Source organism: Heterodontus francisci, chromosome 22 (genome assembly GCF_036365525.1).
Source record: "Heterodontus francisci isolate sHetFra1 chromosome 22, sHetFra1.hap1, whole genome shotgun sequence".
Lineage (NCBI taxonomy): Eukaryota > Metazoa > Chordata > Chondrichthyes > Heterodontiformes > Heterodontidae > Heterodontus > Heterodontus francisci.
In genome coordinates, this window is record NC_090392.1 from 67152974 (window position 1) to 67422133 (window position 269160).

Genomic DNA, 269160 nt, shown 5'->3' on the forward strand with positions numbered 1-269160 from the left:
AACCCTTGAGTGTTTTAATGCTCAATAAACAGACAAATGACAGGTTTTCTCATAGGTTTAAAGAAAGATAAATGTTTATTAAACAATACCTGAATAGATTCGATATCTCACCCATACACTCTCTCTCTCTCAAACAAACACACAGACACACAGACACAAACACGCAAAAAGAGAGAGATTAAATTATAGCTTGCATTTAGGTTTGATGGCTTCAAAAAATAGTTCGTTGTGAAACCTCATTTGTATCCTTGGAAGGAAGATTTTAAAAGGGTGCAGGCCTGTTTTTCCTGATGTCAAAGTTTGGAAAGTTTCAGATGGACGGACGCTTTGGTTACAGATTACTTTGGTCAAACCTCAATCACCGTTCAATAACGAAGATCTTGTTACCATTTCTCAGGTAGGGAGTTTCAAAGGTCACTTTTTGTCTTTGCCTTTAGATTGTTTAAAGATGGTATTCTGGCAAGGTCCTTCTTGCTGGGAATGGTCTCTCCCTTCCTTCTGGCTTTTTCTGAACAGGAAATGTCTCTTATTAAAATTCCTTATCAGAGACTTGGGCCAGAATTTTTAAGGAGGCTCATTTACATGGAGGGGCAGAACACCCACCCCCGATGACACAGAGGAGGCGGGTACTCTGTCCCCAGCAATGGCGTCCGGCGCCACCGCACAGGCATCATTTTTAAAGGACTTACGGCCCTTCTGCATCATTTCAATATTTAAAGCGAAAGGGGAGAGAAAATGAAACATTAAAATTTATTCACAGTTTCAATCCCTTCTCCCACCCTTCCCCCCCATGACGAGTCACTTTACTAATTGCCCTCTCCCCCAAAAAAAACTTTTCTTCCGATCCCAAAATTTCCCTCCCAAGCATTATTAGCTTTGACCCTCAACCCCTTCCCACCATTCCCTCAACCAATATCAAGAGTTTTCCCCGCTCCCCCCTGCCCTGAAAACTTCACTCTTCCCCACTCCCCACCGTATTCCACCTTGGATCTTCAAACAGAGATCCAAAGGCGCTGGAGTTCAGGCAACCAGCCGGAATATCAGAGCATGATGACCATCGTGACAAGATAAGTAATTTATTCATTTATTACCATTTATTTAAATATTGAAATTAAGTTTCCGTCGCCAAGCGGTGGGGTTGCCGCCATGAGGCCTCACCGCCATCAGTAATATGGAGCAGAGCTTTCCAGCATCGAGGCCTGTGGCGAGCCTCTCCCGGAGGTATTTTCCAGGCCCCCCACTCCCCCCCGCCATGACCCCCAATGTTGGGGAGGTGGTAAAATCAAGACCTTGGTTTCTGTCAGGTGACCAAAGTTTCTCTCCCATTATGTTTTTGTAAATGGTATTTGATGGTTTGGCCATTGTTAAACAATGAGTTTGGATGGTGTTCATTTCTATGCTATCTTGATAAAGTGGGGTTTTTTTCATACCCTTCATCCGGAGTTTGAGTCTGGAGTCTCTGGGCTGGATCTTGTTCTCATCCCGACAGCAGGTTTCATGGCAGGGGGGTGCTGGAGAATTGGGACAGAATCGCCCGCCCTGGAACCCAACACCGGGATTCTCAATTCCAATTCTCCCGGAGGCCAATTGAAACCCTTAAGTGACCCATTAACAGCCATTGAGGGGCCTCCTCCTGCTTCCACTGGGATCTTACCAGAGGTGGAACAGGGCCTCTGCTGGGTGGCCAGAAAGCCTTGTAAAACGAAGCGCCCTCCCTGCAGGCTTGGAGGAGTGTGGGGGGGTCCCTCCTTCATGGGCAACTGTACCCCCTGGAGCTCCCCTCGCTCTGGACCAAAATGCCCAACCCCCCCCCCACCCCCCACAACCCCTCGCCGGGACCTTCTGGACTGGCCCTGGCGACCTGTTTTCCGGGCTTCCAACCCTAAGCCTGGGTCCGAGGCCTCTGCAATAGCGGCAGCGGACACCTGGGGCGGCACAGTGGCGCAGTGGTTAGCACCGCAGCCTCACAGCTCCAGTGACCCGGGTTCAATTCTGGGTACTGCCTGTGCTGAGTTTGCAAGTTCTCCCTGTGTCTGCGTGGGTTTCCTCCGGGTGCTCGGGTTTCCTCCCACATGCCAAAGACTTGCAGGTTGATAGGTAAATTGGCCATTAGCAATTGCCCCTAGTATAGGTAGGTGGTAGGGAAATATGGGGACAGGTGGGGATGAGGTAGGAATATGGAATTAGTGTAGGATTAGTATAAATGGGTGGTTGATGGTTGGCACAGACTCAGTGGGCCGAAGGGCCTGTTTCAGTGCTGTATCTCTAAACTAAAACTAAACTCTCCCGGTGGCGCTGCAGATACTGCTGATTGGCCGGCGGGTATTGGAGGCAGGATCTCTGATCTGATAAAGTCTTTAAAAGGGATGGGGATCACGCCTCCTTAAACCTTGACCCCAAAAGACCAGAGAATCACTCCGAGGGTCTGAAAAAATACAGAGGTGGGGCTCCCCCTATGTTTTCAGCCTGGCACCGGGAGCTCCACCTCCTGCACAAAATCCAGCTCTCCATGTCCAAAAAGTCATTGTTAGCCCAACTGGTTGACAAGGGGTCGCCATCAACATTGAATGGGCCATTTACATTTCTAATTCTTTCTTCAACACTTGACCAGACATGACAATTGATTCAGAGTTCCAGCAGTTACCATGTCTATTCATCTGACCTCTTAGAACAAAGAACAAAGAAAATTACAGCACAGGAACAGGCCCTTCGGCCCTCCAAGCCTGCGCCGATCCAGATCCTCTATCTAAACCTGTCGCCTATTTTCTAAGGGTCTGTATCTCTTTGCTTCCTGCCCATTCATGTATCTGTCTAGATACATCTTAAAAGACGCTATCGTTCCCGCGTCTCCCACCTCCGCTGGCAACGCATTCCAGGCACCCACCACCCTCTGCATAAAGAACTTTCCACGCATATCCCCCCTAAACTTTTCCCCTCTCACTTTGAACTTGTGACCCCTAGTAATTGAATCCCCCACTCTGGGAAAAAGCTTCTTGCTATCCACCCTGTCTATACCTCTCATGATTTTGTACACCTCAATCAGGTCCCCCCTCAACCTCCATCTTTCTAATGAAAATAATCCTAATCTACTCAACCTCTCTTCATAGCTAGCGCCCTCCATACCAGGCAACATCCTGGTGAACCTCCTCTGCACCCTCTCCAAAGCATCTACATCCTTTTGGTAATGTGGCGACCAGAACTGCACGCAGTATTCCAAATGTGGCCGAACCAAAGTTTTATACAACTGTAACATGACTGTAACTGTATCATGACATGACATGACATGAGGCACAGTGTGGCTTTCGTGCAGAGAGATCGACTGTTGACATGCTGTTCTCCCTTCGTCAGATACAGGAGAAATGCCGTGAACAACAGATGCCCCTCTACATTGCTTTCATTGATCTCACCAAAGCCTTTGACCTCGTCAGCAGACGTGGTCTCTTCAGACTACTAGAAAAGATCGGATGTCCACCAAAGCTACTAAGTATCATCACCTCATTCCATGACAATATGAAAGGCACAATTCAACATGGTGGCTCCTCATCAGAGCCCTTTCCTATCCTGAGTGGTGTGAAACAGGGCTGTGTTCACGCACCCACACTTTTTGGGATTTTCTTCTCCCTGCTGCTTTCACATGCGTTCAAATCCTCTGAAGAAGGAATTTTCCTCCACACAAGATCAGGGGGCAGGTTGTTCAACCTTGCCCGTCTAAGAGCGAAGTCCAAAGTACGGAAAGTCCTCATCAGAGAACTCCTCTTTGCTGACGATGCTGCTTTAACATCTCACACTGAAGAATGCCTGCAGAGTCTCATCGACAGGTTTGCGTCTGCCTGCAATGAATTTGGCCTAACCATCAGCCTCAAGAAAACGAACATCATGGGGCAGGATGTCAGAAATGCTCCATCCATCAATATTGGCGACCACGCTCTGGAAGTGGTTCAAGAGTTCACCTACCTAGGCTCAACTATCACCAGTAACCTGTCTCTAGATGCAGAAATCAACAAGCGCATGGGTAAGGCTTCCACTGCTATGTCCAGACTGGCCAAGAGAGTGTGGGAAAATGGCGCACTGACACGGAACACAAAAGTCCGAGTGTATCAGGCCTGTGTCCTCAGTACCTTGCTCTACGGCAGCGAGGCCTGGACAACGTATGCCAGCCAAGAGCGACGTCTCAATTCATTCCATCTTCGCTGCCTTCGGAGAATACTTGGCATCAGGTGGCAGGACTATATCTCCAACACAGAAGTCCTTGAAGCGGCCAACACCCCCAGCTTATACACACTACTGAGTCAGCGGCGCTTGAGATGGCTTGGCCATGTGAGCCGCATGGAAGATGGCAGGATCCCCAAAGACACATTGTACAGCGAGCTCGCCACTGGTATCAGACCCACCGGCCGTCCATGTCTCCGTTATAAAGACGTCTGCAAACGCGACATGAAATCGTGTGACATTGATCACAAGTCGTGGGAGTCAGTTGCCAGCATTCGCCAGAGCTGGCGGGCAGCCATAAAGACAGGGCTAAATTGTGGCGAGTCGAAGAGACTTAGTAGTTGGCAGGAAAAAAGACAGAGGCGCAAGGGGAGAGCCAACTGGGCAACAGCCCCAACAAACAAATTTCTCTGCAGCACCAGTGGAAGAGCCTGTCACTCCAGAATTGGCCTTTATAGCCACTCCAGGCGCTGCTTCACAAACCACTGACCACCTCCAGGCGCGTATCCATTGTCTCTCGAGATAAGGAGGCCCAAAAGAAAAGAGAACATGACCTGCCAACTCTTGTACTCAATACCCCGTCCGATGAAGGAAAGCATGCCGTATGCCTTCTTGACCACTCTATTGACCTGCGTTGCCACCTTCAGGGAACAATGGACCTGAACACCCAAATCTCTCTGTACATCAATTTTCCCCAGGACTTTTCCATTTACTGTAGAAATCACTCTTGAATTGGATCTTCCAAAATGCATCACCTCGCATTTGCCCGGATTGAACTCCATCTGCCATTTCTCTGCCCAACTCTCCAATCTATCTATATTCTGCTGTATTCTCTGACAGTCCCCTTCACTATCTGCTACTCCACCAATCTTAGTGTCGTCTGCAAACTTGTTAATCAGACCACCTATACTTTCCTCTAAATCATTTATGTATATCACAAACAACAGTGGTCCTAGCACGGATCCCTGTGGAACACCACTGGTCACACGTCTCCATTTTGAGAAACTCCCTTCCACTGCTACTCTCTGTCTCCTGTTGCCCAGCCAGTTCTTCATCCATCTAGCTAGTACACCCTGGACCCCATGCGACTTCACTTTCTCCAACAACCTACCATGGGGAACCTTATCAAACGCCTTACTGAAGTCCATGTATATGACATCTACAGCCCTTCTCTCATCAATCTTACTCCATCTTGTTTTGCAGCATAATTTCTCCTCGCGTGAGCATGACATCGGTTCCAGATGTCAATCAAAAATGCCACTATGTCTGAGAACCAAAGTGCTAAAATGATGAATAGGATAAGTGATATTGTGTTCAAGCAAATTAACTCCATCCCATGCTCTCCAATTCAATCAAATGACCCAAAATATTTTCTAGTTTTACCAGTTAACATACAAGTGAAACCAAACTTTGACACACATTCTCTGGTTGTGCAAGGATAACGTCACTGGGGAGGCGATTTCTGTTTTGAGTGTGCGTTGGCCAAGCAGGAGGCTAGTCAGAGCGATTATACTAACTACACAATGTCACCAGCAAGAAGCCTGATCAATTTTGCTGACAATTGGCTCATTGATTGAGGGGGAAATCTGTTGGGTCCTCTGTGAAGCCAAGCCAACAGGGAGAAGGTGAAGGGAAGCAGATGGTTGGGGAGGTAACTGAATATGAAAGATCTGTGGGCAGCGGAGCTTTGATGCTTTTCATAGCAGTTCAAAAATTGTTAAAAGATAAAACTTCCCATCATTTCCCGAATTGTTCCTCCAGTTGTCCCTTCAAGAGTCACTGGTTTGCCTACTGTATGTTCATTGCCGCTCGAGGTGCTTGTTCAGCACACGATCCGCCCAAAATTGCATTCCCATCCTAAATACGTTTTAGCACCCTGAATTATAGCTTTGCACAAGGCTCTCATGCATTTCCTGTGAGAATATTAGTTGGTTAATTCAGTTGAAAATCAGAGCAGGTGGGTCTCAGGTGGAAAATCAGCAGTATGTTTTTTTCGTCCCATTATTGTCTCACGACCACCCCATTCGCACTGAGAAGCTAGGCAGTAATGAAACTTAATTCATCCCACACTGTCTCTCTGTCGTTCAACCAGAAATATCCAAGTCTCTATTCCTATCCTGGGTTAGAGAAGGGAAAAAAAAATCAGCCCACATTCCTGCCCCAATCACTGCTCCTTCCTGAAAGCCCATGTGCCTGGAGAATGTGAGAGTATAGGATCTGACTTGACGCTGATGTCCTGAAAGGTCCTAAAGCTTCTTGACAAATCACTGTTTAGAATTACATATGAATAGTGACCATTTGGGCAAGGTGCAGAAGGGTGACAACTGTCCTCAGTGTGCGTGTTTTAATGAAAGTTTGTATGTGAAATCAAAGCTTCCTAGACATAACAAAAAGCATATGGGAATACAAGATATATTGGGTAAAGTAGTCGAATTTTATTAGTAGGCTCTGGCTACAGTTCTCTGGGCCTATTGAAAAGAGATTCCTTTAAAAAGACTTGAACAGATATGGTAATCGCATTTCTCAGAACCATTTCAATATGTTCTTACACAATTATTTATTTTGAGTTACAGTGGCAGTCATTATACAGAGAAATGTCAAGTTGCCACCAACAGTAAAAAGCAAAAACTTGCATTTATATCGCACCTTTCACGACATCTCAAAGCATTTTACAGACAATTAAGTACTTTTGAAGTGTAGCCACTGTTGTAATGCAGGAAACCTGGCAGCCAATTTACACACAGCAAGCTCCCACAAACAGCAATGTGATAATGACCAGATAATCTGCTTTTATGACATTGATTGAGGGATAAATATTGGCCAGGACACCCGGGATAACTCTCCTGCTCTTCTTTGAAAAGGGCCATGGGATCTTTTACATCCAACTGAGAGGGTGGACAGGACCTTGGACAGCACAGTGGCGCAGTGGTTAGCACCACAGCCTCACAGCTCCAGCGACCTGGGTTCGATTCTGGGTACTGCCTGTGCGGAGTTTGCAAGTTCTCCCTGTGACTGCGTTCGTTTTCGCCGGGTGCTCCGGTTTCCTCCCACTGCCAAAGACTTGCAGGTTGATAGGTAAATTGGCCATTATAAATTGTCCCTCGTGTAGGTAGGTGGTAGGAGAATTGAGGGAAGTGGGGGGATGTGATAGGAATATGGGACTAATGTAGGATTAGTATAAATGGGTAGTTGATGGTCGGCACAGACTCGATGGGCTGAAGGGCCTGTTTCAGTGCTGTATCTCTTCTTCTTCTTTGGCCTCCTTATCTCGAGAGACAATGGGTAAGCGCCTGGAGGTGGTCAGTGGTTTGTGAAGCAGCGCCTGGAGTGGCTATAAAGGCCAATTCTAGAGTGACAGGCTCTTCCACAGGTGCTGCAGAGAAATTTGTTTGTCGGGGCTGTTACACAGTTGGCTCTCCCCTTGCGCCTCTGTCTTTTTTCCTGCCAACTGCTAAGTCTCTTCGACTCGCCACATTTTAGCCCCGTCTTTATGGTTGCCCGCCATAAATATCTCTAAATAAATAAATAAACATCTGATCCAAAAGACAGCACCTCTGACAATGCAGTACTCCCTCAGTACTGCACTGGCGTGTCAACCTTCATTTTTGTGGTCAAGCCCTGGAGTGGAACAGAGCGTTACCAACTAAGCCAAGGCTGACACTTAATAATGAGTTGAATGTCCAGTTAACCTGTTTTTGACAGTTTTAATTTAGAAAACTTTGGTCTTAGGGACAAGCCCCTGCTCATCTTTGAATCGGGTCACAGAATCTTTAACACCCCTCAGAGCAGATCGGCTCTTGAATTAAAATTTCAATACAATCTTTTGTACCAGAGGCGAGATTGTTACCACCTGAGGCATTGAGAGGCAGCAAGACTTTTACTTTTGAAATGAGAAACTAGTTCATGAAAACTTATGCGGAATCCTGCAGAATGCTCAAACATATTTTCAAACAAACCAACCCCTAGGGTGTAATGAATACAGAATAATCCCTACCTGAGTGATTAGAAAGCAAGGAGTTCAAATGTCATTCTGAAATGGACATGATTTATAGCATGTCACCCAAACCATAAGATTAAATTACAGTTCTGAAACCACTTAGTGGATTTTCTTAAAATTTATAAACTACATAAGACATGTTTAAAATCAGTTGGCCGTTGGTCAGGGTTCCCTGTGACAAGCAGTGGCCTCTACAGATGGCAGTGGTCAGTGCACTCCAAGTTCTTGACGTACGATGGCACTCACACTAGAGGACAAATGGTTTGTAACGCCACGCCAGCAGGTTTAGATACATAATCCACAGTGGATTACAAGGAAATTATACAATAAAATACAAACTGCAACTTTCAGATAAAATATTTGCCTTGGGCATTATTGGAGTGAGTGGGAAAGGAAGAATAGTCTGTAGTATGCAGTCGTGAAAAGGGTGGGCATTGGGTGGGGGGGGGGCGGGTCGGTGAGGAGAAGAGAAGAGAGCAGGACTTAGATGGGAAGAGACAGGAGGTAAATCAGCTCCAACAGTGGATGGCATTCAAAGTGGAACTTTTAATTTAAAATTATTTATTCATTACATTGTTCAATTTATTTATTGGAAGCAGTGAATCGCAGGCATTAAATCACTTTGTACCTGTTTAGTTTCAATAGCGCACATTCTAACCCAGAGAAATTGGTACAATATAATTGGTATCTATAGTCCCATTTCTAATTGCTTCATAGTTTCTACTGTTTGCAATTGCTTCTGTCAGAAAGCCTTTGCTTGAGACTTTGAGAAGACAGATGGACAGGACAGACAGAAATATCCTTCAGGTTAATAATGGATAGATTGCTATAGATACAGTCAGTAACTTCCACTAGTCATGTGACTAGAAACGATAGTCACTCTGCACTGGAACACCCTAATCAAAGGTTCTGTATATAGTTTGCTCTGTATTGCATATACTAGCTTAACTGTTAATAAACCTTCTAGAGATCTCCAAAGAACTGGAATCCACATACCTCATTGTGTTTCTTAAGATAACACAAAGAAACTCATGACAATTGTATTGCATCAAATGGCCTGTCTTGGACAAGAGGTTAAAATATTCCACAGCCAGGCTCTTGGGAAAACAGCGCTCACAATACTTTTTTCCATCTAATAATCTCCCTAAGCCAAGGTAAAACTTCAATTCTTCGCAATCAGCACATTATGGTCTGAAACTCTGCATCATCCAGCCACCTGGCTGAAATCTCCCTCCAGGGCTCCAGCTGTGGCAAAGATCAAACGAGCTTTATCAAACGGTGACATTTTCTCAATCTTTCCTGTTTTACCAAAAATTTGTTCCAAATCATAGCCTGCACGCTTTCTTCCTATTGCCAAATTTTCAATTACTTCTGCCCAACCGGGTTGCTCAATCTTTTCACATTACAGCTGGAGTACAGCCAAGCAACACAGATTAATCCATTACAGTAAATTGTACTTGATGTTTTTTTATACAAGATTTTCTCTTGTTCCTTAGTTTTCTTTTTCTCCTTTTATCTTTCCATTATGCCCACCCACTTTTATTTTCAACATTTCATGCTTCACATTAAATGGAGGCATGAATGGAATCAAGTTACATTGCTCACCAACATCAAACACTGACCATCCTCAGTCAGTTCTACTTTGCTTCTGGGATATGGCAACACATCAACTATATTTTTCCCACGACTAGAACCTGATTTCATAAAGAGTCTTGCTTTGAGATCTTGCTAGAGATCAGACTTAATGACAAAGTAAAGGACTCTGGAATTACTGCAGTTTTTGACTAACTCGTGTACCTCCTAAGGATTAGGCAGAGGGTATGAAAAGAAATTAAGCTTCAAGTTAGATAACCAAAACTGGTTTGCTTTTTACTAATTACAATACACAATAATGCATTGTCCAATTGTTCATATGTAATTTTGGCTCACCCTCAGTTGAGGTTCAACTCCTGAAGTGATTCTCTCAACCCAAATTTCCTGAAAAAAATTGGAAGCTCCATTGGCTCAACACTCCTTCTCTTCCCTTCCATGCAATGAAAAGCCCTCATGCACAACTCAGTCCTTCTTCTTGTGGTGTAAATTAAACTCACAGCCACTGATGCTTAAGTTTTTTTTGACCCAATATTTCTTAGCTCAGATAAAAGGAAAGAGGAAGAACGTGCATTTATCTAACACTTTTCATGACCTTAGGATGTTCCAAAGTGCCTTAAACGTGTAGTCACAGTAACGCAGGAAACGTGGCAGCAGTTTTGTGCAGTGAGGACCCACAAACAGCGATGTGATGATGACTTGGTAATCTATTTTTAGGTGTTGGTTGAGGGAAAAATGGCCAGGATACTGGTGAGAACTCTCTTGCTTTTCTTCACGATAGTGCTATGGGATCTTTTACATCTACCAGAGAGGGCAGACTGGGTCTATGTTTAACACCTCATTTGAACGAAGATTCAGAAACAGCAGCAGGATGATTGAGTAGGAATACAATTGGATGATTCTTTTTAGACTAAATGAATCATTCTCATTGCTAATTATTGAATTTTCTATATGCTTTGCCTCAAACAGCAAGTAAAAGATTTTGGACAATTCCACTTGAAAGTGGGAAATGCATTTTTTTTGGTATCTCTTCCTTACATTCCAGAATATAACACAATAATGGGGAAGCATCCATAGTTGCTCAATACACTTTGCATCACATGCACCAGGCATGTGTGATATAAATTGGTGTATAGACCTTCTATTTGTGGATTCAAACACCAAGAAGATTTGCAAGGTGTTGAAGTAAAGAGAGCCAGTATCTTTTACATACAATTTACACCTTTCAGTTTTTAATCTTACGGTCTGACGAAGAAAGTGATTTAATTTGCTCCTTTCATAAATAAAAGATACTCATCTATAGATGATGCTTATTTTTAAATGACAATGGTCTTGCATTAATAATGTAGGTAGGGCCACAACAAATATTCATGACGTAAGCTCCACTCAATGGTTGGACAGCAGCTGAGTTCTAAAATGTGGCTCGTTGCAAGTCAGTTGTGTGACTAGAATTTAGGAAGTGTTGTGGTTGTTGTGGATCACATCCCAGCCACTACTTCAACACAGTTGAAAATTATAACATGGGAAAGAGTGGAAAAGCAGTCAGGGAAGAATCCTATATTCTAAATGTGGCTCCTCATACCAACTTGCAACAATAGTTCAAGGTGATTAAAGGGCTGATATGTAAACTAGTATAGAATTCAATTTCAATTTTTTAAAAAGCAGTTATTTACATAAGAGTTAGGAGCAGGAGTAGGCCACGGCCCCTTGAGCCTGCTCCGCCATTCAATAAGACCATGGCTGATCTGATTGTAACCTCAACTCCACATACTTGCCTACCCCCAATATCCTTTCACCCCCTTGTTCATCAAGAATCTATCTAGCTCTGCCTTAAAAATATTCAAAGACTGCTTCCACTGCCTTTTGAGGAAGAGAGTTCCAAAGACTCATGACCCTCAGAGAAATAATTTCTTAAGTAGGCGACCCCGTATTTTTAAACAGTGACCCCTAGTTCTAGATTCTCCCACAAGAGGAAACATCCTTTCCACACCCTGTCAAGACCCCTGAGAATCTTATATGTTTCAATCAAATTGCCTCTCTTCTAAACTCCAGCAGATACAAGCCTAGCCTGTCCAACCTTTCCTCATAAGACAACCCACCCATTCCAGGTATAAGTCTAGTAAACCTTTTCTGAACTGTTTCCAACGCATTTGCATCCTTCCTTAAATAAGGAGACCAATACTGTACACAGCACTCCAGATGTGGTTTCACCAATGCCCTGTATAAGTGAAGCATAACCTCCCTACTTTTGTATTCAATACCCCTTGCAATAAATGATAATATTCCATTAGCTTTCCTAATTACTTGCAACATGAGGAAAAAATGTTAAGTGGCAAGTTGGCATGATCTTGTATGCGCTGCCTGAAAGGGTGGTGGAAGCAGATTCAATAGTAACTTTCAAAAGGGATAAATATTTGAAAAGGAAAAATTTTCAGGGCTATGGGGAAAGACCAGGGGAGTGGAACTAGTTGGATAGCTTTTTAAACAGCCAGCATAGACAGAATGAATGCAGGTGCTGTATCATTCTATGATCTTCCACATCTTTATTTAACTCCCTGTTTGGATGTTTTTTTCTAATAATTCATTAGACTTCCAGGTTATTTTTGCTGGTTTCCCTTATGTCTAAATATGTCAATTTCCCACAGAGACATCACACTGCTCCACCACCTTCACCATTCATTCTTTTACTGGAAAGGATGAAGATATGCTGTTGCTGGATCTCCACCGTGTGTTAACTACCGGCATTGTGCTATTGAGAGCCTCAGTAAGTGCTACTGCTCTCCTCTTTCCTCGCATGTGATATGCTGAATGGGGAACATTATAAATGAAACTAGGCAACTTGATATGTCATTGAGGCTGACTTGCGAGCTCCTCTTGCAACATTGCCGATTTAAAATCTAACAATTTGTGTCATATAAACTCAACATTCTAACTTCAGCTGGCAAACAGGGTATGAGTTTGCCAACTTATAATATGCTACACATAGCTTAGTTAAACAGCAACAATCTGGGAGCGATTATAAGTTAGTAAACTCATCTCAGGGTTCAGAGGCAATCAGAAACCATAAGACAAAAACTTGGATAGTTTGCAGCTACCATCTGTATCCCAGGATGAGACTGCTGGCTCTTTATTCCTTCCATATAAACTGCAGCACTTCCCAAAACAGTTTAATTCCGTTATTAGGGCTTTTTACGCCCTCTCTTTCAGCTTGTGGCATGCACCACATTGGTTTCCAGTCATGACATTCATATCATTCCTTCACTATTTTCCTACACAGAGGATTAATATCGGTGATGCAATCACTGTAGATTTACTAAGTGATAAGAATCAGTCGATTATGGGAAGTAACACCATTGATTTATATCGTAGTGAGTAATGAGATCAGTACAGTTACACAAGAAAGGAATTTGTTACACAGTACTTCTTTCCTGCCACGTTTTAAGTTGACCACATCGATCCAAGAACTGTAAGCTTACTACTTTTCAGATTCCATGCATTTCACACATTTACTCATGGAAACTTGTAAAATCGTTATTCATTTTGTCTCCAGAAAAATGTATGAAATGTTTACTTGGAGACAAAGTTCAGGATTCCTACATTTCATGAAATCTCAAACCATTAGCAACAAAGTGTGTTAAAGTTAGAAGGTTTACCGATTGAGAAGAATGAATTAAGTTGCAGCTTGGCACAACAAATGCTACTTAAGCAAAGCACACATAAGGAAATGGTTTACAAGTAATTTTTTTTAAAATAGAGAGATTGACTGTAATCATGCAACACTGAACAGTCCAGATACTGAGTGACCTGACTATTTATCCTACGATTACTGTGGTACTCAGCGCGTAGTACTAATTGCCAAGTATTTTCAAGTACGTGTCAAGAGATTTCAGTCAATTTTTGAACTTATCATCCATCTTCACAACCCCAACCATTGCTGTTCCTGTAGGTAGTCAACATGGGTTTACAGATGGTAAACATATCTTGGGAAACCTACTGGTGTTTTTTAAATTAATTGACAAAGAGAATTCAATAGATTGGCTAGATATACATTCTAATTGGCCACCATAACACTGACAGATAATCAGAAAATAAATAGTGTAAAAAGGAGGATTGTTCCGAAGAAGGGTCACTGACCCGAAACGTTAACTCTGCTTCTCTTTTCACTGATGCTGCCAGACCTGCTGAGTGGTTCCAGCATTTCTTGTTTTTATTTCAGATTTCCAGCATCCGCAGTATTTTGCTTTTGTTTTATCTTCTGTCTGTCTTCAGACATGTTAACAGTAAACCCGCCTCCTCTAGTTTTGGTGCTTAAAGTCCATGTCAAGTAGTCTGTTTACATCTTTAACAATGTTTTCAACATTTACAGAACGAGGTTAAGTCTCCTTTCCCCTAACTAGGCTTTCACCTACAATCCACCCTTTCAAGCTTTTATCCGCTTAATCTCTCTAGACACTGGAGTCATTTCATCCTCCACAATAACTAAGAAATTCAAACGATTTTTAATTCTGAGTCTGTGTTGAGTTATCCAGGGCTTACACACAGACACTAACAACAGAAAAGGGTGAAGGGGTGTTGGTTGAGGTGTGGGGGGGAGGGCGGGTGGTGTTCAGGTAGAGTTCATGCTCCTCCTCACTATTCAGCAATCTTTCCTAGTTAGTTAGCTCCTTCTAAACCCATGACCTCTATCATCTAATAAGAACAAGGCAGCAGACTCTTGGGAACACCACCACCTGCAAGTTCAACTCTAAGTCACATACCATCCTGACTTGGAACGATATCACCGTTCCTTTACTGTTGCTTGGTCAAAAACCTGGAACTCCCTTCCTAACAACACTGTGGGTGTACCTACCCCACATGGACTGCAGCAGTTCAAGAAGGCAGCTCACCACCACCTTCTCATGGGCAACTAGGGATGAACAATAAATGCTGGTCTTGACAGTGATGCCCACATTTGATGAATGAATATAAAAAAGGACATTGACGAGGATTGAGCTCAGCTCTGAACCTTACCCATGACTGAATAACCTATCAACTAGACTGGGAATTCATGGTTATTGTGCTCATCAGGATGGAATTTTCCATTCATTAAAGTGAAAGGAGGAAAACTTTGTGTTGGCAAATGCAGAAGTGGATAACTTTATCATCTCTGTGCAAGAACATCAACCACTTGCAGGAGCATACTCAAGTTTTTAGATTAACCGCGGGGTTGCAGTATTTATGTTCCTTCTATACATATTTTATATTTATATTTTGATCAACATTGTGTTCAAAGAAAGTGAAGGGTAGAACCTCACCTTCCATGTGGACTTTACAAGTATGTGGGTTTGCCCCACCCACTGGATGGCAAGTGGCACCCAAGGAACCAGCTGGCAGTGAGAATCGACAGCATTTAGGAAAGATGAGAATAATAATTGACCAAAAGAGACGAAAAAGAAATTTAAGTTAAAGTGAAAACCTAATCTAAACTTGGTTTTAATTGTTCAGATTTGATGCACTAGGCACCAGGCAACTACAGCCCAACTCCTTGCCAAGTGTTAAAATAAATGGAGCAATTTTCTTCTACAACTCCATTGCATAATGCTCTATAAACTTCAGCAACTCAATCAAACTGAGTTTTAGCTACCAGTCAACAATTCCATAAACTATTCCATAAAAAAATTCTTTGCTCTCAGATAGGAACTGCTTGTCCAAATACGAACAATTCATTCCAAAGTAAAGAATATATTTCTGATGGTCTCTTTGGGCCATTTCACCACATGAACATTGATTTTGGACTGTTGTTGGTGAAGAAAGAACTTGCTTTAAAAAACAATTGGAGACTTTGACTGGACAGAGACATTAGCATATCAACAGACAGTACTTCAAAGGACAACAGGGCCATTCCCTGCTCCAATTTAATCCACAATGGACTTTTGATTAGCAGACGTTGAAGGTGGAAAGGCTAGCATTCCAGGTTAACTGCTAAGATAGACGAATACACAAACAGACGTGGTCGGACTGGTTTGGGTCACATAACTAACTGACTGTTGGAGTTTTTTGAATTTGAACTTCCAACAAGGAATTTGAACTCAGAAAGTTGTTTTCACCTGGACTGAGAACACCTCTCTCCTGTCTGCTCTCATCTTGCTCGCACCAGCTTCGGAAACCATTGCAGACACATGAGCCCCAAGAGAGAAAAGTTTCCAACAGTAAACAAGGTTTAAGAAGAATACTGGGCCCCAACGAAAAGCAAGACTACTTACAAAAGGACTACAGTGAGTTCGAAGCACAGTAAACGAGATACCCTTCTGATATTGCCTCAAATCTCTCCATTTTAATTTTCTTCTCTTTTCCATCCCTATTTGCATGCGTGTATCATGGGTGCATGCTTGCTGGGCACGTCGTATATCCATAGGCGTTAAACACATTAGAGTTTAAGTTTTAATAAATTTCACTTTTCTTTAAACCTAAGAAAGCCTGTTTATGCTCATTTCTTTGCCTTATAATTGGAAAGCTGCGAACAAGGATTCACCAAAGAGGGAGCTCAAAACACTGTTTAAAATTAAACCCTGTTACAATAAGGCTAGGTGAAGACAGTAAAAAAAAACCCTAGACACCTTTCTCACCTGGTCGTAACAATAGGACTTCCACTTGGCAGTGAAGAGTTTCAGCAGCAACAGCTTGCCTTGCTAATCATGTTGGGGATCAAACCCTGGATATATGTTCTCATACCTTTTCCTCAGCTGACATCCTAAGTCTTAGAGCTTTCTTATTAGCAATATAATGGGCATTTGCCTTCCACATTGTGGAAGAACTACACAGGTCAACTTGTTTTGTTCCAGCCATCCAAGTTCTGGTTCATGTACCATCCTTACTGAGTTCTGAGAAGCCTAAAATTAAGGACTTAAAATTCCTACCATAAAGGAAGTGTAGTTACCTGCCTTATTTCTGCAGATAGTAAGTGCATAAAACTTGATGATAATGTAAGTACCAAAAATGTTAATGGAATAAAGCATTACAATCTGTTAGATATATAACTTAATTTGAATGAAGTCTACTTCTACCTCTTAAGTATTTCTTTTTCAATTTATTCCATTACTTTCATATATATGTATCTTACAGAGTGAATGGAACATACTGACAGTCGACTGGTTGGTAGCCTTCCATGAGGAAACACAGTCAGTTGCAGGGCGGGTAGCAAGGATGATAGCGTCCTCCAATCCTGAATTCGACATAAGGAAAAATCAGGAGAGATGTAAAATGGGCTGTCAATTCTCTATCACCCATCTTACACCATCATGCAAGATCAATATCTACCTCATTCGCTGGATCAGTGCTGGGTCCCCAGCTATTTTCAGTCCATATTAATGACTTGGATGAAGTGACAGAAAGTAACATATTTAAGTTTGCTGATGATACCAAGCTCGATGGAAAGGTAAGCTGCAGGGAGGACGTAGAGAGGCTGTAAAGAGATATAGACAGCTTAAGTGAATGGGCAACAAGATGGCAAATAGAGTATAATGTAGGAAAGTGTGAAGTTGTTCACTTTGGTCACATAAATAGAAAAGCAGATTTTTTTTTTAAAAAGGTGTGAAACGGGTAAGTGTTGATGTTCAGAGAGACTTGGGGGTACTCGTACAAGGAACACACAAAGTTAACATGCAGGTGCAGCAGGCTATTAGGAAGGCAAATGGTATGTTGGCCTTTATTGCAAGGGAATTGGAGTACAGGGATAAAGAAGTCTTACTAAAATTGTACAGGGCTTTGTTGAGACCACACCTGGAATACTGTGTGCAGTTTTGGTCTCCACATTTAAGAAAGGATGTCCTTGCACTGGAGGCAGTGCAGTGAAGATTTACTTAATTGGTCCCTGGGATGAGGGGGTTGACCTATGATGAGAGGCTGAGCAAATTGGGCATATATTTTCTGAAATTTAGAAGAAAGAGAGGCGATCTAATTGAGACATTGATTCTGAAAGGGCTTGATAGGGTAGAAGCTGAGAGATTGTTTCCGCTGGTCAGGGAGTCTTGAATGTGGGGGCATAGTCTCAGGATAAGAGGCCGATCATTCGGGACTGACATGAAGAGAAATTACCACACTCAAAGGTCAGTGAGGCGGTGGCGGCGAGCAACAGCCTGCCCACCCCAAGGCCCTTAAATAGCCAATTAATGGCCACTTAAGGGCCTCCACTCATCACCACGGGGATTTTATGTTTGGCTGGCAGGCGGCTGAGGCCTCAGAAAAGCCACCTGATAAAACTAGGGAGCGTTCTGGTAGGCTTGGTGGGGGGCCTTCCTGTTCGGGCACCCTGTGCCCCACGGAAGGCTATGCCCAAAGCCCCAACTACCTGCAATGCACAGCACACCCCCTCCCCACTAACCAACCCCCCTTGCCTTGCCGGGGTCCGACTGATTGCCCCTGGCAAGGCCTCAAAAACTTACCTCTTTTCCCAGGCCGTTCATCATCTTTGTCCTGCAGCTGGTTGTAGTCCCAGCAGTGGCTACCGCTCCCGGTGACGCTGCTGGGACTAAGAGCTGCTGGCCCACTAATTGACCAGCAGCTCCATTAGGTGGGACCTCCTGCCTCAAGGCCGTGAAAGTCCCGCCTATGACCAGTTAAAGAGCCTGGGGACTGTAAAATCTGGTCTAGATCCCCAGGCCTGGCAGAGGAAGAGGCAGACTCACCACTGACTTCTCAGCCGGTGGACGGGTCACCCCACGCACTGTAAAATCCAGCCCAAAGGGTTGTGAATCTTTGGAATTCTCTACCCCAGAGGTTTGTGGATGCTCTATCGTTGAATACATTTAAGGTTGGGGTAGATAGATTTTTGGTGACGCAGGGAATCAAGGGATATTGGGAGTGGGCAGGAAAGTGGAATTGAAGCCCAAGATCAGCTATGATCGTATTGAATGGCGGAACAGGCTCAATGGGCCATGCAGTCTACTACCGCTCCTATTTCTTGTGTTCTTGGATTACCAATAAGTAACAACATACGAGACCTTACTAAAGGAGGTGCAGGAACAGAGACCTGGGTGTATATGTGCACAAATCGTTGAATATGGCAGGGCAGGTTGAGAAAGTAGTTAAAAAGGCATATAGGATCCAGGGCTTTATGAAGAGAGGCATAGAGTACAAAAGCAAGGAAAGTATGATGAACCTTTTATAAAGCATTAGTTGGGTCTCAATTGGAGCCTTGTATCTAATTCTGGGCATTGCATTTTAGGAAGGATGTGAGGTTTTAGAGAGGGTGCAGAAAAGATTTACGAGAATAGTTCTAGAAATGAGGGACTCCAGTTAACAGGATAAATTGGAGAAGCTGGGGCTGTTCTCCTGAGGGAAGGGTAAGTTGAGAAGAGATTTGATAGAGGTGCTCAAAATAATGAAGACTCTAGACAGAGAGTGAGAAACTGTTCTCATTGGTGGAAGGGCCAAGAACCATAGGACACCAATTTAAGATGAATGGCAAAAGAACCAAAAGGCGACATAAGGAAACTTTTTTATTTAGTGAGTGGTTCAAATCTGGAATGTACTGCCCAAGATGGCAGTGGAGGCAGATTCAATTGTGGTTTTCTTAAGGGAATTGGATAAAAGTTTTTAAAAATTGCAAGGTTACAGGAGAAAGACAGGGGAGTGGGACTAGCTGAATTGCTCTGGCGGAGAACCCACGTAGACTCGACGGGCTGAATAGTTACAACACAGAAGGCGGCCATTCTATCAGCTGAACTTTCCTAGCCCTGTAGTGGCAGGCTTGGAGGAGGGAGACTGGGAAAAAAGGAGGAGCCACATCGGGACGGCTCCCTGACACATTCCTGCCATTGGGAAGCTTTCCGAGGTGCAAGCTGGGAATAGGATTGGTTGCCCGCTCCACAGAGGTGGGCAGGCAATTAAGATGTTTAAGGCCCCAATTAGGGGCAATCTTGAGGGCTCGCCAGCTTTTTGCCACCAGTGGAGCAGCACCCCTGCCAGCTGAATGGAGGCAGCCTCCCTCTGGCAGGCCGGGGTCCATCAAAGGCAGAGGCTCCATGCCCCAAAGAGGGAGCTGCGGGCAGGCAAGGCACACCCAGGGCCCAAACAAACAATTCACCAGGAGAGGACCGTTCCCTCTGCTCCAAGAAGCCCAACAGCTTCACCCTTCATAATTTTTAATTTGGGCCCATGCCTTTGAGGGCGCCTTCATGTTGAGGCTCCTCATAGTCCACTACCTCCTCAGCAACGTCCACTTCTCCTGGTGGAACTGCTGAGGCTCCAGAGCTGCCGGGCCTGTGATTGGGCTGGCAGTATTGAGAGCCCGCCTGTCGCCCTTTTCGCCTGCTTCGACAGAGAATCCAATCCCCATTTAATTTCTCCAAAATCCACCAACTGGGGGAGGGGGCATTTCTGGGCTATGCTTTTAAGAGGATAATTGAAAGGCAAAGTTCAAATCTACAGAAACTGAAATGGCCGAATTCAAATTGACTACACTAAATTCTCAGGAAAAGAAAAGGGAAATATTTACTGTATTGATTCATTTCTGTCAGTCTAGAAGCCAGGTGTCAGGATCAAGACAATCACCAACACCTGAAGATAGGCTGAAGAGTAGCTCAAATTTTCAGGGAGTTCTATGTGTATACACACACAAACACACATACCTTTTAAAGGACATAAAAGTATCAAAATTGTTTTAACCTTGATTTATCCATTGAACATAATGTCCAGCTTTTTCCTTTATACAACGTGCCTGAACAAAAGAGGGATCATTTGCTGGCCACAGCAAATTTGCTGATGTGGCATTTTTGTTTTGTTTGTTTTTAAGGAGACTTCTGGATCTAATCAGTACAATGCAAAGAAAATGTAACATTTTTCATTTCCAAGGCATGACTTTTGAAGTGCCGTGGTCTTAAAAGGAATTCAAATACAACTAATAATCGCAGGTCGTGGCCAAAATCAAAGTTTTCAGTGTTCTCTAGACAACAGCGAATCTGTGCCCTTTGTTAGAAAATGGTTTAAAGTTGCTTTATTGCAACCCAATAAACTTCATCCAATTAGTCTTCCTTCAAACACATTCCTGTGTGAACTTGGACTGAACGGGAACATGAGAGAGCATTAAAGAAGCTCAATCCCACCTGTTCAGGACAACATGTGCACATTTCATTGGCATTGCTTCAATGCCTTCAGTGGGAGAGGCAAGTGTTTACATAATCCTTGCACTGTCAATGTCTCTTACAAAAGAATATATTTGACATTAAATCACACCAGTAAACATCCGCAATATAAAATTAGACAGAATCCTATGTAAGAATATGGTGCATATGATCAGTGTTATGGAACCAGGAGGAAGTCTCAGAAGGAGTACAACCTATTCTTTATCAGTCCTTAGTTCATAACCACTACATAATACAGTAACTTTCCATAAATTTGCTGGTCGGCAGAGCATGAGTTAACTTGTATTTCACTCCAAGACCCCTGGTTTAAATTAGCTGGTGAGAGGGTAAATGAATGTCCGGGGTTGACTATTTGCTTTTGGCTAACAGTCGATCTAAAATAATTCCCCTGGACGGTAAAGAGTTAAAAAAGGAAGCAATTACTGATTGAATACCTGCCTTATAGTATTAGCTAGTGTTGTTAAAGAGATCAATATTATTCTATTCCTTCAGCATTCATTTTTCAAATCAATTTCAGTCTGGAAAGCTCATGAGAATGAATGATTTACATGATAAAAATTATTTTTCACTTAGAGACACTGCATCCAATTGAAAGCCATTAGAATTTGATGCCATTTAGACTTGAGGAATTTTTTAAGGCCCATAGAGTAAGCTGCACCATTGCACAAGTAAAACAAACAAGCTGGCTGTGGTAAAAGGCAGCACATTAAAATAAAGAGTAATAAGCATTAAGTTACACCAAATATTAATCACTTTAAAACCATCTACATCACTTCACATCAGGAAATAATTTTGTTCTGAGCAGTATTAGGCCTTGCCACTCAAAATAATCACCTTGGCACAAGAGTCAAATAACAATTCCTGTTCATTTTTCACTTCTTGACTGAGTGCACTAATCCTTAAAAGACTCTTTTCCCGACTGTTTTCCATTTGTGGCTCTTGAATACAATCAGTTTTGAGTTGCTGCTTGGTGAGATTTAGAAAATTAGAGGCCTGCACGTAGACTCATAATCCAAGCCTGAGCCTTGACGTTCTAGGGTTTTAACAGTTGATCAATGAATCACAAAAAGACTGTGTCAGCATTAAAGAAGGTATCAATTTAAACTTTAGAAATACATTATCTAGTTTCCACAGGTCCTATTTTCTTGTTCTGAGGTAATATACATCTCCAGTTTAAATACATAAATACACACCTCAATAATTGTTCTGAATCTCACAGTAGCCAAATGTTTGGCAAGTGGAATAGAATATGAATGCAGGCAATTAAGATTCTGTAAATGTTTTAAAATTTATTTTACATTTTTAGACTCACCATGTTCAGTAGGTAGTTAGTCCACCAGGGCTTGGTGGTAGGGGGCCTCTAACTGCTTTCAGGCCCCTTGGGTTGAAGGGGAGGGCTGCACAGGAGTTCGTCAAGGTTCCCTTTCCAGGTTGTTATCCAGTGATCTCTGATGGAAGCAAAAATTAAGCACAGGACAAAGCTATTAAACAGCAGGGCTGCAAGGCTCAAACTTTAATAAGGGCAGCTTGGGTGGGATTGGAGCAATCTCATAGAACTGTGTCATGGCAAGGAATCAGTGTTCTCGGGAGAGGTTGCGAGAAGAAAATTGCCAAGAAGAAAAATACTATTTGTGCGTTCTGGTCTTGTGAACACTAACGAGCTCTAGGAATGCTGTTCATGGTTGGTCAAAGATACACAGTTTTATAAAGACAAGAGCATCATAACATGTAGCACATGTACCACAGCTACCACACAAAGTTCATGGACGTGCAGCTAAACGCTATCAGGAGGTCAGTGTCAGCAACACCTAAGTTCACTCCAAGTAAGTGTCTCCTGCTGCTGCCCCACATTGCCACCCCTGCCATTCACCGCCATGCCATCATGTTCTATGATATGGAAAAAGTCATCAGCAACACTGACCTTCCCATTCACAAAAACTTGAAAAAAACCACCATGAAAGCACTTAATCTCGCTCGGCAATTCTGGGAGATGGCAGCTATCAACCCATTACCCAGATGGACAGAATTGTGGGAAGCAGGCAGCATATAAAAAAAAACCTCATCATTGATCCAACAGCAGAGGTCTCTGGCTCCAACCTCCCTCAAAGACAGTGGACCGTGCTCAAACGAATCCACATTGGGCATGGTCGATGCGGCCACCTGCTCCACAAGTGGAAGATGAGGGACAACCTGTGTCATGAGTCCCAGACCATTGAACGCATATCAGATCAACCTGCCCACTATGCTCTCTTGCAGGAGGCACCTCATTTCTCCATGCAGCATCTCAGGATTCCATCAAATGGATAGCCAAACTAGACATCCCATTATAATCTTTTCCCATCATACAAAACCATATGCAGTGTTGTGTAATTTAAGCTGTCCCGTTGAGCCTACAGATGGAATGATTACACATGCTATGAAATGCACAGTATGGATAATTTAAAAACTGGATGGCTCTTTTTTTTAAAAAAAAAGTGTTTAGTCACACTAAAAGAAATGAGGCAATTGATTTTCGGAATGCTGTGTCCCCATGCTTTAAAATATATTTTTTGGGTGTTAATACTAAGGTCTCAAAATGGCGGCCAAGAAGCATGCAGACATTTCCAGCTGGAAGTTCGCTGCTTGACACATTGCGTAAGAAAAATTAATCAACACCCACCCCCTGGCTCAGCATTCCCTGGTGCCAACTATATCCCCTGGCCCCGTGGCTCCCTCCCCAACCCACTTACCTCGGTTTCCCCTAACTGCCCACCCAGTGTTCCCTGGCTCCACGACCTCCAGCTTCGAGATCCACTTACCTCACATGTACACCAGCAGCGAACAGCTTTTCCGCTAGCCTGCACCAGCAGGCTCTGAGACGGCACCAGCTCCATTATAATAAGGACCAAGGGGAGCTTCAGGCCTCACCATTCAAATACAGGGAACATACCTGTGCACTCAGAAATCTTTCATATTATTCTGTGTAACTTTTTACAAGTTAGGAGCATTTTTACATTCTGTATTCTCAATGGGGCACTTGGTAAACAGTGGGCTAAAGAGTTGATTGTCTTGAAGCATCTTGTTTCCTCTATTAGGAATACCAGTACTTAGTTCATGCTGCCAATATGACAGCCACATGTTTGGCCTCAGCTTGCTATAATATGTTGCACATGTATTCGACAGTTTGGAAATGAGTACAAATGTGTAAAATGACTAAGGCCAAATTTTCAGAAACAGTTTTTATCATCAATAAATAGTTCCAGTAGTTTAGCTTAGAGATACAGCACTGTAACAGGCCCTTCGGCCCACCGAGTCTGTGCCGACCATCAACCTCCCATTTATACTAATCCTACTCTAATTCCATATTCCTACCACATCCCCACATTTCCCTACCACCTACCTATACTAGGGGCAATTGCTAATGGCCAATTTACCTATCAACCTGCAAGTCTTTGGCATGTGGGAGGAAACCGGAGCACCCGGAGGAAACCCACGCAGACACAGGGAGAACTTGCAAACTCCACACAGGCAGTACCCAGAATTGAACCCGGGTCGCTGGAGCTGTGAGGCTGCGGTGCTAACCACTGCGCCACTGTGCAGTAATTGTATATATTTTTTAAATGCCACACACCATGATGTATAATTGTCGCCAATGCTCTGGAAACAATGTGGACTTAATGCATGATTGTTACAGATAGCTGTCCAAATATATTTTTCATTGTTAATATGGACAATGGAGGAGGTTGTTTGTATAAAAAAATTATCAACATTTTACCATGCCAACCTGTGTTGTAGTTCTGTAGAGTTGCTCTGACCAAAGGAGGTGACTTGAATTCATATTCTAAAATACTATTCTTTTTTAATTCAATCACATTTACAAGCTTTGAGAAGCTTAATCACAATTTCTGACCTATTTGCAATGAAAACTCGTGGACCCATTTAATTTTCAACAGTGAATATTTCATGAAGTTGCGGTATCTCCTAGGGTGAATGTTTAATGTTTTACAAAACTACAGAACTCATAATTTGGGATATCACCAAAGATCCTGTCCCATTGGATGCGACGTAAACTTCCCAGAAGCACAGCTGTACTTCTCACCCACACCACTGATCAAACTATCAAATAGGCTATTTTCCTTACAAATATCAGATGTGTTTAGAGTTTTTTTTAAAAATTCATTCATGGGATGTGGGCATTGGTGGTAAGGGCAGCATACAATGTCCATCTCTCGTTGCTCAAGAAGGTTGTGTGAGCCACCTTCTTAAACTATTGTGTTCTGTGCTGTTAAGTAGGGAGTTCCAGGATTTGACCTAGTGACAATGACGGAAGGCAATATACTTCCAAGTCAGAATGGTGCGTAACTTGGGGAGGAACGTGCAGGTGGTGGTGTTCCTATACACCTGCTGCCCTTGTTCTTCTAAACGGTAGAGATTGTGGGTTTAGAATGTATATCAGAGTTACTGATTCATGGTTAGTATTAAAATAATGGCCTCAATGTATTAGAAAAGTTAGAAGTGTAAAACAGAAAATGTTGGCAACAGTCAGGACAGTATCTTTGGAGAGAACCCAAGAGTTAATATTTTGGGCTTGGATCCTTCATCAGCTTTGCAAGGAATAAAAAACATAAAGCTGGTTTGATTTTGGTAAAGTATCCAAAATTACTATTTAATGTATTTCAATTGGGTTAAGCCTTGCCCTGCTATAAATAAAGTTGAACGGCTAGTATTGACTCTTAGTCTGTGTTGTGTCTTAATACATTGCCCTAGTCTGACTCAGCTAAGCTTCATCTTAACCTCATCATGAGGTGTTCTCAGTTAACCATTCAGTAAGGCCATGTATCATCTCATCATTAATGTGTTCCAGGTCTTTACCACTCGCTGAGTAAAAAAGTTCTCCCTCACATCCCCCTTGCAATTATTGCCCAAAACTTAAATCTGTGTCCCCCTAGTCCTTGCACCATCAACTAATGCAACATCTTTTCTTTGTCTATCTTATCTAAGCCTGTCATAATCTTGTACACCTCCATCAAATCTTTTCTCAATCTTTGTTCCAAGGAGAACAACCCCAGCTTCTCCAACCTAATCTTGTAGCTAAAATCCCTCATCCCTGGAACCATTGTGGTATATCTCCTCTGCACTCTCTCAAGGACCCTACATCCTTCTTAAAGTGTGGTGACCAGAAATGGACACAATACTCTAATTGTGATCTAAGAAAAGCTTTATGAAGGTTCAGCATAACTTCCCTGCTTTTGTACTCAATACCGCTATTTATGAAGCCCAAGATCCCATATGCTTTGCTAACTACTCTCTCAATATGTCCTGCCACCTTCAAGGAACTGTGCACAGGAACCCCCTAAAGTCCCTCGGTCCCTGCACACCCTTTAGAACAGTGCCATTAGTCTATATTGCCTCTGTCTATCCCTTCTGCCAAAAATGCATCACCTCACACTTCTCTGTATTAAGTTTCATCCGCCACTTATCTGCCCATTCTGCGAGCCTATCTATGTCCTGTTGCAGTCAATTTGTATCATCACCGTTTGCCACACCTCCAAGTTTGGTATCATCAGCAAATTTTGAAATTTTACTCTGTATTCCAATATCCAAGTCAGGTGAGGAGGGGTCGAAAGACTCCCCTCTTGTCCCTCTCCTTGTTTGACCACAACAACGTTTATTTCTTCTTAACAGTGGATATGCTTATCAATTTAGTGTGTGTTTAACTCTTTATGTGCTATGATCATAAAAGAACCAATCAAACAGGTTTACTCGAGTTTAAGCAAGAAAGAGATTCTAATATAAAAGCAAAATACTGCAGATGCTGGAAATCTAAAATAAAAACAAGAAATGCTGGAATTACTCAGCAGGTCTGGCAGCATCTGTGGAGAGAGAAGCAGAGTTAACGTTTCAGGTCAGTGACCCTTCTTCAGAACTAAGAGATTAGTTTATTGTACTTAAAACCAAAACCCAATCTAAGTAAAATAATAAACTATGCTCCAACTTTCACGCACAAGCATACACGAGAATCATACACACAACTAGGTTACAGAGTGGAGAAGAATAGATTGCTTGGATTAGAGTCTGAAAGAATTTTTTAAAAATACAATCTGTGGAGTCTGGTAATTCAGTTGTCTTCCAGATGAACTCGTGGTCCTGAAGTTTCTGATGGTAGAGGTGGCCAACTGGTTCAGGGTTTTCTTGGAGACGGTGATGCAGATGGTTTTCTTCCCAGGGTCTCTGTCTGGAGCAATGGTAGACTTGGATGTTTAGCAGCCAGCAAGCAGGGTTTGAACTTGCCAGGTTGCCTGGAGAGAGACACAGAGATAGAGAGAGAGAGAGGGAGAGACAGAGTAGGGATAGAGATAGAGAGAAGAGACAGAGAGAGAGAGAGACAGAGAGAGGGACAGAGAGAGAGAGACAGACAGAGAGAGAGAGAGACACACACACACACAGAGACACAGAGACACAGAGACAGTGACAGAGAGACAGCAACAGAGAGACAGCGACAGAGACAGCGACAGAGAGACCCCCACTTGGGTCCTTCACTGGTCAACCTCAGGTGCTTGTCTGCTGTAGAGAGAAGGAACTGCAAGCGTTCACACAGATGGATAGACTGTCACATGATGGCCCAGTGTATTCCCTCTTTTGCAAATTAATTGGATCGTGTCTAAGAAGTCCAATCTCTCAGGGTCCCATTGTTCCATGGTTACCCAGTGTCTCACAGTGTTAATGTTCCAAGCTTTCCTTTAATCAAGGCAAGGCAGGTAGCTCATTCAAAATTCACAAGCCATTGTTCTGTTGGGAGATTTACCAGACCTATGTCTCCACCTCAATACATTGGTATGTAGGGTATTTAGATGCAAATTGCAGTGGCCATCTTAGCTGGTCACAGTGACCATTTATCAGTCCCCTGCCTCCTGCTTTCGTTTTAAAGTTTAATTCAGGTTTCCAACAGATGGTTTAAAAAAAAATCAATTGGCATGTGTTCATGGCAATATATATACATAAAAAAGGCATGTGGTCCTCGCACTGAACCTTGGGGAACACCACTGTCGACCATCCTCCAGTCTGACAAACAACCATTTACCACGACACACTGTTTTCTGTCCTTAAGCCAATTTTTTATCCAAGCTTACACTGACCCTACATGAGTCTTAATTCTATTAACTAGCCTTTTTATGTGATACTTTGTCAAATGCTTTCTTAAAATCCATATAAACAACATCCATTGCTTTCCCTTCAAAAACCTTCTCTGTTACTTCATCAAAAAATTCAATTAGTCAAGCATGATCTGCCTTTTACAAATCTGTGCGGTAAAATCAATGTAAGTGATGTCTTTGTTTCTAGATCAGCTCCCAAATGGATTAATCATAATAGTGCATGTAATAAGTTAAGTAATTAAAGGGGCCAGTGATGCCTTTATATAGCAAAGCTGTAATATGGAACATTTGATACCTTCACATGACTAGGTTTACCGAAAATGGAATTCAACTTGGAGAAGTGTGAGGTGATGCATTTGGGGAGGTCAAACAAGGCAAATGAATACACAATTAATGGGAAAATACTGAGTGTAGAGGAAGTAAGGGACCTTGGACTGAATGTCCACAGATTCCTGAAGGTAGCAGGACAGGTCGTTAGGGTGGTTAAGATGGCATATGAAATCCTTTCCTTTATTAGCCAAGGTATAGAATACAAGAGCAGGGAGGTTATGCTGAAACTGTTTAACACATTGGTTAGGCCACAACTTGAGTACTGTGTGCAGTTCTGGTCAGCTCATTACAGAAAGGATGTAATTGCACTAGTGAAAGTACAGAGGAGATTTACGAGGCTGTTGCCAGGACTGGCAAAATGCAGCTATGAGGAAAGATTGGATAGACTGGGATTGTTCTCCTTGGAACAGAGAAGGCTGAGGGGAGATGTGATTGAAACGTACAAAATTTTGAGGGGCCTGGATAGAGTGGAGGTGAAGGGTCTATTCACCTTAGCTGAGAGGTGAGTGATAAGGGGGCATAGATTTAAAGTGATTGGTAGAAAAATTAGAGGGGAGATGAGGAAAAACTTTTTCACCCAGAGGGTGGTGATGGTCTGGAACTCACTGCCTGAAAGGATAGTTGAGGCAGAGACCCTCAACTGATTCAAAAGAAGACTGGATACGCACCTCAAGTGCCATAAGCTGCAGGGCTACGAACCAAATGCTGGAAGATGGGATTAGATTAGGTGGTTCATTTTTCAGCCAGCACAGACACAATGGCCAAGTGGCTTCTTTCTGTGTCTTAAACTTTCTATGATTCTATGAAAATTTTATTAGATCTGACAGCATTAGCAGGAATTTACTTTCACCGAATTAGACCCAGGCAATTCAATTACTCTACACTCGGAAAACCAAACAGAGGTTGAGCAATCACTTTGCTGAGTACTTCCATTCATTCTGCAAATGCAACCCTGAGCTTTCAGTTGCTTGTCCTTTTAATTCTCCATCCTACTCCTGCTTTTCTCTCTCTGTCCTCGGCCATCTACACTGTATCAATGAAGTCCAATGCAAGCTTGAAGAACAGCACCTTACCTTTCAAATAGTCACTTTACAATCTTCTGGCCTCAACATTAACTTCAACAACTTCAGATCATAACCATCACTCCCATTTTCGGGGACAGCAGGTGCTGGTAATGGCTCTGCTGTTGACATTTACCCCTCCTTTGGACTCATCCCATCTTATTTTGTTGTTCCATTACCATTCCCTTTGGCTTTGCATGACTATCCCGTTTGTCATTTAATCACTTCTGTCCTCCACCCTATCATAGACCTTCCCTTTTCTTTCTATCCTCCCACCACCCATTTTTCCCTGGCTCTGCACTTGTCATTTTCTACATATACGCTAATGACATCCGACTCAACTTCACCACACCTCTTGACCCTGCCACTGTCTCTAAATTGTCAGACTGCTTGTCTGATGTCATGTCATGGATGAGCAGGGATTTCCTCCAAGTAAATAAGTCATTGTCTTCAGTTCCCGCCACAAACTCCGGCCCCTAGCTACCAACTACATCCCTCTCCCTGGCAACTGTCTCAGGCTAAACCAGACTGTTCACAACCTTGGCATCATATTTAACCTGGAGATGAGCTTCCGACCATGTATCCATGCCTTTATTAAAACCGCCTATTTCCACCTCCATAACTATCACCTGACTGCACCCCTGTCTCAGCTCATCTGCTGCTGAAATCCTCAATGTCTTTGTTACCTCTAGAATTGACTATTCCAATGCACTCCTGACTGGCCTCCCACATTCTCCCCTCCAAAAACTTGGTCATCCAAAACTGCCACCCATTGCCTAACTCACACCAGATCCCTTTCACTCATCACCTTTGTGCTCGCTGACTTACAATGGCTCATGGTTAAGCAATGCCGCGATTGAAAAATTATCATTGTTTTCAATCACTCCACATCCTCACCCCTCCCTATGTCTGTAATCTCCTCCATCCGCATAACTCTCCGCGATCTTCCAACTCTGGCCTCTTATGCATCCCAAATTTAAATAGCTCCACAATCAGTGGCTGTGCTGTTACCGAGGCCCTAAGCTCAGGAATTTTCCTTGACGAATCTCTCTATCTCTCTTTCCTACTTCAAAACACTCCCTAAAATCTACCTCTTTGACCAAGCTTTTGGTCAAGGTCCTAATATCTCCTTATATGGCTTGGTATCAAATTTTGCTTTGTAACGCTCCTGTGAAGCGCCTTGAGACATTTTATTATGTTAAAGCATGTATAAATGCACATTGGTGTCATTACTGCTTAAAAACTGTTAAACTACTTTTCGTTCTGATGAAAGGTCGATGAACTGAAATGTTAACTCTGTTTCTCTTTCCACATATGCTGCCTGACCCGCTGAGTATTTCCCACATTTTTTGTTTTTATATTTAACTCTTTTGCATAGTGATCATTTCACAGACAAAAGGGAGAAAGTGATTCTTTATGAAAAATGAGAACGACTCACATTGGCTCAGAATGTTTGATGACTCTAAATGGGGCTGAATACTGTGAAATAATTAGTTTGCCATCTAGTTATTGCTATGTACTTTGATCCTTCTTCACTGTGACTCTAATATATTAAATCCTATTAATGAGGAACTCCTGACCAGCCATATACATAAGGTCATGGGATATATATCGTTAGCCTTCAGAGCCTCCATAAACTGAAGGTTCACCCAGCATGTTCCCGGGATGGCGGGACTGTCCTATGAAGAGAGATTGGGGAAACTGGGCCTGTATTCTGTAGAGTTTCGAAGAATGAGAGGTGATCTCATTGAAACCTACAAAATAATTAAAGGGATAGATAGGGTAGATGCAGCTAAGATGTTTCCCCTGGTTGGGGAGTCTAGAACCAGGGGACACCATTTCAAAATAAAGGGGGAAGCCACTTAGGACAGAAATGAGGAGAAATTTCTTTACTCAGAGGGTTGCGAATGTTTGGAATTCTCTACCCTAGAGGGCTGTGGAAGCTCAGTCATTGAGTATGTTTAAAGCAGAGATTGACAGATTTCTAAATACAAATGACATAAAGGAATATGAGGATAGTGTGGGAAAAAGGCATTGAAATGGATGATCAACCATGATCGTACTGAATGGTGGAGCAGGCTCGATGGGCTGAATGGCCTACTCCTGCTCCTGTGTTCCTATGCCCCTAAACCCATCATTCTTAGCCAAGAGGAAAGGAGGGGTAAATCAGCATTCAAATTCTTTCCGTTAGACAAACATTTTGATAGAAACAAAATGTTGGAAATACTCAGAAGGTCTGGCAGAACTGATGAAGGGTCACTGACCTGAAACGTTAACTCTCCTTCTCTCTCCACAGATGCTGCCAGACCTGCTGAGTATTTCCAGCACTTTGTTTTTATTTCAGATTTCCAGCATCCGTAATATTTTGCTTTCATTTTCATAGAATATTGCTTGAGTTTCAAGTAACAGCATTTCTGCAACAACAAAAAAAGTAAAGATTCAGTTTGAATGACACATTTGAGGGTCAAAGCTTTTCAATTATTCTATTAATTCCACCCATGAAATATTTCAGCGGTAAAGTTGATCATTCAGTTTGTGAAATTGTGCACATCCTGCTATGGTAAACTATTTGTGCAATAAATATCATTCATTATAAACATATTCTATTCTGGCACTTTTTTAAATAAATAGCAGTACACCATAAAATAGATCAACAAATGTTGCAGAGGAATCCTTTATGCAATAAAATGATACTTGTTACCATGCCTGATAATGAACTCTTATCTGAACATGTTTTTCCAAAGGCTCACAAAAGGCCTCAATAACAAAAGCAATTTTTTGAGGAATAAAATCCTATCCAAGAGTTTATCCAGTATACAGTAAATCCAAATCTTATCCTCCACTCTCATCTCATAAAGTCATTCCATGATTATCAAAGAGATGAAAATGGGAGCGAAAAGGGTGTCTGATCCAATGTGACTCAGTGTTCCCAAATGGAATCTTCCTCATGGAGATCCTGAAAAGTAATGAATCACTGGATAATAGTTCTGTTTACTCTGAAGTTTGTGGATATAAAATTGCATTTCTCATCCAAAGGCAATCCAAGTTATGAAAACATGCCCAAATCTGAAGTTCGATCAGACTCCTGCAGATTTATTCACACCACCCAATAAAGAAAAGAAATAGTATTTAGCCTAAAAATGCACTGAACTAGTGTTGCAATCATTAAAGAAGATTTGCATTTTCTATCTCCTGTAACATGGAAAGACCTCTAGAAACTGTCATAAGCACTCACATCAAAAGAACACAAATCATACCACTGCAATGTTTTATTTTGGAATGGAATCAGGTTCTTTTGTCCAGTTCATTAGTTCTTACAGGGAGAATTCTGTTCAAAAGTACTCTGGAGTCAGCAGCACAGCACCTGCTGGAGCTGCGGCAAGAGGTAAGGGAACATCTGGCACAGCTGCCAGAGGCTATGTGCAGTCATGTAGACAACACATGAGGTGCACAGATGAACTTACATCAAGTGTACAGCACAGGCACCAATTCAAATCAAGCAAACAAATTCTATTTTCTTCTTCTTCTTCTTCTTTTGGGCCTCCTTATCTCGAGAGACAATGGATACGCGCCTGGAGGTGGTCAGTGGTTTGTGAAGCAGCGCCTGGAGTGGCTATAAAGGCCAATTCTAGAGTGACAGGCTTTTCCACAGGTGCTGCAGAGAAATTTGTTTGTCGGGGCTGTTGCACAGTTGGCTCTCCCCTTGCGCCTCTGTCTTTTTTCCTGCCAACTACTAAGTCTCTTCGACTCGCCACATTTTAGCCCCGTCTTTATGGCTGCCCGCCAGCTCTGGCGAACGCTGGCAACTGACTCCCACGACTTGTGATCAATGTCACAGGATTTCATGTCGCGTTTGCAGACGTCTTTATAGCGGAGACATGGACGGCCGGTGGGTCTGATACCAGTGGCGAGCTCGCTGTACAATGTGTCTTTGGGGTTCCTGCCATCTTCCATGCGGCTCACATGGCCAAGCCATCTCAAGCGCCGCTGACTCAGTAGTGTGTACAAGCAAACAAATTATTAGAATGAATTTCCCTGGTGGAAAAAGATAAATGATTTGTCTATGCGAATAATAATTTGAAAATGGAAACAAATTACCAGCAGTGTTTTTACTCGCAGTTCTGAAAAATATTTTCGCTTTCTTACTTAAATTGCAAATGATCTTAACAACCCAAGTACCTTTTTAATCTTCACCTTTTACCCAAATTCTATATAGCTGTATCAGTGATTTTAAAAATGTGTTACGAAGGTTGCTAATGAAACAGAAACTGTCAGGAAGGCATTAACCATGTCATAAACATAGACAATTACATCAAATTCAACATTAAAAGTGCAAGGGGCTGGAATGGCTTAAATTTCTCATTGTACATGTTTAACTGCCATATTGTAGGTCACATACAAAGAATGTGAAAGTAGTCTGCTTTGAGTACAGGAGATATTCAAGCACTTCTTGCACATGATATCTGAAAAAGGTGATGGGAAAACCTTAGCCCTTCTTAAAATAAGGGATAGAATCTTAAGCTGTATTTATGGATACATTTATAATGCGACTGCATTAACAGAACTATTCTAACCAGAAATTTCGCTTGGCTTTTTAAATCTGCTTGTACATTGTAATCCTTTACTTTGTGATCTACTCATGGGATTTTATAATTATTCAGTGAAATCCTCCATGCTTTCCATTTTTCTATAGTTCTATATCAAGGTGGTTTGAGCAAACTGGATGCCACATGAATGATTTTGAAACTTAGCCCTTCCAAACCACTTAACAAAATGATTCATTCAAATCACTAAAGTATGAATACCATGTGATAGATTTATATGTTTTCACTTCTCTGGAATCTGAATTGGGACAATTTACAAATCAACTGGTTTCAAATCCATGATCTTCCCATTCGCACCAGCATTCCTCTTCAGTACCAAATATTGAATATTTGCCTTAATGTTACAGGTTGACTGTCAGTAACTTCATTACTACAATGTTTATTTACTAAAGTGGTCTCTTGCCAGTTACTTGATGCAGTAATTTTGGTCAGTTCACATGCCAAAAGACAATAGTGTTCAGACTTGGAAAACAGTCAACCAGGAGTTGATGTCTGAACAAGTAACTGACTGGAGATGGCTTAGGACATTTGCTCAAGATATTTTTCCAATCATTTTACACAACTTTTTTTTTGTAAAAATCTATTCCAATCTGAAATATTTCCCTAATTATCAGCTAGAGTATTTTGTAAGCCTTGTTGTTATTCAATAGGTAAACAAACTACACTAGAAAATTACCCCATTAAAGAAAAGATTTCAGGGTAGGTTTAAAGCTGAATAATCATTAGAGAAGACAATGGGTGGAATTTTATGCTGTTCCCCATGGCGGGTTTGGAGCCAGGGAGAGCATCAAATTGGGTGGGAAGCTGGCAGGGTGGTGGGGGAGTGTTGGGGGTGGTGGGTAACCCAGCCACCGCCGAAATTAAGTCCCGGGCGGGAAGACCTTTGAACAGCCTTCCCGTGCTGCCACAAGTTGAGGCCCTTAAGTGGGCAACAATGCCCAATTAAAGGCCTCATCCCACTGCCACCACAATTTGCCCAGCGGCGGGTGGGCCTGTGGCCGACAGCTCTCAGAGGGCGGGATATCTGTCACCGGGGTCCTTCATCCCTTGGAAGGCCTGCCACTGTCCAGTTAAGTGCCTAATTGGCACTTGATTCAGTGGGCCTCCCACAAAGGGGCAACGCAGGGTTCTTGGCACCACTTTTGCCACAGGTCGAGACCCCTGTCGCCCAGATAATATCCCAGCCAATAAGCAACCTCATTGGCAAAGAATCACAGCTGAGCTGTGCCTTTTCCGCAGAATTCAGCTTGTTTGATATGGTGGAAAAAGTGTTCCTGATCTGTAGCGGCTGCTTTGCTGTTCTGTGATCACAAGTTTTGGGGCGGCACAGTGGCGCAGTGGTTAGCACCGCAGCCTCACAGCTCCAGTGACCCGGGTTCAATTCTGGGTACTGCCTGTGTGGAGTTTGCAAGTTCTCCCTGTGTCTATGTGGGTTTTCTCTGGGTGCTCCAGTTTCCTCCCACAAGCCAAAAGACTTGCAGGTTGGTAGGTAAATTGGCCATTATAAATTGCTCCTAGTATAGGTAGGTGGTAGGGAAATATAGGGACAGGTGGGGATGTGGTAGGAATATGGGATTAGTGTAGGATTAGTATAAATGGGTGGTTGATGGTCGGCACAGACTCGGTGGGCCGAAGGGCCTGTTTCAGTGCTGTATCTCTAAACTAAAAAACTAAACTAAGTTCCAATTGACATTTCTCCAGCGTGTGTGGTTAGTTTTATTAGCTCCTATGACTTCTTCAGTTTTTTACACTGGAAAATTCTGGAAGTAACAGCCCTGAAGCACAGCACAGATGTCACTGGGTGGTTACTAGCACCAATCGCTGGCCCTTGTTTTTTATTCTTTCAAGGGATGTGGGCGTCGCTGGCTAGGCCAGCATTTGTTGCCCATCCCAAATTGCCCTTGAGGAGTGTTGGTGAGCTTCCTTCTTGAATCGCTGCAGTCCATCTGGTCCAGGAACACCTTCAGTACGGTTACGGAGGGATTTTCAGGATTTTTACCCAGCACCAGTTATACAGTTCCAAGTCAGGATGGTGTGTGACTTGGATGGGAACTTGCAGTTGGCGGTGTTCCCACGTGCATGCTTCCCTTGTCCTTCTAGGTGGTAGATGTCGCAGGTTTGGAAGGAAGCTTGGTGAGTTGATGCACTGCATCTTGTAGATGGTGCACACTGCTGCCATTGTGTGCCAGTGATGGAGGGAGTGAATGTTTTTATGGTGGTGGATGAGGTGCCGATCAAGCGGGCTGCTTTGTCCTGGATGGTGTCAAGCTTCTTGAGTGTTGTTGAAGCTGCACTCATTCAGGCAAGTGGAGAGTATTCCATCACATTCCTGACTTGTGCCTTGTAGATGGTGGACAGGCTTTGGGGAGTCAGGAGGCAAGTTACTCGCCGCAGTATTCCCAGCCTCTGACCTGTTCTTTTAGCCATACTATTTATATGGATGGTCTAGTTACGTTTCTGGTCAATGGTAACCCCTCGGATGTTGATGGTGACAGTCAACAATAATGGCCCTTTGTGCAAATCTGAAAAAAAGCTAACACCACCATATTCTCGAAAAAAAAACTGTTTTCAGCTTGCCACAACATAATCGGCTATTTGTCTACTTGACCAGCATCCAACAAATTGATTTTTTTGTGCTTAATTCCAGACTACTTCCTTGACAGTATCGCATTTTCAACTTGGTCACTCAGAAGAATTTCCCATCTTTCATAACACATACTTCCATTTAATCCAACTTCCAACCCTCCCGCCATCCCCTTCATTTTTATTTAGGTCACAAACAGTATTAAAGCAGGTAACTAAGAAGATGCAGATGAATTTATGCTTTGCTCATTGTTTCCAATGGCTGAGAAAAAAGGGATTTTCTCCTTATATATATTTTTTTCTTTTTTTCACGGGATGTGGTCGTCGCTGGCAAGGCCAGCATTTGTTGCCCATCCCTAATTGCCCTTGAATTCAGTGGCTTGCTAGGCCATTTCAGAGGGCAGTTAGGAGTCAACCACATTGCTGTGGGTCTGGATTCAGGTAGGCCAGAACAGGTAAGGACAGCAGATATCCTTCCCTGAAGGACACTAGTGAAACAGAGGGGTTTTTGCAACAATCTATGATAGTTTCATGGCACAATTTCCGAGACACAGTGGCGCAGTGGTGAGCACCGCAGCCTCACAGCTCCAGCGACCCGTGTTCAATTCTGGGTACTGCCTGTGTGGAGTTTGCAAGTTCTCCCTGTGTCTGCGTGGGTTTCCTCCGGGTGCTCCGGTTTCCTCCCACATGCCAAAGACTTGCAGGTTGATAGATAAATTGGCCATTAGCAATTGCCCCTCGTGTAGGTAGGTGGTAGGGAAATATAGGGACAGGTGGGGATGTGGTAGGAATATGGAATTAGTGTAGGATTAGTATAAATGGGTGGTTGATGGTCGGCACAGACTCGGTGGGCCGAAGGGCCTGTTTCAGTGCTGTATCTCTAAAAACTAAAAAAAAACTATCTTTCAATTCTAGATTAATTAATTGAATTTAAATTCCACCAGCCTCTGCAGTGTGATTTGAACCCATGTCTGTAGGGAATTAGCCTGGGCCTCTACATTACTGGTCCGACTACTACATTACCATTACAGCATCATCTCCCCTTAACCATCGTCTCCCCCACCTTTTCCCCATAATCCTGCGAATTTTTTATCTTCAGATAATTATCAATTCCCTTTTGAAAGTCATAATTGAATCTGCCTCCACCACCCTCTCAGGCAGTGCATTCCAGATACTAACCACTCGCTGTGTAAAAAAGATTTTCCTCATATCGCTGTTGTTTCTTTTGTCATTCACCTTAAACCAGTATCCCCTGGTTCTCCACCCTTCTGCCAATGAGAACAGTTTCTCTCTATCTACTCTGTCTAGACCCCTCACGATTTTGAACACCTCTATTAAATCTTCTCTCAACCTTCTCTAAGGAGAACAGCCCCAGCTTTTCCAATCTATCTATGCAACTGAAGTCCCACATCCCTGGAACTATTCTCATAAATCTTTTTTGCACCCTCTCTAATGCCTTTACATTCTTCCTAAAGTATGGTGACCAGAACTGGACACAATACTCCAGTTGAGGACGAAATAGTGTTTTCTAAAGATTCACCATAACTTCCTTGCTTTTGTACTCCATGCCTCTATTTATAAAGCCCAGGATTCCATATGCTTTATTAACAGCTTTCTCGACCTGCCCTGCCACCTTCAACAATATTCCCCCAGGTTCCTCTGCTCCTTCACCCCCTTTATTTTCTATTGCCTCTCCTTGTTCTTCCTACCAAAATGTATGACTTCACATTTGGCTGCATTAAATTTCATCCACCACATTAATCCATTCTACCAGCCTGTCACTGTCCTCTTGAAGCCTATCACTATTTTCCTCACAGTTCACAAGGCACTCCACAATATGAGAAGTTTCTTTCCATAGCAAGTTGTTAGGATCTGGCATGCACTACCTGAAATGGTAGCGGAAGCATATTCAATAGTAACTATTAAAAAAGGGAATTGAATATATATGGGGAAAGAGCAGGGGAGCTGGACTAATAGGATTGCTCTTTCAAAGAGCCAGCACAGGCCTGATGGATTGAATGGCCTCCTATGGTGCTGTATGATTCTAAGAGCTGTAAGAGGCAAATTAATTCCTGAAGCTTAATGTGTCTGGAGATAAAATAATGTATTAATTTCCCCACATAAATCAGGTCTAATTTTTCCACTAAAATTAGATAACTATAGAGCTTCAAAAGCCCTCATTGTAGATTCAGCAACCTCCTGGTTCACGATCCCAGTATGGATAAACGTTTTGCCGAAAACTGCGGCATTGCTCTCTCATAAGCATCTCTCTTAGAAATGTTCGAAGCAATGACAAAAAGCCAAAATACAGTATATACAAGTCCAAAAACTTATTGAATTGTAGACTGAAATCCACAATCATCAGGCTCTTCTCTTGCAGCTAGTAAAAGGAAACTATATTCAAAAAGGTACTACCTCACAGAAAGAACACATGGTGTTCAGGTAAGGGCAATTGCTTCATGCCCAAGGGGATAAAGCCAAGAAATTGTGTGGCTGACAGCTTGGAGAATTGGAATTCTGAAGAGACTTCTGAGCCTCAAGATTGGTCACAGTGACAAACAATAACTCAGTCGGCCTCTTAGTTCCCGAAATATTATACATGGCCAAATTTATTGGCTTTGGCTTTAAGTATGGGCAAAGAATGAGAATTGAAATGCTTGTCGCCTCTAAGCTTAGTGAATATGCCACTTATATTATTTAATTTTTTCAGTTCATGGGGAAGGATTGGATGAGAAGAATAAAATATCAGTTAAGTAAATGCCAGTAAATTACAATTCTGATGTGAGGGTCAGAATATTTTCTCTTCAAAAATGTAAAAATAAATGTAGATATAAATAATGAATGCTCAAAACCTTGCTAAAACCATCTTGACTGTCAATCTCCAGCTCTGTCTTTTATTAAAAATAACTGACCCATTAAAAGGGTTTGTTATCACTTCATTGCCATAAACTATATATGCGAGATTCTCCTTTCACTCGCAAGAGGAAAAACATGGCTTTCCCTGTTCTAGATAATGGCTGCATAGGTGAATTCTTGCTGCCTGGCTACCCTCCCTGCTGGACAGTATACCAACTAACATCAAACAACTTGCCTTCTCCTATTAGATAGCAGCTACATAACGTCCAAAGAATCCATATGGTACCACTTTGTAAGGTCAACAATAGCGTCAGAAGTTTCAAGTCTGCATTTGACACTGCTGAGATATCTACTCTTCGAGCAGCAGCGCCAACCGTCTGATAACAGTATCTTAATCATCAAACTGTTGTGCAATGCTTTCATGTACACCAATATAATTGCGCAAAGATGCTGCTTCTGAAAGAGCCGGGCAGGAGAAATGAAATCTATGTGGCAGTTGGGGTTAAAAGGGGATTTGGTGTATTCATAATGCTGTTGTTAAAATAATCACATCAAACTACAGTGGCTGACAATTGCATTTACTACTATCCGGTTAGCACTGCAGCCACACAGCTCCAGCGACCCGGGTTCGGTTCCGGATAGCGCCTGTGCGGAATTTGCAAGTTCTCTCCGTGGGTTTCCTCCAGGTGCTCTGGTTTCCTCCCACGTGCCAAAGACTTGCAGGTTGATAGGTAAATTGCCCCTAGCGTAGGTAGATGGTAGAAGAATTGAGGGAAGGTGGGGATGTGAGAGGGCAATGGGATTAATGTAGGATTAGTATAAATGGGTGGTTGATGGTCGGCACAGACCCGGTGGGCCGAAGGGCCTGTTTCAGTGTTGTATCTCTCAATGACTCTAAAGCCAGAGCTCCCTGAATGATGATAGAGAGTAAGATAAAACAAAAAAAGGGTGAACATACATTTTCTTAAATGGCTTTAACCTGTGTTGCTAGTGATTAGACATGATGCAATTTTAGAAAGTAGCTATCATTCACTTATTTGCTGCCACTGTCTAAAACAAATACTTTTAAAAAAGGAACTTTAATGGCCTTGTATAATCTCTTGAAGTGTTTCATTATTTATTGTTCTCAAGCCTTCTGTAACCTCCTGCAAATATCTGCTTCCCAACCAATGCTTAGTTGTAATGATTAGCCTTGTCAATTTGTTGAGGTTTGCGATCAAACCAATCTGTCCAGTGCCTACTTGCAGCATTTCAATCCACTTTGTGATTCCTTTTAAATTCCTTCATTATTGAATTTTCTTTGGACTTTTTAAAGTCATCGCACACTATCATAAAACATATAATCCATGATTCCTCTCTCTGAACAGGGAACGAGCTAAACTACAATTACTCAGCTTATAAAAAGGCAAGATCATTCATTCATTTGCAGTTTTTTCTGCAAGGTCCATTATTCTGCACATCTTGCAGCACCCTGAAGCAGATTCCACAATGCTGTGACATAGGATGAGCAGGAGAACTACAGCTGAGCTGGTGTAGGTTCAGCACTCTGTGTTGGGTGAGCAACACAGGAGGAGGCAGCATTACAACCAACTCAACTTTGCACCAGTTTCTGTTTGTCTGAACAGAGCCAATATTTTTAAACCTTAAAATAATTTTTTTTTTTAAAGAGTCCAGATGGTTACCTGGACCAGATGTAAATTTCTAACATGAGACTGTCCCATCTGTTCTTCCTCTAACATTTCTCCATCAGATCTCTGTACATGTTCAAGTGCATGTGCATGAAGTTATTCTTTCTATGAGTTAAACACAATGTACGTGGGCAGGATGACACAGCATCAACTTCTCACACTGCAGTAAAAGAAACAGTACTAGATGGGTCTCTCTGTAGAAGAGAATGAGGGGTGACCCAATCGCGGTCTTTAAAATTATAAAGGGGTTTGACAGGGTAGGTATTTCCACTTGTTGGAGAGACCAAAACTAGAGGCCATAAATATAATAGTCACCGATATATCCAATAAGGAATTCAGAAGAAGTTTTTTTTACCCAGGGGATTGTTAGAATATGGAAATCACTATCACAAGGAGTAGTTGAGACAAATAACATGGATGCATTTAAAGGGAAGCTAGATAAACTCACCAAGAGAGAAAGGAATAGAAGAGTATGCTGATAGGGTTCGATGAAGCGGGGTGGGAAGAGGTTCATGTGCAGCATAAACGACAACATAGACCAGTTGGGCCGAATGACCAATTTCTGTGCTGTAAATTCTATGTAAGTATCAGTGTCTGCACTATGAGTAAAGTGAAACAATGGATCTTTTGGTTTGTATTTTTCAGAACTTACTGCTTGATCTAAAATATACAGGGTTTCTGTCCTGATACTCTGATGAGCATTTGTGAATCATTTATTTTACGTTACTAATGGACTATCTACAACTACCGTGGAATCTCCCTGCTCAGCATAGTGGGGAAAGCCTTCACGTGAGTCGTTTTAAACAGACTCCAGAAGCTGGCTGAGCGTGACTACCCTGAGGCACAGTGTGGCTTTCAAGCAGAGAGATCCACCATTGACATGCTGTTCTCCCTTCGCCAGCTACAGGAGAAATGCTGCGAACAGATGCCCCACTATGTTGCCTTCATAGATCGCACCAAAGCCTTTGACCTCATCAGCAGACGTGGTCTCTTCATACGACTAGCAAAGATCGGATGTCCACCAAAGCTACTAAGTATCATCAGCTCATTCCATGACAATATAAAAGGCACAATTCAGCATAGTGATGCCTCATCAGACCCCTTTCCAATCCTGAGTGGTGTGAAACAAGGCTGTGTTCTCACACCTACACTGTTTGGGATCTTCTTCTCACTGCTGCTTTCACACGTGTTTAACTCTTCAGAAGAAGGAATTTTCCTCCACACAAGATCAGCCTTACCTAGAGCGAAGACCAAAGTACAGAAAGTGCTCATCAGGGAACTCCTCTTTGCTGACGATGCTGCATTAACATCCCACACGGAAGAGTGGCTGCAAAACCTGATCGACAGGATTGCGGCTGCCTGTAACAAATTTGGCCTAACCATCAGCCTCAAGAAAACGAACATCATGGGACAGGATGTCAAAAATGCTCCATCCATCAATTTCGGTGACCACACTATGGAAGTGGTTCAAGAGTTCACCTACCTAGGCTCAACTATCACCAGTAACCTGTCTCTCGATGCAGAAATCAACAAGCGCCTGGGAAAGGCGTCTGCTGCCACGTCCAGACTGCCAAGTGGGTGTGGGAAAATGGCGCACTGACATGGAACACAAAAATCCGAGTGTTTCAGGCCTGTGTCCTCAGTACCTTGCTCTATGGCAGCAAGGCCTGGATAATGTATGTCAGCCAAGAACGACGTCTCAACGCATTCCATCCTTGCTGTCTCCAGAAAATCCTTGGCATCAGGTGGCCAACGCAGAAGTCCTCAAGGTGACCAACATCCCCAACATATACGCCCTACTGAGCTAACGGCACTTGAGATGGCTTGGCCATGTGAGCCGCATGGAAGATGGCAGGATCCCCAAGGACGCATTGGACAGCGAGCTCCTCATTGGTATCAGAGCCACCAGCTGTCCATGTCTCCGCTTTAAAGACGTTTGCAAACGCAACATGAAGTCCTGCGACATTGACCGCAAGTCGTGGGAGTCAGTTGCCAGCGACCGTCAGAGCTAGCAGACAACTATAAAGGCGGGGCTAAAGAGAGGCGAGTCAAAGAGACTTAGCAGTTGGCAGGAAAAGAGACAGAAGTGCAAGGAGAGAGTCAACTGTGTAAAAGCCCCGACAACCAATTTTACCTGCAGCACCTATGGAAGAGTCTGTCACTCGAGAATTGGCCTTTATAGCCACTCCAGGTGCTGCTCCACTGACCTCCTCGAGGTGCAAACCCATCGTCTCTTGAGACAAGGAGGCCAAAGAAGTAGTGATTCAGAGGTTACACTGCTGCAAGAGGAAACATGTAACCACTGAAAGGATGGAAATGAAGTTTGTGAGAAATATATGCAGAGGCAAATGAAGTAAGTGCTCTTTGCTTGGTCCTTTAACCATTGCAGCTGGGTAAATCAATAAATCTCTAGACTCATTAGAGGGGGAGAGCAGCTCTTTACCTAGTGTATATCATATGAGCAGAATTTATCATCTGTTTAGGTTTTAGAGTGAAGGCTGTGGAATATAAAATGTAAAAGCATTGGCAAATTTTTCTCCTTTACCAAACAATTCTGTAACACTACTTATTAGAACCAAAAGATTCTGCTTAAATAAGTATGAAGTATCAAAAATAAAAAGCAGATGTTTGTTCTCCCTACAAAAGCAATCACATGGCTGCTTTAATAAACATAAACTGGATAATTAAAAAAGTGGCCTCATTAATGTTTAATTTTTTTTTTGAAAAGCTTCCATGTCTATATACAAAAAAAGCTAATTTATTTTCTTTGCAAGCTTAAAGAGGTCTTTGATCTGTCATCAATTATCAATGACATGGAGTAAAGAATGAGAAGGCAAGGCAGTTAATACTGGTACACTTTATATGGATGGTCTTATCACTCCTATAAATTTCCACAATTTGTTTCACATAATCTATCTCATGGGATGTGGGCCTTGCTGGCATTTATTACCCTTGAGAAGGGCCACCTTCTTGAACTGCTGCAGTCTGTGCGGTGTAGGTACACCCATAGAGCTGTTAGGGAGGAAGTTCCTGGATTCTGACCCAGCAACAGTGAAGGAGCGGCAATATATTTCCAAGTCAGGATGGTGTGTGACTTGGATAGGAACTTGCAGGTGGTCGTGTTTCCATATGCCTTTGTTCTTCTAAGTTGTAGAGGTCTCAGGTTTGGAAGTTGCTGTCTAATGAGTCTTGATGAGTAGCTGCAGATTGATGCACCAAAGTTTATGATTTACTTAATCAGGATTTAATTCAAAAAACTGACTTCCCTTGCAGTCTTTCAGGTTTTTCACACTGCAGGAGATTGAGCTAATGGACAGTAGGTGCTGGTACAAGGCAGTGTCTGGGGAAGCAAAACTTAGTAAATTCATTATAGTTTAATTATGAAACTTTACCTGAAAAAAAATTTTCTTTTCAAATCACTGGTAACACAAAGAAACATAGAAACCTTGTCACAGCAGGAGGAAATGGATATTGAATTGTGCTGCAAAGTAAAAATTGTTCCTTTATCAACTTGCGGCTAATCTTAAAATAGAAAATTAAAGGGATGATGGGTTGAGTTTTCTTTTCAGCCCAACTACAGTGCAGCAGCCCAACATAATCCGCTAGTCAGGCCGCCCCCCCCCCACCCCCCCTGCTCCATTCATGAGGAGGGGCGGGCTCTATGATGCATTTTTATAGGGCAGCCAGCCCTGCTACTACATCTAAATTTTTAAAGGCCTACCCCCCACCTCCACTGCCACCCAATGCACTGCAAAATAAACTATCACCCCTTGCCCCCCATAACACTTACATGTAATAGTTGCCCTCTCCTCCCCTCCAAAACACTTACCCACCCTCCCCCACCCAAACTGATCAAAGTGCAGAGGTCACCCCTTCTCCACCCTCCCCTATACTAGTAATGCACATTTGGACTTATACCACCACCCTCACTACACTGAAAATCATAAGTAAGCCCCTTCCCCACTTCAGTGGTGCCGGCTTTCCCTGGACGGGAAAGTGAAGGCGTGCGAGTGCCAGCCGCTCGCAAGATCCCAGACAGCAGGTAAAATCAGCACAAGTTTTATTTAAATGTATTCAGGGACTTCATTTACATATGTAAAACTGGATCCCATCACCCAGCGGTTGGGGGGTGGGGGGGGGGGGGGGAAGCTCTACTCTCAGAGTCACACACCGTGGCAGGCCATGGCTGGTACAATCTGCTGGCCACCCCCCCACCACGGATCCCAACATCGGGACCTCAACAGAATCCAGCCTGATGTGTGTTTTTTCCACCAAAGTTACAGATTAATACACCGACTGGGGTAATACAAATGTCTCTCTGCAGCTCCATTATTTATCTATCTAAAGACATTCCCTCAACTATGAATTTGAGCCAGATTGCTAGGCAATGTGGTTCTGCAGCTTCCCCGTTCAATGAGATAAATTTCTTTGGCAGTAACTAAGAAAATGACAACAAATTTAATTACATAATTGTCTAGGGGAGATGATCTAAATGCAAGGTTGAGACCTGTCTGCAATTTTAGTACATTTTGTTTCAGATTCTGTGCGTGCTTCCAAAATGGAGCAAGCTTGTTGTGTAGCCAAAACATATGCAAGCCGTATGTACTGGGTCATAGTTGACTCTTCATCTCACAGCTGGTGCGTTTCTCTGTGTTGACTGTTCAACATGTATATTTCAACCTCACCAAGCTGTAATGAGAGGCCGCTTTTAAGAGCAGAACAAATGACAATGTATTTGCCTCGCATTGTAAATAGGTAAAACATGTGTATATTGGCATATGTAAACAATTGAGAATTTTGAAATTTCGGTCAATAAATTTCATTCAGTCATGCTTATGGCATTAGTAGTTCCACATCGTAGCTCTCATCTCTAATTCTACTTCACTGCCCTTTCACCATACCTTTACTTCAAGTGTCTAACTCCCTTTTAAACAAAGCGATCTGCTTCAATAGTCTATTGTGCTGATGCATTCTATATTTTAATATCTTTTCATGTGAAAATGTTTCTATCCTTTCCCTTTATGCTTCCAGTAATAATCCTCAATTTATGCCTCCATAATTATTAATTCACTGTATGGAGAAAATTACCATTTTCTCAACCTCTTTCTAACAAAAACAGCTCCCATTCAATAAACAAGCTGATGGGTCTGCCAGTGGTTTTTGTACAGTGCCTGCTCCGAATACTTTTAGTCAGTCACTATAAACAAAAACAGCAGTGAACAGTTATTATGTGGATGTTTAAATATTGGTGCAGCGATATTAGTTCTAATGCCCTCTGTTAATGTAATACAATATTAAGGTTTTTTTTTTAAGAACATGTAATGACATAAATCTGACATATCTGCAATTAAGATGTCGTACAATTGAACTTTAGTACAAATCACGAGGTCAAATTCTAGAACTTGGTAGGAGAAACCTCCCACGTTTTGGAAACTGCCATATCTGCGACCCCAAAATGGTACGCAAAACTCTTTTTAAAGGAATGATAATTGGAAGTAAGATTGAGTACCAGAGCAATAACACATCAGAATTTAGAGGGCATTGAGTTTGATCGCCCCATTGATCATGTCGTTTGAAACTCTTGATGTCATTGCCTTGTATCACAGACAAACCTACGTAATATAAAATATGTTCTGGCCTCACTGATTCAGTTCATTCATTATGCAGTAAACCCTTTCCAGATTCTTGCAATAATTCCTGACTTTATTTCATACATTAGACCAGAACATAAATCCATTCCATATTTTTTGTGCTGTGCTGTTCAACTGCAAGCTGAAACTACTAATGGAGAGCTTAAAGGGGAAGGTGGACCTACAGCAGTGTACCTTTTGTTCAAAGTGCCCCCTTTTTTTGACAAATAAATATTACACTTACTAGAAATGTTTTAGTGAGTGAGGTCTCCCTCCATGCTCAGTAACTGCAGTGAGATCACAGATAGGAAACATAGGTGTGTCCCCTTAGTACACTGTCCCCTGTTTAAGAATTTAATTATTGTCACGACAGTCTGGCGAATAAAAATATGTAGATATGACAGAAGCAGATATAAAATTAATTTTTTTGTTCAAATGCAAAGTGAGTTCTGTTGAAAAGCACAATATTTTTGATGTATTCAAAAGTGAATGCTGCCCTTGTTCGGGTGTCATTCCCATATGTTAAATAAAGACAGAGGCTTGACGGAAGCAGGTAAATTAATAGAAACAGAAAACAATGTTCACATCCATTGATATCATCTAACATTAATAAAAATTATATTTAGTCATCATTTCTTACATGAAAAGAGAATTCATTCAATTCTTTCCCCCCAAGTAGTGAAATTTTGATTGAGTAGAAAGCATTAGGATTTGCCTCATTAGTCAGATGCGTGATTTCTTGGGACATTAGTCAACTTTAATCTTCTCCATTAATCCTCCATTTTGCAACTTCATGTTGAATTAAAATATTTTGGCCTTAACTCATCATTGTACATTGCCATTAGTCCACCACAGTGGTTCTAAATTGAATGAAGAAAAACTCTTACCTTTTCCAGCTCCTGGATTATATTAAGACATTTTACAAACTCGACAGTGGTGCTTGGACAAAAAAAGTCTAAAATATTTGATGGTACTGCGCATATTTGACAGGTGTAAAATAGATGCCCAAGGGTCAAATTTGATGGATGGCGTGAGCACTCATTCAGTGCTAAAATGTCATATCGGTTCAGACTGTTCAGCAGGTGTCCAGGGCAAATGCCTGCAACTTAAGTCCATTACATATGCAAATTGCCACCTAATGCCTTTTTCAGGACCCTTTGCCAAATTGGACTGCATGTGACCATCGCACACATTGTTTTTTCATTCACTCAGCAGTCAAACCAGCAGTCCTTAAAGGTTTGCTGCTGGTTTGGCTACCACCCAAAAGGTAAATTAAGAGTTTTTTTTTAAACTTATCACATTGTAGAGCCAGAACGAACACCCCCTGCACATCAAAACCATAGGCCACTGCCAGTATTTGCTCACCATCCTCCCAATTGCCTATCCCTCCACCCTGGACTCACTCGAGGCCCACATCCAGTTGCCTTTGTGGTTGTGAATAGTGTCCACATCTCATCAGTACTCTCCTAATTAGGTTACAGAGTCTGTTTGCTGTGCTCTTGTCACTGGCTTCAGTTGGAACTACACCAATTCATACCCAACCCAATTTCCAGGTCAAATAATTGATGACAATGTTAATCAATTTGATTTTTTTTATACAGAACACTGCAATTTTTAATTGATTAATTTAATCTAGTATTTATAGCTGATTGAATTGAATCAATTTATATTTTGCTCATTGAACTCTACTTAACGAATGTTGAAATTCAGATGCTCTGTCATTCATCTAAAATCTACTGAATGGCCCTCATTTAACAAACCAATATGCTGAAAATGAATATGCAGAAGAAAACCTCTTATAGCACAGCAACATTTGCTAATGACACGAAGCCAAATAGCCATATAAGAGACTGAAGGAGCCATGCCTGTAAGGCAGAAGGGTTTGGGAATGACAGATGGATTTCAATATTGGATGAGGAAATATGCGCATGTGTAGACACTGAATATACTATTTTGTGTTTAAATCAGACATGGACACATCATGTTAACAAGGAAAACAACATTCAGGTCTGGGGGTGTGGTCTGTTCAAAATGATACTTTTTTTCTCAAAAAACTATGTGAATTGGACTTTAGTCTTGTGGAAAAGTACATTCAATCTGAAATATTGTCAATTCCACCACCGCTCCACACATGCACTGTGGGCAAAAAGTTTGTTTTACTATGTTGAGTGGGACTGCGATTCCTGATCTTCAATCTTAATTACAGAGTTCCAATTAAATTCTCAAAGCTTAACATCTGTTCTTTTTGGGGGCATTTAGCAAACTGGACTACTAAAATTATACTACAAGCAAGACTTCTATTTTTAGCAATGATCACTGGCCAGTAAATGAAACTTACAAACTGAAATGGTTGAAATGCCACTGAGAACTGTCTGAATTATGTGAGAAAAACAGTTCCAAAAGGATTAAGGCATTCCCCCATGAATGGTCAAAAAAATTATTTATAATATTTGGATGCTGTATAAAGAGAAATGCCAGTTTGGCTGATACTGCAACTTGGGAAGAACTAATCACTTGAAAGAACAAAATTATTAAAAATTGCTGGGTCTTATGGGACAGTTATAAAACTGGGAGAAGAATGTTGACTAAGCGTGTCAAGGAGCATTTCAGATTTTAGATCTTATTTTGTTTTAAGCCAGTTTCAGAAATGGTTGTTGTGTAAAGCTATAATTCATTCATGGTTTAAGCTGGCATGTCTTTCCTGACCCATTATGTTCATTTCTGAAGGGAAGCATCTGTAGACTATTGGGCTAAAAAAAAAAAGAGGGCACTTAATCTGGAAACTGATAAAGCTCAGCTATACCTCTCCTACATGTCAGTCAATCCTCAACCCCAAAACCAGTTCTTTCTGAAATCAAACTGTGGATGTGTCAAAATATTTTCCAATAAAGCACTGGGAAAACCAACTCAATTGTTTTCAGCCCCCAACATAAATTCCACTCTTGTCAATCCTCTTTCCAACTACCTGCTCAGATTGAATCAGACCATGTAAAGTCTTCAGGAGGTAAAATTGGGCTTGTTAAGTTGCTACGAGGTCCCTTAAGAGAGGAAATAGCAGAAGGTCTGACCATCAGTTTCAAGTCTTCACTGGATACAGTTGTGGTGCCAGAGGATTGGAGGACTGCTAACATTGTACATCTGTTTAAAAGGGAGCGAGGGATAGACCGAATAATTACAGGCCAGTCAGTCTCAGTCATGGGAAAATTATTGGAATCAATTCTGAGAGACAGGATAAACTGTCACTTAAAAATGCATGGATTAATCAAGGACAGTCAGCATGGATTTGATAAGGGAAGATCTTGTCTGACTAACTTGATCGAATTTTTTGAAGTAACAAGGAAGATAGATGAGTTGATGTGGTCTACATGGATTTTAGCAAGACTTTTGACAAGGTCCCACATGGCTGATCAGTTAAAAAAAAAATCCCATAGGATCCAGGGAAATGCAGCAAGGTGGACACAAAATTGGCTCAGTGGCAGGAAACAAAGGGTAATTGTTGGGTGTTTTTGCGGCTGGAGGGCTGTTTCCAGTGGCGTTCCTCAGGGTTCAGTACTGGGTCCCCTGCTTTTTGTGGTATATATTAACAATTTGGATGTAAATGTAGGGGGCATGATCAAGAAGTTCGCAGACGATACAAAGATTGGCCATATGGTAGATAGCGAGGACGACAGCTGTAGGCTGCAGGAAGATATTGACGGTCTGGTCAGATGGGCAGAAAAGAAATGGAATTCACCCCAGAGAAGTGTGAGGTGATGCATTTGGGGAGGTCAAACAAAGTAAAGGAATACAAGATTAATGAGAAAATACTGAGAAGTGTAGAGGTAGTGAGGGACCTTGGAGACAATGTCCACAGATCCCTGAAGGTAGCAGGACAGGTCGATAAGGTAGTTAAGAAGGTAGATGGAATCCTTTCCTTTATTAGCCAAGGTACAGAATATAAGAGCAGGGCAGTTATGCTGGAACTGTATAAATCATTGGTGAGGCCACTACTTGAGTATTGTGTGCAATTCTGGTCATCTCATTACAGAAAGGATGTAATTGCCCTGGAGAGGGTACAGAGGAGATTTACAAGGATGTTACTGGGACTGGAAAAATGCAGCTATGAAGAAAGATTGGATAGGCTGGTTTGTTCTTCTTGGAACAGAGAAGGCTGAGGGGAGATCTGATTGAAATGTACAAAATTTCGAGGGACCTGGATAAAGTGGAGGTGAAGGGCCTAATTCCATTAGTAGAGAGGTCAGTGACTAGGGGGCATAGATTTAAAGTGATGTGAAGAAAGATTAAAGGGGAGATGAGGAAAAGGTTTTTCACCCAGAGGGTGGTTGGGGTTTGGAATTCACTGCCTGAAAAGGTAGTTGAGGCAGAAACCTTCAACCCATTCAAAAAAAGTCTGGATATGCACCTCAAGTGCTGTAATCGGCAGGACTATGGACCAAATGCTGGAAGGTGGGATTAGACTGGGTGGATTGTTTTTCGGCTGGCACAGACATGATAGGCCAAGTGGCCTCTTTCTGTGCTATAAACTTTCTATGGTTCCTTTCGACCCCTCCTCACCTGATTGTAGCACATGCCTGGTGTTAAACCACAAGCAGATCCAGTCTCTATGCTATTCTCTAAATTACACATTGTCAGTAGCTGAGCTGGTAGCTGCAACTGTGAAATAAAATGACAGTGTGTCTTCATTATCACTGTTCTCTTGTTCCTCTGCCACTGCCTGGACAGGTTGCAGTTCTTGGGTATCTGAAAGCAAAAAGGGTCAAAGGCAGGGTTGTGGTTAGAAGACAGGAGACTGTAAGAAATATATGTTTACATCAGCAGCTTCTCAGTCAGAATAGAATGTGGGATGAGGTGGAAGTGGGATGAGAGAAGGAGGATTAGCCATGTGGATACCCTTATCTTCAATGGCTTCTGCCCCATTGGTGGCACAGCCTCAACAATGGCCCTTAGAATAATGGCCAGCACCATCTCCTCCATGGGGTTTAGAACATGCAGGTATGCCTGTTCTACTCCAGTTAGTTCCTGCTGCCTCTGGTTGTGTGCCATTTCCTCCTGACAGAGACAGAGCGAAGTATGTCACTGAATGTAGTGCAATCTGATTAGGCGAAGTGGCAGTTGGGGTTGAATAGCTGCCATTGTGTGCAAGCTGTGAGATTGTGAGATGTGGGTTTGTAGCTAGCAACAGTACTAAGAGTGTGAGGGTGGGGTGAAGCATTTAAACACTAGGTATAAGTCTTGATTGATAAAGATTGTTGGTAGATGAGTGATGTGAATGTGATGAATTGAGCAATGGCTGAGGCTGGTGGTGCAATAGGTAGGATACGACATTTGAAGATGCATTCAATGAGCTTAGCCACTTTTGTGAGGTCATTAAAGTTCTTACGGCATATTAATATGCAACATGAACTTGCATTTCTGCACAGTTAAAATAAACAAGGTTTTTGATTAACTACACTAACACAAGCCCCTGGGTTTGTTAGTTTCAAAGCACACAAACTTTATCAACTAGCAGAGAAAATTTAACTGCTATTGACAATGATTTACGGGGTGAATTTCCTCAGTCCTTCTCCTGCCATAACTATCCTGTAACTTTGGCGCAAACCCCATTTACATGCATAAACAGGCTTTCTGCTGAAGTTAATGCAGCAAAGCAGGACAAGCTCTGAGGAAGTTCACTCCATTGTGTGATTATTAAACCAAACTGTTTTCCTTCATAATTAGGAAAAGCAGAAAGAACAGTTAATTCTTTCCAGTTGTACATGAGTGAAATCAATGGGATGAAGAGTGGCTTGGTTCAACAACAGGTTGGTAGTCCATTCCACCGTATCACTGCCTGGACAGTGAAAGTGAAAATTTGCCTTATGTATTTTACAGGATGCATTCAGCCCATGGCACCTGTGCCAGCTCTCTGAAGAGCTAATCACTGATGTCATTCCCCTGACTTTTCTCCATATGCTTTGCCCCAAAAAGGTAGTGTGATTGTCCAGTTCACATTAGTGGTAAACTGCTTTTATTGTGCAATCTTTCTTTCGGAAAATTTTATCTGTTGTTTGATTAGCCATAATGGAAACAAAATGGCAATCTTATAAGAGTTACACTGTTTAAATGACAGCATAGTCAAACAACTCTATATCTTGCTGCTTTATAAATCAATATTAATGCTGACCTTTCGCTATTTAAATTTTTTTTTTAATGGTTCATAAACTTGTCCTTTAGGATGTCATGAAGTCTAAACATGAATTACAGCTCACACATTCTGTAGCATTTCACTTTCCAGCCCAGTCACAAGACACAATTCAAAAGATATTTACAAACCAGGCCAGGACATGACGAACAAAATAGCAAAGCGTAAGTTTTTTTAAAATCTCAAATGGAAAACTGGACCTTATTAAGTAAATCATTTCTGGATTGTTTGCTTGGCTTAAGAAGTCTGTTTATGTCAGTGGCATTGCTAGATATACAAAATTTCAGACTAAGGAGTCCCTTGGCAACTATGAAATCCAAGTGACACCTGTGGTCTGTATTCATTGAAGTAAAATGTCCGGTTTATAAGGAGAGGAAAAGAACTGATCTAAAGCATCTGCTAACATTCCTACATTCCATCTTAGTCACTGAGTAAAAAAAAAGTTCCCTTGCTATTAAATGTCAAAAATTCTGCAAGGCCTGGCCTATCCACTTAAGTGTTAGCATATGGTAATAAACATTCCAAATTCCTCGTTCGCGATATTTTACGCTTGCACTGTGTAAAACCAGATGTAATCATCTAATTGTGCAACAAATATCATGAGCATGGTTTTTCTCCACTAATTAATGCAGAATTTATATGCTGGGTTTTGTTTTCCATTCTTGGAATGTGGGCGTCACTCGTATTTATTGCTCTTTGCCCTGAGGTGGTGGTGGGTTACCATCTTGAATCACTGGTAGTTGTTTGATACTTCAGAAGGCAGTTAAGAGTCAACCACGTTGATGTGGGACCTGTTCTACTATTCAATTGGATCATGGCTGATCTGTATCTTAATTCCATCTACCCGCTTGGTCCTATATGCCTTAATACCCTCACCAAACAAATATCTATCAATCTCAGTTTTGAGATTGGCCTAAGCCTCTATAACTTTTGGGGGCTTCATGGTCACTTTTCTTTTATCTCCAGATTTTTAAACTGATTTCAAATTCTCAGATTACCATGATGGGATTCAAACTCACATTCACAGATTAGACCATGCATCTGGATTATTCATCCAGTAACACTGCCACTACACTACTGTAATCCTGTGTTCAGATGCAAACTGCATAAGAGTTGGCTTTCATAGTGTCTGTCGAGCCAGGATTCTCCTATTTTCTTGCTTCCTTTGGGGGACATTAAAAGGTATATTACATTACAGAAATGTGTTTTCCATTTTTTCTGTGTGTATAAAATGCTTCCCCCCTCATGCCTCGTTATACCTTTGATGTACATGAAATTAATTTGTACATGTAAAGTTGCATAGGAAAAAAGGCTGAATAAATGTCAAACCTCATCCAATTTGCACTAAAACTTTTACCTTTAAATTGGTATACAGAGGATAATATTGTGATGAATCCAGACAAGCAACTGCTGTAGTCGATCAAGACAGGAGATAGTGTTGTTCAGGGAAATGAGATGAATACAAATATATAACTAAACAATCATTACATGAATAAGAAGGCATTAAAGAATACGTAGAAAATAGCTTCATACTAATGCAAAACACATCAGGCTGTAATGGTAAGGACTTGCCCCAGTACCCAAAAACACCTCAAGAGTCGGATGTCTTGTTCAAATGAGCGATCTTTATTTACTTGCATACAAGCAGAAGTCCTACTCTCACAAATGATTGTAGGGATTCTACTAGTACAATGTTTGAGCAGTAATTTTATACAGTTACAGGAGATTTACCTGACAAGCTGTTTATTTAATTACATCATCTGCTATCTTACTATCTTCCCTAATCTCATCCTGCCTGAAGAACATAAGAAATAGCAGCAGTAGCGGCCATTCAGCCCCTCAGACCTGCCCTGCCATTCAATAAGATCATGGCTGATCTGCCCCACATCTCAAATCCTCTTTCATGCCAGCTCCTCATGGCTCTCAACTCCCCGATATTTCAAAAATCTATCTACCTCCTCTTTAAATACTTTCAATGATCTAGCCTCCACAACTCTCTGGGGTAGAGAATTCCAGACATTCACTACCCTGAGAGAAGAAATTCCTTCACATCTCAGTTTTAAATGAGTGTCCCCTTATTCTGTAACTATGTCCCCTAGTTCGAGACTCCCCCACTAATGGAAACATCTTCTCAACATCTACCCTGTCAAGCCCCCTCAGAATCTTGTACATTTCAATAAGGTTACCCCTCATTCTTCTAAACTCTAATGAATAAAGGCCTAACCTGTTTAGCCGTTCTTGATAAGTCAACTTCTTGATCATATTATTCACCTCATCAAACTCTTGATTAGGTTATTCATGTCATTTGTGTGCCTCCCCCCCTAATCTCGTCTACCTCTTGATTAGGTTATTCATGTGATTTCCAGTGTCTAACAGGGAAGCCTTTCTCAAGTTTCAGGGACCCAAGTTGTGCCAAGTATCCCATGATACCCTAAGCCAGTCTCCCCTATAAGGCTAAACGTTAGGAATTTAGCTGCCAATTGTGAACAACTTTAAGAGATTTTTGTATATTATTCATCACACCACCTATGTTGATGTGGTTTTCAATGTTGCCATTATGTAATGCTGAGAAAACATTCGACTGTGTCGACTATCAGTACATGTTCCAAGTCTGCTTGAGATATGACTTTGCAAATACAATCTATCAGTTGTCAACTGGAAAGAAAGACCCTGTTTTAAAGTTGAATTTATTTTATCATTTGTGGAAAAAAGAACAGATAAGAACATAAGTGAAAGAAAAGCACCTTTATGATGGAAGAAACAAGGATGGAAAGTAGCTATCCCATTATTCTATAAGGGGCTCATAACACAGCTAGCCTTAACAGCTGTTTATGGGGTAAAAAGACAAAAGATCCATCTCTCAACCATCCAAAGATAGGAAAGGCCTGAACACACCCAATTTTGGTTCATATTTTTGGACTTTCAAAATCAGACATTAAACATACTGCCTGAAACTAAGTCAGAATGCTTTGAACTAAGATAGAAATATGTTGCTTTGTAGCGTATTCTTCTCACATCATCTGAAGTACTAACCTAACGTTGAATATCATCTTATCAGATTGCCATGCAAGATTTGGAACAAAATTCAAAACCTCTGATGCTCCACATGATAATTTGCAACTATTTTCTTATCAGCTGACACCTGTCAAAACCTCTAGAATTTATGATTCATAATGAAGAAGCTAACTGGCCTTTAACAGAATCCATCTTTTGGAAGAAGCCTTGAAGCATGAAAAAGTGACAAAATTGGGCAATTGCATGGCCCTAAAACCCTGTTTGCGGTGGTGCTCACAAAGTGATATGATCAGATAAATGTTGAGGAAATAAGGATTACAGAATCTTGTATTCACATTCATCTTCAAAGTTTTCTTCTATAGAACTTTAATGCACAATATACATCATAAACTATAATTACTTTACAAAATCTACTGTATAATTCACCATACATACCTCCGCAGACGATCAGGTGTGTAAATCATGAAAGTACTGTTAAATACAGATATTGAGCGGAAACATTGGGATCGATTTTAACTGTTCCCACTGGCTGGGAAATGGGCAGCAGTGGGTTGATCACCTGTTTAACATTTTCCTTCACATAGACTTCAATGGACAGGGTGTAAAATGGGCAACCAGCCTGCTGCCACCTGTTTCCCACCAAGCAGAAGCATTTAAAACGGAGCACATTATTTTAACATTAAGAAGACAATGTTTTATGTTTGGCAAGTTCACAATTCTTAGAAGCAGCAGGGTTGAGTTTTATAACTGGAAACTCTCACTGAACACTTAAACAACAAATAACAGTTACATTTGAACATGCAGTGAGTATTTATGCAAACATACATCAGATCCATGGTTACCCGACGGATAACAGTGGCGCCTAACTGATGTGTCACTTTGGTGAAACAGAAATGCTTAAAATATCACTCTATGTCTGCCAGTATGGATTTCCATTATGTTCAACCGGAAAAGTGCCAATGGGACGAACTATAAAGTACATGAGCTTCTCATCAACTGCAACACACCACAGCATCATCAGAACATAAAACTGTATTTTTATCTAACATGACATTTGAACTAATTTGCTGCTCTTTAAGCATGAATCCATTTCTGTACAACTTATTCTTTTCTCAGAAAAACCATACAACATTTTGAACCCTTAAGCTGTGAGCTTCAATGTTTCAAACCTCAAATGCACCTTGGAATTTACCATTCATTCCAAACAATAAAGAAAGTGATGGGGGAATGGAACAACATGCAATTAAATATATTATTTGGTCCAAATCCTGCCCATGAACTAATTTCATCTGGTTTCTGCCTTTTCTCATATTAAGGATGCAAAGTCAATTCAATTACAGTTAGCTTCACTGATAGATGAAACTTACTGTTGTTGAAACCAGCTTTGTGCACTTAATATATGAGGAAAGGCAACCACATAAACCCCTCAGGCTTGGTGGCCTAGAAAAAGCTGCTCAGTGAAGTAATTTACAGAGCTGCGGCTGAAGCCTCCCAGTCTTCAAGCTCGGGGCAGGGGAAGGGCTGAAAAAGATCGGACTTAGGACAAGGAATAAGAGTGAGTGAGAATATTGGGAAGAGGGAATCAGCTGGAATTTCCTGTACATGAGGGCATGGATTTTTGTATATGGGAGTCAGTTTTTGTGTTTGGGTTTCAATGTGTATGGGGGAAGGAAGGGTCTGGATATTTTTTATATGGGTGGTGGAGGACAGGGTGGGGAATTCTTTGAATTTTCCAGAATTTGGAGATCGCTTTTCTGCATAATCATGAAACTCACTTTTTTTGATACAAGTACCTTGGGACCCTGATACAGAGCTTGCTGAAGATAGTAATTCTGTTCTATACCAGTTTGGTTAGTCTGACAGCGACTTAATATACAAAACAGAAAAGCATTTTTGAAGCCTGTTCTATTCCTAAAGCAAATGGTACGCTCAGCAACAAAGAAAATGACCTGATAAAAGGGAATGAATAACAAAGAATAGACAATGGCTTGACATTATTTTTGTGCTTTGATGATGTTCACCATTTTGATCTTTGTGTGTAAGAGAACACAGTTCTATTTGTTGGGCTACAAAGGCTACTTTTAAAATCAAATGCAGAATCTGTATAGCATTCCTCTTTATTTAGGGTGCTTTTCTGCCAACTTCAAAGTTATTCACTTATTTTTAAATAACTAATAAATGAAATAAGTAACAGACAATAGTTTTTACTGTAACAGTGGATAGACATATGAACAAATGAAAAAGAGGGACAAATAAAGATCAACTAGTCCATCCAGCCTGTTCCATCCAAACATGAAACATATCCCATTAGTTAGTGAATCCCAATTGTGGTGCAATGAGAAAAACCACAACATAACTTTATAAATTGTATACTATAGCTGATAAACCTTCGTCCAAACTATTATTGTGATGGACAATGAAAAATCCTTTAATACTTTTAGAAGCTACACCCTGAACAATATCAAACACACATCTCATCAAAATTGCAAAACAGTACATCTTGTATTGCAGCCTCTACATTTAAACTTCAAATGTGAAAAATGCTCAGGTTCAACAAATTAGAAAAGAAAATATGTAGCGATTAAATAGGTCTTTGGTAAATAAAGTTCTTGTTACAACCATCTCTTGGAGAAAAGAAATTGGAACTTAATTTTGATACCTTCTGTTACATCTAAGGCCAGATTATGGCAAATTCACAACCAAACTTCACAGCTCTCAGGCACCATGTTATTATAATAAAGGTGGAATGCAGCTTTATTTCTTCAGTTCCTTGGCCAGGGAATTCATCAGAGCTGTTCCCTTTCCATCGGTGTTACTCTGCTGAAAGTGTAGTGGATGCTCCGTTTAACAGCGTAAACAAAATTTCAACCGCACTTTTGTAGAATTCACATGCGAGAAGAGCTGGAACAGTCTTGAGGAATTTCCTGGCCTTGGTACTCAAAAAGTACTAAGCAGTAAGCTCACATTGTGCTAATCAGTGCTTGTATCTTTATTTTTGGAATGTTTGAATAAATATTGTTTAATTAGTGCAGTTGTGGAGATAGACCTGGTCAGCACAACCATAATAAAAGCAGCTAAGTTATTAATCTGGATGAATTGTTGGGTGGAATGGTTTAGAAGCTTGCTATAGAAACCGACATCAGAAGTATTGGCTTTTAAAGAATTGAGTGAATCCAGAGCCACTTAAAACTCACTTTTTAGAGAAGTGCTGGTTTTCATTTTACTGCAATATTAAACATTCTAATCATTTTGATTTTCTTTCCACATCTGCTCAAAAGCATCTCCTCTCCACTTAAGACAGCCAGTGCACCTTCTGATAACAGATTCAGATCATATCTGATGAACAAAGCTCAAGGCAGTGCAAGATGATGTCTGAACACGCATTACACACTTTTAATAAATAGTCCATTATCACGTTCTGTCAGTTTATGTTGTAACTGAAGTTGAAATGTACACAATTCAGGCTTGATGTTTTTCTGCACATTGTAGCACTAAAAGATGTTGTTCATACTTAAGTTTCATCTGATCTCTGGTAGTGATGTCCAAGTGATGATTTTGTGACTAATTTCCTTTGTATTCAGTCTGGCGACTGGTTCTTTGCTGTTCGAGAGAGAAAAGGCTACAGGTTAATTTATGAATTTTTTACAACTTATACAAATAAATAAAATTCTACAATTCCAGAGAAAAGACCATTTATTTTCAGTATTTAATAGGCTTTAAACTGAAGATGTGTTACCTGAGGAAAATTTGAAGGAAGGATGGATAGAATTTATTATACAATGGAAAAAACTTTGGATTACAAGTCAGGCCCGCCTTCTTTTAACCACCTACTGTGACATTGCAGATAAGCAGAATCATTGGATATCCTTTCTGAATCACAAGACTGCTACAATAGTTGGAAGTGGTGTGATTGGCTAAACTAGCAGTCATAATCATGGATGCTTTCTCATACGAGAGGACTGAAGACATTCCATCTTCGACTGTCATGAAGGTGTATATTCCCAGGTGGATGCAATGAATCAATGTCACATCTCCACAGAAGAAAATGCCAATGAGAAAATTCTACAGAGAAGGCATTTACCTCAGCCCAGTATTTTTTCAGAACTGCCAGAAGCACAGGCAAGCAAAGACTTTTGGAATTCCTCGGTGGAAGCTTCTGGGATCAGGAACTCCAACAGCAGGTCCCAGATGCAGTAAACCAGATGTCTGCAACAGAAGAAAGTTCCATCGTCATATAGTTATTGCAATAAAGCAACAGGATTGTAAAGGAAGACAGACATTCTGACAGACGTTATTAGAGTAAATTTTACGGATTAATGCTGTCAGTACAGAGCTTCCCATAATGGGATCTCAGGTGTGGTGGACAGCTGCCCAATTCATGGCCCATGTGGCAGTCTGTTCATTAAAATTGCTGGATAATGATATGGGCTCAAATCTTGCAAACTGGCCTCTATCACCAAATATCTCACAAGTGTGAAGTTTTGCACAAGGACCACATAGCCTGGATTTTGCAGTTGTGATGATCGTGAAACTGTCAGCATTCGTCGTCATTACAGCCGTGAAACTGATAGCAACCTCTGGCCTCTGCACATGCGCAATTGAATGTGGAAATCCAGAAGTTGCTATCAGTGATTCCCTGCTCCTCCACTGGGTGTGCTGTTGAAAGTCCTCACAAATAGAACTATACATTTTTATAGAATCACTCACCAATAACAAAAGTTATTCAGAATTGATAATAAAAGGAAATGTTGAAAAATGTAGTAGGTGGAAATTATGAAAAGTATTAGGCTATTCAGCCCTCGTGTCTGTTCCACCATTTCAGTTATCTCATGGCGGATCTAAACCTCAATTCCAATTACCCACCTTTGCTCCATACTGCTTGATACTGTTACCTGAGTTAAATCTTTTGATTTGTGTTGAACGTTTCAATTGACTCACCATCCACAGACTTTTGAGGAACAGACTTTCAGATTTGAACCAGCCTTTTTGTGAAGAAGTGCATTCTGATTTCACTCCTGAATGGCCTAACTCCAATTTTAACAATATGCCCCTTTGTTCTAGATTTCCCTTCCAAAATAAGTAGTTTCTCTGTATCTATGTTTCTGAATCCTTTTATCATTTTAAATACCTTGCTTAGATCACCCTTCAATCTTCTACACTCAAGAGAATACAACCGAAGTCTTCCTAACATAACACTTTAAGCCCTGATATAATTCTGGTGAATATGTGCTGCACCCCCTCCATGACCAATATATACTTCCTGAGGGGCAGTGCCCAGAACTGACCAAGGCTCTATAAAACTGAAGCCTAACTTCCTCCCTTCATACATCAGCCCCCTTAAAATAAAGATCAACATTCCATTAGCCTTTTTTGTTGCTATTATACCTGTTTACCAGCTTTTGTAATTTGTTCCACAGACTCTGCCACAGTCCTTAGTTTCTCACTGTTTAGAAAATACTCTGATTTGTCTTTCTTGGGTTCAAAGTGGATGACTTTGCATTTCCCATATTTGACTCCATGCAATAAAGCTTAACCTGCTCATTTAATCTGTCTATGGACTCTCAGAGTGCTATATTTTCCCAGAACTTATTTAGCTGGACGAATAAAATAGAAAAATCATTTGTCAAATGTAATCCACAATAAAAGTTTCTGTTATCTGTAAGAAAGATGTCCTAAGAATTGGCTAAATCCATCCTGAAAATGGAGTCAGTAGTCCTCCAATCTTGTCCAGACCAAACAGAACTATTCTTTGATTTACATGCAGAATTTCTGAACAGAAGGACAAGAGCAATAAGTTAAATGGAACTGAATATGATCAGATAGTATCTGGGTATAGATTGATAAAGGAGGTAGTGGACAACTTCAAATGTAGTCTGTAGAAACATACAAGCCTTCTAGTGTCTGTTCTTTCTGCTGAATTGTCACCCTCCAGCTAACTCTCATTAAAATCTCAATCTGGCCTGTAGAAACTGCATTCAGTCTGGGTCTGGACAATTGAAACTGGATGCAATTAACCTCATCCTTCCCTCCTCAAAAGGTTACACAGACCACTAACCAAAATTAATTCATGCTTATTAGAGCCTTAAGTTATCTACTCCCCCTCCCCACTCCTCTTGATGCATGTCTTGAGCCTTTATTCTTGGGGCAATTTGAAGATTCATGTCAGAAAGACACATTAACTCGATATGAATCTTCTGCTCCAAAGCCTTGTTAACTTTCAAATTACTGGCATTTTGAAGTGTAAATGCCTATTAAACTGCAACTGCCAATATACAACCCCAATATACTTCCAATTAATTTGTCTCTCTTGGAGTTGTTTATCTTAACACAGATTATCTCAGATGATGATAAACATATCAGAGTTTATAACAGCATTTTTTTTTAGAATTTTTGTTATTCCTTAGGAACAACTTGAGATCATCAAACAAGGGTTACTTAAATTCAGGTAGCAAAATTCAGGTACTTCATTCTGAAACTACAGAATTCTGCTAACTTCTTCTCTGGCCATACACAACGCAACTGTAAGAGTACGCAAGAGATCTGCTATTATGCCTTCACACTATTAAACTGACCATAAAGTTCATCGCCAGAGCTGGCGGACAACCATAAAGGTGGGGCTAAAGCGTGGCGAGTGGAAGAGACTTAGCAGTTGGCAGGAAAAAAGACAGAAGCGCAAGGAGAGAGCCAACTGTGTAACAGCCCCGACAACCAATTATATCTGCAGCACCTGTGGAAGAGTCTGTCACTCTAGAATTGGCCTTTATCGCCACTCCAGGCACTGCTTCACAAACCACTGACCACCTCCAGGCACTTACCCATTGTCTCTCGAGACAAGGAGGCCAAAGAAGAAAAAAAAAGTTCATCGAGCAGCCTGAGTATAATTTGTCCCTCTTCTTCACAACAAAGCAGATACATTTAAAGACCGTAGACCTATCCTCCAGGAAATCCAAACTGCAGACTTAACAGAAGTTATATGGATTAAAGCACTCTGCCATCATAGAATTCTTTGCTTCAGCAACAGCCTATTTTGCTCAGGCTCTGTAATGAAAGTATCGGTTTGGTGCCTGCAGGGCATTCGCTGATTTGTATTGTAAAAAGTTGAGGGAACAGGCAACAGTGCCTCCCAAAACTGAGGGACAGCATGCACATGTCTTACAAACTGAAGTGCAGATTCTGTGACAGAAAACTCAACTTACATTTTGTTTGTTTCAACATTAATCTAAAGATTTGCCACATGGATTTGTTTCAAGACTCATTTTCAATATTAGAGATATCAGCGTTCTACAAAGGTGTACTTTGCGTTTTTGGAGTCAGTGTCAGTATTAAGACTTCCAGGGTTCACTATAAAGTTCCTCTTCTTTTCCCCACAATTTTTTAGCTGCAAGCACAGTGAAACACTCTGCGTATTACTCCAATGTGACATTCAGAAAGATGTCCTTCAAGATTGGTAATTAATACCAAACAATGGCCAAAATTGTACTGTAGACTAGTGTGCAAGAGTTCGATGAAGACTGCCTCAACTCATTATACTTAAGACTCTCAGTGAAAGAGGAGAGTTTGATCCAATAGGTCTGGGTTGGAGTCAAACATGATACCCAGAGGTAAAATGACAGTATTCGAACCCACTGCAGGTGAAGTACATTTTAATTTATGTGAATTTAAAGAGTAAAGTTCCTCAGGCATTGAGCTGAATTTTATAGAATCCAGCGATATTAACAGAGACTCATGAAACAGGTCTGTCTTTCAAGACTTCAAAGAAAATTAAAAAAAAAATCGCTATTAATTCTGGATATGGTACACAAATGCTACCGCAGTCCTCAAAGGGTTTAGGAACAAAAAGCAGATTTGTACCATATGGTACGGTTCGGTTGAAAGAAGAGGTGTGTATGAAATCTTGACAGTTCTTTGAACGTAACTGAATTTCAGGTTTAGTCCAATTAAAAGCTTTAAGCATTTTTGACTAAAATGCAATACAGTAAAATAGTGAAGACTTGAATATCATGCCAAATACTTGCTGTAAATGACGTCCAACTCACAGATTTAATTGGTATTCGGATTTAATTCCAGGAGCAGCGGATGCTATTCAAAAAGTTTAAAATGACTTTACATATGAGCACAATCTACATATGCAGGCAGTCATTCAGGAAGCCATGTTAAAAATGTGAAAAAACAAGGTGAAAATAATTAAAAAGCAAATAAGGTAAGTACATATCAGTGTGCTAACACCAGTTCCAGCAAAGGCAAATTCTGTGTAGAGAGATTTCTCTAATTCTAGTAGATTTAAATATCAGATTGCCCTAGTATCAATATTTAGGCTCAAGATACCTTGCGCTATGGAAATATACAACTTGGTTTTGCTTTCAATCTCAGCCAGGCTATCGGTGGGTAGGCAGATGGGGAATCAGTGCAGCCACCCACATCTTTCCCACATTCTTGTGGCTGGCTTAAAAACTCCATTGGCAGAGATCTAGAAATAGATCAAAAAACATTCTTCTATAAAGAAAAGGTATGGGGAAGAATGTGAAGTAACAAAAAGAAACTGAGAAATATTTAAGCTGTTAAGTAGCAAACTTAATTCAAGTCGAAAGATTATTTCTCTAAGAACACAAGAATGAGTAAAACCCTGACACACGATAAATGTCCTTCGCATCCTTCAAAACACTAAAATGTATCGTAAAGGTTTCATACCGAATATTTACTGTTTACTTTAAATAATGAACAGTTGCATACAATTTGTTACATAAAAGTGAAGATGATCATAACTTAATCATAAACTCACTTGTGCTATTTTCAAGTGTTTTAAATTGTAGTCAAGAGGGCTGTGTTAAATATCCTGTTTAAATTAGGTTTAATTGTTTACAACTTTTGTTGCTGACATTGTGAGCAATCCCAATTTCTGCTTGGAATGTGTTTTAAGTTGGTCTAGAGTTGCAACATCTCTTTATATTCAACAGAATTTCATGTCTTTTTTTATTCATTCATGGGATGTGGACATCGCTGGCTAGGCCAGCATTTATTGCCCATCCCTAAGTGCCCTTGAGAAGGTGGTGGGGAGCTGCCTTCTTGAACCGCTGCAGTCCATGTGGGGTAGGTACACACACAGTGCTGTTAGGAAGGGAGTTCCAGGATTTTGACCCAGCGACAGGGAAGGAATGGCGATATAGTTCCAAGTCAGGATGGTGTGTGACTTGGAGGGGAACTTGCAGGTGGTGGTATTCCCATGCATTTTCTGCCCTTGTCCTTCTAGGTGGAAGAGCACAGGTTTGGAAGGTGCTGTCTAAAGAGCCTTGGTGCATTGCTGCAATGCATCCTGTAGATGGTACACACGGCTGCCACTATGCGTTGGTGGTGGAGGGACTGAATGTTTGTGGATGGGGTGTCAATCAAACGGGCTGCTTTGTCCTGGATGGTGTCGAGCTTCTTGAGTGTTGTTGGAGCTGCACCCATCCAGGCAAGTGGAGAGTATTCCATCACTCTCCTGACTTGTGCCTTGTAGATGGTGGAAAGGCTTTGGGGAGTCAGGAGGTGAGTTACTTGCCACAGAATTCCTAGCCTCTGACCTGTTCTTGTAGCCACGGTATTTATATGGCTACTCCAGTTCACTTTCTTTTCAATGGTAACCCCCAGTATGTTGATAGTGGAGGATTCAACTATCGTAATGCCACTGAATGTCAAGGGGGGATGGTTAGATTCTTGTTTGTTGGAGATGGTCATTGCCTGGCACTTGTGTGGCCCGAATGATACTTGCCACTTATCAGCCCAAGCCTGGATATTGTCCAGGTCTTGCTGCATTTCTACACGGACTGCTTCAGTATCTGAGGAGTCGCAAATGGTGCTGAACATTGTGCAATCATCAGCGAACATCCCCCACATCTGATCTTATGATTGAAGGAAGGTCATTGGTGAAGCAGCTGAACATGGTTGGGCCTAGGACACTACCCTGAGGAACTCCTGCAGTGATGTCCTGGAGCTCAGATGATTGACCTCCAACAACCACAACCATCTTCCTTTCTGCCAGGTATGACTACAACCAGTGGAGAGTTTTCATGCACTGCTTATTTTGCAATATAAATTGAATCGGTGATAAAAACATATAAAACTGGAAAATATTTAAAATGAAATTATTTTCATTCATCTAGCAGTAGCCATCATACTATGAAAGCGTTCACAAATTCCAAGTTTACTACTTCAAGTCCCAGTGAGAAACACTAAGAAATGGTATAAGCACCATGTAGACATGATTTTCAATATTTTAACCCTAGCAAGCACAGGAACTGTCATATTTTGATAGCTAAGTAAAAGGGATAGGAGCAGTGTCAAACATCAAATGACACGAGGTGAGACAAATATATTGTTACTTATTTATTATTTAGATAACTGTGTTCTGAACAGATCTACGAAGGGTGGGGTTTCCAACCTGTATTATTACTTGTGAGGCATTACTATCAATAAAAAAACTAAGCAAACAAAATCTGTTCAACAGGCAATAAATCTGAACAGGCTTTCATCACTCTCACTCAACCAAATAACTGTCCTCCTCTTAGTGGTAAAATTATGATAGACAATTTATATTGTTTTCCTTTCTTTGTGTGTGGGAGGGAGGAGGAGACATACATGAGGTTGAGGGGCATCAAGTAACTTGATACAATGCAGTCATTGCTCTGATGGCAGTTTTAACTTTGAAATCTAGTTTTCAACAAAAATTGCATTTAGCCATTTTAATATTTGAACATTTCTCACTGACAATCTGGAACTTATCTTCAAGCTTGTAAAGGTAGAGAATGGACACACTAGGCTGGATTTTAAAAGCCTGCCGCCAACTTCGGCGGCAAGCTCAAAAAGTGGCAGCCCGCACGCCAAACAGCAATCTCCTACGCAGCAGCTGATTTAAATAGCCAGAGAGGCCCGCTTCCCCCCTCACCACCTCCCCCCACCCCCCCCCGCCACCCCATTCACTTGGAAGGGGCGGGCTGTCCGATGCTGGCAATGGCCTCAGCTGCCTGTACGTAGGCGCAGGTGCCTTTTTTAAAGGGCAGCCAGCCCTGCCGCCATATTTAGGTTTTTTAAAGATACAGCCCCCAAAAGTTCTCAAATAAATTTCTAACGCCCGTTTCCCACCCCAATATCAATTACATTAACTATGTAACTATGCCGCCCAAAAACACTTATCTTTTAAATGTGACCCCCCTCCCCCCCACCAACAGATTGCACAAAGTTTAAAGTTCACCCCTTCCCACCATCCCTTATACCCATTACATTTATTTGACCCCATCCCCTCCCCCGCACCGGAAATCTTAACTCCTCCCCTCTCCCCACCAGTGTCACGCCGGCTTTCCCCAGACAGGGAATTGAAGGCGCGGGAGTGACGGCTGCTGCACTAAGGATCGCGGTGGGCCCAGAAGATGGAAGGTAAGTTTATTTAAATGTATTCATTTTATTGATTTTAAGAATGAAATTCAGGTCCTGTCGCTCAGCAGCAGGGGGGCCACCACGGAGCCTCGCTGTCGGCGGGAAGATCGGGCAAGGTCCTCCTGGCTTCAGCCTCCGTGGCAGGCCGCTGCCGGACCAATATTCCACCCCCCCCTGCCCACCCCCCCACCGCCACGGAACCTGACGTCGTGGGCTTGGTAAAATATAGCCCACTGTTTTATCATCATGTGGTGTGAGAGCAAAGCTGAAAGAATTACAAAAATCACTCGTACTGAACTTTGACTTTGAGTTCATATGTTTGACATCATCCTGCATTTCTAATCAGATCATGTAATTCAAAACAACTGTGTTATGATCCCGAGGAGACCAACAAACCAAAAGAACAAATCCACCGACTGACTCCAATTTAGGAAACCAAACCAAACGGACAAGATTTCACTTTTATAAATTTTACTTACTTAAACCAAAATCAACATAAATTAAACATGAAGCTACAGACAGATCACTGTCAATTATATATGTTACAAATTACACCTTAACTATCAGATACAACAGAGATGGGTCTCACGGTGTCACTGGGCAGTCTGCCCAGCATACATGGCACCAAATTTAAGTCACACAATTCTTCACAACTCTGAAGTTCCTCAGATAGATTTTCAGCTCCTTTCTTCAAGAATTTCGCTGCTGCTCTTCTTCCGACAGTAGTTCCCTCTCTATCTGAACTCTACGGGTGCGGTCTTCAGCACAAGGCACACTTCTCCAGAACCTCCACAGCTCTGTTCAAGACAGTGTTGATAGTGTCTTGCCTTTATCAGAGTCCTTCAGTGACAACCTGTGCACTGTATGGTCTGGTTAGTCGGCTACTTTAACTAACAGAAACAGCTCCTGGATTCAGTCTTCACTTTCTTCTGCTTGCCGGAACTCCATTCCTGCCTGATCTAAGGAGGACTCTGTCTCCTTTTATCTGGTTCTAACCAATGTCAGTTTCCCTGGAAACCTGAAGTTTTTGTTTCCGTTTCTGTTTCAATTCTAGTTTAGGGTCTCAAAAACAAGCTTTGCAACCATTGATTCCATCAAACCTGTCAATACTGAAGATTACAGCATCACCGACTGAAGATTTTCCTTGGCTAGCATGACTTGCTTTGAAGAAGACTGGGACTAAAAATATGTGGGCTGGAGGAAGAAGCAGCCTTAAGATTCCTAGGTGCTTAATGCTGTTTTTACCATGGATTTCGGAGATATTGTCCTGCTCTCTGTAAAATCTAAATTTAAGTCCTAACTGGAGATATTTAAGTAGGGTCCAGTTGGACCAGGGTCCAACAAAGAAGACAAAATTCTTCTATTTCTTGCATAAGCTAATGTAGTTTGGATACACATAAAGGGGAATGGTGGGAACTGAACCATAATCAAAATTTGAAATACTGCAGCCTGATCTTGCAGAATAGCATGGATTAGGTATGTTTCCCCATCGATTTTATTTGAAAGGACCCTAAAAAGCATGATTCCAGCTTCAAGAGCCTATGCTCTCAACAGCACTACATAAGGCAACATAATCTCATTTATAATTAACTTGGTGTTGTTTAATTGCAATCTAGCAGATGACTGGAGCTAGAAAATGTGTGTAGCATATTGAACATTTAATTTCTAACCACATTCTTTCTAAAAATATAAAATGTACACAGGTCATATGTATTCATTTTCCAATTAAAAATTACATTTGACTCCAGGAACTTTGGCATGCATGAGATTTTTCTTTTAAAAATGTCTGATTAAGCTCAGGGTTATTTAAAAATATATCCTGCAAAACAGCTTTTGAAGATTGAGCTACAAAGCAAGGCTCTCACTCTTATTTTCCAGTCCCATGAGACTCCACCCATACTGTTGATAGCACCAACTGGTAGCCAAGAATACTGTAAAAAAAATTAAATGCAGCTTTCAATGGTTTCATATGGATTGGCAAAGTAGACAATGTCACTACCAAACATTTGGTTCGATTTATATACAGAGTAGATTTCATACAATTTGAAGCTGACTGGATCCAAATTACAGCTTAGAATGGGTTCCTTCAGCACTTATTTTTTAATGTCTAAAGAGAGGCACTGGGCTTAATCTTCACCTTTAGTGGGCAGGTCCGGTACTCTTCGTCTTAAAACCCCAATTTGCCTGAATGAAGCTCCTGCCTATTCCTAGTAGGAGTGCTCGCTTCCTAAATTGTGGCAAGTTGAAACATCACAGTGGGTGGGTTTCAGATGGGAAGCTATTGCCATCCCATTTACACCGGAAAACAGGGCAGTAGAGAGATGAAAATTGGGTCCATTATTTTGTGCTGTATTAAAATGATTATAAATTCTACGCAGGTTTTCCTGAATTATTCCTGCAATATAAAACTAATCATGTACATGCCTAGTGTCTGTATGATTATAATTTGTCAAGTGAGGGAAGTTGACAAGTATTGTACAATTCTCTGACCCCTCTGATTTTGTTAACATGACCCAAAATTAATGTAAAGACCTTAGGTAAGATGCAACTTACACAAAATAAAGTTTTGCCCTTCCCAATTTTCATTGCTGCAAATGCTAGCTCATTTATTCATTGTACTGGAGGCCAGACAATGCAACGGCTTATTAAACACATTTTTAAGTAGTCCTACACTCTAAAATATAAAAGTGTACCTTTAGAAACAAGTTGCTTTATATTTGGTATACAAGATCAGGAAACCAATTGCTAATCTAATGAGACAGAACCCCTAATGATTATCCCCCAGCTAATGACCACCCTGTACTGGCTACCTGACATCTTCTTCTTCTTCTTTGGCCTCCTTGTCTCGAGAGACAATGAGTAAGCGCCTGGAGGTGGTCAGTAGCTTGTGAAGCAGCACCTGGAGTAGCTATAAAGGCCAATTCTAGAGTGACAGACTCTTCCACAGGCGCTGCAGATAAAATTGGTTGTCGGGGCTGTTACACAGTTGGCTCTCTCCTTGCGCTTCTGTCTCTTTTCCTGCCAACTGCTAATTCTCTTTGACTCACCACTCTTTAGCCCCGCCAGCTCTGGCGATCACTGGCAACTGACTCCCACGACTTGTGGCCAATGTCACAGGACTTCATGTCTCTTTTGCAGACGTCTTTAAAGCGGAGACATGGACGGCCGGTGGGTCTGATACCAGTGACGAGCTCGCTGTACAATGCGTCCTTGGGGATCTTGCCATCTTCCATGCGGCTCACATGGCCAAACCATCTCAAGTGCCGCTGGCTCAGTAGGGTGCATATGCTGGGGATATTGGCCGCCTCGAGGACTTCTGCGTTGGAGATACAGTCCTGCCACTTGATGCCAAGAATTGTCTGGAGGCAGCGAAGATGGAATGAATTGAGACATCGCTCTTGGCTGACATACGTTGTCCAGGCCTCGCTGCCGTAGAGCAAGGTACTGAGGACATAGGCTTGATACACCTGACATGGAGGAGCTCTATAAATGATAATACAAAAGAGAGGTGTTCCAAAGACACAGATCAATCCTTACTTACTTGTATAATAATCTACATCTTTAAAACTGGTTAATCTAACACCATCCCTATGAGGTATTCTAAATTTCATAAAGCTAGGGACAAATATGTTATGTGTAAAGCTAATTTTCTAATTTGCATTGCTCCTAACAGCAAAATTATGTTCCCAAACTTTGTCAAGATGACAGTGCTTGATTTTGGGTTAATCAAAGACTGAAAAGGGGTAGCAGACGAAAGAATGTGATTTGGAGGGGTTAAGCACTTATTAGTGTTGGGTAGGATACAGTAAAACAAAAATGACAGAAAGCGTAACTTTGTATTTTGACTTCTACTAAAATGTGGGTGGCTTGTGGCAAGTGATGAAGTACATCATCTAAGTGCTCTCTGTAGAGTAACCTTATCCAGTGGCAGTTCCTCTCTGCTGTCAGGTACTGTATCAAATATCCTCTAGGACCTCTCTGCTCGAAGAATTATTTCCACTGCTGGAAAAGCAAACTTGCTGCCTGGACATCATCCTCTTCCTTTCTTTCCCTGAAGGTGATAATGCTCTAACACTTCATGAAACACTAACCACAAGACTAGTAACTTAAAGATCTTTTACATTGTCGCTTATTTTTATCACTTTGTTTTTGACTTTTGTTGCAAGGAGTAAAAATAAATCCTACTGTTATTTTTTTAATCCCTTCAATAAACTGTGATTTTGCAAAACTGGTTAGTACTGCAGTTTGGCGACTGTGACTGTAGGTTGTTTGATTTTGTCTCAAACATTGATGCCCAAATATACAAACAAGGGCTATTTTTCACACTCTGTAGGTGCTGTCCTTTAAAGCATGCTTTTTTAAAAAAACAAAATGCATCTTTACAACAGATTTTCTGTTCATGAATAAAAAAAATCCTCTTTCGATGCACTAATCATTTAAACACTATTCCTTTTTGACCTCCTTGTCTCGAGAGACAATGGGTAAGCCCCTAGAGGTGGTCAGTGGTTTGTGCAGCAGCGCCTGGAGTGGCTAGAAAGGCCAATTCTAGAGTGACAGACTCTTCCACAGGCGCTGCAGGTGAAGTTGGTTGTCAGGGCTGTTACACAGTGGCTCTCTCCTTACACTTCTGTCTCTTTTCCTGCCAACTGCTGAGTCTCTTCGACTCGCCTCTCTTCAGCCCCACCTTTATAGCCGTCTGCCAGCTCTGGCAATCGCTGGCAACAACTCCCACGACTTATGGTCAATGTCGCAGGACTTCATGTCGCGTTTGCAAACGCCTTTAAAGCGGAGACATGGACGGCCGGTGGGTCTGATACCAGTGACGAGCTCGCTGTACAATATGTCCTTGGGGATCCTGCCATCTTCCATGCAGCTAACATGGCCAAGACATCACAAGCGCTGCTAGCTCAGTAGGCTGTATATGCTGGGTATGTTGGCTGCCTCGAGGACTTCTGCATTGGAGATACGGTCCTGCCACCTGACGCCAAGGATTCTCTGGAGACAGCGAAGATGGAATGCGTTGAGATGTCGTTCTTGGCTGACATGTTGTCCAGGCCTCGCTGCCGTAGAGCAAGGTACTGAGGACACAGGTTTGAAACACTCGGACTTTTGTGTTCCGTGTCAGTGCACAATTTTCCAACACCCTCTTGGCCAGTCTGGACATAGCAGTAGATGCCTTTCTATTACAAGCATACATATATATTTACATAAACAAATATATTACTAGTAGATCTGCCGTGGCATTTTTCATACAAATGACATACACACACATATATATATGTAATTATACAAAAATATATGAAATAAAATAACATTTATCTATCTGTAAAATATTACATTTCATGCACACTCCATATTTGAGAAATCTTAGAGGAACATGTGTTGTATTTTGGATGAGTAGACAAACTGAGGCATTGCTGAATCATTGACGTGGCTAAGACATTTTCTTCATGTCCTGTCAATAATCAATCCTTTACCAACAACACTGAAACAGATTTACACTACCGTTATCTCATTTGCTATTCATGAATTCTAACTGTGCTCAAATTGGCTGGTGTGTTTGCTTAGCCTTTGTGATTAAAAAAAATTGGCTGTGAAGTGCTTTGAGAAGTCCTGCTAACTGAAAGGTGCTTCATAAATGCAATCCCTCTGACAAAGACAAAAGAGTGAAAACTCGACCGGACTGCCTGGGTCATGCTGTGATGTTGCAGTCTGTAGCCAGGTTCTTAAGGTCCTGAGTTGCTTATGGTCGCCCAGCACGACCATCTGAAGTGTCCTCCGTGAAAGCTCAGCTGCCTTCCACCTCAAACTCTAGTCAAGGGGGATGCACTTCGTGGGAGCACTTCAACTGGTGAAAAATGCACACAAATCGGGCACTAAAGGGTTACACAAAGGTGATGAATTATTCCTGTTAAATATTAGACATAGATGGAATTGCATTGTAGAATACAAAAATGTAAAAGGAACATATTTAGAGCAATTTTTCTCCCAGGTTTATGGGGGGTTGGCTGCAACATTACAGATCATTTCAATTCCAACTGGACACTTAATCCTTTGTGTGCCTACCTACAGCTGCATGGAGAGCTGAGCACTCCAAAGCCAGAATTCTGTATTGGACCAACCTGTTTATCAAAGGATCTTGCAGAGACTCCAGCACTAGCTGCCAACTTATCTTATAACCCTCCTCACCAAGAATTTCAGGAACCAGAGCTGTTGAAACATAATAGAAAAGGGTTATAATCAAAAGACATGTAACTGGACCTTAATTAGGCTACTGTTACTCCAAAGAAAACATCTATTAAAATGTTGGTGATCTTTCAGCGAAAGCAAATGCATGATTGGCAAAGATTCTTCACGGTTCTGGGCCTCATGATCTGAGACTTTCATACACATAAACTTTCAGAACTTAACTCTTGTAAAACTTCTCTTCCTGTGCTAATAAATTTTAATACGAACAAAAAGATATTCAAAAGCTGATGGATCCATCAATTTTTTCCATAGAATTTCGAAAACACTGTGACTAATAATCTTGAGAACATTCAGTATTTACAGATAAACTTGTACTTGTACTAAATGGGAGCAGTCACCAGGATGGATGGTATGAAGTGGCTGAAAGAACTCAAGCTGTTTCAGAGATGACATCATTGCACCTTCACACGCCAATTCAGCTACCCAAAATATCAGATTTGTTTCTACCTACCAGATGGCCCTTCCAGTGAGATTCCAAGCATTTGTTTAAAAGAAATAAACACAAGCACACAAAGGAAATACTTTAGAGCTACTAATTTCTGCAGACAGTCGGATTTCTTTCAAGGGCACCAACAGCAAGACCATCGATAGAAGTTAAGAATTGTTGCACATATTGAAAGCCCATTTACATTTCCCGGTTACTGCCAACAGCACCTCTATATTGATTGCAAACTCAAAATATATAGGGGCACTTGTGCCACTGAACACGAATTGGACCAGCAAAACAGATGGCTTTCACCCACACCTTCTACAGCTGCACAAAGCAGGTGCAAAGCAGCTTCCTGCATGCAGCAGTAACCAGATGTTGGTTAGCTAAGCACTGGAATGAAAAAGAGGTGCTTTTTCTGCATTAGAAATACTGAAATATAAAATAGAGCATCAGTGGCCATAGTGTTGGATAACCACCTCAGAGAGAAAGTCGTGAAAGGATATCAATTCTGTGCTTGAAAATGTCAAATGTCATGTCAATGCTGTAATCTATGGCAAACTTGTATATCTACAGTAATCACGTCTAATTTCACAATACTCAGTGTACCCAATGCTTCTCATTTTTCTTAAAGTCAGTGATGATATACTTCTCAGCCGGATTTCATGCAAACATCTACATGCGATCCCAAAGCAGCTTCAAAATCACACAAAGAACAAGGGAAGTATCAATTAGAAGCATTCCTTTGTTTAGAATTCTATCTCCTCTTTATGTGCTGTAACTGTCATGGTTTGGAACACCTTAAATTATAGGGTGGAATATTTATTCAAATCTCAATAACTGTAATTTCCACTGTAATTTGTCAGATGAAACACTGCCATTTCTAGTCCGTGAAAATGTTAATCCCTCAGTTCAGTAAAGGTTATGAGCAAATTAGAAAGAATGTTCAAAAATACTGCCAGTCATAAAACAACAGTTCATCAGAAGGGGAAAAAAACAAAGTTGTTAGTCACACCCTTGTACTGCCAGAGCAGTATTTCTAGTTATTTACTACTGGAATCTTGCTGCAAAATCACAGGGTGATATTCAGAAAAAACAACAGTAGATACATAACAACACAACTGGACATTTTCTTAAAAATGTAATTATCGCAAACCTACGGCACCAAATGCACTATGTTCGTTATGTACCATTGCTACAGTTTCTTACTTACATGGGATTTTGTATATTGCTTCATCTATTTTAAGGCATTTAGCTTCTCATAGAATGAAGCATAGAATGGTTACAGCAAAGCAGGAGACCATTCAGTCTGTCAAGTTGATGCCAGCTCTCTGCAAGAGCAATTTAGCTAGTCCCACTCCCCGGCCTTTCCCCGTGGAGCCGCAATTTGACCCCCTTCATGTGCTTATCCAACTCCCTTTTGAAAGCCACAACTGAATCTGCCTCCACCAGCCTCTCAGGCAGTGCATAATCACTTGCCATGTAAAAATGTTTTTCCTCCTATCGCCTTTGGTTCTTTTGCCGATTATCTTAAATCTGTGTCCTCTGGTCCTAACCCTTCCGCCAATGGGAACAGTTTCTCCCTATCTACTCCGTCTAGACCCTTCATGATTTTGAACAACTCTATCAAATCCCTGTCAACCTTTTCTTCTCTAAGGAGAACAGTCCCAGCTTCTCCAATCTATCCATTAACAGAAGTCCCTCATCCCTGGAACCATTCTCGTAAATCTTTTCTGCAACCTCTCTAACGCCTTCACATCCTTCCTAAAATGTGGTGCCCAGAATTGGATACAAACTCCAGTTGAGGCTGAAGCAGTGTTTTATAAAGGTTCATCATAACCTCCTTGTTTTTGAACTCTACGCAACAATTTATAAAGCCCAGGATCCTGTGTGCCTTATTAACCGCTTTCTCAACCTGCCCTGCAACCTTCAACGATTTGATGCACATACACCCCACAAGTCTTCTGCGCCCCCTTTAGAATTGTGCCCTTTATATTGCCTCTTCTTGTTCTTCCTCCCAAAATGCATCACTTCACACTTCTCTGCATTAAATTTCATCTGCCATGTATCCTCCCATTCCACCAGCCCATCGATGGCCTCTTGAAGTCTATCACTATCCTCCTCACAATTCTTCCACGTTTTTGGTTATCTGCAAATTTTGAAATTGTGCGCTGTACAGCTAAGTCTAAGTCATTAACATAGATCAAGAAAAGCAATGGTCCGAATACTGACCCTGGAAAACCCCACTATATACCTTCCTCCAGTCTGAAAAACAACCGTTCACTACTCTACTTCCTGTCACAGCTAACTTCATATCCAAGCTGCCACTGTCCCTTTTATTCCATGGGTTTCAACTCTGCTGGCAAGCCTATTATGTGGCACTTTATTAAATGCCTTTTGAAAGTCCATATGGACGATGTCAACCATATTATTTATTTATTTTATTTAGAGATACAGCACTGAAACAGGCCCTTCGGCCCACCGAGTCTGTGCCGACCATCAACCACCCATTTATACTAATCCTACATTAATTCCATATTCCTACCACATCCCCACCTGTCCCTATATTTCCCTACCACCTACCTATACTAGGGGCAATTTATAATGGCCAATTTACCTATCAACCTGCAAGTCTTTGGCAGGTGGGAGGAAACCGGAGCACCCGGAAGAAACCCACGCAGACACAGGGAGAACTTGCAAACTCCACACAGGCAGTACCCAGAATTGAACCCGGGTCGCTGGAGTTGTGAGGCTGCGGTGCTAACCACTGCGCCACTGTACCTCATCAAAAAACTCAATCAAGTTAATTAAACATGATTTACCTTTAACAAATCATACTGGCTTTCCTTAACTAATCTAAACTTGTCCAAGTGACTGTTAATTTTGTCCTGGTTTATCATTTCTCAAATCAGTCAGTTAAACTGACTGGCCTGTAGTTGCTGGGCTTATCCTTACATCCTTTTTTGAACAAGGGTATAATACTAGCATCCCATCCGACCTGGTTGTTTATCAACTTTAAGTACAGCCAGTCTTTCTAATACCTCCTCTTTATCAATCTTTAGCCCATCCAGTATCTCAACTATCTCCTCTTTCACTATGACTTCAGCAGCATCTTATTCCTTCCTAAAGACAGATGCAAAGTACTCACTTAGTACCTCAGCCATGTCCTCTGCCTCCATATGTAGATCCCCTTTTTGGTCCCTAATTGACCCCACTGTTCCTCTTACTACCTTTTTACTATTTATATGCCTATAGAAGACGTTTTGCCTTTTATGTATCTTTTTCATTTCCCCTCCAAACTTTCTATATTCAGCCTTGTTCTCACTTGTATGATCAACCTGACATCTGTCATATATCCCCTTTTTCTCCTCCATCTTATTCTCTATCTCTTTTGTAATCCAGAGAGCGCTGGCTTTGATTGTCCTTCTTTTATTCCTCATGGAAATGCACCTCGACTGTACCCAAACCATCTCCTCTCTAAAGGCAGACCATTGCTCCGTTACAGTTTTGCCTACCAATCTTTGAATATAATTTATCCAGGACAGATCATTCTCAACTCACTGAAATTGGCCCTCCTCCAATTAAATATTTTTACTCTAAATTGCTTCTTGTCCTTTTCTATAGCTAATCTAAACCTTATGATACAATGATCATTGTTCCCTAAATGTTCTCATAAAGGTTAAGTATAAATGAATTGCATTCATACAGTGTCGATCAGGTGCCCAGGGTGTCCCGAAGGGCTTTATAGCAATTTTTTTGCAATGCCCCAGAAAGAGCAATGAAATAAATGATCGGTTAATCTGATTTTGGTGGTGTCGCTTCAGAGATAAATATTGGTCAGGACACCGGTGAAGTCCCCTGCTCTCCTTCCAGCAGTGCCACGAGATCCACCTGAACAAGCAAATGGGCCTTAGCTTAACTCCTTATCCAAAAGGCTACACCTCCAACGATGTAGCGTTCCCTCAAAACTGTACTGAAGTATCAGCCAAGATTACATTTTCAAGTCCTGAAAGTAGGGTTGAACCCATAACCCTGTGACTCAGAGTTGGTTTCTTGTTAAAATGAAAATACTGTGGTACAGGAAATGTTAGATTTCCTATTCAAATAGCAAAACAAATCTTAAGCGGACATGTAAATGAACTTAAAATGTTTTATTTAGCTTTAGGCTCTATGATGAACTCAAAAATATCACCAACAAAATGTTCTGCCCTAGAATTTATGGTCCAGTGAGCTGGGCAACATTCCACTATATTTTAAATATACGCAGTGCCATTGCAAAAAATGATGTTATGGTGTTGAATTAAGATTATGCCATAGTGAAGGGGATGGATCTTAATGTTAGAAATTTCATCATGTAAAAACCGCAAGCCTTGAGCGATTTAAAACTTACATTTTCAGTTACTCAGCAAAGGCACTGCACCAAATCAGGTTTTGTGGTAAGAGGGTAAAACTTCAGAGTTGGGAAAGGATTCCCAGTCCCAACTGGTTAAACCTTTGACTGTGAGGTCAGTCATCAACAAAACACCATGACAATAAATTAGGCAGCAAGTGAAAAAAGTACGAATGAAATTATGGCACAGTATTGTTCGCAAACCAGATGCTGTTTTCACACAGTAGTATACCAGACCACCAGCTAGAACTACGAACACGAATGAAAGGCCAGAAATGAGGTTTTGATGATCAAAAGGAATGCAGCGGATTACAAACCCAATGAAATAAACTGAACTCTGTCCCTTTTTAATGGAAAAATAGATCAAAATTGGACTCGTAATGTGTTAGACTTGACAGGCCTGTGTTAACAGTGCTGTTGACTCTAAGACAAACTTACAAAATATCACAGATTATGAGCTGTGAAGGTTCTGCAGAACTTTTTTTGCTATTTCAAAGACTTGCACTTTCCTTATGCATTTTCAAGCACGATTATTTGCAAACATACAGATGCTATTTTACAATACTTTGTTTCCCTTCTTCCACACCTCATACAGAACACTCAGCACCCAAGTATGTTCTTAACTATTTTTGCAGATTGGGAGATTTAAAAAAAAAATCTAAGAAAGGATATATAACAGTAATGTTTTTTAAAAACATAGCAAAAAACAAAAATTGTCATTAATCAAATGCAGACTGTCAATGCTCTGATGTACTGCCGACCGTGGCAAATTAATAGCCAAACGTTCAGAGAAATAAAAGCAGACATCACTTCAGAAAATATATTTTGTTATTACAGCAATGTGAACATTTTGGCAAACACGCCCAGTAATAGGAGCTTCATAAAAACATTTGGTTTGGCATCACTTAAAGGAAAATAAGTCACATCAATGGATTTTGTGGATACCTGAAGTGAAAGTTTACTACTTGTACTATTAAATCATCGCAAAGACTATGAGACAGTTACAAAAGCCAAATACTGTGGATGCTGGAAATCTGAAATAAAAACAGAAAATGCTGGAAATACTAAATGTTCAGGCAGCATCTGTGGAGAAAGAAAAACAGAGTTAACGTTTCAGGTTGATGACCTTTCCACAGATGCTGCCTGAGCTGCTGAGTATTTCCAGCATTTTCTGTTTTTATCACTATAGGACAGTTAGTATAGGTCTAAGTTAATCCTTAGCAGCAGTAACCTATACAGTTTTAAGCATCAGGCATATACATTGGTATGTTAATTGTAGGAGTTTTCACTAAGTGTTAACACTTGAAAACAAAACCATGAAATAGTGGAATTTCACAGCAGGTCAGTCAGTATCTGTGGAGAGAAAAGACAGATCCTGCTAACTGACCTGCTGTGTATTTTCAGAAATTATCTGCTTTTGTTTCAAATTTAGAGGGAGTTTTTTTTTTGCTTTTTGTTAGTATATCTCATTTTTAAAAGATCCATAACAATAATAACTCCAATAGCAGAAGATGCCTTCTCTCAACAGGGATAAGAAATTTATCTCAAACCATATCCACAAACACAGTCAACATCATTGTTTGATTGGCCCATTAGAGTAATTTATAACGCAGCAAGAGCGCTCTCCTCCTACAGCATTCCCTGAATTACTCTGTGAAAATGATAAATCATCCCACTGGGAAAGATTGAGTCTACATGACAATTTATTCTTCAACCAACATAACCAAAACAGATGAGCCAGCCATTGATGTAATTACTATTTGCGGGACCTGTGAGCAAATTAGTTGCTGCATTTATCTACATAAAATTAGTTGCTGCATTTATCTACATAACAACATCAACTACACTTCAAAAATAACTCATTTGCCGTGAAGCACTTTTGGGACATGAGAGGGAGTGAGAGAAAGAAAGAAAAACAAATAACTTGCTTTTATATAGCACCTTTTACGACCTCAAGATGTTCCAAAGCACTTTACAACCAATGAAGTATGTGTGAAGTGTAATCACTATTGTAATGCAGTAAATGCAGCAGGCAATTTGCATACAACAAGGTCACAGAAACAGCAATGTGATAATGACTTGATAATCTGCTTTCCTGACTGGTTGAGTGTAAAAGTTGGCCAGGACCCAGGAGAGAAATTCCCTGCTTTTCTTCGACATAAAAGATTTCATGGCACTGAGAGGGCAGGTGGGGCCTCAATGTAGTATCTCATTCAGAAGATGGCATCTCTGACAGTGAAGCACTCCATCAGTGCTGCACTGAACTGTCAGCCTCGACTATGTGCTCAGGTCTCTGGAGTGGGGCTTTGATTCATGATTCAAAGGTGAGAGTTCTACCATTAAGCCAAGGTTGGCACTTGAAAGGCACTATATAAATGTAAGCAGTTTCCTTCTTCTGTTTTTCCTAACAAAAATCCACCACTTATGAGCCAAAAACACTGACATCTGGATAAAATAACATTATTGGAAAACAAAAAGTGAGCGTAATTATTAGGTCAAGAGCATTGCGTAAGGACCAGTATTCATGAGAGCAATCCTTAAGTTTAAACACTTTAAACCTTGAAAAGTAAACCAATAAGTTGAAAAAATTGTTACAAAAGAGCTTATGCTTTTTGCCCTTAAATAAAATATTTAGTCCATCAGATTTTGAGAAGTAAACAGTCCAAAACAAATGATAAACAGTGTTTAGAACTCAACTAATGTTTTATTAAATTGCAAAAGTCTCTATACAGTTAAATGAGGCAAAGCATATTCCCAATGCCAAAGTGTAAATGGTTTACACAACTGGAGAGTTTTAGAAACCAGAAAAGAGATATGAACGTAACCATAAAAGTGCATCTTGGCTGTTGTTTTGATGGATGGGTTGCAGCATGTGATGTACCGAGTTAATAAAGCAAGCCTGAATTTAAATACTTCAACCAGTAACAAAATATATAACAATTAACATTTTAAAGATCAGAAAACAATCGCTATACATTACCCAAAGAGGATAGAGTTAACTTAGTTATCCTATTCGATTTATATTGTGGACAGCTAGCTAGTGTTCCCAGCAATTAACAACTGCTGCAGCCATCAGTTAGCTATTTCAGACTTCTGTACAAGTGAAAGAATGGTGAAAATTCTCCATTACCAGTGACATCCGAGTATTAAGCAGAATTTTTAATCACATTCTTAAATACAGAGTTCATTGTTGAGTTCTCTTTTTTGAAAGAAACCCTCAAAATGTTAAAAGTTATGTTTTCTCTTAACGTTTTGTAAATATTATGTGGTTTAATAAGTGCTGATAGAGGTTTGGCAGTATTAAAGGCTCAATGAATTATTAAGCACAGCATAATTTTAAAGTACTCCGCGTTAATATACTGCATTTTTACTAAGACTATATCTTCTACCTGCCACACTCCACTCCCCCCAACTGCATCAGTAGTTCCTCCATGCCAGTTATGTTCATGAGGTTATCAATAAACCACTTAATAAATATTCAAATCTACCAAACTCAAAAACACAAGACAAACAAAAATATGTTATAATCATACACTTAATTGTCATTTGATTTACACAAGCAGCTATAGTGATGTATTGCAGCAATTCACTTTCCAAACCTGTGACCTCTACTACCTAGAAGAACAAGGGCAGCAGACACATGGTAACACCATCACCTGCAAGTTTCCCTTGAAATTACACACCATCCTGACTTGGAAATATATCGCCCTTCCTTCAGTGTCGCTGGGTCAAAATCCTGGAACTCCCTCCCCAATATCACTGTGGAGGTATCTTTTTTTTAATTCATTCATTGGATGTGGGCGTCACTGGCTATGCCAGCATTTATTGCCCATCCCTAATTGCCCTTGAAAAGGTGGTGATGAGCTGCCTTCTTGAACCGCTGCAGTCCATGTGAGGTAGGTACACCCACAGTGCTGTTTGGAAGGGAGCTCCAGGATTTTGACCCAGCGACAGTGAAGGAAGGGCGATATAGTTCCAAGTCAGGATGGTGTGTGACTTGGATGGGAACGTGCACGTGGTGATGTTCCCATGCATCTGCTGCTCATGTCCTTTGAGGTGGTAGAGGTCGCGGGTTTGGAAGGTGCTGTCTAAGGAGCCTTGGTGCGTTGCTGCAGTGTATCTTGTAGATGGTACACACTGCTGCCACTGTGCGTTGGTGGTGGAGGGAGTGAATGTTTGTGGATGGTGTGCCAATCAAGTGGGCTGCTTTGTCCTGGATGGTGTCGAGCTTCTTGAGTTTTGTTGGAGCTGCACCCATCCAGGAAAGTAGAGAGTATTCCATCACACTCCTGACTTGTGCCTTGTGGACAGGCTTTGGGGAGACAGGAGGTGAGTTACTCGCCATCGGATTCCTAGCCTCTGACCTGCTCTTGTAGCCACGGTATTTATGTGGCTACTCCAGTTCAGTTTCTGGTCAATGGTATCCCCTAGGATGTTGATAGTGGGGGATTCAGCAATGTAATGCCACTGAATGTCAAGGGGAGATGGTTAGATTCTCTCTTGTTGGAGATGGTCATTGCCTGGCACTTGTGTGGCGCAAATGTTACCTGCCACTTATCAGCCCAAGCCTGGATTGTCCGGGTCTTGCTGCATTTCTATACGGACTGCTTCAGTATTTGAGGAGTCGCGAATGCTTCACGGACTGCTTCAGTATTTGAGGAGTTGCCAATACACCAAATGGACTGCAGTAGTTCAAGGCAGTGGCTCACAACTACCTTCTCAAGGTCAATTAGGGTTGGGCACTAAATGCTGGCTTTGCCAGTGCACTCTCATCCCAAGAATGAAGAAAAAAGGATACCTATTCTTCAAACGAAAGCATATTTCACATGCATGAATCACTCTTTGCTCTTCACAAATGTAAAATAACTCAGTGGGTAATTAAATTACATACTCATATTAACAATGCTTACTTTACTACTTAGACAATGATCATGATGTGGAACATATTTCATTTCATGAGCCTACAGAATGATAAGTAGCCACTACAAAATTTAAAACAAAATAACATTCAACATTTCCATTAACACATTACCAATCTTCAAAAAAACTGAGCGGTACTCTTGAATGTCAGTAGCGGTGCTAACCTGGATTTAACCATGAACTCATTGTCGACATTTATCTTCATTTATGTTGTTTATTTGGCTGTGTGTATCACTATATGGAGGGCATAAAATACATGAAAAGAGCAAAACAGACCACATTGACAGAGGATCATATCCTTGTGCTGCAACTATGGCTTTTGTAATGCTCTATTGGATTTTAATTATTTACTATCGATTAGGTATTCCACCGTTGAATTTTACCTTCAATATTCTTGTTAGTTAATCTACCATTGCTTAGCATAAATGCAATCATCCTATAAGGTCTGGAGAGAGTTTTTTCTGATATGAAGGACAAAATTATATTTCACCATTCAACTTACACAATTTAAAGCGGAAGAAAACTCTACCAGGAGCATCTTGGACAATGAGTATTCCCTAGTATTTCCTTTCCTATTACTGAACATATTCAATATTTCCTTCATAACATACTATTCCTTCTTACAAACACATGCCAAGCAGATCTACCTGATTTCAGACAAGTAAAAGGAATTAATTCAAAAGCAAAACACTGCTGGAAGTCTGAAATAAAAAAGATGCTGGAATGCAGTTTTAATTAAAGAAAATTCATTCCCTGTCGTGAGATAGTATGGCATTTAGCCCTTGCAATTACTTAAGATAAAAATATATTAACCTGGCAGCATCTTCATTAGACATTGGAAGGCCATTTCCTGGGTCTGTTCTTTCTGCTCTTGAGTTCTGACTGGCTTTGGCCATTTAGGTAAGGTTCCTCCAGGCCAGATAGCTTCCTGTAAAAGCTTGAGGTACACAACCCAGTGTTGAGTACATGTCAGATTAACAATCTGGACCTCAAGCCACCTGTAAACAGAAGATATATTATGAGCCAATGCTCTAGAAAACATATGCATGATATTAATCAACTAATAAGTGATCAATCGCCCCAGGCACAAATAAACCGAAACAAAAAGTTAAATAAACTTTTCAGTCATTCTCACACAAATACCTATCAGTTATACATGTTATGCAATTGAACTTGCACTTAAAATAGAAAAAAAGCAAGTCCGATTAGTACAAAGTACTTCCGCTTTCTACCAAGATTAGAAAGGTAATGAGTTGACTTTGATGTGTCGCATTCATCCGGCAGTGGGTCTACGGCAGAAAAGTATCATGGCCGCTGGCAAGATAGCAGGCACAATGCGCTGCTGGTGATCACATATCAGTTGTGCATTAATGGAAAGCAATCCCTTGCACTGCATGAAGGCAGGAACCTGTACAGCAATGAAGCCCCTGACATAGGGGAAAGCCTTCAATCAGCCGAATCCCAAAGTTCTATCCTGCTGTTTCCAGTTTTCAATGGGGAAAGTGATAAAAGTGTTTGATTTAGAAAACATGGCATCAGTTAACAATTAATACAAGAATGAACAGCTAACTAACAGAGCTGTTAATATCTCCTGTTGCAGCCTGGAAGGAATCAGAGGCTAAGAAGTTGACAGCCATCGTAATTTTGACTGCAACTAGCAATTCAGTGCTAATAGTGGCAGTGTATTGAAAGTCTTGTTGCAGGATGTGGCACAGCCTCCTTCTACACTGCTACTCCCACTACTTCCACAACGCTGGTCCAATATTCCCACTTGGGAGAATAAGGATTTCTGTGGGCTTTTCTCCTCCTCTGTGGTCTCCCTGCAGCTGCAGCTCTATGAGGTGCTGCCATTGTTGCTGCTGCTCCTCTTCCTCTAGCCAGAATGGAATAGTCAAAAGGATTCCCATTTTCAGAAAGAGTGTTACCAATTCCCACTTAAAGCTTCCTCAGGGTAGTCCAGCCACTATGACAAAAAACAGAGATTCTGCACCCATAAATGGCAAAGATATACAAGCAATATGTCTGTCAAATGTTTACAGTGATTTAAATGATAGCAGATGAATGCACCTTTAAATAATGGTGAAACTAGTTGTTTCCCACCCTGTACTGCCCATAATTTCTAGCAACTTTAAGAAGTAGCAGGGCAGTGCTGAGTCACACAAAAATGGAGTCTAGCTCCAATTGTGCCACTGGTCTCAAATTTAAATGTATTCAGTTCCTAAGTGTTTCCAGAAGCTCTGCGGCAGCTTAAGTTAAATTAAATGTCACATTATGCAGTGACATGCTGTCAATTTTTTATTCCAATTTGTTTCCTGTTACCTCCACATTCTGCTGAAAAATGGGGCGGTCAGGTGACAAACGTTATCCTTAGTGCATCTTCAGACTGTTGGCATATCAAACATTATCAGGATGGTAGAATGTGTGAGCACAGGCCCAAACTGGCAGGTCGCCAATCAGGGAACATAAACCAATTCAACAAAAAAAAGTCACTTGCCAAGTAGGAGACATGTAATTTTAAAAATATTATATATAGATGGAGGAACAGTTTGTACTCTTACCCGTGGCTTTTATCAGCTCCCTGCTGGATTCCATGATGAAAACAATATATTGTTCAAGATATTCAAACACAAGCAACAAGAATGTAATGTAAGCATCACATTACATAAAGAAACAGATTGAGACCTCCATATATATTAACTGTGCATGTATAAGGAGGTCTCAATCTGTTTCTTTATGTGATGTGATGTGATGCTCAGTGCACCATGATTTGATATATGTCTCGTAAAGCTCTCACTCTTCCTCATTGCCAGCAAGTACTAGCGTCCCTGCCCTTCAAATGTCGTCTATTTTGGAATTTTCAGCAAAACAATTGTCAACACAGTCAAGTCCAACAATGCTAGCGACAGTATTCTGTCAACACACCCCTCATACAAGAGAAAATAGCCTTTATACCACCAGTGAGATTTAAAACTCTTTGCTGCTGTTGGTACTGTATGGAAAGCAATCCCCATCATATGGAATGAAACATCCACCTGTTTGTAAGTCTTTAAATGCCATATGAGAAGAACGCGTTACAGCTGGAATAACATATTGATTTTGGTGTAATTTATTGTATCCTAGGATTGGCTAATAGAGCAGTGCACAAAGGCAACCTGATTACATTTTAAAATGCTACAGAGGTATCTGAAACAGACACATGTGAAAACCATTACTGCTACAAAAAGTATTTTCCAATGGCTGTTAATGCTTTCCTGACCACAATCTGCATTTAGCCAATCAATGACATTTTACAGACTGGTGTTCTGTGGGCAAGCTCTGCATAAAAAGTGAGCAAATGAAGTAAAAAGCTTTGTTTAAAATTATGACACCAATATATGTAGTAGAGCAATGCCTTTCCCTAAACATTAAAAACAGTTCTAAGCTCAATAATGAATTTAACGATTAGAAAGTGCTTAAGTGTAAAGTGATACGTAGATTCTATAACAAATTTGAACCAATTGTAGTTATATGTAATTGGCTCAGTGTTCAGGAAACCGAGTAACTCAACACTAATACTGCAATAAATCTCACATTATAAAAACACAGTGGGCTGGATTTTCCCAGCCCATGGAGTCGTGTTTGGAGGCAAGTGGGGCAGGTGCAGGAATATAGCGGACAGCCGTGTTGGGACAGCTGCATGACGCACTCCCACTGTCAGGCAAGCATCCCAGAGGCTGGGAGCCAATTAAGGTGATTGAGACCCCAAAAGGGGTGACTTTGCGATCTCCCCAGCACTTTGCATTCAAAGGAGGTGGCCATCAGAACTGGAGGCTCCTTGACCCATCAATGGGGCCTTGAGCACAAAAGGTTGCGATCACGGCCGATCCCGATGGACCTCCAGCCTCAATCTTGTTAATTGCTGAATTGCTGCACTGTTGTGTAAGCCGAAGCCACCAAAGCCAGTGGTCCCCAACTGCGTTAGTAGTGCTCACCTCTCCCGGAGGGGCTGCCAAGGCTCCGGAGCTGCTGGCCCTTTGATTGGGCCTTCAGTATAGACAGCCCGTCCGCCATCCTTAGTTGATCAGCAAAAGCGGAGGTGGCCAATTAGGAGACCGCCTCCAGGAAGATAGTGTGCAGGTGTCGCTGCCAGCAAGCGCAGGCTCGGTCCCCTTTTTGGTCCTGATGCCGGGATCTCAAAGCCAACAGGAAATTTCAGCCCAATATTGCTAAACTGGCAACAAAACATGATCAGATTATTAAGACCTATAAATGTGTTACTGAACTGAGCAAAGAGTCAGTGATGAATGGGAAAATTCAGCTCCCATCCACTCTTCAATGGGTTATAGTTCCATAGATGCTGGGTGCTCTCATCCAAATCATCCTTCTTTCTCCAGGATAAGTGGCAGTGAGTGTCAGCAAGTCAGACTACTACAACACAGCTAAATCTGATTCTGTCACCTACCTTCATCTAATGGTCATACTCGCTTACTTACAGCTGGAGTTACTGATTTGCAATTAAGAACAGAAACTCTGAACAATTTTTCAACTAACTCAGCAGAATGGAGATTTAATCTGTGACTTTCATGGCTTGTATGGCACAGTGATTTTAGATAAGCCCACTGAGCCACCAAAGGAGTCTAGGACATGGTTTAATGTTGGACTGACCTGTTGGAATGCAGAAACATGCCAAAACTTTTCCTTTTCGTAGATGGAATCCAGCAATTGATAGAGCTGTGGCTCATGTTGTTATCACTTCTTTCATTCTGATCTCAGAATAAAGTTGGTTAAACCTATGATGATTATCAAAAACCTCTGCCATCCAATGAAACCTTAGGCAATATTATTTCAGACATGGCATTGGGCTTAAAATATTTCTGCTGAAAGTACCTTGTTATTGTAGTGAATAGTCCATATTAAGCAAGTTACAAGAAAAAAACAGAACTGAAAAAGAGATGAAAAAAGTATCTCAATCTCCTTTAGAATTCCATCTCAAGTAATTTGTATTGTGAATGGTTCCCTAATAATCCAAGAATCCATTAAAAGCTATTGAGTTTCATTTTTATAGCAGGCTCTTTACATGGCTCCCAAAGACAATAGTATAAAGATCATCATGTGATTACTTTTCTAACTTTTTGCAGTTCTGGATTTCAAATTACTGCCGATGATTGAGTGCAGAAATGTTAGCGTTAATTTCATTAGGGTTAATTTCTGACAGCTAATAATTTTTTGCCCATCTTTTCTTGACTGAAGACTTCCTCTGTAAATTAATAAAAGCACGAAGTCGAACTGTATTGTTTGGCAACATGATTAAAAAGCTTCAACACTTGTTGCTTACTTTGGCTGAAGGATGTCGAATTGACATGGGCTATCCACATAACTACTGGTTCCTAATGTACATGCATCACCAGCTCCATTAACCGGTTTGTACTCGACATAAATGTAACCACAACAAAGGTCAGATATGGGCTAAATACATGTTTTTTGTAAACAAGGCTACTAACTCAAATACTATTGTTTGTTCATATTTTGGAACTGAAAGGCCTTCATCTTTACAGGCTAAGCCTTTGGGCTGGTTTTACAGTGCATTTTGGAAAGAGAAAAAAAATCAATGGTAAATTCAAGACTGCACAATGAAAACAAAACTGTTGAAAGGAAATAGTTTTCAAAAAAGTTTCTTTTGAAGTTACAGACAGTCTGCGAGGATGCAATTTATTGCTAAATAAAATTAGGCCTATCTTTTCAGATAATAATAAAGAAAATTGTCCCATAATTAACATTATGTACTCATGTTCTGCCATTAAAAAGATTGGCATGTTAACATTTTCCAACCATTTACATCCTCATAGCTGCTAATCTTAAGTATTAAAAGGCTCTGGGTAGAAGCCTGCATCCATTAACCTTTTCACTGTACGGATCGTCTTTTTGTCAGACAAGTGGGTATCCAAAATTATTTCACAAGCCAAAACCTATCCCACTGGCACAAATGTCAATGCAACATAACACTTTTTTCCTGCAACACACAACAGCCTCCTGGCAAAACAGTTGCAAAAACTTATTTTGAAGAATACAGATGTAGCCTCTTCATTAGTGTTAACAGCAAGCCACTCTACCTAATCTTTCATCTGGTGGTTGCGTATTTTTATTAGTATTTGTGGGTTTTCAATTCCACTGTCACATCCAGCACCACCTCTCAGAAATTCCAACCCTCAGAATGCCTCCCGAAGTCCTCTCTTGATCCAGGACTTCCCCCAGTGCTGGAATATAACAAGGGCCCTCTTTCACTACTATGAAACCTTGGTATTCTCACTCCAGTACTCCTAAATGTCAGTATAGTGCTTCCAATGCAACCTCCCCCCTACTGTCCCAATCAATTACACGCCTCCAGTGATCCCATACTACATGTCCGCCTATTTCCCAAGCCTAGATCCATCCTTAAAATACAAATCCATATCAGCTTTCTAGCAGTTCGCCACATAGCTTCCACCTCGCTACAGCCTTGAACCATTTTCCTCTGTACCCTTTATCAGAAAATTGAGATAAAATGAACTACCATGTTAAAGTAACCCTTAACATTAATTAAGGCCACTGATTTACAATTTCCATGCAACATGCAGACAATCATCGATTTCAAGCCCCAAAACACTACTAACAATTCTACAATACTCTGCAATAAAAACATAATGGGATTTGTTTTTATTCGTTCACTGGATGAGGGCATTGTTGGCAAGGCCAGCATTTATTGCTAATCCCGAATTGCTGTTGAGAAGGTGTAGGTGAGCCACCTTCTTGAACCACAGCAGTCCATGAGGTGTAGGTACACCCACAGAGCTGATAGGTTGGGAGTTCTAGGATTTTGACCCAGCGACGATGCAGGAACAGCAATATAATTCGATGTTAGGATGATCTGGAGGGGAAGGTTCAGGGGGCGGTGTTCCCATGAGCCTCCTGCCCTTGTCCTTCCAGGGGCGCTGAATCAATATACAGGTGACTTAATGAGTCAATTTGGATTAGTGCTTCTCATACTATATTGCGTATTAAATGTCAAAAAACAACCTAACTACTGATTCACTGTGTGCAATGCCACAATAAATCTGCTAGTAATTACTACGTTTCAAATCTAAATTGAAAACTCATATAATGGCTTAAAGCAAAACAGTAGATTTTAGGATTATGTACATTTAATTTTTTTTTATATATTGCATTGGCAGTTATTCATACGTAGCACACCCTACAACTATAATTTGAACAAGCTGAAGCAAGGCTGGCACTTGGAAATCCTATGTCCAGCTTTTGAAGCTTTTAATTAATGTTTAACTGACAGCGTTTCCCGATCTCTGTAGCTATACTGATCAGATACATACATCAAGTAAATTGACATGAACAGCACATTATTGACTACATTGAACTTATTCTTTAAGCTGTCATAGCCTTCTTCATTCAAGGTTATATAATTCAGCTCCAGTGAAAGAATAATAGGTCAAACCACTATTGGAGAACCATTCTTCCCATGAAACGTTAACTCTGCTTCACTCTCCACAGATGCTGCCAGACCTGCTGAGTATTTCCAGCAATTCTTGTTTTTATCTCCCATGATACTAGCTTGATTTAGCAGGGACCTTGACTATCAATGGATTAAATTCATAGTTAATCATTTCGATTGGTGTTGTTAGCTTCTGCTGCATTGTTTATAGTTCAGATTAATTTTATTCAAATGAACACTTAAACAAAACCACCTAAACACAATTTCTGAGTCCTCTCAGATGAAATGTTTCTGCTGGCTGCAATATATTAATGCCATAGTTTCTCCAGTCTGTAAATTAGAACTAAAATAAAGCCAAGTACTAAGGATTTTTGCAATAAGTACAGTTCTGCAGTGACTTTACTGCATTGTCACACATGCTCTGTTTTAATAACATGTTAAAGATGACAACAACATTGGTGGGCCGAAGGGCCTGTTTCTCTGCTGTACAACTCTATTGTAAAACGGAGTATGGAATTTATTGTATCAAAACTCAGTCCCTCAAGTTTTCTCAATTCCAAACCCATGCCTGATGTCTGTAACTAGATACTGATTAACAATAAAGTATGACTTGGAAACGATGGAAAAACTTGGTCAATTTACAACTTCTGTATTTTTTTCCTAAAAATAATAGGTCATTTAATTTTTTTTTTAAATGATACTTGTAACAAAAAGTGAAGTTTCAAATTCCCATGTGACAATAAATTACCTGTGGGCCTCTTTCGACAGCATCAGTATCCCCAAACTACATGCACCAGCTGAGTTTGCTGCAATATCATCCAGGTTCGTACTGTGGCTATCCCCCTCTCTAACAAGTATACCGTTTTGGATACTGTTGGGGGGGGTGGCCTATCAGGGGAAAACAGCAGCAGCCAGAGCAGTGGCACCACGGCTGGCACTGTTGTTCAGCAGGGAGGGACAAAGCGCAGAAGAGCAATAGTTATAGGGGACTCTTTAGTCAGGGGCACAGATAGGCGCTTCTGTGGACGTGAAAGAGACTCCAGGAAGGTATGTTGCCTCCCTGGTGCCAGGGTCAAGGATGTCTCTGAACGGACAGAGGGCATTCTGAAGGGGGAGGGTGAACAGCAAGAGGTTGTGGCACACATCGGTACCAATGACACAGGCAGGAAGAGTGATCAGGTCCTGCAGGGGGAGTTTAGGGAGTTAGGTAGTAAGTTAAAAAAACAGGACCTCTAGGGTTGTAATCTCTGGATTACTCCCTGTGCCACGTGCCAGTGAGGCTAGAAATAGGAAGATAGTGCAGCTAAACACGTGGCTGAGCAGCTGGTGTAGAAGGGAGGGTTTCAGATATCTGGATCATTGGGCTCTCTTCAGGGACAGATGGGACCTGTACAAGAAGGACGGCATCTAAACTGGAGGGGCACAAATATCCTGGCTGCAAGGTTTGCTAGCGTCACTTGGGAGGGTTTAAACTAGTGTGGCAGGGGGGTGGGAACCAGAGCAGTAGGACAGCTAGTGAAGTAAATGAGGAGGACATAGTAAATAAGACCAGTAGGACGAAGAGGAAGAGCAGGCAGGGAGATGTTGCTGAGCACAGCAGGACTGGTGGTCTGAAGTGCATTTGTTTCAATGCGAGAAGTATAACAGGTAAGGCAGATGAACTTAGAGCTTGGATTAGTACTTGGAAATATGATGTTGTTGCTATTACAGACTTGGTTGAGGGAAGGGCAGGATTGGCAGCTAAATGTTCCAGGCTTTAGAAGCTTCAGGCGGGATAGAGGGGAATGTAAAAGGGGTGGGGGAATTGCATTACTGGTTAAGGAGAATATCACAGCTGTACTGCGGGAGGACACCTCAGAGAGGTCATGCAGCGAGGCAATATGGGTGGAGCTCAGGAATAGGAAGGGTGCAGTCACGATGTTGGGGGTTTACTACAGGCCTCCCAACAGCCAGCGGGAGGTAGAGGAGCAGATATATACACAGATTTTGGAAATATGTAAAGGTAACAGGGTTGTAGTGGTGGGTGATTTTAACTTCCCCAATATTGACTGGGACTCACTTAGTGCTAGGGGCTTGGATGGGGCAGAATTTGTGTGAAGCATCCAGGAGGGCTTCTTGAAACAGTATGTAGATAGTCCAACTAGGGATGGGGCCATTCTGGACCTGGTATTGGGGAATGAGCCCGGCCAGGTGGTCGAAGTTTCAGTGGGGGAGCATTTCGGGAGCAGTGACCATAATTCCATAAGTTTTAAGGTACTTGTGGATAAGGATAAGAGTAGTCCTCGGGTGAAGGTGCTAAATTGGGGGAAGGCTAATTATAGCAATATTAGGCAGGAACTGAAGAATTTAGATTGGGGGCAGCTGTTTGAGGGTAAATCAACATCTGACATGTGGGAGTCTTTCAAACATCAGCTGATTAGAATCCAGGACCAGCATGTTCCTGTGAGGAAGAAAGACAAGTTTGGCAAGTTTCAGGAAGCTTGGATGACACGGGATATTGTGAGCCTAGTCAAAAAGAAAAAGGAAGCATTTGTAAGGGCTGGAAGGCTAGGAACAGATGAAGCACTTGAGGAATATAAAGACAGTAGGAAGGAATTTAAGCAAGGAGTTAGGAGGGCTAAAAGGGGTCATGAAAAGTCATTGGCAAACAGGATTAAGGAAAATTCCAAGGCTTTTTATACATATATAAAGAGCAAGAGGGTAACCAGGGAAAGGGTTGGCCCACTCAAGGACAGAGAAGGGAATCTATGCGTGGAGCCAGAGGAAATGGGTGAGGTGCTAAATGAGTACTTTGCATCAGTATTCACCAAGGAGAAGGACTTGGTGGATGATGAGCCTAGGGAAGGGAGTGCAGATAGTCTCAGTCATCTCATTATCAAAAAGGAGGTGGTGTTGGGTGTCTCGCAAAGCATTAAGGTAGATTGGTCCCCAGGGCCTGATGGGATCTACCCTAGAATACTGAGGGAGGCAAGGGAAGAAATTGCTGGGGCCTTGACAGAAATCTTTGCATCCTCACTGGCTACAGGTGAGGTCCCAGAGGACTGGAGAATAGCCAATGTCGTTCCTTTGTTTAAGAAGGGTGGTAAGGATAATCCAGGAAATTATAGGCCGGTGAGCCTTACGTCAGTGGTAGGGAAACTATTAGAGAGGATTCCTCGGGACAGGATTTACTCCCATTTGGAAACAAACAAACTTATTAGCGAGAGAGAGCATGGTTTTGTGAAGGGGAGGTCGTGTCTTACTAATTTGATTGAGTTTTTTGAGGAAGTGACGAAGATGATTGATGAGGGAAGGGCGGTGGATGTTGTCTATATGGACTTTAGTAAAGCCTTTGACAAGGTCCCACATGGCAGACTGGTGCAAAAGGTGAAGTCACACAGGATCAGAGGTGAGCTGGTAAGATGGATACAGAACTGGCTCAGTCACAGAAGACAGAGGGTAACAGTGGATGGGTGTTTTTCTGAATGGAGGGATGTGACTAGTGGTGTTCCACAGGGATCAGTGCTGGGACCTTTGCTGTTTGTAGTATATATAAATGATTTGGAGGAAAATGTAGCTGGTCTGATTGGTAAGTTTGCGGACGACACAAAGGTTGGTGGAGTTGTGGATAATGATGAGGATTGTCAGAGGATACAGCAGGATATAGATCAGTTGGAGACTTGGGCGGAGAAATGGCAGATGGAGTTTAATCCGGACAAATGTGAGGTAATGCATTTTGGAAGGTCTAATGCAGGTGGGAGATATACAGTAAATGGCAGAAGCCATAGGAGTATTGACACGCAGAGAGATCTGGGCGTACAGGTCCACAGGTCACTGAAAGTGGATTAGGTAGTCAAGAAGGCATACGGAATGCTTGCCTTCATCCGTCGGGGCATAGAGTATAAAAATTGGCAAGTCATGTTGCAGCTGTACAGAACCTTAGATAGGCCACACCTAGAATATTGCGTGCAATTCTGGTCGCCACACTACCAGAAGGACGTGGAGGCTTTGGAGAGGGTACAGAGGAGGTTTACCAGGATGTTGCCTGGTCTGGAGGGCATTAGCTATGAGGAGAGGTTGGAAAAACTCGGACTGTTTTCACTGGAACGATGGAGGTGGAAGGGTGACATGATAGAGGGTTACAAAGTTATGAGCGGCATGGACAGAGTGGATAGTCAGAAGCTTTTTCCCAGGGTGGAAGAGTCAGTTACTAGGGGACATAGGTTTAAGGTGCGAGGGGCAAAGTTTAGAGGGGATGTGCGAGGCAAGTTTTTTTACACAGAGGGTGGTGAGTGCCTGGAACTTGCTGCCAGGGGAGGTGGTGGAAGCAGATACGATAGCGACGTTTAAGAGACATCTTGACAAATATATGAATAGGAAGGGAATAGAGGGATATGGGCCCCGCAAGTGCAGAAGGTGTTAGTTTCGGCAGGCATCAAGATCGGCGCAGGCTTGGAGGGCCGAATGGCCTGTTCCTGTGCTGTACTGTTCTTTGACTGAATCGCATGTTCTGTTCAGTCGTATCGAGGAACTGTTAAATTGCTTAACATGTCACATGTCAAATGAGCCGATGGCTGTAAGTAATTTACGAGGAAAGGCTGCTTTCCCCTGAAGATAAGCTTATTCGCTTGTCTGCTTTAAAGATGACATCACGTCTGGAGTAGAAAAGGTCAGTGTTATCTGCTTTGCACCTGCAATCGGTTCTATCCAGAAAGCAAAGTCAATGTTGGTACAACAGAGGTGAATTTCTGGGGAGATTCTGCTGTTTGTCCACCATAGCTTCAGTGAAAGAACCACTGAATCCTCAGTTAAACGGTGTAAACATGATTTTTCCAGAATTTTCTCAATCCTTCTGCTGAAGTCACAGTGGATGATCAAGAGGACTCTAACTGAAATTCACTCCCACCAACTTTTGCCAACTTTAAATTGTCTGATTAACATTTCTAATCAATATTATCGGTCTGAAGAGATTTGTTCCACAGCCCCTTCAAGGTTGAGACAGTTGGCCAACATAGCCCCGATCTTAACGTCTGACAGGAATCAGGAGTACAGAGGGGACGGGGAGGGCGGTGGGGGTGAAGCGGGCAGTGATCCAATCAGCTTCCCGGAGCATGAGGCCTGGGACTCACTTTATTTTTCCCTTACAGACACCCGCCCAAAGCCAGCAGGCATGACATAGGTGCCAGAGGGAAAGAACGGGACAAACAGGGTACTGCTGTGGACAACGTGCGAATAAAGGGAGGGAGGCAGGAACGATGACGATCAGAAGGGGAAGAGGTCCGGGGCAGCAGAAGCCTAAGATCTCCTTTCGGGGTTGCAGGATCACTCTGGTTCCTCCTGGCACATAAGGATGCTTAAAAATATGTTTTTAAGACTTACCTGGGCCTCTTCTGTCCACAATCCTAACTGCTACCTGTTAGTTGACCCTGAAGTAAAATTGCCTGAGTGTTACCATTATGTAATTAGACCACAACTTTGCCTTTGTAATTAAGCCCCAGCTTATGTGGAGCATGCGGCTGTCCCTAAGCCAGACAATCACCGGTTAAATTAGCGTGCGTCATGAACGGGGCAGGAATGGTATCTGGTGCCCTAAGAGATCATTTTTATTCCTGCCTGCCTGTTAATATTGGGACTCTTGTCTTCCAGCTTCAATTTGCTTCTTTGCTTTGGTACGAAAACTGTTAGAGAACTGGTTTAATATTGCAAATACTTTGTTTTCCACTTTTATGGTATCAATGTCAGTACCTAAACAGTTGAAATATGCTGGTAAATGCAATGTTCATATCATTATAGCGTTTGTAATATTACTTTTTGGTTTTACACCACAAGGCCTCTGCTGCTCATTTCCTGTAACGTTAAAGTGTGTCTTGGACCTCCGGACACTTTTCAAACTTACATGGTGTTAATCACAATGCTTAGATAATGCAGACATTGCTATGTGCTAAGAGTGGAAGTCCGAACATGTGTGTAATCACATGTGCATGCAGTGCTGTCCTAGGCATAAGAACTGGAATCCCAGCCAGGGAGTGTAAACATGGTTCTGTGACTGACACAGCAGCTACTGCTCTGTATAAATGCAAAATAAGACAGCAGTAAAATAGCAGAAACATTCAATGCGACAGAATTACAAATGTTAGAAAAAATTTAATCTCATACTCTTTGAAAGATTTCATATACTAAAGTAGTTTAAAAATACCCAAAACAAAATGCATAAAGAATATTTTTTGGCATTGCCTACTTTGCTTTAACATTATTAAGTATAGGAAGAAATAGATTTTGTTGGGGGTTGCAGGGTAAGATGGTGAAAAGTCCAGTAGATACTTCCAGATATGTGACATTAACTTCCAAAGACAGAAGGACTGTGTTGTGTAAACGGGTTGACTTTTGTAATTATCTTACACTTGTGAAATGATTTGAATTCTATGAGTATTTTCTAAATGGTACTTCTATACAGAACTCTCCACTCCAGGATGTTTTTCTCAAAGGTTAATTTTATATGCAATGCTGCCCATTGTATCAATGTTAACATATTGATATATGTTAGCAGGTCAACTTTTCTTTTGTAAAAAGTTATCACTCTATTTTAGTCCTGTCTCCATGATTACTTGTTTTGTGTTCCTGGGTGTCGGTTTAAAACATAGTTCAATGAGGCAGGAATTACTTTTTTTTTTAAATGCAAATGAATTAACTCTGCTTTGATGGGGAAACTAGACAAAATCTATAATGATAACTTCAGTAAGTGTATGCAATGCAAGACATGGTACTAAGTCTTAAAAGCCACAAATGACCCTGCCTTGATCCATTTTGTCTCCGAGTGAGAAAGGGTGAAAGAAAAATCAGACAGGATCTAACTCAGAATTCCAGCATCTGCAGTATTTTGCCTTTATCTAACTCTTGATTCTCCAAATTCAGTGACCCATGCTGGAGGTGGAGGTTTGTAGTGTCGAGTATGAAAGGATTAAACTTGACTTGATGCTTCCTATGTTGAAAAAGTACAAATAGCTAGTGAAGGATAAAACACTTGGGTAAGGTACATATTGTGTCAACGGAGCTGAATCTCAGAATAAATCCCCAGCTTTTGAAGAGTAAATTAGGAATAAGCAACAAAAAAAAAAGTAGAAGAAAAGAATTCATTAAGACTAGTGTAAAATTAAATTTAATGATACCATCCAGTACAAAAAATCTTCAAAAGATGCAAGATATGTCGCCACTAGCTCATTTTAAGTCTCAGTTTTATCTTTTCTGGCTCTTAAATGAGGAACTATCAAATTTCATGTGACCAATGACAAGTCTACATTTATCCTTTACATTTAACCCTTTAGTATATCATGAGTTATCAAATAATACTAATAGCATTGTGACCCTGCTTTGTTATAAACTGCTGCTTTAGTGTCAAGTTACTTATCACTTTTTGGTGGCCTACTCACGCCAAATTTTCTTTCAGGATGGGTTGTAAAATGCTTCCTGAATTTTAACACAGGCAACTTGACATGCTAGCTGTTCTTACTATTTTTAAAATCCTGATATAAAGTCTTGAATGTAGTAAAATGCTAAATACTCACTGAAAGTTAGTTGGGCAAAACTTGAGCAGTGTGTCTGAACATTCTTCACGAGCAGTTTTGCTCACTCCCTGTCATTTCTGACACTTTGTCAGAATATAATTAGAGGATAATGACAAGAATATGTCATGTGCGACTTAGCAGCACTGGACAAAAGTGTCTGTGTCCCTGGTGCCCACTGTTGCTGCAGGTAGCAGAGGGGTGAATTTAAATTTTAAATCTCTGAGAGGAAGCTAAATAAATGGTGGGGTGATCAATCAAACTCTCCAGTCCCATGATTTTGAAAAATTGGAAAAGAATTCTGCCACACCTCAGCTATCCAAGAGGCCACTAGTCTTATTACACTGGGGCAAGTCTCAGGTCCCAAGATGTCACCCACGCAGAATCATTTAAATGCCCCTGGCTTGGAAAGTTGGCCAGTGTTAGAGGGAATCTTTGCAGTTGGTGGAAGTCCTGGACTGCTGGTGTTGCAGTTAAGAGAAGATCTAGGCTAATCTGGCTAATATATATGCAGTTGGTACAGTCCAGAATTAAGGTACTGTATTCTGTATAACAAGTCTGAGTGCATAGATTGATATGCTAATAGATTCGAAGCGATTTTGTCTTTCACTAATACACAAGACAAAGTGATAACAGATATAAATAAAAACAGACTAGCAGGTATATACAATCCCTCAGAGCTGAATTGTCTCACTTACTAATTGTAAAAGTAGAGAGCTCATTTGGGAGGGTTTATGGTCAACTGACATTACTGAAATTCTTCAAACATGTTACAGCTTTGTGTCTTGCTCAGAGTCATTTTGCTCTTTGCATAACAGCTGTAAAATATCCAATTCTGATGCAGAATTGAGTAATATTCACTAAAATGCATGACAAATTATTTGGCCCTACTCGATGGATTTACAATTGCAACATATTATTTTTCCATATAACCACAACCTGCAAAGTTTTTTAAAAACTGTACTGGGAAGGTGCTACTATAGTTGACAAAAGTAATAAAACAAATAAGGTATTTGGGGTTCATAAAGTGCACATTATTTTCCTGCTCCCTCCTCTGCTCTGGATTATTTTCTCAGGCATGTTATCAATTACTTTAAGTGCATACAGCAGATGCACACAACCACATCATGACATCACTGAAAACTGCATGCTGATAGCTGTTATTTATGCCTTATTACACTCCTGCAACCAGGTTAATAAATAACAAAATGACTCAAGTTACAACTAGCCAACTTTACTGGAACCTCCCCTGATGAGAGCACTTGCTAAGAATTCAGTCTGATATAATAATTTGAAAGACTTGCATTGATATAGTACCTTATCACACCTGTCAGAAACATCTCAAAGTACTTTATCTGCAAGAATTAAGTTGAATTGCAGTCACTGTTGTTATGCGGGTAAAAGTGGTAACCATGTTGCACACAGTACCATTCCACACACATGCAGGAGATGAGTGTCCAGTTAACCTGTTTTTGAGATGTCACACTAAGGGTCCATTCACACTTCACAAGTTTAGCATTAGTGCAGAACCAAAACCGTTTTACACTGACTCTAAACCTGAAGTGTTACTGAGGTGTTAAGACCCAATTCCCAAGAAAAGCCGATTTAGACTACCTACTCCAGGGAGTCTCACACAGCTTTATTCTGGTGTCAATTTGTACCAGACTTAGCTGCATTCACACTGTACCTGCAGTAACAGTGTGAAGCCAAATCACTTGACACCAACCCTACAGCTGTAGTGAGAATACAGCTTTAAACAAAAACTTAATGAGAATTGTGCCCTTAGCACTTTTATGCAATGATGGGTTAACTGACCATATCGTTATGATCTAGTATTCTGTTATACTCAATGTTCTACAATCAAGGGATATCTGCGAATGTTATTGTAAGGGGTTTACTCTAGAGCCCAAAGAGTGAGGTTCTTCTTCAGCCACGGAGCCACAATATCGTAGTGCTGAATCTTTGATCCATTCTTGTCACCAGCACGAGTATGTCTTCCACAAAATTAGTTTCAAATCCCAACTTGGTATCAGTTCTTCAATAGTGGGGAATGGGGATAATTTTTCTAGCCTAGATCAACACACCCCCAAGTTTTAATGATCTGATTGCCAACTCAACAGCTGAAAAAAAAATTTCCTCATAAACAAAACACACACATACACACAGAGTACAGATTCTGTTCTGAATTAAGGAAACACAAGGGGATGAATTTTACGCCATCCCAAAGAGCGGGATGGTGGTGTAAAATGGGGTGGGAGGCTCCTGGAGCCCTTCTCAACCCACTCCCACCGCCACTTTATGCAGGGCGGCAGTGGCGAAAAACAGCCCACCCGCCCCAAGCCAATCAAGTGTCCGCTTAACAGCCACATAAGGGCCTTCGCCTGCCTCCACGCGGATATTATACGTGGCAAGCGGATGTCCTAGACCAGAGAGAAGCCGCCTGACAAAAGTAGATGGCTCTTGAACATCCCGGGGGGGGGAGGGGGCCCCTGATGATCGGGCCGCCCCCACTACCCCAACCACCCCCAACACGCCCCACTGTCCCCACGAACGACCACCCTTGTCTCACCAAGGCCTGACTGATTACCCCTGGCGAGACAACCAAAACTGAACTGCCTTCCAGGCTCCCCGGCATCTTTACTTCGAGCTGGGCTGTAGTCCCAGCAGTGGCCACCACTCCCAGTGGCGCTGCTGTGTCTAAGAGCTGCCAGCCCGCTGATTGGCCGGCAGCTCTATTAGGCGGGACGTCCTACCTCAAGCGGGTGGAAGTCCTGCCTCAGAACAAATGAAGCCCGGGGACCAGCAAAATATGGGTCGGATCCCCAGGCGAGGCGGAAGCAGGTTCGCCACCAACTTTTCCGTTGGTGACCGGCTCCCGTCTGCCTATGGTTAAATCCCGGCCAAGGTCATTATCTCTATCTACCATTCCAAGGTAGGATTCTCCACTATTGTTATATTTTAAAATTCCAAATAAGGTATATGCTGTTTTTTGAACAACAATTCTAAATAAGGAGACATTCATCCTCCTATAGTCCACATTAATTTGCATTCCTGTCCATTCCTACAGATATTTCAGAAGCTACGTATAATAATCCGATGCTGCATTGCCTAAAACAAGTGTGCGTGGTCTGGCATAAATTGTTAACGTCTCAGCGGTACAGAAAGCACAAGGAAGCAATTGTAAGGGATACAGCTCTGATACTATCAGAACTAAGCATTACATTGGTGGAACCTGGATTTCATTACTGCATTTTTATACAATACAGAAAATAAAAATATATATTGTGAGATAATGAATGTACCTGATAATCACTTATACTATTTGGCAATTTGACTTTAGTAGGATATAAAAGCTATACTGATAAACTGTTTTGTTACAAGCTTCAGAACAATTAGTTATTCCCTCCTCCAAAGTCCTGGCTAAAATTGCATTCAGAATTTCTTGAGGAGCTCAAATCTTGCTAAATCTCCTGTTAATAACTAATTTGGTAGTCTCAAGAGTATCGGGTTTAACTATATTATCAAGGCGAAATACCCAGAATTACACCTTAGCGATGGGCAGGGACAGGCATATACAGCAGGGCAAGAATTATAGCTGGGGGAAAAGAAATTATGATGCGATTAGGCAAGATTTAGGATGCGTAGGATGGGGAAGGAAACTGCAGGGGATGGGCACAATCGAAATGTGGAGCTTATTCAAGGAGCAGCTACTGCGTGTCCTTGATAAGTATGTACCTGTCAGGCAGGGAGGAAGTTGTCGAGCAAGGGAGCCGTGGTTTACTAAAGAAGTTGAAGAGCTTGTCAAGAGGAAGAAGAAGGCTTATGTTAGGATGAGACGTGAAGGCTCAGTTAGGGCGCTTGAGAGTTACAAGCTAGCCAGGAAGGATCTAAAGGGAGAGATAAGAAGAGCAAGGAGAGGACACGAGAAGTCATTGGCGGATAGGATCAAAGAAAACCCTAAGGCTTTCTATAGGTATATCAGGAATAAAAGAATGACTAGAGATAGGTTAGGGCCAATCAAGGATAGTAGTGGGAAGTTGTGTGTGGAATCGGAGGAGATAGGGGAAGTGTTAAATGAATATTTTTCGTCAGTATTTACAGTGGAGAAAGAAAATGTTGTCGAGGAGAATACTGAGATACAGACTACTAGGCTCGATGGGATTGAGGTTCACAAGGAGGAGGTGTTAGCAATTTTGGAAAGTGTGAAAATAGATAAGTCCCCTGGGCCAGATGGGATTTATCCTAGGATTCTCTGGGAAGCCAGGGAGGAGATTGCAGAGCCTTTGTCCTTGATTTTTATGTCGTCATTGTCGACAGGAATAGTGCCGGAAGACTGGAGGACAGCAAATGTTGTCCCCTTGTTCAAGAAGGGGAGTAGAGACAGCCCTGGTAATTATAGACCTGTGAGCCTTACTTTGGTTGTGGGTAAAATGTTGGAAAAGGTTATAAGAGATAGGATTTATAATCATCTTGAAAAGAATAAGTTCATTAGAGATAGTCAGCACGGTTTTGTGACGGGTAGGTCGTGCCTCACAAACCTTATTGAGTTTTTTGACAAGGTGACCAAACAGGTGGATGAGGGTAAAGCCGTGGATGTGGTCTATATGGATTTCAGTAAGGCGTTTGATAAAGTTCCCCACGGTAGGCTATTGCAGAAAATACAGAAGTATGGGATTGAAGGTGAATTCGTGCTTTGGATCAGAAATTGGCTAGCTGAAAGAAGACAGAGGGTGGTGGTTGATGGTAAATGTTCATCCTGGAGTATAGTTTCTAGTGGTGTACTGCAAGGATCTGTTTTGGGGCCACTGCTGTTTGTCATTTTTATAAATGACCTGGATGAGGGTGTAGAAGGGTGGGTTAGTAAATTTGCGGATGACACGAAGGTCGGTGGAGTTGTGGATAGTGCCGAAGGATGTTGTGGGTTACAGAGGGACATAGATAGGCTGCAGAGCTGGGCTGAGAGATGGCAAATTGAGTTTAATGCGGAAAAGTGTGAGGTGATTCACTTCGGAAGGAGTAACAGGATTGCAGAATACTGGGCTAATGGGAAGATTCTTGGTAGTGTAGATGAGCAGAGAGATCTTGGTGTCCAGGTACATAAATCCCTGAAAGTTGCCACCCAGGTTAATAGGGCTGTTAAGAAGGCATATGGTGTGTTAGCTTTTATTAGTAGGGGGATCGAGTTTCGGAGCCACGAGGTCATGCTGCAGCTGTACAGAACTCTGGTGCGGCCGCACCTGGAGTATTGCGTGCAGTTCTGGTCACCGCATTATAGGAAGGATGTGGAAGCTTTGGAAAAGGTGCAGAGGAGATTTACTAGGATGTTGCCTGATATGGAGGGAAGGTCTTACGAGGAAAGGCTGAGGGACTTGAGGTTGTTTTCGTTGGAGAGAAGGAGGAGAAGAGGTGACTTAATAGAGACATATAAGATAATCAGAGGGTTGGACAGGGTGGATAGTGAGAGCCTTTTTCCTCGGATGGTGATGGCAAACACGAGGGGAAATAGCGTTAAGTTGAGGGGTGACAGATATAGGACAGATGTCAGAGGTAGTTTCTTTACACAGAGAGTAGTAGGGGCGTGGAACGCCCTGCCTGCAACAGTAGTAGACTCGCCAACTTTAAGGGCATTTAAGTGGTCATTGGATGGACATATGGATGAAAATGGAATCGTGTAGGTCAGATGGTTTCACAGGTCGGCGCAACATCGAGGGCTGAAGGGCCTGTACTGCGCTGTAATGTTCTATGTTCTTTGTTCTATACCTCCAATCATAAATAATCCAACCTCACTTAAAAATTATCCTTTGACCATTCAATGTCATTTTTATCTTTCCTTTATCTAGACTGGAGAGAAAACAAGTTCTTCACACAGTTAAATGTGCAAAATGTCCATCTCCATCTTAAACTACAGCCTCCTCCCTCAGAGTATGTACAACAACATGCATTTATATTAAAGAAATATGTTTTCAGAAGGCTTGTGAAAGATGTGAAGGGAGATAGAATGGTGGAGGGTTTGGGAGAGGGATCTCCAAAGAGCAAGGCTAAGGCAGCTGAAAGCTCCACCACTGTTGTTTAGGCATAGGGAGGGGACAATGCAAAGCAGGCCAGAATCAGGGGCCTGGATGGTACAAAACACAGGAGGGGATGTAAAGCTGGAGGTGGTTACAGTGTTGGGAGTTAGCAAGGCCATGCAGGGATGTGTAGACATGTACAAGGATTTTAAATTTAATCTACTGGGAACAAGAAGCCAATAATGTGGGTCAGTAAGGATAGATGGGCCAGCATGATGCTGAATTCAGCATTTCAGACAAGTTGAAATTTCTGGAAGATGGAGTTTATGAGGCTGAGAAAGAGGACATTGGAGGTGTTGAGTCGAGGGGCAACAGGGTATGGATAAGTGTTTTAGGCAGGTGATATTGCAGAGGTGGAAGTAAGGAGTCTTGGTGATGGAATAGGCTATAGATCGAACAGATCAAACAGTCTGGTTCAGCCTGACTGAGCAGTCAGTGTCAAGAATGTCTTTGATGGTAAGGATGAATAGTTATGGCACTGCTCAAAAGCTATGATCTTTTCCTGGTGTTCAACTGTAGGAAATTCTGGCTTAAGCATGACTTAATATGAGAAAGGCAGGCTGACAGCATGGTGATTGCCCTGTTGAGGTAAATGATGAATGTCATCACCATTCCTATGAAATCTTACACGTCTACAGATGCTATCATGATAGATAGACAAAGAAGAGGAAGGTTCCAAAGATGGATCTTTGGGAAACACTGGCAGTGACTATGTACATTCTAGAGGAAACGTCATTGCTGGAGATGTGTTGGCTGCATTGAGATAGATACGAGCAGAACCAAACAAGGGCAGTCCCACTGAGATGGACCACAGGGAAATGATGGTAGAAAAGGCAGTCACAACTAATTGTCTCAAACCCCACAGAAATATCAAGGAAAACATGGTCTTCTTTTTGACACTGTGTTATGAAAGTGCTTCCATTATTTAAATATTTTTGAGGACTCGTGTTTTAGAATTGTGGTTTCATTGCAGGACTGAAGTGATTCCATAGATGCTGGACTTTTATTTTAAAAAGGGTCACTGGAAGGACTCTGTTTAACAACAGCATTTACTGGATGTCACATGTCTTCAGCTAAGTAAACAACAGGTGCCTTCTGACTTTGGGAGTTGTTGACAAGAAAAGCGACATGTCAGGATATATGGTGCTTTAGTGGGTTTCATTTTTGAATACTGTTTTGAGTCAGTTGGAGGTCAGGCTGCTAAGCGAGAAGCACCCAGCTCATCTTTCTCCACGTCTCTGAGAAACCTGGCAAAAATCAACTGTGTGACAGCTGAAACCCCTGATGCCGCATTTCTCCTGAGAAGCTTTTGGAAGACTTCTTCTCGACATCTCCTGAATGAACTGCTTCTTAAAAGATCCCAGTGATCTGTCTACATGTACTCGGATGCCAGACTGTATGCCATCTGGAACAGAATAGATCTTATCCTTTTTCTTCAAGAATTAACAAGTACTTTGGTCAAAGCATCTTTATTTTTCCTTTAACCAGTGTGTGTGTGTGTGTGCACGCGCGTGTTGGGTACTTAGAAGTGAAATATATATATATTTACTGCCATATTTCAAACTGTGTTAAAGCTTTGCATCTTTATTGACTAGGTCTTGTTTTATAATAAATAAATACTTGTGTTGTTTATTAAAGAAACCTAGTTGATGAATTTTATTCTGAAACTAAAATAGATAGAGTATATATTTGACCGCATTGGTAGCTGGGTACACATTTAAATATATGTTGTAACCTGTGGAGAAGTGGAACAAGAGAAAGACAGTGCACTCCTCCCACCTCGGTCGTAACAATTGTAGAACAGTGCTTAAAAAGAGCTGTGAGAAAGAAACATCAGACCATAATCAAAGTCTTATCCACACTGTTGAGTTCATTAGTGAACAATAATGCTAGATATCAGTTAACATAGCCATACATCATACAGAATGCAGGCTCTGAGTTAAAGGAATGCACTGACAGAACTGGAACCTGGAGTGGCATGATGGCAATTGGGAGTCAGTTAAGAAAATATGGCCCAAAAAGTCAGTTCAGGGAGAGACACTTTCACTTAAGACAATAAGTGTCAATTAGAGGTAGATGTAAGCTGTTAGTTTTCACATAACAGGAAACACTGCTAGATAGGGTACCAGCTGTTAGTTAGGGTCAGGCTATTAAATGGGACATGAATCAGGAGTCAATTGGGAAATGAAGTAATGTAGAGGAAAACACGTGAGTCTGATCTAAGTAGGATCAGCTGTACAGTCCTATTTCATTTAATATGATGTGCCTGGATATATAACAGTTCTCAGCATTAAACAAATAATAGTCATTTTTCAAAAGAATACATTTTTTAAATCTACTTTCTACTGTTCCTGGCACAGTAACTCCCTACTTGCAATTTTATGCCTATAATTACTACTGATAGAAGGAAATGGATAACAGATGTATAATTTTCGTAATTTTATTTAACATGCTAAACATCCAGACTGTTTGATTGGCAACAACTAGAATGTCAAAATCAGCAGTCGTGATTTACAAAATCCTGCAGCGCGGTGGGCAATATCTGCACACAGTGAAGAGTTCCTTCATGTATAATTCATTGGGAAGTTGTAGTAAACTTACTGGCCCCAGAATGGAGAAGGTCCTGCCCCAATATTCATTAGCTCTTGAAGGACTGATGCTCAGGAGACACTGTAAGGGAACAGGTGCCAGCCCTGTTATGTAAATAACTTGGGATTTAGGATGGAGTAAAAGCCAGAGCACCTGGCAACATGACGTCACAACCCACAACACTTCCAGGAGTGGAGAAGAGCTCAAGGGTTTGTCAAATTTGGTAAAACCTCTGCAATCCCAGCCTCCCCCCGCCCACCTCCTCATAATTATCCGGGCCACAATTTCCATTTCACCCTAGTAAAAGGTTACTTATTTTCCCTATAAACTCAAAGAGATGTATCCTGCAGTTTTGAGGTTGTTTTAAGGCTTTTACTATAAATGCACTGACGTCCAGTGATTGGTATAAACCGCGAGACAACCTGCAGTTTCCACATTATTGCTGGTGGACAATCAATAATGGCACAAGCAAAGGACAGCAAACATGTTGAATACCAAACTCCACCAAGGGAGTAGTGCATCAGACACTTAAAAGAAAACAAATGTGGCACATTGGGCTTTTACCTCTGAGACCTGGATTGAAATCCTCCACAGGCTAATGGAATAAAGGTCTGCTCTGTCTGCTGGCTGAAGGGATCCCAACTAAAATGTGTTTTGATCGTCTCAAACCACTTCCTTGTGGGCATGGATCCAAAGTACAAAACTGCAATTAATTCAGGACTAAATCTCAATCACAGGATGGCCACAGAATGGTTGACATGGAAAATGGACACATTTCATAGTGATATTAAGTAGGAGGTGGGAGGTGAAGCACCTTTTTGAAGTGGAGTTGAGAGAGATTTACTCTGCATCTAACCCATGTTACACTTCACATGCAAATATTTGATGCTGGCACAAAGAACCTAATATAGAAATGTTTCATTCAGCAGCATCCCTCAACTTAATGTGCACAAAAGAAAGAAGTAAAAAAAGAGAAAATCAAAAAATTTGCATTCTATGTCTTTGCGTGGGAGTGAGCTAATGGTCATTTGCAATAGTTTACCTTCCCGGGTTACATTTCATGATTTAATTTTGTTTTTTCTGGAATTAATTACAGATTGATGCTGTGACAAACGGTCACTATTACTTTTACCACAGAAGGTACATCTATGAATTTTCTTCACCAAATTTCAGGTTAATTTTCTTAGTAAATAAGTTGGCTGTTGTGAATGCGGTTTACCCCTAGATTCTGGCCAACTGCTAGCAATGTGTGGCAGAATGGATCTCATTAATAACTACATTTGTTTGAATATTAAATTGTCCATCAAGAACGGTCTTATTTTGAATGATACAGCATTTGTTTATTTTGCTTTGTTCCATTCAGCATCAAGGTATCTGTAGACTAGTTTGAATCTCATTACTTTGTGTGTCACTCTGATGGCCAAGCCCAAAGATCTATAATTGATGAAAAATGAATCCATTTAATTTTTATCCAAAATCTAAATCCTATCCCAAGGAGGTAAAAGTTGCTTGAATCTCAAATGCCCACACTTGACAAAACTTCACAAGGTGAGTCATTAGTTTCTCACAGACTGAATGTCATTTGAAACTCAAGCTGAACTACTGATGCTTGCAATACTAATGCTTTTAAATTTATTATTTTACAACAGAATCGCCCATGGCTTTGGTAATAGTTAAAGATGACATGACATGCTTTTTCTAACAGGGGGAGAGAGGCTACAGCGCCACATAGGAACAAGAAAGAATTACCAGAATTTCTGTTCTAATGTTTTTCAGAGGCTGCAGTACCACTTTACAACATTACCAAGTCAAAGATTGTATTTTGTTACATATATGTGTACTTTTACTATGTATTTATGTTAATATCTTAGGATGTTGTTCTGCTAAGTCTGGCAGTTCTCAGCGAGTTCCACATACAACATGTAGTCTTCAGATAGCATGCCGTTTGTCACTGAGATTTGGAAATTGTTGGAAATAGTGTTCAAATATGTATTACTGTTTTTAATTTTTGTTCTATAGTCAGTCTCAGGGAAACAAAGGTAGAATTTAAATGACACAGGTTATAACCATGCAAGAGTGCAGAGTAGCAGCACCACCATGTGCTAGGTAATATATAAAAGAAAAATATTTGTATTTATATAGCGCTTTCCATAACCACTGATGTCTCAAAGCACTTCACAGCCAATGAAGTACTTCTGAAGTACTGTCACTGTTGTAATGTAGGAAACATGGTAGCCAATTTGCACACAGCAAACTCCCTCAAACAGCAATATGATAATGACCAGATAATCTGTTTTTGTGATGTTGATTGAAGGATAAATATTGGCCAGGACACCTGGGATAACTAAAAGCAAAATACTGCAGATGCTGGAAATCTGAAATAAAAACAGGAAGTTTTGGAAACACTCAGCATGCCTAGCAGCATCTGTGGAGAGAGAAACAGAGTTAACATCTGTGATGAGCTTTGATGAAAGGTCACACCTGAAATGTTTCCTCTGTTTCTGACTTCACAGATGCTGCCAGATCTGCTGAGTATTTCCAGCACTTTCTATTTTTATTACACCAGGGATAACTCCCCTGCTTGTCTTCAAAATAGTGCCATGGGATCTTTTACATCCACCCGAACAGACAGATGGGGCCTCAGTTTAACGTCTCATCGGAAAGACGGCACCTCCAACAGTGCAGCATCCCCCTCAGTACTGCACTGGAGTGTCAGTCTTGACTGTTGTGCTCAAGCCCTGGAGTGGGACTTGAACCTGGAACCTTGTGACTTACAGGTGAGAGTGCTTCCAACTGAGCCACAGCTGACACACTATTGATTTCCAACAGGTTTCTGGGCAATAACACATAGTATGGATTCTAAGTAGGTAATTGTTCAATTGTTCAATTATTCAAGCTACCTCACAACTACGTCCTAAAGTCCTGTTGTTCAATTTACACAGATATTGAAACCAAGTATTGATCGAGCTGCTGCAGCATAAAAAAACCCTAGCACATGTGATTGACAGATAGTCAGCAATGTCAGCTTTTATATGCTTCTTACAATGTATCTTATAGATTATTAACAGTTTCAGCACATTATTCGGTCAAACTTCTTATCTCAGAAATATGCACCGATGTTTGTCCGGGCACAGAGAAGACTAAAAGCATGGTATAGCTCATAAGATATTTGGATCATTTGCTTTTCCACTGCAAGCACATTTTCTGTCCTTCTGACCTTCAGAGGTAGATTTCCATCATAATAAAAATTACAGATTATATTAATTTTTTTTCTTTTACTCACAGGAGCATTATCAGAGCCCATCAGGCACCAATGTGTCTTTCAGAGTTCCACTCTACTATACAAACATACACCGGATGTTTAAAACCTCCACCTCCTTATTTTAAACATGACACGAATGCAAAGAAATTAATAAAAATAGCATCCCATTGGCAAATAATTATCAAAAGAGAAAAAGAAAACAAATGACAGGAAGTGCTAAACAACTCGAAGTTTATTTGGTTTGGCTTAATTGAGTGCCAAGATCCTTCTTTGATCATTTAAGGTGAATCTTATGGCCATTGCCTAATAATAAAATGTTTGCTATACGATGAGTATCATCAGCACTCTACAACTAATACATCATGGGTCTAATAACAGAGCATATGTTAGTCTCTAATAAAGCAGTTACGGTTCTGCAATTAAATTTTTTCTCTAAAAAGTACCAATATGTGTGCAATTTCCAGCAGGATCCTATCTTTTCTTCTGATGTGAGGCCACATCATTATCTGGGGCTTACTGCTCATTAGACTACTAGCATTTAAACTCTAAAAAGAGTTTGCCTCAAAAGGCTTAACTGAGGAGATGAGTCATGGTGAATGCAACACTAAAAGATAAAAGCATGACCCAATTAATTAGCCCATTGAGTCTATATTAAAACTCCTATTTCTGATTTAAATTCTTGGCATTTTGAAGTTTGATTTTATTATTTGTTGTTCTGAAAATTGTATAATGTTCTTGAAATGTGTGTTTTGTGTGTCCATTTTACCAGAATGATCCACGAATGTGAAATTGCCATCACTGCACTAAAGTAAGCAGTCGCCAAGTGTTAAATACACACACCATCACTTTTTCTTCCTCATACTTCTATTTTCAGCTCTGAAAGTTAAGCATTGGTGTCAACCAAAACCACAGGTTTAAACCAACTAGGAAAGATTGCTTGTGTGCATGTGCAGGCTCAAAAAATATGACGCATTGATTCTGAGTTAGTTATCTGAAGCCAGAGTCATTCATTTACCAAATACGTACCCACTTTGTTTTCACACCCTATTTATATTCTTGATCAGCAGGATTCAGAATCAGTCACCAAACATAAGCAAAGTTTTCAAACTCCCTAAATTTATTTCACTTCAGCCCTTTAACTGTCAAACATTGGAAAAGAACACAACCAAGAAATAATTACTTTCAAATACAATAGTTAACTTTGACCACTAGTGCAAACCTTTTCATACCCGCAGTGTTGGGAATGGTAAATATTTAATAATTTGCAACTTTCTTGCAAGAAAAATTATTCACTGAAATTTTCTCTTGCCTAACAAACGTGACCTTTTTTAGAATAATTACAATTCCCCCAATTTCTCCTCTCCTGTAGACAGTGACTTCTGTTGGTGGACAGTTTCACAAACACTGAAAGCACTCTGGTACTATTCCCAAATGGTCATTCTTCATGTTTCTATTCTCGACAATCTGTTTGGTAATTTATTCAACTATCTCAGTTGTCACATCCAAGCCCAAAACTGTCCTTATCTAATCTCCAAAACAGATGCATTTTCCAGTAGGGATCACAGGGCAGCAAGTAGAATTGGAAACCCAGCCTGATTTTTTCTTCTCTTTTCTATGCCAGAGACACCATATGTAACTGTAGTACTCTCACTGGTCCTCTGACTGGGATGAGCAAACTCTGCACACACCTTAGGGGTTTCCTGTTCTGGACAGTTCTGTACCACCATCCAGGGCATTTAATTAATAAGCCATGAGAGGCATAAAACAGAAATTGTACTGCAAGAACCAAGTCAAAGCTAATGAGTACTCCTAAAAACATAAACTGACATAAGGTCACAGACATACTGCAGCTCCACAATGAAAACTGCAAATATTGTCTCAAAACCAGGTTCCAAATGTCTTCAATAAAATAATGTAATTTAATAGTTTAAGCTGCTGAATTTACTCTAGAAAAATGTTTTTTGCATGCATTGAAACAAACCACTCTTCAGCCAAGTCATTTATTGAGCACGCAAAACCCGTTTATTGCCTCAGAAACTTGGCAACTCCAACATACATTGCTTAATCATATGAAAAATTATACTAGGTGTCCTGAATAAACACTGAAAGGCAAGTAGAATGGCTTGTAACTGAGTTGTGCACACAACTTACTAGTGTACTTCAATTTCTTTGATCCTATTTGTTGAAGTTTTACTTGAAGCCTGTAGTAAAGGCCTGCTACCCGAACCAAACCCGACAGGACCCGACGACATGTGTCGGGTTCGGGTCGGGTCAGGTTGCACTTCCGGGTCCAGCATTCGGGCTCGGGACGGGTCAGACACGCTCTATCACAGGTAAGTGGCTCCAATGTTAATTTAATTTTTGGACTAGGAAGGTGTTTTTGTTAGTTATTTTAAGCTTGTGCAGATCAGCAACAAAGTGAAAAACGGAAGGTAAGTTAGCTGATGGTCAGGTCGGGTCGGGCGCGGGAAAAAATGGAAGGACTCGAGCCGGGTCGGGCTCGAGTTGGATGTGGTTCTGTCAGGTTCAGGTCGGGTTTTTTTTTGCAGACCCGAGCAGGCCTTTAGCCTGTAGGGATCTAACTCTTGATTTCATTTTAAGCAGATTTAATTTAATAGAAAGCATTTAACAATGCTGTAAATTGAAACATACTGGCTTTATGGCACTTCATTGGGGATTTGACAATGATATAACACTGTACGCAGTATCTTAAAGCATAAAGATGGCTGTTACTTTTTCTAATTGGTTTTTCTGTGTTTTCGGATTCATTATAAAAAAAAGAAAATTCAAAGAAATGTCACATTGCAAAGGAATTGCAGCTTTCTTGAGGAACAGCACCTCATCTTGATGCGAGCCACTTTACAGCCTTCCAAGCCTTAACATTGAGTTTAACAACTTTAGATATTAACCTCTGTTCCCATTTTCTCTCAGTAGGCAGGTGCTGGGCAATGGAGGATGGCTGGACCAGAGCCACTGGGAGTGGAGGTGGTGTAGGCTGGTGTTTGGGGTGGGGATCCCCTATTACTGCACAGTAGCAAGGTCTGCCTGCTTTTCTTCTGCTATATTCCTAGGTCATGGCAACCCTCTCCGCTTTGCCAGATTTTCCATGCTGCCCTCTCCCACTGCTATTATGCTGTAACTATTCACACCTTCTCTTGAACAATCTTTTGTTTCTATACTTGTCAAAATATCACCTTTTTGCCTTGCACCATCATCTCATTTGTCCTTTAATCACTCCTGCTGTCCATTCTATCACAGACCCTTTTGTTCTCCCCCTGCCCCGCGTTTTCACTGGCTTTGTGCTTGCTTACAAGCTGTTCATCTCCAACATCTCCCAGTTCTGACGAAAGGTCATCGACCTGAAACGTTAACTCTGATTCTTGCTCCATAGATGCTGCCTGTACTGCTGAGTGTTTCCAGCATCTTTTGCTTTTATTTCAGATTTCCAGCATATCGCTTTTATTTTCCTTGATTATAATTGATAGAGCTTTAGAGTAATAGTAAAAGGATCTTAATTTTATTTGCTCGCCACTTCCAGGCTCTTAGAGTATGGATCTAAAAGAGCTCAATAGAGGAATTTTGTCACATAGAAAAGATTGTGGTATCAAAATTCAAATACTGCCGCCCCCCCCAGCCCCCACTCTGCAAATATAAATAAAACATTGATCATTTTTAACAAAACAGAAAATGCTGGAATTACTCCACAGGTCAGGCAGCATCTAGAGAAACACAGTTAATGTTTCAGGTTGACGATCTATCGTCAGATTGAATAAGTCATCAGCTGGCATCACATGGAAGGGATGGTCTGACACCAGGAATGGATAAAAGCTGCACTATAAAAGCAGTTGGAGCAAATACCCCATCATTAAAATAACATTAAAACATACTCTGGTAGCCTGCTGTACCACCATTCACATTTTAATGGTTGAAAAGGACTGACTATTTTGTCACCATTTTTGATAATTAAACATTTACTTGTAGTAAATGGACTGAAAGAAGCACTCCTTTGTGTGTATTTAAGTAATTGCATGGAACCCTGCCTTTCCCAAAGTCATAACCGTGCGAGTAAGCATTGAAAACGTGGCTCGCACTTACTCCAGTGAAACAGAGCCAAGACGTCAGTGCAGTATAAAGTTGGCATTAACACACACAGCACATGGCTCATCTATTCCCTCTGCTCCTTTTCTCTCTCTCTTTATTTTCCTCTTATTTTCTCCATCTTATCCTTTTTACTCTTTTTGTTCTGTCCTTTTCTCTTTCCTTACTCTTTTGTCAGATTTATTCTGCTGTCTCTATCTGAAGAAAGAAACAGAGCTGGATTTCTGAAGAGTCAGCATCTGAAACTTAAACTTATCTGTTCTCAACACAGTTGCTGGCTGCCTTGCTGTGTGTTTCCAGCATTTTCAGATTTCCTGCATTTGCAGTATTTTGCTTTTCAGTTTTATCAGTACTGTGCTGCAAATTGTTGTCATTAGGCAAAAGTTAGGAGACTGTTTTCTCCTTCGTGAAGCTCTTGCCAAAATCAATAGAGTTTGTGGGACTGTTAGTTCATGAAGGGGATTCAGATAATTTAGGGATCACAGCGCCGCTTTAATGACCACTGCGCTGCTGCCCGAGTCCCCATTTTAATGACATCTAACTAGATCTTGCCTGATAGGTAAATGTCCCTAAGCATTATCCTTGACCATTTTAAGTTTTAGTGGACCAGGAACCACGGGACTGAATTGTGACCAATCCCAAGGTCGCAGCAAAGATTCATCAGGTATACAGTTGATATGTGGCCATCTAGTAAGTGCTCTTGAGTTAGAAAATGAGTGGGAAGGATTGTGCTGGTCAGTATATGTGGCGCCACCATTAATGCATTCAAAACGTGTGTTCAGGATTGCGCCACATATAATCAGCAGAATACATTTACAAAACTCTTCTGAGGCTAAGAAGGTAGTAGGGTCTTAAATTGGAGCTGGGAGAGCACACGACTGACTGGGAAGGCAATGGAGGCAACAACCTTTGTGGGCCTAGGTCAAGAGGACACTGGCGTCTTAACAAGGAGGCAATGAGGCTGCAGCATGACAGCCAAAAATGGGTTGAAATTTCTATTCCAAAAATGTGATGGATTTGTAATGTCACGTGGTTTGCAGGATTATGTTGGGAACTGAGTGGGGTGTGTTATCGTGGTTACCATGGTCTAATCTGTAACATTAGAGGCTCACCACAATACGACATATTACATTGCCATACACTGCAAACACTCAGGCACTAGTTTTTCTCTACTTTGCATCACAATAATACCAATTTCCCAAGCACAAAGCAGAGGAAAAAGAATTTGAGACCAGTTATACTGAATCCCTGCCCCCTTAGTGCTTCAGGCGCACTAGCAGAAATATTGATAAGGAGTTGTGGCATGTTTATGCCTGGAACAGGTGAAAGCATTTAAATGGATGCAAATTATGAGATCAACAAAACATCCCCCACTTCATCTTCCCAAGTGTCTGCCTAGCAGAAGCCAAATGCAACAGTGCCTTTTGCAAATAGGCCTTCCAGGCAGCACCCAGCCCACTTAGATTGGAGAATTTGAGACGGGGCTTCCAGCAACATCCTCCTGTTTCTGTACAGGAAAATTAATTTTCTTAGATTCAGCAAGAAAGATCATTGGCACTTCAAACATTATGGTTGCTGTTTCTTGAAGGCAGACAGAGGCCCCAAAACCAGTACTGCTGCTGCCAGGTTCTCACGTTTGCAACAATGAAACACTTTACTCCCTTACTTTGGGCGCAGTTCCCTTCCAACCTCTGTGCCAGGAGAATACCGGAGCAATGATAATGAGCTGACTCAACTGTTACATATGTATATATTGTTATACTATCTGTAAAGTGTTAGGAACTAATTAGCTAGGAACCAGTTGTTATGTGTAAGTGTTCCAGTAGGGGGCTACATTCAAGGCTGCACTGGAAAGTAATGTTATATTGTAATACAAGAACCAGTTCAACCAGGTTCCACAGCAAAAGCATGGTGTTGAAATAAACTAGACTGACTCCAGCCTTTTCCAAGAATAAAGTCTGATTCTTTCCAACTTCTGGGAACCAGAAACAACATAAAGACGAAACATCCACAAACACAAGCAGATTCCGGTACCTTCGGGGATGCTCTGTCCAAGATGCACCCAAGTTGAGAGGGGAAAGAAGATTAGCCTCCAGATATTTCGAGAGAGAGCACCATGGCAGATACAATACACATATTACCGATACATTACGTCAGATATTCACATGGTTTCAATTTGACCCAAGTAAGTACAAAGGGGGAAAAAAACGCTGATGTTTTACGTAATAGGCAAGCTGTTGAAAATAAAATCTCAATTTTTGGCTTTAATGCATCCAACCATCAACACCACTTAACTTACTGCAGGCCTCAGCTATCTTGAGAAAACAAATTTCTGCCCCTGACTTGTTTGGATTGTGGATGCCTTCTGGCTCCTTCCTTATATGGAAACAGTGTATGCAGAGGCTTTTACAAGGGCAGTGAAAACTCCTCAACTTTGGTTTCTTTCCCCTCCAGACATGCAAATTAGCAATAATAACTCAGTGATTGCACTGATGTGCATGCCCACTTTGAAGAATAGGGAGGCAAGAACACAACTATAATAAGTATCACTCTATTCACTGACAGAAGGACAAAGGATTCAGCAATAATTACAACCTCAACATCAGAAGAGCTGAAACAGAGCCACTGCTGACAATGAAGGCTGAAGTCACCAAGAATGGTGATTTAGCAGAGAGAAAGTTAGAATTACCAGACTCAGTCTTGCTTGACAAAATGTTGAAACATTCTGCAGAGTTTATCGATTCAGATGAAAAAGACTGTAGATTAGATCTTATATTTTTAAGAATATCAACCCGATAGCTTTTTAAAGTTAGCCTGAAGAGAACCTAAGTTTAGCATGTTGAAAGGACAATGCCTCCAGTAAAACAGCATTAAATCATCCTGCACTGGAGTCAGCATGCATTACGTGCTCTGGTCCTGGTGTCGGGTGTGACCTACGACTTGTTGCTCCAGTAGCAAAATTAAACCAAATTTACATTCAAGGTTAGGATAGTGACAGAGACTACAAATACATTTAGTTACTACTGTTTTGGTTGAATGCACAGGTAAGATTGCAGTGTCATACATGCTGATTTGCTGCTTTCAACAATGCTTTTGTTGAGTCACTTCCCTACAGAAAGGGGCAGAAATGCACGGGGGTGGGGGGGGGGGGGGGGAACATAGCTAGAGGCTGCTCTCCTACCCCACCTTAAAAGTAGAATTGCCCTGGGTGAAGATCATCAGTAAAACCTATTAAATATGAAGACCTATAAGGATGGAAGCGAAGAAAAAATAAACTATATATAAAGAAAACCAATTGCTGGACCAATAGGCAACATATTATACTAGCTTGAAAGAGGTTGAGAAGTTAGCATACGTGCCCAAAATAGTCTGCAATAACCAACAAACCACAAGTGTTTTTAGAGTGAGGTACAACACGTGTGTAAATTCAACTAGTTGCCACAACAAAATCTCTTTCTTGATCCATTTTTATTATAGCACATTGATGCAAGCCTAGGACCCTATTAGACAAGCATAGACAGCTTAACGTTCAAAACAAGTGAGGTTTATTCACCACAGCAGTTGTGCCTTTAAGTGCAGAGGTGAACAAACCAAGGACTACTTTCCAGCATACACATTCTCACTCTTGGATCCTATGGTTTCAACCTCTGACTAACTGAACTAATTCCCTGCTTTTTATCCTTCCAAGCAGAGCCACTCCTGATTGACCTTCATCGTCTTTAAAAATTTCTTAAAGGTTTCCCTTGCATTGGCCATTTTGACATTTATGCAATTCTTCAGCAAGCAATTTGGAAGGCAAAGGGCATGTTAGCTTTAGTTTCAAAGGGTTTGGAGTATAAGAGTAAAAAAATCTTGCTACAATTATACAGGGCTTTGGTCAGAGTACACCTTACCCAAGGAAGGACATATTTGCCCTAGAGGGAGTGCAATTAAGGTTCACTGGTTCCTGAGATGAGGAGATTATCCTATGAGGAAAGATTAAGTAGACTAGGCCTATATTCCCAGAAGAATGAGAGGTGATTGAATGAAACATATAAAATTCTTAAGGGGCTTGACAGGCTAGATGCTGAGAAAATGTTTCCTCTGGCTGGGGATTCTAGGACACGGGGGTTACAGTCTCAGAATAAAAGGTCAGCCATTTAGAAGCGAGATGAGAAATTTCTTCACTCAAAGGGTTGTGAATCTTTGGAATTCCCAGAGAGCTGTGGATGCTTAGTTTTTGAGTATATTCAAGACATATGTCTATACATTTTTGGGTACTAAGGGAATTAAAGGATATGCAAGAGAGGTGGAGCTGAGGTAGATGAGAAGCCATGATTGTGTTGAATGGCAGAGCAGGCTCAAAGGGCCGAATGGCCTACTCCATCTCCTATTTCTTATGTCTTAAAGCTGTACCCCTATAGTGGGTACAGAGCTCTCAAAAGCTTGTGGATCACATATTGTCCTTCTCTCACTCTGTTACATTTTGTAGGGTTTAATATGGCGCAAGAAAAAATCCTTAATATTTGTGATTTTTAGCTCTAATAGAGATTGTATTTATATTACACACCAACCTTAAACTTGCAGTGTACCTCAAGAGAAATAGGAGTAAGACTGTGGAGAATAAATTTCACTCCGTGGACAGGAGGTAATCATTCATAGATGGTAGCATAAGTTTTTGCCAGACTAAAGTGTAAATCGAATCCAACTTTACTATTAATCTATCCCACACATTGCTCAGAAGTGATTTTTCTTTCTGAGAGTCGATGCAAGATTAAACTAAGTTCTATTTTCTCAACTTCCTTTCCAATGAGTATAAAAGGTAGGTGAAAAAGAAGATTCCTTTGGGCAAATGACCACTTGCTAATGAAAATGACTTGATATATTTGAATCTTTTTAACTGTCCTGCCCCTGGACATATTGCATCATTTTACCTTTACAAATAGGTTATTGTAGTAAAACGGTTAATAATACAAAGTATATAATTCTACATGAATCATAAGTACATTCCCAATACTCTTTCACAGGTTCTCCAACGCTAAATACATTTACTTATACCTGACAGTTAAGCTGACCCTCTTGTCTCTACAATAACAGCTGCACCTCAAACAATTACAGGAAGGTTAGAAATTGTTGATTGTTCTGGCAATATTATTTTAGTATTTAAGAAATGTGAGCTTCTTTATGTAAGACCAGGTTTATTTTTCCTTTTGTCTACAGAGAATGTTCAAATTTTCCAGAATCTATAAAACTTTCCAATACAGTGAACGGAAAATGTACAATATTTAGATAGAAGATACATTTTGTGTTTCTTTATTGTCTCCATTTTCAGTCCATCACATTTTTCTGTAACCAATTTCAGTAATTTTTTTTTATCCGTTAGTGGGATGTGGGTGTCGCTTGCCAGGCCAGCATTTATTGCCCATCCCGAATTGCTCGAAAGTGGTGGTGAGCTGCCTTCTTGAATCGTGGCAGTCCTTGTGGTGTAGGTGCACCAACAATGCTGTTAGGAAGTGAATTCCAGGACTTTGACCCAGTGAAGGAACGGCAATATAGTTCCAAGTCAGGATGGTGTGTGGCTTGGAGGGGAACTTGCAGGTGATGGTGATCCCAATCATCTGCTGTCCTAGCCCTTCTAAGTGGTAGAGGTCACCGGTTTGGAAGGTGCTATCGAATGAGCCTTGGTGAGTTTCGGCAGTGCGTCTTGTAGATGGTACACACTGCTGCCGATGTGCGTCGGTGGTGAAGGGAGTGAATGTTGAAGGTGGTGGATGGGGTGCCGATCAAGCGGACTGCTTTGTCCTGGATGGTGTCGAACGTCTTGAGTGTTGTTGGCGCTATATCCATCCAGGCAAGTGGAGAGTATCCCATCACAATCCTGACTTGTGCCTTGTAGATGGCGGACAGGCATTGGGGAAACAGGAGTTGTTCAGGTCAAAGAGGTAGGTTTTAAGGAGTGTCTTTGAGGAGGAAAGAGATGTAGAGAGGTGGTTTCGAGAGGAATTCCAGAGCTTAGGGCCTTGGCAGTTGAAGGTATGACTGCCAATGGTGGAGTAATTAAAATCAGGGATGTGCAAGAGATTAGAATCAATGTTTTGATGATCTCCTCACAAAAAATACAAAGGTTTCTGTCTCGTCTGGATTGTAGTATATCAAAAAGTTGAGCAACATGCAGTATTACAAAGCCATAAGAATATAAGAAATAGGAGCAGATTGGCCATTCGGCTTTTCCAGTCTGCTCCACCATTTCATAAGGTTTTTATTAAATAAATCAATTTTGCAAAGAGTATGTTATATGGAATGATTTCCATCTTTTAATATGAAAATAATTAGAAACTTTCTAGAGATTTGGAAATAATGCTAGAGAATTTCACAATGCGAATGAAGTATTTGAAATAATATACAGTAGCATCTACATTAAGAACAAAAATCTTCTTCACAAATGAAAAGGGCAAGCACTCTCCAGAACCATGGTCAGCTGTAAAATGTAGGATATTTTATAAGCACAAACAAAGTACACCTATTATGTGCTTCCTTAAAGATCATGCTGAAAACTGGGTTTCCTACACCACAAGACAATTTTTAATGGCTGTGAAGCAAGAAGTGATTGTTCTATGGCATGGTATTTCTTCTGTTCACCTGAGCAGGTAGACTCCCACAGATCCCCAGCTATAGTCCCCCGCTGTCAAATTTTCACTCTTGCTGCTGTCCAAATAGACAATTTGGTCTATTGAAAGGCGCGACTCTGTAAATATGAATTCAATTGAGACCCTGCTGTTAAGGTCGGTAGTGCCCGTGTCTCCAACTTTGCAGGGTTTGATGCCCACCAACAGTGCACCCTATTCTCTTCACCCCCATAAAAATCAAGGCCAGAGTAACAGGTTCAAGCAGGAGAAGATCTTCAGTCCATCTAACCCATCTAACCACAGTATTTTACATTTCTAATAACCAAGAAACCCATTTGTTGACAAGAACTTCTCTCGTTCCTAGAAACAAAACATCTATCACTTAAGGGACACAGATGTAAACTACAAACAGACTGATCCTTTTTAAGTCTCCTGCCTGGAAGGAGTCTGCAAACATGTAATCATTTTCTAGTGCTCTGGAAGCACAGCATCACTGTAGCTCCTTACTTGTAGGTCTGGTTCCTGGGGGCAATTCCACTATAGCTTCCTTGGTGAGATTGCAGATGCTCTCTTGGCTGAGATAGTAGAGGATTCTAGTACATCTTCGACTTTCTGGCTTCTCCTCTTCCTTTTCTCGTCTTCTAGCTCACAAAGTGATGCATCCATGCTATTATGTGGACTAAAACGATTTCCAATGTCTCCCCTATGTTGCAGACAGGACATCAACCAATCTTTGCCAATGCTTTAATACCAAATTTATATCAGATGCTACTAATATGATGCAGGTTCAAACGCAAAAGTGATTATATCTTCACATTCACTGTTAATTGGTTTTTGACAAGGCAAAAAAATTAATATTTAGTTTTTCTATTAATGTAGGCTGCAGAATGTTTTTTAACTGGAGGCTGTGCCATTAGGATGGGCAGGACCCCACGTCTCCTTACCGAGTTTCTAGACACTATCCTCCTGATTAATATCAAGGCCTTGAATTCATTATACTTTTATTTGACAACAGGAAATATGATTCGCACAGAAGAATTTATTAAACCAAATAGTGAAAGCCAATAGTTCATATTTTTAAATCATTCATTTAATAAAGAAAATCCATAAAATATTTAATTAGAGCTCCCTGTGGCCAGGAATTTAGAAAATTAATCTTTTTGTAATATAGAAGAACTGACTGGAAATACTAATGACAGCTGAAATAGTCTAAATAAACAGGAACACTAACCACAGGGTCTTGTTTTAGATAAATCTGTTCACATGCATTTATTTTCCTGCTGGAAATATTTTCCTCTTGACGAAAGATTATCTGGGTGTCTGTAAATTGTTTTTTTACGCACAATAAAAGAATGGCGGTTTCGTAATGTCAGAAGCTGTACGTAGATTTAATAGTGAGTGTTGCGCAACAAATATTTAGCAGACAATCTTATTTTAATCCAGAATTTAAGAGAGCTGCAGGCGACGGCCTTTTACTCTTTATGGTGCTGTGTGAAAAGATTAAACTGTTGTTTCACATTCTGCAGTCTATTTTTCTTTGCCTTCTCAGCTTTAACGCGGTTAGTTCTTGGCAAGTCATAATCAAAAGCACTGTAAATCCAGGCAAAAATTAATATTGGAAACAAGTGAAGAATGGTCTTGCACCAGTTTAAGAATTTAACGCCTGTCTGGTGTCCAGGCATCTATTGTCAACATTGACTTAACCTCTGCAGGGAGTGAGACACAAAATGACTTGCTTCTTGCTGTGAACAGGGTGAAATGAAGTATTGTTGAGATCCACTGCAGACCTGTTCAGGTTCTAAAATGCTATCTTTTATACTACAGACTCCTGTTGTAAACATGGCATTAGAGGAAGATAAAGAATAGTTCATGGATCTGTGATTCTAAGATTGTCTTAAATATTTAGATATAACTAGTTATTATTATTCCACAACAGACTTCAGCTCTCTTATGTTGAAGACTTCTCTTCAGTATTCAAACAGTAACTTTCATGGATTTGACTAGCAATTGAGAAAATTGTACTTTTTATGAGTAGGTAAAATAATCCAAAAATGTTTTATAATTAACTCATGGGAAAGGATTAAGATAGATTATAATTTTAGAACCTTTTGTTATATTCCAGAAAGCCTAATGGTGAAGGATAGAACTGGAGACAATCTTTACACACCTTTCTGGCTTTTATTTACATAGATACACATTACAAATATGCACGTCCTATCCCAATAACCACAATTTCAGTCCATTCCTATTTATTGAAGCATAAGAAAATCCCCAGTTAACACCCATCACCTGTACACAATTAAACACAATTAACGTAGTAAATTTAATATTCTAAATTATTTGAGAGTGTTTCATTCTCTGTGTGCCTGCAAGAGTGATCCAGCAGATTCTACTATGAAACATGCTGCCTCCAGTGACCCAAATCTTCTGGGGCATTTCTTACAGCCTTAACCTTAATGGCATACAGGATTTCATCATGCTACAGTGCTGCCCAAAGATATGCCCTTTAGTCAAATTAGAAACCTATTTTCAGCAGTGCAACTTATTTGTGGGATTAATATCTGCAGTAAAATTGAAATTGCCATGCTACAGAACAAAGATTCCACCAGAGTTATTGTTTCTTAGTCTCTGCAACCTCAATTTCCTTACTACCTTCTTTAGAAGTATACTTTTCAGCTGTTAAATACAATGGTTAAACTATGAAACTACAAAACACGCTCTCAAATAGCCATGTGTTAATAAAACAAGGATGGAAGTCTATAGTAGATCAGTTGGGTTGCTATATTCACAGAAATATGAGTAGGCCACTCAGTTAGATCATGGTTAATCTGTACCTAAACTCCATTTACCCACCTCTGCTCCATTTCCCTTGATACCCTTACCCAACAATAATCTATCCACCTCAGTCTTACTGAATTTAATGGACCCAGCATGCACAGCCTCGTGGAGGAAAGAGTTCCAGATTTCCATTATCCTTTGTGTGAAAAAGTGCTTTTTGATTTCACTCCCAAATGATTTAACTCTTAACTCTTGTTCTGGATTCCCCCCGCCCCAGAGATTGTTTCTCTGCATCCAACCTATCAAATCCTTTTATCATGTTTAACACCTCAAGGAGATCATCCCTCACCTTCCAAACTCAGGGAATATAACTTTATGCATCCGGTCCTTGCAATTTAACACTTTAATCCCTGGTATTATTCTAGTGAATGTGCTGTATCCCCTCCAAGGTCAATATAAGAGCTGGTTGAACAAGAATTGTCCTACTATAAATTATACTGTTTTTGACCCCTGATGTCTGTGACGTAGAAGGATAAAATCAAGATTCTACTCAACTCTGTGTTTATCTGTCATACCTTGGCAAATATGGAGGACTATCATTTTTTTCTAATTGTTACCATCTTGCTAATGTCCCTTCCAGTATTTGGAATTTTTGACTTTACAAACTTATTAGAAAGTGCTTCAGTTAATCTCTCTAAACATGGATCAAAGCTTCTACTGATTAAAAGCGATCATTTTGCTTGCCAAAATATAATTATGAATGAACAGTTAAAAATAAACAAGAAGCCACAGAAAATACACATTTAGACTATAAATAACAACTGAAAGTAGGAAGTATATGACCTACTGAAAACAATGGACAGAACAGAAATTGGTGAGTAAGAAATTTGTTGAAAACACAGTACTGGGTATTAAATAGACTGCATCCAACTGTAGTTATCAGATTACAAAAATGAGTAACTGTTAACCTGGATTAATGAGGCTCCTATCTCCCACAACCAGCATTGGTCATTCTACACCATAACTCTCTAACAATGATTTCACTGTACCATTACACAGCTACTCCAGTTGGCTCCAATTAAATGCGGGAATAGGATTCAACGAGGTCAAATTCATGTGTACTTATGTTTATTTTGCTTGTCACCGCTTTTACGCAGAAGTCGGTTTGAGAGATGAAGCTCTAATTGGAAACTTTTCACCAGAACATGGGGAAGGAGTAGACAGTGTAACAGCTTAACTGCTTACCTTACACTCCTATAGTTACAGACTTCAGCATCAGTAGTCCAGAGTCATTTGTATGCTTACTTTCTGCTCCTATGGTTACAGGTCTGAGTGCCAACAATACCACTCAAGCCAAGTTAAGTACTGTATATTGGATTTCACTGTTTGTTAACTGAACCCCAATGTTCATAGCTCGAGCACTGAAGTGTTCATCACTGATAAACAGAAGGACTTACTTTCTGTGTGCCACACTCAAGTAAGCAGGTTTGCTCTCAATTTTGAAAGAGCATTACAAAAAAGAAATGCACAACACACTCATCCATCCACACTCTCCATCTGAAACTTAATGTATCAAATTTAATGGCCTTAATAAAGAGGAAAAACACAACCAGTGAACCTGACTTTGAGTAGTGTAATAAGAAAGAAAACCTCATTAGGACAGAAGTGAGGCATAACTCAGAATATGGTAGCAGCACGCATACATTGAAATGAAGCCCAATTGTATCCAGAACAGAATAAATTCTTCCATTACAACTGTAGTAAAAGACCAGCATTGTTTTTGGGAAGTGTCAAAAATACAAATTCATTGAATCACAGAATCATAGAACGGTGACAGAACATTCGGCCTGTCATGTCCATGCTGGCTCTCTGCAAGAGCAACTCACCTTGTCCCATTTCCCCGCTTATTAAAGACCTGCTACCCGACCCGAACCCGACGGGACCCGACGACATGTCGGGTTCGGGTCAGGCCAGACGCACATGGTAAATGCTCTGCTGCTAAGTATTGGAATTAAAAAGCTTACCCGAGTTGGGAGTCCGGGACGAAACTGAGTCTGCGCAGTGTGCGAGTGACGTCGCTATGATGTCATCACCCATGCGCTGCAGCTTCCTGGAGGTTTTGAGTCTGAAGGTAAGCGAAGGGATGGTCGGGTCAGGCTTGGGTCGGGTCAAGTCAGGGTCGGGCTCAGGTCGGGTCAAGTCAGAATCGGGCTCGGGTCAAAATCGGAAGGATTTGGGCGGGGTCGGGCTCGGGTCCACTGTGGTCCGGTCGGGTTTGGGTTGGGTTCTTATTCCCAACCTGAGCAAGCCTTTACCGCTTATTCCCCATAGCTCTGCAATTTTTTTTTCTTCAGATAATGATCCAGTTCTCTTTTGAAGGCTTTGATTGAATCTGTCTCCACCACACTCTCAGCCAGTACATTCCAGATACTAACCACACACTGCTTAAAAAAGTTTTTCCTCATATCGCCATTGCTTCCTTTGCCAATCACCTTAGATCCATGTCATAGAGTCATAGCGGGCTGCATTTTACAAGCTAAGATGGCGGCCTTCATGCACGGGCTATACTCCGCGGAGCCGCCGTGATATTAAACACGGCGGTACGTTTACATGGCCAGGGTGGACTGCCCCCCCCACCCCCACCTGATGGCCTGGAAGGGGGTGAGTGGTCCGTCCCCGGCAATGGTGCGACGCCAGTTTTAAAGGGCTTCCAGCCCTTCAATGAAATTTAAATTTTCAAAGAAACCTGAGAGTAAAAAAGTGAATAAAGTTATTGCGACCCTCTCCCAATTAATAAATCTAGTTGATTGTTGTAAAAATCCATCTGGTTCACTAATGTCCTTCAGGGAAGGAAATCTGCTGTCTTCACCTGGTCTGACCTTCATGTGACTCCAGACCCACAGCAATGTGGTTGACTCTTAAATGCCCTCTGAAATGGCAGAGCAAGCCACTCAGTTCAAGGGCAATTAGGGATGGGCAACAAATGCTGGCCTAGCCAGCGACGCCCACATCCCATGAACGAATAAAAAAAACTCTCCAGATCCGTCATGATTTTGAATACCTCTATCAAATCTCCTCTTATCCAAGGAGAACAGCCCAGCTTCTTCAACCTACCCAGGTACTGATGTTTCCTCATCCCTGGAACCATCCTCGTGAATCTTTTCTGCATTCTCTCTAATGCCTAAACATCCCTCCTAAAGCGTGATGCCCAGAATTACACGATATACCAGTTGAGGCCGAACCAGTGTTTTACACAGGTTTATCATAACTGCCTTAAAATACAGTGAATGGAGGAGTCACATATTACAAATTGATTATTTTTAAATTGTATTACTGGCTTCAACAGTAATGGTTTACCCTCTTTATTTGCACTAGTAGCGCTGTCACATTTTAGAATACAATGGCTTACAGGACCGTTGTTGACAGCCTTGAATAATAACATAGCAACAGTAGTAACAACTGGCAGTAACTGTGTTATTCTTCATGGGTGTTACTGCCAGAATTCCAGAAGGGAAAAACATAAGTGAAAGAGATAAATCGTTCCTGTCTGTGAAAATATGGCTTTGGTTCATGATAAACTACAACAATCTGATATTCTTGCAGGGAAAAATCTGAAATCAGTAGAGCATGATAAATTAAGTACATCTCTGAATAAAAGATATTTGCTTGAAGAGACCTTAACTGTTCAAGGATCATCTAAAAAAACTGACAGGGATCCAGTAAAAATTGTGGTTTTATTTAAGATGTTTCTTGAGGGAGGGGAAACAAAAAATAAAATCTCAGTTATCCAACACTGACTTCTCACTAATCCTTTGGGGCCAATTAATAAATCATCCTCTACTGAAAATGCTATGCATCCCATGTTCCCTGACATAACACAGAGAAACTGCTGGAATACTTAAGAAATCCAATCCAATGCTATTACAATATAGAATGTTTAAACAATCTAATAAAGCACCTCCAAATATTTTCACTGACAGATAATTAAGGAAATACACTGAGCATCTCGACCAAATCATTGCTGCCAAAAAAGATCTCAGATGTATTGTATAGTTTAACATATGCCACTACTTCTATAGTGAGAAAATTTCAAGTCTTACAATAAGTATGCATTTACATGTGTGTATGCTGTTCCAAGCGAAATACAGCCTATTCAAAGTTTGTTGATATCTAATCTGTTAAATTTGAGGGAACTATTTTGTAATATTATGCTGAAAATTGCATGACGAATTGTATGACTTAAACTGAAAAGTAAAGAGGGTTGTGAGAACAGTTACATTTGTTTGAGACTCATTACTAAACTCAGTATATGAAGACCAAGAAATAGGGAAGTGATAAACCCTATATATTCTAACCATAAATGGCATCTTAGTAGCAAAGCAAATCATACCTTCATCACCAACACATCAACCATTCTATACCTGTTTGTTTTAATTGGTCCGATTTCATATTGCAATGAGAAGTTAAATGGAGCTGAAATAAATGCAGTGTGTGTTAACAAGCACTGTGTTACATGGGAAATGACTAGATCAAATCAACACACAAATGCCTTCCTACTCAGCTGCACGGTTATTAAGACATAGTTCGCCACTCTCCAGTAATACTAGTTCTTGAAGTACTATTAAATGAAGGGTAAATCGTGTTTGACTAATTTGCTTGAGTTCTTCGAAGATGTAACAAGTAAAGTGGATAATGGGGATCTGTAGATGTAGTGTATCTGGACTTCCAGATGGCATTTGATAAGGTGCCGCACAAAAGGTTAATACACAAAGTAAGATCACATGGGGTTAGGGGCAATTTATTAGCTTGGATAGAAGATTGGCCAACCAACAGAAAACAGAGAATTGGGATAAATGGGTCCTTTTCAGGTTGGCAAGATGTAACTAGTGGGGTGCCACACGGTTCGGTCCTTGGGCCCCAACTATTTACAATCTATATTGATGACTTGGATGCAGAAGGTACTATAGCCAAATTTGCAGATGACACTAAAATAGGTGGGATAGTAAGTTGCAATAAAGAAATAAGAAATTTACAAATGGATATGGATAAGTTTGGAGAATGGGCCAAAATTTGGCAGATGGAGTTTAACGTGGATTAAGTGTAAGGTTATCCATTTTGGTCAGAAGAATAGAAAGGCAAATCATTATCTAAGGGGAGAGAAACTTCAGAGTGCTTCGGTGCAGAGGGATCTGGGTGTCCTCATGCATGAATCGCAGAAAACTAGTATGCAGGTGCAGCAGGTAATAAGAAAGGCAAATGGAATTTTGGCATTTATTGCCAAAGGAATAGAATATAAAGGTAGGGAAGTGTTGCTGCAACTGTACAAGGCATGAATGAGACCGCACCTGGAGTATTGCGTACAGTTTTGGCCCCCTTACTTGAGGAGGGTTGTAGTTGCATTGGAGGCAGTTCAGAGGACGTTCACTACATTGATTCCAGAGATGAGGGGTTTGCCTTATGAAGAGAGATTGAGCAGTTTAGGCCTTTACTCTCTAGAGTTTAGAAGAATGAGAGGAGATCTAATTGAGGTATATAAGATGATTAAGGGGATTAACAAAGACGTAGGGAGGATGTTTCCTCTGGTGGGGCAATCTAGAACGAGAGATCATAGTTTTAGGACAAGGGGTAGTAGATTTAAAACAGAGATGAGGAGAAAATACATCTCTCAAAGGGTTGTGAGTCTGTGAAATTCACTACCCCAGAGTGTAGTGGATGCCGGGACATTGAGTAAATTTAAGGGGGCGACAGACAGATTTTAAATTAGTAATGCGTTGAAGAGATTTGGAGAGCGGGCAGGAAAGTGGAGTTGAGGCCGAGATGAGATCAGTTATGCCCGTATTGAATGGCAGAGCAGGCTCGAGGGGCTGAATTGCCTCCTCCTGCTCCTAGTTCTTATGCTCTTAAATACAATGTTTTTTGTAAAATTGGAATATAGATCAAAGTTGAAACTTGAGACATAAAAGCAAATAGTGGGCAGGAATGAATCATTGTTGAAGGTACTAATGTTTGAGAGTTAAGGCCACCTTTGTCAATGAAGTATAAATGTTGTACATCAGTGTATTGTCTCCCTCGTTTACTTAAGATAAACTTTTTTTTTATACATATATATTTCCTAATTAACTGCAAAATGTCTTTTTAAATCAGAACAGTTAATTCAATTATTAATCCTTTTATATGTACATAACACAGATAAAGAACATTTAAAGGTTAAAGTCAGTCAGCCGTTAGTCAACAAAAACGTGCCAATACAGAATAATCTCATTGCATACGCAAAGGAAGTTGAAACAGTGCAATTATAAACAGTATCCAGATAACAGAAGCTAGACTAACCCCTCTATGAGTTTACTTTCAGGTATCTATCACATCTATTATTGTCCCATACTACGTATTGAATACTTAACCAGTATTCCACGACCTCTAACCTAAATAACAAGCTCTGAACGGATTTCTCCAAAGGCCTTGTAAGCCATCTCATTATGAGTGATCGATTCACATTAAATCTTAACATACTGTCTTATTTCCAAAATAAGTGGACCTTTTATTTGTGGGCTTCTGAGCATGATTGTTGAACCACATCCACCATATTCCAACTTCTTGTCACAACATTTAGTACACAGAGGTGCTCTCTTACAACATAGTATGTCATGCTATCGTGAGGGCACATTGGTACCAATGGCTCTCACACTGCTGTCATGTCAGCCTACTCAGGCAGTAGGGATTTGTAGCACATTATCAATTATTATATAGTTACGCAAACGTAACAAAAAAACAAGCCTCTATTAAACAGTTGTTACAGCCACGTGGTGTGATGTGGGTGGTTCCCACTGTTCAACTCCCCAACTGACCGCAGCAGGTGTGTTTTGTTATTAGGGTTCAATCCCTTGGTGCTTTATTGTCAAATAAACAGACAATTAAAGATATTCTTGTAGGTTTAAAAGCAGAAAAATCAATTGTTATTGATCAATAGCTTTGAAGGTTTTCCTTTGTCCCTGTCAGACAGTTTGAATATACAAAGGCCAAGCCTTTTTTCCCCTTCTGCAGCCATTTTGGAGCATTGTTTACTTTTCAAAAGATTGGTTAATTTTTCAAAGACAAAGTCAGTTTTTATAACTCTTCAGATTTTGTTCATAAGTTTTGTATCATTGCAGGTCTTGTGTGCATGACTGTTTTTTTCAGGAAATGCTTAAATACATTTAGTATCAATATTATTGATTGAAACATATATGGATCTAGTACTAAGGAAACAGGCTGCTTGAACAACCTCGAAGGAGTTACAAATCAAGGATATAACAAAGGATATTACTTCTTTTAGACTGAAAAAATGTACTTAAATTACTGACGCAGAAAAAGCAAGCACATCTCATATGTATAAATGGTAAACCAATAGTTTACCAACTCAAGATTACACCAGTACATCTGAAGAAGCAATTAATATGGCTATAACAAGCTGTTTCTAAATGCGGCTGGTTTACATACACTCTTGAAGGTAACATTATTTCAATTTTTTTTAAGTACAATGAAAATTGAATATTGTTTAACAAAACTATACACCATTTTAGTTTACAGTATTAGTGGCAGTCAATTTACAATTTATAAAGAGATCGTCAATTTTCTATTGCTGTCTCTTGCTGACTCATGCTGAGGTAGAGTTCCAGAGATACTGGAAAACCTCAGTACCTAGTCCGAGCAGGCAGTTTTCACGTGAGCCTGGACAGTAAGCTGGGAGGTTTTTCATTCACTGGGGAAACCACAAGAGAACCGATCCTGTTCTTATTTGCATAGGTCACTGGATATATGGTCAAGAGCAGGAACCTTTCCTAATCTTCGACTTCCTAAAGCATCTACTTTGAGCCATACTAACTAAGCATCAAGTAAAACTTAATGGAGGAAGTTTAACAATATAAAATTGCAATTTTGCTTTCACTATACAGCTAAGGCAAGACAGAAGGAAGAATACCCATATCATAACAATACAACTTTAAGCTGTTAAAGTCCTGCTCAACCATTGCGATATTCTACCGCCATCTACTGCTTCTATTCCATATTTGTGATACAGTTGAGAGCCATAGTTGCGTTAACTGTATTACCTCTCCAGGCTGGAATGCATGTTATAATTAAACATAAGCCATAAGTCAAATGATCTTTTTAGCTTTCCTAGAACATATGAATTGCATCCAGCATTATTCTTTCATATCAAAAGTGCTCAAATGTTTAAACACTTAGCAAGCTATCCGCTGCATTCTCTGTATAAAGCTATCACTTGCAGTAATTGCCACATTCTGAAGCTCAAATACCTTTTAAGGAGAATACGGGTACTCTGTAAAGCACTACTCTTGATCCACACTCTTCCAATTAACATTTGCTTGCATTGCATTTTTAAAATTTGTTTTGCTGAAACTAATATAGGGATGTTTGGAGCGACCCACACAGTATACGTGAGGTGATTAATTCAAACGGTACCTCAGGGACTGAAGCAAATGAAAGAACTAAGTTGCACGTGTATAGCCTGGCAATGTGACAATAAAATGCTTTGTCTACTACTCCAGGACCTTTTCACAAGGTCAATCACAGCCTGAGCCACATTTCTGGCTTAAAATCATTGGTGGCAAATATTTTACAACATAAAGAAAATATTTTCTCTGTTATTAGTGGGGAAAATCCATCATATTTACTTTTACAGACAGTTTTATTTGCTTTAGATTTACTAAAGGTTCAAAATATAACAAGCAATAAAGTTTCTTTCAGCCATGGTACACCTTGTAACAATTTCATTTTAATTATTTTAAGTGTGTACTATAAAAATCATTTGTTTTGAAAGACAATGGAAAAATCACTGCTAACAGCATGTTAAAACCGAAACAAAAATGTGTCAATTTGTTTCTAGGTCTTTACTTCCCTGAAGCAGGTCCTTAATGTTGTTACCAAAAGTTCTTATTCGTGCCCTAAATTTTGCTCCCGCAATGGAGCATAGGTTAAAGGCACAGTCAAGTGGCTAGCCAAACCAGACCAGAAAGGTCCCAGGTTAAATTTTATTTGATATAGATTTTTCCTGAATGCATGATTAATTGATTCTGAAGGCGGATTCGCCGCCTTTATTTGCATTATCATAAACTCTCCATGTGCAATGAAGACACTGAATGTCAAAAAAAGTACATCAAATTTCAATATTCACCGTGGCTGATATTCAAACTCGTTAAACCGAGGTCCCGTCTACCCTCGCAAGTGGATGGAAAAGATCCCATGGCACTATTTCGAAGAAGAGCAGGGAAGTTATCCCCATGTCCTGGCCAATATTTATCCCACAATTGACATCACAAAAATAGATTATTTGGTCATTATCCCATTGCCGTTTGTGGGAGCTTGCTGTGCGCAAATTGACTGCCGCATTTCCTACAACAGTGGCTACACTTCAAAAAGTACTTTATTCACTGTAAAGCGCTATGGGATATCCTGCGGTTGTGAAATACACTATATAAATGCAAGTCTTCCATATATCTGTGTTCAATTTGACCACCATAACAAGCCCTGCACCACAGGTAGTGCACCATCTTGAACAAGTGGAAAAGCTAGCAAGTTAGGGTATATAAGGCAAATATAGGGAACTCAAAGGTTGCTTCACAGAATTGTTACAGTACAGGAGGAAGCCATTCAGCCCATCGCATCTGCACCTGCTCTCCAAATGAGCAATTCACTTAGTGCCTTCCCCCACCTTATCCCCATAACTCTGCACATCCTTCCTTTTCTAATAACAGTCTAAATCCTTTTTGAGTGCTTCAATTGAACCTGCCTTCACCACACTCTCAGGCGGTGCATTCCAGACCTTAACCACTCGCTGTGTGAAAAGGTTTTTCCTCATGTCGCTTTTGCTTTTTTTTTAACCAATTATTTTAAATCTTTCCCCTCTCATTCTCAATTCTTTCACAAGTGGAAACAGTTTCTCCCTATCTACTCTGCCCAGACCCTTCATGATTTTGAATACCTACATCAAATCACCTCTCAGCCTTCTCTTCTCCAAGGAAAACAATCCTAACTTCTCCAATCTATCTTCATAACTGAAGTTCCTTATCCCTGTACTATCTTTTCTGTACTCTCTCCAATGCCTTCCCATCCACCCTAAAGTGCGGTGCCCAGAACTGGACGCAATAGTCCAACCGAGGCTGAACTAGCTTCTTATACAAGTTCAAAATAACCTCCTAGGTCTTGTACTCTGTGCCCCTATGGATAAAGTCCAGGGTACTGTATGCTTGATTAACCGCTCTCTCAACCTGCACTGCCACCTTCAACGACTTTTGCACATATATACCCAGTTCCCTCTGCTCCTGCACGTCCTTTAGAATAGTGTCCTTTATTTTATATTGTCACTTTATGCTCTTCCTACCAAAATGAATCACTTCACATTTCTCCAGCCCATTCCACCAACTTGCCTATGTCCCTTTGGAGTTCGACATTTAAGGTAAGCCAGATTTTAAGTAGCAAAAGGCAGGATATTCCCAATGTGAAACAGTTGGGAAGGAAATTTCAAAATTCCATTTTCTGCACTGGGCCCCAGATGTACTCCAGTCCTGTTTTCTATCTTATATTTCAGCTTGCAGAGAGATAGTCAAAGCAGAGTATCTCACGTGAATGAACTCTGGACACGTAATGTGGAATTGGATGAATGAATTTAAATCAGGACACTAAAGGTGCATCCAGGTCAAGTAGCAATTTTGTGGTACTTCACAACCTAGTACACTGCAACTTCAGTATTAGTGCAAAGTAGAACAACTAGGTACTTATGCTACCATTGCAATATCGATTCATCTTAAGCTGTCATTAAAAAATGGTCAGGCCAACACAGAAAAATCAGTAAATGGCAGGGATAGGCATCGACATGTTGCAGCGCAGACATGTGACAGAATTATTGACTCAACCATGGACATGGAGGCAATTAATCTGTATATACATGTACAGCCAATCTAATGCCATCAAAACATAGTCCTATTTAAAACACATTTCTCCCTATTAATAAAGTAGCTAAGCATACGAACATCAATGGAGAGCAGCAGAACTGTATTAGCTAGCTAGCAAGCAAAATAGTATGCAATGCCAATATGAATTACTTTTGTTGACAAATAGAGCTAGCTACATCATGTCACGGGGTGGTAGATGGACCTTATCAGATGACCTCTTTGGATTCACACTGTGTCAGGAGTGAAAATTCATCCAATAAACGAGAAAACTCAAGGAAAGGATTGTTATTGTGGTTATTGAGGTGAGGCAGTAGAAATGTCAGTTATAGGAAAATGGACCATTTCTCACACTGCTGTTGTCACAAGTCAATTTAACCCATGGTCAATGTTTGTGCAACTTCTCCACCTGTTTGTAACATGTGTCTGAAGACAGGGCAGCCAACAAAAGGGCAGTGATCTCCAAACCAGGAGAATGTTATAGGATGGAGCAGATAGTAATCAGAAGAAGCATGTAAAACAGAAAAGCAGAGTGGTATAGGAAGGGACAGGGGGATTAATGGTAGGTGGACAGAGAGATTAACGGTAGGTAGCCAAGACTAGTTTATTCATCCTGACAGGCTGTTAAACTGGATTCTTGGATTCGAAAATCCAGTAACAACAGAATTTCACATGGACAGAATGTCATTTGCTCACCAGGAATTATAGACAGTTCATCACAGATTAAAGGTTCATTAAAGCTATCTATTACACTGTGTTTACTAACTATTGTATATGGGTCAGCAGCATCCTGTTTTTGCCAATATCACTCAGCCCCACTACACTGTACTCTTGTATAAAATGAGGAACATACAGCACTGGAGATTCCTTGGTTTTTTTGTATGTTTTCCCCTTAATACAAGTTCTGGAACAATGTGATTCCAAATGGATAGCAGTGCAATTGTCACATTTATGCAGAAATAAAAGTCCAGTAACTTTCAACATGTCACTGAGCTTGTGTCCCAAATAGAAGTAATGTGTACCAAAGTGTAGAAATCGAGACATTCCCCAAGTGACTTTTGCCATTTTAAAATGAGTTTATATAACACAAGCCTTTAAACTTGTGCTTTAAAATAACTTAACTGCCAAGTTATTTTAAAACACAAAGTTAAAGGCTTAGAGAAGGGGTATCCAAACTTTCTGAGAGAGGGGCCACATTACAATTTTTGTCTTACATAGGGGGCCGCTAAGACAATTTCAAAAAGATAAAGGCATTAAAAATTTATCTTACTATTAATCAAGGCAACAACAAATGTGCATTTTTGTGAAGATGCTTTAAATGAGAAGACTAATTTATTGACTTACTTTCTCATCACTATGTTGGACACTGATTTAGTGAGATACCTGGCTTTTTTTTTGCTTGTACAAGTAGTCAATGTCTGCCTGCACACTTGTGTGCCGATGCGGAGTATTCTGGATAGATGTCCATCTGTTAGGAGTGATCTTGGATTGCTCTCTCTCTCCTTTCTCTCTGTCCCCACTCTCTCTCTTTCTCTGTACCCCCACCCTTCGCCCCCCGCCCCAACTCTCTCTCTTCCCTTCTTGCTTTCTCTCTGACCGTTGCTGAGAGCGGGAACAGTGCTTTTGAACTTCAGACAGCTTTGTGGTTTCTTAGCAGGCTTTAAAAAAAAAAAATCGGAACGCATGGGAAAAGCACGAATCTGCCTGAAGTTCCGAAAGCGCTGTTCTGCTTCAGCACTTGCCAGCTGTGAAACTGACACTTGCAATTTTTTAAAAAGCCGGTCTAAAGAAGCCAATGGGAAATTTCTATCCATGAAATGGGCGGTACAGTGGCGCAGTGGTTAGCACCACAGCCTCACAGCTCCAGGGACCCGGGTTCAATTCTGGGTACTGCCTGTGCGGAGTTTGCAAGTTCTCCCTTTGACTGTGTGGGTTTTCGCCAGGAACTCCGGTTTCCTCCCACAGACCTGATAGGTTGATAGATAAATTGGCCATTGTAAATTGCCCCTAGTGTAGGTAGGTGGTAGGGAATATGAGATTACTTTAGGATTAGTATAAATCGGTGGGCCGAAGGGCCTGTTTCAGTGCTGTATCACTAAATTAAAAAAAATAAGAAAAATTACCAGTCACGGACCCCAAAATCATTTCCAACAGACACTGGCATCTGTGTACGGACACATTGCTGACCCCTGGTAAATGGTAACATCGGAGGTCCTGTTGTGCAGTGGCTGCGTTACTGGATAAATGGACCAATAATCCAGAGGACATAAATCCAAATCCCATCATGAAAGTTTGACAATATTAATTGAGTCTTTAAAAAGTCTGGAAATAAAAGGCTGGTATTAGTAAAAGTGACCATAAAGCTGTCGGATTGTCATAACAACAAAATTGGTTCATTAATATCCTGCAACAGCCCCAACAAACAAATTTCTCTGCAGCACCTGTGGAAGAGCCTGTCACTCCAGAATTGGCCTTTATAGCCACTCCAGGCGCTGCTTCACAAACCACTGACCACCTCCAGGCGCATATCCATTGTCTCTCGAGATAAGGAGGCCCAAAAGAAGAATATCCTTTAGGATAGGAAACTTACTGTACTTATACAGTCTGGTCTATATGTGACTGCAGTCCCACACAAAACTGGTTGGCTCTTAATTGCCCTCTGGAAATAAGTCACTTATTGAATCAAGTTGCTCTGATTCAAGAAGACAGCCCACAACCACCTTCTCGGGACAACTAAGTAAGGGTAGTCTCTTGCCAGTGATACCCTCATCCAGAGAATAAATTTTAAAAATCTGACCAGCTCAAAAAAATGCTATAAACTTAAAAAATGTTTTCGACATATTCCCGTAATAGTTTCTAAGATAGCTGTAAACATTTGGGGCTAAACTAAATCAAATTCTATTACCTTGGCAACATCCAAGCAATTGCAAAGTTTTTGCATATTATTGCATTCGGTCCAGTTTTTACGCAACCATTTAAAAAATAAATTATTTGAACATGATAAAAGCGGTAAAGCATCTGATACACTTTTATAACTCCATGAGTTACGAGCATGTTCTGTTAAACCACTTAGGATATTCTACCTTTTTTACTTGTAAAACAATCTGCAGAATTCACCATCACTGCTCTGCATGAGATGGGATTCAGCTCAAATTTTAGGTGCATTAATGTGGGGTCTATTTCAAATGAACTCGAGTATCATGTTGCCATGAACTTTCAGTGACCTTACAAAAATAACAAGGCTCTTGTCCAAACCAAAACACTGCATAATACTACTTAGGAAGCATTTCATCCAAATTTAAATGCTCTTTTGTGCCAGTCAAATGGGTATAAGGGAGACAAATGTAAGCTCATCCTTCCTGAAATTGGAATGGAGTTAGAGTTTTTTACTACCATTCTTGCAGCCAAGAAGTGGATGTCAAATAAAAATTATAAGTGAAAGGAATTATTTTCCATTCCTTAAGAGGCCAGCAATGGCTTAATGTTGCTTCATAAACATGACATTAGTTGGTAGAAATAGTTGAGTGGGTTGACCTTATGGCAAAGTAACGCAATAGATGTCAAAGCACATGCAAACAAAAGTAAAACAATGTACACCCCAACAAGCAAGAATTCAGCTTTACTAAAGAGCAGAAAAAATTCTTGGACCTCCATCAAGAACCTTTTTTTTCAGCTGAAAGAATGTTGAACTATTAGGCGTTATATGTTGCTTACATTGCTCTGTTGGTTGGGGTCCTTCCACCATGCAACAAATGACATCAAGTACCTCTTTCACAGAACAATACCATTTTCGGTCAACGGATTACTTGAGCAGCACCAAGCCTAAAAATACAGGCAAGATTTATAGAGACAGCTTCATGACAGAAATATTCTTGCAGTCAACTCTCCCTAGGAAGAAGCTATCAGTGGCCTGTAGGTCCAGTTATCTGCTGAAAAAAATATCCCTGATGTTAAGGAGTATGATTGTGCTGTATTAACTGGTGACTTCATGTCAGTGAGAACTTGAAGCTGGAGTATATTCAGTGGACTTTGAGATACTATTACATACACTGGATCATGTTGCCAGTCAGAGTCCAGATTCTACCAATATTCAATCTCAGTTTACCTTTTGTCATGATTGCAGACTATAATCAGCTAAGTTTGACTAATATTGCTAAAATTCCACGCATGTTTGTATTGGTAAAATAGTTCTAGTTAGACCAATTTTATTTGTTTATTGTGTCACATGTCTACCAATAAAATTATTTCTTTACAATAGTACCACCTCCTAGACTGAAGTGACCAGTCATTTCAAAACTACCTGCCATATACACATACTTAAAGTGCAATACACTGTCTTTTTATGACAAATATCAGTATCACAAAGGTCTTCCATGTTTACATACTTGAATAATTTGGATCTATTTGAAGTTTTAGAATCCACTAGGAGCAGATTTTGTTAGGAGCAGTGATCATGCATTGGCCCGGATTCTGCGGTTAAAAATAAGAGTGAAGCTATTAGCGCACACCATTATTAAACAGTAAATCGGATAGCAACTTCCAGGGTTTACATATGCGCAGTTAAATGTGGAAATTAGGAAGCTGCTGATGAGTTGCATAAGCTTCGCTTTAACAGTATCTAGCCAAGAGATTCAAACACATGCAACAGCGTGAATTTGCAGCAGTTACCCACTGAGACTCCAGCAAAACATAGGGCTTGTTCATTCAAGTGTAAGTGAAATTTGAATTGCGTAGTAAGTCTTAATTACTGAAAAATAACCACTCTGGCACTGAAAATGGATATTACAAGTGTGGAGCCTTATTCCTTCTGATTTTAATTATTGCTGGAGATTTAAAAAAATAAAAAAACATTTAAAATGTTTATTTTTCTACTTTTATCCTGTCTCTCATCTCTCTCTTAATCCCATCTTTCTTTCCCTCTCTTTATTTTGCTTTCTGTATACAATTTTCTATCAAATGAAATATTCTAACTTACACTTCCTGGTTTTGAGTCAATGAGGTAGAAATTCATCTCAGGCAGTGGTATCAAACGGGCGATATCGGATCAGTTGGTCATTATATGCCGTTCCATTACAGCCAATCTGATACTGCCCATTTCGTGCTACTGCTTGAGATGTATTCCTATCCCTGCGTGTCTAGGTAAGGATCCTTAATCTGATTGGTTGAGGAGAAACACCCTTACACAGGTTCTAGATCCCCTGTAGAGTGCGCCATGATGTTGCAACTGGAAATCGCAATACAAAAGCCCTCAGATAGTCTGTGGGCAAGTGTAAGTATAATGAATAGTGAGCAGCATTCATTCATTGCTGGCCACAAAATATGAATCCGTTTTGTTAATTAAAAACTGTGCACTTATAATTTTAGAAATATAGTAATTTTACACTCTTGAAGTTATATACATCAGGGCGGCACAGTGACGCAGTGGTTAGCACCGCAGCCTCACAGCTCCAGCGACCTGGGTTCAATTCTGGGTCCTGTCTGTGTGGAGTTTGCAAGTTCTCCCTGTGTCTGTGTGGGTTTTCGCCGGGTGCTCCGGTTTCCTCACACCACCAAAAGACTTGCAGTTGATAGGTAAATTGGCCATTATAAATTGACCTTAGTAGAGTTAGGTGGTCGGGGACTATAGGGACAGGTGGGGATGTTGTAGAGATATGGGATTAGTGTAGGATTAGTATAAATGGGTGGTTGATGGTCGGCACAGACTCGGTGGGCCGAAGGGACTGTTTCAGTGCTGTATCTCTAAATAAATAAAATAAAAATAAAATCAGTTACAACATTGAAAAAACTGAATAAAAATGAATTGTTTTTGTTCATTGATGAGATTTTATATGTATTCATCTAAAACTAAATCTTTCCCATTTTCTGAGAACTATCATATAGTACCTTGACTCTATCGTCAGTGATACTCGGGGTATTTTTATTATTTATTATTTAGAGATACAGCACTGAAACAGGCCCTTCGGCCCACCGAGTCTGTGCTGACCATTAACCACCCATTTATACTAATCCTACATTAACCCCATATTCCTACCACATCCCTACCTGTCCCTATATTCCCCTACCACCTAACTCTACTAAGGTCAATTTATAATGGCCAATTTACCTATCAACTGCAAGTCTTTCGGCTGTGGGAGGAAACCGGAGCACCCGGAGGAAACCCACGCAGACACAGGGAGAACTTGCAAACTCCACACAGGCAGTACCCAGAATTGAACCCGGGTCGCTGGAGCTGTGAGGCTGCGGTGCTAACCACTGTGCCACTGTGCCGCCCTTTTGGTGAAATCACAAATGGTGATCAGCTCTTTAGCACATGCTTGTCTACAGCTTGAACCTGAATATCTTTTATTCTATATATGAAATCCAAATGCTGGAAATATATATAAGATTCCTTTTTATGGTTTAAACAGTAATATTTTCCCACCACGGGACTGCACAGCAAAACAGTCATTTTATTGAAGCTAAAATGCATGCTGGGTTTTAAAACATCATGACCTATAGTTGTCTTGCAATATTACTGTACAGATGCTTACTGGATTTGTATAAAATTCTTCTGAACACTATTTTAATGAAGTTGTTTAACCATTTATTTTAAACCGTTTAATGCTTCTGCTAAAATAGTCGATGAAGCTTTCAATTGGAATTATTGCACAGTATCGGCTCAAATCCCTTAAACTAAGGACAACGCTGTCCTATTTCAACTCCAGAACCTATGACTTAGATTGGTTCATTTTCAAGGTCAAGCAGCAAAGTGTTAAAATCTGCACATTTCATCCGTGCTTTTAGGGAATAGGATCGCCACAGTTTGTTCTTTTATCTACAAAGCTGTACCTAGAAAGATTTGAGCATCATTTCCAGCTTTGGAACTGGCAAACCACATCCCCACCACCCCCCAGAACTGACACTATTTGTTTTAATTTTTTCTCCAACAGGACAATTGTGCCCTCTGCTGGCTGCAGAATGGCAGAAAATCTCTAATCTATTTCTGATAATTAAGTCACTTTTTACACCAAGGAAACTGTATTTGATACTTAAAATATTTTCAGCTGGATTTTCCTCTGCCATATTGCTCAAAATCTGGAAGTTGCAAAAAGTGAAGGAATTTAAGACAGGGGCCTGCAGGCAGATTCCCACCCATGCCTGCAGCACAGATAATTTTCCTCAGTCAACAATTCCTTGACCATCCTACCATATTTAAATGATGGTGGAGAAGCAGCTCCCAAAAAATTAGGCAATTTCAACTTTAATTACCACTAACCACAGGGGACTCCAGTACATTGGGTAGGAAGCCCACTAATGTCAATGAAAGAGAGAAAGGCCTTAGATGTAGGGAGTCTTCTTTCTCTTGAGGTTCCCTTACTTGGAGCTGGATGGCCTGTGGCTCAGTAATAGCTATTTAAAAAAATTTCAAAAACATCTTCAGTTTCTACTCTATTTAAAACATCCTCCTCCTCCTTAAGGTACTGCAGACTTAGTGCTGTTTTGGTACCACTGAATTTTTCGAGGCAGAGAGATAGCATGCTTCCTCCATGCGGCAGAGATCCCTCCAGGATGTCACTCTGTGTATTTAGTGAGACAGATTAGAAACACCGCGGAGTCGGGCAGTGGGTGAAAGCTTTGCCCTCGAATTAACTCCGGTGAAAACTTTGCTCCAGAAAAAAAAATCCAGCCCTCTGCATTGCTACATTTGTTGATATTACACAAATTTCTGCAGTTCTCCTACTGCAACATATATGGCAAAAATATGGACTACTGTTGAACATGTTTTGATACCCAGTAAATGCATATACACTGATGCAAATTCAACATATTGGTTTACTAAATTATAAATAGTAAAAGACAACAGTGACTTCACGACTAGATTATTGAATTTTTTTGTATCTCAAGTTTTGAAAAACAAAATTTATACACAAGGTTCACAAGAGAAGAGGCACAAAATCTTCAAAAACACAATGCAATGATAAAAGACATGTCAATTCGCATCACAAAATCAATAAATGTCTCCATCTTAATTCTGCACATGACTGCAACTCCTCTGACCTTTTCTTCCTTAGCCATAGTCAAAATGGTATGCACTGGGGGGGGGGGGGGGGAGTGGGGGGAAGAAAAAACACTTGCATAGGTAAAATATAAGTAAACACTATCAAAACAGTCTGATATCCTAAACGCAGACAAAGCCAGGGCTTCGGTTTTAGCAAAATGGGTGGACGGATACTGCCCCGTGCATCACTTCTACAAGGTGGTTCAATTCATGCAGAGATCTGCTTTATGGAGATTGCTAGCCCATTTACATTCGTAATTTAGAATACTGGTTACTCAGCATTGTCAACTCTCTGCAATTTGAAACTACTTATTTCTGTGGTATGATGCAAATGTGCCTGAAGTATGAGACCACATCAAAAAGGCCATCTAATAATAAATATCCCATAATTTAGGTTGCACCTTTACTACGGGGAATCTGGTCATGCCTACCAATATTATTATAACCCAAAGATGGAAATGTAGAGTGGTTCTTGCATTTTTTTCTTTTCCTGCCTCACTTCCCAATCTGTTGTGTCCATAAGACTGACACAGTTACCAAGAAAGCGGTAAAGTAGCCAAATGGCAACATGAAAAAGATGCTGATAGAGAAAATAATGAAAATCATCCTGAATGCCAAGCAAAAAACACAACCTTAGACATTATTGTAAACTATCCCAATTTTCATTTTTTTTTAAACTTGTGGACTATTTTTAGGTATATATTTTTTCCACAAGACTGAGTGATCAGACTTTTTGGTAAGGCAAACATGAATGTTTCGCGCAATAAGTTTTAACCAAACTTATTTGATTAATTTATTGTCTGTTGAAATTATTAGTTCATCTGCTTAAAAATTAGTCGCTGTTCAAAAATTAGTGGAAGTTTGAGCATTGAGGTCACCATTTATTGCTTAGAGACACAAAATGTACTTGTACAGCATCTGAGGATACCATCTTCAGCTTATACAGGACTAATAAAGTTAACAAGTTTAACATTGAGGTTATTCAGTTGACAAATTTATATGAAAGTGAAGGGTATTCATAAATTGAAGACCAATTATGAACAGCTAGTTCCCATCACCCTAGCTTTTAAAGGAATCAGAGAATGATGGCCATCAATTGTCAGAATTTCCAAAATATAAAGTACATTTTTAGTTACTGCAATGGCACACACTTAGGGCTGGATTTTATGAGCCCAGCCCGCCGCTGATCTCGGCGGCAAGCTCAAAAGGCCACGCGCCAAAGAGCCGCCACGATCCTCACTGCCACCAGGAGGATCGGGCCGGGCCCTGCCTGCGTCAAGGTCCGTGGCAGGCCTCATCCAGAGCCAACATCAGGTACCCCGCACCACCCACCACCCCCCCCCGCCCACCGCCCGACCATGATGCTGAGGGCTTCATAAAATCCAGCCCTTATTCTCAGATTTGCATAGAGGACATAAGGAGCATTCTATTCTCATAGTAAGATTTTTTGCACTTGTTTTTGGGATTTGGGCATCACTCACAAGCCTGGCATTTATTGCTCATCCCTAGTTGCCATGGGATGGTGGCAAGTGACTTAATACAACTGAGTGGCTTGCTAGGCCATTTCAGAGGGCAGTTAAGAGTCAACCATTTTGGTGTGGAGCTGGAAGTACACAGAGGCCAGATTGGGTAAGGACAGCAGGTTTCCTTTCCTGAAGGACATGAGTGAATCAATTGGGTTGTTGTGACAATCTGACGGCTTCATAGTCACTTTTACTGATACCAGCTTTTTCTTACAGTATTATTTAAAACCAAATTCAAATTCTCAAACTGCTATGGTACTCTTCCGAGGTTTAGGTTAAGCAGCACTGATGGGGTAAAATACTTGCAGTTTGACTTTTTGTGTCTATTTTGTGCTACACTTAACTGCTGAGATTTTTTTTAAATTCACTTTATGAGTGAACTTGCAATCATGCTTGGCAAGGTAGGGAACACTTTCATTTTGGTACCCAGGATCTAAAGGCCTGCTTGGGTCTGCAAAAAAAAACCCGACCCGAGCCCAACTGAACCACATCCGACCCGAGCCCGACCCAGGGCGAGTCCTGACATTTTTTCCCGCACCCGACCCAACCATAAGTTAACTTACCTTCGTTTTTCACTTTGTTGCTGATCTGCACAAGCTTAAAATAACTGTAACAAAACCACCTTTCTAGTCCAAAAATTAAATTAATAGTGGAGCCATTTACCTGTCCGACCTGAGCCCGAATGCCGGACCCGGAAGTACAACCCGACCTGACCCCGACATGTCGTCGGGTCCCGTCGGGTTCGGGTCAGGTAGCAGGCCTTTACCAGGATCAAGGTCATGGCAGGTGCAGCATCAGATGGTCATACAAATACAGCTCTCTCTATTTTGCTCCAAGTATGTGTCTCAGCCCCGACCTAAGAGCAGCATTCCCATCTGCAGCAAAAAAAAATTTTTATTTCCCATGCCAGTCATTCTTGCAGGCTCATTAAGTTTGACTAGCAAGTTACATGCTGTGGGTTTGCAACTGGTTGAAAGTAAGGTGAGCCTGCCAAACACATTTTATTTAGGATCATTTCACTCCATCATCAAAAGTAAGAGAAGCCAGGAGACGACTGAGAATTACGAACAGAGTCTATGCAAGTCCTCCACTTGTGTTAAGGTTCTGAGGTGGAAGAACCAGACACTCCTGCTGAATGACAGAATGTTGTGAGACCTGATGTTATCATTTCCCCAATGCTGTAATTAATGTGGAAAAGACACCATTATACTGGCATGTTCCAAATTTAATTTTGTTATCCTATTGCAAACCACTAACATTGATCCTTTAAATGTTAATCATTAATATTTTCTCTTCCCTACCTCCAGAGAGCAAATGGCAACAAAATAAATTCCCACTTATAGCCATTTCTGCCCAAAGTACCTACATTGTTGGTGTTGACAGATAAACTGCAAATATAACTATAGCTTAATTTCAATATAGAATGGCACAGAAGTGGAATTTTCACTCATCAGAATAAGGGAAATAAGTAGCAGGGCTTATACAAGAGTATGGTATGACAGAATTTTAATATACCACTGGTGAATCACAATTTCCACATATGCTGCTTTAGTTCATCAGAGGTTAGACTGATGATTAGGAATCCGCTTCTGTGCAGCAAAGTTATGACCACAAGACTGTAAACTCACTTCAGTCCAAACTTTCAAAGAGACTGCATATTCGGCAAAGGTTTAGCTATGAGACATTCGCATAATATCCCAGTTTCCTCAACTGCAGCATACTACGTCATGATAAAATACGAGTTATGAATTTACATATTGGATCCATTTTTTTCTTTTTCTCTAACTCGAACGAAAGAATCACCATCAAAACACCAATGCAAAAGCAGCAATATGCAACATATGATGAACGTATGTCTAAGCAAGGTAAAAAGAAAACACTCGAAGAAGAAAATTAAGCTGTAACAAATTTATACCAATGGCCCAGAAAGCATTTTGAGATTTCCGGACCATCTGTAAGTACATTTTTAAAAAAATGGCTCCTGCAGCCACGTTGGCTGAAGAAATTAAATATTTTGTTCAACTATATTCTGTCAAAAAATAGATCGGATTATCTAAGACATATTTGGCAGGTAGGCCGTGAACAAACTAGTACTGTTTTATTCCCAGTTGGCCAATAAATTGGAGCTGAATGTATTTTAAATTAGTTGGGATTAAATGTTCCTATCGGGTCTCTCAAATTCAGGTCAATTGAATCAAAATCTTATTATTGCTGCTGTAGCTCTTTCAACAATTAAAACCAACTGAATCTGCATTACAAAGCAAATTCACATTTTTTTTTCCAAATTATCTACATACAGCTCCAGATAAATCTTCAATATGATAATCCACATTACCTTTCAAACTGGTTTAAACTCTGGCTAGCTAATTGGCTATATGGTGCAGTTACATTTTTTGATGGCATTAATCTCAGAACTATAAAAAATGTAAATGAGCATACGAACATACATACAAACATATGAATCAGGAGGAGGAGCAAGCCGTTCAGTCCCTCGACCCTGCTCCGCCATTTGATAAGATCATGGCTGATCTAAATATGCCATCAATTCCACTTTCCTGTCTGCCCCCATAACACTTGACTTCCTTGTCTATCAAGAATCTATCTAACTCAGGCTTGAACATATTCAATGACACAGCCTCTAATGCTCTCTGAGGAAGTGAATTACACAGACTAATGACCCTTTGAGAGAAAAAAAATATTCTCATCTCCGTCTTAAATGAAAGACCCCTTATTTTTAAACTGTGTCCGCTACTTCTCGTCTGACCCATAAGTGAAAATATCCTTCCAGCATCCACCCTGCCAAGTCCCCTTAGGATCTTGTATGTTTCAGTAAGATCACCACTCATTCTTCTAAACTCCAAAAGAATATATCTGTCTTCTGCAATGACTTCTCTTCATGCTCCTGCACCATCAGCTCTGGAGTCCACTGAAGAATTTATCCTTGGCCTTCTCCTATTTCTCATCTACAAATTACTTCTCAGTGACATCGAAAACATAATCTCAGCTTCCACACATACACTGAAAATACTCAGTTCGACCTCACCACCCCCTCCCTCATCCCATCCACTGCCTCAGTGTTGTCAGGCTGCTTGTCCAACATCCAGTACTGGATGAGTAGAAGTTTTCTGCAATTAAACATTGGGAAGACTGAAACCAGTGTCTTCTGCCCCCACCATAAACAATATGCAGCAAATTGTGTAACTTTTCATGTTTTTTGAGACAAAATATTGTCTCAATCAATGACAGGGATGTCATAATTGGGGAATTAGAACATTTGCAATTTTGGCACCCATCATTACCATTATTTATTTCCAGGTCATATGTCATCTGAAGTTGGGGTACAGCCAAACTAAAGACATTTATACTATGCTTCAACAATATGAAACCTCAGAAGAGCATTCCCAATCAAATCATGCCAAAGACTTGCAGGTTGATAGGTAAATTGGCCATTATAAATTGCCCCTAGTATAGGTAGGTGGTAGGGAAATATAGGGACAGGTGGGGATGTGGTAGGAATATGGGATTAGTGTAGGATTAGTATAAAAATGGGTGGTTGATGGCCGGCACAGACTCGGTGGGCCGAAGGGCCTGTTTCAGTGCTGTATCTCTAAAATAAAAAAAATAAAATTAAAATAAAAAATTAAAAAAATCAGTACGAAGTTTTACATTTTCCATTACAACCATCTTTGCAGCTTGTCACATGATCTAAAATCATAAGAAATCAAAGATTTAGATAATCTAATTTCATTAACCTTGGGCAGCCAACAGAGTGATAGGAGTTTCAATCTGTGTCAGAGTTGGATTCAAACCGAGATCCCAAAGACGAAAGGGAGGTGTGCTAAATAACTATGACACCTACCCTCTTAGCGGATGCCATTTATTGCATTGCAGTTTCATGCACAACTCCACAGGTGTAAACTATAAATTAAGGCTTTGTTTTGAAAAATACAAGGACATCTCAGTTTAACTTTGATACTTGCAGTGTGTACCACCTATAAAATCCACTGCAGCAACTCACCAAGGCTTCTTCGACCACACCTCCAAAACCAGTGACCTCCAGCACTCAGGTGGTAAAGGGCAGCAGGTAGATGGGAATGCCATCACCTTCAGGTTTCCCACACACTACTCTGACTTGGATATATATGACCATTCCTTCAATATCTGTGAGTCAAAATACTGGAATTCCTTACCTAACCAGGAGCACCTTCAGCACACAGACCGCAGCAGATCAAGAAGGCAGCTCGCCACCACCTTCTCAAGAGCAACCCGGGATGGGCAATAAAAGTTGGCCTTTACAGCAACATCAACATCCCAAAAATGAATTTTTTAAAGCTTCTAATACTTTACAATTGAGATTATTCAGTGATGCAAGTAGGAACATATATTTTTGTTCCTGGCTGAAATTACACAAGGCATTAAAATAATCAGTTCATTCTATATTTTCGGCTTTAATCGGAACAACCAACTTGTCAGGGATTCACAATGAAAACCAGCTATGGTCCTGTGAATTGTGTTGAGAGATAACAAAAGACTTATGTTTGGTAACATTTTGTTTTAAAAAAAATAGCATCAGACAAAGGGGTGCAGATACACAACAGTGTAGCAATTATGATGGTAATATTATAGTAGACAAACATTTAACAGATTCATATAAAATTCCTATATCTGCTATTTTAAGAGGAGAAAATCTATTTATTTTAAATGGTTTAGAACCTCTGTTAAAACAGCATATTAAGCTAATATTGTCAACATGAATTTCTAGCTAACACATATAGTATTTGTCTGCCAAAAGGTTTGTGCTAGTGCAAAACTATGAGGAACCCACGATACTCAACTTTAAAGTGAGGGAGATCGAATTTAAATGTATGAATTAACTGACTTGTTTCGAATTATTCCTGCTTAGGATTTAGGTATTAAGAACGATCGCTGGTGCCTTTACTGATGTAACAATAAGTGGATTTGAGTTTGCTACCCTAACGGACATGGGCCATATGTCTCATCTTTCCCATAACAAGGATTTCAGGTTATAAGCATTTCTTTTATTAGTACGATATAGTCGGGATTACGGAGAATGGCTGCAGCGTGACCAGGGATGGAAAATGAACATCCAGGGGTATTCAGTATTTAGGAAGGACAGACAAAAAGTAAAAGGTGGTGGAGTTGCATTGCTGGTTAAAAAGGAAACTAACACAATAGTGAGGAAGGATATTAGCTCTAACGATGTGGAATCTGTCTGGGTAGAGCTAAGAAACACTAGGGGGCAAAAAATGTTCGTGGTGACGTTGGGAATGGCATTAAACAGGAAATTAGAGATGCATGCAATAAAGGAACATCTGTAATTATGGGTGAATTTAATCTGCATATAGATTGGGCAAATCAAATTACTCACAATACCGTAGAGGAGGAATTCTTCGAGTGTATACGGGATGGTTTTCTGGACCAATACATTGAGGAACCAACTAGAGAACAGGCCATCCGAGACTGGGTATTGTGTAATGAGAGATGAATAATTGGCAATCTAGTTGTGCGAGACCCCTTGGGGATGAGCGACCATAATAATGATAGAATTCTTCATCAAGATGGATAGTGATGTTGTTGATTATGGGACTAGGGTCCTGAATCTTAATAAAGGAAACTACGAAGGTATGAGGCGCAAGTTGGCGATGATGGATTGGGAAACGTTACTTAAAGGGAGGACGGTGGACAGGCAATGGCAAGTATTCAAAGAGAGCATGGATGAACTGCAACAATTATTTATTCCTGTCTGGCGCAAAAGTAAAACGGGAAAGGTAGCCAAACCATGGCTTACAAGGGAAATTAGAGATAGCATTAGATCCAAGGAAGAGGCATACAAATTCGCCAGAAAAAACAACAAACCTGAGGATTGGGAGCATTTTAGAATTCAGCAACAGAGGACCAAGGGATTGATTAAGAAAGGGAAAATAGAGTACGAGAGTAAGCTTGCGGAGAATACAAAAACTGACTGCAAAAATTTCTAAAGGTATGTGAAGAGAAAAAGATTGGTGAAGACAAATGTAGGTCCCTTACAGTCAGAAACAGGGGAATTTATTCAGGGGAACAAAAAAATGGCTGAGCAACTAAATGCATACTTTGGTTCTGTCTTCACAAAGGAGGACACAAATAACATACCAGAAATGTTGGGGAACATAGGGTTTAGTGAGAGGGAGGAACTGAAGGAAATCAGTATTAGTAGAGAAATGGTGTTGGGGAAATTGATGAGATTGAAGGCCAATAAATTCCCAGGGCCTGATAATCTACATCCCAGAGTACTTAAGGAAGTGGCCCAAGAAATAGTGGATGCATTGGTGGTCATCTTCCAAGATTCTATAGACTCTGCAACAGTTCCTACAGATTGGAGGGTAGCTAATGTAACCCCACTATTTAAAAAGGGAGGTAGAGAGCAAACAGGGAATTATAGACCAGTCAGCCTGACATCGCTAGTGTGGAAAATTCTAGAGTCCATTATCAAAGATTTTATAGCAAAGCACTTGGAGAACAGTGGTAGAATTGGACAGGGTCAGCATGGAAAGGGAAATCATGCTTGACAAATCTACTAGAATTCTTCGAGGATGTAACCAGTAGAGTTGATGAGGGGGAACCAGTGCATGTGGTTTATTTGGACTTTCAGAAGGCTTTCGACAAAGTCCCACACAAGAGGTTAGCGTGTAAAATTAAAGCGCATGGGATTGGGGGTAATGTTTTGCGATGGATAGAAAATTGGTTGACAGACAGGAAACAAAGAGTAGGAATAAATGGGTCTTTTTCCGAATGGCAGGCAGTGACTAGTGGGGTACCGCAGGGATCGGTGCTAGGACCCCAGCTACTCACAATATATATTAATAATTTAGATGAGGGAACTAAATGCAATATCTCCAAATTTGCAGATGACACAAAACTGGGTGGGAGGGTGAGTTGTGAGGAGGATGCAGAGAGGCTTCAGGGTGATTTGGACAAGTTGAGTGAGTGGGCTAATGCATGGCAGATGCAGTATAATGTGGATAAATGTGAGGTTATCCACTTTGACAGAAAAAACAGGAAGGCAGGTTATTATCTGAACGGCTATAAACTGAGAGAGGGGAATATGCAACAAGACCTGGGTGTTCTCGTACACCAGTCGCTGAAGGTAAGCATACAGGAGCAACAGGCGGTAAAAAGGGCAAATGGTATGTTGGCCTTCATAGCGAGAAGATTTGAGTGCAGGAGCAGGGATGTCTTGCTGCAATTATATAGGGCCTTGGTGAGGCCACACCTGGAATATTGTGTGCAGTTTTAGTCTCCTTATCTGAGGAAGGATGTTCTTGCTATAGAGGGAGTGCAGCGAAGGTTTACCAGACTGATTCCTGAGATGGCGGGACTGACGTATGAGGAGGGATTGAGTCGGTGAGGATTATATTCGCTGGAGTTCAGAAGAGTGAGGGGGGATCTCATAGAAACCTATAAAATTCTAACAGGACTTGACAGGGTAGATGCAGGAAGGATGTTCCCGATGGTGGGGGGGGTCCAGAACCAGGGGTCATCTTCTAAGGATACAGGGTAAACCTTTCAGGACTGAGATGAGGAGAAATTGCTTCACCCAGAGAGTGGTGAGCCTGTGGAATTCGCTACCATAGAAAGCAATTGAGGCCAAAACATTGTATGTTTTCAAGAAGGAGTTAGATATAGCTCTTGGGGCCAAAGGGATCAAAGGATATGGGGGAAAGCGGGAACAGGTTACTGATTTGGATAATCAGCCATGATCATAATGAATGGCAGAGCAGGCTCAAAGGGCCAAATGGCCTACTCCTGCTCCTATTTTCTATGTTTCTACTAATCAGACTTGCCCATCTGACTGTGCTTGCATAATGTGTGATGAGCACAGTACACTTTGGTTTGCTCCCCAATCTTCTCTGTGTTTGAAGAACTAATTTCATTTCCATTGCTTTGCAACTGGTGTTTTCACCACTCTATGATCAGGAATAGCATGGCTAAAAAGCTGTTCTCACATGGTCATGCATGTTCGTTAACATAATCTCTAAAAGGGCTGAAACAGGCTGTATCTCTAGTTCTTATATCAGCCATCTTTATAGCCACTCAGAGAAACTATGAACACTTTTGTTCTATTGATTAATAACTGCCAGTAATCACAAAAGGACTAAGGTTGTTCTAATTTAGTTCAGTTAATATCCTAACAGGCATTGGAGGGAGAAAGTTTTCAACTCAATAACCTGCATGGGTTTATCTCAGATCCTAATGTTCTAAATGCACTTTGCAACAAGTAAGATTGATATCCGCTTCAAAGTTCCACCATTTTTTCCTAATTGTTCCTCGATTACAATGCAGGGTTTGAGTTGCAAAGAGATGTGTCTGTAATAGCACAGTCGATGAATCACTGTCAGTAAAGCCACAAGAGATCTTCTAGTGCTAAATCCAATACTATAAAGTTTTAAAATTAAAATAAAAAATGCTTGGAATCTGCACTAATCTTTCAGCATCCAAACAGGCAAATTCTGGCACAAGGTCTTCATCAGAAACATTTGTCATTAAGATGTCGACAGGTTTATATGCATTTTTAGAATTTGCTGTTTTAATCTCCAGTTTCCAGCATTGCATTTTCTTTTTATTCTCTAAAGTTAAGTTCAGCTCTTGATTTGCTACTCTATGAAATTGACATTTAGTGCAATAACTCACACCACAACTGTATCAAGACACTGCAATGCCAAATTACCTTATGTACGTTTATTCCATGTCTCAGCAAAATTAAGTTGCAACAATCACCGGGGGGGGGGACTTCACAAGGCAAAATATAAGGAGAAAATGCATAAATAATGGAGACAAGGTCATGGCATTTATAATCTGGCATACATATGCTGAATATAAATTCCTATTAGTCCAAAATTGTCACATATATCCTGCTCACTCAGCAACCTCATAATTGTTGCCTTACACAGTCTCCCCAAAGCCAAAGTCTCAAATTTAATAGCCTCATCCACTTTGTTGAGTTCAACCATGGTCAGACAACATTTTGATAATATTTATTAGGTTTTGCTGGAAAAAAAATTGGCATCTAAGCGACACACTCTGTTATTAATGCACACATCGGCCAGCAACTTCTGGTGAGGAACAGAGAAGAGATACCCCGTGAACCGTGAATCACCACAAGGTACTCAGAATAAGAGGTAGGCCATTCAGGACTGAGATGAGGAGATGTGCAAACACAAGAAATGCTGAAAATACTCAGCAGGTCTGGCAACATCTGTGAGAGTGAAGCAGAGTTAACGTTTCGGGTCAGTGACCCTTCTTCGGAACTCGGGTCACAGACCCGAAACGTTAACTCTGCTTCTCTCTCCACAGATGCTGCCAGACCTGCTGAGTATTTCCAGCATTTCTTGTTTTTATTTCAGATTTCCAGCATCCGCAGTATTTTGCTTTTATTATATGAGGAGAAAAGTCTTCACTCAGATGGTGGTGAATCTGATGAATTACCCCAAAGGGCTGTGGAGGCTCAGTCACTGAGTATATTCAAGACAGAGATCAATAGATTTCTAGATATTAAAGCTATCAAGGGATATGGGAATAGTGTGGGAAGATGGCGTTGAAGTCGAAGATCAGCCATGATATAGTTGAACAGCGGAGAGACCAAATCGCCTGCTCCTGCTCCTATTTTCTACGTGCTGACCGATTTGTGCTACACCACCAGTAGTTTTCCAAAAATGGTGTCTCACGCTTAACCTCCCCATGATGTTCTCGCAATAGAAAGTTAAGTCTAGTAATTGTCATCTTAAGTATCCTTTTAATAACATGATAATTGTAATGACTGCCAATCAACCTCTCTTGCCCAGATTTACGAGTATGGAGTCTCATTCCTTCAAGTTGTGAATTGTTTCAGCAGATTTTAAAAATGTCAAATTAAAATATTTTTCTTACTTTTCCTTCCTGTCTTTTTTTTTCTCTCTATCTTAATCCAATCTTTCGTTCCCTCATTTTCTTTCCTAATTTCACGTGGAATTCACCCTCTTCATTTCACCCTCCTCCTCAGTCTTTACTGTTTACTTCTCAATCCTTTAATCTCATTGGTTAAGGAAATACATAATTTGACCCATTGTTCACTAAGTTCCCAGATGCCCTGTCCCTCTCGCCCTCAGCTCATACATCCAGCAACTTTGTGGGCAGAAAGATTTTAAAACCTAAATGTGCAACTGTAAGTCTAACTAACCAGGCATGCCATGAGATGCCATACTCCAACAAAATAATATTTTGGATATATTGTAAGAATAATTTGAGATCTAGCATATGCTAAGTGTAGCATGTTTGGGAGGAACAGGTTTCTTTGGAACTATGGTTCCCAAAACTTTCCACCACAGGTGATTTCCTCAGCTCATGTCTGCATCTGTTGTAGACTAATTGATAGAGATTGACTGCCATGATTATTCAACTAATGCATTATAGTTGTATCAGCGACTACCAGGATAGAAGACAACAAACAATATGTACCTTGGTCTTTTCTCACCTAGTAAATCTTATATAAAGATGTCTTTCCTCATCCTATCTCTTTAAGATTTGCCTACCCTATATCTCACCTCACCCCAACCCCATCACTCCACAAACACTCCACTCAACTCCTCTGATTTGAGCCTCTTGTTCATTGCCTCTCCCTTTGCCCTACCATTGCAGCAGGAACCTTCAGCAGCCTGAAACCTACTCTTTTAATTCCCTCTTTTAATTGCTCTGCTTCTCTTTCCTCCTTTATAGAAGTCCGGAAAATCCAAGCCTCTGGTTACCCCTTGTGATCTTTCCTTTCCTACCCCTGCATCATATGTTTATCTATGAATCACTTTGGGATATTTTCACATTAAAGTCGCTATATAAATGCAAGTTGTTTTTTTATAATTATTTCAGGAAGATTATCACAATAATATTGTATTAAGTGTGATGAGAAAAAAAGTCTGAAAAATGTGTCATATTTAACTATGCTAATAAAATTTTAAACATAATGGTGCAGTATATTAAATGCATTTATATTGAAACCTAGGCATGAGATGGTATAGTGCAATTTCTGTCATAAAATTGAGTTTTTTGAAACAAATTATAATTGAAATTTTGCCTTTGCACTCAAATAGTTCAATAAATAACAACAGATTAACTGAGATTCCAGTAAAGCACAGTAAAACATATAGATTTATTTTAGTGCTACACATCCTGAGGAAAATAAGTTACTTATAAAGAGATACAATATCTACACTGATTTACACAGTATACTCTGCAAGGATAAATCATGTATTATGTCATGAAAACATATGTGTAAACAACTATTAAGAATCATCCCTTTATGCTGTAGTAAGTCAAATTCTTTCCTTTCTATATCGCATCAACATGCCAAAAGAGGTCGTTCCCTTTCTGTGACAAAGAACAGATCTGAGTAACTCTATGCCAAAACTTTGAAACAAATGCAGTTTTGAACATACCGAATCATCTGTATTCGTCTCTGATCAAGGTCCTCTGCAACTTATTTCGGCTCATTCAGCAACCAATGTGAAGTTCAGGATGGTGACAACAAAACAAAATGTAATGCAGTTGAATTCAAGTACTCACCGTGCTACAAAACATTAACCTCACTGTTGAAATAAAACAAAGCTAAGGAACATTAGGTGAAATAAAAAGCTCCCACCTCTGCAAACCGCTATGACATTTAGCACAGTGCTAGGAAGAATTAAAACTGAAGGCTTTACTTTAATACTTTGGCCGTATAAACTGCATTCATTTTTGAAAAAAATAGACTTTGAAAAAAAAACATATTTAGTTCCTAGATGAGACAAACCATCAGTGGCCTTCAGAAAAATGGTACCATGTATCTCACTCAGAAGTTACTGAACAGTTCAATTATCTGTGATCTGCCTCTCACCAACGTGGCACCCATTTTACTTGCCCAAATCTGCATCTTGCTCTTCCAAGTCATTTCCAACATCTCACTATAAAAGAAAATCCTAAATTCTACTGACTTCCTTAAAATTTTAAAATGATTCATTATTCTGTTGCTGAGTTCATAGCACCGTCATTATTTGGTCATTTCAACACCTTTTCCTTTTTAAAAGTTGCATGTAATTGAACAACTCTATGCAGAATTCACTTGATAAATATAGTCTGCTGGTATCTGACACCACAACAATTCCTTGTAAGATGAGGGTGAAGCTGTCACTGGGTCAGCTGGATTTTATTCGCACGCCGCCGCTTCGAACTTGGCAGCCTTCTAGTTCTGAAGAAGGGTCACTGAGCGAAAATGTTAACTCTGTTTCTCTCTCCACAGATGCTGCCAGACCTGCTGAGCATTTCCAGCGTTTCTTGTTTTGTTTCAGATATGATAACCACACCATGTTGGCTCAGTAAGTTCATCCATGAAGTTGCTGAAATCTACAAACTGGGAAGATTCCCAGTTTGATCCCTGGTGTAAGCTGAGTTAGTTCCATTCAGCCTCATCAGCTGCAGGGGTGCTAAAACTAGCCTTAACATCTCTGCATCAAGAAGACAGAATCAGCCATGGTTCCTATTACCAGCTGCTATCCAGCAATCACTGCCAGAAGTGAGTAACGTTAGGTTAGGATAGAATCAGACTCTACTGTAGTGCCCCTGCAGTCGAATAGCTTGATAGCATTTACTACCAAGGCTCACGCAAGACTGATGGCCATTTGGGCAACGTACCAGAGATAGACCAGGCCAAATGGATCTGTAACCCAGCTAGATGACAGCGCCTGGAGAAGAGGGGAGGGAAAAAAGCTGGTTGAGAAAATAAAAAAAATCACAACAGGCTTCCAGGGCAGTAAGTTAATGTTGGTGTACTTACCTTACTTCTGACCTTAAAGTCAACTTAGTAAAATGCTGCTTTGGATGAAAGCATGCTTCCCATATCGCAGAAATAAATACAAGTTATTGAAAAGGAAAATCGCAAGGCACACTGATGCTGATATTACAATGCTGCCTACATGTCCTTCCCTTACACTCTATATAAAGTAACCTTCATTCAGACAGCTGACCCGTTTTTTCCCAAAGCCATGGGAGACAGAAAGGCTGGATGAATGCTGTGTTGGAGTGTGGAGGATGCTGCCTTCAATAAACCAACAGGACGCAGCAAGAAAAGTAACTCTGTTCTTTAGTCTGGCAGCCTTCACATACCACACAAAACTAGCCGACAACAAAGGGAGGCTCAGAAACATCTCTGGTATCAAATAGTCAATATCAAGGCATCCCTGCACAATGTCTGCTGGTGCCAAGAGTAAACTCATGCAAAGTCAAGCCGCTGAAAAATCAATAGAGTTACCAGTAGATCGTTCCAGTCAGTGGCTGATAGTGAAGCTCTGTGGTAAAGCACCGTTATCATAGACTTACATAAGAACATACGAATTAGGAGCAGGAGTAGGCCACTCGGCCCTTCAAACTTGCTCCGCCATTCAATAAGTTCATGGCTGAACTGATTACTCCACATTTCCACCTACCCCTGATAACCTTCCACCCCCTTGCTCATCAAGAATCTACCTACCTCTGCCTTAAAAATATTCAAAGACTCTGCTTCCACTGCCTTTTGTGGAAGAGAATTCCAAAGACTCACGACTCTGAGAGAAAAAATTTCTCCTCATCTCTGTCTTAAATGGGCGACTCTTTATTTTTAAACAGTGACCCCTAGTTCTAGATTCTCCCACAAGGGGAAACATCCTTTCCACATCCGCCCTGTCAAGATCCCTCAGGATCTTATATGTTTCAATAAAGTACCCAACAACCTAGGCCAACCACTGTGGCCAATGTGATAGAACCCTCCCCCAGACAATATAATCGCTGGAGGTACTTGCGAAAAATTCTATGCAGAGCTGGTTGGCCTTCAACCATAAACAATCACAAACACATTAGGCATCTGCTGTTGCCATCAGCAAAATCAAAGCATTTTGAGCACTCTGTACAACAATATGATGAGATGACATGGTGCCAGATATTTTTCACTTTTAACAATTTTCATCAAGAATCAAATCCATTAAACAAGTAAAACGAGGCAGAAAAGCATTTCAAAATAACTAGAAAATTTTTCAGAAGAAACAATTTGTGGCAGCTACATCCATGTCATGCTGATGTGGAAACAGTTAGAAGCAGCATTGTGCATGCCCTGGAATGTTGTGCAGCCGAATGGTCAACATTTTGAACTCTGAGGAACGTCACTGACAGACAAGAGTTAATTTGCCAGACTGCAAGTTTTTATAAGCACAACCTTTTTTATCGTGAATGAGTGATGTTCAGACAGGGATGTTTTTCACAGATTTTAATAGCTGAAGCCGGAACTTAACTTTCACCATGTGTGTTATAGAAGTTATTCCGTTTGTAATGCCAATAAAATAAATAAATCTGAGAACGGCATAAATCTGGGTCAGGGTACAGCAGCAGCAAAATTAAACCCACTTGCATGCAACTTCGATAAATCAATTCGGTTAAAGGTAGAATTATTTTTCCTACCAATTTACAGTTTATAACAGGAAACTAATGTGCTTCCATTCAAAAATCAGAGGATGCTGTAATTAATTAAATTACATAAAAATTTGTTTTCTGATCTAGAATGCCTAGCCTTGCCTTGATAAATCTATTATATGACAATGTTACATCACTTCAAACACTGTCAAGCATCTTTAGTATGTCTGTTTTAAAGCTTCATACTACTTTAAGAACATAAGAAATAGGAGCAGGAGTAGGCCATTCGGCCCCTCAAGTCTGCCCCATCATTCAATAAGATCATGGCTGATCTGCCCCAGACCTAAACTCCTCTTTTGTGCCAGCTCCTCATCGCCCTCAACTCCTCGATATTTCAAAAATCTATCTAACTCCTCTTTAAATACATTCAGTGATCTCGCCTCCCCAACTCTCTGGGGTAGAGAATTCCAGATATTCACTACCCTCAGAAGAAATTCCTTCGCATCTCAGTTTTAAATGAGTGTCCCCTTATTCTGAAACTATGTCCCCTAGTTCGAGATTCCCCCACTAGTGGAAACATCTTCTCAACATCTACCCTGTCAAGCCCCCTCAGAATCTTGTACGTTTCAATAAGATAACCCCTCATTCTTCTAAACTCTAATGAATAAAAGCCTAACCTGTTGAGCCATTCTTGATAAGTCAACCCCTTCATCCCAGAAATCAGCCTAGTGAATTTCTTTTGAACTGCCTTCAATGCCAGTGTATCCTTTCTTAAATACGGGGACCAAAACTGTACACAGTACTCCAGGTGCGGCCTCACCAACACCCTGAACAGTTGTAACAAGACTTCCCTATTTCTAAACTTCAACCCCCTACAATAAAGGCCAAAATTCCATTTGCCTTCTTAATTACTTGCTGCAACTGCATGCTAACGTTTTGTGTTTCATGCACAAGAACACCCAGATCCCTCTGTGCTGCACTTTTTTGGAGTCTCTCTCCATTTAAATCTTTTGAATCTTCCTACCAATATGCATGACCTCATACTTTCCCACATTAAACTCCATCTGCCAAGTTTTTGCCCACTCACTCAACCTACCTATAGCCCCTTGCAGATTCCTTATGTCGACATCACAACATGCTTTCCCACCTATTTTTGTATCGTCAGCAAATCTGGATATATTACACTCTGCCCCCTCCTCCAAGTCATTCATATAGATAGTAAACAATTGAGGTCCTAGGACTGATCCTTGTGGCACTCCACTAGTTATGTCTTTCCAACCTGAAAAAACCCATTAATCCTGACTCTCTGTCGTCTGTGAGTAAATCAATCCTCAATCCATGCTAATACATTACTCCCACACCGTGAGCTCCTATCTTGTGCAATAATCTTTTATGTGGCACCTTATCAAGTGCCTTCTGGAAATCCAAATACACTACATCTACCAGTTCCGCTTTATCAACTCTGATTGTTATATCCTCAAAGAACTCTAGCAAAAATGTCAAACATGATTTCCCTTTCACAAAACAATGTTGACCCTGTTTGATTGCGTTAAGCTTTTCTATATGTCCTGCTATTTCTTCCTTAATAATGGACTGTAGCATTTTCCCAACGACCGATATTAGGCTGACTGGCCTACAGTTTTCTGCTTTTTGTCTCCCTCCCTTCTTGAACAGGTTTCCAATCCGCTGGGACCCTCCCGGAATTCCTTTGAGTTCTGGGATATTTCGACCAATGCCTCCACTATCTCCACGAATAAGATTTGTGGTAATAATAGTACGAAGTGGCTGGTGAGATAGTTGATGCATTTGTTTTAATTTTCCAAAATTCCCTAGATTCGGGGAAGGTTCCGCTAGACTGGAAATTCAAACCTGGAGGGAGACAGAAAGCCGGCATTTGATAAGCTGCCGCATCAAAGGTTATTGCAAAAAGTAAAAGCTCATGGTGTAGGGGGTAACATATTGGCATGGATAGAAGATTGTCTAGCTAACAGGAAACAGGGAGTAGGCATAAATGGGTCATTTTCTGGTTGGCAAGATGTAACGAGTGGTGTGCCAGAGGGATCTGTGCTGCAGCCTCAACGTTTTACAAATTATATAAACGACTTAGATGAAGGGAACAAAGGTATGGTTGCTAAATTTGCTGATGACACAAAGATAGGTAGGAAAGGTAGAGGACATTAGGAGGCTACAAAGGGATATAGATAGGTTAAGTGAGTGGGCAAAAATCTGGAGAATAAAGTGGGAAAATGAGAAATTATCCATTTTGGCAGGCAGAATAACAAAGAAGCATATTATCTAAATGGTGAGAGATTGTGGAGCTGAGATGCAGAGGGATCTGGGTGTCCTAGTGCATGAATTGCAAAAGGTTAGTATGCAGGTACAGCGCGTAATTAGGAAAGCTAACAGAATGTTATTGTTTATCGCGAGGGGAATTGAATACAAAAGTAGGGAGGTTATGCTTCAGCCAAACGGGGCATTGGTGAGACCACATCTGGAGCACTATGTACCGTATTGGTCTCCTTATTTAACGAAGGATGTAAATGCATTGGAAGCAGTTCAGAGAAGGTTTACTAGACTAATACCTGGAATGGGCGGGCTATCTTATAAGGAAAGACTGGACAGGCTAGGCTTGTATCTGCTGGAGTTTAGAAGAGTAAGAGGCGACTTGACTGAAACAACATAAGATCGTGATGGGTCTTGACAGGGTCGATGTGGAAAGGATGTTTCTAGAACTAGGGGTCACTGTTTAAAAATAAGGGGTCGCCCATTTAAGACAGAGATGAGGAGAATTTTTTTCTCAGAGGGTTGAGAGTCTTTGGAACTCTCCTCCTCAAAAAGGCGGTGGAAGCAGAGTCTTTGAATATTTTTAAGGCAGAGGTAGGTAGATTCTTGATAAGCAAGGGGGTGGAAGGTTATCAGGGGTGGAGGGTAATGTGGAATAATCAGTTCAGCCATGAACTTATTAAATGGTGGAGCAGGCTCAAGGGGCCGAGTGGCCTACTCCTGCTCCTAATTTGTATGTTCATATGTGATAACAGGAATTGGAGATAAAATTCTTTCATGCCTAATTTCCAAATATGGAAATTTTTTGCTACAATTGTAATTTGCTGAGTTCCAAAATGACACAATATTCTAATATTACATTTCTCATGACAGATTTAGCCAACCTCTTCTGGGCATATTTAAATGAACTGACTGCATCAACAAAACGACAAGAGTTAATAACCTACTCCAGACAATTAACTGATCTCTCAACAGGTCACATAAGGATGTCACCTCTGTTTCAGAGTGATTTCTACAATAAACTGTATTGTGACAGATTCCAAGGCACTTCACAAAAGATCAGAGGAGTTTACTGGAGGCAACCAAAGGTAAGGTCGAAGAGATAGGCTTTCAGTAGGCTTTTGAGAGTGAGAAGAGTTGAAGCAAAATAAAACTGCTTTGGAAGGCCTGCCATCAATCGTGGATTGAAGGAAGGAGGGAGCACATAGTAGTCAAGACCCAGAGTTTAAAGAATGGAGAATGCAAGCTCAAAGGCATGAAAGAGTGCACTGATATGGTGGAATGAGGCCACAGAGTGATTTGTAGACAAGGTCAATGTTTTTGAGTCATTACCTTGGCAGCTACAGATGGTGATAGTTGAGCTGGGCTTACTATGGCACAGGATGCAGGTAGTGGAATTATGGGTGATTTGTAATGTGCATAGGGAGGCTGAAAAGACAATAATGAAGTAATCAAGTCTGTAAGTGACAACGGCATGGATGAGGGTTTCAGTGGCAGAAAAGACAAAGTAGGGACAGATGCAGGTACATTTCAGAGACTGAAATAGGAGGTGATGGACTGGATGTAGCATTTGAAGCTCATCTCAACGTTAAGCAGGACACCAAGATTGTGCACCCGAAAACAAGTAGCTGAGGAGGGGGACAGAAACAGGGGCTAGCGTGTAACGTTTCTGACATTAACCAAACAGGACTTGCTATGTTTCGTTGGAGGACTTTCTGATCTTTGATTTTGGATAGGCAGTCAGGCAGCAGAACAGTAATCATGGACCGGAGGGCAGTAAAGGTAATGCTTGATGGTGTCAAATACATACAAACACTGCTCCAGTACCAGTAATAAGTCAAATTACTATTTTTTTTATTACAAACGATGCTGGTAATGCTGCTTCTGTTAAAATTGCTCTTGCATACATGTCATTGTGCACCTCGATCTTTTAGATATCAACTCACAAAATATTAAAAGACTGCTTGTCTGTAAAAGTCACAACTGATATAATTGCAGAAATTAGATTTAAGTTTACTAAAGAAAGAAGAAATTATTTGCAGTCAACTGTGGAATCGGCCTAAACAGTATTTGCATAAAGCATAATACATTAATCATGAAACACTATCATTCAATATACACAAGATTATGTTATTGCTCTGCAACATGAAGTTCATAAATTATGCAGTAAAACAGGACGTTGCTTTAAATAATATGATTCAACTGCAGGAACTATACTCAATGCCCAAACAAATAATAATTTGCATAGTGTAAGACATTGTCTGAAGCCCTGACACTTTTTCTTCCTTGTGATACTCTCCAATGTTACACATCACTCAACAATGATTATATTCTTACAAAAAAGGGCACAGGTGAAAATACTGAAATTGAATTAACTAAAATGGCATAGGAAGTAGATGCCCTCATGCGCCCTTGTGCGGTGATAACATAATGCCACAAATGCAGTATTGTGAGATAAACAAGGAGCTGCCAATTGTAACATGATGAAAACAAAGATACAAAGAAAAAAAGAGGGCACGTGCACACATTCCCTTTAATACAAGTCTCCTTGTTTTAATACAATTCTTCTTGCCCATTTAAAGGTTAAATATCAGGCAGTTCTAGGAATATTGCAGCAAATTGTATTTCTGGAAAACATTACCTGCAGCTCTTGCAATAATTGACACCACATGTAACCAAGGGTGGCTGAATACAAAAACAAGAAATAGTAAAGCAACAAACTTGGGTTATGTGGATGAATTCTGATCCACAGCTGGTAAACTGAGGCCATTTCAAATATTCTCTACAGACCAAGTACAGATAAAGGTGATTTGTGGAACAAGATGGTTCCTGTGCTTCTGGGATTGTGGAAATTTACTGCAAGAAAGACAACCAGATAAGGCTATAGGGTCTAATGTTAGATACATAATCTATGGTTTCAAACAATTTACCACTGATGAGGCAGATAGTGATTGCAGAAACTTTCTTCAGGATACTATATGAGTTGGACAAAGCCCATGATGAGTGTTTGCACAGGGGTTGATGCCTAGTAGCAGTGCCATCTTATATTCTGAGTAAAGCTCGTTGCACTCTTTCTCAACAATGTGCTTCAATGCAGTCTCCTACGTTAATCTGTTAATTGTGTATCAATTGTTTGATTATATGCAGGTGGAGGGTGTTAACTGGGGTCTTACTTGAGCACTAAAAACAGACACTTACTGAGACTGGTAGAGGGTTTTGAGTGAGGAGCCACATGTTTGTAATCCTTTACTCCGCACAATAAATATGAAACGGATTAAAAGATAGGCTCCAGCATTATCATTCCATAACAAGCTTTTTGGAGATTAATATCCTACCCTATAAATGTGATTTATTTTCCCCACCATTCCCATTACAGCCATCTAATTGCCTCTCTAAGGGTGCCTTTGGATGTTTACTGTCAGTGCGAAGCAGAAATTGCTTCCAACAATAAGTATCAGACGTGGCTCAGTGGTCGCGCTCTTGCCTCTCAGTTAGAGGTTGTGGGTTCAAGTTCTACTCCATAGAATTGAGCACAAAAATCCAAACTGACTTTCCAGTGTAGTACTGAGGGAGTACTGCACTGTCAGATGAGACATTAAACCAAGGCCGTGTCTGCTCTCTCAGGTCGACATAAAAGATCCCATGGCACTATTTCAAAGAGGAAGTTATCCCTGATGTCATGCCCAATATTTATTCCTCAATTAACATCACTGAAAACAGATTATCTGATCGTTATCACATTACTGTTGTGAGAGTTTGTTGAGTGCAAATTGGCTGCCAGCATTACAACTGTGATTACAATTCAAAAGTACTTCATTGGCTATAAAGCACTTTGGGATGTCCTGAAGTCGTGAAAGGTGCTATATAAATGCAAGTCTTTTTTTCTTCAATGCTAAACAATGCAGCACAAATCCAGAATTAGAGTCTGACCTGGCTGTGGAGTGAGCAGAGACAGACTCCCTGCAGGAGGGAGTCTCACACTGTTTGAGTTTGACACTAGTTAAAGTGTAAATCTAGCGAGCCGTCAAGATTTGTTACAAAATGCGCAGTGGATCCTTGAATTCCATGAGCGATATTTAAACATGCCTGATCTTAATTTAAATATATGGAGAACAGGGATTCTCTCCTCCTGACTTTTTTACTTGTTGCGGGAAAGCTCTGTGCATGTATGCACCCATGGATGGGCACAGCTCTCTTCTGGGCAAGGCGGTTAGATTTCAGGCTGGCAAAGTAAGCATGATACTGCCTGGTTGCAACCCGAACTGAAGCTATTGCTCTCTGATTGGTCATTGTATCTTATCTCGCGAGATCATATGCAAAATCTTGTCACTGTATGTTGCAGCATTCAACGTCAGAGCAGCAATAGAAGGAAGGAGTCCAGAGTAGTACTGTGGAGGGACACTAACAGCAGTGTGCACTCAAATTCAAGTACAAATCAATTTCTAGGCCACATTCTTTTACTATAATAGTGTGCAATTCTAGCATACTGTGCACAGTTATCAGCCAATCGGTATTAGGATAGCCTAGAATTGTAGTTCTGAAAATTTACAACCACTACACATTAAAAACACATCACCCAAATTTAAATTAAATGGAATTGAACCTCCCTATCTTAATGTAATGACACATGTACTGATATGCCAGCATTCCTTTTCCACAAATAACAATTCCCTCATTTAAATGGCATATTCATACACTAGTAGCAGTGTGATTCCACATAACATAAGGCTACAAAGAATCTCAGTACTTCCAATGGCACCACCAGTTGTGTAAAGTATTGCTCTATCTACATGGAAGTAAGTACCTAAAGACCAAATATTTAAAAAAATTCAGGATTTCCTTTGTGTAAAATAATACATAGCTATAGTTTTGTTAGTACATTTATACAACTCATGGACTCAAAATCAACACAGTATAAGTAACTTAGTGGTGTAAGTTATATGTTGTTCTGTTACATTACACACATTGGTAACAAGGCACAAACTTTGCCTTTTTTAATATTAGGGAATACGTACAATGCCTAACTTACCAGTAAAATTAACATTCAAATGGGCAGCACGTAGTGCTACATGATTGCAAATGCTAATCTGTAGTGCCAAATTCAGAGTGAACTGCACAGGTATCTCAGATGCATGTCAATAGTTCAGCAGCAACCCACACATTCAACAGATACTGGTCTCGGATTGGCCTCAATGGCAATAACAATATTCCACGAGCGCATTCATGATTTACCAGAGAGGGGTCCTATCTTCCACAACTGCTGGCATCACTATTATGACTAAAGATTTGCATCACTTCCTATCATAACAGGAACAAAGGGGATTTTTTTTAAGATAATGAGGCTAAACCAGGAATGAATACAGCTTCTGGAAGCCTGTATGATGCTCACCTCTTGTAATCTCTGCCATTTCCAGAGATTTTGACTGCAAGAGGGTTAGAGTTACCACATCTTCAAACCATTAAAAAAAAATGCAGTACTATGACATCCATTTGGTCTGAACATAAGTCGCTGCAGAATGTAATTTATTGGGTAAGATATGTAATCTCTGTAAAAACTGTATACGTAAATTAACATTTGGCAGCATGAACAACCACCAAAAGGAACATTATTATTGAACAGTGGTTTTTAAGGTGCTATTAGTGCTGGGCATTAGAATGTTTAATACTGTTGAAACATAAGGAACTGCTTAACCTAATTGTGTTAATATAAAAATCTCAAAACAAGCAAACAAAATATTTGAAGCCTCATTGGTCATAAGTAACCACTGGAACAATGGTAACATTTTGCCCAAAGCCTAAATATTTTGAAATGTTGCCCAGTTAAATTCTCAGAACCGCACAATACCCCATTAGTGTTTTGCTGAGTGCAGTAAGATAACTGAGCAACACTAAACATCACAAAGTTAGTTTAACTGCTAAAATTTAAAAATGAAGACTTCCTTCAAGATTTTTTGCACATTTTTAAGAAAAACTTTCCAAGCATCGATTACAACCTTCAGGAAACTGTTTTCAAAAACAAAGATTTTGAATATGCCTGAAGAGTTTTACTTGCAAGAATTATTATTGGGACTTTGACCAGGTTTCTGAAACAAATTCCTCCAGAATAAAATAATAAAATGAAGGAATCATGCCAAATAGATATAATAAAGGGTAACTCAGTAGCATAGTAATAACAGCAATATTATCCAACCACATATATTGTAACATTCAAAATGAATGTCATGGTTTAATTTTCACCATAGTTATGTAAATATAGTACTCTCTTCATGCAACAGATAGCAAGCCATCCAACCTGCCAAACAATCACAGAGTCAAAGAGTTATACAGCACAGAAACAGGCTCTTTGGCCCATCGTGTCCATGCCAGCCATCAAGCACCTATCTATTCTAATCCCATTGTCCAGCACTTGGCCCGTAGCCTTGTATGCTATGGCATTTCAAGTGCTTATCTAAATACTTCTTAAATGTTGTGAGGGTTCCTGTCGCTACCACCCTTCAGGCAGTGTGTTCCAGATTCCAACCACTCTCTGGGTGAAAATTTTTTTCCTCAAATCCCCTCTAATCCTCCTGCCCCTTACCTTAAATCTAAGCCCCTTGGTTATTGACCCCTCCGCTAAGGGAAAAAGTTTCTTCCTATCTACCCTATCTATGCCACTCATAATTTTGTATACCTCCATCAGGTCCCCCCTCAGCCCTTTCTGCTCAAAGGAAAACAACCTGAGCCTATCCATTCTCTCTTCATAGCTGAAATGCTCCAGCCCAGGCAACATCCTGGTGAATTTCCTCTGCACCCTCTCCAGTGCAATCACATCCTCCCTATGGTGTGGCGACCAGAACTGTATACAGTACTCCAGCTGTGGCCGAGCTAGCGTTTTATACAGCTCCATCATAACCTCCCTGCTGTTATATTCTGTGCCTCGGCTAATAAAAGCAAGTATCCCATATGCCTTCCTAACCACCTTATCTACCTGTGCTGCTGCCTTCGGTGATCTATGGACAAGTACACCAAGGTCCCTCTGACCCTCTGTACTTCCTAGGGTCCTACCGTCCATTGGATATTCCCTTGCCATGTTAGTCCTCCCAAAATGCATCACCTCACCACTTCTCAAGATTAAATTCCATTTGCCACTGCTCTGCCCATCTTACCAGCCCATCTATATCGTGCTGTAAACGAAGGCTTTCCTCCTCATAATTTACGACACCACCAATTTTCGTGTCATCTGTGAACTTAATGATCATACATCCTATATTCACGTCTAAATCATTAAATGTACACTACAAACAGCAAGGGTCCCAGCACCGATCCCTGCGGTACACCATTGGTCACAGGCATCCAATCGCAAAAACAACCCTTGACCATCACCTCTGCCTCCCGCCAATAAGCCAATTTTGGATCCAATTTGCCAAATTGCCCTGGATCCCATGGGCTCTTTCCTTCTTAACCAATCTCCCATGCAGGGCCTTATCAAAAGCCTAACTGAAGTCCAGGAAGACTACCTCAACTGCTTTACTCTCATCTACACACCTAGTCACCTCCTCAAAAAATTCAAACAAACTTGTCAGACACGATCTCCCCCTGACAAAGCCATGCTGACTATCCCTGATTAATCCCTGCCTCTCCAAGTGGAGATTAATCCTGTCCCTCAAAATGTTTTCCAATAGTTTCCCTACCACTGATGTTAGACTCACTGATCTGTAATTACCTGGTTTATCCGTACTACCCTTCTTGAATAATGGTACTACATTCACTGTCCTCCAGTCCTCTGGCACCTTTCCTGTGGCCAGAGAGGATTTGAAAATTTGTGTCAGAGCCCCTGCTATCTCCTCCCTTGCCTCACATAGCAGCCTAGGATACATCTCATCTGGGCCTGGGGATTTATCCACTTTTAAGCCTGCTAAAACCGCTAATACTTCCTCCCTTTCAATGCTAATTTTTGTTTTTAAGTATATCACAATCCCCCTCCCTGATCTCCGACATCATCCTGCTCCATAGTGAACACATATGAAAAGTAATCATTTAAAATCTCACCTACGTCCTCCGGCTCCACATACACACATTGCCACTTTGATCCCTAATGGGCCCTACTCTTTCCCTGGTTATCCTCTTGCCCTTAGTATACTTATAAAATGCCTTGGGATTTTCCTTTATCTTGCCCTCCAGTGTTTTTTCATGCCCCCTCTTCCCTCTCCTAATTACATTTTTAAGTACCCCCTACACTTTCTATACTCCTCTAGGGCCTCCGCTGTTTTCAGCACTCTGAATCTGCCATAAGCCTCCTTTTTTGTCCTTATCCAATCCCCTATATCCCTTGACATCCAGAGTTCCCTGGACTTGTTGGTCCTACCCTTCACCTTATGGGAACATGTTGGCCCTGAACTCTCACTATTTCCTTTTTGAATGACTCCCACTGGTCTGATGTAGACTTTCCTACAAGCAGCTGCTCCCAATCCATTTTGGCCAGTTCCTGTCTTACCATATTGAAATCGGCCTTCCCCAATTCAGTACCATTATTTCCGATCCATCTTTGTCCTTTTCCATAACTACCATTAAATCTTACAGAGTTATGGTCACTATCCCTGAAATGCTCCCCCACTGACACTTCTACCACTTGTCTAAGATTAGGTCTAGTACCGCCCCTTCTCTTGTAGGACTTTCTACGTGCTGACTCAAAAAGCTCTCCTGGATGCATTTTAAGAATTCCGCCCCTTTTAAGCCTTTTGCACTAAGACTGTCCCAGTTAATATTGAGGAAGTTGAAATCCCCTACTATTATTACCTTATTATTTTTACACCTCTCAGATTTGCCTACATATCTGCTCCTCTATCTCTCCCTCACTGTTTGGAGGCCTGTAGTACACTCTCAGCAAAGTGACTGTCCCATTTTTGTTTTTAAGTGCTACCCATATGGCCTCATTTAAGGAACCTTCTAAGATATCATCCCTCCTTACTGCAGTAATGGACTCCTTGATCAATAGTGCGATGCCACCTTCTCCTTTACACCACCCCCCTCCCCCCACCCCTATCATGCCTGAAGATTCCATTCCCTGGAATATTGAGCTGCCAGTCCTGCCCTTCTCTCAACCATGTCTCTGTGATAGCAATAATATCATATTCCCATGTGTTAATCAACGTCCTCAATTCATCTGCCTTACTCGTAAAACGCCTTGCGTTAAAATAGATGCAATCCAGTCTTGCATTATACACTTGTGCCTGAACAGGTCTATATTTGCTCTGCTTTCCAGACTGACTTAGTTTCTCTTCCATATTTGTCTGTGCATCACACCCTACTGTACCTCCACTTTGTATCACATCCCCATGCCTAATTAGTTTAAACCCCCCCCCCACCACCCCGACAACAGCACTAGCAAACCTCCCTGCAAGGATGTTGGTCCCATTCCGGTTCAGGTGCAACCCATCCGACTTGTACCGATCCCACCTCCGCCAGAAATAGACCCAGTGATCCAGGAAACTAAAGCCCTCCCTCCTGCACCATCTCATCAGCCACGTATTCATCTGCTCTATTCTCCTATTCCTACACTCACTAGCACGTGGCACCGGGAGTAATCCAGAGATTACAACCTTTGAGGTCCTGCTTTTTAATCTGCTACCTAGCTCCCTAAATTCTTGTTGCAGGACCTCATCCCTCTTTCTACCTATGTCGTTGGTACCAACGTGAACCACGACCTCTGACTATTCACTGCACGCTGCTGAGCGCCCCTGCCATGACTTACCCTTAACTTGCTTCCTTAAATTACTCAAAAATTAGAGATTATTTACACAAGGGGCCTTGATTCCTGAAAAAACACAACTTAACATATAAAAAACTGTAGACCTTACCTTTCCCTCTAATTTAGTTACTAACCTTGTTTTGTAAGTAAGTCCTATATATTCGGGCAGCGGCTGAACCCGAGACACTACACCTGTAGTGTCTCCCACCCGCCCTCCTCCTCTAACCAAAATAAAAGGACTCGGTGGTGTGCAGATAAGGTAAGGCTTTTTCTATTTATTCTTTTTTTCGTGTGATTGGTGAAAACTTTTTGTTCCTTTTTCGTTTATCGAAGATAAGACTAACTTAAGCTTAAGAGTGAAAATGGCAGGAGATCTCAGACCCGTGTTATGCTCCTCTTGCTCAATGTGGGAGCTCAGGGACACGGCTGATGTCCCTGACTCCTTCACGTGCTGGAAGTGTGTCCAGCTGCAGCTCTTGTTAGACCGCATGACGGCTCTGGAGCTGCGGATGGACTCACTTTGGAGCATCCGCGATGCTAAGGAGGTTGTGGATAGCACGTTTAGCGAATTGGTCACACCGCAGATTAGGATTGCTGAGGGTGAAAGGGAATGGGTGACCAAAAGGCAGAGAAAGAGCAGGAAGGCAGCGCAGGTGTCCCCTGCGGTCATCTCCCTCCAAAACAGGTATACCGTTTTGGATACTGTTGAGGGAGATGGCTCACCAGGGGAAGGCAGCAGTAGCCAGGTTCATGGCACCGTGGCTGGCTCTGCTGTTCGGAAGGGCGGGAAAAAGAGTGGAAGGGCTATAGTCATCGGGGATTCGATTGTAAGGGGAGTAGATAGGCGGTTCTGTGGTCGAAAATGAGACTCCCGAATGGTATGTTGCCTCCCAGGTGCACGGGTCAGGGATGTCTCAGATCGGCTGCAGAACATTCTGAAAGGGGAGGGTGAACAGCCAGTTGTCGTTGTGCACATAGGCACCAATGATATAGGTAAAAAACGGGATGAGGTCCTACAAGCAGAATTTAGGGAGTTAGGAGCCAAGTTAAAAAGTAGGACCTCAGAGGTAGTAATCTCAGGATTGCTACCAGTGCCACGTGATAGTCAGAGTAGAAATGAAAGAATAGTCAGGATGAATGCGTGGCTTGAGAGATGGTGCAGGAGGGAGGGGTTCATATTTTTGGGACATTGGCACAGGTTCTGGGGGAGGTGGGACTATTACAAATTGGACGGTCGACACCTGGGCCGGACTGGAACCAATGTCCTTGGGGGTGCTTTTGCTAACGCTGTTGGGGAGGGTTTAAACTAATGTGGCAGGGGGATGGGAACCAAATGAGGTCAGTGGACAGTAAGGATGTAGTAACTAAAGCCTGTAAGGAACTAGATAATGAAGTCAGCGTGACTAAGGGAAAGAGTAGACAGGGAGCAGATGATGAACGCAAAGGGAATGGTGATCTGAGGTGCATTTGTTTTATTGCAAGAAGTGTAGTAGGTAAGGCAGATGAACTTAGGGCCTGGATTAGTACCTGGGAGGATGATGTTATTGCTATTACTGAGACTTGGTTGAGGGAAGGGCATGATTGGCAACTAAATATCCCAGGATATCGATGCTTCCGGCAGGATAGAGAGGGAGGTAAAAGGGGAGGAGGAGTTGCAGTACTGGTCAAAGAGGATATCACAGCTGTGCTGAAGGAGGGCACTATGGAGGACTCGAGCAGTGAGGCAATATGGGCAGAACTCAGAAATAGGAAGGGTGCGGTAACAATGTTGGGGCTGTACTACAGGCCTCCCAACAGCGAGCGTGAGATAGAGGTACAAATATGTGAACAGATTATGGAAAGATGTAGGAGCAACAGGGTGGTGGTGATAGGAGATTTTAATTTTCCCAACATTGACTGGGATTCACTTAGTGTTAGAGGTCTAGATGGAGCAGAATTTGTAAGGAGCATCCAGGAGGGTTTTCTAGAGCAGTATGTAAATAGTCCAACTCGGGAAGGGGCCATACTGGACCTGGTGTTGGGGAATGAGCCCGGCCAGGTGGTTGAAGTTTCAGTAGGGGACTACTTTGGGAATAGTGATCACAATTCCATAAGTTTTAGAATACTCATGGACAAAGACGAGAGTGGTCCCAAAGGAAGAGTGCTAAATTGGGGGAAGGCCAACTAAACCAAAATTCGGCAGGAGCTGGGGAATGTAGATTGGGAGCAGCTATTTGAAGGTAAATCCACATTTGATATGTGGGAGGCTTTTAAAGAGAGATTGATTAGCGTGCAGGAGAGACATGTTCCTGTGAAAATGAGGGATAGAAATGGCAAGATTAGGGAACCATGGATGACAGGTGAAACTGTGAGACTAGCTAAGAGGAAAAAGGAAGCATACATAAGGTCTAGGAGGCTGAAGAAAGACGAAGCTTTGAAAGAATATCGGGAATGTAGGACCAATCTGAAACGAGGAATTAAGAGGGCTAAAAGGGGTCATGAAATATCTTCAGCAAACAGGGTTAAGGAAAATCCCAAAGCCTTTTATTCATATATAAGGAGCAAGAGGGTAACTAGAGAAACGATTGGCCCACTCAAGGACAAAGGAGGAAAGTTATGCGTGGAGTCAGAGAAAATGGGTGAGATTCTAAACGAGTACTTTGCATTGGTATTCACCGAGGAGAGGGACATGACGGATGTTGAGGTTAGGGACAGATGTTTGATTACTCTAGGTCAAGTCGGCAGAAGGAGGGAGGAAGTGTTGGGTATTCTAAAAGGCATTAAGGTGGACAAGTCCCCAGGTCCGGATGGGATCTATCCCAGGTTAATGAGGGAAGCGAGAGAGGAAATAGCTGGGGCCTTAACAGATATCTTTGCAGCATCCTTAAACACGGGTGAGGTCCCGGAGGACTGGAGAATTGCTAATGTTGTCCCCTTGTTTAAGAAGGGTAGCAGGGAAAATCCAGGTAATTATAGACTGGTGAGCCTGACGTCAGTGGTAGGGAAGCTGCTGGAGAAGATACTGAGGGATAGGATCTATTCCCATTTGGAAGAAAATGGGCTTATCAGTGATAGGCAACATGGTTTTGTGCAGGGAAGGTCATGTCTTACCAAGTTAATAGAATTCTTTGAGGAAGTGACAAAGTTGATTGATGAGGGAAGGGCTGTAGATGTTGTATACATGGACTTCAGTAAGGCGTTTGATAAGTTTCCCCATGGTAGGCTGATGGAGAAAGTGAAGTCGCATGGGGTCCAGGGTGTACTAGCCAGATGGATAAAGAACTGGCTGGGCAACAGGAGACAGAGAGTAGCAGTGGAAGGGAGTTTCTCAAAATGGAGACGTGTGACCAGTGGTGTTCCACAGGGATCCGTGCTGGGACCACTGTTGTTTGTGATATACATAAATGATTTGGAGGAAAGTATAGGTGGTCTGATTAGCAAGTTTGCAGACGACACTAAGATTGGTTGAGTAGCAGATAGTGAAGGGGACTGTCAGAGAATACAGCAGAATATAAATAGATTGGAGAGTTGGGCAGAGAAATGGCAGATGGAGTTCAATCAGGGCAAATGCGAGGTGATGCATTTTGGAAGATCCAATTCAAGAGTGAACTATACAGTAAATGGAAAAGTCCTGGGGAAAATTGATGTACACAGAGATTTGGGTGTTCAGGTCCATTGTTCCCTGAAGGTGGCAACGCAGGTCAATAGAGTGGTCAAGAAGGCATACGGCATGCTTTCCTTCATTGGACGGGGAATTGAGTACAAGGGTTGGCAGGTCATGTTACAGTTGTATAAGACTTTGGTTCGGCCACATTTGGAATACTGCGTGCAGTTCTGGTCGCCACATTACCAAAAGGATGTAGATGCTTTGGAGAGGGTGCAGAGGAGGTTCACCAGGATGTTGCCTGGTATGGAGGGCGCTAGCTATGAAGAGAGGTTGAGCAGATTAGGATTATTTTCATTAGAAAGACGGAGGTTGAGGGGAGACCTGATTGAGGTGTACAAAATCATGAGAGGTATAGACAGGGTGGATAGCAAGAAGCTTTTTCCCAGAGTGGGGGATTCAATTACTAGGGGTCGCGAGTTCAAAGTGAGAGGGGAAAGGTTTAGGGGGGATATGCGTGGAAAGTTCTTTACACAGAGGGTGGTGGGTGCCTGGAACGCGTTGCCAGCGGAGGTGGTAGATGCGGGCACGATAGCATCTTTTAAGATGTATCTAGACAGATACATGAATGGGCAGGAAGCAAAGAGATACAGACCCTTAGAAAATAGGCGACATGTTTAGATAGAGGATCTGGATCGGCGCAGGCTTGGAGGGCCGAAGGGCCTGTTCCTGTGCTGTAATTTTCTTTGTTCTTTGTTCTTTGTAACCCTGCTATTTACTGATACTCCCGAACAGCAGTTACTGACCAATCACCTTGCAGCTTTCCTGTGATGTCACTGTTCACTTTGTTTTCAAACTCCAGCATGCCTGAACTCCTCTCCGCTCCTCTCCCAGACGGTAGGTGCTCTAGGCCGCAATCCTCGGATTCTATTTATCGGCTCTCCACTCTGTGTGCTTGCCACAGGTCCGCTCCTCTCCACTGCTCTCCCAGAAGGTAAGTTATATTTGCCAACTATATTTCCCCAAACCATCTCGATATTTTCAGTAACCAGAAATCCTTTCAGATGCAAGGGACTTGTCTGTTTCCTTTTTGAAATATCTTGAAGTATCCTGTTCAATTGGGTTTGTTTGGAATATCATTCAGAATTAAGCCAAAGAAATTTTGTCTCAATTGTCTACTTAACCTTAATCGTCTTTATCTTAAATCTACATTTCTTGATTGTGGAATTACGAACATACGAATTAGAAGCAGGAGTAGACCACTCAGCCCCTCAAGCCTGCTCCACCATTCAATAAGTTCATGGCTGAAATAATTACTCCACATTTCCACCTACCCCCAATAACCTTTCACCCACTTGGTTATCAAGAATCTATCGACCTCTGACTTAAACATATTCAAAGATCTGCTTGCACCGCCTTTTGAGGAAAAAAATTCCAAAGACTCACAACCCTCTGAGAGAATGAATTTCTCCTATTCTCTGTCTTAAATGGGCGACCCCTTATTTTTAAACAGTGAACCCTAGTTCTAGATTCTCCCACAAGGGGAAACATCCTTTCCACATCCACCCAGTCAAGACCCCTCAGGATCTTATATGTTTCAATCAAGTCACCTCTTACTCTTCGAAATTCCAGCGGATACAAGCCTAGCCTGTCCAATCTTTGCTCGTAAGACAGCCCATCCATTCCAGGTATTAGTCCAGTAAACCTTCTCTGTACTGCCTTCAACGCATTTACATCCTTCCTTAAATAAGGAGACCAGTATACACAGTCCTCCAGATGTGGTCTCACCAATGCCCTGTATAGCTGAAGCTGATAGCTGGGTGCATGAATCACAAAAGGTTAGTATGCAGGTACAGCGTGTAATTAGGAAAGCTAATAGAATGCTATTGTTTATCGCGAGGGAAATTAAATACAAAAGTAGGGAGGTTATGCTTTTTTTAATTCATTCATGGGATGTGGGCGTCGGTGGCTAGGCCACCATTTATTGCCCATCCTTAATTGCCCTTGAGAAGGTGGTGGTGAGCTGCCTTCTTGAACCGCTGCAGTCCGTGTTCTCTGCATCTCAGAGCTCTGCAATCTCTCACCATTTATAGATAATATGCTTCTGGATACAGCTGAAAGAAATATGTTTCTAACTTATCAGCAGTGATAATTACCAGATAATCTATTTTCGTGATGTTGATTGAGGGATAAATATTGTCCAGGACACCAGGGATAATTCCCCACTCTTCTTCGAAATAGCGTCGTGGGATCTCTTAGGTCCACCTGAGAGGGCAGACGGGACCTCGGTTTATCGTCTTATTCAAAACCTGGCACTTCCGACAGTGCAGCACTCCCTCCGCACTGCACTGGAGTGGTACTTAAAAGGAGCGGAGAGCCGAGGCCCGAGACCAGCGGCGGCGGTGGAGAGAGGAGTCGGGGTATAAAAGGAGCGGAGATCCGAGGCCCGAGACCAGAAGTGGCAGCGGCAGAGAGCGCTCTGTTCTGTTCAATTCTGTGAACCTGCTTGACCAGCAAAAATAGAAGTGTGACATCACAGGAGAGCTGGTAAGCTATTGGTGGGTATTTCTTCTGTGTCTCTTTTTTTGTTTTTGTTTTGGCCAAGTGACTTAAATCAGGAGACGTCATTACAGGTTAAGAGTACACTTCAATAATTTTTTTTTAAATACCGAGATCCAAATTAATTAATTAAATAGAATAGAGGTGGCTTGGCAGGTGATATGTTGCAGCTGTAGTATGTGGGAACTGGTGGACACTGGTACGATCCACGGTGACTACATCTGCAGCAAGTGTTGGCTGCTCGAGGAACTTCGGCTCAGAGTTGATGAGCTGGAGTCCAAGTTGCGAACACTGCGACACATCAGGGAAGGGGAGAGTTACATGAACACTGTGTTTCAGGAGACAGTCACATCCTCCTTAGATTAATTACATCCAATTTGGACCGTGGTCAGGGACAGGAGGGTGTGACTGCGAGTGAGGCAGATATGGGGATCCAGAATTTAGCTTTGGAGGAGCCTCAGCCAATGCCCTTATCCAATAGGTACGAGGTTCTTGCTCCCGATGTGAACGAGGGCACAGACTGCAGGGAGGATGAGCGAACTGACCACTGCACCGTGGTTCAGAGAGCCATTCAAGTGGGGGGAGAAAATAGAAATATTTTAATATTTCATGGAGGATAGCATAATTAGGGGAATAGATACTGTTCTCTGCAGCAAAGATAGAGAGTCCCGAAGGCTGCATTGCATGCCTGGTGCCAAGGTTAAGGACATCTCTTCTGGGCTAGAGAGGAACTTGGAGTGGGAGGGAAAGGATCTAGTTGTCGTGGTCCACGTAGGTACCAACGACATAGGCAGGACTAGGAACGAGGTTCTGCTGAGGGACTATGAGCAGCTTGGGGCTAAATTAAAAAGCAGAACCACAAAGGTAATAATGTCTGGATTACTACCTGAGCCACATGCAAATGGCATAGGATAAATAAGATTAGAGAGGTAAATGCGTGGCTCAAAGATTGATGTGGGAGAAATGGGTTCCGATTCTTGGGACACTGGCACCAGTACTGGAGAAAGAGAGAGCTCTTCCGTTGGGATGGGCTGCACTTGAACCATTTTGGCACCACTGTCCTGGCGAATCATATAACTAGGGTTGTAGAGAAGGCTTTAAACTAAATAGTGGGGGAAGAGAGCAGAGGTGCAGGGTAGTGAAAGGGCATTCATTAATCAGAGTGTAGGGATGAAAAATACGAGCATAATAGTATAGCAGAAATCAGAACCAGAGTAGGTAAAAATGGTAATAAGTCAAAGCATAAGACTCTTTATCTGAATGCACGTAGCATTTGTAACAGGGTAGATGAGCTGACGGCACAGATAGAAATAAATGAATATGATTTGATAGCTATCACAGAGACATGGTTGGAGGATGACCAGGGCTGGAATCTCAATGTCCAAGGATATTCGATGTTCCGGAAGAATAGGCAGAAAGGAAAAGGAGGTGGGGTAGCTTTGTTATGAAAGGAAGGGATCAGTGCAGTTGTGAGTAATGATATAGGTGTAATAGATCATGATGTAGAATCAGTTTGGATGAAAATAAGGAATAGCAAAGGGAAGAAATCACAGGTGGGAGTGGTCTATAGGCCCCCCGAGGAGTTGCCTCTCTGTAGGACAAAACATTAACCAAGAAATAATGGAGGAATGTAAGAAGGGCACTGCAATTATCATGGGTGATTTTAATCTGCATATAGACTGGACAAGTCAAACTGGCAAGGGTAGGATGGAAGACGTGCATCAGGGATTGTTTCTTAGAACAATACATTGCAGAACCTATCCGGGAACAGGCTATTTTAGACTTAGTAATGTGTAATGAGGTAGGATTAACAAGAGATCGCGTAGTTAAGGATCCTCTAGGGAGAAGCGATCATAACATGGTAGAATTTCAATTTAGCTTGAGGGTAAGCAACTCAGGTCTCAAACCAGTGTCTTCAACTTAAACAAGGGCAATTACAGAGATATGAAGAAAGAGTTGTCTGAAGTGGGCTGGGAAGTCAGTAGATGAGCAGTGGCAGACTTCTAAGCAGTTATTTCACAACACTCATCAAACATTTATTCCGGTCAGAAGGAAGGACTCGAAGAAAACGATGAACCACCCGTGGATAACAAAGGAAGTTAGGGAGAGTATCAAATCAAAAACAAAGGCGTATAAAGCGGCGAAAGCTACTGGTAGGCCAGAGGATTGGGAATTTTTAGAAATCAGCAGCGGATGACGAAAAAAACTAATAAAGAGGGAGAAAATTGATTATGAGAGTAAATTGGCAAGAAATATAAAAACAAACAGTAAGAGCTTCTCCGGGTATATAAAAAGGAAGAGAGTAGCTAAAGTAAGTATGGGGCCCTTAGAGGGTGAGACTGGGGAATTAATAACAGGGAACAGGGAAATGGCAGATAACTTAAACCACTATTTTGCATCGGTCTTCACGGTGGAGGACACTATAAACATCCCAACAATAAAAGATGAGCAAGATGTAAATGGGAGGCAGGAACTTGTAACAATCTCTATCACGAGAGAAAAGTTGCTTGACAAACTGATGGGACTAAAGGCAGACAAGTTGCCAGGACCTGATAGCCTGCATCCAAGGGTTTTAAAAGAAGTGGCTGCAGAGATAGTGGAGGCATTGGTCGTAATATACCAAAACTCACTGGATTCCGGTAGGGTACCAGCAGATTGGAAAACTGCTAATGTGACGCCCCTATTCAAGAAAGAAGGGAGACAGAAAGTAGGAAACTATAGACCAGTTAGCTTAACATCTGTCATTGGGAAAATGCTAGAGTCCATTATTAAGGAAGAAATAGCAGAACATTTAGAAAAACATAATGCAACCAAATAGAGCCAACATGGTTTTATGAAAGGGAAATTATGTTTGACAAATTTGCTAGAGTTCTTTGAGGACATAACAAACAGAGTGGATAAAGGGGAACCGGTAGATGCAGTGTACTTGGATTTTCAGAAGGCGTTTGATAAGGTGGCACATAAAATGTTATTACACAGAATAGGAGCTCAGAGTACTGGGGGTAATGTGTTGGCATGGATTGAGGATTGGCTAACACACAGAAGGAAGAGAGTTGGGATCAATGGGTCTTTTTCAGGTTGGAAAGCCATAACTAGTAGGGTGCCACAAGGATCGGTCCTAGGGCCTCAACTATTTACTTTCTATATTAATGACTTGGAGAAAGGGACAGAGTGTAGAGTATCCAAATTTGCTGATGATGCAAAAATAGGCATGTTGTGATGAGGACACAAAGAATCTGCAAAGGGATATAGATAGGTTGAGCGAGTGGGCAAAAACGTGGCAGATGGTGTTCAATGTGGGAAAGTGTGAGGTCATCCACTTTGTTAGGAAGAATAAAAAGGCAGATTATTATTTAGATGGAGAAAGACTACAAAATACTGCAGTACAGACGGATCTGGGTGTTCTTATACGGGAAACACAAAAAGTCAGCATGCAGGTGCAACAGGTAATTAGGAAGGCAAGTGGAATTTTGGCCTTCATTGCCAGGGGTTAGAGTTTAAAAATAGAGAAGTCTTATTACAACTGTACAAGTTGTTGGTGAGGCCACATCTGGAGTACTGCATACAATTTTGGTCCCCGTATTTGAGGAAGGATATACTAGCATTGGAGGCAGTTCAGAAAAGGTTCACTAGGCTGATTCCTCGGATGAGGGGGTTGTCTTATCAAGAACAGCTAAACAGGTAGGCCTTTATTCATTGGAGTTTAGAAGAATGATAGGCGATCTTATTGAAACATATAAGATTCCAAGGGGGCTTGACAGGGTAGATATTGAGAATATGTTTCCACTGGTGGGGGAATCTCGAACTAGGGGACATAGTTACAGAATAAGGAGGCACACATTTAAAACTGAAATGTGAAGGAATTTCTTCTCTCAGAGGGTGGTGAATCTCTGGAATTCTCCAACTCAGAGAGTTGTGGGGGCGAGGTCACTAATTGTATTTAAGGAGGAGGTAGATAGATTTTTGAAATATCGGGGAGTCGAAGGTTATGCAGAGCAGGCCCAAAAGAGGAGTTGAGGCCTGGGATAGATCAGCCATGATCTTACTGAATGGTGGGGCAGGCTCGAGGGGCTGAATGGCGTACTCCTGCTCCTACTTCTTGTGTTCTTGTGAACTCACCTCTGACTCAGAGGCAAGCATGCTACCAAATGAGCAATGGCTAACACGGATGCTCAATAAGTAGAGGACGGAGCAAAGAATAGAAGGATATGCAGATAGGATGAGAGGTGGATTGTGTGGAGCATAAACACCACCACAGACAAGTTGGACCGAATGGCCTGTTTCTGTGCTGTGAGTTCTGTGTAATTCTATGCAAAATGGCTGGCTTTCTTTCTATTATTTTTAAGTGGCAGAAATTTGCATGTTGGACAAAGTGAGCGATGTCTCAAAACATTTTCTTCCTTAAATGCAACAGACGGGTAAGCGATTTCAACAGCTTTACAACCGCAATTTTATTTTTTATGTTTTGCTTCACCCATTTGAGGAAGAACTCACGTTTTTAAAAAAAAAAATCCTTTGTGTGGCTATTTTTTCCTCATAGAATTCCAGCGTGCTAATGCAAAAACAGGTCAGAAATGAATTAAAACGGGGCTTGTGCATTTATTAGGCAAGTGGGAAATTGTACTTCATACTGTTGCATTATGTGCGCCATAGCACACAAGGATATTTAGCCATATGCACAATTACGACTATATAAACAATACAGACAATATAAAATAAAGGGTACAATTCTAAACGGGGTGCAGGAACAGAGGGACCTAGGTGTATATGTGCATAAGTCATTGAAGGTGGCAGGACAGGTTGAGAGAGTGGTTCATAAAGCATACAGTATCCTGGGCTTTGTTAATAGGGACATAGATTACAAGAGCAAGGAAGTTATGCTGAACTTGTATAAAACACTAGTTTGGCCTCAGCTGGGGTATTGCATCCAGTTCTGGACGCCGCACATTATCAAAAACATGAGGGCATTGGAGAGAGTACAGAAAAGATTCATGAGAATGGTTCCAGAGGTGAGGAATTTCAGTTATGAAGATAGATTGCAGAAGTCAGGACTGTTTTCCTTGGAGAAGCGAAGGCTGAGAGGTGATTTGATAGAGGTATTCAAAATCATGAGGGGTCTGGACAGAGTAGATAGAGAGAAGCTGTTCCTACTCGTGAAAGGATTTGGAACGAGAGGGCACAGATTTAAAATATTTGGTAAGAGAATTAAAAGTGACATGAGGAAAAACTTTTTCATGCAGCGAGTGGTTAAGGTCTGGAATGTGCTGCCTGAGAACGTGGTGGAGGCAGGTTCAATTGAAGCATTCAAAAGGGAATTAGACAGTTATATGAAAAGGGAGAATGTGCAGGGTTACGGGGAGAAGGCAGGGAATAGAACTGAGGGAATTGCTCTTTCAGAGAGCCAGTGCGGACACGATGGGCCGAATGGCCTCCTTCTGCACTGTAACGATTCTGTGATATTTATTACAAAAACGATAGCTTTAGTAGGCAATTAGTAATAATATCAAGCTGAAAAAAGTATCAGGATAAAATTATAGCCCATCTGTCTGTTCCTCATCACAGCTCCATCCTTTCAGTCTACATTCTTTAGCTAATTCATGCTCCAGAGATCTTAAAGCATTTCTACAGAAAAGCAATGTAGAATATGCAGTGAAGTTTTTCCCCTATTGTCGCTGTAACGTGTTTAAGGAAAGAAGGAATAACACAAAGGAATTTTTTTCACTTTTTATCAAATAAACATTCCCAGGTCCAGTTATTACACTGACCAGAAATAACGCATGATTTAGTGATAACATATGATTCCTTCACAATGTCCTACTATTGCACTTCAACCTCAAACTTAGAGAAACTTCCTCTCCAGTACTAGACCCTACTTCCTTCTCCAGGTTTTTAATGTTTATAGACTTTCCAAAGAGGATCCATTAATCACTGGAACATCAGGAGGCAACTGTGCTGTAGACTCCTCTCCACTCGGAAGTGGTTATGACTGACAGACTCATTTAAAGTACAACCTTTAAATGCCATCAGAAACAGAAGCTGTACTTACAAATTTTTCGCAGCTGGATTTTAAACTGTTATACACTCAGAATCTTTAACCTTTTGGAGCTGCAATCCTAGTCCTCGTGTCAAAGTGAGTGATTATACAGAAATGTGAGCCCCAACACACAGATAATTCAAACACCCTGTTCACAAAAAATCTATCATGTACCTTGGTCATCTTATATTTAAACGTCTGCTACTGCTGATCTAATATTTGATCTGGCAATTTTCCAATCAATTAATCTAGACTAGGCCCCCTTTCATACCACTTAAATAAACCAATTTCCAGTCAAAAACCTTTATTTTTGACTCCTTTTTTTCTTTATCAATTTCAACATGAACATAATGAGGTTACAATCTTTATCCCCAAATGCTCTTCTACCTTCAGTTCCTTACTTCTCCTTTATTAGCCAGAACCAGATCTACCATTGCACCTTCCTTGTTGAGCTCACAACCTATCGATTGTGGAAATCATCCTGGAGGAGTTCTGCAAGTCGCTTCTGACTGTTATGATAAACATTTGTTTATCTTATTCTACCTTAGCTTAACTAAAGTCACCCACTAATAGAATTCAGTTCCAACTGTAAATCTCACATCTTCAATTTCTTTCCCATTATTTTATGGACTAAATCTATTTCCAATGTGACAACAGATTCATTATTATTCTTTACCTCAACGTAGATAAACTGTGTCTGAGACAATGTTGATTAAAAACTTGATATGACTGCAACTCTGTCCCTAAATAACCAGGCTACAGCCCCAATCTTCTGTTCCTTCTTCATTTTATTTGCAAAAATATTTAATTCCCATTCCTGCCCTGGCTGAAGCTAAGTTTCCAAGAAGCCAGTAACATAATAAACCCTCCATTTTAACTAGAAGCTCTGGTTCTCACCTGTTTTTCAGTTGTTGTGCACATTTGCATTGAAACCAAAGTCCAATTCATACTCCTCAGTACTCTTTTCCTTACTATTTTTTCTTATTGTTTCCTTCACTGTCATTTTTCTTAACTTCTCTCCTTACTGCTCTAAAGCACATCTTTCCAAACTAAAATCCAAAGGTACTATTTCAAACTGCTTTACCCCATCACTGCATTTATTCTTTATCTTTCCCCCATGGGCAAGTCTCCATCCGATAGGATTCCTTGTTTAAACTCTATTTATTCTTGGATAAAGACATTGGTGCCAATGGTTCAGATGGAATCTGACAATGCTCAACAGCCAACTCCAAAACTGACACCAATGCCCTCAACATGAAACCCTCCTGACAACACCACCTTCTCAACCAGGCATTCAAATGCCCAATCTTAAGCTGCCTCAGTATGTAGTACACGTTGTATTCTTTTTACTTTATAAACTCACGAGAACTTATGACTGATCCATATGAAGGCTTAGAATGAAGGAGGTTTGTTAATAAATAAAAATGTAACAGGTCTGCATGTGAGTGGCACAGGGGGACCAATATTTAAAGGAACCATCAAGGGGAGGTAGCTAAGGTAGGTGTCCACCTGTGCTAAAATTAGCCAATACCTTCCCTCACCTTAACATGAGAAATTGGTTGAAAATTAGTTAACAGAGGCTGTTTCTGAAGGGGGTCGGTCTATACTATTTGAACTTCTTTCTAACGTCTCATATTTCTGGTACAAGATGATTCCTCCACCCCACTAACAGCATCAGTTCCCACATGGACCACTGGCTGTTTATTCAACCATCCCAAAAGTCTATCCACACGCTTCATAATATTTCTCACCCAGCACCAGGGAGACACCATACTGAACTGGACTCCAAGTTGCAGCTGTAGACATCCTCTCTAACCCACTATTTCTCCCACCATTGGAATTGCACTTCTCCTTTACACTCACTGGTTTGCTCCGTTGGGCCCCTGCCCACATAATATCTGCCAACGGCCTTCTTCCTTAAGAAACAGCCTCCATTCACAAATATTTAATCAATTTGTTGCATTCCAGACTAGCAAAGGTGTTTCTTTTTCTGACAATACCTTCTGGCTTTTCACTTTAGTGAAACGATCACCTTAAATGTTACTTTCCTTCAGTCATTCAAACATAAAAAAATTACAACTGCCCTTTGATCTAAGATTGTTCATCCCAAGGTGAGACATGAATCCATCAAAGTTCCTGCACAGTTTTTAAAATTGACGTTTTCACATGTATAAAGTAAAATATCTGGTGTAATATCAATTCTAATTGAATATGGCTTTAGATTAGGCTGTAAAGTCCTACAAATAGATGATAAATCTTTTGAGCAACACAAACTGAGAAATTACTCATATAAAAACACAATCATTCAACTGAAAAATTGCTTATTAATCTTCAAAAAATGACTCTATGCAGTCTTTATTCTGTGAAACTGTAGTACACCTGAAAATTATTGTACCACAAGATTGAAACTTCGAACGCGTTTTCAAATTCGTAGCTACAAAACCCTTGAACTTTTGTTTCTTCATGATCCTCATCAGACAATTCTCATCTGCAGAAAGCTGAACCCAGAGTACAATAGATATTTTTACATTCCATGGTATTGGATTTATTCTAAATAAGAACAGCACGTACTGGGTTTCAGATATTTTCCTCATTTTTCGTCAGTGGCTAACTAATCTATCCCCTACAAACAAAATTGTAATTATATAACTTATTTGTAAGTTCCCACTTAGATATGGGTGTGTTCAGTGTAATACTATGTGCTGAGCAATTTATAAACTTGAACAGAAACATGCCAATCCACACACGCATTAATTTAGATTTCATACCGATTCAACGGAACCAGCAAATCAGTAACAAGCATGCCACGTCTCCTTTTTCTGGTCATAAAGTACTGTCACCTCAATGGAGAAATTTAGCAATGGATCAGCTTCTCAAAATGACAGAACAGAATCCTCTCAAAACCTAACTGCTCAGCTTCTCAGCTGCTAGTTAGCCACAAGTCTAACTTAAATTTTAAAAAGGTGTCAGTATTTATTTTATTAAGGTGAAGACTTAAAATTGTATCATCCCATCACCATTCAGATTTTCCAATTTAATGCAGATCAGAACCAAGGATAAAATTAATAGGTTACTTTATATTTTTTTTGCAGTTTGGATTTCTTGACTTAAGCTGATCCAGGGTTTGTGCAGTATCGCCCTCTCCTTTGCACAGCTTTCTTGGCTAGTTTCAGGTCATTCAGTGTCTTAGCTGTTGGGTTTATGTCGTGCATCATGGAGGCTTTGCTTTTTGCATCAATGGCGGATATTCTATCTGCTGAGTAGGTCTCAAACCAGCCCTTGTTGTGGGTTCAACCTTTACCAAATGATGCTTCTGCTGCTTCATAGATGATTGAGCTTAGTGACTTCCAAGCATCATCAATGTCGGCATTGGTGCTTCCCGTTAAGGCTTTGGTGAGTAGCAAGCGTTCTAGCGACAGTGCAAAGTGTTGGCATTTGGTATCATTGCTGATGCAAGGGATGTTGATGCATAGTGGGCCATAACGATTGGAGTTGTGGAACTTTCAGGGATGCACCTTCACTCTGCTGTTGATAAGCGAGTGGTCAGTGTCGCAATCTGCACTATGGTAGGTGCAGATGGGAAGAACACTGGGAAGGTCGTGCCTCCTTGTGATGACTAGGTCTAGTTGGTGCCAATGACCAGACCTTGCGTGATGCCATAATACCTTGTGGATGTCTGCCCTGGAAGAAGGCGTTGACAATGCAGAGTTCATTCAGGGCATAAAGCTCAAGAAGGCGTTGTCCATTATCGTTGATCTTGCCCACCCCATAACGACCAAGGCACATTGACCACGAATCACTGCCTGCCCCAACATGTGCATGGAAGTCACCCAGGATGAATAGCCTCTTGCCATTTGGGATCTTCCTCAAAATGTCACCTAGGGAGTCATAGAAATGCTCTTTATTTGAGATGCAGGCGTTCAGAGTTGATGCATAAACGCAAATGACGTTGACTGTGCCTCCACTGGATAATAACTGCAGGGAAATGAGGCGCTCCGAGGTTGATACCGGTGGCCCCATTGACTGTGTCAGCCGTCTGCTCACTGTGAAGCCTCCACCATGCTCACGGCAGTCTTCAGCACTCTTTCCATGCCAGTAGAAGGTGTAATTAGCCTCTTGAATAGAGTCTGTGTTGGCTAATCTGGCTTCTTGTAGAGAAGCAATGTCGACACCACGCTTGTGTTGCTCACGGTCCATCAAGGCTGTCTTGCATAAGCTTGCTGTGGAGTGTGGGTCGCTGTTCATTCTAGGACACACAGTCCTCACATTCCAGCTTCCAAGCCGAAAGGCTACCTTTCTTTGTTTGTTGTGTAGCCTAGGCATGGTTTTAGGAGGTGCAGACTTGCCTAGCATCTGCACCACCCTTTCGACCTTGGAGGCTGGTGTCCAGAGGAAAGATGAAAGCCTATACATCTGGGGCCTATTCTGTTGCTGGAAGGTGCTAACTTTGGGGGAAACACCGACCGCCTAATGGAACTCCACTCCAGATTTTATCGGAGTTACTCCCTTAGCCATTAGATCTTGATGTTGCAGTTAATCCAAACTGCATGTGACAAAAGAAATCTACAAGCTATGTATGAAGGAATCAAGAGGGTGTTTGGCCCTGCCATTACCAAAGTTGTTCCCCTGAAGTCAGCAGATGGTGAAATACTCACTGACAGAAGTAAACAGATGTCCCGCTGGGTGGAACACTACTGTGAGCTGTACTCCTGTGAGTCAGACATCTCCCAGTCTGCGCTCGATGCTCTCCCGCAATTTCCTGTCATAGATGAGGTAGATGAAGAACCCTGATCACTGGAACTCGAAAAGGCCACAGACTGCCTAGCAAACAGAAGGGAACCAGAGAAGGACGGAATCCCAGCCGAACTGCTCAAGCACGGAAAGTCCCACCTATTGCCACAACTTTATGACCTTCTCCTTCTCTGCTGGAAAGTAGGCTCTGTTCATGGGAGATGCAGGACACCAAAATCATCACACTATATAAAAACAAAAGGTGACAGAGGCGACTGCAACAACTACTGGGGCATCTCAATCCTTAGTGTCACAGGAAAGACCTTTGCTCGGATCATACATAAAAGACTCCATTTACTTGCAGACCGAGTGTACCCGGAGGCACAGTGCGGTTTCTGTGTCGGCAGATCTACTGTGGATATGATCTTCTCCATATGCCAGTTACAAGGGAAGTGTAGGGAACAGAGTATACCCCTTTATCTTACTTTTGCAGATATCACTAAAGCATTCGACACCATCAGCAGAGCAGGGCTCTACAAGATTTTGGAAAAATTGGCTTAAACCGAAGCTCCTCAGTCTCATCTGCTCCTTCCATGACAACATGCACTGCACTGCACAGTTTGATGTCTCCACTTCTGACATTTTCGGAGTGAAGAATGGAGTGAAACAGGGTTGTGTCCTAGCCCTCACTCTGTTTGGTATCTTCTTCTCCATGCTCCTGACCTTCACCTTCCCTGCACACTAGGTCAGATAGCAAGCTCTACAATCTATCAAGGCTGAAAGCAAAGACAAAAACACATCACATCCTGATCAGAGAACTCCTCTATGCTGATGATGCTGTGCTCGTCGCTCACATGGAAACTCAGCTACAAAGACTTATGGACTGTCTCTCCCTGTAACTTGCTCTCCTTGACTATAAGCATCAAGAAAACCATAGTCATGGGACAAGGTGTTGCATCTCTACCCTTGATCACACTAAATAACACCCGACTGGAAGTGGTTAGCAAATTCTGCTACCTTGGGTCCACGGTGACAGACAATCTGTCCCTTGATGCAGAGCTCGATACACGCATAGGGAAAGCAGCTACCACCTTTGGCCAACTTGCGAAACGCACATGGAATAACACCAAGCTGACCCTTAGGGTCAAACTCATGGTTTATAAGGCCTGTGTTCTCAGCACCTCGCTGTATGGCTGTGACTGTATGGGTGACTTATAGCTACCAGGAAAAGAAGCTCAATAACTTACATCTTCGCTGTCTGTGGCACATTATGGGTATATGCTGGCAGGACAAAATCGCAAATGTGGCAGTCCTCTCAAAGGCAGAGCTCCCAAGTGTGTTGCCACTAATCAAACAGAGGCAGCTTCGGTGGATCAGACACATCTGCAGGATGGAAGACTGGCGCACCTGCATGGTGAGGTAGCCGGGGCCAGATGACCGGTGGGGTGCCCAAAGCTCTGCTTCAAGGATGCTTGCAAGCGGGACATGAAGACCCTAAACATCAACTATCGCATTTGGGTGTCACTTGCTGGCGAAAGAGGGTAACGGTGACACATCCTGTAGACTGGTGTGCACTACCACAACAACCAGTTGCTACAGCAGGTTGGCAACAGGCGCCAACGTCAAAAACAATTCCTCACAGCATCACTCGGCAGTTTCACATGCAGCATTCGTGGCAGAACCTGCCTCTCAAGGATTGGCCTTCACAGCCATCAACAAAGGTGCACCGAGAGAAGACACCCCACCTAAATGGATTGTTTGCTGCGTGTCCATCATCTTTCGTAGATGGAACGATGTCAACCATTGTGTTTTTTTGACAACTATTTATATAGTGCCTTTAAGATAATAAAAGGTTCAAAAGTGCTTCACAGGTGCATTATAGAACAAAATATGACGCCGAGCCACATAAGGAGATATTAGATCAGGTATGTTGGGGACCAGAACTGTGCAATGTGCTAGAACCAAGGTTTTATATAAATAGGCCTCCCTGTGTTTGTGTTCTTTTTCTCTTGAACCCTCCCAACTGCCCCCCACCCAGACTTTCACAAAGCCCGACGACCCAGCCGAGCTGGCCAATCTCCTGCACCGCTGTAACAGGCTGGCTGCCTCTGGGGCCATGAATAGCACCTTCAGCTCACCTGCCATATCCTAGTTAGGCCACTGACCCTATTTGCCGTGGTCCTGCTGTCATCTCATTAGGCATGCCTCAATTCAAGCACAATTCAATTTCTAGGCCTCTGTCTTTAGATGTTTTGTTATCTTATCACTACAGTTTCTCATTTACACCAATGACTCGTACTCAGAAACGCAAATCGAAAATTGGTTAGAAATTGGTACCAAACAAGGATGGACATGAAAATAAAAGAAGGCAGTCCAAAAATTACAAACATCTAAAGAAAATGTGGTTGACCAATGGTCAGAGAAGGGATTGATGGTTCAGAGGGTAGCAATGGAACATGGAAAAGGTAATAAAGGAAAGACAAAAAGAACTTGCATTTATCAAGTGTCTTTCACATTCTCAGGATGTCTCACAGTGCTTCATAGTGAATGAGTTACTTCTGAAGTGTAGTCACTGTTGTCTTGCAGACCCCACAAACAATAGTAAGACAGTTACCAATTAATCAGTTTTAAATGCTGGTAGATGAATAAATTTTAGCCAAGACACCTGAAGAACTCCCCTGCTCTTCTTTGAATAGTGTCATGGCATCTTCTACTTCTCTTCAACATTTCTAATTTTAATTACTCTGCCATTGGGAGACGTGCCGACAGCTGCCTAGGACACAAGCTCTGGATTTCCCTCCCCATATCTCTCCACCTCCCTTTCCTCCTTTAAGACACTGCTTAAAACCTACACCTTTGACCAAGCTTTTGGTCAGCTGGCCCAATATCTCCCCTTGTGTGGCTTGGTATCAAATTTAGTTCCATAATGCTCCTGGAAAATGCCTTGGGACTTTTTTTTTTTTAATTATTCATGTGATATGGGCATTGCTGGCAGGCCAACATTTATTGCCCATCCCTTATTGCCTTTGAGAAGGTGGTGGCGAGCCACCTTCTTGAACCGCTGTAGTCCATGTGGTAAAGGTATACCCACAGTGCTGTTAGGGAGGGAGCTCCAGGATTTTAACCCAGTGGTATGGAAGAAATGGCGATATATTTCCAAGACAGAATGATTTACGACTTGGAGGGGAACTTGGTGGTGTTCCCATGCACTTGCTGCCCTAAATGGCAGAGATCACAGGTTTGGAATGTGGTGTTGCAGGAGCCATGATGCATTGCTACAGTACATCCTGTTGATGCCACACACTCCTGCCAGTGTGTTGGTGGTGGAGGAAGTGAAGGTTTAAGGCAGCAAATGGGTGCCAATCAAGCGGGCTGCTTTGTCCTGGATGGTGTCGAGCTTCTTGACAACTTTTGTTGGGGCTGCACTCAACCAGGTAAGTGTAGAGTATTCTATCACACTCCTGACATTTTAGATGGTGGACAGGCTTTGGGAGTCAGAAGGTGAGTTACTCGCTGCAGAATTCCCAGCCTCTGACTTGCTCTTGTAACGATAGTATGTATTTGGCTGGTCCAGTTAAGTGTCCGGTCAATAGCAACCCCAAGATATTGGCTGCATTACAAAGAAGGTGCTATACAAATCTTTACTGTTGTTATTGTCTGCCTGAGAGCAGACACTGGGGGGGGGGGGGGGGGTGGAGGGAAGAGACCATATTGGGGTACAGAGCCAGGCAACATCGGGGAGGCAAGAGCAGGGAGATCGGAGGCTAGGGGCAGATTGGAGACCAAATTGAAAGGATTGGTGGGGGGGGGGGGGGTGAGGGAGAAGAGGGGTGCCCAATTGTAGGGGGCTGGTGAAGTAGATATATTGGATTCAGCAGGTAATCGGAAAGGACTTACCTCCTGGATCCAGAGGTCCTTGCCTACTTTTAGCTGGCGGGTTTCCCGTAGCCCAGTAATCTCGGCCAGCCATGATTAAATTTAAAATCGGACCCAACCATCTGACAATATTTAAATTGCCAACCCATTTCCAACAAGTGGATCGGTTGCCCGCCCTTGACCCGCCTCTGTTAAAATCGGAAATGGGCAGATTGGAGGCAAGATTCAGATTATTAGCTTTTAGCATTCCACCCAACACAAACTTACCCATTTTGGGAGTGAAAATTCCTCCCAGTCTCCATTTCTTCCCTAATTCCAAGTTTTAATCCAATTTTCTGCCCTTCTCCATACTAATTTGTTTTATTCATTCATGGGATGTGGGCATCGCTGGCTAGGCCAGCATCTATTGCACATCCTTAATTGCCCTCGAGAAGGTGGTGGTGAGCTGCCTTCTTGAACCGCAACAGTCCACATAGGGTAGGTACACTCACAGTGCTATTAGAAAGGGAATTCCAGGATTTTGACACAGCGACAGTGAAGGAATGGCGATATAGTTCCAAATCAGGATGGTGTGTGGCTTGGAGAGGAACTTGCAAGTGGTGGTGTTCCCATGTATTTGCTGCCCTTGTCTTTCTAGGTGGTAGAGTTCGCGGGTTTGGAAGGTGTTGTCTAAGGAGCCTGGTGTGTTTCTGCAGTGTATCTTACAGATGTACATGCACACTGCTGCCACTGTATGTCGGTGGTGGAGGGAGTGAATGTTTTGTGAATGGGGTGCCAAGCAAGTGGGCTGCTTTGTCCTGGATGGTGTCGAGCTTCTTGAGCGTTGTTGGAACTGCACCCATCCAGGCAAGTGGAGAGTATTCCATCACACTTCTGACCTGTGCCTTGTAGATGGACAACAGACTTTGGGAGTCAGGAGGTGAGTTACTCGCTGCAGGATTCCTAGCCTCTGACCTGCTCTTGCAGCCAAAGTATTTATATGGCTACTCCAGTTCAGTTTCTGATCAATGGTAACCCCCAGGATGTTGATAGTGGAGGATTCAACAATCGTAGTGCCATTGAATGTCAAGGGGAGATGGTTAGATTCTCTTTTGTTGGAGATAGTCATTGCCTGGCACCTGTGCGGCACGAATGTTACTTGCCATTTATTAGCCCAAGCCTGGATATTGTCCAGATCTTGTTGCATTGATCTCCAATCATCTTCTATGTGATATTTATCAAAGCCGTTCTAAAAGTAATTGGTTTCCTTTTTAAAACCATTTGCTTAGAGAAATTAAAAAATGTTTTGATTCCCTCATATACCATTTTATCATTCAATAATGGAAGAGGTATTATTTTTCAGCCATTTAATGGCAGAAAAAAGGTTTTGCTTTAGAATCTGTAAACCTAGATACTTGGGCTGACGCCAGTTGAAGAAAAGGGTAATTTTGAGACTATTTCAACTATACCCTAACAAAATAGTAGTTGGAGCGAACAGTTTTTCTAAGTGCTAACTGTGAGAGATGTTGGTTTATTAGAGGTATCAAAAAATATCAGCTAGTCATAATGCAGCTGCAATAGTTGCCTTTCACACTTCTGAAGCAACTGACAAGTCACTCGACCCCCATGAGTTTAGAAAATTCTGAGCATCCAGCTGTGAGATGTACAATATCAGTTAAAAAAAAGCAGTACTGCAAAGACAATATACATTTCACACATATGCACTGGAATGAATCCAAGTACCAAAAGAACTAAAGTGATGTTAAGATGATAAAGATGGCCTCTTTATTTATCTTTTGTCTTCTCTGATTTGCTTTCTTAGTACATTTGCCGTGAGAAAAAAATTTCAGCATGGTTCTGTTCTTCAAAAAACAGAGACTAGTATATCTAAAACAGCTGAAGCAGGTGCTGAATTTAGAATGACTTTCTCCATAGGGAGCCAGAAATGAATACTCCCTCAGCTGTCAGCTTAAGGAGCCCCTCATTTCCATTCCTTAGATTTGATTTAAGGGCAATATCTCCAGAGGCAGCCAGTGAAGAAGGTTATCATCTCAATCAACTGCAACACCTGGCTCCCAAATGATGGAATAGCAAGATTTGATTAGTACCACTGAGCTTAACCAGTAGCAGAATATTGAGTGCCATGAAGTCATCTCACAGGAGGGTGGGGAAAGTAGTCAGCTCAGGGCAACTGACACAGTTTCTCTATTAATGGTATCAGTTCAATACTTTCCAATACGGCAGTAACATTACCCCAGTCTTCTTTAAAACAAAAATGGAATAAGATGGTAGGCAAGATGGCAAAAATGTATCAGTATGTAATTACAAGGTTGGCAATTAAATACTAATTTATAGCAATACTGGAATTCTGTCCTTTGTACTTAATTTGTGTTAAATATTATAAATAGAGGAGTTCAGTCCTTTAGTGGGATAAGTTACTGATGTCCCACCAGCTTTTCCTTTTCCTTGAACCATGGATATATTACTTATTGAAACAGTCAGATAGTGCCAGAACAGCCTAAAATTTCCAACCTGAAAAATATGTAAATCTATCCCCAAGTAAATTGCAAGCAAGCTGACAAATTGATTCATTCATTTGAACTAATTCTCTGTTGCAATTATCTTTTGAAATATTGAACTGGTAATCGTTCAAACAATCAATAAACCTTAAAGTGCACCAAAACAATAATTATCTTTGAAGGCTTTGTCATTAGGGCAAAGAAATATTAAACGCAGAAACATTACAAGTTTTAAACTAATGAATCCAGAGCCTACTAGTACTTCAGTAAATTAAATGGATTTATACCAGATGTATCAAAATAGCTCATCACTCAAAATATTTAGTCAATATACATCAAATGCTGAGAAACTTATTTTGTACCCAAATTCAACATCGTTCACTTAGCATTTTGTATTAAGAGTATATGCAACATTTCAATGGTTCACTATGTTTCTGTACTGCACATGGAATGGAAAAGCTGGTTCTGAATCCTAGCCTCAGCTGCATTCAGGTTCCACCCACACTGGATACAGCAAAGACTACAGGCCCCAACAATATCCCAGCTGCAGTGCTGAAGATTTGTGTTCCAGAACTAGACATGCTCCTAACCAAGCTGTTCCAGTATAGTTACAAAACTGGCATCTATTATTATCTCAGTTTCAGCACGAAAATTTTAATTTTCTCAATCATACTTAAAAAGTTATAAACCATTCATATCACTGGGCACAAGATCTCATATTTAGTATTTTAAATGTTATGATAATGCAGGAAATACTTTTCTAAAAACTTTCATCATATATTTATTGCAACTAAATTCACTATAAATAAAGCACTTTATTTATCATCATGACCATTTCTAAAAGGATCAAGTGAGATTTAGTTGCTAAAGGAAAGGTCTCGAGAGGCGTTCCAAGAAACAGAATTACTTTTGTTATTTTTAAGTTAAAATAACACAACGAAAGAATGCTTTGCTGAACACATTGTGTAGTTTGAAACAAGTTTTAAGAACAAAAATTCACTGTGATTGCCTTATTGAAACATCCAACATCCAACGAAAACGCTATCTGATAGAGCAAGCACAAAGGTATGGTAAACTACAGGCTGATAAGTAAATATCTGTCGTCATAAAAGTGACAAAGAGCAAATTGAAAACAATCACTTTACAACAGATCATGAGAACTTTTGGAAACAGGAAAAGGTTATTAGACTATGTTACAGCCACGTAGTGCAATGTGGGTTGTTGTCACTGTTCAACTCGCTACCTGACTGCAGCAAGGTTGTTTTGTTATTAGGGTTAATCCCTTCGTGTTTTATTTTTCAAATAAACAGACAGCAAGAAGTTTACTTGCAGGTTTAAAAAACAGAAAGTCAATCATTTATTGATCAATACGCCTTATCCCAAAATTGTCGCAACTGCATCCGCGCATTCGCTTGCGCACACACATACACGAGAGACAGATACAGAGGGAAAAAGAGAACGTGATTTTTAGTGGGGGGGGAAGGTCACAACAAACTTGTTGAATTCTCTTGGAAATCAAGTTCTCGATGGGTGCAGGCCTGAGATGATTGTAGATTTTTCTCGATCGAAAGTTCAGTTGAAGATGGTAGATCACCTTTAGTTCACTGCTGTCTAATGTAAATGTAGGATTCTACAGCAGGGCACCTGCCTTCTGGCTTGCTGAAAAACAAGTAACTGGATGTTGCTCCTCTCTCTCTCTGGCCTCTCTCTCTTTAGGCTGTCTTCTTGTAAAGTAAAGCTGTGTTACTTCTCATCTCCTGGTAGCAGATGTTCTGATCTCTTCCCCATGCTGATCGCACAATGGCCCAGGACATGGCTACTTCATATCTCCTTTGTTTCAGAAGAAGGCATTGAGCTGAAATTTATATTCCCACCACCGAAATCGGCAGCAGGCGGAAACAATGGTGGCCTGCACATGTTGCAGAGCCACCGTGATATTCAGCGCAGCGGCTCAATGAAATAGCTGGGGCAGACCTCGACCACCACCCCCCCCACCCCCCAACTGATGATGTGGAGGGGGCAGGCAGTCCGTCCGCAGCAATGGTGTCAACTGCCTGTGCGCAGGTGTTGACGCTATTTATAAAGGGCTTCGAGCCTTGCCATTCAATTTAAATATTTAAAGAAACAGGTAATTAAAAAACTAAAATTTAATTTACCCCCTCCCATCCTCCCAATAGCCATAAAATTAATTACTTGCCCTCTCCCCCAACAAAACACTTCTCTTGCCCACCTGACCTTCCCGCCTCAAAAGTACATAAACTTTAAACTATAACCCTTCCCACTATCCCCTACACCAATGATACTACTTTGACCTCGCTCTGTCCCAACCCCAGCACTGAAAAACTTACCTGCTCCCCCCTCCCAGTCAGTGTTCCGCCTCGGTTCCCCGGATGGGGATCCGAAGGCTCGAGAGTGCCAACCAGCAGCATGAATATCACACTGGGACAGACGGCGGGAACATAAAGGTAACTAATTCAGTTATTTAAATTTATTTCAATATGTTCATAGCGATCACGTCGCCGAGCGGCCGGGGTGGGGGGTGCTGCCACAAGGCATCGTCGCCACCAGCAATATCGGACCAGGCCCTCTCAGCGTTGGGGTGCATGGCGGCCTTCTCCCAGAGGCGTTTTCTGGCCTCCCCCCACCACGATCCCTGACATTGGGGGGGGGGGGCAACGGGGGGAGGCAGTAAAATTCAGCCCATTCAATTCTGGAAACTTTTAGCAGCTGACATCTGTTAGCTTTGAAGATTTGTCCTTTGTCCTTGTCAGGCCAATTCCCTTTTCTTTGACGGCCAATTTGGACCACTGTTCACTTTTTAACATGAAGGTTCATTTTTAAATGACAAAGTCAGTTTTACATAACTCTTCAGAGTTAGTCCATAATTTGTATCATCGCACTTCTGGTGTGAGTGACAGACGAAATAAGCCTTCATCAGAGATTAACCCCCACCTCAAGTCATCCTCAATATGGAATATATTTTCCTCCTTTCAAAATTAAAAGAACTGGCTATGGTTTAAGATGATACTTTGATATATTTGTTTCAGCTTTATGCTCAGGGAAAAACAAACATACTCACCTGTTCCTCAATCTCTTCTCTCTCCAGAATTAACTCTAATTGTGCTGTAACTCTATTTGAATATGGGTTAAAAGTACCACCTGCCTTCCCCTTTTCCTCCTAATTTTCTCATGTTTAAACTTGTGCCTTATGGTTTTTGAATAGATCAGAACACTGAAGAATAACTGCTGGATAAATTCAGTCAATTCCTTCTGCAATCTTGGGAAAGTTGTATTCAGTCACCTTAAAGAGTCCTCTTCAAATTATTTTCATAATTTAAATTTCTAATACCCCTATTTAATTCATGCACAAAGCAATAGAGGTACATTTGAGAAAACTGGCAGGTGTAATGAAATTACATAGGCTTTCTGTTAGTAGTTTCCTTGTCCACCACATTGCATTTACGAGCAGTTCAGTTTAAGAATCCTTTTGAAAAGTCACCATTTAGTTTCATTCATCTGTATACACCCTGAATGCTAGTGTAATGCTCCGAAGTATCTTACCTGTCAGTTACTGAGAACTTAGCCTCATTTTACTCAGTTGTATCAGGTCAACCAATTGCAATCTGGAAATTCTAACTCAAATGTAAATACTTAAAATGTAAAATTTTAGCTTCCAAAAATAGCATACATTTTTGTGCATGGACTGATGGTGTATAACAACTCACCCACCTTTCTATCAGGGTCCCACACAGCAGCCTGATGACTTTTTGCATATTCTCAGTACATAGCCAGCTCCAGTGATCTTTCATCAGTAAGCAGAGAAGATCCAGTGCTACATCTGCCAAGGCTGTTTCAGAATCCTCTGTTCGAAAAGGAAATGAAAACAAATGAGTATTATATGATTACCATAAATAAATGGTACCTTAAATAAATGTTCAAAATCAGGAAGATGAAAACCAAATCAGACTCATTACATCATCAGCTTTAAATCACATTTCACATCCTACTTCAAATATGCAGATTTATTATTTTTGCTACAATTAAATTTACCTATTAAAGATGGAATGTTCAGCAACAAGTATCATGGTTGCATTTGAGAACCCAGTTCACAACTGGTAAGCTCTTAGAGCTATAATATACCAAAACATCCCAAGGATGAGCAATAAAATCTGGCCTTGCTATCGATGCCCATACTGCAAGAATTATTTTGTTAAAAAGGCACGTCACACAGGAAAAATTAGACACCAAGCAGTTGTGAAAAGGCACTTCAATAAGAATGCAGAGAGCAGAGAGAGGCTTCAGCTTAGAAAGAGCACGGAGAGTGGGGAGAGACTTCACTTCAAAAACAGCGCTGAGAACAGGGAGAGGCTTCACTTCAAAAAGAGCGGCGAGAGGCTTCAGTTCAAAAAGAGCACCGAGAACGGGGAGAGGATTCACTTCAACAAGAGCGCTGAGAGGCTTCACTTCAAAAAGAGCACCGAGAGTGGGGAGAGGATTCACTTCAAAAAGAACGCTGAGAACGGGGAGAGGATTCACTTCAAAAAGAGCACCGAGCGAGGAGAGGATTCACTTCAAAAGGAGCACCGAGACCGGGGAGAGGATTCACTTCAAAAAGAACACGAGAGCGAGGAGAGGATTCACTTCAAAAGGAGCACCGAGACCGGGGAGAGGATTCACTTCAAAAAGAACACCGAGAGCGGGGAGAGGATTCACTTGAAAAAGAACGCTGAGAACGGGGAGAGGATTCACTTCAAAAAGAACGCTGAGAACGGGGAGAGGATTCACTTCAGAAAGAGCACCGAGAGCGGGGAGAGGCTTCAATTCAAAAACAGCACGGCGGGCGGGGAGAGGCATCACTTCAAAAAGAACGCCGAGAGCGGGGAGAGGATTCACTTCAAAAACAGCACGGCAGGTGGGGAGAGGCTTCACTTCAAAAACAGCACGACGGGCGGGGAGAGGCTATCCTATCCTTTCCTCTGTCCTATCCAGTTCAGTGGAACAAGCCTGTTCAAAGAAAATCAAGTGTGACATCACAGGCGTGCAGTTGGGGAAGAATCTACCTGTCTGGTAAGTTGCTAAGGTATACTCTAATCCTAATGCTTAAAATAGTAAAGGAACTAGTGGTAAGCTTAATAAAAATATATAAAAAAGGAAAATAAAATAAATTGAATAAAATAATTAAGTAGTTAATTGAAACACATTAAGGATGGCAGGACAGGTGATGTGTCACAGCTGCAGCATGAGGGAGCTCCTGGATGCCTGTGTGATCCAAGGCAAACACGTCTGCAGTAAGTGTTTGCAGCTCGAAGAACTTCGGCTCAGAGTCACTGAACTGGAGGCCAAGCTGCAGACACTGCGACACATCAGGAAGGCGGAGAGTTACCTGGACATTTTGTACCAGGAGGCAGTCACATCCCTTAGGATAGGGTCATCTGAATTGATCAGTGGTCAGGGACAGGAGAGTGTGCCTGCAGCTGAGGCAGGTAAGGGGACCCAGAGGGCAGGAGTGCAGGAGCCTCGGCCTTTGCAATTGTCTAACAGGTTTGAGGTTCTTTCAGCTTGTTTGGCTGAGAGTGGGGGCTGCAGGGTGGATGAGCAACCTGATCATGGCACCATGGTACAGGAAGCCATTCAAGTGGAGGGAGAAAAAAGGAATGTAGTGGTAATAGGGGACAGTATCGTTAGGGAGACTGACACTGTTCTCTGAAGCAAAGAGTCGGGGTCCAGACGGCTGTGTTGCCTGCCCGGTGCCAGGGTTTGGGACATCTGCTGAGGGCTGAAGAGTAACTTACAGTGGGAGGGGAAGGATCCAGTCGTCGTGGTCCATGTAGGTGCCAATGACATAGGCAGGACAAGGAAAGAGGTTCTTCATAGTCAGTATGAGGAATTAGGCACTAAATTAAGAAGCAGAACCTCAGAGGTAATAATCTCTGGATTATTACCTGAGCCATGTGCAAATTGGCATAGGGCACAGTGGCGCAGTGGTTAGCACCGCAGCTCACAGCTCCAGCGACCCGGGTTCAATTCTGGGTACTGCCTGTGTGGAGTTTGCAAGTTCTCCCTGTGTCTGCGTGGGTTTTCTCCAGGTGCTCCGGTTTCCTCCCACAAGCCAAAAGACTTGCAGGTTGGTAGGTAAATTGGCCATTATAAATTGCCACTTGTATAGGTAGGTGGTAGGGAAATATAGGGACAGGTGGGGATGTGGTAGGAATATGGGATTAGTGTAGGATTAGTATAAATGGGTGGTTGATGGTCGGCATAGACTCGGTGGGCCGAAGGGCCTGTTTCAGTGCTGTATCTCTAAAATAAAAAAATAAATAAAAGAAATTAATGCATGGCTCCAAGACTGGTGGGGTAGAAGTGGGTTCCGGTTCGTGGGGCATTGGCACCAGTAGTGGGAAAAGTGGTGACTGTACCGTTGGGACGGTCTACATCTGAACCATGGGGCCGGTGTTCTAGCGAGCCGCATAACTAGGAAAGTGGAGAGGGTTTTAAACCAAATAGTGGGGGCAAGGGATCAAATTTGGGAAGATATGGTAAATCAAGGAGTAGAGACCAGGCAAGAGAGGAAGGTATTAATATGGGAAATGATAAACAGACTGTGACAGGAAGGGACAGAGCGCACAAATCAAGAGTATATCAACAGATACGGCCAGCGGTTACAAAAGTAATAAAAGGACAAAACTAAAGGCTCTATATCTGAATGCATTCAAAACAAAACAGATGAACTGAGAGAGCAAATAGAAATAAATAAGTATATGATAGCCATTACAGAGACATGGCTGTAGGATGACATGGATTGGGAACTGAATATTGAAGGGTAGATGGCATTTAGGAAGATCAGGAAGCTAAGAAAAGGTGAAGGGGTGGCTCTGTTAATTAATTATGGTATTAGCATAATAGAGAGGGATGACCTAAGTTCAGGAAACCAGGATGTAGAAGCAGTTTGGGTAGAGATGAGAAATCATAAAGGCAAGAAGTCATATGTGTGAGTGGTGTACAGGCCACCTAACGTTAACCATATTGTAGGACGGGGTGTAAAGAAAGAAATAATGGCAGCTTGTCAGAAAGGTACAGCGATAATTATGGGGGATTTTAACCTACATACAGACTGGAAAAGTCAGATGGGCAGAGATAGCCTAGATGAGGAGTACATAGAATGTTTGAGATAATTTCTTGGAACGGTACGTTCTGGAGCCAACCAGAGACCAGGCTATACTAGACCTGGTATTGTGCAACATGATAGGATTAATTAACGACCTCATAGTTAAGGCACCCCTAGGTAGCAGCAATCATAATACGATTGAATTTTACATTCAGTTTGAGGGAGAGAAGAGTGGGTCCAAGTATTTTAAACCTAAATAAGGGCAATTATGAACGCATGAAAGCAGAGCTAGCTAAAATAAACTGGCAAATTAGGTTAAGAGATAGGTCAATAGAGATGCAGTGGCAGACATTTAAGGGGATATTTCAGAATACACAGAACAGATACATTTCAATGAGAAAGAAAAATTCCAAGGGGTGGGACCCGCCATCCGTGGTTAACTAAAACAGTTAAAGATAGTATCAAACTTAAAGAAAAAGCATATAATTGCACAAAGATGGGTGGCAGGTCGGAAGATTGGACAGAATATAAAAAACAGCAAAGATTGACTGAAAGATTGATAAGGAAGGTAAAATTGGAGTACGAGAGGCAGGTGGCTAGAAATCTAAAGACAGATAGTAAGAGTTTCTATAGATATTTTAAAAAGAGTTAACAAAGTGAATGTTGGTCCTATAGAAAGTGAGTCTGGTGAATTAATAATGGATAATGAGATGGCAGATGAATTTAACAGGTATTTTGCACCGGTCTTCACGACAGAGAATACAAGTAACATCCCAGAATTAGCTGTCAGTCAGGAAATGGAAGGGAGGGAGGAAGTCAAGAAAATTACAATCACCAAGGAATGGTACTGAACGAATTGTTGGAGCTGCCGGCTGACAAGTCCCCGGGTCCTGATGGACTTCATCCTAGGGTCTTAAAAGAAGTGGCTAGTGAGATAGTTGATGCGTTCATTTTAATTTTCCAAAATTCCCAAGATTCGGGGAAGGCTAGACTGGAAAATAGTGAATGTAACTCTTTTATTCAAAAAGGGAGACAGAAAGCCGGAAACTACAGGCCAGTTAGCTTAACATCTGTCTTTGGAAAAATGTTAGAAGCTATTATTAAAGACGTTAAAGCAGGGCACTTAGAAAAATTGAAGGTAATCAGGCAGAGTCAACATGGTTTTGTGAAAGGGAAATAATGTTTAACCAATTTATGGGAGTTGTTTGAGGGAGTTACATGTGCTGTGGATGAAGGGGGACTGGTGGATGTATTGTCCTAGATTTCCAGAAGGCATTTGATAAGGTGCCGCATCAAAGGTTATCGCAAAAAATAAATGCTCATAGTGTGGGGGAAGTAACATACTGGCAGGGATAAAAGATTGGCTAGCTAACAGGAAACAGAGAGTAAGCATAAACGGGTAATTTTTTGGTTGGCAAGATGTAATGAGTGATGTGTCAGAGGGATCTGTGCTGCGGCCTCAACTTTTTACCAATTTATATCAATGACTTAGATGAAGCGACCTAAGGTATGGTTGCCAAATTTGCTGATGACACAAAGATAGGTAGGAAAGTAGGTTGTGAAGAGGACATAAGGAGGTTACAAAGGGATAAAGATAGGTTAAAGTGAGTGGGCAAAAATCTGGCTGATGGAGTAGAATGTGGGAAAATGCGAAGTTGTCTATTTTGGCAGGACGAATAACGAAGAAGCATATTATCTAAATGGTGAGAGATTGCGGAGCTGAGATGCAGAGGGAATTTGGTGTCCTCGTGCATGAATCGTAAAAGGTTAGTATGCAGATACAGCATGTAATTAGGAAATAGAATATTATCGTTTATCGCGATGGGAATTGAATACAAAAGTAGGGAGGTCATGCTTCAGCTATACAGGGCATTGGTGAGACCACATCTGGTGTATTGTGTACAGTATTGGTCTCCTTAGTTATGGATGTAAATGCGTTGGAAGCAGTCCAGAGAAGGTTTACTAGACTGATACCTGGAATGGGCGGGCCTTCTAACGAGAAAAGACTGAACAGGCTAGGCTTGTATCCGCTGGAATTTAGAAAAGAGATGACTTGATTGAAACATAAAAGATCCTGAGCGGTCTTGACAGGGTGGATATGGAAAGGATGTTTCCCCATGTGGGAGAATCTAGAACCAGGGGTCAGTTTAAAAATAAGGGGTTGCCCATTTAAGACAGAGATGAGGAGAAATTTTTTTCTCTCAGAGTGCTGGGAGTCTTTGGAACTCTCTTCTTCAAAAGGCGGTGGAAGCAGAGTCTTTGAATACGTTTAAGGCACAGGTAGACAGATTCTTGATAAGCAAGGGGATGAAAGGTTATCGGGGGTGGGTGGTCATGTGGAGTAATCAGCTCAGTCATGAACTTATTGAATGGCGGAGCAGGCTCAAGGGGCCGAGTGGCCTACTCCTGTTCTATTTTCGTGTGTTAGTGGACGTAGCCAAAGATATGGTCAAAGAGATGGGTTTTGAGGGGATTTCTGAAGGTGAAAAGAGAATGTGGCAATATGGAGCAGTTTAGAAAGAGAATTTCAGAGTGTGAAGCACAACAGTTGATACTAGGTTGAGGCATAGGGCTGGAGGAGTATGCCTAAACAGAGCAAGGAGAACTATAAAGCTAACTCAGCATGACCAAAGTGAGACTGGATACAGGTTCTGGATGAGCTGAAGTTTCTGCAAAGTTACCAGCATGCAGGGCTTATGAAAAACTGAGGCTGGAATTGCCAAAGCAACGCATGAGGGCTTCAACAGGATAAAGGCAAGAGGGGAGAGTGGCAGGCGATGTTCAAGAAGGGGAGAGAGTTGGTGACAGTCTTGGTCTAACTTTTGGTTTTGACACAAACTCAGCTCAGAGTCAAGTAGCTGCATACAGTCAGGTTCAGCATGAACCAAGTGCCAAGGATTGGAAGAGAATTGAGAGCTGAGGGACAGAATTTCTGGAGAGCAATGAACAGGATAGCCTTGCTCTTACTAATGTAGGATGTTCCGGCTCACCTCAGGCTAGATATCAGACAGTGTCCAAACAGCAACAATCATGGTGATGGAGTTGCAATGGAGCTCAGAGATAAAAGAATTTATTTTACATTGTTAAGTGCTTCTATCAAAATTTTGTTTATCTTGTTTCATCTTTGGGTATTTTTGTAGTGCCAGCTTGGCTCAGTTGGTAGCACTCTTGCCTCTGAGTCAGAAGGCTGCTGGTTCAAGTCTCACTGCAGACTTGAGCACATATTCAAGGCTGACGCTGCACAGCAATGCAGAAGGAGTGCTACGCAGTGGGAGGTGTCACCTTTCAGGTGAGAGGTTGATCTAAAGCTCCTTTTGCCTGTTCAAGAAGATGTAAAAGATCACATGGCACTATTCGAAGAACAGCAAGGAGCTCTCCCTGTGTACTAGCCAACACCACCAAAAACATATTATCTGGTCATTCATTAATATGTTATGTCAGGGACCTTGCCATTCCGAAGAAGGGTCACTGACCCGAAACGTTAACTCTGCTTCTCTCTCCACAGATGCTGCCAGACCTGCTGAGTATTTCCAGCATTTCTTGTTTTTATTTCAGATTTCCAGCATCCGCAGTATTTTGCTTTTATTACCTTGCCATGCTTGTCTACATAGCAGTGACTACATTTCAAAAGTAATTCATTGGTTGTAAAACACTTTGGGATGTTCTGATGACAATATAAGGCACTATATAAACAGGTTTTTTGTTATTTTCCACAGTTTTATTAAATCCAATTTTGGTTTAAATTAACTGCCACATTACAAATGTAAAATACTAGTCAACACACATTCAATAATCTTTCAACCACTGAACTAAACAACATAATTCCCATGAACTTCATATTGTTTAATCTGGATAAATTCAGATAATATTGCTACAATTCAAGTTTACTAGCAACATTCTTAACTTGTACGGGGTGGGAGGAACAGACATAAATTGAAAATCACTATTTACTGCCAAATTCCTGCTAACTCTTACACTTCTAATAACATATTCTCGTAGCACCAGTCACTTGTGAGCTCCAAACTATTTCTAAGGGATCATAATCTCCAAAAAAACAGCCACCACAACAAGCAAGGGGAGAAATTTTCAGAATGGTTTTGTCAGGAAAGATGAAACATGCTGAAGAGAAGTGAAACACGACTACTATTGAGTTTTTGGGCAGGCAAAGAAAGTGTTCATAGCAAGAATCTATCCTTTCTCATATGCATTAAGCAATGTTATCTTTTTTCCCTGTTTAGAAAGGAATTCTATTTGTTAAACTCATTATAAAACTCACAAAATAAATAATGTTTTGACAAAGTAGACCGAAGTATTTGTAGACATGCTTGGATGAGATCATTGTGTTTCCAGTCTGTAAGTGTGGTAAAAACAGTGGTAGACTTCCACCTAGTGGATATATGTATAGATAATGGTTCCCTGAACTCAGGACCGTTTTAATAGATAAGGCTGTTTTTATTCATTTATAGCCCCAAGAATTTTACTTTGGTCTTAGAGGATTGTATCAGCCAAAATGTAAGTCAACTAAAAGAACAGCACAAAACATCCATTTTTAAAGGATATGATAAGGTAGATAGATAACCTATTTGCTCTGGTGGGAGAGTCCAGAACAAGGGGGAGCAACCTTAAAATTAGAACTTGGCCATTCAGGGGTGGCAGCACTTCATCACACAAAGAGCAATGGAAACCTGCAACTCCCTCGCTCCCCCAAAAAGCTGTAGAGGCTGGGTTAATTGAAAATTTCAAAACTGAGATTGATCGATTTTTGTTAAGCAATGGGATTAAAGGATACTGAACCAAGGCAGGTAGATGAAGTCAAGATACAGATCAGCCATGCTCTATCTGACTGAGTGGCGGAACAGGTTCGAGGAGCTGAATGCCCTATCAACAACAATAGCAACTTACACTTATTTAGCGTCTTTAACATAATAAAACAACCTAAGACGTTTCACAGGAGGGTTATAAAGCAAAATTAGACAGCGACCCACATAAGGCGATATTTAGGGGAGATGGCCAAAAGTTTGGACAAAGAGGTAGGTTTTAAGGAGCGTCTTCAAGGAAGTAAGTGAGGGAATTCTAGAGCTTAGGGCCAGGGTAGCTGAAGGTGGAGTGATTAAATTGGAGATGCTCAAGAGGACAGAAGTCGATGAGCACAGATATTTCAGAGGGTTGTGCAGCTGGACGAGATTACAGAGGGGTGAGGCCATAGAGGATTTGAAAACATGGAGGAGAATTTTAAAATTGAGCCAATGTAGATCAGTGAGCACCGAGGTGATGGATGAATGAGATTTGTTGCGAGTAAGGACATGGGCAGCAGAGTTTTGGATGATCTCAATTTTACGGAGGGTAGAATGTGGCAGGCCAGCCAGGAGTGCATTGCAAAAATGAAGTCTAGAGGGAACAGCAGCATGAATGAGGGTTTCAGCAGCAGATAAGCTGAAGCAGGAACAAAGATGGGCGACGTTACGGAGGTGGAAACGTCGCCCATCTTAGTGATGTCGTGGATATGTGGTCAGAAGCACATCTCAGGGTCAAATATAACACCAAGGCTGCAAACAGTGGTTTAAGCTCAGACAGTTACCAGGGAGAGAGATGGAGTTGGTAGCTAGGGCATGGAGTTGGAGCTGGGACAGAAGACAATGGTTTCAGTATTCCCAATATTTAGTCGCAGGAAACTTCTACTGTGCTGCATGTCGGATAAGCAGCCAAGGAGTCAGAGAGGTGGGAGTGAGGTAGAACTGGGTATTGTCAGTATACATGTGAAAACTAATATCCTGCTCCTACGTTTGGTGGTACAGCTTTAGGATATCATGGAAGATCAAAAGCTGAAATGGAGATTGCCCTCTGCTTTGGTGAAAGAACAGAACTGCATCTTGAAAATTTTAGCATGGGACCCCTTCGAGCATCGATGCCGACCCTTAAATCATGCCGAATTATAAAATGTGAATTCTACTAAACTACAAATTCAATAAAAGTGAATTTAAATAGTTAAATAATTGTCTGTCAAGTTTCAGGAAGCACTGTCCAGGCTGACAATAATGAAGGTCTGATGAGGTTTAAAATAGTCTCGTTCTAATTATGACTGCAATGGCTTTATAAAAGCTTTTGGATTTTAAAAAGTTCCAGAAAGATAATGTTAAAGAAACAATTTAAGGAACTTTAAGAGGGTCATGCTCCAGTCCGTCACAGAGCATATAGAGGAACGTATACAAATAACACCAAAATAATTTTCAACAGTGCCTAAGGAGGGGGGGAAAAATCTGATGCATGTTATTTCACATATTAAACAAAAGAGATTGTTTAGGCACAATATTCTCCTTAATAAATCAGCTCAATGAAATCATGCATTGGTGCAGCAGCCATAGATATTGTACCACACATCCACTGCAGATCTCTAAACTAAGGACGACATAGGCTTCTGCAAGGCACACACACACTGGGGCTTTCTGCTTTCCCCCATTAATTTTAATGATTTACTTGTTGGCAACAGACCAGAAAATGTAGCTACAACATATGAATAAATAAATATATAAATACCGAGTTGAGGAAAGCAAAGCTCTGCACATCAATGGCCAAACATCAGTTTGGTGATTTCATCATACTACAGATTCTGCATCAACGCAAAGCCAAAACCAGTATAAGGAATTGTGTAATCACACAGCCTCAGTATTGAAAGCAACTCTATAAAAGGATTTATTGAACACCATCTCTTGCATGTGTTTCTCATTAACAGAATTCTGCAATCCTTTGAAAATGAAAATAGCACCGCTACTGAAGTATCAGGTAAAGCTGTCCTGATGTGAAATTGCTTAACACCCCATTGCATATTTAAGTCTGCATTTGCAGTTTAGCAGTCGTCTAGACTAGATAATTTTGTCTGGTTAAGCCGTATGTCAACTTAATACTTTTACTGGCACAAAGCTACAGATAAGAATTAAAATTCCAACAACATTCTTCCTGGATGGCTCAAGACTATAGGCTGATATTTAGTAGGCCTGAATGGGTGGGGTAGGAGGCTGGGGTGGTTGCGGGAGGGGAATGGGTGGAGGGAGAGCGGGTGCTGGTGGCCACTGAAAAATCGGGAGGAGATGCACTCAGCCAGAACTCCTACATCATGACATCGGCTCCACACTTAACTGGGATGGGCAAGTTGGACAGCGAAGTTGCCGCGACAACATGGCGGGACATCGGTTGAACTCATTGAGAAGGTAATTAAGCTGAACTTACAGGCAAATCAATATTAAATTCAAAACGCCCCATTAAATTACAAACAGCCCACTGAGATCACAGGCCTTCAGATCCCCGACTGGTGAAAGGTGGGCACAACGAGGCGGGGCCTCAGAGACACCTCTGGCAGTCAGCCATTCTGAGAGTGTACGTTGGCTAAAAGGGAAAGAGAGGAGAGCAGAGGCCATTGCCAGCCAGTGGCAGGAGGCCTCTAAGAGTGGAAGCTGCTTGGGTGGTGGGTGATCTGCAAAAGTGGGAGAGAGACATTGGCGAGTGTTCAAAAGGAAATAGCAAAGGGAAGGTTCTGGGGAGATTGACTGCAATGACAGCGTATGAGAGGGGAAGGGACCATCTCACATGGGAATGATACACTCAGTCTTCGTGGACCCCAATAAGAAGCAGCAACATAGCGGGAGGGAGGACCAGGCACCAGCAGCTCCGCAGCAGCAACAGCAGGAGAGCCAGCCTCTGGGAGTGCATGCAGGTGAAGTGTGCAGAGGAGAACGCCAACAACCTGCCTCTCAAAGAAGGGCCTATCCACCATGTGGCAGAGAGTGTACCAGACTCGCCTCAACAGTCTGCAGATGTCGGAATGGCAGCATCAGCCAGGACTGCAGCTCTCAAGGGAGGCCGTCACTGTCTTATGCACCATACCGCAGGATGAACTGAGAACCATGTGCTTCAATGGACACCCAATGCCCCGGCCCTGAAGATCACTGTGGCACTCAACTTTTACGCATCCAGCTCTTTCCAGGGATCCGGTAGGAACATGTGTGGGACATAATGAGGACATAATTGATTACGACTCCCTATCCGGGGAGGAGGATGTGGAGGACTGTGAACAGGCAGCACCAGATGAGGAACCCCTTGCACCGGAAGCGAGAGGCATTGAGAGATGCACCAGGAAGACTTGAGCCAATCCCATACATAGCTGGTTCTTGTGACCAAATGTGACCTGCCCCAACACCAGCAACCCATTGAAGGAGCAAGGGTGCAGATGACATCTGACAAGGCAGCAAGAAATGCATGGATGACTAACAACAGAAACTGTGACACAGATATTGACAGCACTCAATCAGGCCTTAACAATCGTAAAGTTGAAATACCCGTGAATATCAAGTGAGTCTAGGTGCTCCTCTTCACACACTTTTGTGTGCTTCTATGAGGTGTGACCTGTGTGCTTGCAGCTGAGGTGGAGGCAGGCTGCTGCCCTTGCTCTGGGATGACCTTGGCACCGTCCTCTGGCTGCCTGAGGCCTAGAAGGCCCCAGCATGCTGAGGGGCTCCTGCACAAGTGCAGGACCCTCCTTGGTCATCACAGCTACTCGAGCTGGGGTCACTGAAGGAGGGGCTGAGGAACCGCTGACCACATTCGGAGCACCGAGAGGAACACCTGAAAACGGAAGGCAGCCGCTCCTCCTCCCTTGAAAGGCACACTTGTACCTTCCTGCTGACCACAGAAGGATGAGTACCTGGTGGGGCCTCCAGGTGCCTCATCCCTTTCTCGCCCGGCCAGTGCTGCATTGAGCTCATGGACAAGGCGATGGCATGCAGGTCTGCGTACATCTCTGCCATCCACTGACTGATCTGCTAGATCTGGCTCTCCATGAGGGTCGTCAATCTTTCCATAGAGGAAGCCATGTGCACCCATGCCTGAGACACAGCAAGATTCATGGCCTGTATGGACTCCTCCATCGTCCCTCATGGCTGTGCATAACCACAGGCAGCTCAGCCAGATGTTCCCTCACCTCTTGCTGCAACTCCCACAGGTTCCATGATGCCAGCTCCAGAGGCAGGTCATCAGCCTGGGGCTCAGCATGAGCCTGACCTCCCACAGTCCTCCAACTGTCAGTGGCCTCGGCTGTCACAGCCTCCATCAACTACTTGGGCGCGTTTGTGATGTGCTCACCAGTTTGTGACCCTGAATCTAATCACGAGCTCCTACCCACCAACTTGAGAGTGTCTGCGCTGGTGGAGGGTGCGGGTGAATAACGTGATGCTGCGCCCTCTGAAGATTCCTCCTCCCCCACAGAGGTGGACTCTGGGCCCATGGCCTCTTGTGGATAATCGCCCTCTGGAATGCCAAGACCTGCATGAGAGAACTCAAATATCTAGGGGTTAAGGGCTTCATATCTCCTCATCCCAACCATGCCTTATGTGGTCTTCCAGATGTCCAATGGCGGACCATGAGCACTCTGCCTCCTCACTGCCTTTCCTGTCTCGCCATCTGCAATCATGCAGCTGCCCTGCAAGCCAGCCAGTTCCAAGACCTCCTCGTCTGCCTGCATCAGGGATAGAATATCGGGGATGTCTCCACGAGTCTTCACCAACTATTGTTGTGTGCCTGTTTCGCCTGCAAGCAGAAGGAGGAACATGCAGTTTTCCCATGAAGACTAGTACAACACTTATGCAGGAAGCTGCTCTTTGGCCCATGATCAGGGCTCCTGAATGCCTCCTCCATATGTTTGTTCTCAAGGGACGTGGTGGGTGTGTGCGAAGACAGACGACTGACTGTTGCCAAGATGCCGCCATGCATCAGTAGGGATCTGCTGCCTCCGCAGCCCCTTACCATCGCCTGAGTTGTCACTTCCTCCCCATTGTCGTGCACCATCCCACATTGCCACATGTAAGCCCCAAAGAGGAGAGCAATATGGAGCACACACCATGACGGAATGAAGGAGGTCATTGACCTGTTTGCGGCACTGCAACCAGGAGACTGACCCCATGCCTGCTGACATCCTCTGTAATCTCCATCCAAGCTTGCTTGGTCAGGCGGGCCGCTCTCTTCTTTCTGTACCATGGGAAGAGAACCTCCCACCTTTCCCTTGCAGCCTAAAGGAGAACCTGCAGGGAGTCATTGCTAAACTATGGGGCCACGCTGTGTCTTCCCTGTCATGTTTGCTGCAGCTTCCCAGTCCACTCCTTGATTCCTCAGTTGAGCTTCTAGGGTTCTTCAGGAGCACTGACTTCAGCCACAGAGGTGGAGGGGTGCATACTGCAGGCAAAGGCTTCCCAATTAGCATTGCTGTGGCCACAGAGGTGGAGGTTATGCACTGCAGGCAATCAGTGTTGCTGCAGTGATCAGATTCAACAAGGCAGGACTGAATGCAAGGCTGGCAGCCTTTTAAAGATGGCACCAGCACCAGATTCTCTGTCAGGTGACGCAGAGATCGGTACCTCGTGGCCCGCACCCGCGCGTCCTTTGGACAGGCTCCGTGCCTCCAGGCTGTTAATTGGCTGGCCGCCGTGTGATCGCAAAATTGAAATCTGAATTTCAGTCTTGAACCTATAGATCTGAAGATCAAATTTTGATTTCTTACTGCTCAACTCAGTGTTCTAGACATGTTCCAACTCTGTTTCTCTCTCCACAGATGCTGCCAGACCTGCTGAGTATTTGCAGAATATTCTGTTTTTATTTCAGTATGTCTGCAACTGTTACCCATCACCACACCCTCCAACCCTGCACTTTCTAAATATCTCAAATCACATAATCAGTTTTCAAAATGTGGGTTAATCAAAATGCAGCTAATTCAATTTTTTTATTATTCTTTTACAGGATGTGGGCGTTGTTGGCAAAGCCAGCTTTTGTTGCCCATCCCTAGTTGCCATTGACAACTGAGTGGCTGCTAAGCCATTTCAAAGGGCAGTTCGGAGTCAACCACATTGCTATGGGTCTGGGGTCACAAGGATGACAGATTTCCTTCCCTAAAGGACGTTAGTGAACTAGATGGGTTTTTACAACAATTGGCGATGGTTTTGTGGCACCATTACTTAATTTATTAATTAATTGAATTTAAATTCCACCTGCTGCCATATTGGGATTTCAACCTATGTTCCTAGGGCATTAGCCTGAGCCTCTAGATGACTAGTTCAGTGAAATTGCCACTACGCCACCATCTCCCCTAGTTTGAAATGGGTAAATTTAGTTAAAATGTTGGCTCCAAACTAGAGAGTTTATTTCCATTCTGTAACTGAAAACAAAAATAGAAAGAGATGCAATTTAATAAAATGATAAAATATATAACTATCATTTCATAAATAATAACACTTTAATATCAAAATCAAGAAATGTGCACTACAGGAAATAGCTTTGTAAAAACATATTTGCTCCTTCACATTCATTTCCCTCCTCAATCACTTATGTCAAATGAGGAATAAATCTGAGTGCTTCTTTTTACTATTTGTGAAAGATCAGTTCTGCATTGAAACACTTGCTGTCATAACAACCAGCCTAGGTCCAACTGCAACAACAGACTTCGAATATTTATTACGCAACAATAGCATTTGCTGTATTTCTCTCCATTACAACAATTCAAAAGTACTTCATTAGCTGTAATGCCCTTCAGGATACCCTGAGGTCATGAAAACACTATATAAATACAAGTTCTTTATTTCTTTACCAGAACATAGACCTAATTGTTTTACATAATTTTTTAAACAAACTCAAAACTATTAAATGACGAAGAGCATACCATTTCTTGTATAACTAAGGTAAGTAACTAAAATACTGAATTTTACCTCACTATTAAGGATTACCTCCACAACTCACTATTAATAATTGCTGCCATAAAAGAAAGTTACAGTACACATTGGGCCATCAACATATTCGCTATGTACAGCAACAACTTATAATTATATAGGGCCTTTAGCGTAATAAAATGTTCCAAGGTGCTTCACAAGAGCAATACAAAACAAAATATGACACTGAGCCACATAAGAAGTTATTAGGTCAGCTTTTGGTCATAAGAAATAGGTTTTAAGGAGTGTCTTAAAGGCAGAAAATGAGGTAAAGTGGCGGAGAGGTGTACAGAGGGTATTCCAGAGCTTTGGGCCTAGTCAACTGAAGGTGTGGCCACCAATGGTGGAGCGATTAAAATCAGGGATGCACAAGAGGCCAGAATTACATGAAAATATGCAAGTTATTAAAAATAATCTAATTCACTGCAAGTTAAGGATGAGTGGTGGGGGGGGGGGGGGGGGGGGGGGGTGGGTAAGGGAGTGGGGAGGGAAAAATCAGCCAAGATCCCTGGTCCAAATTTCTATCCAGCAGCCCTTACTAGAATTGCATGTATGTAGACATCAAATAAGGACAGGATCACATTCAGCTGTTAAATCTTCCATATTTAAGTGCCATGGCAACCCTCACTAACAAGGCTCACAAAAGAATAAAAGCCACTTTGGCATAGTAGCAGAAGGTACCTGGCAACTGCAGCTAGGCGAAGAATCTACTTCAGGAGAGAGGGAGGATGTGGGAGAGGAAATAAACTAAAATGCAGATGATTGATGTGAATATTCAAAAATCAGACAACTTTTGGGAGTGGTGGGGGGTTGGCTATTTATCTTCTGCTACACATTCTCCTAAACGATTCACAAAGAAGACAATAGATGGCATTTTCTTATAAAGCTGTCATCCAGATTCCTATTAACTAAAAAACAGAAGCATCCTTACTCACAACCAAAACCTTAGACATTCTAAACTAAAGCAAAAATATTTTTGGCTATGTTTACTGCCAAGGTTTAATGAACTTTGCAGGAACATTTATCTTTTCAAGATTAATTACAATGATATTGCTCACAGTCCTTTTCACATTCTTGCAGGATTATGACTATAGACCATTTTTATTCAGTGTAGCCAATGCATCAAAAAACCACCAAGCAATTTTGATAATTTTCTAGCAATGACAATGTTATTTACAGCCTAACTTTTCTTTATTATTTAAATGTCACTTTTCAATCGGTGCAAATAGCCATTATAAGGTGTAACATCAGTCAAATCTTAATATTACCAAACCAGTTCAAGTTGAGTTTTACAGATAAGGGATTTAATTCAAGAAATCCTTGGAAGGGTTTTGTTTTGTGTGTTTCATTTATTCCACTTAAAGCTCAACTTCTTCCACCTCTTCATACCTCCCTCAACCCTACCTACCCTTAGAAAGCCTGCCTTTACATAATTACCTTCAGGCACGAACAGAGGCAGACTGACTACCAATAGCACTTTCGCATATTTTATTGCAATATTTAAATGAGATTGATTTTGATATATAACATGCTATATAACCTTTATGTGCAATTGTTCCTTTTGTACTTTCCTTCCTCCTCTCAGGTCATCTGCTAGATAGTTCTGTGCTTTCTGATTGGGGAAATACCTAGCCTTTGCTCAGCACCTTCTTCGCAGGCTAACTGAAATTGGAAGGTTATAAATTATACATTCTGCACACAAATCTGTAGTGCACCCCTAAATTGTTAAATATGTCTCTGTTTCTTTAAGGTCTATGTCTGTTCTCTTAGTACACAAAAATCTATTGATCTCTAGAAGAATATATAAAATGTCGCTGGGCAAACTATCCTCCTACTTATTAGCAAACTTACTACTGGATGGTAAATTAAATTCTACGACTTTTCATGTCCTTTCAGAAGGCTGATAATACTGCGGGGGCGCCACGGTGATCCCAGCAACAGCGTCATCGCACAGGCACCATTTGTAAAGGTCTTCAAGCCCTTAGCAAAGATTTAAAATTTTTAAAGGTGTATTAGAATTAATTTTTAAAAAATACTTTCCCAACTCCCCCAATGGTCTTTGCATTGCCCTATATTAACAGAACTCATTCTATTCCCAACCCAAACTTTTCCTCCCAACCTTCTCACATTTGCCCTTCAATCCCTTCCCACCATCCCCACAGCCAATATAAATTGTTTTCCCTGCTCCCCCACTCTTTCCGCCCTCCCCACCAGACTCTCGCCTCAGAACTCTGTAGGCACACGAGCTGCATCCGGCGGCCGTAAAATCAGCATGGGACTGCCGCCAACAGCAGGTAAGTTCATTGGCATCTAATTTGTTAATTTAAATATTCTGATTAAAGCATCGCCGCCAAGTGGCAGGGGGGCCGCACCGAGGTCCCATCGCTGCCAGTAATATGCGGGAGGCCCTTCTCGATGTTGGGGGTCGAGGCGGGCCTCCCTCTGCAGAATTTTACCAGCCGCCGAAGGTGTCGACGGGCTGGTAAAATTCAGCCGTAGAAGTTTGATGCCAGTTTGCAAACTGTTAATCAAACAAATTAGTCAGGGGAAAGTTCCTTCTTATATCCATCTTACAGAACTTGAGATGAAGTGCTTCTCAGGAAGAAACTAAGTAACACTGTTCCTCAGAAGAAGCAGAATACTTTCTATCATTTGATATTTTGATAGAATTTCCATCTTTCATAGTTGGTTGAACCATTCCATTCACCACTGGTTCAAAGCAACTTTAGCTTAATTGATATATTTCTGATCAAAAGCAAGCAGTCCTCTTGCTGCAACCCTCCCTAATCAATGCATTAACATGTCAACAATTTTGTCACCCTCTACAAGATATTGTGACAGCAGCCTGGACATCTCACCTATGATATTTGAGTGTGGTGTTTTAAAACAACAATTTCACACTGTGCAAAAAGGAAATACATAAATTTTTGTCAAAGACACTCTAGAGCTTTTCTAACAATCAAATCCCAATGTTCCTTGAAAAGACAGCTGGTAAATATCATTTGGCAATGGAAGGCTGCTTCTATCAGTGGAAGCCTGCCCCCAAATTAATTAGTGCATTCAAAAGATATGGCAGTGGGAGATGGAAAATGTACGAGATAAAGTGAATAAAGAGGATAAAGTGAAAATCATCAGAAAAAAACGGTATTCTTCACATTACTCATTCAGCTTGGCACAGTTTGTAGTGTTGAAGACTGAAACTCAGTGCAGGACTTCAGAACTGCTACACTGGTGGAGGTGCCACCGTTTGGATGACACTGAAACCAAGGTTTCACCCGTCTTAGTTGAAAATTAAATCTCATAGCCATAATCAAAGAAGGGCAGGGAATATTCAGGATGTCCTAAACAACATTCTTCCCTCAATAAGTAATCCCTAAAAGGAAATTAATTGATCATTTAATTGTCATTTGGGGGTCATTGATGTGCACACTTTTCAACATAACAACAGTCACTGCACTCCAAAAGTATCCCATTGTATAAACTGCATCTAGACATCTCAGCAATGCGATAAAGTATTATATAAATACGAGCATTTTTTATTCAACAACATTGAATAAACTATGTCATTTATCTCTATCTGTCCTGATGAAAGGTCACAGACCTAAAATGTTAACTGTTTTCCTCTCCACAGATGCTGCCTGACTTACTGGGTCTTTCTAGCATTTTCTGTTTGTGTTTCAGATTTCCAGCATCCACAGCATTTTGTTTAATACCAGTATGTATTCTGGGTGACTTACATACCTGAATTTAATTCCTGATCAGAAGAGGATGGCTCACTGTTATGCAGCTTCTTGACTACATAATCATCTTTTACAGCTGAAATCTCTTTGGAGTCTTTTCCTTTCAAATTCATTTGTGTTCTTTTCAGCAGTTTCTCTTGTTCCAAGATGAAATCCTCCATGCCTGCTACGCAAAGGCCTTCCGATAACTAAGTGAAACAAAACAGTGGCATAGTAACAAGAATAAGTTCTGGCATAATCACAACAAACCTTTATCAAAAGTTGGTCTAGTACGTCATTTAAATCTGGAACATTCATAAGGCTTGCAAGAATTTTAGAAATTTACCAGCACACCTGTCTACATAACAAGAGCGACTAACATCAAAAAGTGATTTATTGGATGCAAGGCACTTTGAAATTTACTGAAGACCTTATAAGGTGTTACATAAATGAAAGTTATTTATTTTTTTAACCTAAAGTACATTGCTCATTCAGGATTCTTACTAACAGCTTAAGAATTATAGTATGCTGTAGAACAAGAACATACCTGGATACGATACCAATTCTGATGAATTACCTTTGTTCAATACTCCTTTTCTAAAGAAGAATCAATGCACAGAAAAAATAATCTTTGCAAAGCAACCCATGGCAGAATACAATTTTTGATTTTAAAAAGCAGGCTTACATAAGCTTATCTATTGATAGTTCTCAAACTCATTATCTGTCTTTCCACATAAAAACTGAAGCAGAAGAAAATTAAAATTTGGGAAGGGCCATTCAGGCATGAAATTCGGAACCACTTTTTTCACAAAAAGAGTAGTGGAAATTGAGAACTCTCAATCAAAAGACTGTGAATGCTGGGTCAATAGAATTTATGATGGAGATTGTTGTTAGGTAAGGGTTATCAAGTGAAATGGAGTTAAGGTACAGATCAGCCTGATCTAATAATAGCTGAACAGGCAGATTAACGTTATATCCCAGAGACAGCACCTCTGACAATATAGCACTGAAAATTGTAGGTGTAAATTCACTTTCAACAAGTGCGAGGAGTTTACGGACTACTTTAATCACTAAGTCTGAGACCATCAACAGCAATGACAACAACTTGCATTTATATAGCACCTTTAACATAGTAAATCATCCCAAGGCACTTCACCGGAGAGTCATCCAGCAAAATTTGACACCGAGCCACATCAGGAGATATGAGGACAGGTGGTCGAAAGCTTGGTCAAAGAGGTAGGTTTTAAGAAGCATCTGAGAGCTGGACAGGTTTAGGGAGGGAATTCCAAAGCTTAGGGCCTAGCCAGCTGAAGGGATGGCCATCAATGGTGCAGTACTAAAAATTGGAGATGCATGACAGACTAGAATTAGAGGAGTGTAAAAATCTCAGAGGTTTGTAGGGCTTGAAGTGGTTACAGAGATAGGGAGCGGCAAGGCCAATGAGGGATTTGAAAATAAGGATGAGGATTTTAAAACTGAGGCACTGCCAGACTGGGAGGCAATGTCGGTCAGTGAGAACATGGCTAATGGGTGAATGGAACTTGGTGAGAATTAGGACAGGGGCAGCAGAGTTTTGATAAGCATAAATTTACGGAAGGTGCAAGGTAGGAAGTTGGTCGACCCTCGGGATCTGTGTGGGGTCCACAGAGATCATAAATTCAGCCACGCTTGCTCAATAATTCTGCATTCTATGCATCTTCTGTATTTACTTATTTATGAACACATGTTCTATGGCCCTATATGGATAAAAAAAAAGTATTTCCTGCAAAACAGCTCCATTTTCCATTTTGCTAGCTAACATGTTCTTTCAGAAGTTAGGACAAAAGATCCCTGTGATTCTGGTAACATTTACAGGAGTTCCAGAAGTGAGTAAATTCTTGTGGGAAGCCCCGCACAGAAAGCATGAAAACCACTGACTTAGATCACATTGAAACCTCCTTAAGCCACAATTGATCATGAAATTCTACACCCGGTCGATATTATTTGTTCCACATTAGGTTAAATTTTGTGGTGTGAGGTTGCCAGGCCGTCTTGCTCGACAGTAGCACTGGTTTCACAGCTGTTTCACTGTGGACTTCCTTATATCATAAAGCAACTTCAAAATCTTCTTTTAAACCATGGGATGCATTTTTATTTTTAGAATTGCTATAAACATAATGAATTAACAGGGAACAGAGAATTTCACTAAATTATCCTACATGTAGGGTAGCAAATCTTTCTCATTGTGGAATAAATGGTGATAGCTCACAATCACACGCTGCCTATTTACTATTGAACATGCAAACTAGTAGAAAGTATTGCAAATTAATCCAGGAAAACAGCACTCAGGACATACGCTATGTCAACAATTAAATGCCATTGAAAAGGTTAATCTGATTTTGTATATTTTTTACTAGTTCCTTTGTTGCGCTGTTTTCATAATTACAGCTTCCTAGTTTCAAGAAATTACTCTGTCTTCATAAGTAAATGAACTATGATTAGAAATCTGTCACACACATTGCTGAGCTCAGCAGTTATTGTTCTTGGTATGAGCGATAATGGCTCAGAATATGCAGTAGTACTAATGGTGAGGCTGTCAGTGTCACGATATTACTGTGTAAAACTGACAACATCTTCTGGTGTCCACTCATGTGCAGTTAAACACAGAAATCTGGAGGTTGCTGCAGTGATGCCCTGCATTGTAGCAGTCTTTGCTGATGCAATCAATAGAAATCATTGATTTAGTATGAACTTCAACTAAATATCACTATTCTCACTATAAAAAATAAAAACATTAAACCTGGTTCAATCAAGTGTAACTAAGCGTCCAACAGCACACTAAATCAGGATTCTGGTCCTGAAAAACTAATTTTGCAAGTGTGGAGTCTCGTTACCTCAGAAGAATATTTTTAAAATGCAGATATTGAATAAAATATGATTTTTTTTTGTTCTGATGTGTATGATCCAATATTTATTTCAACTTCTATACAGTGACTTAAATGTGATTTATATTTCCTGCTTTGCTGTGAGAATTCTTCAATCTGATTATTTGATCAGCCTAACCGCTGCCTGCCCTGTTGCTGGACGTCACAGATCCCCTGCAGCAGGTGCCAAATTGAAACTGTTGTCAGAAAAGAGGAAATCTACACTCTAGAACCCGCTATATCTTTGTAAGCAACTTTTTTTATTTGAGGTCAGCGGCGAGCGTTATCCCTTCAATGCTGACTGCAAATCCAGGCCAATGTTTCTGCACTACTTGAGGGACCTGAGCTCACTCTTAGCTGCAGCAGAGCTTGACAGCAGCACCGCTACTTGAGGCTACTAAGCAGGGAGTAACCTGAGTATTCCAGATGATAATCCCTCATAATAAACAAACCCTACCAGTACTTGGTGTCACCAAAGGCTCAATGTGAATGACATGTGCAATCTCCATTGGGTAGTTTGTAAATAAAATATTGTATTAATAGCATCACCAGGACAAGCAATAAACACCAGGATCGTTTTTCCAGTTCCAACTAAAACATTACTTGTTCTGAATGGAAACTATATAAACAGATTTTGCCAGAGAAGCCAACTCATGAAAAGGTGATATTTCATACCACAGGCAATGAAACTAACAGTTTTATTTGGAACACAGATGGAGCAAACCATCCAAACTCAGTAACCACCTGTAATCCAGTCTGTCCGTCTAACTGTTTAGGAAACAAGTTGGATTGTTGAACAAAATAGCACTGCCAAAGCTAAAAAAAAAACTGAGTATTTATTTCCCTAGAAATATTACAGCATTAGAACTTCAATTTCTCATTTCCAAATGATTGAATTTTTTTGCAATCTGCATTTCTTAAATTATATATGACATTGGGGACTAAGCCTGAATTTTAACCAAATCTGCATTTCTCTTCATTTGTTGGAGCAACTTATAAACCAACATGTGCACTTGACAATGGTCAATAAAATCAATGCAGTCTTAACGAGTGTAAAAATTGCACTGGAATTTATAACAAACTTGAAGAGGTAACTAAGTGGAATATTGTTGTGCATGTACTGTGATAGTCTTGAAGAACACTTTATTTTTATTGCATTTTGGTAATGTGCTGAAAAGCAATTTTTGTACTTGTTTATCAGGTGTAACTTTTTCCAACTACTCTAATTCCAGACCTATAAAATGCCTTCTGGAAACCCTGTGAAATAATTTACGGTCTATGTTTTGCAACTGCGATCAGCTAAAAACATTTTTTTTTTTAATTAACTCACCAATATCTGAAACTCAATTACGTTTCTTGAATATACCATTCATAGGTACACAGCAATGCAACTTTGTCACTGGCAGTGGGAAGGTACAATAGAAGAATGCAGATTGCTTCAACTCCAAATTTTCCCTCCCCCCTTCCTGTAAAGAAGGGTGGTGCCTCCTTGGGGATTTAACTGAGATCAGGAACTCTCCATAACGAGAAAATTGCAGGTGTAAACTCACATCTTATTACGCCAATTGTTCAACACTCTACACCACAGGGCATTTTTCAGGCACACATTTAAAGACCTTGCTATTATTTCTACCAATTACTTTTTGACTTTACAGGTCTTTAATTGGTAATATATTGAAGAACACCTATGAAGAAAGAGATGAAACAAGAATCATTAAAAATTCAAAATAAATATTGTTGTGCCAGATATCCCTTGTAATGAGTCCAGACTGTATGCAATCTTGTCTGGGTTTCCTTCCAATCCTGTCTCAAGTGGTTCGCATAGATTTCTTTTCTTCCACATAAAGACCAACTCATAAGTGCAGTTTAAAGACTGGTGGCAAATGAAGACATCTAAATATTCCAGACCTCCGAAAGCTTCTATAATTTCTTTTCACTTCCTTGTATCACTAACTACTCATATCCCCTACTCCTTTCAAATTCTACTTCTTTCTGTGTCTGCTCCTGGAAAAAGTCTCCCCCAAGTCACTTACAACTGCACTTTATAACTCCTAACTGTCTTGTCTTTAGCTCTCCATTTGCCATGATACTTCTGTAGCTGTTCCACTGCTCAAGCAATCCCTCACCTTTGTCTTGGATGCCACTGTCCCCAGTAAAATGATTACTTTCTCCCACCCTGGTTATTCCCCTTGGTCCGGCCATCATTCTCGCTCCCTTAACTTCAAAGACTTGAACGTATCTGGCGCTCAACTGGTTTAGCCATCCATCACCAGATCTGACTGGACCACATCAAGCCATGCTCTCCTCTGTCAAAAAACACCAAGCTTCTTTTCTCCACTACCAACCTACTCCTTCAATCCTTCTCCCCTACCCAACCCACCCTCATTTTCAATAAGTGTGAGGAGCTTATGAACTTCTTTGTCACTAAGATTGAGATTAACAACAACAACTTGCATTGAAATAGCCCCTTTACGATAGTAAATCATCCCAAGCCACCTCACAGGAGCATCAACAACAAAACATGAGATTAAACCACATGTGAAGGTATTAGGATAGATGACCAAAAGCTTGGTTAAAGAGGTAGGTTTTAAAGAGCGTCTTAAAGGAGGAGAGACAGGTCAGGAAGTGGAGGGGTTTAGGGAGGGAATGCCAGAGCTTAGGACCTAGACAGCGGGAAGCATGGCCACCAATTGTGGAGTGATCAAAATCAACTTTGTGCAAGAGGTCAGAATTGGGAGGAGCACAGAGATCTCAGAGGGCGGAGGAGATTAGAGATAGGGGAGGAACAATGCCATGGAGAAGATTTTAAAACTGAAGCATTGCCAGATCGAGGGTCAATGTAGATCTATGAGCAAAGGGATGATGGGTGATTGGGACTTTGTGCGAGTTAGGATATGTCAGCAGATTTTTGGAGGAGTTCAAGTTTACGAGAGTTGAAGGTGGGAGGCCAACCAGGAGAGAATTGGAATAGTCAAATCTAGAGATAGCAAAGGAGTGGATGAGGGGGTCAGCAGATGAGCTGATACAGGGGCGGAATCAGGCGATGTTAGAGGTAGAAGTCGACGATCTTGGTGATGAACCAGATATGTGGTCAGAAGCTCACCTCAAGGTCAAGTACGACACTAAGGTTACAAACAGTCTGGTTCAGTCTCAGGTAGTTACCAGGGAGTGGGATGGAGTTGGTAGCTAGGGAACAAGGCTTATAGCAGGGACCGAAGACAATGGCTCTGTCTTTCCACTAAGTAATTGGAGGAAATTTCTGTTCATCTGGTACTGGATGTCAGACAAGTAATGTGACAAATTAGAGACAGTAGAGGGATCGAGAACGATGGTGGTGAGGTACAGCTAGGTGCTGTCAGCATGCATTCAGAGCAGTGAGAGTCAGAGAGCCAGAGCCCAGTAACTGAGGCTGAGGAGCAGCGAGAGCCAGAGCCCAGTAACTGTGGCCTTGGAGTTGCGAGAGCCAGAGCCCAGTAATCGAGGCAGGAGAGCGGCGATAGCCAGAGCCCATTGACTGAGATCAGGGAGTTGCAAGATCACGTCGCTGAGGGACAGCACGTAGGTGAGAAATAGGAGGGTGTCTGTAATGGTGCGGGAGTGGGAAGAGAGGCCACTGTAGGTGATTGTCTGACAACAACTTCATAGAGAGGAAATAAATCATGCAAGTGTAATGTCACCCAGTTGGGCAATGAAGATAGGCACTGGAGGAGGATATTATGGTTAACTGTATCAAAGACTGCAGACAGGTTGAGTAGAATGAGAGATAACTTACCATCCCACCAGCTATCTTTGCCACAACACCACACTCTCCCCTCATCCAACAAGACAAACTTTTCTGAAGGTTCTCCCCACCCTAGCTCTGAACCAGTCTTTCTCTAGTTTCTCTCCTGTCTTTCAATCGCAGTAAACTGACCATCCAACTTCCCTTTCTAATTCATATGCTAGCTGAATTTGTAAATGGTTTCCTCGCATCAGGTACTGTCCTCCTCCCTTTCAAAACTGCCATCATTACTATCCTCCTCAAAAAAGTACCTTCGACACCCACATCCTTGCAAGCTACCACCCTATCTCCTACCTCCCTTTTCTCTCCAAAATCCTTGAACATATTGTCACGTCCCAAATCCGGGTGCATCTTTCCCAAAACTCCATATTTGAATTGATCCAATTAGATTTATGGTCTGAATTAACAATTGACATCATCTGCGATGGTGGCCATGGTGGATTATTTCTCCTTGCCCTTCTTCATCTCTCTGCAGCTTTTGACATTATCAATCATACCCTTCTCCTCCAAAAAGCTCTCCTCCATTGTCTATTGGGATGACCCTAGCCTGGTTCCACTCTTCCTTATCAAATCATAGCTAGAGAGAGAATCTCCTGCAATAGCTTCTACTCTTGCCCCTCCACTGTTACCATACCCTCGGCTAAAGTATCCATTCCTCTCCCCAGCCACCGTCTCAAATTGAAACCAACTGTTTGCAACCTTGGCATTCGCAGGACCTTGAACTGAGCTTCCAAACCCATATCTTCATCATCATAAAGACTCCCTACTTCACCTCCATAACATTGCCCATGCTCACACCGCCTCACCTGCCACAAAAACTCCTTTCCATACATTGTATTTCAGATTTGACTATTCCAATGCTCTGCTGGCCAGCATCTTATCCTCAACCTTCCATAAACTTCAGCTCATACAAAATTCTGTTGCCAGTATCCTAACTTGCACCAAAAGCCTCTCACCCATCAGCCCTGCGCTCAGTGATCTACATTAATTCCGTTCTCGAAATGCCTCCAATTTAAAATTTTCATCCTCATGTTGAAAACCCTTCACGACTTTGCCCTTCCCTAGCTCTGTAACCTCTTCCAGCCTTACAACCCTCCGATAACTCATTGTTCCTCCAACTCTATCCTCTTACATATATCTTATTTCCTTTAATCTACCTTTGGTTTTCATACCTTGAGCCAGCCAAGTGAATCCACATTGAATGTGAGATTTTTCAAACCAATTGTTAATACATACACGTATGTGAGGCAGACAGAGGAACCTAAGAAATGGAATTTGAGAGAGGTAGGACAGACAAACAGAAAGATAGGGAGACAAGAAGATAACAGGAGTGTGGAAAAAGTGAAAAATATATATTTCCATTGTTTTGTCTGTTTTTATGTATTTAATCAAGATCCCTTTAAAAGTAATGCTTTAATTTGGGAGTACCAAGTGCTAAGTGATTGTTCCCCTTATCTGTTACTATTTAGACAGTAATGTGCCAATAAAGATCTCCTGCCAAAAACTAATGACAGTCCTCAGTGTTAGTATCTCTTTATATCAGATTGCCAAGCACGGAGGCCAAAATGTAACATAAACAAGTTCTATAATAAATTGTCATCCGACCTCTTTGGCAATTTATCAAAATTTGGTTAATGAATCATTTGTTGCCTTTCTGCATTTAGATGCAGACTATTCCAGAAGGTAAGGTTCTGACATAATGCGAATAATATGCTGACAATGTCATTAGTGCAAAACATTATGATGTTAATCTGCCTTTGCAGAAATGGATTAATGTAAGTTTTTGTACAATTTTATTTTAGTGGTCCCATAACTACTTTTCCACAATTACATTTAGTACCATCTGGTTAGAATTAATATATTTGGTTTTAACATCACAATTTACCAATTGCTGGGACTTTCAAGCGAAAGGGAGAAAAGTAAAGTCTGAACAAGTACAAAGTTGGAAAATGACTGACACTTCATGACAGCATCTTGTAATGCAACCGATATCAATCTCAGGAGAATCAATGAAGACACAAACCAATTAAGCCTGTAGCTATGGACCTCCTCAGCTCAGTGCTACTCTGGCGTCTTCCTGACTTGAAATGTTGAGTCTCTACGGGGCTGAATAGCACTGAATTAAACTGAGACTTCTTGTAACACATGGGAAAATATTTTGGAAATTTTTTGGGGCAGTAATCTTATGACTTGGGGATGCAGAAACAGAAATAAAGAGAATTTGACATTGAAAGTACTTCTCGTACAGTAATATTTTCTTCTTGGTGTCAGTTTGGCTCAGTATCTCCACTCTTGCCTCTGAGCCAAACAATTGGAGATTCAAGCCCTCCTCCCAAACATGTGTATATAATCTAGGCTGACACTTTAAAGCAGCACTGAGGGAGTTCTGAATTATCAATGTTACTATTTTTTGGATGAGATGTCTTGTCTGCTTCTTCAGGCAGACTTAAAAGATGCTATGCCACCATTTGAGGAAGAACAGGATATTCTCCGTGTCCTGGCCAACATTCATCCTTCAACACCACCGAAACAGATTAACTGTTTGCGGGACCTTGCTGTGTGCACTTTGCCTGGCACATTTGCCTACATAACAAGTTATCGGGGTTCAAAGGGTTAGATTACAAGGAGAGATTACATAAACTAGGCTTGCATTACCTGGAATATAGAAGGTTAAGGGTTAATTGAGGTTTTTAGGATTTTGTTTGTTGTACAGTAGTGTAGACTGGAGCATAAAATGAAAAAGAGACATCAATACATTAAGTGAGCGTGTGAAAACTATGGCAGATGGATTTCAAGACAGGTGAGAGGTCATCCACTTCGGACCAATGAAGGATAGAGACGAGTAGTATTTAAACAGTGAAAAGCTAGGAACAGTGGAGATTTAGGGGCTCAATCAATAAAATGTAGTAGGTACAAAAAAAGCAAAAGCGCTAATGGAATGTTAGCCTTATAACTAGAGGACTGGAATACAAAAGGGATGAAGTTTTGCTAAAGCTATACAAAACCCTGGTTAGACAATGTTTGGAGTACTGTGTACAGCTCAGGGTGCTGCAAGGATATATAGATCTTGGAAGGGTTGCAGCACAGATTCACTGGAACATTATCAGAAGAGATTACATAAACTAGGATCGTAAACCTAGATAATCCAAAACCCTGTTGCCCGTATCCTAACTCACACCAAGTCCCGTTCACCCATCACCCCTGTGCTTGCTGATCCACATTGGCTCCCGGTCAAGCAACGCATCAATTTTAAAATTCTCATCCATGTTTCAAATCCCTTCATGGTCTTGCCACTCCCTATCTCTGTAATCTCCTCCAGCTCAACAACCCTCTAACTCTGGCCTCTTCAGCATCCCTGATATTAATTACTCCACCATTGGTAGCCGTGCCTTCAGCTGCAAAGGACAACTCTTTGACCAAGCTTTTGATTACGTGACCTAATATCTCCTTTTGTGACTCGATCAAATTTTGTTTGATACCACTCCTGCGACATGTCTTGGGAAGTTTTACTACATTAAAGGTGCTATATAAATACAAGTTGTTGTTGAATTCCCTGGAATATAGAATGCTAAGGGGTGATTTAATTGAGGTTTTTAGGATTTTGAAAGGAATTAATAGGGTTGAAAGAGATACTTTTTTTCACTGGTGGGGAATCTAGGACAAGGGGACATAACCTTAAATTCAAAGCCAAGTCATTCAGGAGAGGAGTTTGGAAACACTTCTTAATGTAAAAGGGTGGTAGAAGAGTGGAACTCTCCCCCACAAAATGAACAGTAGATGCTAGCTCAATTTATCACTTTAAATCTGTGATCAACAGATCTTTGCTACACAAGGGTATAAAAGGATATGGAGTTGAGTCAGGTGGATGGAGTTAAGAGAAAGATCAACCACAATCTCACTGAATTGCTTAATGGCCTATTCCTGTTCTTTCAGAAGTATTTCATTGGCTATGAAGGATTTTGCTTCCTGAGAACATAAGATGTACTATATAAATGCACATATTTTTTTCTTCTTTCTTCCTAAATTTATGCTGACATGATGCAGAGGTGTAGTATTCATAACAAGCTCAAACACCCCAATCCGCAAAGCACAGCTTTTTGGCTCACAGAATTTGCCTTTTCAAAGAAATAACATTACTTTTTCTACAAGTCCACTTCCCTTACCCCGCTCCAAAATTGGCTACATCTGTCCACCTGCTCTTATTCCTCAATTAGGTAAAGCTACTATTGAGCAGGTTTAGAGTAAGAACAAGGAAACAAATTTAATCAAATAGGAATAGGGGTGGATTTCGGAGCTGTATTCCACTGGGACAGAAGTACTATTCATTCACAGAATGTGAGTGTCGCTGACAAGGCCAGCATTTATTGTCCCTCAGAAGAGAAACCTAACCCACCTAACACCAAGTACAAAGTAACCGCTCAGATTGAAGATAAAAACAGATTTCTAAATGTATTAAAAACTTAATTTGGAAGTTAAACACTAAGAACACTTCAGCTGCTTTGTGAGGTTGTGATGTTGCTGCAAACATTTCCAACTTAGAACACTTAGAATGGCTTCATAAATAATTTAAAGAGAAACATACAGTAACTCAATGTGTTTTAATGAGTGGTACAATACACTAAAAGTATATTTCTTTGAAACAAACATTTTATATTAATGGAGAAAAGTAAAACAAAGTACATTTATATTATGGATCAAGTGCTGAGGTTCAAACTGCAAGAGGGTAATGTACAAAGTTATTTCAAGATTTAACATTTGCAGAATTTATTCAGCAGGATATTGGAAGTTCCTTACCAATACTTTACTCCGTTATTTCCCACAATAACCACAGGCATGACTCTCACTTGAGAGTCATACACATAAGAAAACATGAAACTGAGAAATGCAATTCAGACCATCAAGCCTATTCTTTCCACAAGCAATGCATTCCACGATCACAGACTCTATACAATCTACATAATCTCCTGAGGAAAGTTTCTTCAAACTTCCTCCATTCCACCTATCACACACTCAAGATCAAGCAAACTTCCAGGCCTACCTAATCCGACAATTTATACAACCTCCACGAGTTGTCTTCATTATCTGGCATTTCCAGCTCAGGGAACATTACTTACCAGAGTGTCTGATAATCTGCATCGCTATACATACCATGGGTTATATGACGCTCAAACCCATTCCTAACCAGATTTTTTACTAAAAGGCATTGACTTAACACAGCACTAGCTGCATTATTTGAGAATTAATTCTATATCTCAAATCTTACTGGACTTCTGTTAATTTTACACTTGTGGCTTCTGGCTCTCTGCTCACAGTCCAAGCACAAGAAGTTCTTTGCAACTACATCATCCATTTATCTCAACATTTTCAAATATTAGATGATGCTTCTTTCTCAATCTTCTTTCTGAGGAAAACTACTTTAGCTCGAGGTGTCTCTCATAGAGTCACAGAGAGATACAGAACCGAAACAGGACCTTCGGCCTACCGAGTCCGGGCCGACCATCAACCACCCATTTATACTCTTCTTCTTCTTCTTTGGCCTGCTTGTCTCGAGAGACAATGGGTAAGCACCTGGAGGTGGTCAGTGGTTTGTGAAGCAGCGCCTGGAGTGGCTTTAAAGGCCAATTCTAGAGTGACAGACTCTTCCACAGGTGCTGCAGATAAAATTGGTTGTTGGGGCCATTACACAGTTGGCTCTCCCCTTGCGCTTCTGTCTTTTTTCCTGCTAAGTCTCTTCGACTCGCCACACTTTAGCCCCGCCTTTATGGCTGCCCGCCAGCTCTGGCGATCACTGGCAACTGACTCCCACAACTTGTGATCAATGTCACAGGACTTCATGTCGCATTTGTAGATGTCTTTAAAACGGAGACATGGACGGCCGGTGGGTCTGATACCAGTGACGAGCTCGCTGTACAATGTGTCCTTGGGGATCCTGCTCTGCCATCTTCAACAAAGAAAAGTACAACACAGTAACAGGCCATTCGGCCAAGCGGCTCACATGGCCAAGCCATCTCAAGCGCCGCTGGCTCAGTAGGGTGCATATGCTGGGGATGTTGACCGCCTCGAGGACTTCTGAATTGGAGATATGGTCCTGCCACCTGATGCCAAGGATTCTCCGGAGGCAGCGAAGATGGAATGAATTGAGACGTCGCTCTTGGCTGACATACGTTGTCCAGGCCTCGCTGCCATAGAGCAAGGTACTGAGGACACAGGCTTGATACACTCAGACTTTTGTGTTCCGTGTCAGTGTGCCATTTTCCCACACTCTCTTGGCCAGTCTGGACATAGCAGTGGAAGCCTTTCCTATGCGCTTGATGATTTCTGCATCGAGAGACAGGTTACTGGTGATAGTTGAGCCTAGGTAAGTGAACTCTTGAATCACTTCCAGAGCATGGTCGCCGATATTGATGGATGGAGCATTTCTGATGTCCTGTCCCATGATGCTCGTTTACATGAGGCTGACGGTTCGGCCAAATTCGTTGCAGGCAGCCGCAATCCTGTCGATGAGTCTCTGCAGACACTCTTCAGTGTGAGATGTTAATGCAGCATCATCAGCAAAGAGGAGTTCCCTAATGAGGACTTTCCGTACTTTGGTCTTCGCTCTTAGACGGGCAACGTTGAACAACCTGCCACCTGATTTTGTGTGGAGGAAAATTCCTTCTTCTGAAGACTTGAACGCATGTGAGAGAAGCAGGCTGAAGAAGATCCCAAACAGTATAGGTGCGAGAACACAGCCCTGTTTCACGCCGCTCAGGATAGGAAAGGGGTCTGATGAGGCGTCGCTATGCTGAATTGTGCCTTTCATATTGTCATGGAATGAGGTGATGATATTTAGTAGCTTTGGTGGACATCCAATCTTTGCTAGTAGTCTGAAGAGACCATGTCTGCTGACGAGGTCAAAGGCTTTGGTGAGATCTATGAAAGCAACATAAAGCGGCATCTGTTGTACGTGGCATTTCTCCTGTAGCTGGCGAAGGGAGAACAGCATGTCAACGGTCGATCTCTCTACACGAAAGCCACACTGTGCCTCAGGGTAGACCCGCTCGGCCAGCTTCTGGAGCCTGTTTAGAGCGACTCGAGCAAAGACTTTCCCCACTACGCTGAGCAGGGAGATTCCACGGTAGTTGTTGCAGTCACCGCGGTCACCTTTGTATTTAAAGAGGGTGATGATATTTGCATCGCGCATGTCCTGTGGTACTGCTCCTTCGTCCCAGCACAGGCAAAGCAGTTCGTAAACTGCTGAAAGTATAGCAGGCTTGGCACTCTCGATTATTTCAGGGGTAATGCTGTCCTTCCCAGGGGCTTTTCCGCTGGCTAGAGAATCAACGGCATCACTGAGTTCCGATTTTGTTGGCTGTACGTCCAACTCATCCATGACTGGCAGAGACTGGGCTGCATTGAGGGCGGTCTCAGTGACAACCACCCATTTATACTAATCCTATACTAATCCCATATTCCCTCTCACATCCCCACCTTCCCTCAATTCTCCTACCCACATTAGGGGCAATTTTTTTTTGCAATGGCCAATTTACCTATCAACCCGCAAGTCTTTGGCATGTGGGAGGAAACCCACGTGGTCACAGGGAGAACTTGCAAACTCCGCACAGGCAGTACCCAGAACCGAACCCGGGTCGCTGGAGCTGTGAAGCTGCGGTACTAACCACTGCGCCACTATGCCACCCTCCTGTGAGCTTAGTGCCCAAATCCTTAAATAAGTACAATTTTACATTAGACAGACTTTAAAATGCCAATTCAAGAATTTAAGTGTTGTATAAAGCTCTGAAACAGCAAATTCATGTCAACACTCTGATATATGCAACATTTTTACCAATTCACAATTTTTCTCTTTACATGGGTGTCATTGCTTTGGATATGTGAGAATGGAAAACAAAAAAAGCAACTTTCTTCGATCCAAACCTTCCATCCCTCCAAATTTTTATGAGATGAAAGCTGTCTTAAGGATCACTGGTGTGGAAAGACCACTTGCCTATGTTGCCGATCTGAGGACAGTTGTAACAAATTATGGAACATAAGGTACCAATTATCCATGAAGGCCACCTAACATTAACTGTAGGTAGCTTTTAGTATCATTTTCAACATTTCTAATTCTGCGACTCAATGGATCCGGAAACAATGAAAAGAAAGAGCAAAACAAAAATTCATTCCAGCATTGTGACACAAGAGAGATGCGATTATTCCATCAGCTCAATACTTGACAGGCAACTAGGCAGACAATACTAGTGCCTTTTGTCAAAATAAGGGCAACAGACTTTTTGGCAATAGCACAAACTCCACATAACAGCCTTACACCTGCCAATGGAAAACTAAAACAAAGAAGCACATTCTATAATTTATAGATATATTCAGAATCCTAGTGAGCCACACAATTAGGAATTGGAACGGATACAGAAAAAGATTTGATTTTAAAACTTATTCATCTCAAGTGGACTGTAAGCGGACACAGCAAACAACTTGCATGCTTCTACTCTTAGCATGGAAATAAAAGAAGAAAACTGGTGACTTACACTGTTCTCATTGTAGCAGTACGTGACTTTTGCTTGAATGTCACCAACATTTAGTGCTGGAGCAATCTTACTGGAGGTAAACCTCAGACGAGATCTGAAAAAATAAATTAAAGTTGACAATACTTTGTGTGCTAACAAAGTATCAATTTCTATATTTATCATATATAATACCCTCTTTTACAACAACATCACGTAACATCTCCAAAATAATTCACAAAATTCAATTTAAATCTCCTTTGCTACTGACCCTAGCTCATTCAAAATCTTTCAGTGTGGTCCCCTCTTGTGAGATATAAACTATACCTCAATAATCTACACATTTACTTTGCATTTGATAGTATTTTCCTTAAATGTGCTTGGTAAAAACAGGACTTCAGACAGGGGTTGAAACAAGTTTAGCCACTCATTGCGAAGGGTTCATTTATTTATTTTTCAAATGACCACATGGAAAAGTACCATGGCACCTGTGAAACTGTACACCATTGGTAATAACCCCTTCAGGAAAGGAGAAAACACTGGGGGATAAATGAGAAGTACAGCTGTATGGGAGAAACAGAAGACTTCAAAGACAAACAAACAACAATTACATTGTGTTTTTATTGATACCTACTTGGTCACTTTCTTTCCATCCCCTTGAGATTTTCCATCTACCTCGCAATCTCCCACATCCTCAGTAGGACTCTGGGGTTCTATTCGGGGGAATGCTGTCTTCAGTGTGTCCACAATCGCACTGACAACAATCTGCAGGAGAAGCAGCCCATGCTAAGACAAATTTCCTTGTAGCTGTTGCAACCAACCCCATTAAAACCCTTCACCAGCATAAATTTCTTGCGTGTTTGGACAAAATATCCCAGGTATAGCCCCAAATACAAGCATCACCTATTCCTTTAGTAGACCCTTGTAATGCTGGTTTCTTTGAATGTCATCAAATGCTTCAAAATATTAAGAAAAATTAGAAAGCAATTTTGTTGGGGATCCACTTTGGCTCAAACTTCACATCTACCATTCAAAAACAGTTCTAATGTACCCCAACATCAGCAAACGCAGCCTGAGAACTGAATATCTCTAACAAGAAAATATGCAGCTATCACTATGCAGTATTAAACAGACAGCAGCTCTTGAAGAAAAGCTGTTTAATAAAAACTTTCCCAAAATTATTCAAACATTCACAAAGTTACCTTGTCAATCCTGGAGACAAATGATTTCTTCACAAAAGCAATTCTGGCGTCCGTGTTTAGAGCCAGAAACTCCTGCATTTCTTCAGAATACGCACTTTCAGGAATGGCACACAGTTGCTGCATAAGAAGGAGAGAAGATTATTTCCTTATCTGCTCCACATTGAAGACAGGGCAGAAATAAAATAATAATAACTCAAGTTAACAAACAGAATGAGCAGATTTGGTCTTTTCATTCACTTTCAGCTCCTTGGCTGTATGTATACAGAAGTAAATTCTGGTAAACCATTTGACTATACCTTGAGGTTGTAATAAATTAAATAAAGGCTTAAGAGAGATCATTATCTTATTGACAAGAGATCGACTTAAACTTTTCAAAACATATCATCTATCTATGTATAATACAAATGATGCAGGCACTGCCAGTGATATATTTGTATACCATTTCCGAAATATATCCCTCGGCAGACAAGAGATGTCCACCAACTGAAAATTTGGTGGCAGACCCGCCTCTGCCTGGCCTGGGGATCCGGACAGCATTTTGCGGTCCACAAGCCTTTAATTGCTCAGAGACGGGACTTCCACCTCAGTGAGGCAGGAAGCCCCGCCTAATGGAGCTGCCGGCCAATCAGCAGGCCAGCAGCTTAGTCCTCGCAGCGCCACCGGGGGTGGTGGCCACTGCTGGGGCGGCAACCCAGCCATTGGAAAGATGATGTAAGGGAGCCCCGGAACAAAGGTAAGTTTTTGGAGCCTCGCTGGGAGTGATCGGTCGGACCCCAGCGAAGCAAGTGTGGCCGATTGGGGGGACGGGGGGCGTGTTGGGTATTGGGGGTGGTTGGTGCAGCGGGGGCGGCACTCCGTCGGGCAAAGGGTGCTGATCAGGGGTCCCCCCCTCCCAAACCAGGCCGTCAGAAAGCACCTGCTTTTGTCAGGTGGCTTCTTTTGGGCCTGGGTCACCCGACCAGCCATGGTAAAATCCCTGTGGCGGTGGGCAGAGGCCCTTAAGTGGCCACTTAAGGGCCGTTTTTCACTGCCACCGCCCTGAATAAAGTGGGAGCGGGTCGGGAAGGGCCCCCCCCCCCACCCCCGAGCCTCCCACCCCATTTTACGCCACGCCCCCCAAACCCCCAGCCACCTTCCCGCTCTTTGGGGGGCTGTAAAATTCCGGCCCATGAGCAACAAAATAGCCAACAAGCAGTGAAATCACAAACTGATTAGGCTGGCCATCATAAAGTACTGCTTGTATTCAGTTTATAAAGTGTCCCATTTTCTAATGCATTAGACAAATTCTATTCTCATGTTGCCACAGTTTATTTTCAGACACTGTTGAACATTGGCTACATGTGGAATTCTTGTGTGAGACTCAAGTAGAAGGTGTTTATCACAAGAGATGCCAGGCCAGGGACAGACAGCTGTTGCATAGGATGCAACATGTAAAGCAATAGGCAAACAGCAGCTTCTTTATGGGGTCCATAGGAAATGGACACAAAGGAGCAGAATTTGGAAAATGCCATTTCAGTGATACTTTAATTGAAACAGAAGGTCAATGGTAATTTTTATTAAAATATGGCAAATATAGGATGACTGCACAGACAGTACATGAGAAATTTTGGGATGTCTCAGTCCAGCTCCTATTGGCAAACATCTGTTATAAAATTGCCCATAATACTGCTCAAACTGACAATCTTAATGAGCGAAGCCACAGTTGACTGATGTTGGAAAAAGCGAACATTAGGAACTGCATTCCTATGATTGGACTTGAATCGCATTATTGAAACTACGTTGGTGAAAATTGACCTGTACCTAACGCTGCCACACCAACTCTGGGTGTACCCAATGTTAACTCCAGGTGCCACAAGTAGATAAATGTTTTTGCTTTGATGAGCACAAGACATCATAAATACCCAAATTTATTTTTCAATAAAGGGGTTGTTAATGCATGGACTGGATATATCCAAGAGAAGGACCGTCTCGGGGCTGAACGAGGCACTGCAAGAATAGGTTAGACTGGTTTAAAATTGGTCACCTATCTCCCATAGGTAAAGAAACAATATCATGTATTACTTTTCTCCTACCTTAAGGAAGGTCTCAAGAAGGCTTTTTCGAGCCTCAACTTTATCACTGTCCATGTTTCCAAATGGCAGGTCAGGAAAGAGCTTCTTTGGTCCTTTCACATCTGGAACCAACAAAAATCTATTAATGAGAATATCAAACAAAATCTGCATTTAAAAAGGGCTGCATTTGCTGACACCACAAACACTAAGTGGCGCAGTACTAGCACACATGCAAATACAGCCTCATTGACTGAAACATCATTGTCTGTGACTTCTCAGGCAGCTGCCAATAATAACGATGGCACTGCTCAATTTGACACTAAAAATTGAACCCAAACACTCATCTCTCAATGGCTGCGACTGCCGTCTCCACACACCTCCCCCAACAGTACCCCACTCCTTCCCACGATCGGCGTTTCTCTTCCCACGATCACCGCCTCAATTGCCTCATTCACTTTCCCGCTCCCTCCCGCAATCGCCACTTCTCTTCCCCACTCCCTCCTGTGCCAACCATCTCACTGCTCCATCACACTGCTCCCGCCTTCTCGCCACTCCGTCTCGCCGTTCTCTCCTGCGCCCATCTGCTCACCATTTCCTCCCCGCCTGGAGAAGCAGCGGGTGATGGGGGTGAGGAGGGAGCGGCGAAGAGTCGGGATCAGCGGAATGGAGCAGCAAGTAGGTGGGCGTGGGACAGGAGAAGAGAAGCGGTGATTGAGGCAGCGATCGTGGGGGGAGTGGGAAGAGAAAGAGGCGATTGAGATGCCAATTTGTTTTGGGGGAGTGGGGGGGGGTGGAGGCGGCGATCACGGCCATCAAGGGGTGAGGCAACACTCGGATGTCATTACATCTGACATCATTACTTTGTGAGACAGCCACACACATGTGCAACCACATACTGGCAAGTTAGCAAATGTTCAGGCACACCGATGTCGTCGATTGCTCTGTGCATGTTCTGCGTTGTCAGGAGACCCTCCATTTAACAAAGGTGCCCTTTCTGCACATGGCAGTTTGAAGGTGATATTTTAGAAATATTGTAGTTGTGTTACCTGAAAAAACTGAAAAGCTCCCAAAGCAAACTCACTGCTTAAGTTTAAATGGGGTTTGACTAGCTGAGAACACAGAAAAATGTGGAAAGTATTAAAATATTCTATAAGTTTTGCTAAAATTCTACCACTCTGACGCAAATATCATTTAAATTCATAGAAAAAATAAGAATACTATTAGAAGAAATATGGAATGCGACTCATGAGAATAAAACTTCTTAATCCATTTATCCACTCAATGGACTATAAGTATAGTCCAAAGTGAAAGGGGAAAAGTTTAGGGGGGTTATGCGTGGAACGTTCTTTACGCAGAGGGTGGTGGGTGCCTGGAACGCGTTGCCAGCGGAGGTGGTAGATGCGGGCACGATGGCGTCTTTTAAGATGTATCTAGACAGATACATGAATGGGCAGGAAGAAAAGAGATACAGAACCTTAGAAAATAGGCGACATGTTTAGAGAGAGGATCTGGATCGGCGCAGGCTTGGAGGGCCGAAGGGCCTGTTCCTGTGCTGTAATTATCTTTGTTCTTTGTTCTATAATTTGGTTATTCAAATGTTAATATGGGTAAAGCAGCATGTCACATATTTTATTAAAATTTAAAGTTTTTAAAAATTATAGAAAATAACTGCATATTTTGAATATGGGCAAATGCACAGAGTTGAAATTATCAACATACATTAATATATAATGTTTTCCATCTGACTGAACAGTTTGCAGGATACATGATAAACATAGCATTTTCAGAAAAGGTTGAGTGAAACAGTTAAAGCACTATAAAATATGGTGGGATATGGACACTACATTAGTGCATTCCACATGTTAAGCTCCCAAATTTAGACAGTGCCGAACAGAGACAAAGTGCTTCCTCAAAGGAAGAGTGAGAAAAACAGTCAACCAGGGATGCTTACATGAATCTCTTGATATGAAAGTGGCAAGAGCAGAAGCAAAGCCAGATGTATGCAGTGCACACATTCGTGCTCGTTTTCATTTCCTCGCCCCACTACTTAGTGCCACAGCCCCTCCGACTTCCTGTTACTCTGGGAGATGAAATGCAACTATGGGTGGGAATTCTTGCTGTAGGTTTGCGTTTCTTACTTTTGAGGAGCTTGCGTAGTTCTGCCTTTTCCTCCAGCCTAGTTTGCAGATTCAAGAATTCACTGTAGCGCCGATTAACAGTGTGGTATGCCACCTGCTGGAGCGTTCCAGGATTCTCCGTGTCCAGTGCAGTTTCATACTGTTAAGAGATAAATGTGCTTGTCACTACAAAGTAAGTGATGTCACTATTGGATATACAACATTCAAACAAACCAACTCAAAACCCACTGCCTTGTCAACATTTAATATATACAAAGTCCAGGCAGACCTATTCCATCTCTGTATTGGATGTACATTATTCTCTGTAAATATTTTTGATGTTTATTTCTTATTCAATGAAATCTGAACCCGACAAATAAGTGGAGAGGTTAATTTGGGGTACTGGAGGAATTTGCTTTGTAGAGCTGAACTGCTTTTTTCTTACCTTTCTTAAAGTTACTTTTGCTCTTTGTTTTGTGCATTATTGCACTTGAAGAACCTTATTTTTATTATGTATTCCATGCTGAATATGCACTGAATCACAAGGGAGTCTCAGCAGCAACACAACATTAAATTAATAGCCTTTCCCTGCTTTTCATTGGGTTAATTTTTAAGCCTGCTAACTCATTGGGGAAATGACAGGGAGGAATTTCTAAGGACCACAGGGAGAAAGCGCATAACCGACATTCACAGCGACAGTCACTAATCCAGCAGAGTTTCGTGACTGGGTCATTTCAACATGTACTTCAGTTCCACTCTCTCAAGCTATGATTCATTAACTTCTGCACATGATTTCATCCTCATTCAAGGTTTAAAGAAAGGTATTCACTAATGTTTTTAAAAGAATTAGAAAGAAAATTTTGAGTCAACTAAAGCTCTTTCTTCATATGTGACTGAGAAGCTTTAAGCATGATCTTAACCACTCAGAAAACTTCAAGAACCATTCAGTGCATATTCAGCATGGAATACATAATAAGGATTCAAAATATTTTTAAAGTATCATCAAGTGGAACACTACATAAAACAAGGAGCAAAATGACCACAGATGCCCCAAAGCTCATACAGACAATAAAGTATTTCTGAAGTATAGGGGGGAATTTTATGCTCTCCCCCGCGGTGGGTTTAGAGGAGGGACAGCATGTAATCGGGTGGGATGGTGGCGGGGGGACGTAATTAAGTCCAGGGCGGGAAGTAGAGTATGGTTACCCGACCCGATGACATGTGTTGGGTTCGGGTCTGACATTCGGACTCGGGTCGGGTCAGACAGAGTGCTGCCTTTTGGTCAGGGAGGGAAAAGCTTCAAAATTTGAACAACCAGGACGTCAAGGCAGGAACCATGCATCCAGACTCCGCACTAGTCTGCAGTGACAGATTCCATCCAAGGTAGAGCACAACCTCTTTGATATCATCAACTTCATTCCGGTAGTCGGGTGGGGTCGGTCGGGGAAAAAAAAGTCAAAGGACTCGGGCCGAGTCGGGTTCTGATTGGATGTGGTTCTGTCAGGCTCAGGACAGGTCTCAATTGTATACCCGAGCAGGCCTTTAGTTATGAACGGCCTTCCCACCCCGCTGTCAATTGGGGCCCTTAAGTGGGCAATTAATGCCCGATTAAGACCCTCATCCCGCTGCTATAATTAGCCCAGCAGCGGGCAGCCATGTCGCCGCACGGGATGCAGGGCAAGAAAAATCGTGTGGGTTGCTTGCCGGTACAGGGAGGGGGTCCCTCGTTAAAAGACATTGAGTGCCACCCCCCTGCCCTTGCTGTCGACCCCACCTATACACCCCTCTCGCAACCGCCCCCCCCCCATCCCACTAGACCCCTCCCGCCCTGACCCACCTGTGGCCTGGGCCCAGCACCGCTCCTGGGCCTCGGGTGGGTGCTCCGCGGCAGTTAAAGAGCTGCCAGCTTCTGAGTGGCTGGCAGCTCTCAGAAGGCGGCACTTCCGTCGTCGGGGTCCTTGATCTCACAGAAGACCCGCTGCTGTCCAGTTAAGTGCCTAATTGGCACTTGATCTAGCAGGCCTCCCAGAGAAGGGGTGACGTGGAGCTCTCGCCACTGCTTTTGCCAAAGGTCAAGGCCTCCTCCACCTGGATAAAATCCCAGCCATAGTCACTGCTGTGATATTGGAAAAGCAGCAGCAAATTTGCGCACATCAAGTTCCCACCAACAGCAGTGTGATAATGACCAGTCAATCTGTTTTCGTCATGCTGACTGAAGGATAAATATTGGCCAGGACACCAGGGATAACTCCCAATACACTTCTTTGAAATAGTGGTGGGACCTTTTAGATCCATCTGAGAGGACAGGCAGGGCCTCGGTTTAACAACTCATCTGAAAGACGGCACCTCTGACAGTGCAGCACTGCCTCATTACTGCAAAGGACTGTCATCTTTTTGATTTTTGTGCTCAAGTACTGGACTACGTCTTAAACCCACAACCTTCTGACTCAGAGGTGAGTGAGCTACCAACTGAGCCTCAGCTAAAGTTCAGTGTCCCAACTCTCCAAATATCACATCCAATTGTATCTGGAAAGTTCCCGATTTCTTCCCTCTACTGCCCTGCCCAGCAAATTACTCCAAACAGTTACATGAAGAAATTCTTCTGAAAATCGGTATAAATGTCATAACATAACACATTCTTGGTTTGAGCTCACATTATGGGCAATTTAATTCCATCAACACACCAAGATTCCTCAATAGTTTCATTCCCAAAACAGTCCATCCCATATCAAAAACAAACTCAATGAGATCTCCAACTGCTGAGTTGCTAAAACCAGCATGTGACTAGATCAACAGCAACTTACATTTATATAGCGCATTCAACAGAGGAAATGTCCCAAAGCATGTCACAGGATCATTTTCAAACAAAATTTATCACCGAGCCACATAAGGAGATATTAGGAGAGATGACCAAAAAGATAGGTTTTAAGGAGTGTCGTAAAGAAGGAAAGGGAGGTAGAGAGGTGGCGGTGTTTAATGGGGAAATTCCAGAGCTTTGGGACCAGGCAACTGAAGGCACAGCCACCAATGATGAAGCAATTAAAATCAGGGGTGCACAAGGGGCCAGAACTGAATGAGCACAGAGATCTCGGTGGGCTGCAGAGCTGGAGGAGGTTACAGAGACACACGTGCTCATGCACACACAATGGTAAAATAACACAGGGAAAATAAAACAGCCTTCAATACTCAGGCGAACACCAAACATTGGAACACAGTAACTATCATGGTGTCTTTCTAAAGTCAACACTTTAAATATCACACATTGATATATTTAAAATCCAGTGTCACAAATGCATTAAAGTTTTTAAAAAATTATGTTAAGAATCATAGTTTTCACTTTCTATGCAAATTTTCCTCCCTTCTTTTTATTCCTGCAAGCATTGACTCCTTGATTCCTTGTATTTCTAACATTCCGTAAGCCAAAGACACCCTCTGATACCTTGTGTAAGTGATCATTATTCATATCTTGAGTGAGTGTCAGAAAACCATTCAGCCACCGAGGCTGTCCTCATTAGATGTCCACTTGCATGCACTCCCAGGAAAGGTCACCGTGTCATACAATCTTACAACACAGAAGGCCATTCATCCCATCATGCCTGTGTGGGTTCTTTGCTCTTTCCCTGCTCTTCCCCACAGCCCTGAAAATTTTCCGCTTTTCAAATATATATCTAATTCCTTTTTGAAAGTTACTACTGAATCTGCTTCTACCGCTCTTTCAGGCAGTGCATTCCAGATCATCATAATTCACTGTGCAAAAACATTTTCTCATCTCCCCGTTGGTTCTTTTGCCAATTATATTAAATCTATGCCCTCCGCTTACCGAATCTCCTGAGAGGGAAACAGTTGCTCCTCAATTAGTCGACCAATATCCTTCATAATCCCAAATATAACAATCAGAAACAGGAACACTGAACAATTGCCCCCGTTACAACCCACAGGCACAGAAGTCCAGGCTGAGATGAGCTAACTCAGCAAGAGATTGAACCTATGATGTTCCTGGTCTTTGTAACTAAACCATTCAATGCTTAAACTGACTGAGTCATCACAGGAGTCACAATCGTCCAAACCCCAACAGATGAGTATGATATAGTATAATGACTTGTTTCATCACCCTAAAGTAACTTGCCTTAATAGTATACAGTGTGTAAGGGTGAAATCCCCCTCCTCTGTGTTCTTTTGCTGTGACTGTTCCACTGATTCTCAAATTGTGAATCACCACTGGTGTGTCTGGGCTGCAAATAGGTTCGAAACTGTATGTGGACATATTCACTGAAGAAGGTGAAGATGTATACACAGGTCCTGCAGACACAACATCTAAGGAGTTACAGGTTGAACTATCTGATGGAATAGTCTCCTTTTCCTGAAAAGAGTGCTGTCTGGAAAGAATTCGGATAGTCTCATGAGCGAGAACAGTGGTGGAGGTGGCCAGTTTAGCAAACGTCTCTTCTTTCCCAACATCATCAACATGCTCAAGCACCAGAGAAGCTGGGTTTTGGTCAAACGATGGCACACTAGTATCTGTATCCGAAATTGCGGATTCTCCTACGTTTAGCTCATCGCTGCTTGCATCTTCTACTGTATCAAAAGTATTAGTTAGTTCCATTGGAGTCAGCCTGTCCACAGCCAGCTCTTCAGTTGTTAACAGTGTTAAAGATTCTGTGGAATCCTTTCTCACATCAGAATGGGGAGATTCGGGTTCAAATTCCTCACATGAATAGAAGAGGTTTAGCTTATCTGGTCTTTGGTGATCACAGCTACTGCTGACATTTCCTATAGATTTCTCAACCTTTTCATTTAGTTTACTCACACTTCCATCTATTGATATATCAGTCTCCTCCGTATTGGGTTCCAGACTATCAACCACATCATAGTTGGGAAAATCTTCAGCTTTAGGAGTTGGTATTGTTTCAGCAATTACCTCTTTTTGGGGTTTCAAGAGTAAAGAAGTCGGCACTTTCAGGTGCAAAGGTTGCTGCATCACCTCAGCTGCCTTATTGCTCGATTTTGTAAAAATTTCTATGATGATACCATTTATCCAATCTGGGTCTGCCATCTTACTTATAAGGGGTAAAAGCACATTGCACATGATCAGTTCTCTCACCACAAACCTCCCTGTCCTGGTTTCCAGATTGGGATAGGGTACCAACACATGCAGAAGCAGATCAACAATGCCCCGGGCATAATTCACTTCTGTTGCAGAACTCTGAAGGGCTATATGAGGGTCATTGACTTTGCAGTACGTTTTCCACATAGACTGAATTTCCTCCACTCGGTGGCGGCCAATCCTCTCGCGTGATGTCTTCTTTGCCTTCATGTAAATCTCCAGGTGGCAGCTACATAAAACAAGGATTTTTTGGGCCAGTCCCTTCTTGTCCACACCCTCCATCCTCCTCTTCAGCTCCAAAGCCATGGCATGCATTGCTCTCTGCACCTCATTCTCAAACTCTGGCTCCTTACTGACAGTCCTGTACCAAGAGGTGACAAAGTCCCTGATTATCTTGGTGATAGTGCTCTCAATCTCTTTGGCCAGATGCAGTTCTGAGTCTGCTTGGGGAAGGGTGGGCTCCAGCCTGATAAATCTTTCCAGGTGAACCAGGTTGGTGGGGCTGAGCACCATCTGTGAGCCCAGCCATCCCCCCAGCAACACCAGCAGCACCGAAGCACATAGCAACCAGATATTGAGCAGCAGCTGGAGGAAGAGGCAGGCCAATACCAGGACCCCGAGCCCCAGCCACCTCCTCTGCAGCAGCAGCTCGTTCAGCAGCCGGCCTGAGTCCTCCACACTCCCCGGCTGCATCCCGTTAGCAGCCCACGGCACCGCGACAATTAGCAACCGTTTGCAGCTTTAACCCAGAAACAGAGCAGCGGCCGAGCGTTTGTTTACATCAAAATATCCGGGAAAGATTAAGGTTAAGAACTGTTCAGCTGCAAACCCGAAAACACCGGGTCAGCGCCACCTAGAGCAAAGGAGGACCTCACCTGCAGCGCCACCAACAACGCAGGAGGACCTCGCCTGCAGCGTCACCAACAAAGCAAAAGGACCTCACCTGCAGCGCCACCAACAGCGTAGGAGGACCTCGCCTGCAGCGCCAGCTAGAGCACAGGAGGCCCTCGCCTGCAGCGTCACCTAGAGCACAGGAGGCCCTCGCCTGCAGCGCCACCTAGAGCACAGGAGGCCCTCGCCTGCAGCGCCACCTACAGCATAGGAGACCTTCGCCTGCAGCGACAGCGTTGGAGACCTCGCTTGCAGCGCCACCTACAGCAAAGGAGGCCCTCGCCTGCAGTTACAGCGTCGGAGACCTCGCCTGCAGCGCCGCCTGCAACGCAGGAGGAACTCGCTTGCAGTGACAGCATGGGAGACATCGCCTGCAGCGCCACCTAGAGCACAGGAGGCCCTCGCCTGCAGTGCCACCTGCAGCACAGGAGGACCTCGCCTGCATCGCCACCTGCAGCCTGGGCGGACCTCGCATGCAGCCCCACCTACAGCGCAGGAAGACCAAAATTAGGGTAGTCAGAAATTTATCCAAAATTGCTCATTTCGATTCACTTTAGTTTTTGAATTTAGCTTCCCCCTCCATCCTACTGAATAGAACACTAACTACTCATAGGGCTTAACATCAGTGATATGATGCAGATATTGCCACGAGGTATCGATATAGCAATGTGACTAAATTATCAAACAGTGCACATGCTACACCTGTAACTGGTTCTTTAACAGTTCCAAAACTTGCCTTTCCTGGAAGTCAGAGAGATACACTATTCCACTGAAGTTAAATAGCAACACTTTCATTACAGCAAAGAAACTGGGTATTTGTTCTAAAGTTTCTAGAATACAATGTAGACTATGAGTATTATGATATCTGGATTATGAGTGTTCGCTCTCCCTTGACTGTATATGTGCAATTTTGAATGTGTTTCAAAAGTCATAAGCTGGAGGATTGGGAGGATTTTAGAATCCAGCAAAGGAAGGCCAAGAAATTGATAAAGAGAGAATAGAATATGAATATAAACTAGCAAGGAATATAAATATGGATTTAAAAAGCTTCTATAGGTATGTAAAAAGGAAAAAAAGTAGCAAAGACAAATGTGGGTCCATTACAGGCCGAGACAGGAGAATTTATAATGCGAAATAGAGAAATGGCAGAGAAGCTAAATAATTACTTTGTGTCTGTCTTCACGGAGGAAAATAAAAGAAGTCTTCCTGAAATAATTGAGATCCAAGGGTCCAGTGACAGTAAGGAACTGAAAGAAATTAGGATTAGTAGAAAAAGTAGTATTGGAGAAAGTTGACAAATCCCCGGGACCTAAGGATCTTCACCCTAGAGTGTTGGAAGAGATGGTTACTGAGATAATGGATGCATTGGTGATCATCTTTCAAAATTCTATAAATTCGGCAACGGTGCCTGCAGATTGGAAGATTGCAAATGTAACCCCACTGTTTAAGAAAGGGGGCAGAGAGAAAATGGGGAACTACAGACCTGTTTGCCTGATGTCAGTAGTAGGGAAAATTCTAGAATGGTCTGATTTGGCAGAGTCAACATGGATTTATGAAGGGGAAATCATGTTTGACAAACATGTTAGAGTTTTTTGAGGATGTTACTAGCAGAGTGGATAAGGGGGAACCAGTGGATGTGGTGTAGTTGGACTTTCATAAGGCTTTTGATAAAGTCCCACACAGGAGGTAGGTAAGCAAAATTAAAGCGCATGGCATTGGGGGTAATATACTGGCATAAATTGAGGATTGGGTAACAGGCAGAAAACAGAGAGTAGGAATAAATGGGTCATTCCCAGGTTGGCAGGCTGTGGCCAGTGGGGTGCCGCAAGGATCAGTGCTTGGGCCCCAGCTGTTCACAATCTGTATCAATGATTTGGATGTGGGGACCAAATTGTAATATTTCCAAGTTTGTAGATGACACAAAACTTGGTGCGAAGGTGAGTTGTGAGGAGGATGCAAAGAGGCTTCAAGGGGATTTGGATAAGCTGAGTGAGTGGGCAAGAACATGGCAGATGGCATACAATGCAGATAAGTGTGAGGTTATCCACTTTGGTAGGAACAACGGAGGCACTGAGTATTACTTAAATGGTGAGAGATTGGAAAGTGTTGATGTCCAAAGGGACTTTGGTGTCCTTGTTCATAAGTCACTGAAAGCTGACATGCAGGTGCAGCAAGCAATTAGGAAGGCAAACGGTACATTAGCCTTTATCGCAAGAGGACTTGAGGACAGGAGCAAAGAAGTCTTTATTCAATTGTATAGAGCATTGGTGAGGCCACACCTGGAATATTGTGTGCAGTTCTGGTCCTTTTGCTTGAGGAAGGATATACTTGCCATAGAGGGAGTGCAGCGGAGGTTCCCCAGACTGATTCCTGGGATGGTGGGATTGTCCTACAAGGAGAGATTGAGGAGACTGGGCCTCTATTCTCTGGAATTGAGAAAAATGAGAGGCGATTTCATAGAAACTTACACTATTCTGAAAGGGATAGACAGGGTAGATGCAGAATGGATGTTTCCCCTGGCTGTGGAGTCTAGAACCAGGGGACACAATCTCAAAATAAAGCCATTTAGGACTGAGATGAGGAGGAACTTCTTCATTCAGAGGGTGGTGAATCTTTGGAATTCTCTGCCCCAGGGGGTGGTGGAAGCTCAGTCACTGAGTAAGTTCAAGACAGAGATCGATTGATTTCTAGTTTCTAATGACATTAAGGGATATGGGGTTAGTGCAGGAATGTGGGGTTGAGGTTGAAGATCAGCCATGATCTAGAATGGCGGAGCAGACTCGAAGGGCTGAATGGCCTGCTCCTGCTCCTATGTTCCTATGTTTGAGTAGCCAGAATCTAGTTCCTCATGAGCACAAACTCAGAGCTAAACTGCTTGTAATTCAACACTGATTAGCAGTCTGACTCAGGGGAGATACAAGAATATCAAGCGTGGAGCATGGAAATATTACTTTGGTGAAGCAATTTTGTAAGCCAGACTGCTCACTAACCATCCTTCCCAACCTTTACTGCCTAATTTCTGCACAAGTTTTATAAGTCTATTTCTGTGAAATGTGCTCTTCAATTCTATGACTTGTGGAAAGGTTTAACTAGTTTTGAGAAATTGACATGCCTTTGGGGATTGTGGAATTGCTAAACCTGCCAGTGTCATGTCATGTTTGCAGTCCTAAGAAACTATAGTACCTGCTTGTTTCAAATAAATGGGATCACTTATTGTCATATAATGTTTGTGGTAATTGAATTGCTGAGTAACCCTGCATGTGAGGCAGCTACTATTAGTCAAGATAAACAGAAGATGGAAACACGATATGTGTTCACACTACCAAAGCTTACAAGAAGCGTCTGTAGTCTGGACGTGATTGATTTAACTTGCGAAAACAACTTTTTCAAATGATCTCACAAAGCTTATCTACACATGACCCGTGACTATTGACGCCAGGGGTTCACAGAAAATCAGCTTAAAATTAGAAGATGGCATGGCATCAGACACTGCAGTCGGCTAGGAGTGACCTGGTCAATGACTCGAAGACGCGGAGAGTCAGGACGACGCTGAATGACCGGCCAGCCAAGTCCGCTCCCACGCAAGGGTTATTCAGAGATTCGGGGTATCCTAAGTGTAATTTTCAACAAACTGTTATTTACAATAAATGTTCCCATGCTTCGTGGATACATGTTGAATCTGATCTGAGTGTGTCTCATCCATACTGGTCCAGAGTATGGCTCTGAACTTAAAAGTAAGATTCTGCCATCCTACAATTTGTAGATGGGAGCACAGAGGAACTTTACCCTACATGTAAAATGTGCATTATTGGACATGGGCTTGCCTGAGACTGATACTGACCACAAATTGTTTTTAAACATCCAATCCACTGGCAATCTTCACCGTGATCAACACAAAACTTGTAAATAGGGAAAATCTCCCTTTTCCATAAATCCCGAGACCATTGCAGAATTGAAATGGGGCAGATAGAATGTTCAGCTTCACCCTGGTTATTTGAAGAAATAATAAATCATATCTGTAATACATTAGGATGTGCTTTCTGAACTTTCCGCATTCCTAAATCATGACTACTGTTTGTGCACACATTTTTAGCTTCATTCTTGTAGAAAAATCAGAGTACTCCAATAAAACAAGGATTGAAGGTTTCAATACAATATAATTTTTTGAAGTTGCCTCTTCACATTAAGATTGACCAAAGTTCCACTATGCATTTCTTGAAAGACGCCATAAATGCTTGAGGAGGGAGGGGTTAGGTTTTCTGCATCTTCTTAATTAACATTTTTAAATTTGCTAAGCACGTCACACACTCCTTACCTCAAGCATCACTTTGCTATGCACACTTTTCCCATTAGGTGGGGCTTCATAAACTTCAGCAGCTGCTGATTCTCAGACCTTCAGCACCATTAATGTATTCAGAGGAACATTTGTCTTGTTGAACAGGCAAAAGTTTAAGAGGCTGTCAATCCTGCTAGCCATTCTCCCTCTTCGGTTTCAAATCATGCAATTTCTTTCCCTTTTTTCCCCTCCGACTCACTTTCTCCCTCCCCGCACAATTGTTTGGTTACATTTGGGGCTGTACCTGCTAATCTTTTTTAGAAGGAAAAATCAGGAGTCGGAAGAGCAGAATCAGGCTGAGTGAATGCACCGTCAAGAAAGGTACAAAATCAGCATACAGTTAGACTTCCTTTCTCCAAGTTGTTGCAGAGAATTACATAGAATTTACAGCCATTTGGCCCAACAGCTATGTGATACCTGTGATGTCCCCGGGACTAGAGTGAAGCGTAGCCAAGTTTAGCATAAGGCAAAGACTGCAGCAGCTGAACAAAAAGCCTTCTCCTTTTATTCTGTCTTGTTTTCACTTGCCCTTTGCAAGCATGTGTCTCCTACCTCTAGATACACAATTCACAATGCAATTGCAATTTCAAAACACTACAATGCCTTGCATGTTCAACTAGCCGTCCAACACAGTGTTTGGACTTGAACTTTTCCAAGGTGCTGCATGGCTACAGGTGTCTGTGAATCTATAGTTCAGCAAAAAAGCCATGATCTACAGATAAAGGAAAAGTGAGAAAAATATTTCTTTTGCAGATACCCTACTCTCACGCCTTCCATTGTCTGTGGAATCGGCAAAGACCTGGACCTCCAACTTGATGTCTTCGAGGCCCAACTGCACAGGGAAGCTTGGCAGCAAGAAGAGCCACAGCTGGAAGTAACCCAGTAAGGGAAGTTCATTTAAATATCTTCTGTTTCCTTGTGGGCCAGGAGAAGTAGGTGTTCACCTCTTGGCCCCACAAATAAACCCTGGGCCTCTCCTCTACTAACTACAATGTCCACCTGACACACCAACCCTCCCCCCTCACCCTTCCTCCAAAGTGCCAGAGACTATTCCATCAGGTCCCCTCCTGCTGCCTGAAATCTTGCGCTTGTCAATTGGCCAGCTTGCACTTCCTGCTGGGTTTGGCTGAGGGACTAACAGGGAATTAAAATCTCCTGGGCCTCAGACCTGTACAACTTCCAGCCAACAATTAACATCAGCCCTCAGATGTCACATTTTAAAGCGTCAAAACTAAAGAGAAGGAAAACCCACCATAATTGACCCCGAAGACAGAATTGTAGACATTTGCAGCAAGTTAGCCTCAAATTGACCTCAGAATGTGCCAATTTAGACAACCTCCCCACAAGGAGTACGTGAGCAGTGCCTTTAAAGGGACACGCCAACTCAATTTTAATAGCCAACCATACACTGGGCCCGAGACTACCCAAGAGCAATGTCACAGGTAATAAGCTCATATTTTATAAAAGAATAATGAGGAGCTCTTTCCTATATGTTCTTGGTACATTAACAAAACCATATCTGACTCCAGAGCTCAAGGTTTAAATGCTCATTACGCATTTAATCTCTGAATTCCTTTGCAGAGCTGAATTTACAGGAAACTGCAATACAGATCAGGAATTGTATTCCTTGATATTTAGCAGAACAAGAGTTGTTATGCACCTAGGTTTCATCAGGATTGTTTTTTAAACTACAATATTACACTTCTCTTCAATCTCCACAGTGTGCGATTCATGATATAAACTCTATGGATTCACAGGACGTAGGGCGCCTTCATGTTCTGTTCGTTCAGGGAGCTATGGTATAGCACCTGGTAAAGAATTGAAATCCATACCATTTATATCAGTCCAAGTCATGACTGTTTATTGCATATTAATTGTGTTTAATTGTATGCATGTGATGGGCATTAACTGGGGATTCAATTGTGCTCCTATAAATAGGAACAGATTGAAACTGTGGTGGCTAGGTTAGGAGGTATGTCTACAGAATGTGCATCTCTGTAAACAAAGCTTTAAAAAGTGGGTAAAGATTGGCTCCAGTTCTATCCTTTAGCACCTGGCTTTCTGGAATAGAATAAGTAACACTCCAAAATGACGAGTTATTACTGCTTCAATTTCCATAAAATACAATTTTGTCATAAATAAATGGGATGATATTACTCCATGTGGAGTCTGTAATAGGATTTATGTTCGGAGTTTGTGGTGAAAGGATATGATTCGAAGCATGACTATGATTATTATTGCCAAATCACCAAACAGTTATGTGTAACGCAATTTGCAATTGTATAATCCCACAAACTCTGAGTCAAATTGCAGATGTTGAAGAAAAAGTATAACGCTGTAACTTAATTTAGTTTCCGAAGACATCTATAAACCACTTGATATTTGCTGTTGTGGCTTGTAAGGTCAGTTGAAAAGTTAGGGTGGTTTACAGCCTTATTAAAAACCCCAACATAGGCATAATCCTACCTGGTAAATATAGAAAATATTTAATCACTTCCTGGAAACATTTCCTGCAATATTTTGCCCATTACATCTTGTTGATAACAGCCCTATGACAGGAGAACTGCCAGTACATGCATGTGTGCATATATTTGTGTAAATAAACTTATTGTGCGTAGCATGTGTTTTTTCTAACACATTACACTTTAGTGTCATACTGTGGGCAGCATATTTGTATATATGCAAATTTCCTGGTGCTGACTGATTCAAATTTCTTATTCTTAAAACAGCAACAATTCACCAGTGAAAATTAGGGGCTGTAGCAATCTAAAGGGTGCAAGGCAGATAGAAAATTTTGTCCTGAGGAACTTCTGAGGGTGTACGTAAACATCCAATCAAACATTGTCAGCAAAACCAGCAATAACAGGAAAGTGAAAGGGTGCTCCAATGAAATTGCTCCCAATATGGTTTTTGGCCATCATTAAGCTGAGAACTTACAATAGGAAATAACGTTCGTAATATTTACAAGAAAATGTTTAAAGCTACATGCACAGCAACATTTTCAGGACCAGAATATTCCAGTGGACTATCACTGTAGGTCCAGTAGAAGGCTGTTGAACGGCTGCAAACTTTGCACCGCAGCCTCACAGCTCCAGCGACCCGGGTTCAGTTCTGGGTACTGCCTGTGCGGAGTTTGCAATTTCTCCCCATGACCGTGTGGGTTTCCTCCGGGTGCTCCAGTTTCCTCCCAAATGCCAAAGACTTGTGGGTTGATAGGTAAATTGGTCATTGTAAAAAAATTGCCCCTAGTGTAGGTAGGTGGTAGGAGAATTGAGGGAAGGTGGGGATGTGAGAGGGAAAAATGGGATTAATGTAGGATTAGTATAAATGGGTGGTTGATGGTCGGCGCGGACTCATTGGGCTGAAGCCTTTTTCGGTGCTGTATCTCTCTATGACTCTATAATCTGGATATACTGATCCAGACTTATGCATGGTCTTGTAGTGCTGGATGCCCTCCAGTACCTTATCCAAGGGACCATTATTCAAGTGTTAGCCGTGATGTGAGGTTGGCAGGATATTTGACTGAAGAGCATGGCAGGTGAGCTTTATCCTTACCCAACATCCACACACAAGCATTTCCAGCACAGGTCACTGGACATCAATTAAGAAGGGGATCATTACCACCCCCACTACTGTCCCCACCATCCCTGAAGCCAATTCTCGTGTTACTACAGCTGCGCTGGCAGAGATCAGCGAACTCAGCTCAGACTCAGAGTTGAGCTGAGGACTTCTTTGGTCTGTATGTCTTATTTATTTCCTGGATAAACTCATGGGACCCTGCGGGAGGGAGTTCATTGTCAGAGCTCATAATGTTAGCAGATTTGTTCACTTGTGCTTCATGCTCTCGTCGAATCTTAAGTTCTATGTAGCAACACTGCGTATTAGCATCAGCAACAATAAAAATGAAGTCCCATTTTTAATTTCCGGATGTGTTAGCAATTTATATCATGGGTTTGTATTTACAGGGACATTGTGATCAAGAATTTCTGTCTCTAAATCTTTTCTTTTTGAAACAATAAGAACATTATTACTGTGAAAAGTACGGCTCACTCACTTCAATCTGAACTACTGTTAAATTGCACACAATATTACAAACGTAGCATGGTACTGAGTTATATGAGGTTAAGATTACCTATTTAAACTTGCATTCAAATACCTTGGAGATGCATTGCAATACTTTATTCCCAGTATTGACAAGAGCCTAACATCCGATACAGCGAATAGCCAATCATCCCACCCAAATTCTTTTCCATCTTTACCAACAGGCAATGAGTTAGGGCTGAGTTTTACCAGACCCTTGACATTGCGGGTCATGCATGGTGCGGGGGCTGGTAAAATTCTGCGGGGAGAGGCCCGCCTCAACCCGCGCCACCGAGAAGGGCCCACCGCATATTACCGGTGGCGGGGTGACCTTGGTCCAGCCCCACCCCTGCCGCCTGGCAGTGGGCCCTTCATCTCCATATGTAGATTGCCATTAAATATATTCAAATTAATTTACCTGCCATCCCACACTGATTTTATGGCCTCCGTTCGGCCTTCGCACGCCTTCGGAACTCTGCATGGAGTTCTGAGGCGAGAACATGGTGGGGAGGTGGGGTTGATAAAAATTTCAGGGCGGGAGGGGTGGAGGAGAGGGGAAATCAATTTTTATTGGATGTGGGGATGGTGGGAAGGGGTTGAAGAGCAAAAGATTGAAAGTTGGCGGGGGGGAAAGTTCGTGTATTTGAGAAATCATTTGATGGTCATTTCGGGCAATGAAATGACCACGGAGGGTGGGGGGGAGGTGTTGGGCCTCCATCACTTAATTTTATATTTAATAAAAATCAATAACGTTTTCCCTTTAAAAATTAAAATTAATTGTAAGGGCTTAAAACCCTTTAAAAATGATGCCGGATGCAGCGGCCGCCCCCTCTACGTCATCAGAGATGGCCGTTCCACCTCCTCTATTTAAAAGAGTCCCTGTGCCTAATATCGCAGGAGCTCGGCGGCGGCGGCTGAATGCTGGCACACCACTGTGTTTAAAGGGTGCTGCCACAGGGCGCAGCACCCAAATAAAATTCAACCCTTCGTGTGTACAAAACTGATTCCTATACCAACATCTAATGTTTTTGTTGGAGAAATTTTCTGAGCTTTGCTAATTATTACATAACTTTGTAGAAGCAGAAAAGCAGGACACAGCTTGTAGCTAATCTAACCACAACCAACGGTCATAAATTGTAGACAGAGCAGCTAACCACAATCAGACATTACGGCCAGATATGGTGTCTGGAGTGGGCATTAAATTAAGGAAGTAGCTTGTTATTGTTGAAACTGATGTTTCACTGACCTCGGACCCTGCATGGTGCACCGTTACGTAGGCAGTCTTGTGGGTGCTTATCTAATTGTGAAACTGTTAGCTCTGCCTTTTTTATACTATATAAGTCCACGGCGATCTGTAGCTCTTTGGGAGTAGCGCTGGACCGCATTTAGGTAAGGTGTGCTCCCCCATGATATCATGCAATAAAGGGTTTGATTCTCAACGTCTGAGTCCGGAGAATTTGTTCAACAATTGGGCGCAATCTGGATTTTCTCCAACAGTTTGGCGTAGTCGGCAGGATCCCTGAGTTCACGGGATCCAAAAGAACCTAGTGAAAAAAAAACTAATCGACAGGATCAGGGGTAAGTCAACTTTTCTGCGACCCTGATATCCCAATCACCCAGCCTGAGCCGGAATTAAGAGGACAACTGCGTCCCACGTGAAGGCCAGGAATTAAGTGGGCGAAGGGAACAAAGGGGTCAAGGAAGAATTGGCTGAAACCTGATCAGAAAAGATCTAAAATTCCGCGAAGGGAAGTTGAAAAGGAGATAAGTAGAAAATCCAGTAAAATGTGGCGAATTCGGTGTAGTAGTGGTACCAAATTCTGGGAATTTGGTGATCCTAATTTGAGTTTGCACGAGCTGTTCCTCCACCGGGTGGAGTAAAGAGGCTGTGGGACAAAAGGAGTTAGGACAACCGTCTGGGACGGTGAACGACTGGGGCTGTAACTAAACTACCAAATTGACCCGACAGGCACGTGATCGTTGCTCCTGAGTACACGAGCCGGAATCTGGCCCTAGAGAGAGAGGCTGTGGGACGGAGGGAGAACGAAAGAGCATTGGCCTGAGAGACAGGGGTGTGCCGGTTAGCTGATCTTGAGAATTTAACATTAACTGCGCCTGTTCGTATCCTTGTGTCTATTCATTTTGTTGTGTCTTGTTTGTTTTCCTGTGTTTTAATGCTACTTGATTCATAGAAAAGAACTCGTAAATTTAGAAGGTTTTGAGAAAGTAGAAGTAAGAGTGGACTCAACGGCTTCCAAGAAGGAAGGGTTGCCCCCGGGGACAAGTAAACCATGTCCTCTGGAGAAAGGCGACCCACGTCCGTTTGCCCCCTCAAAGAAGACACAGAAGTGTCACGGTAAATATGTGTTTTAAAGATAGGAATGTTTTAGAGTAAAAACAAGTAACTGTGTCTTTGATTCGACTGTGAGAATGTCGGAAGCTTCCGCGAATGAATTGAATATCTGGGAAGAACAGCTTGTATTCTGTAGAACTGACTGTTGTTAACTCTTTGTTGTCTGGCTTTAATGTTAAAAGCATGAGTCTATTAAGTTGTTTGGAATTGAATGAGTGTGCAAAGTGATTGTTGAGTGTGTTCATTTCGATTTAAGATTGTGCACCCAGGAATGGGATATAAAATTGAATTATATTTTAAATTAAAGTTATATTTTTAGTTGGTTTTGCAACTGTGAAAAGGCAATGAACAATTTTCTGAGGGATAAGCTTCAGCCTTGAAGGTCTGAAGATGTCTGGCAGAAATCTAATTTGGGGTTTGGAACATTGTTTTAATTGGAAACTCTGCTATTGTTTTATTTTACAGTCTAAATTTGAAGACATGTTTTACTGACTGTTATATTGTTTTAAGGGAAAGAAAGGATAGAAAAGGAGATATAGGAAAGATTCTGTCTGTTTAAAAAGATTAAAGTTTGTGTAAGGACCTAGTGTTAAATCTTTTGTTGTAAGAATGTTAAATAACTTTTTCTTTAGTTTTATTACAGTCATTTGAAAAGGCGCCTGAAGAAAGAGCAAGAAAATGATGTAATTTACCTATCTTTTAAAATAAGCACGTGCTATTCTGTTTTGTTGTGTGTAGTTAATAAGTATTATAAGTTAATAAGTCTGTATTGAATTAATACTGTTAAGGTTAATTGACCTGTTTAAGTTGAAGAACTGGAAATGTCATTTGCAACCACAATGTCGAGTTTTGGAGGAGTCTTAAGTTCCGGACAGGGGACTCACTCATATAACATCGGCAGTTTTAATTTTTAAATATTACTGCAATGAATTGGAATTGGAATCATCTTTGTCGTAAAATTCCTTGGATTAGGAACCTCTTACGAGAGATAGAAAAGTTTGGAAACAATTGGAGTTTAATCTAAAATGCTGTCTTTCCTGATGGAGATGCTTTCCTTTGAAGTTGAAAAATGTTACACATGATTTTGTTGTTTTTAAACCCTAAGGATACCAAAAGGATTGAAAAGGTTTAAAATAGATAGTTCTTTTCGATCAGAAAAGAAAGGTTTCGTAAAGTGACGTCGCTGAGAATGTTTTGCTGCGCCCCCTTGGAGACAAACAAAGAACTTAACCCGCTGCAGCTTTTTGCATTGCTGAGAGTCAAATTTATACATATTGGACATTGTTAAATTTTACATTTCTAATAGACAGATAGAATTGGACAAATTAACCCATTGGGCTCAGGGGCAGTGCCACAATGGATTCTTTTTAAGCAGGTGACGGCAGGTTCCAAGGCCACATGAGAACTGATGCCACAACAAGAGATCCAGCAGCTTTGAGAATTTAAAACTTAATTGCAGACATCAAATATCATAGCATCTTTATCAATGAGACAAAATGCTTGAGAAGGAAAGATAGTTGCAAGCATTTCTGTCCTTAACGTACAAAAAGTACAACCAAGTCTGGGCATAAGAAATTAAAATTTAATTGATATGAGTGGTTATTTAAAGCACTAAAAGGGAAATTTATCTGATATTTAAGAGGACAATCAAAGTTTTAGAAAATAACAAATCAGTGGTTTACTGTGTTGGACATTAGCAATGGGTTCTGGTCCATACAGTTGGCACAAGAGTCAATATAAATTTGCATTTACGTTCAAGGGACAACAGTACATCTGGACATGTCTCTCCCAGGGATTTTATAATAATCCATCGATATTCCACCTTCCTTCAGAAGGACAGAGTGAAGGTTAGGCTGAAAATGTAACCGATAATGAAGGAAAAGGTTTCTTATTTGGGAATAGTAATAACACAGGGAAAGCATGAGACAGAACAAAAGTGAGTGCAGACAATCCTCGAACTCCCCTAGCGCAAGATATTAAAGCTCTAAAAAAAAAGGACTGTTCCTATTTCTGGTTATGAGATTAAACAGACAAGAAGCACCAACCCCACGGTTAACCCCACATCCGAATTACTGACGAGTAAGGTTACGACCCAACAGCCACAAGTGACTGGTCTCCCGTGCCCGGTCTTGACTACAGGACTAGAAAATAGACTTGTGATAATAAAACCTAATAAAATTGCATATGATAATGTAAAGCTTGAGTTGGTACCGGTAATATTGATTTTCTCAGATATCCAGCTACCTGACTGGTGCCCTGAGAAGACCTGAGAGTTGTACAATGTATTACTGTAACAATTGTTGAGACAGGAATTTGGTAATGAGAAAATGATAAAAAGATTACATAAAATACAATGATATTTTACCATATGTCCTATATATAAAACGGCAGAATCAAAATGTGGATTTGATACCACTGTAAATTGCACCATGGAGACTAGGAAAGCATTGTCAGGACTAACCCATGTGGCCTATATGGGAAAGGGGAGATATTGCTTAACCACCACAGCGAAGGAGTACCAGTATGGACATAAACGGACTTGTCTGGTGAGCAACAGTACATTTTGGTTCAACCCACAAATACCAACCCGAGTAGGGAAAATGGAGCTGGTACAGATCCATGAGCAAAAGACAGAAATGATAACTGTGACAGAAAGTATTAAGGAGGATTTGACAAATTACCTCCGAGAATATGAATATACTATTCAGCCATTGCCCACATGCTTGGGTAAAGAAAGATAGCAGCGAGAAGTCATTGCAAGCTGGAACAACAGTCGAAGATGCTACAAGATGAGATTGACAAGATAAATGATTCTACCTGGCAGGAGGACTTATGGAACTGGGGGTCAAACGTGCAGATACACCCCTGGTTTAGAATTATCTCCCATGTCCTGCCAGTGGTTTTGGGTATCATGGCGTCATATGTGACATACTTAATTTGGCAACTTAAGAAATTGATTAGGCAATGCAAGAGGATGTATGAACACAGGTTGGACAGCTACCCGAAAAGCAATTAGTGTTCGAGCTTGCTCTGTCAAAGGAGGGACAATTAGTTATGCCATAAAAGGGGTAATTGTATAACCTTTTCATATATACTCAAAAAATGAATTAATGAATGATCAATGTGCTTTATGAAATTGTATGGCGCTTGAGATGGCTTGGCCATGTGAGCCGCATGGAAGATGGCAGGATCCCCAAAGACACATTGTACAGCGAGCTCGCCACTGGTATCAGACCCACCGGCCGTCCATGTCTCCGTTATAAAGATGTCTGCAAACGCGACATGAAATCGTGTGACATTGATCACAAGTCGTGGGAGTCAGTTGCCAGCATTCGCCAGAGCTGGCGGGCAGCCATAAAGACAGGGCTAAATTGTGGCGAGTCGAAGAGACTTAGTAGTTGGCAGGAAAAAAGACAGAGGCGCAAGGGGAGAGCCAACTGTGCAACAGCCCCAACAAACAAATTTCTCTGCAGCACCTGTGGAAGAGCCTGTTACTCCAGAATTGGCCTTTATAGCCACTCCAGGCGCTGCTTCACAAACCACTGACCACCTCCAGGCGCGTATCCATTGTCTCTCGAGATAAGGAGGCCCAAAAGAATTATGTTTGTACAATCGATTATGTAACAGTAATGCTTAAATGAGATGGTAAATGTACAAGTGTACCACCTTTTATGTACCACCTTTTATGTTGTAAACAAGTATTTGAAGCCCCTGCAAAACTTATGCCTTTACATAGTTCCCGCTGCCCCCTTGTGATATAAGCAGGCGACGTATTGAGTGCGACCCCTCCGGGTGTTGAAGGCTGTTTCTAGACAAATAGAGACCATTAAAGGCACCTAGGTGGGATCAAGGGAAGGATTCTTAAAAGGGTTGTAGAAGAGTCAAGAGGGGACTGTGAGAACAGAATTTTAGAATTTTAAGAACGGAGTTTATGGGGACATTTAAGCTGAGATTAATCAATCATGTATCGCTAGCTTGGCCTTGCGGCTGGTACAGCGTGATGGTAGGAAAGATATTATGTTGCAATGAGTACTTTAAATACCTCTCCCCTCCACATATGATGATATTGTGTTATCATGGTATGATAAAAGGAGGGATTGTTGGAGAAATTTTCTGAGCTTTGCTAATTATTACATAACTTTGTAGAAGCAGAAAAGCAGGACACAACTTGTAGCTAATCTAACCACAACCAACAGTCATAAATTGTAGATAGAGCAGCTAACCACAATCAGACATTACGGCCAGATATGGTGTCTGGAGTGGGCATTAAATTAAGGATAATAAAAACAAGAAATGCTGGAATCACTCAGCAGGTCTGGCAGCATCTGTGGAAAGAGAAGCAGAGTTAACATTTCGGGTCAGTGACCCTTCTTCGGAACTGACAAATATAAGAAAAGTCACAGATTATAAGCAAGTGAGGTGGGGGTGGGGCAAGAGATAACAAAGGAGAAGGTGTAAATTGGACCAGGCCACATAGCTGACCAAAAGGTCACGGATCAAAGGCAAACAATATGTTAATGGTGTGTTGAAAGACAAAGCATTAGTACAGATTAGGTGTAAATACACTGAATATTGAACAGCGTAGCTTGTTATTGTTGAAACTGATGTTTCGCTGACCTCGGACCCTGCATGGTGCGCCGTTACGTAGGCAGTCTTGTGGGTGCTTATCTAATTGTGAAACTGTTAGCTCTGCCTTTTTTATACTATATAAGTCCACGGCGATCTGTAGCTCTTTGGGAGTAGCGCTGGACCGCATTTAGGTAAGGTGTGCTCCCCCATGATATCATGCAATAAAGGGTTTGATTCTCAACGTCTGAGTCCGGAGAATTTGTTCAACAATTGGGCACAATCTGGATTTTCTCCAACAGTTTTACATTAAGTTCCAGTTTTACTTAGCCAGCTGTGTCATTGGTCCGGGTCACTTTGTCAATCTCTCCTATTCTAATGCAGCTTGATTTTATAACAATAATTATTTTACGAGATTGATTCTACCTGAGTTTATACTTGCCTTTCAGCACTTTGTAGTTGATTTTAACTCGAATAGGCGAGCATGATTTGAATATAAATGCAGCAGTCTGTGTTAGCAACTCTGAATGACAGTTTTCTTCTCGAGGTTAGTGAAGTGGACTGATTGCAGTCGCACAACATAAGCTCATAAGAAACAGGAGTAGGAGCAGGCCATTCAGCCCCCGAGTCTGCTCCGCCAATCAACAAGATCATAGTTGATCTGATTGTGGTCTTAATTCCACTTTTCTGATGCCACCAACCCCCACCCCCACTCCTTGACTCTCTTGTAGACCATAAATCTGTCTAACTCAGCCTTGAATATATTCAATGACCAACCTCCAATGCTGTGTGGGGAAGGAAATTCCAAAAATTAACAGATGGGAAAAGCATTAGTCAGAATTATTGCCACTAACCACACTCATGGAAAGAAAAGCGATGTGGGACAGGAAACAATTTAATTCAAGAATTTATCATTTATACTGGGATAAATTTCTCAGCAGTTGAGCACAGATTAAATGTTCTGCTCAATACCCTACAAACCACTATCCTCCTACGCTAATGGACAGCAGTCTCCCAGATAACTATTCTCCCAAACCAAAACCATAGCAAATTATAGAATCATAGAATGGTTACTGCACAGAAGGATGCCATTCAGCCCATCGTATCAGTGCTGGCTCTCTGAAGGAGCAATTCATCTAGTGCCACTCCCACCCACACCCGCATCCCCTTCCCCCCGTAGCCCCGCACATTCTTCCTTTTCAGATAATAATCCAATTCCCTTTTGAATATCTCGATTGTACCTGCCTCCACCACACTGTCAGGCAGTGCATTCCAGATCCAAACTCGTTGTGTGAAAAAGCTTCCTCACGTCGCTACTGCTTCGTTTCCCAATTACCTTAAACCTGTGCCCTCTGGTTCTCTATCCTTCCACCAATGGGAACAGTTTCTCCCTATTAACTCTGTTCAGACCCCTCATGATTTTGAACACCTCCATCAAATCTCCTCTCAACCTTCTCTTCTCCAAGGAAAACAATCACAAGTTGTCCAATCTATCTACATAACTGAATCATTCGCGTGAATCTTTTCTGCACACTTTGTAATTCCTTCACATCGTTCCTAAAGTGTGGCATCCTAAACTGGATGCAATTCTCCAGTTGAGGCTGAACCAGTGTTTTATACAAGTTTGACATAACTTCTTTACTTTTGTACTCTATGCCCCTGTTATTGAAGCCTAGGATACTGTATGCTCTATCAACTACTCGCTCAACCTGTCCTGCCACCTGCAATGATTTACGCACATATACACTCATGTCCCTCTGCTCCTGCACCCCGTTTAGAATTGTGCCTTTTATTTTATATTGTCTCTCCACATTCTTCCTACCAAAATGAATTACTTCACACTTCTCTGCATTAAATTTCATCTGCCACTTGTCTGCCTATTCCACGAACCTGTCTATGTCCTTTTGAAGTTCTACACTATCCTCCTCACAGTTCACAATGTTTCTATCACCGACCCCTGAGGAACTCCACTATAAACCTTCCTTCAGTCTGAAAAAAACAACCATTAACCACTATTCTCTGTTTCCTGTCATTCAGCCAATTTTGTATCTATGTTGCTACTGTCCATTTTATTCCATGAGCTCTAACTTTGCTAACAAGCCTGTTATGTGGCACTTTATCAAATGCCTTTTGGAAGTCCATGCACATTACATCAAAAGCATTATCCTCACCAACCCTCTCAGTTACCTCATCAAAAAACTCCAGTAAGTTAGTTAAACGCGATTTGTCCTTAACAAATCCATGCTAGATTTCCTTAATTAACCCACATTTGTTCATGTGACTATTTTGTCCCGAATTATTGTTTCTAGAAGCTTCCCCACCACTGAGGTTAAACTGATTGGCCTGTAGTTGTTGGGCTTATTGTTACGCCTTTTTTTGAACAAGGGCGTTAGATTTGCAATTCTCCAGTCCTCTGGCACCACCCCTGAGTCTAAGGAAGACTGGAAAATTATGGCCAGTGCCTCCGCAATTTCCACTCTCACTTCCCTCAGTATCCTTGCATGCATCTCATCCGGTCCTGGTGCCTTATCAACTTTTAAGTACAGCTAGTCTATCCAATACCTCCTCCTTATCAATTGTAAACCCTTCAAGTGTCTGACCTACCTTCTGTTTCACCATGACTCATGCAGTATCTTTATCCTTGGTAAATTCACATGCAAAGTATTCATTTAATACCTTAGCCATGCCCCCTGCCTCAATGTGTAAATCCCCTTTTTGGTCCCTATTTGGCCCCACTCCTCCTTTTACCACCCTTTTATTATTTATATGCTTATTGAAGACTTTTGTCTTTGCTTCTCTTATTTGCTTTTTTAATTCCCCTTTGAACCTTCTACATTCAGCCTGGTTTTCGGTTGTATTATCCACCTGACATCTGTCATAAGCACACTTTTTCTTCTTCATCTTAATCTCTATCTCTTTTGTTATCTATGGATGATGTATTGAATGTTAAATTTAGCATCAAAGTCCAACATCCTTCCATTTTTATGTAATAGTGATACTTACCTGAGAGATTTAAAGAAGGATAAAAGACAGCGAGAGACCTTTCTATGTAAAGCATTTTACTTTCATACCTCTGAGGTCTCCTGGATTGTAGGTCATCCTGACTTTGTTGAGAAAGACAGTTCTTGTGATTTTTAGGTGTTTAAACCACAACTAGCTCCCTGCGGAACATTAACTGCAATCAAAGGTTTGGCAGCTGTGGTTGCTTTCGAAACTTGGATTAAGCATCAGCTTGAACTTGCTGGTGTTTGCACAGAGAATCCCTTTGAGGAAAGCAAAATGGAACAACGATCAGAGTTTGAAGCTGGCGATGATCGTGAAGACTTTTATCAGAATAATGTTCAAGTAAAATCAGAGCAATTACAAAAGAGGAAATGAGGGCTGCAGGTGGTTAATAATAGTAAACAGTTTGCACAGAGCTTATACAAAAAAAGGGGGTGGGGTCAGTTAGCTCAGGTGGCTAGAAGGCTAGCATGTGATGCAAAAAGACGGGTTCGTTCCCCGTACCGGCTGTGGTAGTTCATGGAGGCCTGCCTCCTCGCCTTGCCCCATGCTTGTGGAGTAGTGACCCACAAGCTTTACATCACCAACTGTCTCTCTCAAATGGGAGAGATGTCAATGGTCCTTTGGGACTATGGCAGCAACACCAATACAAAAAAAAACTTCAAAATTGAACTTTCGTCAAATCAGGCAATAGATCATTCAACAAGAGCACAGCAGTAGTTCGTAGAGTGAGAATATAAAGGAAATCAGAAAGCAGAGAAGAAATTAAATCTTCTTAGGAGCACAGTTGGACATTTGAAGGGGAAAACACGAGTTACCCTACAATGGATGTTACGGGGGAAGAAATGGGCATGTTGTATGTATTTTCCCACTGGTAGTAATGTCTAGGTAGAAAAAACAATTTTTCAGGCGCTTGTCAATAAAAACAGACAACAATGCAAATGGTAATGCAATGATACCATCACATTTCTACTTGTGGCTGCACCATTCACTGCAGGGCCAGTAGAGGCATGCAGTCTATATCCAGCAACCAGTAGGTACAATCTACAAGCCTACTCATAGCAAAATCAGAGCAATGACAGAAGGATGGAAGGATCTCACCACTATTAACTTTACTTTTAAACCCCGTTCAAGCCCCACTCCAGACACTTGAGTGCAAACGCTCAACTGACATTTCAGTGCAGTACTGAAGGAGTGTTACAAATTTCGGAGGTGCTGTCTTTTAGATGAAACATTAAACTGAGGCCCCATCTGTGCTCGTGGGTTGACCTTAAACATCCCATGGCACCATTGAAAGAGTAGCAAAGGAGTTCTTCCAGTATACTGGCAGCAAAACAAAAACAGATCAACTGATCATTTATCTCAAATATAACAGTGACCACACTTCATAAATAATTCATAGGCTGTAAAGCATTTTGGGAAGTCCTGAGGGTGTAAAAAAATGTTACAAATGGAAATTTAAAAAAAGTTATTTATTGTTCGACAGGTAGCAAATAGCAAACAGGGAGTTTACATCTGGATTGCTCAGTAGTTCAGTTTGTAGAGTGTGATTTAACAGTGATTTATTTTTATTCGTTCGTGGGATGTGGGCATTGCTGGCAAGGCCAGCATTTATTGCCCATCGCTAAATGCCCTTGAGAAAGTGATGGTCAGCCGCCTTCTTGAACTGCTGTAGTCCGTGTGGTGTAGGTGCACCCACAGCGTTGTTAGGGAAAGAGTTCCAGGATTTTGACCTAGTGACAGTGAAGAAATGCTGATATATTTCCAAGTCATGATGGTGTGTGACTTGGAAGCGAACTTGCAGGTGGTGGTGTGCCCATGTGCCCTCTGCCCTTTTTTCCTTAGGTGATAGAGATTGGGAGTTTAGAAGGTGCCACTGAAGGAGCCTTGGCAAGTTGCTGCAGTGCATCTTGTAGTTGGTACACACTACTGCTACTGTGTGCCGATGCTGGAGGGAGGTGGTAGATGAGCCCATTAAGTGGGCTGCTTTGTCCTGGATGGTGTCGAGCTTCTTGAGTGTTGTTGGAGCTGCACCGATCCAGGCAAATGGAGAGTCACACTCCTGACTTGTGCCTTGAAGATGGTTTTGGGGAGTCAGGAGGTGAGTTACCACAGAATTCCCAGATCTTGTGTGGGGTAGAGTTCTGTATTGACTGGCTGACTGTTAAATATCACCTGGGTGGAGCGCAGTAAAGATTTTCAGGGGGATTGCGTGCTCTTTACAGAACTTTCCAGATCTTCCTTTCAGTAATTTTAATGAAAGGAAAATCGAGCAGGTTCTGTTATAGGCAAGCAACCCTCCCCATCAGATTTTCTTTGCTAAACTCCCCCAAGACGATGCCTAACACCCAGGTGGTGAAGACCAAAGTCTACCTCATTGGTTCAGTCACTTTCCATCGAAATCCCAGAGAAAAGGGACAAAATAAAACACAAAGTATCACCAAAACGCCATTTAAAATATCAGAATTAAATCAAAAATAAAGTTTTCTTGAGCCACGTCCAATCTCCTGTGCCACCAGCCAGAAAAAACTGCAGAACGACCAGAACTGCTGTCTCCCTCTTGACTTTAATGGAAGCAAAATTTGGGAGAGATCTATAACGGGTGAATAATCCAATATTGCCTGTTATACACAACCGGCTAAAGTCAAAATTACCCCCCTATCTATATGTTATTAGATTTGAATCTACCTTCCCCCCCGCCCCCAAAGACTATTAATTAAATGGTTCAATAAACATGTTGGCAAATATTCACATCTAGCATTATATTACAGTCACAGTAGTTCATTTATCAGTTCTAGACAGGAGTACATTGAAAAAGCTTGTCATCAGCTGTAAATTTTAACTTCAAAATCCATGATGAGAATTGCAAAATTTCCTGCAGCCTTTGACATTTAAAAAAAAAACATTCAGACAGGAAAACCACAGAGACACAATACGAGTCAATTTGCTGTCTTTGTTATTCTTACAGGTTTTTTTGTAGACAGTGAAATTAGCCAAATGCTCTGATTTCCTTTTAATTGGAGACAAACCATATGAAGTTGATTTAGACTGAAGAAAACAGACATCATGTCAGTGTCTATAATTCTGAGATGCAGCAAACACAGCATTATCAGTGCCATATTTGTAATATTAAATTCACATCCATTTATGAGAAAATTTTTCTTAATAGAGTAATATAGTTCACCGAGTTTTAGAATTCAGTTCAGAGATGCACATTCCAAAATCCAACTATTGGTGCGAAACGTATATTGCAGGAGGATTATTTTGTCACTAGGTGTATATCAGATGCAATGATGTGGGAAACGAAAAAGTTATATTACAAATCTGGGGACTTCCTGATAAATTCTAAAAGTACTGTTGTTGTCCAACTTTCGAATCAAGCCTGGGACCTTCCCAATTCCACTTAGGACAGCAAAGTTACCAACTCAGCTCTCAGGGAATTCTCAAAATTCTTTTATCATCAGAGTAATTACACCAGCTGGGATGTGGGACAGTTCAAATTCTGAACACAGTGCATGATTACTAAGACAAGATAAATGGTTGGATTTTGAGGTCATGCATCTGGCAGAAATGTGTGCTTACACCTGAAATAGAAAAACTTTCCATTCTGTTCCCTCTGTCGGTGTGCCTGCTTTAATCTTCTCCCAGTTTAACAAACTTATCTGGACCAGCCATATAAATACCGTGGCTACAAGAACAGATCAGAGGCTGGGAATTCTGTGACAAGTAACTCACCTCCTGACTCCCCAAAGCCTGTCCACCATCAACAAATCAGAAGTGTGATGGAATACTCTCCACTTGCTGGGATGAGTGCATCTCCAACACCATCCAGGCCAAAGTAGCCCGCTTGCTGGAGATCCCATCTATCACCTGAAACATTCACTCCCTCCACCACCAACGCACAGTGGCAGCAGAGTGTGCCATCTACAAGATGCATGGCAGCAAATCACCAAAGCTCCTTTAGACAGCATCTTTCAAACCTGCCACCTAGGACAAGGTAGCAGACACATGGGCACACCCCCAACTGCAAGTTTCCCCAAGTCTCACACCATCCTAGCTTGGAAATATATTGCCGTTCATTCACTGTCATTGGGTCAAAATCCTGGAACTCTCTCCCTATCAGCACTGTGGGTGCACTTACACCATATGGATTGCAGCAGTTCAAGAAGGGGGCTCACCACCATCTTCTCAAAGGCAATTAGGGATGGATAATACATTCTGGCCTTACCAGCGATGGTCACATCTCACTAATGAATATATAAAAATATAATTTGCCATTTTAAGACCAGACTGGGCGGAGTGTGTGCTGGGCATGCTGTGAGCCCTGTATCAGTAAATGCTCCAGCTGAAGTGGAGTTTAGCATGTAAGTTTGTGTTTATACTGTGGAGCCAGGAGAAGCTGGTGTGCTTCTCTGGACTCCACAAAACCAGCTCCCAAAATCAAGACCTTCCTCCTCTCTTGCCGCTCTCACTTACCTTCTTCCAGCCCAGGGCCAACCAGTCTGCCCACATTGCTGTGTCCTGCAGCTGGCAGGCTGCCCCGTGGCTCGTTTTCTACCCACAACCCCAGCAAAATATTAATGAGGCCCAGCCCTTGATATGGTTTGCTTGCTCAGCACTTGAAATCTACCCCATAGTTCATTTGTACAAGTGTCTGCATTAAAGGAAAGAAGAAAGATTTTGAGTCTGCACAACAGCATGGGCAGGACTGTAATATGAGCACACAAGAGGAAAAAAGGACAGCAAATGCTCTAAGTGCTGCAAGTAAATCAGTACCTGAAAGAGAAAGATTCACCAACATGAAACATTAACCCATTTATCTTTTTTACACACCCCTAGGTTGATATATATCCACTCATCCAATGCATTTTCTGTCTTTTACACCACAGCAGCGTTGGGCACAAGGAACTTCTGCACATTCCCGCTGGCTACACAACTCTTGTAGTAGTGGGTGGTATCTAAATCCGAATGGACCAGAAGGCCTATGTAGTCGATTGCAGGATGATCCATTACATATGCCAAGGCACGGTTTTAAAAAAATTGTTTCTTTTCTTTGAACCCAGCCCCTAAGCCATCAGCATAAATGCACAGAAAATCATGTTCAGTGCATCTTTTCCACTAAGCAGATGATGTGTGCTGGACCCACCGGTGCCACTGGGTCTTGGAAAATTCTGCTGTGTGTAAACCTCCCACCAACATCATGTCCATGATGGGTGGATAGGTATATCCTCATATTCAAGTCATCATGAAAATGGGGAACTAAAAATAAATCAAATGATGGCATGTTTTCTTTCCTGAAAGTACTTGTCTTTATTTTAAAGATGACTAACATCCACTACTGAAGGCAATCACTTGCCAAATTAGTTAAGCAGAGTGTGCAGATATGCTGGTTTATGCATCACCCCTCCAAACCTGGTGTGGTTTCTGTGGCTTGTGGACGCATGTCATAAGCCTCAAGAACTGACATTGGGAAGTAGATGAAAAACACATTCTAAGTGCTCCTCTGTGCTAATGAATATCCTGACTCGGTGCTCACAAATAAAAGAACAAAAATAATGTTATTACAAAAAACAGTGGGCTGATGGAACATGCCTACACGGCTCAGAGTAGGCTCACAGTGTCTGTGTGAACATTTCAGCATGAACAAAACAGCATGATAATGAAAATCCTCGGATACATTGGGATGGTCGGAGCCTGCAGCAACACAATAACAACTGGGGAAGGTGCTTCAAACATCAAAGCTGGAAATAATTCTGGCCTTGACTTCTTTAGGCCTATGCTCAGCACAGAATCCAGTTCTGGGCTCTATGTGGCTGTTCATATGGTCCCAGACAGCATGTTAAGTTTGCACTTGGACCTCATGCACAACCAGACTGCATTAGGAGACAGCCTAAATCATTACATTTACTAAGGCTGCTTTATTACATTAACATGGTTTAGATTGTGCTTTTTGATGATATACTTACACAAGGTTAGGTCATTAAAATCAATGGGGCTTCCAAGTTTTCCAACCATCTTCAATCAGAACAGTTTAACTTCAATTGTTCTACTTCAAGATGAGTCATGTTCATTTCTTTCCCTCATGTACAGATAGGAGAAAGCTCCCTCAAGATCAGTTCGGTAAGATCCAATTCTGAGATTATAAAATAAAAGCAAAATACTGCAGATACTGCAAAATCTGAAATAAAAACAAAAAATGCTGGATTGTCAGAGGATACAGCAGGATATAGATCGATCGGAGACTTGGGCGGAGAAATGGCAGATGAAGTTTAATCCGGACAAATGTGAGGTAATGCATTTTGGAAGGTCTAATACAGGTGGGAAGTATACAGTAAATGGCAGAACCCTTAGGAGTATTGACAGGCAGAGAGATCTGGGCGTACAGGTCCACAGGTCACTGAAAGTGGCAACGCAGGTGGATAAGGTAGTCAAGAAGGCATACGGCATGCTTGCCTTCATCGGTCGGGGCATAGAGTATAAAAATTGGCAAGTCATGCTGCAGCTGTACAGAACTTAGTTCGGCCACACTTGGAATATTGCATGCAATTCTGGTCGTCACACTACCAGAAGAGGGTACAGAAGAGGTTTACCAGGATGTTGCCTGGTCTGGAGGGCATTAGCTATGAGGAGGGGTTGGATAAACTCGGATTGTTTTCACTGGAACGACGGAGGTGGAGGGGCAACATGATAGAGGTTTACAAAGTTATGAGTGGCATGGACAGAGTGGATAGTCAGAAGCTTTTTCCCAGGGTGGAAGAGTCAGTTACTAGGGGACATAGGCTTAAGGTGTGAGGGGCAAAGTTTAGAGGGGATGTGCGAGGCAAGTTCTTTACACAGAGGGTGGTGAGTGCCTGGAACTTGCTGCCAGGGGGGATGGTGGAAGCAGGTACGATAGCGACGTTTAAGAGGCATCTTGACAAATACATGAATAGGATGGGAATAGAGGGATACGGTCCCTGGAAGTGCAGCAGGTTTTAAGACAGGCATCAAGATTGACGCAGGCTTGGAGGGCCAAATGGCCTGTTCTGTGCTGTACTGTTCTTTGTACTCAGCAAGTCTGGCAGCATCGGTGGAGAGAGAAACAGAATTAATGTTTCAAGTCAGTGACCTTTCATCAGAACTGGCAAAAGTTAGAAATGTAATAAGTTTTAAGCAAATGAAGCAGGGGTGGGGCAAAAGATAGCAAAAGAGGTGTTGATAGGATTTTTCATTGTCTGAGATTATAAAATCCTGGCCAAATTATTGAACTATAGAGCAGAGCGAGTTAAAACTCTTGGAGACGACAGTCACATCACCAAAGGTACAGAAAAATCAAGCAATTTGTACGGATCATCACCAATATGACTGCAGGTGATGCTTGTTTGACCAATTTCACCAAAACAAGAAAAGCACACTCTTGTCCATTGAGCTTGAGAAAACAGAAGAGCAACATCCAATTCATGATTTTCAAAATAGGGGAAAATATTGTTGTCTACATAACAGTTGATTATAATTAACATCTTGTCTTGGTGTGAGCTGGAGAAATGGCCTAAAGAATTTTCATTTAGCGACATGCAGCCAGCAAAATTTTCTTTCTGTGACTTGTACTATATTCAGTCCTAAACTGTCAAATTGAGCAGGATGTTTCAAATGTATTTGTAAATTTATTCATTTTTTATTTATTTGCTAATTTAAGAGATTTATT

At 41.5% G+C, this 269160-nt stretch overlaps 1 protein-coding gene across 2 annotated transcripts; it reads right to left on the reverse strand.

Annotated features, from left to right (window-relative positions):
• Positions 1-54596: 54596 nt before the first annotated feature.
• On the reverse strand, positions 54597-243110 carry snx19b (sorting nexin 19b). Of its 2 annotated transcripts, XM_068053945.1 has the most exons (12): positions 241270-243108; positions 237165-237303; positions 235048-235148; positions 232976-233092; positions 232408-232538; positions 231798-231891; positions 216614-216800; positions 197756-197888; positions 84206-84390; positions 73529-73616; positions 60079-60203; positions 54597-59597 (listed from the first exon to the last, which is right to left on the reverse strand). In XM_068053945.1, exons 1-11 carry the CDS (start codon positions 242938-242940, stop codon positions 60080-60082), a joined length of 2970 nt encoding a protein of 989 aa, XP_067910046.1. In that variant the 5' UTR covers positions 242941-243108; the 3' UTR covers positions 54597-59597; position 60079. The 2 variants fall into 2 exon arrangements, with proteins under 2 accessions (XP_067910046.1, XP_067910045.1); XM_068053944.1 differs by lacking the exons at positions 54597-59597; positions 60079-60203 and adding an exon at positions 70445-70889 and having other exon boundaries at positions 241270-243110.
• Positions 243111-269160: the final 26050 nt, after the last annotated feature.

Bases quoted from the DNA above. Each gene is read 5' to 3' on its own strand.
- snx19b (XM_068053944.1), bottom strand. From the start codon at position 242,940: ATGCAGCCGGGGAGTGTGGAGGACTCAGGCCGGCTGCTGAACGAGCTG. The intron at 233,093-235,047 runs GTAGGAGAAAAG...CTTCTTATGCAG, and splicing joins TTCTTGAGACCTTCCTTAAG to CAACTGTGTGCCATTCCTGA. The intron at 216,801-231,797 runs GTAAGTCACCAG...TGTTTCACTTAG, and splicing joins ACTGCTACAATGAGAACAGT to TTATCGGAAGGCCTTTGCGT.